The following is a 219,869-nucleotide window of genomic DNA, read 5'->3' as shown; positions in this document are numbered from 1 at the left end:
TAACTTAGTAATAAATCATTCTCTAAGCTGGGGAAAGCATATAAAAGCCTTGCGCTAGAATTGGATCTTAAGGTGGGAAACCTTGGATGATTGCTGTAACAGTAAAACTCCTCTCGTCATGATTTTAAGATGCCAGAGCTAAAGGTAAGCTAGGTATGGTTATCATCATGTTTATGAACTCTAGCAGGGGACATTCATTAGATCAGCTAGTTAAGGATATGCAGTTACAGTCTATCCACAATGTCTGGGACTCAGTGAGAACCAAGGAGATGTCAAAATGATGCTTGAACCCAAATTTCTAGCAGAAAGCAACAGCAGGAATTCTAGAAAATGAGTGTTGAAAGACTAGATGATCATAAGGTTATCTAGTCCAACTCTGAGCAGGACCATTCCAGCCAAGGTTTGTCAAGCCAGGTCTTGAATCTCCAAGGATGGAGATTCCACCACCTCTCTGGCAAACCTGTTCTAGTGTTTTACTACACTCTTAGTGAGGTTTTTCCCCCCCAGTATTTAACTTAAACTTTCCTTTCTGCAACTTGAGACCATTGCTCCTTGTTCTGTCATCTGCCCACAATGAGAACAGTGCAGCTCCATCTGCTTTAGAACTACCCGGCAGGTAATTGAAGGCTGCTGTTAAATCCCTGCTGTCCTCTTGTCTTTGCACTAAGTAAACCCAGTTCCCTCAGCCTCTCCTCCTATGTAGGGACCTACTGAACTCGAGGCAGCAGCCAGATGATTTTGTATGTGGCCTGTGGCCTCAGGGTGTGGGTTCTGGCTCTGTTCACTGCTGAGCTGCCCCTCCTCCCATTCCCTGGCCCCCCATGGTCAAAGACTGCAGGGTTTCCCTGCTTGCCAGTAAGTTTGGGAAATTTTTTTGGGTTTTTTCGTTTTTCAAGTGAGCTTGATATAAGTGCAGAGTCCACACTTTTGCAGAGCCCACCTGAAATCAGTTTCTGCACAATTTTTGATAGCAGTTTCAGGTAGGAGTAGGAAGTCCCTGCTCTCCAATTTATCTTTTCTGCAGTGGTCAAATAGAAGGGAAAAATCACTTCTCTTGATCTGTTGGCAACACTCTTACTAACACAGCCCAATATGCTGTTAGCCTTCTCGGCAACAAGGGCACACTGTTGGCTCATCCGGAGTATTGTCCACTGTCACCCACAGGTCATTTCTGCAGAACTGCAGTTTATCCAGTCAGTTCCCAGACTGTACTGGTGCACAGCATTGTTCCGTCTTAAGTGCAGGACTTTGTACCTGTCCTTGTTGAACATCATGAGGTTTTTTGTTTGGTTTTTTTGGTGCAAACTGCCAATTTGCCTAGGTCCTCCCGTTTGTTGAGCTATTAATTACTGCCCTCTAAGGTTGATGATCCAGCCAGTTTTCTATCCACCTTACATTCATCCACCCTGTACTTCCTTAGCTTGCTTGTGAGAACATTATGGGAAACCATATCAAAAGCCTTGCTCAAGTCAAAGTGTATTATCCACAAAGCCAGTCATTTCATCACAGGAGGCAGACTGGTGAATCCATGCGGACTGTTCCTAATAACCTTCTCCTAGTGCTTAGAAATGGATTCCTTGAGGACCTGCTCCATGATTTTTCTGGGGACCGAGGTGAGGCCAAGCAGTTTAGTTCTCTGGATCCTCTCCTTCCCTTTGTTAAAGGTGGGCGTTACATTTGCCCTTTTCCAGTCATCTGTGACCTCTCCCAATCACCAGGAGTTTTCAAAGATAATGGCCAGTGGCTCTGCAGTCACATCAGCCAGCCCCTTCCACACTTGGAGGCAGCATGTCCAGCTCTGTGGACTTGTACATGTCCAGCTTTTTTAAGTAGTCCCTAACCTGTTCTTTTGTGACTGGCAGCTGTGTTGCCAGATGCAGTAAAGGACCCACAGTTTCCCTGATCCTTTTCTTGTTGCCAACATACTTGTAGAAACTCTTCTTGTTACCTTCAATGTCTCATGCTAGCTGCAACTTCAATTGTGCTTTGGCTTTCCTGATTTAATCCCTGCATGCCTGAGCAATACCCTTAGGCAAATAACTAGGGAGTATAAGTTGCCACTTCTTGTGAGCTTCCTGTTTGTTTTAGCTCACCGAAGAGTTCCCTGCTAAGCTAAGCTGGTCTTCAGCCATACTTACTAATCTTCTTGCACATTGGGATGGCTTGTTCCTGCACCCATAAGGCTTCTTTAAAAAAATTAAACCAGCTCTCCTAGGCATGTTGTACACAAGAAAATATAGTACATTACAATGGTCCTTGCTACCTGTACACACCACAGGGCTTAATTCTCCTTAAATTAAATAGGTTTATAAAATTTAAACTTGTTTATTTTGGAGCCTCACATCTGTGTTTGCACACAGTAGGTTTTCAAATGAATTAAGCTTGGTCCCTAGCCAGTGCTGCTCCCCTTCTGAGACAACAGGTCTGGTTGGCAGATGGATCCCACTGTTCCCCACAGAAGGGAGTCTCCAACCACCACCACTTGGCACTTCTTGGTGGTGGTGGTCTAGATCCTTCCTGCATTGGGGAGGCCTGGCCTGTCATCCTTCGCCAATGTAATGCGCTCCTCACCCTTTGTTGCTAGGGCTGCATCTCTATTTTTCTATATGAACTGCTGCAGGTGGAGATGAAGATTTCTGCTTGCTGCCAGAGGTCACAAGCTTTCAGCTTCCACTTCCCTGGGAATCTCCATCTTCCTCTTTCTCTAGTGCTGCCTCTAGCAGTCCTTCCTCTGCCATCCTAGAGATCTCCTCCAGCATGGAATCAATGAAGTTGGCATGGTGGAGGTGGCTTCTGAGTCTCACTACCTCCTTCTGTAGCTCTCTTGCCTGTTCCCTGAGGGACACTGCTAGGAGGCACTGCTTAAATACATGCCAGGCATTCCCCCACCTGGCTATCACTGGAAGGAACCTGCAAACTGCCATCTCCATAGTGCCAAGGACCTGGGTGCAAGCCTTCATCATGAGTGGTCCTGCCTGGTACAAGCAGAGGAAGAGCTGGCACTGGCAGTAGTTGTGGCATTTTGACATCCCCCAACCATTTCTCTTGGTCTCTTAATCTGCTGCCCCTCTCTTCCTGCCCCTCTTTCCAAACAGACCTTCCCAAGCAGACTCCCCTGTAAGCTGGCCTGTTTGTTGCTCCTTGGTCCCAAAACCTTCCCTTTCACCAAGTTTACAGTGAAGGTAAGAGAGTCCAGGCACACTCCCCAGTGAGCCCCCTCTCACTTTAGACTCTAGTTAAACCAATACTTAAGCCCCTTGCTTAACTCCATTAGCTACTTACACTAATACATGTAGGTTGGCTACTCATAAATGACAGAAAAAGCTCATCTGAAAGACTCCCCCTTCAAAGAGAGGGGCAGCAAACTGGGACACTACTGTTTGCTGCCCCTGGTTGGGGAAGTCTCATTTTATATCCTGGGCCTGGCTCCGCCCCCTTATTAGGGCTTTTATTAGCCACAGGCAGCAATCACTCAGCTGTCCAGAGCACATGCCCAACATGCACTGCCACCAAACAAACACTCAGCAAGGCAAACGCACAGGCACTGCTGGCTCACTTTCCTTCCCAGAGCAGGTAATCCCTCATTCGACATCCCCGTTACACACAGACTGAGATTGGTTTTTTCAGGCACTGTGCTCTCAGGCATCCTGGGCTCCCTCTACACTAGCAAGTAGCAAGCTAGGGCCCAGTGCTGTCATGGCATGGGGCACCAGTCAGCCAGTTGGTCCTCCCAGCTACAGGAACGCATCAGAAGCCTTGGCTCAGGTGCACCCCTGTGACTGGGAATGTGGGTCAACTGATCAGCACTCCCAGCCTTGGGAGTGCATCAAAATCTTGAAGGGCTCCGTGTGCTCCTGAGGCTAGAAGCAGCCACACAGTCAATTAAAGGTGCAGCAGGAACAAGCCAGAAAGCTGTTGTACATAATTTGCAATAACCACTTTGTGGGTTGTTCCTTATTTTACTGTGTCATTAATTGTTTGACTATATAGCTGGGTTACTACCTAAGGTGTGATTAAACGGTCCTCTGGAACACACAAGTCTTTAATCTATGGCATTAGTTAAAGAGCAGCTTCAAGCAGCATCCATTTGGGAGCTGTGGTACTGTCAAGACAGCTCCTGGTGGCGACTTTGGGACTCTCAGTACTAATGTTCTGGGTGGAAGTATCTGTCCCAATCCTGCCGGTTTCCAGCGTATTTTTTTTCCTGTAGTCAGGGTACCCACCATCTGTGCCGGTATATTTAGAGCACAGAACTGTACACATCCTCAGCCCCAAATTCAGAGTGCTTCACCACTTGAGTACTCTGCATCAACATCAGGACGCAGTAGCCAGCACTCCTGCACACTCCGGATCTCACTGACTCGCGCACATATTGGCAGATCCTGAGTGTGTTTTCACTAGCAGAGAAGATCTGAGAACAGGAGTAAACGAGGTGGTACTAAGGGGATTGACTGCCTCTCACAGCTCTCCACCCTGGCCATACTGGATGCCATTAGGATTGTACCCAATTAAGACCTCAACAGCCATTCCTAGACCTAGCTCACCATCTCCTGAAAGCTCCTCAAGACAGCTAATAATCTAGGGTAGTATTGCAGTTCTGTGCAAGGTCTTTGCAGTTGATGGCGCTCTACAGTAATGCCTCCAGCAGCAATACCAGCTTATCCCTTTCCAGGCTCATACTTGCACATTAAAAGGCCAATTTTATGCATTCCCTCCACTCTGGCCTCCTCTCCACTTATATCCTTATATGAATTAGATTTTGTGGGAGCCTTCAAAATTGCTATACCATCTTTCAAGAAAGACAGCCTTTTTAGTGGCAATCCCAATCAGTCTGAATGCAGACAAAGATAAAGTTACTTACCTGCTGTGAGGCCCCTCACACACACTTCCAAAAAATCTTTACTCTTAGTACTTGTCCAAATCCCACTTTTCCCCAAAGTGATCCAACTCGTCTGAACCAGATGATCCACTTGCCCATTTTCTTTCTTGTATTATGTGACACTACTCAATATTTTTGATGCCTTTGAGGCATTTTTTTCTTACCCTCGTACAGTGAAAATAGTCAGGGTCTCACCCAGACTGAACTATATTCCCCCCAAAACTTTTAAAATCAATATGTTAGCAACTATTTAGTTTAGATCCTTGCAAGGCAAGTCGAAACTTAATTGTCTAGAGTGGAAGCAGCATTTGTGACTTCTGGAGATGCTGTCAACTTGGAAGTGCATAGTGCACCTGCCTAGCACCATGACTGAAAGGGACCTAGAGGTAATAACAGACCATGGTATGAACATGAGTGATCAGCACAATGCTGTAGCCAGCAGGACAAACAATGCTCTGGCATGCATCAACCAATGCATCTCAAGCAAAACAAGGAAGTGATTCTTCCACTCTAGTTGGCACTGGTGAGACCGCAGCTGGAGTACTGTGTCCAGTTCTGGGCGCCACGCTTCGACAGGCACGTGGAAAAAGCTTGAGGGAGTCCAGAGAAGGGACACCCAAAGATGAGCCATACGAGGAAAAGCTGAGGCACCTGGGCCTCTTCAGCCTAAAAGAGAGAAGACTGAGAGGGGACTTGGTAGCAGCTTACTGGTACATCAGGGGACTACATCAAGGGCTCAGTGAACAACTGTTCACTAGGGCACCCTTGGGGAAAACCAGGAGTAATGGCCACAAACTCCTGGACGACTGATTCAGGCTTAAAACTAGGAAAAAAAATCTTCAGTTAGGGTGCCCAGACCGTGGAATAAACTCCTTCCAGAGGTGGTGCAATCACCTACCATGGAAATCAAAAGGAGACCGAACAGTCACCTCACTGAGGTCACCTGACCCCAGGTGTCTTTCCTGCCTAGTGCAAGGGGGCTGGACATGATGATCTTGTGAGGTCCACACCAGCCTTTTACAATCTATGAATCTATGTTGTTCCTGTGCAGAGGCATCCAAGCTGAATACTCTCTCAGTCATGCAGGTAGCCAGATTACCGTAGGAAATAATAATTTATTTTCAGTAAATATCCGTATGTATTCCACTCAGTGATTCACAGGCACTAACTTGTGGAGAAGTTTGGTAAATTGTGGTTCTTTGAGATGCACTGTCCATGCTCCAACCTCCTTCCTTGCTACTGCAGGAGCAACCCAGATGTTAACAGGTAATACAGAACAAGAGGCAACTGGCTTCACTCCACCCTTTACACCCTTAACAGGGAAGTGGTAATGGCACTGGTGTGACCCAAAAAGAGATGAGATAGCCATGAAGATGAAGAGCTTGAGTGCACCTGTATTAAGAGTGGACTAGATGGCCAACATCTCAAAAAACAGTTACTTACCTTCCAGTAATATATTCCTTCTGGGAAAGCACACAACACATAAAGCAATAATTTAAATAGAAAGGAGATTTCAAGGGCATTTTTACACATGCAGGTGCCTGCTGCTGAGCCACATGCAGTTGTATAAGTGGTGAAATGAGTGTCAGCACTGAAAAAACAGTGGTGATGCGCTTTTGAACTAAAACAGCTCAAAGGTGCTTTAGTTCAAAAGCACACTGCCATGAATAGTGCAGTGCATGCCCACAGCGGGCACGGGACCACACCACCACCACACAGGTTTGTAAACTTTGGTTTGTGAAAACATGGGTGCCAACAAAGAAATTAGCGTGAATTATTTGTCCAAACTATTTTCATTAAAAAGGGAGAGGTATAAACTGTTCCGTTACAAAGCTATACCACTTCAGACCCCTATCCCATCCTATATCAGTCTATATTACAAAGTGAACTTCTTATAGGCCTTCACAAATGTACACAACAGGAAACTCCAAGCTGAGTTTCACTTCTATACACCTCCCATCACTGTACAGATGGTCAAGGGAAAGGGATAGCTGGAAGAAGAGTGGGGGCCCTCTTTGGAAAAGCACAGCTCTTCTCCTAGGTCCAGAGACCCAGGCTGAGCCACAAGCTGAGATGTCAAACATTTTTCCCTCTATAGAGTCATTTAACCATGTTAAAGTCTGCCTTAAAAAGTCTGCATAAATTAGCGTGCATGTTTTCCTAATGCACAGCAATTATTTGAACTGCTAGGAACCTATCAAGCAACTTTCAGAAATGCTTCTCAAATGATGTTGGGATTTGAATAACTCAACTGCCTGCTTAGAGAAGTGAAGCAAAAAGAGCAACCACTTTCAAATATTTTAACTAAAGCCTTTATTCTATACAACTGTGAAACACAGATCATTTACCCTTTTGGCATTGCAGACTCTTCTGTCAATCTTTCCTGAAACTGCATTATTGGGATGGTTGGAAGAAAGAAAGAAAAAAAAAAAAAAAGTTACAACCTTGGCTAACTTCAGACAAAAACTGGGAGCAGTTACAATGTTTACAAAGGAACAGCAAGACAACCAGAAAGAATCAATCTCCATTAGAACAAAGCTTAGACCCCTGCTAATAATAAATACAATTCTGGACAACAACTCAATAAAATTACAGCTCTGTTTAACCATTTAAATCACAAATATCACTAAAAATATGCGGTAATAGCACAGTTGTGTCAGTATACATGGGACTGGGGTTTAAAAATTCAAGTGGACTTTAAGGGAAAAACAAACAAACAAACAAACCAACCACACATGCTAACCTTCATTCTGAAACATACCTTCTCATGCGCGCAGTAAGCCTGTCCAGTTAGATTAAGCATGCAGAAGGTAATGACTTGAGTATTTTTCAAAGAAAATGTGTTGATAAAAACAATCTTATTTTTAATTTGATCTCAGTAATGTAATGAACCTGGGACTTTCTTAATGCTCTAACCTAACTCCTGATAGCAAAAATACAGGAAGGGCAAGAGCACATCTCCAGGGGGAAAAAAAGAATAACAGACTGCCCTTTGAAGGCACTTGTGCTTCTGTTTCAGACAAGAGTCATTTTACACAATTTCTTTGTGAGGATTATTAAATTTTCTCTGGCTACAAAGTTTTATTTTTTGGAGGGACAGCCCCAAATTTTCTTACCACAAGTTGAAATTCTCCCCACTCCCCAATAAGTTAAGCTTTTTACAAGACCACTATGAGTTCATGAAAGCCTTAAATTTTTAGGAACAATAGTGAAAAGAAGATCTGCATACAGCTATAACAAAAACAGCATATAAAACATTGGAAAGAAAGCATACAAGTACTTCTGTATCATGGATATGAAGTTCACTGTGTAGTATCTATAGTCTGATAGTAACAAATAAAAGTTAAATTTTTCAGAATGATCTGCAGTTTTGACATGTCGAGTTTAGAACACAGGTACTGGGAATTCCAACTAGCTTGTCTTCAGAACAGGGCAGGAAATAGTTACATATTGTCTTTTAAAAAAATTCTTATGTTGTTGCAAAACAAGTTACTGTATTATGATGCACAGCATCACTGGACTCACCCTGCTACAGTATTTATCTAGTGTTTTTACTCTGAATGTCAATCTCTCTACAACATGTTTGATCCACCATAGTAAACAAGTCTCATGTTAACCCTTCACTTGCAATTACATGGGCTGCTTCTTTTCAAGTGTGTAATAATTTTATTCTTATTCCTCTACATGGTAATTTTGTGAATAACCTATGAAAAAAATAAATATAGATACCAGATGAATGGAATGTACTCAAAAAATACAGTGCATGCAGTTTTGAATTACGCTGCGAACACAGTGACTAATATGGCCAAAATGGTGTTTCATATTAAGCATGAGCAGATGAAAATAATGTTCTGGAAGGAAAAAAAAAAAAGAGAAAAGGGGAAGCAAAAGTCTGCACTGGATCATCATCTGTTCTCTGTACACCTTACAGAACATGAACCACTCAGGGACTTCCCAACTCACTCACTAAGCCTTGATTAGGACAGACTTTAGTTTAAAATCATATAGATTTTTTTCCTCTATATTACAGCTCTATTAGTCACTTCAATTAAATGTATACTTTCTGTCCATACTGAGTCATTAGAAGTCTCATCTACCTTAGGGGTTCAGTGGGCTTCTATAGTACTACTCTTGGAACCAGTACAGTAAGGTCAAGTAAATGAATAACATTTGGGTCCATCACTTCTTTCACGTTGATTTCTGGCGGTAATGAAGTGTCAGATCTCCACCACTCTTCCATATGAAATGCTTTACAGTTCGAAGGTCCATGTTTGGATCCAAAACCTAAAAGGTGAGAATTTTTATAGCTTTTGATACCTGGGGCACACTTTTTCCTGTATAAAAATCAAGGACACACTTCACTTTCACACCCAAAAGAGATGTATGTAGGAATGACAGGTCAGCAATACGTTATGGCCCAGCAGACTGGACGAGTGGTGCCAAGTTAGTCCACCAGCTGGGTCCAGTCTGTGGGCCCAATCCTTCTGCACAGAGCTTGTGTTGTATTACAATTTTTTAGATGATCCTTAGGCCAATTTTTAAAGCTTAAACAGCAGCATTTGCTAGAATAAGAGCAGACAGGCAGTGTACAAGCTGTTCCTCCTCAGCCCTGTATCTCAAACCTGGCCTGTCACATTCACAATGCCCTTTGGTCATTCTACTTCAGGCACCTCTAAAAAGTGTGCATTACAGATAACTACTCAGTAGTAGTTGGTTTATCAGTCCATCACGTACCAGAATAATGTCAGGACTAAGTCACAAATGGAAGAAAGATAGAACCAGTTTCAGAAATAGCAAAGCATCAAGATAGCTACAATTTGGTTTATGTTCAGCTAGCCTGAGCAAGCATTTGCAGTATTCTCCCCTACTCCCTGCAAAAAATTACAGGCCAGCAACCAACATCCCAGTATACAGATGCTTAGCGATGCGATCTATCCAATTGTTTTACACACAAAAGATAAACCTGTAGGATTCCCATGAGATCATAGGAGAAAATTAAGTTTCAAAGACAGTTTAAAACAGATCAGCTGCAAGACACTTTTAAGATCCCTGCCTGGAGATTCAGAATTGATTTACTGTTAACCGTTATCTATACCTGTCACATGCACACGGACCTTCAGTGGACTTACCTGGTCCTGGCACAAGAGTTCAATTTTCTCTTCCGCTAACACAGCAATGTCCTCCTCTTTTTCTTGTTCTCCAGCTTTTTCATTATTGGAAGAGCTTGTCGTCTGAGATTCATTATCCAGATTTATGATTTTCTCATAAACATGTTCCATTACTTTTCTGACCTGTAGCATGTCACTAGCTGATAATCTGTCTCTGTGCAAAGCAATAAAAAATGCAAGACAACTGATTTAAGCCTTTTCAACTTTTACCTTCACAGCATACAACCAAGTTTGCTAAAGCAGATATATTTTCATTTGCAATGTAAAATAAAAGCATTCTAATATAAAGATCTTATTTCAATCTATGGTATGAGACCATCTGTAGTTCTGTAGAGTATCAGTTACACCATCTGGTAAAGGATATGATATAAAATTAAAGGAATTGAAAGTGATGGGAATGATCAGATTAAAATCTCAGATAAAGAATTCAAACAATTTCAACCGTTTCACTTCAAAAGGAGAGACAGCTAAGATGACGGGATAAAAATACATTGGATGATAAGTGATATACAAGCAGCAACATCTAATGAAATTAAGATGGCAGGACATTAAAAAGCAAATGAAATAAGATTGTCCTTAGGCAGTCACAGAAACAAATATTTAGCAAAACTCAAGGAGGGACTGGACATGTATCTAGGTATCAAGAATATTCAAACTTAAATGGCAGCAACACTTTTGGCAGAGTATTGAATCTCATTACTTCAGAGATTATACCAGTGATTTCCTAACCTGTTTTTAGACTCAAGGAACCGCTCTATAACTTTTTCAATTTTAGGAGCAACCCATTTCAAAATATTATAACAAAAAAGAAGTGACATGTTTATGAGTGGTCATTAAAACTTCTTCCTGAAGTCCCTTTACTTCAGATTAGATCTCTTCAAAAAAATCAAAAGTTTTTTTTGAAATTAAGAACCTGGAAATAAAGAAGAAACACTACTTTTAAGGCAACATTGCTACTGAGAAGTTACGGGTGCAAAAAAAGTCAGAAAATTATGGAATTCTGACCCTGAAGTGTCTTTATTACATGGATACCACAGTTTGACTACAGACAGAGACCAAGGTCTGCAGCATATTTGTGAGGAGGCATCGAAACTTCCTTTCCTTATCAGCAGAGAAGCTGCCCCCCTCTCATTTTGGCAGCAGGAGTCTTACACAAAAGCAATTCAGGAAGGGAGACACTTTCTGTAAGAAGCAAGATTTCTTACAAATTGGATGCAAGGGCTGGCTACTGGAGGTTACTTGGGAAGCTGGGAGCAGTGAGAACACACTTGCACTAAGCTGGAGAGGCAAAGAACAGACAATGTTCTGGTGCCCCAGTGCAGATGACTCCAAGTACCAGCTCTGCACCTGGTGTCAGCCTGCCTCTGGAAGCCAGGGACTCTGTGCTCACCCTCCACCCACTCTACAGCTCCTGTTTCTCCCTGTGCTGTTTCCCTGTGAACAGCTGCAGCTCATTCTCCACTGGCTAGTCTTCCCTGGAGCCCTCTATGGGCACTGGGAGCCACCAGTGCCATCTGGTCCAGGCTGGGCTGGCTCAGGTAGCTTCTCCACACTGCGAGTGGCTTCATGAGAACCTGGTGTGAGCTGAGACTGAGCTACTTCTGGGAGGCCACACATCCTGCAACATGCTTGAAAAACCTGTTTTGGTACTCGGGTTGTGAAATCACCAGGCTTTACCAGCCTATTAGAGACCCTGAATAAGACCTGACATGAGGGACAGATTCCCGTGCAGGCAGCTGTTTGGTTTCTTCTACTTTCATCTGAAATCTCTAGTACTGGCCACCGTTAGAACCAGGATTCCTAATTAGATAAGCAGTGGGTCAAATCCAGTAAGACAGTTCCAGTGTTCCAGTTTTGCCTGGAACATGGGAATTGAAAGCATTATACAACTCGATAAAAATGAAACAGTTAGGTTGCCAAAAAAAGTTTCAGCCCAAGTCAAAGTTCAGCATTTGGGTAAATTAACTGACAGCATAATACCTTAAACTTTCAAATATTTTAGTATCATCTTGGGTGCATCTACACATGAAATTAATTTGAGGTAATAAACGCTGGGGCTGTTCAAGTCAGAGGAAACTGCTCCTGGATGCAGTATCCACATGTGCAGCCAGGACAGCAGCAGTTTAAGCTGGGACGGAGCAAGCCCCTGGCTGGTTGGACTGACCACACTCAATGCATGCATGTGGTCAGTATGTACACAGGTGTTTTGGTGCACTAGAGTACTCCACCAGAAGATGGTACTGCCCACAAGAGCACTATCTTATGGCAGAGTTAATTAGTTCACTGTGCCCAGTATGGCACACGTGTAGACTAACACTTTATTGTGAAGCTAGCCAACACTGCAGTAAAGCACATGTGTAGATGCACCTCCTGTGTAGGCAGATATTCTCCCAACACTATACACTCTCCCTCTTTCAAATCTTGAGAGATACAGAGAGAGAGTGTCCAATTTTGACTTCTGGATGATCAAAGATTCTGTTGTTTTTCTTGGCAAACTTTTTTTTTTTTTTTTTTATGAGCCCTTCAACTGAACTTTCAGTACCTCTGAAATAGAGTAAAATTATATACCTACTTTTTCAACGTCTTTGCCCCTGAAGATGAATGAGGTTGGAGGTAGAAAGGGATCTTATTGAATTTAGGCATATTTTTCTAAAATGAAATGAGAATAAGGTATTATATTTAGTGAACTGATATGATCCTCATTAGTGCTGTTTCCAACAGGAAAGCATCAGCTCTCATTTAACAGGTTAACAAACCAAATAAGAGAGAAATCTCTCTAACACAACTCACAACTTTTCTTTAAACTGTTTAAACATCTGAAGGATGCCAGATGTGTGTCTTGTACACACTTATTTGCCTAGCCTTGTATATATATTGCTGCACATACCAGTAAAAGCATGGTGGTGCCAAAAGGTGCAGCAACAAAGAGTTCTCTCCCCACTTTCTATTTTCTGTACTTTAAAATGGGACAGGTTACATATCAAAAGTCCAAATGTTGTTTCTTTAAAAATTGACAGTTTTAAGAATAAGGGCCTGGATACCTGGGATCAGTCCTAGGTAACAGTCACTTAAAAAAAGTGACCTATTAAGGAACAGAATCAAATCTCCAGTCAGACTAAGATGGGCATTCAGCATACTACTAGCTTGAGAATGTTTCTTTTTTCAGCTGGATTCTAGTACTTTCATTTTTGTTAGCAAGCAACACTCCTTATGAATGATGGAGAAATGGACATTATAATGTATACTAAAGTTGCTTTAGTCTGGAGGGGCCTCAGGTGAGCTGAGAACATAAATGGCATTACTGCGAGTGTAACTTATTTTTTTCGAATTTTATCAGATGGTATATAAGACCAAAATATTTTCAAAAAGCTGTTTAGCTCACAAAATGCCTGCTGGTTTACAGAATTATCACAAGTCCCATACTTTCTGGAAAGCAGGTATCAGAGATCTGTAATGTGCATGAGGACAGCATTTCAGGTTAATAACTCAAACATCCCTTTTAGCCTAGTTATGGGGAAATATTAAACACATGATTTGAGAGTTTGGTTAAACTCCTTTCTAGATCCCCAATCAAAGAAGAGTGTTATATACAGCGATACTTACATCCACAGTGATGTCAATTACCCATTGTGGCACGGTTTCATTAAGGAGCATAGATTCAGTTTCACCACCTGAATCCCGACATAATAACCTAAGACAAAGAAATGAGTTTCATGAATGATGCAATTAAATTACTGGGAGGGGAGGGGAAAAAATAAATAAATAAAAATCACTGTATAGTACATAGTTAAAAAGCACTGTAACAGGGCAGCCTGCCTGCTGGTAAGACCCAGTTTGGAAGTTGTCACATTTCCTATAAAAAGAGGTGAGAAGTAAGCTGTCCCCTCCACTAAAGTCAAACAGGGGGACTGAAACGAAGGAATCTTAGGCAGCAGAGGCTTAGGATGGACAGAGGAACTGTTTGTTTTGCCTAAGAATAAAAGTAAGCCCTGGACAAAAGACTTGGCATTAGTGTCCTGCAGGGCTGGGGAAACAGACCAGCTGTTTGACATGCAGGCAAGCAACAGATTAGAACAAAAAGTCCAGGCCTTGCTTACAAAGTCCAATATGTTAAAAGCCACAGTGGTGATGTTCACATTAAGTAACCAAATTTACTTAAGTGACATTGGGACTGAATGTCACAGTGCTCCCAGACTTCAGATGTACTATAATAGTTGTGGGTCACAGTATTGAGAAATTAGTCATTTAAAAGCCAGTAGGTTGGTTACCAGTAGGGGTGCACTGATAAGGATTTTTTTGGGCTGATACCGATCTGACTGCTGATAACGCAGCCAGAAGCCTGGAGAGCAGCGACCGGCTGGTAAGTCTGCTGGGGGGGAATAGGGTATGGGAAGGATGGGCAGCAGATCAAGACCTTCACGGCGAGGGAGGGCTGGGGCAGGTGCTGCCCTGCCGGGGCAGGGTGGGATACTGGATGGAGCCACAAGTGGCTCGTACAGGGGGCTACCCCCCATCCCTCCCTGTGCCCCCTGGATGATCCGCTCACAGCTCTGCCCCACACCCCGCCCTGCCCTGGCTGGTCAGCACCTCCCTCCTTCCCCAACCCCACTCCCTCTCTCACCATGGGGGCCTTCGATCTGGCTCCCCCCAACCAGACTTACCAGCCAGACATTGCTCTCCAAACTGCCATGCTGGCTACATGCATGCTGCAGCTGTGTGCGTGCACGCAGCTTTTATCAGTGACATTAAATTGGCCACATCAGCCAAAAAAGCCAACTGCCGATCACATTAATTTGCCTTTTATCAATGCTGTTATGACATGGACAGGAATGTTTTGTAACATCTCAATGCTGGGAATCTGTTCTACTTTGATTTCATCAGTACTAGTAGATGCCATCAGTGACATTTAACAGTAGAAAACGACAGGAAATATGTACAGGTACTGATTACCATCCAGATGGGGGTTGCTCAAGGAAGGTCACAGGACTGCCTCTGTGTTTCCTATCTGCCAAGGATAAGAATGTTCTGATAGACCAACTAATATGTTTCTAAGAGTGTTAAGCAATTACGCAGACCAGCAAGCATGGGTGGGGGGGGGAGGGGGGAGAAAGAAGCTAATGCCTGCAGCTCAATATTGCAGTCCTATAGCCCGTAATATTTGCCCATAATTAAGTACTGCTAGAGGAACTTAAAGGGGAAGAATTACACAGCTGTAGAATGAAACAGTCTTCAGGTTGCTATTAACTGGTTTACAGGAAGGGTGATGGGCAAGAGGTGCATTCTGAGCCATACATAATGCAGTGTCTTCCTAAGACCTCTGCTACAAATCAACTCAAACCACAAAGTGGATTGTTTAGCCATACTACAGCTTCTTAAACTTTGGTACCTGAACAAAGTGCGTCCTCCAGCTTCACCAAAAATAACTGGCGTATGTGGTGGCACCTGAAAGTATCCGTTTCCCTTCTGTACTCTATTCTCTTGCTCGCCATTTACTAAAGAAACACAACACACACAAAGATTATACACCTAGTTTTAAAACCAGGTACAGAATAAAGCAAGTTGGGTCTCTGCCTGCAGCAGCTGGTAAATTTCAAGCAAAGTCCACAAAAACCTTAGCCAAAACACTTGGTATATGCACAAAACAAGAAATGGATAAATACAGATTTCTTAAAAGCTAGAAATCCCAGTTCTTAGCAAATGTGTCAAGAGGAAAAGAAAGAATCAAAAATTCTTATTCATCTTTCAGATCCTAGTGTCTGATGTATAAACAGAATGAGGCCATAAGCTGAACACTGCCTTATGAATTTTCCTCCTATTTTTGCGAAACACAGATAAGTAAGTGTTTGATAAATAACTGAAAGAGCCACACTTTGGAATGACCAAGTAAAAGCATCATTCCATAATAGCCATTATTTGAAGGTCAAGGCTTTTCATATGAAAATACAATGCTACGCCTAAGCCCATTCTTTGCATGCTTACCTTATTTTACTACTCAAATAGCAAGAGGCACTGACAGAGTTTGGTCTTATCTTAAATTCGCTGCATTATAAAATTCTATTCATTATTGACCAGGTTGATGTTTGTGAACTACAGGGAAAAAAAGGATCCCAGTGACATGTAAAATGCAGAGTGCTGGATTACAGGAGTGCCAGCATCTGTTATTCTTTTGCTGGAAACCCCAACATTCAAAATGATTCACGTGCAAGGCATTTTGAAATGCGTGGTAAAATTCACTGACAAACAAGTATGCACAAGTGTCAAGGTGCAATGCCCTCCAAGCAAAACAGAGTCCAGGTGGCTTCTATAAAATCAACCAGTTATTGAGTTGAACATTATGTTCAATGCAGAAATTCACCAAACTTTTGAAAGGCATAGTAAATGGAGGAGCAGAGTTCAAAAGTGTTGTGACCAGACAGGTATAGAGCAGGCTAGTGCATACTCAAAAAGAAATTAAAGCACCCTGGAAATTAGAACAAAGGATTTTTAAATGGATTTAGAGATTTCTTTAGTAATTCAGGTAAACAACCGAGGATGAGAACAATAAACTGGATTTTTGGAGGCACTGCAAAGTTCTACTTAAAAAGTTACTGAAAATAAGACAAGGTTATGATGACGCTTCAACATTTAAAGTGAAAAAACTGAATGCTCAGAGCATTGAATTGGTAACTGAAAATCTTAAAGACTTAACTCAGAAAAGGAAGCATTTCACACACTCCTCTGAGTTTATTAGCTAATGCTGTTTGCAGGAACTGTTATATCATTTATACAGTATTGTGTGTATGGAAAGATCTTTGGCCAAATCCTATTTCACCTTACTGGAGTCCTGGAAAAACAAACAAACAAGCAAAACCCAGAAAAACTCCAAACAAACATTAAATGCATCTACATTAAAACAGCTTCATCTCAGCCTTAAGAGTGAGAAAAAGCAGTGAGGAGCACTCATCTTTTGAAGTAACAGTTTCCCAGGGACTCCAGCAAGGCGGAATAAAATCACGTAGACACAAACACATAACCCTCCATTTCTCAGTTATGTAAAATGTGATGCCAGACTTGTACCCTTCCTGTTTCCAGCTTCCAGATTAGTGTTTTCTGGAGTCACCATAATGGAAGTTGTGTGTGACGACACTGAAATACTTATCCTTATTTAGGGTTTTTCCCCCTGAGATTATATCATTAAAGTACTTTTTACAAAAATAGTAAGAACAGTATCCAGCCTGCCTACCGTGGTCTTGATGACCTCTCTTAACAACAGCACTAATCCAACAACTCCTTTGAGACTTTATTTTTCTCCCTAAATACTCTTCAGTATTTGCTTTGAAAAGTTTTTAACGCTTTTCAAGAAAAATTTAGAGTCCAACCCCTACAATCCTCATTCACCCAGGCAGTCTTCCTGACAAGGAACTATGCCCAAGAGTGAGAAATACAGCATCAGGGACCTGAAGTTCTGAGTCTGGTAGTTGCCATTCCTCACATTTCCTATCCCAAGACTTAAGCCATTAATACAGAGAACAGGTATAACAAAGGGAAATAAAGCAAGCTTCCCCAAAACAGTCTGCCCAAGTGCCATAACCCTATTTCGAAATTACACAAAGTATTAAAACAAACATGATCTTTGTTATTCCTGATAAAAATGCTAAAAGTTTAGCATGCTAAGAGTTTTGTAAGGCAGATGCTAGAGAAACTGAACTTAAACCAACTCTTTTTTTTACAAAAAACACTTAGCCACCAGCAGCTCTTGACCAATTCTGGCTTGACGTGGACTTGAATAGGTCACTTTGTGTACTTGTCCCAATCATTCACCAAGTTTGAATTACATGGTTTTAAACTTCCTACAAAGTCAGTCCATCTTGCCTATCCATCTTTATGCAATACGCTTCTAATATAGGGGTGAGCAATTATTTAGGCTCACAGGCCACACAGGAAGTTTTATGGAGCTGTTGCAGGCCATAGCAACATCTCACCAAAACTCTTTATGTGGGATGGGTCTGTGGGCAGGTGGGGAGCTGGTGTGGGCATGGGGCTGGAGCCTTGGATTAGCAGCTGCTCCAGGTCAGCAGCAGGTAGCAGCTTCAGTAGGGTTAGCTCAGCTGGGGCCCCCACTGCCATCAGCGTAGCCTCTGGTCCACCCTTCTACTCTGAGGAGGGGCTGGAGCTGCTGCCCAACTTCATGCCACTGCTGGCTTCAGCGACCTGGGTGCGGAGGCAGTAGCAGCCAAGCAAAAGCTCCTGCTAGGTGCTGGGAAAAAGCAGGACCTAGAGGCAGGCACAGTCACTTCTCCCTCACCACTGCCAAGGCCCTTCTTGCTGCAGCCACCTGGACCCTGCACTGAGGCTGCCCTGTGGCTCCTGCCTGCACTAGTGTGGGCTCAAGAGGACTGCAGCAAGAATAGCCCCAGCAATGGTGAGGGGGAGGTGGCTGCACCCGCTGCCAGGTCCCCTTTTCCCAGTGCCCAGCAGCAGCTTCTGCCTAGTCACTGCTGCTGCCTTTGCACCTGAGCAACAGGGTTGGGCAGCAGCTCCAGCCCCTCCATCTTCATGGCTGCCTGCTGCCGCTCATCATGGCTGGGGCAGGCAGGTCCACAGTGGGTGCTGCAAGGACCCTAACCTCATGCCTACCCATCTTGCTCTCAGACACCACTCCCCACTGGCCCACAGCCCCATCCCAGCTGCCTGGCTAAGCAACTTGCCTGCATAGGTCCCTCCCCTCGCAGATGGCACAAGGTGGACGGGTCCAGGCAGTGGGGCCAGTTCTAGCAATGGTGGCAGCCAGAAGGAGCCACCACCATCAGGGCTGCTGGAAATTGGAGCAGCTGCCAAACTGCTCCTGCCTTGCTGTGTGCCCAGGGGCAGTGGGACACACCACAGGCCAGACTGCACCTGGGCCAGGCAGAATCAAGGAACACATTGTGGGCCAGATAAAATCCTTCTACAAGCCACATCCTGCCTGTGGGGCATATTTTGCCCACGCATGTCCTATTAGCAACCCTGGCAATATGACTTTGTTTGTTTTTATTGCAGCTGAGGATTACTCCTGAAATGGCTTCAAAGATTTATACAGAGTTTTTTTTTCTTCCAACATCCATATAACTCTTTTGAACAATTATATTTTTGCTAATAGTATCTACAAGCAAATTAGTTGTTGTTCCCTTGACATTCTTCTTACATGACCAGTGACCTAAAAATCCATAACTGAATTACTGTTGTTTCCCAATACCATCTAGAGCTCACAGGATGTGCGCCCATTAAATGGATTTTTACTAGCATTTTTCCCCCCAAGGAATAGGATTTCTATAAATTGAAAATCAACTTAAAATCACTTTCCCTGTTTAGCAGTTCAAAAGATTTTGAACAGAATTATTTGCTAAACAACTGCTAAATGACATATTTCAATGTAAAGTTACATTCAAAGCTTATTGTAGATGTAGACATTGTTGCAAATACCATATGTATACCAAACCAGATATGAATGCCAAATGGGAGGTGGGGGGGATTCCAGCTGTGTACAAGAAAGTACTAACCATGATTTATTTCATTTTCCTCTTCATCCATTGGATTGATATGTGTTCTAGGCCAATATTCTAGAAGTGCTTGTAGTAAAAGTCCTCCAAGATTCACTATAAGATATTGTTATGCAAAAAAACAGAAGAATACGTAAAGTCACTGACATTTTAATACAGACAGGCTAAGGACAAAGGAGACACAGCAACTTTCTATATTTTCATTTCATAGTTAGTAGGGTTGGAAGGGACCTGAGCAGATCATCAAGTCCGAACCCCCTGCCATGGCAGGAAAGAGTACTGGGGTCAAACGACCCCAGCAAGGTGTACATCTAGCCTCCTCTTAAAGACCCCCAGGGTTGGAGCCAGCACCACTTCTCTTGGAAGTTGGTTCCAGATCCTAGCCGCCCTGACCGCGAAGTAGTGCCTTCTGATATCTAGCCTAAATCTACCCTCTGCCAGCTTGTGACCATTATTCCTGGTCACTCCTGGTAGTGCTCGGGGGAACAGGGACTTCCCCAGTGCCTGCTGTTCCCCCCTGACTAGTTTGTAACAGGCCACAAGATCCCCACCCCAGCCTTCTCTTTTGGAGGCTGAACAGGTTCAGGTCCCGTAGCCTCTCCTCATAGGGCCTGCCCTGTTGCCTCCTGATCATGTGGGTGGCCCTCCTCTGGACCCTCTCCAGGTTGTCCACATCCCTCCTGAAGTGCGGCGCCCAGAACTGGATGCAGTACTCCAGCTGCGGCCTGACCAGTGCTGCATCGAGGGGGAGGATCACCTCCTTGGGCCTGCTCGAGATGCATCTGTGGATGCATGACAAGGTGCGGTTGGCCTTCCCGACTGCATCCCCACACTGCCGACCCATGTTCATCTTGGCATCAATAACGACTCCAAGATCCTTTTCTGCCTCTGCACAGACGAGAAGGGAGTTCCCCAGCCTGTAGGTGTGGTGCTGGTTCTTCCTCCCCGGGTGCAGCACCTTGCACTTGTCAGTGTTGAAACCCAACCTGTTCTCATCTGCCCACCCCTGTAACCGGTCTAGATCTGATTGCAGCCTATTCCTTCCTTCTAACATGCCCACATCCCCCCACATCTTAGTGTCGATTGCGAATTTGAACAGGGTGCTTATTATCCCCTTGTCCAAGTTGCTGATGAAGATGTTGAACAGTGCGGGCCCGAGGACCAAGCTCTGGGGGACCCCACTGCCCACATCCCACCAGGTAGATTATAACAGCTCATATTTCTTATGCAATGCTTGAGTTAATTCAAGAAATACTGAGCATGCAAGAACTTCCTGTGGGCACAGAAGTCCACTCATATGGAGTCCCATGGAGTCAGATACTCCACACAATTTAGTTACTTAAGTCCAAGAGGGCAAACAGAAGCCACCTAGATAAGCCACTTTGGCTTCTTACACTTCCTAGGCAGTCTCAGAAACAGGGACCATAGTCCAAGACTCCCCCATTTGATGAAGTGCCCTTAACATTGGGCTACTGAGTTGGGTTCCCTCTTGGTTATTCTCTCTCTGACCCAATGAATATTGAATTCTTTTCTGCACAGTGGCTCAGCTTCAACAGTCGAGATTCTGGCCTGGTAAACAGGCACTATGCTGGGAAGTATGCAATGCTGAATGGGAACACCCTCAGACTAAGAAGGAAATTGAACCCTGATCTTTCTTAGGGAAGACTTCTCATGCAAACGATCACACCACCATCATACCCAGCAGGCACATTTACATGTTCATTAACGTGCCGTAGTTACTAGGCATTAAGTTTAGTACTTGTATAACCAAGCACTAAATCAATAAGCAGTAACTGACACTACTGTGCAGTAGCACCAGTGCATGGCTTTTTAGTAACGCTAACTGCACAGTAGCCTAATACTACCGCATAGTAGCATATTAGTACAGTTGTCGTCTTGCATGCTACTGTGTGGTTAGTGTCTCATGTAGATGCACCCAGTTTCTCTTCCTCCAGCTGTATCTTAAAAGGGAAGGTAGAGAGGAAGTGATCCAGTCTATATACAAAGGGATGACTTCAGTACCCAAGTATAGGCAGAGGTTTCAGATTGTGAGCTCTAGTGGGACATTAAATCTATCTAAGGGATGAATCAGGTTGTAAGGCAAGATTTTCTTCAGCATTTCCTGTTGGCCTGCCCAGCATCTTTCCACCTGATGTGCTGAGTAGTGTGAATTCCAATCCAAGGTACCCATTCTTCTGTTTGTGAAATACACTGTTAGGGCTTGACACCTAGGTTTTAGGCAAAGGAATACTCAGTGTCACCATCCCCAAGTCCCTTTGTGAATCTCTTCCTTACTTTTTTAGTTTTGCAGACAAAACAAACTAGTTTGCTATTTCAAAGTTTGAACTGTTTTCAGCTACTTTATGCTTCAGGCTTAAAGCCTAGCTTAGGTTTTTTGTCTAATAGTCCGCCTTCCAACAGTACTTTTTCACTGTCCTTGAAGGACTATGCCCAAAGGAAATAGACAAACCAAATGCAAAACTTGTTCTAAAAATCTCCCAAAGTATTTTCATTAGCAATTTACTTAGAGAATTTAGTTCCAAGAAAACTGGAAAAACCTAAGCAATCAGTTATGTTATCTATATTTGTAGCAGATGATGATTTCATAAGTCCTGGGATTTTGTTTTAGAAAAATATTTGATATTAAACTCACATTTTGGGTCAGATCCATCCGGACTGGTAAATCCAGCATCTTTTGCTGACACCCAAGCTGCAAAGCAGTCACTCTCATCTAAAGTAATTGTCAACATCTGTTGAGAAACACACACTAACTAAACATATTGCAGTATTCTGTATTAAGAAGGCTACAGACTTCTTTGTGCATCAGAAAAAACACTGTAGACTGCACCTACATAAGCCCTGCCAAGTTTGATTATGAGTGGGTTATCTACAGACATGATTTGCCAATGTATATTACACTGGAAATTGCTACACAACATTAAACTGACAATATTTCTTCAAAAGGAATCCTATAGCTCTTATCCAAAGTTGCAAAATCCCAAATTTACTAATATGCTGATCGAAATGTTTAATCTGATCACATAAACGCTGTTTTCTAAAATTATCACATAGAAAAGAAATATTGGAGTAAGCTTCACAAGCCTTCAGAATTGTATACAACTTGCATCCAGTCACAAAGATGACAGAAGGCCCATATTAAGAAACCCGAGTCTTACCCCAGTTTTTAAGTCTACTGAGAACCAGTTTGGCACATACACCATTTTAAATCTTTTTTTAATTTCTTCTTCAAAATCAACTTTCCCAAGGTCTTCAACTTTACATGCCTGAATAACAGAATATTGAAAAAAAACAAAACAAAATTTCTCAGTCACAAGATTCAGTTACATTTGCTCTTAAAAACTTTATATTTTCATTTTACAGAATTAATAAAAAACAATTCTCTCATATACTTACTTCTACACCACACTAAAAATCAAAAATTTTCACTTAATATATAATTTGCACATACCTTCAAAACATCCCAGTATGCCACATTATTATTTGTATCTTTGGTTAATATATGTCTCTTGTCATTAAGAATGTTGCACTGAATAATACTAGCACCTCCTGGCAAATATAAACAAGATAAAAGGTCAGTATTGCCATTTAAAATTTAATTAACAAAACACCCAATGCCATATGCAAACAAGACACATTACTACAAGGCTATGGCTATTATTTAGTTCTACCATTTTAGGATACCTGGATGTTGTATGGCTTTAAACCCATAACTATGGATAAAAGAATATTACACAAGAAGATACACAATTCACAGTCAGACTGTCCCACACCTCTCAGCTGAAGGCAGAGTACCAAAATATCCAGAACATGAGTCAAACAAGTTTACTGCAAAATTAAAATATATATATTATGACTTTGTTCAGTCTCAGATGCAGAATAAAAAACTTTTTTTTAAAATCAAACTCCTCTAGAGCCATCATGACCTGAATCTTTCAGCATACACTGAACATATGCATATCTATATGTATGAACAGTGTTTCCAATGATATCAAAGAGTGATTTTCCAAGACAGAAAGAAGTATAAATACTGAAATATGGCCTGACCCACAGCCCGCTTAAGTCTAGGGAAGTTTATTGACTTAAATAGTGTAGAAATTCATCTAAAACTCACTGAAGTTCTAGGCTTTCTACTGTTTTTCAGATGTTATTTAACATAGAAATATTCAATATCCAAAATGACTAATCGCACAGCTCTATTTCTTAAGTGAGGTCAGAGCTCTCATGTTGTCATCATCTTTCTATTTGTATAAGTTCTATTAGTACTATTTTAATAAAGTAGTAGCCTACTGGGTGAGACCACGTTCTACCCAGCTCAGTAGCCTGTCTCTGACTGTGACAAATATTGCATACTAGCCAACTGCCTATCAAGAATGATAGTGGGGAGGAGGGCGGGGCCCCATAGTGGCTTGCGTCCGGCCCCACTCCTCACATCTCCAACCTTCAGGGCTGAGCCACCCCTCCTCTGTCCACTCCATCATTAGCAAGAGGGGGTGGGGACAGAGGCCTGGGGCCAGGCTTGCTCCCCCTACCCTCGCCTCTACCACTTCAGGCCAGGGCTGCTCCCTCACCCCCACCCAGGGGGCCAGCAGGGACAGAGCCCAATGTCCAGCCTTAGCCTCCATTCCTCTCATCTGGTCCCATCTCACCCCCACTCAGGCCAGACCCTGTTCCTCTCCCCACCCTGTCACCACCACCAGTGTCAGCCTGGGCCCGCTGATCCTTCCCCCCATTGGGAGGAAGCAGTGTGGGAGAGAGAGAGGGAGCAAGGCCAGCAGCACTGACCTCAGCCCCCCCTTCCATATTTATTGCCTGCAGGGAGCAGGGCAGTCTTGACCTCACTCCCCACCATGCTGTGCCACCACACCTCCAGGAGCAAAGCAGGGGCTCCTCTGACATCACCCCTCTGTTCTATCCGCTCTGTTGCCACCACCTCCAGGGAGCTGTAGAGGGGGGAGGGGAGGAAGCTGGCCTCACCCCTCCCCCAGTCCCCATGCCACTGCCATCATGGCAGCACTCCACCACCTCCTGGCCAAATGCTGTATTTGCAATCTGATTGGTTGTTTCCATCAGCCAATCAGAGTGTGAATAAAGTATTATGGACAGACAGACAGACTATGGCTTTTATAATATTAGAATTTTAGGGAAAATACGAATAAAGCACATCTAGTATCAAGGAATAAAGAATTGTACCCCAGTTTCTCATTTGTCCCAGGCTAGCACACTGACCACTGGATTGTCCTTCATTATCATCATGGATTATCAGTGCTGGTGAATTAAAACTTAACTCAGAACAAAGCAACTCAGGAGAAAAAAAATGGCATCTCAAAGAGAAGGCCACTAAATCTCCCTATGATGACCCTCGCTTTTTCTCCAGAGTAAATTTATTATGGAATATGCTTTAAATAGTATTTTATGTTTTTATTCTTTCCATTAGTGGTTCACAGGTCATGCTGTGCTTTTTTATTTTGTAGATGTCTTTCACGTTAAGATAAATAGGGCCATGATCCAAAGACCCATTAAAATGATCAAAAGGTTCCCTTAGAAAACAATGGGCTTTAGATTGGGCACTGTGTTCCTCCACGTACACATTCAAATAACTTGGGAGAATTCTCCCAGGTTTGTTTTTATGGTAGAAAAGCTTACCCAGAGATGCCCAAATAGATATTTGAATGCCGAGCCCTTGAAGAGCAGAGACCTTGCAGTTCCAATGCTGTGTGCGCAGGGGTCTCCTAGCTACACATCTCAGCATGCTCTGCAGACTCCCTCAGTCTGCCCACAGATGGATGGCAGCAGTGTACATGGCAGCCCTGACTGGTTGACCCAGACTGCTTAGGGTCAGTCTATGCCTCCCTGCAGCACAGAGTGGGAATTCTGAAGGGGGGGGGGCGTTCTGCTTCATGCTTGGCTGGAACAGCAGAATTGAGCGAGTGACACTCCCCAGGAAATGAGAGATAGAAGCAAAACACCCTGGAAAGCTAGGGTGCTTTACTGTGGCTTTTCTCAGAAGAGAACATATATATAGACTAGGATTGGCAAGCTGGTCAACTGACCAGTCCATTAACTGCATATTTTTGACTGGTGAAAGATAACATGGTAATTTTACAAAAATCCTACATCTTGTTTGATAGGTTTCTTAACAGAAATATGATTTTTTTAAAATCGTTTTTGACACAGTTCTTAAAAGGAAAATTTGTACTTTTTCTGCGTATTATTTGAACCTATTGGCAAATTTTTATATTTGTTTTGTTGTTGTTGTTGTTGTTGTTTTTTAAAAAACACAATTCCGACTGATTTGACTCCTCAATTGACTGAACTATTTGACCCCTCAAATACCCAACCCTAATACAGACATTTGCTCTCAAAAGAAACTGTCCTGGGAGGAATTTAACCCAGGAATTTTCCAAGTTAATTTTTTTCCTAAAGCAGCCATTTTTGCTTGGGGAGAAAAATCCTGAACATCTGTGCACTTGCTGCTTTCCCAGGAGAAACTACAACACTACAGAGAAAAACTAAATGTTTGTACATGGTGCTACCCTGCTCACCTGGATTTTTTGCTAATAATTTTTTTTAATATGTTCTGGAAAAAGAAAAAAAAATCACTGGATTTACCTTTTATAACTTGGTCAGGCTGTGTACAAAGGGGAGTTATAGGATTTGTACAATCATTATCATAATCTCCAGAGGCTCTAAAGTTATGAATTCCCTTCAAAGTCTAAAAAGAGAGAGAAGCAAATTACCATAATGTTCAGAGATGACAGCTCAGTGTATAACTTTTAATGGAAAGCAGTTGTTAGTTCAAAAAAGTAAGAAATTTTGCGGTTTTCCTGCAGTAGACTAAAGACTTTCTTAGAGAAGGGCAAGTAGTTAGCAAGGACAGTCCGTATTCAGTGCTTAATATTTATTACTGAACTCTAACACTAGCATTATACTTTTTTTTTTTTTAAAATTACATAGGGTGTGTCTACACATACACGTCTAATGTGCATTGGCCCAATTTAAGGCACATTAAGGGAGCATATCTACACTTGTGCACCCTTAATGCACCTTAAAAATGGCAGACAAGGTTCTTTGGCTAAATCAGATACATTTTATTTTAGTTGGTCTAAGAAAATATAATTGGATTTACCCATAGAACCTTGTCTGCCTACGTCCTTAGACCAACACAACAACTACAAGCTGTGCCCCTTTAAAATGGCAATTTTAGGCTATTAGAGCCTAAATGTAATACCTGGAGCTATTAAATTTATGCACAAATAACAGTCGCATTAGTGAACATGTAGATACACTAATGGGCATTACTGCGGTGTGCATCTATTGAGCTGGAGCTAACTTGAGTCCTAAGTCGGTCCACACACTTGTGTTAATGCACCTTAGCACGTACACATATAAAGGCGATTTTAAGCATGCCTCTACAAGTATTGGGCTAATATGCATTAAATTTAGGCACATGTAAAAGCACATGCGGAAACACCCAACATTTCATAAATAGGAAAGAGACGTTATAGTTCACCACGCCTCTACCAGAAACAGCACAACAGTCCCCAAAGCTGAGGCACCAGAGAGAAACCAATACGTAACTCAATTTTAGTCCTATAACTGACAGTAGGAGTTTGCTAAATTACTTACCCACTTATTCACAGAAGATTTCGTTGTTGCAACCCAAAGGGCTGGTGGAGGATCAGCTGATCTATCAAGTTCCATCTAAATAATTAGACAAGAAAACATTTTCACATACCAAGTTTAACTATGATCTCTTCAAAAATGTTTTGCTTTCTAGTAGCCTACAACCATTACTGGATTGACTCCAGAAACAAAAACTGCTTACTGAAGACTTGCAAGATTCAATACAGTAGACAGTTAAGTTACAAGTTCTAATCCAGTAAGTGCTCAACCGCAATTTTTAGTTTTACTGTAAATCCCATAGTAGCAATAAGTATTTCAGATCTCCAAAATTTCAGGTGTCAGTATTTAAAAGGCAGCAGTAGCAAATACTGAATTCTTTAAAAGTATATCAGCTGTTGGGCTCTCATTTTAAAACATTTTAAATATTATAGTATTTAATATTTGGCAGCAAAACCATCTTTAAAAGATTTAATTAAAACAGCTCAGTACTACTAAAACACAGAATATTAATCTAACTTCTGAAAAATCCATCTCGCTGCTACAGCAAAGAATCACTCTATTTAAAACTTCAGGAGAATATTTTCATTCCAACTATAGAGTGGTTACCTATAATTTTATATTTTAAATTTGAGTTGATATTTTCCAGGAGCTGTATTTAAAAAACAAAACAAGTGCTTAGGATACATTTTAAACATGCTAAGCCAGTATCATACACATCTTAGAAAGACCAGGCTGTTCATGTAATTTTTATTTTTTATTTTTTTAAAGGCAGGGGAAAGGAGAGTGTTAGAAGAGACTTTAAACAAGGAAACTCAAGAATAAGTGGTAAACATTTTCCCCTATGACCTTAGAAACACTGGTTTGATTCTTAAACGTATTAAAATAGGGATAATTAAATACTCTAATTGACTGCAGAAGTTACATAAACGTTCTATTTGCTCTAACCTCATCACCAGAAGCAAACTCTCTCAGGCCCAGAACGCACGAAATGGACCCAGACCATACCATGACAAGGAATGCAAAACCTGCCAACACATCTCCACCACCCCCACAATCACTACACCCCACAGAGCCATCAGCATTCCTGGATCTTACAGCTGCACCTCCAGAAATGTATTTTCCATCAGGGCATTTGGTACATTGGATGAGATACATTACATAGGAGAGACCAAACAACAACTGCACACCAGAACGAATGCACACCGGAAATCTATCAAAGACAGGAATACCCAATGACTTGTGGGGGCACATTTCTCACAAGAAAACCACTCTCTCTCCAACCTCTCAATCCTAATCCTCAAAGGAAACTTACACAACACTTCCCAGAGACGAGCCTATGAACTCCACTTCATCTGCCTCCTGGATACTAAACATCATCATGGACTGAATATAGACACTGGATTTATGACACATCATACCTGGGGAGTCGGATGTCAGGCAGGTTCTCTCTCTACTATTCTTCCCCCTTCTCTCTTCTCCCCCCCCCAGTCTGTGGCTCACCCATTGACTCCTCAATCTACATTTTCACTGACTGCCTGTCTTGTGTGCAGACCAGACCAGCCTCTGGCTGCTTTACTTTTCCTTCCATCCAGGAAAAGCACACACCAACTGCAGAAGCTTCCTTAGTCTAATGAAGGGTTTTTGAACCCGAAAGCTTGCTTAATAATGGTTTTCCAGCTATTTAAGTTGGTCTAATAAAAGATATCAGATTTACCCACAGAACCTTGTCTTCCTGCCTATTTGCTCTACGGTATTATTTTAATAATTTAAATAAAAGACATGCATTGTTCATTTTTCTCCAGCCAACAAAAGCCTTCTTCACATGAATCTGAGGAGAAGGAAGTTATATTATTTTAAAAGTACGCTTACAAATACGTGCATTACATAACACACTGGCTCCAAAACACCTGAAATAGAACAAAGGCTGGAACTCCTTTGACTATTATAAGCAGATGGAATTTAATGTCAGTTCATGCCAATTAGCCAAAAGCATCTACAAAAGATCAAGCTTGTAGCAAACTTAAGTAAATCTAGATACCTTAAGAACTGGGGCTTTTTCTTCACAGATGAGCACACGGATATCAGGATTTCGTAGATCTGTACAATAAATCTTCCTGTCTCTTCCTCCTGAATAAACATGAGTGAAGGCTTCATTAACCTGCAGGGCCCAAACACCTTCATCATGGACTCGATATGTGGCTATACACCTCTGCTGCCCAAGGGACCATAGACGAATAGTTCCATCAGAACTGCCTGAAAGACACTGAGCAACAAACATTGTTTTTAAACAAATGCCATCAGTATGTATCAAGAAAAGAGCTTCTGTTTTGTTTTTAATGCTTTCAAATACTTAAGTATTTTTCCTTTAAGACAGTATTAAATAATTACAGGGTCCATGTCTAGTAATATTTTTTTTGTGACACACGTTATGTCAAGGAGAGAGAAGGAGATAACCCAATATTAATTTGGTTTTCTGCCTGCCTGTCCATCCCCCTCCAGTAGACAATTAAAGCTATATTTGTCCCCTTTTATTTTTAGAATAAGTCCTCAGCTACAGTTACAAATACAAATTTCTTTTAACAATATACTTATTGCAATTTCTTAGTTGTGTCAGAGATGTGTATTAAAAGTAATGGGATAAATACATTTTATGTAGCATACATTTTATGTATTTATAGTTTAAAATTTGTAGGCTAGAACAGATTTTAAAAAAGTAAATTACCTTTAATTCTACAATCTATAGTGTAAGATGTGGGAAGGAAAAAATACTGAAAGATTAAGAATAACTGCTAAAGGAGCTGAGAAGTCTTCATTAAGGGTACTTATGTTTCAAATATACATACCTGTGTGCCATCTCTGTTCAACAACAATGCTTTTACATTGTCTGTGTGCCCTTTAAGTTTCATTAGCTTTGCACAAGTCCTTGGATCCCAAACCCTTAAAACCTATAACAACAGACATAAAGTAACTGTACTGGTTTCATTCTTTTCAGACACCTTGCTTACACTCGTGCAACTCTTGAAGAATCACCAAAGCATTTCTTCCACAAATTAAAAATAAGCATGTAAAGCACATGATTAAGACAAAAGATTGAGTTACATTTTATGCATTTCAGGCAAGTCATGGGGGGGTCAGGAAGGAATTTCACCAACCTAAATGTTAACGTGGCAATTACTTTTTTTCCCCTCCTGTTCCTATGAAGCATGAAAGATTAGCTCAGGCTAAGGATGGAATACTCAGGAAGGTGAGCTGGTGCTCTTAGGTGGTTGTGAGATCCCTCTCAGATGCCCTGTTCACATGCTCAGGGTCAATAAAAGCACCAGATTTTGGAGTTGGAAAGGTCGTACTGGCAGGGTACTTGGGGAGTTTTGCCTCCCTCCACAGAATGAAGTAGAATTCACTTCATGGTATCAGCTGGACATCTTTCACTCAGTTTCATAGCACTGCAGGACCTCATCCCTATTTAATAGTAGGCCAAATATTTCAAACTTAAAATCTGTGCCACCCAAAAGTTTCATATATGAGATTTGATAAAAAACTTAACAGCTTGCAATATACAAGAGGATTAAGCCAGATGATCTTAACAGTCTCTTCTGGCTTTAATTTCTTTGCAGCTACCAAATCTATTCCTAAATTTTGTTAAATTCACACCAACATGTGACTTTCTAGTAAACATATTTAGGGCAGCCATTTGTACTTTCTTGGAATCACAAACACATTCAAAACTAGTTTAAAACATAGTGTGCAAAGAAAAACAACAATAAGTTAATTAAGGCTGGAGGTGGGGGAAAAAGTGTATCCAGTTCTGCCTACCTTTTCAGTGGACCCTGATACAATTACTGTTCCCATCTGATTCATTGCAAGACTGTAGATAGAGTCTTTGTTCCCACTCAGGGAAGAAGCTATCACAAAATAAAATAACTATCAATATTACTTCATTCACTTGTCCATTTGATAGAATAACTATAATATTTCCATGTGTGCCGTAAAAACCCAAAGCAAGTTTTGATTCAATAGAATCATCCTATATGAAAGGAACAGCCCCTACCCTGAGCAAACAGGATTGCTTCCAATAGAGAAATAATTTAGTTACCACATTGCCAATGGAAAAAGGAAACAACTTTTCAATTCCTAATGTGTAGTTCTGTAAGAAGCAAATGTCTACTCAGAGGCATATCAATCTACCATCCTTTACACTTATAGCCAATTTAAAAAATTTAACAACTGACGAAAGCACAGAGAAGGCAGTGCCAGACCTGAAAGCAAGCATATTGAAAAAAACAAACAAACAAAAAAAACCCAAATACATAGTAGATATTTCTACCAACTATGTAAATTCCTCAAACAGGTTGCTAAACCACTGGTTGCAACACAATAGCATATTCTCATTTGGCTTAGTTTCAGCATCCTCAGTCACCCAGCATTATCATCATGTGAAGTTTAAACTTTTGGGCTAAGCCTTTGTCTCTTATAGCGAAGATGAGGTATCTCGGACTTGTTATTTAGAAACCAGTGCAAGATCTCCAAAAAGGGGTCCACATGAAACCTTTAACACAGAATTTCTCTCATCCTTTTTGAAGATTATATTAGTCTAAAGGCTCGACAAGATATTAGTTAGCAGGTGTCCTTATCTTGTCGAGCCTGCCACACACTTGCAGTAGCTATTTTCACATTGATATTAAAAGTGAGAGTGTTCATTTCTTTCCAGTTAGTCCAATATCACTATTACAATTTAACAAGCTCATTTTGACCAAAACTACACAAAAGCCTTATATGTTTCCTTATGAACCAAATCAGCAAATGTCTCCAACCACCGTTCCCAGTCACCCCCTACTACAAAATGATATACCCATAATTATCAAAAAAGAACAGGAAACAAAAGAACTCTTAACCATTTTGATATCACCAGGCTTTCAGGGATGATTGGTGAGAATGCCAACAAAAGTAGTCTGAGGAAATCAACAAGATATCCACTCCAGGTGAGTGCTAGAGTTTTAGGCATTCTTCATCTTTCAAGAAACAGATGCACCTGAAAAACTATTGATGCTGCTATACTACATCTATTCCAAGCACACACACACACTTTAAAACAAGGTTGAAAAATCCACTCACCAGGGCTGAGCAGGAAGATCTTTAACAAGTACCTAAATCAAATTTCTGCATTTTTAAACTGTTTCTAGCCCTTGTGATTGATAGAACAACTTTCCTATATGAACTGAATGCAAGCCAAGGTGAACATGGACTTTGACTGCATGTCAGTAACTTCAGTGCCTCTTGTTACAGCTTCATCAAGCAAGAGCATAACAGTAAAATTAACAAGATTTACCCTGTTGTTATTCAAAAGCTAGGAGCTGTGAGAGCAATAATTCCAACACTGGATGGAAAAGCAAAGGCAAAACAGTTTTAATTTTTTGTTGTGAGGCTGTACTGTATACACTGTTACATCAGAGATTCCTACTAAACAGAACCTGATATTAAAAAGATCCTCCCAAGAAGGGCGCATTAACCATGGTTTTCCCTGCAGCTTTCTTTACACTATGGCAATACTACAGACCTCACTCAAGTCTGCTGTTACCTGGCACCTGCTCCCAACTTTGATATCTATATCTGTTCACTAGCTTTAGTTCTTCTAACAAATACATACCTGCTTTGAAGCCGAATCATATTTTTGTGGCTTCAGTGTAAAACTCACAAGACAGGAACTACAGTATACAGAAAATTCACTAATATCTTAAGGAGAAAATGTGTTAGTTGAAGAGCCAACAACTGTTGCAGTTAAAGCTCTAGTAAGTCTAGATGAAACAGACTCATTACACTGAAGGTGATAATGTTCAAAGAGATTTCCCCGCCTTTCTAGATTCCATAATTATGAGTTAATATTGTCAGCTATTATACACTTCAGTGGAGACCAAGGAATACTTTTAGTAATGACAATTACTTGTGTATTTTTATTTACATGCAAAAACTAGCATCTGCTATCCTAAAATAACCTAACTGAAATGTTAATTGATGCACTGAATTTTAATATTTTCTATGTACCTACTTGTGACAGTGTTGTTTGAGGCAGTCAGTGCTGTTAGAGTATTTACGTCCCAGAGAAATATTTGTCTGTCCAGCCCGGCAGATGCTACCAGTTCTTTATCTTTTGCATATGCTAAGGCTTTCACATAATCCTACAATAAAATGGGTACAGCAACATGACAAGGAACAGGCAAATACCGTTAGTATGAAGTCCGCATCTTAATGTTTAAACAATAGCTTTTAAAATAACAATGATCATTTATACTAATGATAATTAATGTTTTTTACCTTGTGTGTCCTAAGTGTTGACATACAAAATCCCTTGTGTGCATTCCACACTTTAACAGTAGTATCAGAAGATGCAGATATCACTACAGAAAAAGAACAAAGAAATTAATAATTATTACAGAAAGTGTGAAGTCAATACTCTTTGTTTCTGTTAAAAATGAAGGTAAATACAACTTTTTAAAATGTCCATTAAACATCTGTTGCAACTTTGGTAACATAAGCAAATAATACAGAGACTTTTAAAAACAGAATTAGAAAACAAGGAAAATGGTATTCAAGCTGCAGCAATTAAAGCAACAATTTCTGAATGCCATATTTTTCCATTTCATACATTTAAATATGGTACCAAGTAAAAAACTACTTACATGTTTTACCATTGCAACAGAGTACAATATCGTTTACCCAATCTGTGTGATGTTCCATAGATGCTATATAAGGGTCTTGCTGAAATTAAAAAATAAATTTGTATGAGGTCCCTTCAATATTTGAAAAGACTAACTCAGTTCTTGGATCCATTTGTGACACTCCTCTACTTCTGTATGATCAGTAGTTACTTCACATAGTCCTACTGAAATCAAAACTATACATACGCATCTATCAAGCAATGTGGGAAAGGAGTCACAATCTTTAAGAGAACACCTAAAAATGTAAAACACATATGTGGAATAGAAGCTACATTAGACTTGGTCTCAAATCCAGTAACACCAGCTTACAGTATTTGTTTTTGCAGGCATAAAAGCACCAATTAACCAAATGCAGTGTTCCCAAACAAAGGATCCTGCAATCTATAATGTAGTAAGGTTTGAGCCAAGGTGGCAAACCAGCTTGGAAGATAAGACCCAAAAAAGAACAAATAACAGTCAAGTAAAATACCACCACCTGCTTTGGGAAAGAAAGAGAAAAACCATAAGGAAGTGAACAGGAAAAAAAGAGAGAAATGGATGATAGTATATTTACAATGTAAAAAGTATAATAAATTAGGCTTAACAGTGGTAAACCATTAAATAAGTTCCAGATGCTCCAAGAAGTACACTGAGAACAAACCAACTGATAATACAATCTGTGAGCCATTCAAACTCACAGTATTTGTTATCCACTCTTTTTGTCCTTTCAAGTTTGACTATAAATTCTTACAAGTACAGACCATGACTTGCCTGCAAAGAGCCATGCACTTTTTGTTACAGCATAAATATTAAGGTCAGCTACAAACCCTTAGCAAGGTAACCAAGATTCACTATTTCAACCACAGATGCCAGAGTTCGTCATGAGTGTGTTAATGTAAAAACTTTTTATTAAGAAAAGAAAAAGAGAAAGAAAAGAAAGAGGAATATTTTCCTGACTTACCTTGTGCTGATTGACACTCCATATCCTTATAATAGAGTCTCGGCCTGCTGTGAAGAGCCTGTTTAATGCTGGATCAAGTTGGAGTGCATTCACCCCATTTCGATTGTACTTCTCCACCTCATCTCTAATCACATAGGAGACCTGAAATACATTTATACAAATTCAGATTTATAAATTTATAATTTATAATTTACAAATCAGAAATATAATACATTTATACAAATCAGTATAGTATTAATATTTTTGGTCTTCACAAAAAAGCAGCTTTGGGAACTATTTCATTTTTCAATTTTCTACTTAAAGGTCTCAAAGATCTTTACAAGCATTAAAGAATATAATCTCAACACCCCTCACATTGCAACAAGCCTCATTCCCAATTTACAAGAAGAATAACTGAGGTATACAGAGGATAAGAGACTTGCACATCATCATGAATGATTACTGAAGACCTCAGAACAAAACCAAAAGAATGGTCCAGTGACTAGAGAACTTGCCCAGACCATGGGAGACCTGGAGTTAATTCCATATTGTCACTAATAAACTGGGTGACCCTGTGGTATTCATTTAGGTTAAGTGACCCAGCTCTCCCGTTTCCCCAAGAATAGAGATGTATGCGCATTAAAAAAAACTGTGAAGCCCTCAAATGATGGAGATCATAATTACTCAGGCCATAAGTAGTGAGAATTCATATCTCCTTATTTTAGTCCTTTGCTTCAACTGGGATATCATTTGAAATCCATTTTGTTTTGGAAAAAAATATCTGCTAATGCTACAAGGAAGTCATAAAAATCACTATGCCTAGAAAACTAGAGAAAGTTTATTGGTCATGGAAAAAATACCTAAGTGGTCTTGAACCAGAGAGCATAAAAAATGTTCATTCCCTGTATTACAATGGCTTCAAGACACCATCTATCCTGATGACAGGCTCAGTGTACAAAGCTGCATATCTAGTAAAGATAATTAGTGCCAAATTCCTAAGTGGGAGAATCCTGGGTGAAACAAAGGAAAGTAGGGAGGATGTTAACTAGAGGCTCTTTCTGCTCCTCCCAGCAGTAAAGGCGAGGTACTGTTTGTAAGGAAAAATCTCATATCCTGACCCCTAGTACAAAAACACTGCCACTGCTCTACAGGACAGGATTTGAGCATGAATACTCATAACCACCCATCCCTTGTTCTCCTCGACAACACCCATGCTTCTCCACCGCTTTCTTAAATCTCTTCCTTACACTTTCTACTTGCCCTAATACTTCAAAACCCTTGCCTGCCCACCCAACACTTCTGTTTACCAGCTGCCCTCTCCTTCTCAGTTTCCACTCTTTAGACCCTGATGCTCAATACATGCCGGTTCTCCCTCCCAGGCAACCCATTCCCATTAAGAGCAGCCTCTTTCCTACGGCTATCCAGGTCCCCATATCTATGCTGCTTGCCACAGTCCTTCTCATCCTCCTGAGACCTGGACCCATCTTCTTACCCACATTTTCCACTGTCCTGCCATGTTCTGTTACTATCGAAGTGATGTAGTCATGACAGTCCAAGAAACATGCAAGAAGCAAGGATTTTTTGTTGATTAGCTTTTACCAGATCAACTGCATGGCTGAAAGGACTTAGACAGGCTTTCAGACACCACAGTACCCTTCCTTAAGTCTTAGCAGTAATGAAGAGAGAAACTTGTCTATCCCAACCAAGCAGTCGGTCCAATAAATAGATAATGGCCCACAAAAATCCTTGCCTAGTCATCTGACATTTATAGCTATATAATATATTTTATTAGCCATCTAATATATTGTTATAGTTTTCTCTCTTGTGACTCAAGTCAACATATTAAAACACAAGATGTTGGGTACTGCAAATTAAGATGCAAAGTGTATTGTTTGGGGGCAAGAGAGAGGAAAGTATGAGATGTTTCTAGCAACATAGTAAACTATTATAATAGACAGGAGCTGTAACATTAAAAGACTGTATTTAGGTACAATTATTTCTGTAATATAGATTAATACTGTGCTACTGCTCAGCAATGCTTGATCAATGTCTCTGCATTGTTAGGACCTGCGCCAAACTGGATGAGCAAAAGAACATGCTCCAAAAACAAAAAACTTAAATCTACCATAACATTACAAAGCACTAACAAGCAAAACATGGTTTTTAAAATATTCCGATTCAGCCCAAGAAAACATGTAACCTTTCTTAAAAACTAGGGCAAGCATAATTCACACAGCTAGTTACAAGGTACCAGGCACTGCTAGATCAAACCAGATGAGTACAATCACTGGGGAGAAAGTCTCTTCCTGTGGCATACTGCCATAGCGAAGATCAGCAGAGACGCCCAAGCTGCAGCTCCCTGGATATAAGTGAGAAAGAGCTGCTGGCAGGATGTTTTTTTGTGATGTGTCCTTGATTTTCAAGCTCCCTACACCTCACTGTATGGCACAGCGAGTGCCCAGATTTGTTAGTCTTTCAAGTCCACTGCAAAGCTGTCATTTTCTCCCATGTCTTCCCTAAAGCTATGAAAGAGGGCAGAGTCAATATAGAGATATTTATAAGCAATCTTTTGCTTATTGTAATATTCCGATTTTTAATTTTAGGACAGGTACCAAAAAACCCCAGTGGGTCAATAATTGTAGTTTAAAAATTAAAATGAGCAAATAAATGACCTCTCTTCATAGAAAGATTCAAAAATCTTGGGTGGGAGAAAAAGAAAAATGGTCGTTTTTTAATAGAACTGATACTAAATTGGCACTTGGCTGATTTAGACTAGACATAGGGAAGAAAACTTCTTTACAGCCCAAGTGTCCACCATTAATAGGGGGTCTGGAACAGACTCCCTCCCACTGCTGGTGCTACCACCTACTCTGGACTCATTCAGATGGTGTTTGGATGCTTATCTTGAGAGGGTCATTTGACCCCAGGTAGCTTCCTGCCTATGGCAGGGGGGCAGGACTCAATCTTGCGAGGTCCCTTCCAGTCCCTAATGTCTATGAATTTGGTGAGTCAAGTACAGAAGGTTACATATTTCTGTATGTTTTCCAGTCAGACCCACATAACAGATGCCAAACTACTTTCCAGCATAACAGATAAAGCAATTGCTGTCTATTAAGCTAATTTTAGCTGGTCCAACTGGTAGCAAAAACTCCCATAAAGGTAGGCATTGCTATTGCCAGTAAAGTTTATCCAGTCCTGTTTGAAAAAAAGATATACCAGCAAACAAACATTTATGATCTCAATGCAAGCCTTTTGCCAGCTCAATATACTACTTAAGTGCAAACTCACTGGGGCATAGGGAGAAGGGGAGAGGAGTCAGAGGAGGAAACAATCAAAAACACTAGGCACTTACCTGGAATATGCACTTATTCTCATTTAATGCAAAAAGCACTTATTAAGTACACACCACTATCAGTTTTGGAGCTGCTAGTGCCACAGAACATTGTTAGTGCTATGGAGGTAAGAAACATAGTTACAACACCATTAATGCTGTATTAGCAGCCCCAGAATTGATTAGAGCCCCTCAATTTCAAGGCTTCTAACAACCACCCTTTGACAGTTGCTTCTCCTCTATTGCCTCTCATGCAATTCAAGAAATACAACAGATTACAAAGTAGACAGTTACAATTAGGATGCTGTTAGCCAGAGCACAATTACATTACAAATTAGACAGCCAGGCTGAAAGATGCTATGCACTAAAGCACTTTATGCACTTAATAGTAATTATCTGCATAAGTGCTATTACAATGCAAGCAACCGGCAACAAATTGAGACTGGCATCGTGTTATGCAATTAAGTTAATTATGCACTTATTTGATATATACCTTAGTGGAGTAGGCTGCACAGAAATGTTAGCATAATACCCTTCCCAACACTACTATAATTGCAATGGAGACCTGGCCTTGCCACAGTAATTTCCACATGTGGATTTAGTTTAACACCACTGAAGCCTAGGGGAGTATTATTCCCATTTCACAGAAAAGAAAATGTAAGTGAAGAGGAAAATTACTTGATTGGGGTAAAAAAGCCAAAGCTAAACAACAACAGCAACAAACCTATAGAACATCTTGGGAAAAGAATCCAGCTCCCCTGGTCACTAGTTCAGCACTTAACTACAAGATGATCTTTTCACCTAACAAAGGGAAAATTAGAAAAGGAATTCTGTGGCACACCAAATACATAGTCTTTATTTCTTAAATGTATCTAAAGAGTAAAATTAAGATTTAAAACAATAATTGGTTGCGATTTCTTTTTTTTTTTTTTTTAAAGAAAAGGCAAAATATTCATCAACACCTTGTCAGTAATAACAGTTACTTGTGACCATCACCAACAAGTAATTCTACTACTGTTGCCAAGATCAAGAGAGATCATAAATTTCATGCTCCTGGAATATTAGAGCACAGGATTTCAAGCAGTTATTCCTATCTCACAGATGAGAGCTGTACAATGTTTATAATTATGAAGCACACTGAATACATTTTCACTTAAAATGGGTTATGACAGTTTCCTATTAAGAGAAGGAGAAAGTTATGTTCCCAGATATAAAGTGAATGCTTAATATTTTTCCCTTCTGATATTTTTTGTACTACATAATTATGTTTGGTAAAAAGCCATATAGTTAAGAGCGGGGAGGAAGGGAGGGAAGAAGGAACAAAGAAGATAAATAAAATGTCTGTGCTGATAAGTGTACTTGAGATACTTCAAGTGAACACCATTTCTATTACTAAGAAAACTAGGTAAACCAGGGGTCTGCAAATAGAAATGAACTAATTCTTAATGGATAAAGTGTATCATGAGCATCTCTCTTCTTATTCCCAACTATGGACTCTACACACAGATTGGAGACCTAATAACTTTCCTGTGATAAGCGTGAAAACTACTTGTACAGGAAGTATTTAACATGTCTTTAGCTTCTTGTTATGCAAAGACCAATGCCAAGATCCTGTAAATGATAAGTAGGTGCTTCATAACCCATAATAGTGGAAACAACAAATCAAGAACTAATATAGACATAAAGCCATGTGTCCAGACCCATGCTGAAGACCTTGTTCGAGAAACAACACCAAGATACTTCGTCAGAATCTATTTGTTGGCTATCACATGTAATGTTTTATGAGAACAGCCAGCCAGAAACAAACAGAAATAGTTTAACACATAAGTTGCATGGTTCAAAAACTCAAAGGGAGAGGACAGAAGACTGGTTTGTATGAAATCTCTGCTAAAGAGGGTGCATGAGAAACAAGCCCATAAGTAAAAGCATCTTAAAATTGAAGAAGTCAAGGGGTAGAGGTGGAAATCAATGAAGGGGATAATGGAAATCATTCAGAAAACCACATGCAGGTTTCCCTTGCTTTATGTTATGCACCATTTTCCAGGAACACGTGTACAACTTGAATTCGCACAGTGAAAATGCACTTTACAATGCAACGACCAGGGATACGATCCAACACCTCGATTGTGTTGACCCCCCCCGACCCACTCCTACCACTTTTGCAAGATAATTTGGGTAGTCGCCAACAGCAAACAAACTACACACACAAGCACCCAGGGGGAAGGGGGGGTGGCACACGTTACCATGATGGGGACGGCAACCACAGAAACACGCGCCACCATCAACAAGAGAGGAGTACCAATCTGATCCTCATGGGAGACTATTTCGGTGTGCATCGCTCGTACAAAGCAGAGCACTGCGGGCGTCCCCCACACCGGTCGCTAAGAGCAGACTGGCCTCACGTAGAGCAAAGTTCTGGTATAAAAATGGGTCATCGCCCAGAAGCAAATTCGCACTGATGAAACCCGCACAAGACTTTAGGTCCAGTGCAACGAGGCTAAGCGAGCATCCTAAGGGGAAAGGCGCCACTACCCAGGACAATTTGCTGCCAAACTACCCCACAACCCCGGTGAGATGGCCACTATATCTGCCACCCTGCTACAGACACACGCGCACATCACGGACTATGCAACGAGAAGGCTTCGCGCCGTTATCGCCCCAGCGGCCACGAGCCCCAGGCAGCCGTTAGCACAGGCAGGGCGGGGCCCCGGGCACGTGCGAGGGGGTCCACGGCGGCAGTCGGTGACGGCTGGGGGAGGGGCTCTCCCTCTTCTCCCTCACAAAAGCTCAGAGCCCACCCCCCTAGTCTAGTCCAGTCCAGTCCAGTCCAGTCCGGCCCCGCCGGCTCCCGCCTTACCTGCACTTTCCGCCGCCCCGCCGTGTTCTGCCTGTGATGCGCCGCCATCTTGCATGTTGACACTCTGAGGTCATTTCCGAGCAGAGCCCGGAAGTCCCGCCCCACCTCCTTCCACCGCCCGCCGCCGTTCGTGGTTGCTAGGGGAGCGGTGGGGAAAGGGCGGGATCGGGGGCTGTTTCCCGCGTGTGCTGGGGGGCGGGGTTATGTCCCTTTCTCCAGTCAATCCGCGCCATTGTGGGTGCTGGAAGTTCCCTTCTTTGGCTCTTCAGGGCAGTGTGTCTCCCTCCTTCCCCTTGCGGAAAGCAGCAGGGCGGCTCCGAGCTGCGGGGGTGTAGCTGTGTCCACGTCAGGACAGGGGCAGATGCGTCTTTTGGGGGAAATTTGGTAACTTTGATGAGGCTAACTCCCATAGCTGGAAAAATTCTTCGTAGTGAGCTTTTGGGCTCCTGTGCCCTTTTGTGCTCTTGCCTGAAAGCTTGCTCTTGAGAAATTTTTTCCCCACTGTCGGAGTCTGTCTAATCGTAGATATTAGATTTACCCCCAGAACCACATCAGCCGAGGTGAAGGGTGAATTTGGGGGCTCTGCTTTCTTCCTCTCCCGCTGGTGCTGTGCAGGGGACGGGGGTGTCGGCTCACTGGGGCCACCTGCCTGGTGGGTCAGGGTGCTGTTGTGACAGGAGGTGCAAGCGGGCTCCTTCCCACTTCCTTTTTTAGAGCTCACTTTGATCCAATTGCAAGCAATGAATGAGACGGGTTTTGGATTAGACTTTCATCAGAGTTGTACGCTAAAACAAATGCAATATAATACTCCAAATTGGGCACCTTGCCCTAAATAAAAAGATTTTAGATGGAGATTATGGGGCAAAACCTGCTTTGGGTCACCCCAAAACAAAAGTCTCTGCCACTGGGAGACTCCTAGGCTGGGAGCTGCCTGACCCAAAACAGGTTTTACCCTATAATTGCAGCCTCATCTCTTTTTTATTACTATTATTTGGGGCAATGTACTTGATATGCGATATTATATTATGCTTGGATTAGTCAATGTCTGTTGTTGATGGAATTGTAGCTTGTTAGCGGATCTAATTCATTGCTCACAACCTTTAATTGGGTAGAGATTCATTTTGAAAACAGAACCGGGAATTGAGACCTGGGCATTAGCAGCCTGTTTCAGCCTCATGTCACCCCCAGCCGCGGCTTGGCCTGGTGCCCTGACTGGCAAGGGGTGTTACACTGACCGTTAATGGTGGGTGAGAGGAGGTTATTTGACCAGTGAAACCATTCCAGTCACAACTTAAAAGCTTTATTGGACTATGTACTAACAAAGTCTTACTTGTATCAATAAAGACAATGTTTATGTAGCCTTGAATACAGGGAAGAGCCTGGCCCACTGGCCAGGCTTTTCTGTTCCCTTGGCCACTTTAGTTGGTTCACTGAGCTTCAGAGAAGTCCAAAGGTTTTTTAGCTTATGCCCAATATTTACAATTGGCTGGTTTTCATATTCTGATAAAAGGTCTCTGACTGGTTTTATTTAAATTTCTTTGTTTCATTGAAATTGTTAGAACTGGACGGAACTAGATCTCCTGTCAGCACAGAAAGGCTTGGGAAAATAAAGAGGGTGGGCTTCATGTTTGCTTTTCCTGTTACTGTACTTCTTTACTCTAATTTATGGTTTCTAGCAAGGCTGCTTTGTTTCTACAGATCATCTAGGCAAAAAAACCCATCTGCTAGAGCTCTTTATAACTGCTCTAAATAAAGCACCTGTAGCATTACATTGTGGTGCCCTGAGACTTTCTGGGGCAAGAGAGAACAGCAAATTGTGATGGCCCCATGCCTTTTTTTGAGGACCATAATGCAATGCCATTCTGGTTCGTTCCCTGGGAAATTCAGCAAATCCTAGCCCATCCCCTCGCTTTATATATCAGTTTCTTCAGCTTTAAACTGGGAATAATACCCGCCTGCCTGAGTAGCACAGGGCAAGGGCAGTTCTGTTTTGAAAAGTGACTTCAGTGATTTCAGACTACATGTACTTGTCTCTGTGATTTCATATAAAAAGCTTTGCATTTTCTATTTTCTCGTCTCCCAGGGCATCTATACACGAGCACGGAGGCTGCTCCAATGCACTGGACGTCCACTGTGTCAGAGCAGGCTCGATTCATTGAGTCTGTTGGAGCGTGACAATTGCTGTGCTCCAGCAGCCTCTCGTGTATTGTGGTTAAAAATGATGGTGGAGGTGCTTGAATGAGCTTTAGTTCAAGTGCCGCCACTGCCATGTTGATAGAGTAGACACGGCAGCGCTTTGAGATGCTCTAATTAAAGCACTGCCACCCCCTCATCCCCCAGAGCGCGTGTAAAAGTGCCCCCGGATTCAGCCAGTGCTTCCAGGCAAGAAGGCCTCCTTCCTCTTCGTGCACCAGCCATGTAGGAAAGGTTTTGCAGGAAATAAATGGGTCCTCTGTCATCTCTCTGAAACTCCCTTGTCTTGCGTGCCGATTCAGGCCTAACGGATTGGAATTTGGGAAACAATCCTCCAGATGTGCCGAGATATGATATCATCCACGTCTGAGTCTTGCCTAGCTGTATTGCCTATTCACTCCCATGTACTCATAATGACCGTAAAGACTGATTCTTGTCCTGGACCCATGGGAGAAACACTCAAGAGGAAGCTCTGGCTCGGCAGAATGTACTGGAGGCAAGTGGGAAGGGGAGGGGTGCAATGTTTGGGAGGAAGGTGGGGGAGGGGTGGAAAGTTCTGGAGGGAGGTGGCAGGTGTGGGGGGTGGAATGTTCTGGAGGCAGGTGGTGGGGGGGAGCGTGGAATGTTCTGGAGGAAGGCGGTGCGGGGGTGGAATGTTCTGGAGGAAGGCGGGGGAGGAGAGGAATGTTCGGGAGGAAGGTGGCGGGGGAGGGGTGGAGTGTTCTGGAGGCAGGTGGCAGCGGGGGAGGGGAGGAGTGTTCTGGAGGAAGGTGGCAGGGGAGGGGTGGAGTGTTCGGGAGGAAGGCGGGGGAGGGGAGGAGTGTTCTGGAGGCAGGTGGCAGCGGGGGAGGGGTGGAGTGTTCTGGAGGCAGGTGGCGGTGGGGGAGGGGTGTAGTGTTCGGGAGGAAGGCGGGGAGGGGAGGAGTGTTCTGGAGGCAGGTGGCAGCGGGGGAGGGGGGAGGAGTGTTCTGGAGGAAGGCGGGGGAGGAGAGGAATGTTCGGGAGGAAGGTGGCGGGGGAGGGGTGGAGTGTTCTGGAGGCAGGTGGCAGCGGGGGAGGGGTGTAGTGTTCGGGAGGAAGGCGGGGAGGGGAGGAGTGTTCTGGAGGCAGGTGGCAGCGGGGGAGGGGAGGAGTGTTCTGGAGGAAGGCGGCGGGGAGGGGTGGAGTGTTCGGGAGGAAGGCGGGGGAGGGGTGGAGTGTTCTGGAGGCAGGTGGCAGCGGGGGAGGGGTGGAGTGTTCGGGAGGCAGGTGGCAGCGGGGGAGTGGAGGAGTGTTCGGGAGGCAGGTGGCAGCGGGGGAGGGGAGGAGTGTTCTGGAGGAAGGTGGCGGGGGAGGGGTGGAGTGTTCGGGAGGAAGGCGGGGGAGGGGTGGAGTGTTCTGGAGGCAGGTGGCAGCGGGGGAGGGGAGGAGTGTTCGGGAGGAAGGCGGGGGAGGGGAGGAGTGTTCTGGAGGCAGGTGGTGGCGGGGGAGGGGAGGAGTGTTTGGGAGGGTGGAATGTTCTGGAGGCAGGTGGGGGGAGGGGGCGAGGCAGTGACGGTTGGGGTCCCTGTGAGGAGAAGGTGGATCCGGGTCCCCAGTGGAGGGAGCTGGTCGATGCGACGGAGGGGAGGGACCCCGGGAGATTTTCACAGGCGTTGTTAGGAGGATTCGATAGTAGGCAGACAGTACAGCATGGGTTTTGTCAGTGTTGTTTTACCATACCCTTGGTAAAGCATTTGATCACTTTTTTTAACTACCATTGTTCTTCCTTGTCTTAAGCACTTTTGTTTTTTCTAGGAAAGTGCCTAGTGTTTTTGTCTTTCCTTTCCCCTGCCTCCCCGCACTGTGAGTTTGCCCATAAGTGGATTATACTGAGCTGGCAAAGCCTTACATTGGCATAAACGTTTGCTTGCTGGGGTATGTTTTTTCACATAGGGAAACTGGATAAACTTTCTTGGCAATAGCAATGCCTGCCTTTCTGAGAGATTTTGCTGCCAATTTAAACCAGCTAAGAATGGTGTTGGTGAAAACAGTTGTTTAATCTGTTACGTTGGAAAGTTGCTTGTCCTATGTACAGTTTAGATTATGGTCTGTACAGGATGGTTTTGACAGGGGTGATCCTGCCTCAGGCAGGGGTTGGACTATATGACTTGGGAGGTCCCGTCCAGCCCCACTTCTCTATGACTGTGACCGCATCCAGACAAGCATGGCTGTGTGGGATGTGGCTCCTTAGACATATTTGCGGGGCCACACTGCATGTTCAGCTGTTCTCTGCACTGCAAGGAAGCAGCGCGGGGCGGTGTCATAAAAATCCACACCAAAAAAAGTGTGGTGGCATACATGGGGCAGCGTGCATCACTCAAAACTGACACACGCGCGCACCCCCTACAGCAATTTGAAAACAGGAAGGGTTTGAAGGATTCTTAATAGGTTAAAGGGTATATGTAATGTCATGAAATGACAGCAAGAGGATTTTTGTGGATTCTCTTTCTTAACTTGTGTTTCTTCTATCTGTCCCTTGTGTTTCCTTTGCTCATACTTTGTCCTATCCTTTGGGGGTCACATCTAATTTGCGCTGTCAACTATGTGTTGCAGAACTCTAAAATAAGATTGTATGGTTCTTTCCTCTATTAGAAGGCAGGGTATTTTCACTGTATAGACTGACCAAAGTAGGGATACAGACAGAGTGCAAGCTAATGTGATCTGAAGCTCACTTCATCAGATACTGTGAAAGGATATGCAGAAAGCAGATAAGGAGAGGGAAAATGAGAATACAAAAGACAAGGGAGGGAGGAGAGAGAGAGAGAAGTGGGGAGCGGGACAGTGCTGGGAGAGACAAGCAAACAACCAGTAACCCCATAGGAACACAGGAGTCACCAAAGCTAACCCAGGCAGTGGGATATATCTACTTTGGTTAGTATATAAGGTGCACATCTACCTCACCTTCTACCTGACTTCAGACACACAGCTAATTATGTTTTTCCTTCCTCTGTATCAGGGTTCATCCTGGCAGTTCCTGCCATCCGTCTGTCTTCTGCAGCATTGACCATCCTGTTGGAACATGAACATGTTGGAATATGATGTATGCACATTTGTGAGGTGCCAAACTTTTTTTTAATTCCTTCCATAAATCTGAACATTAAGGAAGTTGTTTGCTGCTTTTAGCCAGGTTTGGGCACTGCAAAAACCCAGATGTGTACAGAAGGCTTCGAATTTGTCAACTCAGTGTTATATTTCATAGATTTTGGTCGTCCCAGGTTGTGTGGCCTGCCAGGTCTTCTGAACAATTGAATAAAAGATGCAGGTGGTTGTAGGGTTCTGATGCTGATGGGTTCTGCAGCAATATCTCTGCTTGCTGAGGGTCTCTTGCCAAAGGTATATGAGACTTGTCTCTCCCAGATATGACTGCAGAACCCACCAGCATCAGAGCAAAGGTATATGGCAAGAGTATACAGAAGTAGCTGGGAGGGAGAGGAGGGGGAACAAGGTGGGGGATGGGGGGAACCCTGTTTAAGGTATCTTTTAAGCACATAGATTAGGACTCTGCTTGGAATAAAAAAGCTTTTAAGAGACCTGGCAAATCTTTGCAGCCCCTATTTGCTGCACTGATATCTCTAAGGCCTTCAGTGTGAGTCCAGGAATGCAAATTAGATATAAGCCCAGCTTGTGCCTACTTTGAGGGTTCCCAGACCCATAAATTAGATGGCATACACAGCTGAGGAGCAGTCCTGAGCATGGAGTCCATAAATACAGATCATTCTTGGTTCTAGCATTCCTGGTTATGCCGCGGTTTTATTCTGGTTAATGGAACATCACGATTCTTAAGAGCAGGCTTCCCTGACCTGATCTTACCCCAGCTGCTTCCAGAAATTTGAAACTTGAGCTGCTTTACAATGTATATTGTTAGCAGTTAGTAGCATATCTTAAGAGGTAAGTTTGTTGAAAAGAAAATTCAAAAGCTCTGTCATTTTGTTTAATGTATTTGAAATTGTGGAGACATAATTTAAGGCATTTTTTATTATAATTCAGATATCTATTGGCTTCATATTAGACTATCTAGCTACCAAAGAATCACAGATGCTTTCATAAGTGCAATATGTTGCTTTTTCAAAACCCAAAGTGAGGAAGAATGGAGCACAATGGAGTCCTCTACTTAGGCAGGTACTAACCAAATTGGTTCTTTACATTTCAGCATGCATTAGTCCATTAAAAAGCTGACGATTTCTTTTTGTAATTTAGTGTTTTCCCTGTGTACTTATAAATCATTTCCTGTTATCCTGTCTTTTAAAACACATTGAAATGTTTATGTGACTATAATTCTTTTTGTGGCATCTTCTGATAAAATGAAATAATCCTTTATGTTATAGTAGGTCTGATGTTTTTATAGCTGTGATGCTCCAGGATGTAATACTTTTTTGTGATATCCTTTATTGAACCAACTCCCAATAGCTGGGAGAACTGTGTAGTTGAACAAGTTTTCAGGCATCAGGTGTCCTACCTCAGGGCCTGATGCCCAAAAACTTGTCTAGCAGCTCTCCCAACTATACAGCTGGTCCTATAACAAATATCATAAAAGGCCTTGCCTTTTAACATAATACTTTATAATTCCTAATCATCAACAGTTTGTTTTAATTAACAAACCAAACTCTAGGGTGTACCCCAGCACAACTGATCTAATTTGTCAGCAAAAACAGATATCACTATTGTCTCATGGGGTCAAACCCCTGTGGCTCCCAGGGCTTCAGGGTCCTGATTCTGTGGGATGATGATTCTGAGTGCCTGGCCCTCGCCCAAGATTCAGAAGCTTAAAAGCATATCTGGGAATCCCTTGCAAGGGATTCCTGGGACTTGCATGTGAGCCATTACTAGGGGTGTGTAGGGTCTGGGGCTTATCAGCCTGTGTGGGGCCTGGGGTGGTGGGGGGGTGAGTGACCAGAGCCGGTAGGGCTCGGCAGCGCCAGCGTGTGGCAGCCACAGCAGGGGCTGTATCGGACTGTCTGTGGGGCCCCCCAAAGCATGAGCCCAGGGTGGTCACCCCAGTTCACACCCCGTAGGGACAGCCCTGCTTGCATTTCATTTTGTTGCATCTGAACCTGGAGTGCACTTGCAGGCCTCACCTAAACATGAAGCCAGCAGTGTGAAATGGATACCCTAGGAATGCTTTTGCAGGTGAATTCTTAGGATGTACATCAACAAGGGTGGAGGAGGCAACTCTTAAAGGGTTTCTCTGATCTATGCTTGCTGACCACACCCTATAGTGCAATATATGTGCCCTAGGAATCCCCAGGGTGTGCAGGATTGGGGTGGAGAAGGCCTGCTTGCAGAGGAGTTCCTGAGGTGCGCAGGATCGAGCCCCTGAAGCTGCAGAAATTCCTGTCTGGGGCTGCTGAGGAGCGCAGGCAGCTCCAGGCTCCTTGTGTTGTTTTCCATTGTAGAAGATACTGGATTCCGCTGTCTCAGTGAATACCTGGAGCCTCATTACACACTGCCCAGCAGAAAGTTTATAGCTGAGACTGTGCTGCCAGAGCTGTACAGTGTCATTTAAAAATGCATACAGATACTGGTTGAAGATGATCGTGTATTCATCAGCATTTAGCCATAAAGCAAACAAACATCTTATGCAAAAAATCTATTGTCACGGATAGTTATGGTGCGACTAGAAGCATGGGCATCTGTTTGCTTGGGTTTTGTACTGCAGTAAAACTTTTAAGGTGCTACAAAGGTGACATCTGTTTCCAGCCATGCAGTCTTGGAGGGCACATTCTTGTAAATTGATTTATTTGCATTGAATTTAAACCCTGGAAGATGTTTGTTATTTCTTGATTTTGTAGTATGGAGATCTGTCTTTAATATCCAATGACTTCATGATTTTTTTCCTCAGGTTTTCATCATGGTTATCTCACCATTTCAAATGCAGCATATAGGTTCTTCATAGATGGTTTCTGCTCTTGTTTCAAGGTCATTCTATGATATAATAGTGTATTTTTCAAACATTTTTAGGTTTGCAAATCTTTATTTAAAGAGATTTTCTTTACCCTCTTAACATGTACAATAAAAATAAGAGAAAATATATGAATGATAATGGAGATGGGTATAATTTATTTGTGCATTTGACATGGAAATAGAGAACATGTGATCTTGATGGATAAGAATGTGTGAGGATTTTCTAGAGGTGCTCCGATATATTGGTTGCCTATTGGATTGTCACTGATAAAACAGGAATGTACATTATCAGCTATCGGCTTTTTTTGGCTGTTGTACCCGGTGAATGTTCTCTAATGATTATGCCTTCTGGCTGGGGCCCCCAGATGCCTGGGTTCCCTCCTATGAGTTGGGGTGACCCTGGACACACTTCCATTCCCTCACCAGTGGGCTGGGCTGGAGCAGCTGCTGTGGTGTCCCGGGCACTAAATGCTGCAGACATGACTGGGGCACAGACGCGGACACAGGCATGAGTGAATCAGGCAGCCACCTGGTGCCTGGACAGAAAGGGGGGACTGAAAATGGTAATTTTTTTTTCTGTTGTCTGATTATTATTATCATTATCTCTGTCAAAGGGGTCCTGATACTAAAAGTTCACCCATGGCTACCAGGAGTGAGTACAGTGCAGTACTGCAGGGGCCGAGGCAGCCGCTTCAGCTGCTGTGTTTAACCCCAGACTGGGGTTGAAGGGCAGGGGGCTAAAGGGCTTTGGACAGCCAGTTGCAGGCACTGCTAGGCTAGCCCCACCTACTGCAACTGGCCCAGGCACTTTTACATGTGCTGCAAGGCTAGAGGGGCGGCAACTTAGAGCAGCTCTGAGAGCTGTCGCTTTAATTAAAGTGCCACTGTGTCTCCTGTATCCGTGTCCCCATGCTTAGAAATGGTGGTGGGGGCTCTTGAACAAAAGCTTGTTTGACAGGCTTTAGTTCAAGTGCCCCACTGCCATTTTTAAGCACAGGGATGCTGATACATGAGACGCTGGAGCCTGCTGGAGTGTAGCAATTCACACTCCAGCAGACTTGATTATTGAGTCTGCTTCACATACTGGAATTCCAGTGTGTCAAAGCAGCTTCGCTGCTCGTGTATAGGCACCTGTGAGGTGTTGTATACAGAGCAGTGAGGCCAGGCATGGGCAAGATGGCAGACGTCCTATAGCAAGCCCTTTATTTAGTAAACAGATTTATGCTCTGCTGTGTTGTACCATGTGATCTCTATCATCTGCAAATATGTCTCAAAGAAGTGCAATATGGGATTTTTTTAAGTGTCTGAAAAGAACAACAGAACAGCTGACTGCAAAGTATGTGCTGCGAATATTTTGCATGGAGGCAACACCAATAGAGATGTCAACACAACACACTTAATTCAGTACCTCAAGATGCGCCAAGCTTCTGAACACAATGATTTCCTAAAGATGACGACAGCGAAAAAAGAGGCAGAGCAGGAAAAAGCTGTGCCAAAGTAACAATCATTACAGAAAGCACTAAAACGCTCACAGAAATTTGGAAGTGGAGATGCCAGGGCTTAAGAAATTACTAACCATTTAGTGGAATTTATAGCTCTGGATGATTGGTTGTTTTCCATTGTAGAAGATACTGGATTCCGCTGTCTCAGTGAATACCTGGAGCCTCATTACACACTGCCCAGCAGAAAGTTTATAGCTGAGACTGTGCTGCCAGAGCTGTACGGTGTCATTTAAAAATGCATACAGATACTGGTTGAAGATGATCGTGTATTCATCAGCATTTAGCTTTACGACTGATATTTGGAGCTCTGTTGTGTCACCTATGTCAATGCTGAGTTTCACTGCACAGTGGATAGATGTTAATTCCATATTATAGAGGGCAGTACTACAGGCTCAGGAGTTCAGCAGTTCCCACATAGCTGAAGCTATTTCTATGGCATTTGACAAGAGGTTTGCAGCATGGAAAATCTTGAGGACAAAATTTCATGCCTTTTTTAGGGATAAAGCAAGAAACATAGCAAAGGCAATACAAGACTCCAGTTTGCCAAGTTTACCTTGCATAGTGTATACACTCCAACTTCTTGTGAATGAAGGATTGTTGTCACAGTGTAGCGTGACTGATATACTGGCTATCGGATGAAAAATCATTGAGCGCTTCAAACACTCTCTGGCCTAGTCTCATCTTCAAGGGATGCAGCCTGAGCTCCAAATGTCTTCAAAAGGTTACAGTGGGACACACAAACAAGGTGGAACAGCACTTACTACATGCTGTAAAGCCTTTTGGAGCAGAAACGTGATCCTGGAGTGCATGCAGCTGACTATGAAATCCCTACAACCCTCACTGTACATCAGTGGGGACTAGTGGAAAAAGTAGTGGTAGACCCTAGTACCTTTTGAAGAACTAACATGTGAATTGAATTCATCCTTGGTTTCTGCTGATGACATCCCATCCATTGAGACTTTAAAAAGGCTTTTGAGCTAAGTTACAGATTCAGACCATGGAATTAAATCTATAAAAGTTACTTTGCTGGAAGTCATGGAAATGTGCTTTGCTGAAATTGAATCAGAGCCTCTCTACGGCATTGCAACGCTGCTGGATCCAAGATACAGGGACAGATATTTACTGATAACAGCAAAAAGCTGCTGGCTACACAAATGTTGGTGACACCTGGAAAAATGCAAGTTAATGGGAATGACAGGACAGACAGAACCTGCCACAAAGAAATCAAAGGAAGCAGATGATAGCACTACAAAACTGAGGTCCTTGTGTTCAATGGACGATGCGATATTGGAGAACAGTCCCTGTGGGATATAAACTGATGGGGTAAACAGAAGTATAACATTTCAGAAACAAAGCTATTTGGGTGATCCCATGCTTCCAAGAAGTGAGAAAAACTGAAATACTGGGAGAGCAACAAAGGCCAATTTTCCATTTTGACTGAAACTGCATGGAAATTTCAACACTGCTGCAGGGGGCAGAGGGAGAGCGAGTGGCTGTTCAGTGCAGCTTCACATGTTTTGAATAAGAGAAACCACCTGATGTGTGAAGAAGAATAAATGTTGCTTTTTGTCAGGAAAAGCCTTCCACTCACCCACTTGCTATGCTAAAGTGAGTAAGCAATGAGGAAAGTATAAATATGTGGCTTTTTTACTCTACCAATACTGTAAGTAATTTTTGTTGTTGTTACAATGGCTTCTGCTACTACAAACTGTACCTCAGCAGTTTTCATTTGTATTTTTTACATCTTGACCTGCATTTCTTGTGGGTTTATCTTGAAGCCAAAACTGTTATGATTATGCCATTTTGTCTGACTTGGTTGGGGTGATTTCTGTAAAACAAATTGAATATTGAATTTTATAATTTTTTGCTGTCAAGTGAATCATTATGTAGGTGTATAAAGTTTATACTGCAAACTTGTTTTAAAAGTAAAAGTTTTAAAATTAACATTTTTTTTTTATTTTGCTAAAATATTTCGAGAAGCAGGAACACAAAAAATATCCGTTTTGTGTGCATTATAAATGTAAAACAAATATAAAGGTTTCTTTATATCAGTAGTTTACAATGCCTTGCATAATTACTAAATCTTGGTTATCAGATTGGTATTGACCATTATGGCTGGTTAATAATCAGATATCCGTATTGACCAACATAATCTTTATCAGTGAACCCCTAGCATTTTCTTTTCTTCTGGGTAGCAGGAACAGGCCCTGGGGTGGCTGGGATAACGCCTGGTGGCAGCGCAGCTCCTGCATTCTCCCTTGGTTTCCTTCCCTTCCTCTCATGTGCCACCCCTTGTTATAATTATTTAAGTTCATGGAAAGGCAGGCTGTCCTAAAATCACAAAATTAGCTGTGCTTGTAATCAGTGGGCTCCTCCCTGACTGCATGGATCTCAAACTCACCCCCCAGGTACTAGGTGAGTCCTCCTGGCCCATCAGCACTCCAGCGCAATAATCACCTTAAGGGCTAATTCCATAGGCACTGACTTGTATTCTTTTTTTTTTTTTGAGCAGGGGGGGAGCTAAAATGATGCCTCCCACTCCTGGCAGCACAGTCAGAACAGAGCCAAATGGCACCTGTAGGGGGGTGGATGTGGGCTGCTTACTGCAGGCTTGGGGATTCTGGCCCTGCTGCCCTCCCCCTTGGAGCCCTGTGCCGGCTGCACCACCATGGTGAGGTGCCCTCTGGCAGCAGTGGGGCTCACAACTCCATTTTCTCCTGCCACCTCTGCCCCTGCTGCTGCTGGGCAGGCAGAGGATGCCTTGCCATGGCAGCACAGCTGGTACAGGTCTCCTGAGGGAGGGCAGCAGGGCAGGGAGCCCTGAGGATGTAGCAGGCAGCCCATACCCACCCCTGCCCTGTCCCCAGAGACATTCCACTTGATACTAGCTGCCAGCTAAACATTGAACCATTGATTACCACCTATTGAGCCTGACAATGCAGCTAGCTTTCTGTCCACTTTACAGTCCATTCATCCTGCCCATACTTCCTCAGCTTGCTTGCAAGAATGCTGTGGGAGATGGTATCAAAATCCTTGCTAAAGTGAAGGTATATTACGTCCACTGCTTTCCCTGCCTCCACAGAGCCAGTCATCACATCATAGAAAGCAATCAATTTGGTCAGGCATGACTTTCTCTTTGTGAGTCCATGCTGACTGTTTTTAATCACTTTCTTCTTCTCCAAGTCCTTAGAAATGGATTCTTTGAGGACCTGCTCCATGATTTTTCTATGAATGGAGGTGAGGCTGTAGTTCCCTGGATCCTCCTTCTTCCCTTTCTTAAATATGGGCATTATATTTGCCCTTTTCCAGTCATCTGGGACCTCCCCTGATCACCACAGAGTTTCAAAGATCATGGCTAGCAGCTCTACAATCACATCTGTCAACTCCCTTGATGCCCTTGGATGTATCTTGTCTGACTCCATGGATTTCTATATATCCAACATTTCTAAATAGTCCCTAACCTGTTCTTTCACCACTGAGGGCTGCTCTCCTCCTTCCCAAACTGCTGCCTGGTGTAGTAGTTTGGGAGCTGACCTTGCCTCTGAAAACTGAAGTGAAAAAGGCATTGAGCACTTCAGTCTTTTCCTCATCATCTGCCACTAGGTTGTTTCCCCCATTCAGTAAGGGGCCCACACTTTCCCAACCTTCCTTTTGTTGCTAACATATTTGTAGAAACCCTTCCTGTTACCCTTTACACCCCTCACTAGCTGTGACCAATTGTGCTTTGGCTTTCCTGACTTCATCCTTGCATTCCAGAGCACTATTCTTATACTCCTCCAAAGTTGTTTGTCCAAGCTTCCACTTCTTGTAAGCTTCCTTTTTGTGTTTAAGCTTACTGACGAGTTCTTTACTAAGCCAAGCTGGTCACTTTTTGCTATTCTTCCTACACATTGGGAGAGTTTGTTTTTGCACCCTCATTAAGGTTTTTACAACCAGCTCTCCTGGACTTCTCTCCCCCTGCCCATCAGTTCCCCGAGTGAGTCAAAATCTGCTTTTCTGAAGTCCAGCATCCATACTCTGCTGCTTTTCTTCCTTCACTTGTCAAGATCCCGAACTCAATCATCTCGTGGGTACTGTGTGAGAGAATGAGATGGAGGATGGGAGAAGGTCCTGAGTTACCTGCAGGAGAGAGACTTACTGCAGAAGTGGAGGCAACCCTGGCTGGAGCAGGAAAGATGCCAATATGCTTCCAAAGTTCCTGCCTTCTCAGGATTAGTGAAGTGAGCCCGAAGAGTTGTATTTCTTGCCCTGGTGAGGAGCAGTGGCAGGAAGACTGTGGCAGACTAGAAGAAGGAGCACAAGGGACCTTCCTGGTGAGTGGTACCCTGCAATTCTATGTGGGTGAAGTGGGTGAGCCTGTGGATTGAGAGTGGTATGAGGATCATTACAAAGTCCAAGACACAGAGCACCAGGGAGTTGAATGAGCTGGAGAAATGAGGAATGCAGAGGCAACAGCAGAGAAAGTGAAGGGGAGACAGAACCCTCGCTGTGAATGAGTTCAAACGTTGTTAAAGGCACAGCCCCTTCTTTTTGTGTTGTTTTTTTTCTTTTCTTTTGCCTTTCTTTCTCACTGCATCAAGGAAGGGGGCTATGGAGAAACATCTCCAGCAGAGTCTCTGTTTGTCCAGCCCTGAGGAGCCAAGCCAGGACAGGACTGTAATTGTGAAAAGCTCACTGTTCCTGTAGGGAAGTGACCTGCTAGGACTCAAATGCCCAGGAAAGAGGGCTAAATTGATACACGTTGATAATTTCATAGACTCTTATCCAAGGTGAAGGTGTTTGGGAATTGGGACTAGTCTATTCGAACTTCTGAATGCACTCATCTGATACAATAGAGATTGTTTGCCAGTAGCACAACTGGACAGCACTAGAAGTCAAGACCCTGACATACCGTCTATCTGGATGTGGTAGGGGTGTGGGTGCAAGGGGAAGAAGAGCCCTATGAAGAAAATCTCCATGGCCGGACTCAGTGAAATTGTCCTTTATCCTACATTCAACTCCGAATAATTAAATAAGAACCATCAAGATGTGGTGGGTGAGGGCAGAACATTGGTGGGAGGTGATGACAATGTCCCCTGTGGTTTTCTGACAGCACTTGCAAGATGAACACTAGGCCAGTAGTGTCCCTCAGTCTCTTCTATAGGGTTTGTTCTGTAAGCTCCTAACCATACAAGTGGTCCTCCTCTGGACCCTCTTGAGTCTATCAACATCCTTCTTGAAGTACAGTGCCCAAAACTGGATGTAGTACTCCAACTGGGGTCTGACCAATGCCGCATAGAGGGGAAGTGTCGCCTCCTTGGTTCTATTTGTCATGCATCTGCTGATGCTTGATAAAGTGCGGTTAGCTTTGCTGATGATTTTGTCACACTGATGACTCATGTTCATCTTGGAGTCCACTATGACTCCAAGATCCTTTTCCGCTCCTGTGCAGCTCAGAGGGTCGCTTCCCAGTCAGTAGATGTTGTTACCAGGTTTGCCCATAACTTTGGGGTGTGCTTATTTATTAGGGACACATTTTTAGGGTCTTAGTAATTCTATCAATGTGCTGCTTGTGTTACTTGTGTTTCTATACAGAGCTGTATGTCTCCCTTCTACAAGTCCTCACCCCCAATGGAGCTATCTTGCAGGATTCAGTTTCAGTGGGTCTGGGTTCCTCCAGTTACCAAATCAGTCATACACACAAACGCACACAAATTAACATGACACACCTGACCTGGCCAGGTTGATCAGCGTGAACAGGCTGACACCTTCATATGCTAAGAATCAGTTCATCAGAGCAACAATGAACTGCAGTCAGACACAAGTACACAGTTAAACAGAATACCTCTGAATCCAGCTGGGTATCCAGCTGACATCCTTATGGGCCAGCATTCAGTTCAACAGGGCACATCTGATCCAAACTGGGTCAAGCAGCCTGTACAAGCTGATCCTCTTATGTGTTTCAAACTCCACATGTCCCAGTCTTTAGCCTCTTGATGAGCAGACCCCACAGTATTTTTCGGCTTCACAGGGATCTTTAGCTTAGGTAAAAGAAGCGTTGCTGCAGAGCAAGTGGGGAAGGAGAAGTAGAGAAGGGAAAATATACCCAGTTACTACCAGTTTGACTATAAAAGTTACTTATTGCTAAGTATATGAAATATATAATGGCACTAGTAGTAATAGACATGCAAAGGAAAAACAAACACAAACTATTACAGTATTACCCAGGCTTTACTAAGTGTTTGGGGAAACTTAGCTCAAGCTTAACTAATACAGTTCAGATTCAGAAATTTATGCCTAGAGAGAGAAGGAGAGGGAGAGCGCTGGGATCTCACCAGTCCAAGGCACTCGGGTTGTTTTCTGACAGGTAAAGTTCTTAGCACAATCCTTGAAGGGAGACTATCTGTTTCTTCCAGCGTCCCGAGAACAACAGCGGGTGGTGTGAGAGAGAGTTCTCTTCTTGAAGCACACACATTGGTGTTTTTTTACAGATTTTTATACCCTCAGTTCAGCTTCTTTAAAGCATTCTCAATAGTGTAAATCATTGTCTTTTCTCTTGACAAGGGGTTATCTGGTTTGAACATTTAAAAAAACCTGATAATCAGGAAAACATAAGGTTAAGGAGTAACCAGACACTTAGGAGCCAGCTTGAAATACTTATGGATAGCAGATTTACTAATGGGATATCTCATGGTTTCTTCAGAAACAATAGATAGCTTGCAACATCAGGGTTTTGGATTTTTTACTTGTTGTGAACAAGCCTCAGCTTAGCATGACTTTTCCAGATCTTACTATAGTCTTTTAGCAGACTTAAGGCAATTATTGGAGTGTTTATAACCTTCTGTGGGGAGAACTTCCACCAGTCATCCCGGGAAAAGTATAACACTTGTGGTCAGGGCTCCAACAGGCTGGACTCTGTGATGATTCCTTGTACCATTGTTCAAATGTTGCCCATACCCCATCTGACTCAGTCTCTTGCCTCAGCATTCCCTAACCTGGCAATCGAGTTTTAGTCAATCAAGTTTAAATAGGCCTCCCATAGTGGGACCGGGGAATGTATGGCCCGAGATGCCTATTAAACTTTACTTCTGCTTAGAGGGGTGTGTGTGTGTGTGGGGGGGGGGGGGCGGGATCCTTTGTAAATTCAGATTAGAACTGGTCTGATAAATGCTGAGCTGGGTGTGTGTAAATGTGGGTTGATTAGCATTTGGAGCACAGATTCCCCATCATGCAGTGCTCCCCTGCTTCTCTGATCCCAGAATTCACTGCAGCCTCTGCTTTCGGCTTTCTGTTCTCCATCTCCCATGTAAATGAATTGTCATCTGGTTCCATCTCGAATGCAAATGAGACCTAGGGCAGTTGTTTCACTCTTGTCACCCTTATCTGGAGGGTTTTAGGTGCATCTCCCACTGCATCTTCATCAGTTTTTATTTCGGTAGAGGAGGAGAGCTGGGGGGGAATTCTTTGCAAGTCAAACAGGCTGTGTCCTGTGTCAGGGTTTCCCAGGAACATGGAGGTGAGAGGTAACAGTGTGCTGGATATATTTGTGCCCTAGGTGAGCACTCTGCACTTGTAGTACTGCATCCTATTGTGTACTGCCCACTTTTCTAACTTGTCCAGGTCTGCTTGCAATAGTTTCCTACCCTCCGGAGTATGCACTTCACCCCACAACTTAGTATCATCCACAAACTTGGACAGAGTACCCTTCACATCCACATCCAAGTCACTGGTGAAGATATTGAAGGGTACTAGTCCAAGGACCGAACCCTGCAGGACCCCACTACCCACATCTTTCCAGGTTGATACCTATCTATCTACTATCACTCTCTGGATGTGACCCCCCAAGCCAATTTGCCACCCACCCAATCATGTAAAAATGTCTCTTAATTTATTTATGAGAATGGGATGAGATACCTTACCGAAGGCCTTGCTAGAATCTAAGAAAAACGATATCCACCTCTACTCCTGCGTCTAAGCGTTTTGTGACCCTGTCCTAAAACGAAACCAGATTGGTCAGGCATGACCTACCTGCTGCAAGTCCATGCTGGTTTCCCTGTTGCATTATTTTTCCCGCTGGACTTCCACAAATATGATCCTTCATAATCTTTTCAAAGACCTTTCCAAGGATGAAGGTGAGATTGACTGGCCTATAATTACTCAGATCCTCCTTCCCCCTCTTCTTGAAAATAAGGACCACATTGGCTCGTTTCTGGTCTTCCGGGACCTAACCCAAATGCCATGAGCGCTCAGACAGCCGTACCAGTGGTTCTGCAATGACACCAACCAATTCCTTCAGTACTCTCGGATGAAGCTCAATTGGGCCTGTTGATGTAAATACATCCAGTCCGTCCAAGTGACTTTGCACCGAGTCAGCGTTGACAGTTGGTAGGCTGGTGTCCCTCTGATGCCCATCTATGAACCCATTAGGAGACTTATCTTGACCCCTCTTCAGGAACACCAAAGCAAAAAACTTATTGAAGAGCTCAGCCTTGTCCCCCTTGTCTGTCACTAATTGCTCCTTCTCGTTCAGTAGGGGTCCTATGCTGCCCTGCACTTCCGTTTTACTCCCTACATACCTAAAAAAAGACTTTTTGTTGTCTTTAATTTGTGTTGCCAGCCTCAGCTCTGTAGTTGCTTTAGCTTTTCTAACTGCCTTCCTGCAAGTGTGAGACAAGTAGGTATACTCCTCCTTGGTAGCTTCCTCCTGCTTTCACCGCCTATATGCCTTCATTTTTGCCCTTGGGCTCCCCTGGATTTCTCTGTTTAGCCAAGGAAGTTTTTTGGCTCCTTTTCCCTCATACTGGGATCATCTCCCTCTGCACCCAAAGGATCGCTTCCTTTAGGAATGACCACCCTTCCTGGACTCCCATCTTGCCAATACTCTTATAGTTTCACAGTTTCTAGGGTTGGAAGGGACCTGAGTAGATCATCTAGTCCGACCCCCTACCATGGCAGGAAAGAGTACTGGGGTCAAACGACCCCAGCAAGGTGTACATCTAGCCTCCTCTTAAAGACCCCCAGGGTAGGAGCCAGCACCACTTCTCTTGGAAGTTGGTTCCAGATCCTAGCCGCCCTGACTGTGAAGTAGCGCCTGCTGATATCTAGCCTAAATCTACCCTCTGCCAGCTTGTGACCATTGTTCCTGGTCACTCCTGGTAGTGCTCAGGGGAACAGTGACTCCCCCAATGCCTGCTGATCCCCCCTGGCTAGTTTATAACAGGCCACAAGATCCCCCCTCAGCTGTCTCTTGTGGAGGCTGAACAGGTTCAGGTCCTGTCACCTCTCCTCTTAGGGCCTGCCCTGCTGCCCCCTGATCATGCGAGTGGCCCTCCTCTGGACCCTCTCCATGTTGTCTACATCCCTCTTGAAGTGCGACGCCCAGAACTGGACGCAGTACTCCAGCTGCGGCCTGACCAGTGCCACATAGAGGGGGAAGATCACCTCCTTGGACCTGCTTGAGATGCATCTGTGGATGCGTGACAAGGTACGGTTGGCCTTCCTGACTGCCTCCCCACACTGCCGGCCCATGTTCATCTTGGAATCAATGATGACTCCAAGATCCTTTTCTGCCTTTGTACTGACAAGAAGGGAGTTCCCCAGCCTGTAGGTATGGTGCCAGTTGTTCCTCCCCAGGTGCATCACTTTGCACTTGTCGGTGTTGAATCCCATCCTGTTCTCATCTGCCCACCCTTGTAACCTGTCTAGGTCTGATTGCAGCCTATTCCTCCTGTCTAGCATGCCCATATTCCCCCACATCTTGGTGTCATCAGCAAATTTGAACAGGGTGCTTTTTACCCCCTCCTCCAAGTCACTGATGAAGATGTTGAACACTGCGGGCCCAGGGACCGAGCTCTGCGGAACCCCACCTCCCACATCTCTCCAAATTGAAAATGACCCATCTACCACCACTCGCTGGGTGCGGCCCTCCAGCCAGTTGGCGACCCAATTGATTGTGTGGGTGTTGACACCACAGCCCCCCCAGTTTCTTAATGAGAACAGGGTGAGAGACCATGTCGAAGGCCTTCCGAAAGTCCAGGAAGACTGTCCACTGCTACCCCTGCATCTAAGGATTTGGTGACCTGGTTGTAGAAGGCCACCAGGTTGGACTGACAGGACCTGCTGCTAATGAACCCGTGTTGGTTGCCCCTAAGCATAATCTCCCCTGCTGGCCCCTCGTGGACATGCGCCAGAATAATTTTCTCAAAAAGCTTGCCCAGGATTGAGGTAAGACTAACTGGCCTATAGTTTCCTGGGTCCTCCTGCCTCCCCTTTTTGAAGATGGGAACCACATTGGCCCTCTTCCAGTCTTCTGGCATCATACCTGAGCACCACAGGTGCTTGTAAAGCATTGCCAAGGGTCCTGCAATGACCTCAGCCAATTCCCTCAGTACTCCAGGGTGGAGATCATCTGGACCAGCTGATTCGAATACATCCAGTCCTTCCAGAAGTTCCCTAACTATTTTGTCACTAACCCTTGGCCTAGGTGCGCCTCCCCTGGGATCAAATGGGGGCCCAGAAGTGGGGGTGACTGTTCTGGTCCCTGCTTAGGAAAATGGAGGCAAAGAAATCATTAAATATGTTGGATCTTATCCTGCAGTGTGTCATTGACCTGTCTCCTGAGCACACTGAAGTTAGCCTGCCTAAAGTCAAGCACTTCCACCCTACTAGTTATCTTACCCACCCTACACCGTATGGTGAATTTGATTGAGTGGTGGTCACTGTCCCCAAGATGATGACGAATTTGCAGCTCCCCTACCAGGTACTCCCCCGTAGCCAACACCAAGTCTAGTAAGGTATTCCCTCTAGTGGGACCATATACCTCTTGCACTAGGTGAAGGTCCTGCTTGCAGGTTAAGAACCTATGTGAATGGTTGGATTTGGCTGACTGCTCCTCCAAGCAGATGTCCGGGTAGTATAGGTCCCCCATGACAACCATGCCCCTAAACCGTACGGCCTCTGAGAGCTGCCTCAGGAATTCCAAATCTAGCTTTTATTCTTGGTGTGGTGGTCTGTAGCAGAGTTCCTTCTGGCTATGTAACTAACTGTAATTCCGTAACCTCGTTATTGTAGCTTTTATTGCAGAAAGCTCTCAATGGGTCTCTTGGCCCTGGTCTTCTAAGTACACCAGAGATGATTCATCAGGACCTGCCAACTATTTGTCATGGGAGCTGACAAGTACAGATGCAGCTGCTTCCTTGTTGCCTAGCTAGGTTCTGCTCTACACTAGGCCCTCTTAGCCTGTAGCATCTAATTGCCTGTCTCTCTGCAGCCAGCTCACACCATCCAGTGTTCTCCTGACTGGTGACAGGTGTTCTCCTCTTCCTTAATGGACAGGTCTCTGGCCTAGTAACAGGGCTTCCATAATACCTACTCTTGAACCTTATGTTCAGCTGCCTGGACTCTATTGGCTGCACATTTTTCCCTTAAAGTAACAGGAACATTAGTCTGTTACTTTCTGACTATAATACAGTTTTCAATTTTCCAACTCCCCAAATCCCGGGCAGGGCCCCCCTGGCCTGAGAAGCCAGTGTTCCCCGATGGCAGGCCCACTGCGCATGCGCGTAGTTTAAAAGGGCCCACCAGCCAGGGGAAAAAAAACAAAAAAACACACACTCAGGTAGGCTCTGGAGCGGTGAGAGAAGCGCGGGTGAAGCCCGCTGCGCCCCCACTCCCCCGAAGCCCTCCAGACACCCCCTCAGCAGCCGCCGAGCCCCCTGCCGACCCCCAGCACAGCCGGAGGTAAGCGGGCTCGTGGTGGGAAGGGGTTAACTCCTCGCTTGCTGGGAGGAGGCCACTGCCTGGTGCCGGCTGGGTCAAGCCCCCGCCCAGGCCCCTACTTGGCCCAGCCACCCAGGGAGCCCCGCGAACAGGCTGCGTAAACAGGCGCTTGAGTTAGCGCAGGGGAGGGCGTAGGAGGGCACAAGACCCTGCCTGCGACCCCCCACCAGCCATAGCCAGCCCCAGCCGTAGCCAGCCTACCAGAGGCATGACATAGATGGGCACGCGCCGCACCCCGAGGGTCCCCTCGGGCTCTGCGGCCCCTCCATTGGGCACCTCAGAGACGGCCGCCCAGACGGAGCCCATTCTTCCGGGCTCCACGCAGACGGAGCCCCTGGCTCTTGGCTGCGGGGGCTGCCTGTCCCTTTTTCAGGCTCTGGGGCCCGGGAGCATGGCCCCCTCCCCTTGCGGGGTCTGCTCCCTACTGAGGTCTCTGGCGCACCAGCTGGAGGAGCTCCAGGCCACAGTCCAGAGACTGCGTGCCATCAGGGACTGCGAGCAGGAGATAGACTCCTACTGCCAGGCCCTTCTCCCCCGGGAGCTGCAGGGGAGAGCTCCGTCTCCCTCCGCGACTAAGGAGGACTCTGGGACCTCCCGCTTTGCCCAGTCAGGGGCATGCACCAAGGCCCCTGCCCCGCCAGAGCTTAGCAACAGGTTCGCACCTCTTGCAGCCCCAGCAGAGCCCACGCAGTTGCCAGCTCCCGCAGGCAACCCAGGCTTGACCGCAGCTACTGGCCCCGCTCTCCCCAAGACAAAGCGTAAGGTGTTTGTTGTGGGAGACTCCATCCTGCAGGGTACTGAGGGGGCAATCTGCCGCCCCGACCCCTTAGCCCGGGAAGTCTGCTGCTTCCCGGGGGCCCGCATCCGAGACATTGCGGAGAGGATCCCGCAGCTCCTCCGGCCCACAGACCACTACCCCATGCTCCTTATTCATGTGAGCACCAATGACACGGCTCGGAGCACCCCCAGCCAGGTCATGAGGCGCTACAGGGAGTTGGGAGCGGGGCTTAGGGGTCTGGGAGCTCAGGTGGTGTTTTCCTCGATCCTCCCAGTCTCGGGCTATGGGTTGAGGAGGGAGAGGAGGATCCACATGGTGAACCAAAGACTGCGGCGCTGGTGTTATCGGGAAGGCTTTGGCTTCCATGACCACAGCCCGCTCTTTGGAGAGAGAGGCAGCGAGCTGCTGGGAAGAGATGGCCTCCACCTCTCTCCCCTGGGGAGGAGGCTCTTCTCAGCCAGGCTGGCTGACCTGCTTCACCGGGCTTTAAACTAAGCCCGCTGGGGGATGGGGGGACTACTGCCCCTGCTGGCCCGCTGAACGGCCCTTGCAAAGCCAGCGGGCCAAGGCACTTAAGGGGGCACTTAAGGGAGCCCACCCCTGCCCCAGCCCTGGCACAATCTGTGGGCAAGGCAAGAGCCCCCAAGGGCACACTTGCCTGCCTGTACACTAATGCCAGGAGCCTGGGCAACAAGCAGGACGAGCTCGTCCTCCTGCTCAGTGCAAAGAAATATGATGTCATTGGGATAACGGAGACCTGGTGGGACTCCACCCATGACTGGACCACGGGTATAGAGGGCTATACCCTATACAGGAGGGATCGTGTTGACAAAAGGGGCGGGGGTGTAGCTCTCTATGTGAAGGAAAGCTACATGTCCCTGCAAGCTGATGTTGGTGACCGGCATGGACAGCTAGAGACCCTCTGGGTAAAAATTCATGGGGAATTCGGCACAGGGGACACAACGGTGGGAGTCTACTACAGACCTCCCACTCAAAGTCCCGAGCTTGACCAGGAGTTCGCCCGGGAACTGACTGAGGCCGCTTGCTCCAGGACCTTGGTTGTCATGGGTGACTTCAATTACCCGGTCATCTCGTGGGAAGATCACTCAGCTAAATCTGAGTGGGCACAAAGCTTTCTCTCGTGCGTGGATGACCTCTACCTGACTCAAGAAGTCTATGGGCCAACGAGAGGCAAAGCGCTGCTTGACCTGGTACTGGCTACGGGGGACGACCTAATCGGCGACCTACTGATTGATGGGAAGTTGGGTGACAGCGACCACGAGCTGATCACCTTCACCATCCGCCATAAAGCTGGCAAGTCAGTCAGCAACACAGAAGTCCTTGACTTCAGAAAAGCCAACTTTGACAAGCTCAAGAGGCTAGTCGGTCAGGCCCTCAGGGACCATGACCCCAGGGAGATGGGAGTTCAAGAAGAGTGGTTGCTTGTCAAGGAAGCGATCCTCAGTGCACAAGCTAAATCTATTCCAACATGGAGGAAAGGCAGCAAGAAGGCACACCAGCCCCCCTGGCTCTCCAGAGACCTAGTGGACCTACTGTGGCTAAAAAGGAAAGCCTACAAAGGATGGAGGACGGGATTCACCTCCAAGGAGGATTACTCCGTGCTGGTCCAGTCCTGCAGGGACCAAACCAGGAAAGCCACGGCTGCAACTGAACTCCAACTAGCTTCAGGCATCAAGGACAACAAAAAGTCCTTTTTCAGATATGTGAGGAGCTGGAGGAAAAGCAAGGGCAATGTTGGACCCCTGCTAAACCAGATGGGGCAACTGACAACTGACGCCCAGGAAAAAGCCAACCTATTAAATAGGTACTTTGCGTCAGTCTTTCATCAGTCACACGGGATGCCCATGCCTGCTATGGGACAGGGAAATCTGGGTGAGGGGAATCCCCTACCCTCCATCAATGCTGACCTCGTGAAGGAACACCTTGGGAAGCTGGATACCTTCAAGTCAGCTGGCCCTGACAACCTGTACCCCAGGGTACTCGAGCTGGTGAGCGTCATAGCCCAGCCCCTGGCACGGATCTTTGAAAACTCCTGGTGCTCTGGTGTAGTGCCCGAAGACTGGAAGAAGGCCACTGTGGTGCCGATCTTCAAGAAAGGGAGGAGAGTGGATCCGGCTAACTACAGGCCCATTAGCCTCACTTCTATCCTGGGGAAGATCTTGGAAAAGTTTATTAAGGAGGCCATCCTTGAGGGACTGGCCCAGGCTAACATCCTAAGGGACAGCCAGCATGGGTTTGTTGCGGGTAGGTCTTGTTTGACCAATCTCATTTCCTTCTATGACCAGGTTACCTATCACCTGGACAAGGGAGAAGAGATTGATGTCATATATCTTGACTTCAGAAAAGCTTTTGATCTGGTATCCCATGATCACCTCTTGGCCAAACTGCCCAGTTGTGGCCTTGGCTCCACCACGATCCGCTGGCTGGGAAATTGGCTTTGTGGTCAGACCCAGAGGGTTGTGATTGATGGCAGTCACTCATCATGGTGCCCTGTGACCAGTGGGGTCCCTCAAGGCTCTGTCCTGGGACCCATCCTGTTCAACATCTTCATTAACGATGTGGACATTGGAGTCAGGAGTGGACTGGCCAAGTTCGCCGATGACATCAAACTTTGGGGCAAAGCATCCACGACAGAAGATAGGCGGGTGATCCAGGCTGACCTGGACAAGCTCAGCAAATGGGCAGACGAGAACCTCATGGTGTTTAACACCGAAAAATGCAAGGTTCTCCACCTTGGGAGGAAAAACCTGCAGCACCCTTATAGGCTCGGCAGCGCTACGTTGGTTAGCACTACAGAAGAAAGAGACTTGGGGGTCATCATTGACCACAAGATGAACATGAGCCTGCAATGCGATGCTGCGGCTAGTAAAGCGACCAAAATGCTGGCGTGCATCCATAGATGCTTCTCGAGCAAATCCCGGGACATCATTCTCCCCTTGTACTCGGCCTTGGTGAGGCCGCAGCTGGAGTACTGCGTCCAGTTTTGGGCTCCACAATTCAAAAAGGATGTGGAGAAGCTTGAGAGAGTCCAGAGGAGAGCCGCGCGCATGATCAGAGGTCAGGAAAACAGATCTTACGATGACAGGCTGAGAGCCATGGGACTCTTTAGCCTGGAAAAGCGCAGGCTCAGGGGTGATCTGATGGCCACCTATAAGTTTATCAGGGGTGACCACCAGGATCTGGGGGAACGTCTGTTCACCAGAGCGCCCCAAGGGATGACGAGGTCGAACGGTCACAAACTCCTGCAAGACCGTTTCAGGCTGGACATAAGGAAGAATTTCTTTACTGTCCGAGCCCCCATGGTCTGGAACAGTCTGCCAGCGGAGGTGGTTCAAGCACCTACATTGAACACCTTCAAGAGTAAATTGGATGCTTCTCTTGCTGGGATCCTATGACCCCAGCTGACTTCCTGCCCTTTGGGCAGGGGGCTGGACTCGATGATCTCCCGAGGTCCCTTCCAGCCCTAATGTCTATGAAATCTATGAAACTCCTTCACCCCCATCCAGTTCTTTTCATGATCCTTTGAATGAGGATTAGTGAAAAAACACGGATTATGAAATAGTGATAAAGTAAATGGGTAACAATCATGTTTTTCATGGTGGGGAGGGGAATCTATTGTTTTGATCTAAAATTAATGTTAATATACAGTACAACCTTATTCGAATGGGACACAGGGAGAAATGCATTAGAAACATGTGTTTACTATCTCAGGGCTAGTCAATTTGCTATATCATAATATAGAAAACCGTTGGGACTGTTAAAATCTTGTATGGTAGAAACAAAACATCTGTTCATGGAGTTTTTTTTGGGGGGGTTGTTAACAAAAATCTTTCTTTTAAATGAAAAGATAATGACCCTCAAAAATTAATTATTTAATCACAGAAAGATAAAAAATTCAATGTCCATTTTCATTACATGATGTTATTAGTGGAACGGTATTGAAATTCAGTTTAATAATGTGGTAATTCAATATTGCTTCTCTGTAACAAAAAGGGACCGCTGACAGATGTAGAAAAAAACCCCCAAACCGGCACTTTACTGGAAGAGGAGTTGCATCAGTTTGATCTGGCTTGCTCAACTTCTGTATAGATCATGTACTTCATATACCATTAGATAAAAGCACCAAAAAGCCCTGTTGAAGCATGCAATCTATACAGAAGTTGGGCAAAGTCGGTCAAATTGACACAGATCCTCTTCCAGTAGACTGCTGGTTTTGGGGTTTTTTTCCACGTTTGCTAGTGGCCATTTTTGTTTATTCCTCCCCTCCCTTCCCCTCCTCTCTCCTTCCCCCAGTCTCCTAGGTCTCTGGTGCTCAACAGTATCTCTGCCCAGGGTACCAAACTTTTTAGTTATACCTCTGGTTAGGCAGAAGGTATACCTGGATTTGTCTGAATTATCAAGAATTTTCCACATGCAAAAGAAGGGCTCCTGCAGAGACAATGGCAGACCCAGTGACCAGGCATTAACTTTTAAATACTGGCAAGAAAAAACATAGAATGAGCATGGTGGTAACTAGAAGAAAAGAAAGAAACTGGTTGTAAAGGTAACTTGGTTGCCTAAGTGAATATAGAGACAAGAGGGAAAAATCCAGGAGAGTCTGGAAAAGGCGAGAAGGAAGTTAATTTAACCAACATAGATTTAAGTTTTTAAGAGTTAGGGTTTTTTTCACGCTGACTTAAGAAATCTCGCTATTCCCGCTAACTGACTATCTTGGTAGCACAAATACTGGTTATGTTGCTTTTGAAAAGGGAAAGGTGGTCTTAACCAAGGGTCAGGAACCTTTCATTAACAACAGAACAAATTAACACAGCTCAGTCCTAAAGGTGACAGTTGTTAGATATTCCGCCACTAGATAGTAAGTTTTGTGTAAGCCTGCACTAACAGCAGGATGTATAGGCAAACCCTGCTCGGCAAGCTGCATAAAATCTGACTTTGCAGGTCATATCTGGCCTGTAGGCCATAGGTTGCTGACCTCTGTTCTAAACTCATTTAAACCCATAAGAAATAAAGTCGCCGACCACATGGGTCCAGTCTCATAGTAATGAAGCAATGGAGATTACTCTTTCAAAAAGTTAGGTTTATCAATAAAGGGTGATACTCCAGGAAAAAAAAAAACTATAAAAGCTGGGATATCCAGAAGCTTTAAAATCTGTAATGGGTCATAATATTAATATTTTTGCACTCTTATAGCACTATACATCTGAGGAACGCAAAGTACTACTGTAACCATTAATGCTGTTTTTTAGAATGCTAGGAAAAAATGGAGCAAACCTGAGCCTGGGTGCTGAGCTAATTTTCTGACTTATTCAGCACACATTAGATGATTAGCACAGAAAGTTACTTTGTGCAACAGTAGCTTTAATGTGCACTTATCATAAAAGCCATTTCCTGTTATTCTATCCATTTAAAAGATTGTGAAATTCCACATCATTCTGGAATGATTTCTTATTTCATTGTACAGTGTGATACAAAGGAAATTTGAATCCTTAAAGTTTGCCTTTTATTTTGATGAAAATACCTATTAAGTATTTTAATAGATGCATTTATATTGTGGATTGGGGAACACTGTCAATATCAGAAATTATTGTAATTAGGTTATTTTGGCCCCAATCCTATAGTCTTTGCTTAGACAAAATTTAAGGGGGATTTTACCTGAGTAATGGTTGTAGGATTGGTCCCATTAGGTTCAGTTTATTCTCATACATTCGATAATTTGATATTATTTGTGTGTGTGTTCCTGTAATTTCTTTTATTTTCTTTTCTATTTTACATCTAATAGATATCCTCCTAACATCCTAAGTATGGCAAGGAAAACATTTGTAACCCGGGCAGTACTCCAAGAGGTACCCCCCTCTGCAATTGAAGGGATCAGAGCAGGTGCACAAGCGCTGTGGGAGGTGTAGGGACCCTCCTCCTCGTATAGAGCAGAGCCAGACCACCAATGGGGACTTAACCATATACCTTTTAATGAGAGAACAGTACTGGGAACATAACTAGTATAAACCAGGGGGTATAGGGGACACTACAACACCCCAAGGGGGCAAGATTCAGCAAAGGTTAGAGACCTACAATCTTAGACATATTCATCCAGTTGACAGAAGACAGGGTTAACAAAATATTAAACACAAACAGCAGAACAAACAAAACAGGTTGGCGAAATATAAAGGGCACGAAATACAAAGCATCAAATAACAAGGACTATAGGGCCTAGGTGCCTGGAGTGTGGGGGAAAGAGGGCCTCTTTCTGCTGCAACAAGAATTTCTCCCGATCACTCCAGCTGGGACTTGAATTTAGATCTCCCATGTGGTAGACAGAAACTCTACCACACAGCCACCAGTGCTGGTGCTGCTCTAATATCTTGACCTTCCAGGAGCCATGGCGTAATGTTGAGCTGCCTGGCTTCTTATAGGAGAAACTGGAAGCAGAGCTGGGAACCTCTCAGGTCACTGCTCAGATCCTTGCTGGAGCTGGGGAGCCTCTCCTGCTGGCTGCTCTCCTGCTGGAGCCCAGCGGGGAGCCTCTCCTGTCAGCCACATGCCGCACTGCTGAGGGTCCAGCTGCTGCCTGCAGGTCCCACTCCTTCAGGTTCTTCTGGGACAACTGCTGCTGGCCCAGCTCTTTGCCAGCTCTTTGAAACTCCTTCCTTGTGATCCCTCGCTGGTCTCCCTTGAGTCAGCTGCACTGCCCCTTTTATCCCCCTCCCGGTGACCCAAGGAGTCAGTCAGGGGACATGGAGGGTGAGCCTCTGGGGCCTGATTGGTGAGGAAAAGGAATCCCAAGCCCTCCAATCATCTTTTACCCTTTCAAAACCCCTGGGCCAAACCCTTATCAGATTGGTGAGGAAAGGGAATCCCAAGTCCTCCAAACATCTTTTACCCTTTCAAAACCCCTGGGCTAAATCACTACCAGCTAACCTCTCACACATGAATCCTAGTTTCCTTGTTAGATCCCACATCACTCTTGTCCTATGGATAAGTTATTTTTGTTATGGGATATCTGCAGCATCTTTGGTCAGCCTATGCTCTTGACCTTGATGGCATGTATTATGCTTGTGCATGTAGTAGTATGCATTATTTTTTCATATACTGATATGTGCTATGGCAGCAGTTCTCCAGGATAGTGTTGTCCAAGCCTTGAGCCATACCTCCCGATGTCCAAAGGACTAGATCAGTGATTCTCAACCTTTTTTAGACTCAAGGCACCCCTGATTAGACACAAGGCTCCCCTCCTTAAACTCAAGACACCCTTTAGAAAATTTCAGCTCTTAGTTTTCATTCATATTTTTGACTAGGGAAAAATGATACCACATTTTTTTTTCTGTTGGAAAGAACTCAGACCACAACAGGTTGGAATGTTTTTAACACTATGGATTCTTGTTTGAAATTTCTAGGTTTATCTTGTGAATCGTGTTTATCTTGTGAATCATGCCATGACACCCTAGTTCAGAATCACTGGACTAGATGAGAGGAAAGGAGAGTCCACAAACAGAACAGTTGTTTTCCAATCTATATCTGTATCTATATGTATACACACACACACATACCCACACATTTATTTATATTTGTGTAATATTACATTTGAGATAGATAGATATAGATATATCTATCAATCTCAAATGTAATATTATGTAACTGTAATTAAATATATATTTATATGTGTATAGATATAGTTTGGAAAACAATTGTTTTATATGTGTATATATGTGTGTGTGTGTGTGTGTGTGTGTGTGTGTGTGTGTGTATAAAAGACAGCTTTATCTGTTATGGCTGTAAAAACAACATCAATGTATTAATTGAATTTAGCAATGCTAAGGTGTTTGCCTGAGTTAACAAAAAGCCTGAAGTAGTACCTTGAGATGGGAGCTGTCTGAGTCATATGTATGAATGCTAACTCAACTGTCATTTATTATACTTTAAATATCAATATTATTAAATATTACATTGCCCAAAGCATGTAAAAAGGGAGAGGACTTAAAATATTATGAAGTGACATCAACTTTTCTCAAATAGTGAATGTATGTGTGGGGCAGAAGAGTGGGATAGAGAGCCAGAAGAGCCAGACCATGCAGAAGAGCGATGCTTAATCTCTTTCCCTGGTGAGTCAGATAGGCAGTGCTTCATCCATCCATGAGCCAGATCCTGCTAGTGGTCCCAATCTGACATGGGGAGGTGCAATGGACACCGTCTGGCAATGAGGAGTGGGGTGTGGGGCACCCCAGCTGCAAATCAGATCCAGAGGTTACCCTCTGAGGTGTGACTTGGCTTGTGTGGGGAAAAAGAGGGTTCATGGGGGAAAGCCCTGCAAGGGGAGGGGAAGGGAGCATGGTCCAGCCCTATGGGGAAAAGGGGCATGACCTAGCTCCAACCCAACTCTGGGGGAGAGGGGGATGGCCCAGCTCTATGGTGAAAGCAGGTGTGGTTTGGCCTTGTCGGGGAAGGAGCATGGCCTGCCCCCAAACTGGCCCCAGAGGGGAAGGGGCCATGCCTCGGCCCCATTCTAGATGGGGAGGAGAGGGCATGGCCTGGCTGTGACTGGCAGTGCTGGGCTTGGGAATATGGCTGGGGAGGGTAGCTGTATTAATGGCCACTGCTCCCTCCCCCCACCAAATTTTTCACTCCATGGGCCAGATGCAATGGCTCTGTGGGCTGTGTTTGGCCTGCAGGCTAGAGATTGAATACTCCTGAACTGGGTCATGAAAGTATTTACAAACCCAGTGAGTTTGCTGGGGTGTAACATTTAATCCTTAGTGAATGTTCTGTTTCAAACTTTAACTGAATTTCAAAAACATTGATATTAGAAATGGGAAAGTGATAATTAGCAGTTTTCGTTTGTTTCATAGAGTCACATATTAAAAGGCCAGAAAGGACCTCTATGATCATCCAGCTTGTTCTCCTGCATAATACTACAGACCGTAAGAGTTCCTTGATTTTTAATTCCTCTTTTAGCTACACTATCTTTTTAGGGCAAACAAATCCTATCTTGATTTAAAAGTTTCAGGCTGTAATGTAACCATTGATAAGTTGTTCTAACAGATAATTGCCTTTACTGTTGAAAACAACGGGTGTCCTTTTTTCTGATTTAAACTGGTCTAGCTTCAACTTCCAGCCATTGGATCTTGGTATGCTTTTGTCTTTTAGACTAAAAACTGTTTTATTATCAAATTGCTTATTTTTATAGACCATGATCAAGTCATCTCTTAATTTTCTCTTTGTGCAAAGTAGCTGAGTAACAGCTGTTATGGAATCCATAATTTAAGTTGCCTATTGTTCTACCTTATTTTAAGTATCACAGGGATAAGGACTCATCTAACAAGTGTCTCCATTGTGATCTGGGGATTCCACCTCTTGAGCTTGTCATTCTTTCACCCACATGTCAAGCCAGTTAGGCCTTTTTATACACACACAGTGGATCTACATCTGTGCTTTAATGCACATTAGCCTATTTTAATGTGCATTAAAGTGTCACTAAAAAAAATGGGCATTTATACACATACTTTTTGTTCCGTGATGCATCTTGTCTTGTGACGCACCAGAGTTCCACTGCTTTGGAACAGATTAATCGAGTCTGCTGTACACGTGAGCTGACGCGCTCTGTGCTGTGTCATGTGCAGTTGTATAAGTGGCAAAATGCACATCAGCGTGCAGAATATGGTGGCAGTGCACTTTTGAGCTAAAGCACCTTCCATGTTTTTTCTTCAAAAGTGCACCCCTGCCATTTTCTCAGTGCTCGTATTTTGCCGCTTATACAACTACAAGTATCATAGCGCTGGGTGTTCTTAAAAGTGCCCGGTGCTGCAGCATTTGCATATGTAAAAATGCCCCATGCTATTTAGGTAATGTGCATTAAAATAGGCTAACGTGCATTAAATGTCACTAAAAACTCTGCTTTTTAGTTAATGCGTATTAAGACAAGCTAATGTGCATTTTCCTAGTACTTGACAATGAAGGGCACATAATTACAGCACGTCAGAGCAGGCTTATGGTAATTATTGCACTCCAGCAGACTCCAGGATTTTGTGTGTTAGCATCCCCATCCTGAAAAATAGCAGTGGAGGCGCTTGAATGAAAACTTGTTTAATGATATTCTGTTAAAGCACTTCTGCCACCATTTGTTAGCAAGAGAATGCTGATACACAAGACGCTCCAGGCACTTTAAGCAGCTCCCCTCCTCCCCCGCCCCCACACTCCTGGTGCACATATATAAACACCTGGAGGTACTAGATTTAATATACATTAACTAAAGCGCATCAATGCATGTATAGATGTGCCTACTGTTAACAAGTCTTGAGATTTATATGTAGCATGAACTGAAAAACCTTAGAAAGTTTGCTTGGCTTTTGTTTAATTTTTCTTTGAGTAATATATCATAAAGAGAATACATTAAATAATTTCTTTGGTGTATTTCATGTTACTATGATATCATTGGCCTAAACTCAGAAGAATATATCAAGGATATTTCAATCTAAAGAAAAGCAGCTTTCCCTGTCTGTGTTCAGTAATGATTCTTTACAAACATATTCAAAGATATTTTGGGGTCCTGATTCCAAAAAATTCATATTTGGACTGATTTGCACAGAATCAGATTTTAGTATCAGTGGGCATCTATCTATACACATGCTCCAGGGCAGGGTGCACTTTAGAGTGGCTCTGAGAGCTGCTCTAATTAAAGCACCTGCAGCATCATGTGCATTCAGCATCCTGCTCTTCAACATGGTGGCAGGGGTGCTTTAATTAAAGCTCATTCAACAAGTTTTAGTTAAAGTGCCTGAGCCACCATTTTGAAAAGCGGGGAGGCTGAATAGCTGTAATGCGGAGGCTCCTGGAGTACGCTAATTTGCACACTGCAGCAGATGCACAGCAGACTCAGTTAATCAAGTCTGCTCTGACACTGCTAATTAGCACACGGAGCAGAGGTGTTATGTGTATAGGTGGCCATAGCAATCATAGGAAAGTAGGGCTGGAAGGAACCTCATAAAATCATGTAGTCCAAGCACCTGCCCAAGGCAGGATCATCCCTAACTAAACCACATCTTCCAAGTGTCTGTCTAACCGCCTTTTGAAAATGTCCAGGGACGGAGATTCTATCATTTTGCTGGATAGCCTGTTCTAATATTTGACCACCCTTATAGTCAAAAAGTTCCTCCTAATCTCTAACCTAAATTTCCCCTGATGAAGCTTGAGACCATCACTCCTAGTTCTGTCCCTTATGGTCACAAAGAAAAGCCCATCTCCACCTCTCTGTAATCTCCCTTCAGGCAGTTGAAGACTATTATCAAATCCCTACCTCAGTCTTCTCTTCTCCAGACTAAATAACTTTACTTCTTTCAACCTTTCCTCATAAGTCTTGCCTCCCAGGCCCCTAATCACGTTTGTTACTGTGCTGGACTATTTTCAAATTGTCCAAATCCTTGAAGTGTGGGGCCCAAAACTGGACACCATACTCCAGGTGGGGCTTAATTAGTGCTGAATAGAGTGGAAAAAATGATTCCCTTGATTTGCAAGTGATACTCTTATCAATACAACCCAGCAGGCTGCCGGTTTTGTTGCAACAAGGGAACACTGTTGGCTCATATTCAGCTTATGGTAAGCAAAAAATAAAAACCAACACAAATATCTTGCTTCTATTTAATGTTGGCTTTTTCACTGACTATGCTTTTTCTGTTTATGCTATGTTTTTCTCATGGGATATCCCTCAAGTTATTTACTCTCTAAAAGCAAGCCCTAATGAGGTCCCGCACCTAGCTGACAATGAATTGATTGTTGACTTGTCAGTACAGGGGGAGCCTAGCAAGCACTCCCCCTGCATTGGCAAGTAGGACAGATTGGGATCTGATCCCCAATCCCAAAACTTGTGCATCTGGTCACGTATGTTTGCTCAGACTATAAGCAAGATACTTGGAAAACATTCATGTCGTAAAAGTATACCACTGCATCTGTTTAATGTCCTGTAACAGTTGGATCAACCACAGATCTATAAGGCCAAATGGAATCTTGAAAGTTACTGCAATGGAAGCATGCCTTTTTTTTGTCTGAGACATAAAGTATCCTTATTTTCGTACCTTTACCAAAAATGATCCCAATCACCAATATCTCAGCAGTAGATTATCCAAGTATCTAATCCTTTTTTTTCTGGGTTGTTTGGATGATGAATAGTCTTTCCAACCAATAACAGGCATGCAACAAAACAGACAGTCTTAAAACATGAATAGTGTGATAAACAATAGATTGTGTTCCCAGATGTAGATCTCAAAATTATATATGTTAGTATGAGCCCACCCCTCCCCAGTCAGACAATTGAGAAGGGAAAGTCATCCTCTTGGGTAAGAGAAAGAAAAATGTACACGGAGATGGGAGGATATTACACCCATACTTTGTTATATGCGAGGTAAATTTACTCTTATGTGATCAGCAGAGATGCCCCCCCACCCAAGCAGGTAAGTCTGCGTGGGGAAGGAAAAGGGCTGCAGCGGCCCCAAGAGCAGACAATGCCAGCACCTTGGAGCCACTGGGCTGCACCATGCTCTGCCTGTCCCCCTGTGCCTGGGCTCACTCCAGCTCCTGGGCTGCACCGTGCCGCGGTGCAGGCAGCTGGTGTTGGCTGCTCCTGGGGCTGCTCCAGCACGGGCTGGGGTGAATGCAGACAAGAAGAGCCCCAGGTGGGGTGGGACGTGGGCACTCATCCCAGCATGTGCTGCAGCAGCCCCAGGAGCAGCTGACACCGGCTACCTGCACCAGGACATGGTGCAGTCCAGAAGCAGAAGTGAGTGGGGACAGGCAGACCATGGGGCAGCCTAGTGGCTGCAGGCAGCTGGTGCTGGCCAGTCCCAGGGCTGCTGCAGCTGGGGCTGGGGTGAGTGCCGCTCTGTTCCCTCTGATTTGCTGCCTTGTGCAGCTTTGTGAGCGGCACCCCTCCCCTGCCTCTTCCCTAGTCCCAGCCTCCCTCCCTCCCTCCCTCACTGCTATGGGAACCTATTCCTATTTGTTACATTGTAAAGTGAGTTCACTTTATGCAGATTAAATTTATGTGCCATTCTCCGGGAATGCATGTACAGCATAAATTGAGGGAAACCTGTATTGTCATCTATGTGCCTATGGTCATTAGACCCATACCAGCCATTTAATTCTACCCCAGAAAAACTATCTGCTCTGCTTTGGCATAGTAAAGAGGAGGAAAGATGAGGGATACATCCTGCAGTTATAGAAAGAGGGAGTGAGACTAGGGTTTGTGAAGCAACAAGAGCTAAGAAATTATATTTCCGTAATGTACTTGATGTGTTTTATCCCTAAATTATAGCCCTTCTATTTCTTCTTTTGAGGAATAATGAAGAAAGCATCTAAGAAATAATCTTTTATCTTGCTCTACACACTTGGTTTTCTATACCAGTTTAAGACATTATCTTTATACTAGGTGAAGGTAAATTATATACAATAGTTTGCATTAAGTTACTCTTTTCTTTTTTCTCATGTTCCCCTGCTGATGGAAGGTACAGGAATTTTTTAAAACAGGTACCACTGTAAACCTGTTTCATCCCTCCTTCCCCTCATTCAGTTTTTTTGATGCCACAGTCTTTCAGAACAAATGGTGAAAAGGAAGCAACTATTAACGTGAGTTTTTTCCGTATCTCCCTCTGCTAGCAAAGAAGCGTTCAGAATAATGTAGAGGATACAGCAGAAAATCAGTTTTCAGGTATGGATGAATTATTTGTATAGTGATATTTTTAATATTAAATAGATATGACTGTTTTTGAAAGCATTAAAAGTTAATGCCATAATACAATGGTACTTACAAAAATTAGAAATCTCATTTTATTCATTCAACTTGTCTCTGGAATATACTGTGAAGAATCTAATTTATACTTCTTTGGTGGCAGAGCTGTACTGCTACCCAGCACATCCACAGATGGCAGATAGTGGAATGACCTTTAGGGAAGGTTAGCTGTGAAATAAGCAGGGGAAACTCCCATGAATAAGCAGCTGTAGACGAAGCAGTATCACCACCAGGATGTGGTGGGGACAGCAACATGTATCTTTTGACAGTGCTGTAACATGTCAAGTATAGGTTGCCACTATAATAAGCCTGTCTAGCCCCCAACCATGGGTTTACAAGTCCTCAACAGCAGAGCAGACAGAAGAAAATATTCTATAGCTGTGAAGGTGGACAAAGGCTGCAGCAGAACAAGATCTAATGTTTTGGCCTCCTTACTGTTCAATTAAGGTCCCATTCTGTCAAGAAACATGTGGAAGCTGATGTGCAGCAGCTTCTCCATGATAAAAGGAATCACACACAGGTGTCTTCCATGAAAACTCGGGCTGTGCGAAATTTCACCAGCAGGTTCGTTTCGACACTGTTTCTACTCATTTCAAGATTGAAACAGCAAAATCAAAACTAAACAGAGAGCTTCAAAAAACCTTTGAACCAAATTTTTCAAACTCTTTGAGTTTCAAAGCTCAACCTGGGCTTGCCTGCAGGGAAGCAGAAACTCAAGTAAGGAGCAGGAGGGAGAAGCAGGTGGGGGAGGAGTGCTCTCATTATTGACTGTGTAGCTGGCCAGTAACTGTCATCCTTTCCTGAGGTCTCTTCCAATCCCAGTGCTCTGGGGGAAGGGAAAAACTGCATAAACGGCAGCATTGTTTGAACTGCCCTGCTTTCTGCCTTGGTGTCAGTTGAGTGAGGATGCACCTTAACACACACACAGTGTCACCCACCCATGTCACGAGTTTTGTCTGTCAGCAGCTACAGGTGCAGGGCCCCAGAACCCAGACTTCCCCTGTACCTATCTCCTTGACAGCTGACAGGCTTCGTGGCCTCAGCGGGAGCTAGCAAGTCTGCAGCTTTCACCCTGCTGCACCTTAACACACACAGTGTCACGCATGTCACAAGTTTTGCTTGTCTGCAGCTGAGGTGTAGTTTCCCCAAACCCATGCACCTATCTCCTTGAAAGTTGGCAGGCTTCATGGCCTCGGCAGAGGCTAGCAAGCCTGCAGTTTTGACCCCACTGTGGCTTAACACATACACGTGACATGAGTTTTTTGCTTTCAAGACTTTGAGGTGCAGTTTCCCAGAACCCCTACACCTATCTTCTTGAAGCTTTGCAGGCTTTGTGCCCTCGGAAGGGACTACCATTCCTGTAAGTTTCATTTAAATCAGGCTAGAAATGATAAAGTTATAGGCTGTTTTGAGCTTCCTCATTATAGCCTATGGGCAAAACAGCGAAACTGTTTCAATGAAACAAAAGAGAACAGTGGTTTCCAATCTAAATGAAATTTGAAAAGAAACACTGTTCTGTTGAAACACAAGTCAAAATGGAATGGTGCTGTTTTGCACAGCCCTAATGAAAACACCTTTTCAATACATTTTTCAAGCCCTTTGGCAATTAGCTAGTGACAATGGAAGCAGGATTGTGATCATCTGGAAGCTCCTAGTCATGAACTTGCCTAAAGGTAACAGTTACAAGAAGGCCATCTAGCACATGGACAAGGCAGGAGGGTGATTTGACAGCAGTAACTGTGACTGACAGCCCTCTTCAGGATCCACTCTGCTCAACCCACATGGTGAGGGAGCTAGAAAAGGTGTCCTAAAAATATTTTGCCTGCCTTTTTCCTACTGGATATTGTGTTGAGTGGGATCACCTGTACTGCGGTCAAAATCAACAAAGACACACTATTTTGGGACCTGGAACATCAGATCCTCATGAATAATCTTACCAGTGAATACTCAAGAGCACTGCACTGCAATCATGGATCAAGAATTCAGGTGACACAATATTGACATTGCTATACTAAGTGGGACCCAGCGAGTGGGAGATGGGCAGCTCAAAGAACAGGGAGGCTGTTGTACCTTCTTCTGGAAGGGTGTAAGGGTGAACATGGAGTTCACTTTGCCATTAAGAATTAACTCATAAACCAAGTGCATGGTCACATCTACATGAAATGCTATGTAGTTGTTACTGTGCAGTCATTTAGTACTTGTGTAAACAAGTCTTAAATGACTGCACAGTAACCCAAGTTATTGTGCAGTAGCACCGATGAACAGTTTTTCTGTGACACTGACTGTGCAGTAGCTCAAGATTGCTGTCACACAACACTACTGAGCAGGAGTCTTAGGCTACTGTGCAGTCAGTGTCTCATGTAGATGCAGCCAATCAATTCTCTGTTGGAATAAATGAGTGCCTCATGACTCTCCATCTTAAATTGGTGGGGAGCCAATATGCCACTGTCATTAGCACATATGTCCTGACTCATGACACCGCCAAGGAGGAATTCTGTGTCAACCTTGACCAAGTCCTTTCTGACATTCCAGAGAGGAACTACTTATTCTGCTTGGTGATTTCAACACTAGAGTCAGAAAGGACTCAAACCTCTGGAATGGAACCACTGGCAAGGAAGGAGTGAGAAACGTCAACTCTAATGGGATTCTCTTCTTGAACAAATGCGTGAAACATGGACTGAACAGCACCAGCACCTTGTTCTACCAGAAAAAAAAACAGGCACAAAACTTCATTGCAACATCCATGATGTAAGCAGTGGCACTTGATTGACTATGTCATTTTTCATGCTCAGGATCAAAAAGGTTATCTGCATTACCCAAGTTATGCTAGGAGCTAATGATTTCTGGATCAATCACCCACTCATCTGCTTACATTATGTCACTCAAACCGGCTTCCAAGCAACAGCTGCAGCAGAAGCAATGTTAACAAAAGATAAGGCTCAAGGACCCAATCAAGCGTGATTTCTTCCACCAGTGCCTCTGCAAAAAACTCGCAGATTCCAGTCAACAACAATGGGACAATGTCGGCAGTGCTTGTGGTTCCTTCAGTGCCTGTGAAGAGACACGTAAATTCTCTATCAGAAAACATCAAGACCGGTTTGATGTGAATGACTAGAAGATCCAAGAGCTGATGGGGCCTCAAGTGCAAGGCCTTTTGTATTTGGCAGAATTACATCAATTCTAAGCAAAAGAAACTGAATCACCAACAAGCAAAGGCAGGGGTTCAAAGGAGGACCAGTGATATGAAGAGCAGATAGTGGGAAAGGAGATTAAATTTCTCACTGACATCCATAGTATGTCCGATCATTTCAGTATGACCAAAGCCATAAACATTCTGAACACTCAGGAACCAACTGCCTTGAGACTTAAGGGTAAAGGAGATCTGATCTAGGAAAAGGGAGTCATCAATGCCCATTGAAATGAGCATTTTGAAGACCTTTTCAGTTGATACTATGTTATGGACAAGAGTGTTCTCAACTCCAGCCTATAATACCCAGTCAGAAATGATCTTGGAATCCCTCCAACCCTTTATGGGGTGAGGAGAGCGATCAAGTAGAGAAGAATGACAAGGCATCTGGAGCTGATGGAATGTCAGGCATAATCTTCAAGCAGGAGGAAGAGGAGCTCACGTCACGGCTCCATGCCCTGCATTCTCCCTTATCTTAAGGATCTGGAATAATGAGGCAATCCCAGATGACCTCAGGGAGGCCATGCCTGTGACAGTCTTCAAGAAAGGATCACAACAAAAGAAGGATCACCTTGCTGTCCACCACAGGAAAGATCATTGAGAGAAACCTCCTGAATCATCTCCTTCCACTTGGTAAAGAGGTCCTCCTGGAATCCCAGTGTGGGTTTAGGGCATCAAGAGGCACAACTGACATGATCTTCACAGCTCACCAGCTGCAGGAAAAATGAACAACATAAACCTCTCTATATGGCCTTCTTTGACCTCACAAAAGCCTTTGACTGTCAACCAAGAAATGCTGTGGAGGATCCTTCTGAAGTACAGATGCCCACTGAAATTCATCACCATTTTTGCCTACTTTGCGACAGTATTCAAGTGGTGGTTCTCTATAATGGATCTATCACAGATCCCTTTGAGGTTAAGCTGGGAGTTAAGCAAGGCTGAGTCATCACCAGGGATCCTGGTTTTCTCTGATAAAAAAAAATTGCCAATTCTCTTATTAAAAACCCAAAATCCATGATAAAAAATAAAGGTCCCCCACAGCCCCCCACAGTGCTGCTGGTGCCCCGCACTCCCCCTAACAGCCTCCTCAGCCCTCCTGATGCCCCTCACTCCCTCAACAACAGTCATCCAGACCCACAGACATGTAGACACAGATGCACACACAGACACTGACACCCAACCCAGCAGGTAAGTGTGTGGGGAGGAAGGGGTGGGGTAGGGTGGGGGAAAAGGAAGGTGCTGGGAGGGCGTAGATCAAGAAGGGGAGGAGCATGCCCCTGTGCCCACTCCCAGGGGAAGGGCCAGGGGTGAAAGCAGGGGTGCCACTCTGTGAGCCACACACGCGCCAGCCAGCCTGATGGGGGGTTCGCACACGGAGGCCACCATCGCAACTCTGCCACTGCACCCTGCACTACCATCCCACGGCCACCCACACAGCTTTGCAGGCGAGTGGCACAGGGAGATTTTGCTTGCAGTGGCCATCACCACTGGCACGGCTCCACAGGTAAGTGGCAGCAGCTGCTGCATGTGAGCCCCTGACCTCTCCAGCCACCATCCCTCACCACCGCTGCAGAGCCATGGCCATGGAGCCTTGCAGCCAGCTGCATATGAACTCCTCCCCCCCCACCCCCCCGGCTAGCCAGCCAGCTGGGCAGCATGTGTGCGGCCTGCACATGGCAGGCACCACCACACTGCACCTCACATCACTTGCCCGCAAAGCCCCCCGCAGAGGAGCACCCCTGCCCTCACCCCCCCCGGCCCTCCACCCCTGCCCTTACCCCCTGGCCCTGCAGTGTGCTACCTGGGGCCGGCAGCACCCCCCGCTTCCTTAGCCCCCAGTCCCCTTCCCCAGCCCTGCCCCACAACCCCCAAGCCCCACTTACCTCTAGGATCCAAGGGCAAAGGGAAGTCTGAGCCAGAGCCCACTCTTATCTGACTCAGGCTCAGGGCCTGCCCTTCCCCCTTTTCCTCCCCCTCCTGCCCTTTCTGCAATCAGCTCTTGCAGGCTGGAGCTGTGCCAGCCTGCAAGACCTCTTTGCAAAAGCGGAGAATCCATGGATTTCTCTGCTAAAAGGGGAAATCCGTGTTTTCTCTGATAAAAACAGGGAATCCATGGTTTTCTCTGTTTTTTCTGTGGGAAATGGAAAACTCAGATTCTTGGTCATCATTCCAACATTCTTCTCAATATTCCTTACTGTGATGTTACATTCGTGTGCCTCTACACGAATGCTCGAAGTATGGGGAAGAAGCAGGAGGAACTCGCCCTCCTCCTAGCTGTCACCAGCCCTGACATAGTAGGGATCACAGAAACGTGGTGGGACTCATCGCATGACTGGGCGGTGAGTGTCAAGGGCTATAGGCTATACAGGAAGGACAGGATAGGAAGGAAAGGTGGAGGAGTAGCACTCTACATCAAGGAGGAATATACTTCCTCGTTAATTAGCAAGGGGGTAGAGGGGGGGCACTCTGAGGTGCTCTGGGTTAGAGTAAAAGGCAGTCCAGGGGAGAGAGACTTAACGGTGGGAGTCTACTATAGACCTCCCAACCAGGGAGAAGAGCTCGACCAGGAATTCTTAGGTCAGCTTACAGAGGCAGTGAGGGCTAAGGATGTGGTCATCATGGGGGACCTGAACTTCCCAGACATCTGCTGGGAGGAGCAGTCAGCCAAGTCTGATCGCTCATGTCGGTTCTTAGCCAGAGTGCAGGACCTCCATCTAACCCAGGAGGTGCACAGTCCCACCAGGGGAGACGCCTTGTTGGACCTGGTGCTGGCCACGGGTGATGACCTGGTGAGGGGGCTGCGGGTGATGGGCCACCTGGGAGACAGTGATCATCGCTTGCTGGAATTCACCATCCAGCATAAGGTGGCAAAGGGCTGCAGCAAGGCAACAGCCCTAGACTTTAGGAGGGCTGACTTCAACAAGCTAAGGAGGATCGTTGGGGAAGCGCTGAGAACCCAGAGGGGAAGGGAATCAGATGTCGAAGGTGAGTGGTTGCTCCTTAAGGAGACGATCCTCCATGCCCAAAGGGAGGTAATCCCAACAAGGGTCAAAGGGAGCAGGAGGGCACATAAACCCCCATGGCTCACTAAGAGCATCCGGGAATGTCTCCTTGCTAAAAGGGAGGCATATACCCAATGGAGAGATGGGGTCATCACCAAGAAGGACTATGTTACAGTCGCCCGAGGATGTAGGGGGGCAGTCAGGAGGGCCAAGGCAGAGTTGGAGATAGGACTAGCTTCCCGGATTAAGGACAATAAGAAGTCCTTCTTCAAATACATAGGGGGTAAAAAGAGGGTCCCGGGTAATGTGGGGCCCCTGCAGGACACGATGGGCAACTTAGTCATCACGCCAGATGACAAAGCTAACATATTTAACGATTTCTTTGCCTCTGTCTTCCTAAGTAGGGACCAGTTCAGCCACCTCCCTGCTGGGCCCCCCTCGGGCCCCGAGAGAGACACGCCTGGGCCAGGGGTTAGCGAGGAGTTAGTTAGGGTACTTCTGGAGAGGCTGGACGTGTTCAAGTCTGCTGGTCCGGACGATCTTCACCCTAGGGTTCTACAGGAACTGGCCGAGGTCATTGCGGGGCCCCTGGCGCGGCTCTATGAGCACTCGTGGTGCTCTGGCGAGGTGCCGGAGGACTGGAAGAGGGCCAATGTGGTCCCTATCTTCAAAAAGGGAAAAAAAGAGGACCCGGGAAATTACAGGCCAGTTAGTCTGACCTCAATCCCGGGTAAGCTCTTTGAAAAAATTATCCTGCCACACATCCAGGAGGGCCTTGCGGGGGAATGCATGCTCAGGGTCAACCAACACGGGTTCATCAGTGGCAGGTCTTGTCAGACCAACCTGGTGGCCTTTTACGATCAGGTAACCAAATCATTAGACACAGGGGTTGCTGTGGATGTAGTCTTTTTGGACTTCCGGAAGGCTTTCGACACTGTCTCTCACCCTGTCCTCATCAAAAAGCTGGGAGACTGTGGTGTCGATGCCCACACAGTCAAATGGGTCGCTAACTGGTTGGAGGGCCGCACCCAGAGGGTGGTAGTGGATGGGTTCTTCTCGACCTGGAAGGACGTGGGCAGTGGGGTTCCGCAGGGCTCGGTCCTCGGGCCCGCACTGTTCAACATCTTCATCAGTGACTTGGATGACGGGGTAGAAAGCACCCTGTTCAAGTTTGCTGATGACACTAAGATGTGGGGGGATGTGGGTGCACTAGAAGGGTGCAATAGGCTACAAGCTGACCTTGACAGGTTGCAACGGTGGGCGGATGAGAATAGGATGGGGTTTAACACTGATAAGTGCAAGGTGTTGCACATGGGGAGGAAGAACCGGCACCACACTTACAGGTTGGGGAACTCCCCTCTTGCCAGCACGGAGACGGAAAAGGATCTTGGATTCGTCATTGACTCCACGATGAACATGGGCCGGCAGTGTGGGGAGGCAGTCAGGAAGGCCAACCGTACCCTGTCATGCATCCACAGATGCATCTCGAGCAGGTCCAGGGAGGTGATCCTCCCCCTCTATGCGGCACTGGTCAGGCCGCAGCTGGAGTACTGCGTCCAGTTCTGGGCGCCACACTTCAAGAGGGACGTGGACGATATGGAAAGAGTTCAGAGGAGGGCCACTCGTATGATCAAGGGTCAGCAGGGCAGGCCTTATGAGGAGAGGCTACGGGACCTGAATCTGTTTAGCCTCCACAAGAGAAGGTTAAGGGGGGACCTTGTGGCCTGCTACAAACTGGTCAGGGGGGATCAGCGGGTATTGGGGGAGTCCCTGTTCCCCCGTGCGCTGCCAGGAGTGACCAGGAATAACGGTCACAAACTGGCGGAGGGTAAGTTTAGATTAGATATTAGGAGGCGCTACTTCACAGTCAGGGCGGCTAGGGCCTGGAACCAGCTTCCAGGGGAAGTGGTGCAGGCTCCTAGCCTGGGGATTTTTAAAAGGAAGTTAGATGAGCACCTTGCCGGGGTCATCTGACCCCGGTGCTCTTTCCTGCTAAGGCAGGGGGTCGGACTAGATGATCTACCTAGGTCCCTTCCGACTCTAGCTACTATGAAACTATGAAACTATTTGACCACTAACAAGCTTCCTGTTGGAATGGAGCTAAACTACCAAATGGATGGTAAGCTGTTTAATTTCAGCCTATTATGAGCCAAAACCAGGACTACCCCGACCTCGTCACGCTCCAGTATGCTGTTGATGCTGTAGTCTGTGCTGTCTTGGAGGCACACCTTCAGTCAATAGTCAATGTCTTTACCAAGGCATATGAGTTAATGGGACTGACTCTTAACATTCAGAAGACTCAAGTCCTCCATCAACAAGCTCTTAATGAGCAATCCCCAGCTCTGGTAATTCAGATTCTTAGTGAGACTCTGGAGAATGGTGAGTATTTCCCATACTATGGAAGCCATATCTCACAGAGGGCTGACATTGAAGAAATCCAACATTACCTTAGAAGTGCAAGCACAGCCTTTGGACACCTGAGGAAACAGGTTTTGAAGATTTTACAACATCAGATCCAAAACCAAGATCATGTTATAGCAAGTAGTCATTGTTACTTAAATTGCCAAATGTGCAAATCACAAGCGAGACTTTATAAAGCGGGATAAGGCAAGGTGCCACATTTATTGATTACATGAGTTAGACATAGAGGTTCAGACACACCATTCATACAAACACGCACAAATCATCATACACGTCATTACACACAGGCATACACATACACAAAACAACCATTTCATCCACACATACACCAGATATAGTTACCAGCAATAGTTGCTCAATATCAACCCAGGGTGGCCAAACTGGGCTTATTGAGTAGATGATAATGATTTGAAGATAGCAGATCTGAAGATAACAGCTGGAGCGGGGTGAACAGATGCATCTGTGCTCCAATAAAACAACAGTAGAGAAAGAGACTCACCCAACTTAGCATTTTCAAAGTGTTCTTTTATAGAGATTGGCATCCTTTGTTTCAGTGCTTTGGGTTTTTTTATACCCAGCTTCTGTTTTTGTGGTTGTTCTTTGTCTTCAGCTTCTCTTAGCCTTGGAGTGTTCTTGTTTCCTGTCTGGCAGAATGGGTACATTCCTTCTCATTGTTATCTTTTTTGTGCCCTAGTCTTAAAAGGGATTCTTCGGCCATTCATTAATTAGCTTATTGACTGATAACTTGCATTTGGCGCCTTGTTGCTTACATAAACAGTTAAATCTTCTTCCATCCCTATGCCATTCTTTCACCATTCACCCTTTTACACACACTCCTACATAAGGGCAATGTAGAGTTTATTCACTTATGTCAAGCAGAAGGATACAAAATGGAGTATTTAAGTTGCTTACAGGACAAGACTAGCATGGTTATATGTCACTGTTATTACACTCTATGTTAACATCAGCTACATTAGTTCAGTTCATGCTACATCATGATCCCCACCTTCCCGTATGGAACCGAGACATCGACAATGTACAGGAGACACCTCAAGTCTCTGGAGGTGTACCATCCAACACTGTTTCCAGAAGATCCTTCAAATCCAGTGGGTAGACAGTATGCACCAATGTTAGTGTCCTCTTTGCAGGAAACACCATGAGCATTGAGGTGGTGATCATCCAACATCAACTTTGCTGGGCCAGTTGCGTCATCTGGATGTCTGAGTCCAAACTCCCAAAGCAAGTGTTCTCCTACCACCATATGTTCTCCCTAAATGAAGGAAATGTCTGCTGCAAGGATCTCAGTTCTTTGAAATCTTGTGATGACAATAGGAGATGGAAAAGTCAGAGTGCCAGAAACAGCATGTTGCAGACCGAATCAAGAATCTAGAGCCATCTACCCCTCACAGAAACGTGCCTGAGTTGCAGTGGAGTCTGTTGATCCCAGATCATCCTCATCAGCTATCTTTGGACCCAGAGACGGAGCAATCATGCAAAACAATCATTCTCTACTGAGAGGGATTGCCAATATATTATGCTTCAAATAAGAATGGCTTGCTTTTGTAATATGTCTGACAAAATACCATATTTATTCTTTAAAAAAATGTTTTTGTTCCCCTGACAGGGTATACATTAGGCAAATGTTTGATCAACTTTTCCTATCTTCTCCTCTCCTTATTGACCTTGCTTATAGAGACGATATAGTTCTTCAAACATAAACTGTCAGCAAAAAAAATGGCATGCCACTAAATTTTCATCTAACAAGATTTTGAACCTAACTGATAAAGAGCAAAGTAATCTTTGGACAGTAGTGGGAGCTGTTGGAATAAATGTAGAAAGAAATAAAAATATTTAGCAAACTGCTCACCAGCATCTTACATGTGGTGCTAAGAGAAGTTTCTCAGCTAACTTATTTTTAAGAGAGCTGTCAAGTTCTCAAATATAGGTTAAAGCCAAATATGGCTGAGTGTTTTAAAACTCTAAATTGAACTATTCATGTATTTGTTAACAAGGCTGTGATAGTACCTAGTTTTGAATTGTTTTATGCTCTGGTTTAGTGTCTTTTAGATTAACCTACATTATATTTGAACTTGGTTTATAAAGCTTAAAGCATATCTTCTGATAATGATAAGAATAATAGTAATTATATGCGGTCTATTCCTCATCCATTCCCCTTTTTGTTGTGTTCAGTTATCAGATTTTTCAACATATGATAATATTTGACAGAAAACTTCCCCTGCTACTTAAAAGCTTTTAGGTAGCATTTGTATTGATACACATCCCACACATTTAAATTCCCCCAATGAATATTATAGTATCTTTTACTGTTTGTTTATGATGAGTTTAAGGTAGAAATTCTATGTTGTGCATCATGTGTTTATTAAAGTGAGGTAGGAAAGTGAAGGAATTTCAGAAAATGCATATTATATTACTTGCAAGAACTTGTTATACTTATACAAAGAAAACGTACTATATATACACAGAGGTGAGTGAAAAACAGGTTTTTGTTTTTTCTACATACTTTGTTCAAACTTCTTTTGTTATGTTTTTGTTGTATTAATGCTGCTATGGTTTTTTTGGAGGTAAAGTAATTGAGTAACATCTAAATGGTTATCATGCAGAAATAGCACCTTTTGTCAAGTTACAGTGTTGCCAATTAGATCTTGTAAACCTCATTTATTACTTTTTAAGATAACAGCAAGCTCCTCCCTCTCCTTCCCCACCCAAACCAGCCAATACAAATTACATTTCCTGGAGTAGCTAGAACAGACACGAAGTTTTTCAAAAGGCATTAGAAATAGCAACACAATGAGGATTTTCTTCTTCTAAGCAGATGTTAACTGGGATAAAATTTGTTCCTCTTTTAATATAGTATGAATCTAGAGTCTCTTGTTTAGAGAGGGAAAATGTAAGTCTTTTTGTTTTTAACAAATAATTTTCTCAGTACAGTATGAGAAACCTGTAATATTGCAAACCTTTCATGTAAAATGCTTTCATTTTATAGAAATATTTCTGGGTAAGTATTTGGGAAAATATGCAAGTATTATATGCATGCAAGCAAAGAGGTGGTAGATGTGATATAGTTATATATATAGATAACATTGTTGGTAAATGGGTTGGTTAAACTTCTGTTAAAATGAAGATATTGATTTAGTTTCTCTGTTATAGGAGCATAGCTTTCTAGATGTTGACATCTTAATTTTAATTTCCAGTTATTTTTGTCTTGTTTTTTTGTATGTTATTACTAGTTTACTGACTGATACCCAATACTCCTTAAATTAGTTTTAGCACTATCTAAACTAAGCTGTAATTTGCTCCTGTATTTTGATTAGCTGTATTGGTCTAGAAAGTTCAACTGTTATAGGTGTTAGACAAAATGAACAGTTAACACAATGGAACCATTTGATCTTCTGAGGTTAGCTAGGACAGGGTGATATTTTTCTTTATTAATGGTATTTATTAATATTATTTTATTACTGTGTCACCAGGTAGCTATCTTTGTTTTGCACTTTTGATGGTGTCTCACAGAGAACTAACAGGCTGATTTTTGTAATCAATATGTATATAGACAATATGTGATCCAATAGTTCATTATTCCAAGAAAAATATACTTACTCTTTGTTCTCCAGTGAAGGGTAAGGGAATTTAATTAATTTTATTATGTTCAACATAATATTGACTCTCATTTACTCCATTAAATTGGATTTGGGTCCCTCTTATCTTGGTGTGCAGAAAAGAAAGAACTTGTAGCCCATTTTATAAAGCTATTTTCTGATTTTTTTTTTTTTCTAATCTGTATTCTATGTTTGTAACCAGTTTGTTTTGTAGGTGTTTTTGCTGATGGTAGTTGGGTGTTTCATTCTATGTATCAGACAAGCTATACCAGTTATTTTAAAAAATGTATATACAATAGGTTGCAGTCTATTCATAGGCAAACAGAACGTCAACCTTGGAGATGTTTACAACTTCCAAAGATGTTCCATTATGACTGAACTATTTCAAACAGTGAAAAGTCTGGAATCTGAAAGAATTAAAATAATTTATTATTCTGTCATTTAGCAATGGTCCTATGGAACACATGAGAGGAAAAATCTAGACTCTTAGAAATGTTTACCAAACTGCGCAAGGAAGTTATGATGCCCTATATCTTTGTGTTTAGAGATAATTAACATAGTTGACCTGTATGTATTTTTTATGGTATTGGTAAATGGTATGGTAATTATAACTTCAGTGGTATAGCTGGAAGAACTGCTTTTGTTAAATGCATTGAAGTGGTGTGAATGGCATCTGTGATTTAATATATTAGATATTTTTAGAAATGACTCGGAAATATCTGGTTCTGGAGAATCAGTGTTCTGTATTATTTTTTTTTTAACTATGTAGAAAAAAATTTGATTTCGCTCCTCCTTTAAATGATATTGGAAGAGTGCGTCAAAGGTCAAAACAAGTTTGCTGGAAGTATGAGAGGTAGAAACTGAAGAAATAATAGGACTCTTGTTGAAACATTCATTTGAATGCTTCCTGTTCTTCCTACTATGTCTAGTGACAAAACCTGCCTGTGGATTTTGTTGATTTTCGTTTCATCCCCTTTATTTTATGATTAGGTTTCTTATTTAAATACTCACAATTGAAGACAAAGTCTTACTGACGGTGACTGTTTTTGTTGAAATATTGTATACTGTATTGGCTAATGGTCTGATTGGTAGCGCAATACTACTAATAAAGTATGCCCTTGATGGGAGCACTAGAGAGCTGGAAAAATATTTCTGGGCTTTACCAAGTGAAGCTGAATTCAGGAGCTGCATGTAAGGTTTGAATCCATGTTTCATTTTCATTTTTACAACTTTAAAGTGATTAGTCATTGTCTTTAGTGATTAGTCATTACCTTAGTGAACATGTAATTTGTATTGGAGAAATTCTATATTAATGCAGTTTCTTTGTTGCAGTATTTTAGTGTTCTAATGAAAATGGTTCTGAATGCACTTTTGGGGGAAGGTTTTTGTAGACATTTTCACCATAATCATCAAGGTCTGTTATTTATTTATTTTGGTATTCTGAAGGGTGTAATGGCATTTTCTATATCTTCTCTTTCCAGTAGTTTCTTGTAAATCGTAGTGTTTGGGAAGTTTTGTCAATGTGGCTCAAAATCCATGTCTTTTCAAGGTAAGATGGCAGGCTTTTCTTGCTCATTTTGAAGATCTCTCCAATAGTAGAGGCTCTGCATGAGACATTTTTTTTCTTTAATTATCTTATTCCCCACTGGATTTAAAAATTAGGTGAGTATTGTGGAGGATGCTGGTCTTTTAAACAATACAACTTGCACAGTATATATTGCACCAAATTGCACCATTTTATATATTGTGGGCAACTTCTATACTTGCTAGCAAAGGAGAAGCATGCATCCTGGAGAATAGACATCTGGCTGGTGATACTGCAGGGGTACACACTGGAAGAAAAGTTGATAGCCCATGATCTGTAGGTAATTGTCCTGTTCGCAGTATAAGAGTTGCTGTAGGACTGTATAACTCCCACTTCAGATAATTTAAGTTTCATGGGCCTTTGTACATGCCACAAAATTGGCCTTTAAAGAGGGTTAAATGCCCTTTTGCACTGCTTCAATGGAATTGCTGTTTGTATGCTCGGTGGCGTATTCCAATTTAAATGACTTTGTAATGTAGCAAGATAAATTGCCTCCGAGGTGTTTTAGTTTGCTACCTAACAAAGTGCAACAGTGCACAGGGTGCTGGAAGCCAACTTGCTCATGGCTTGGCAGGCTTCCAGTGCCCTGTGCACTGTCCCTGCTATCTTCTCTTGCCACCAGTATACCCAGCCACCCCAGGGGCAAGCCAGCTATTTCTGAGTGGTCCCAGGTGGCAGGAAGGCGGCAGGGATGGTGCAGGGGTACTGGAGCCTACCTGCCTCTGCTGTGGTGGAGGGGGGAAGCTGCCACCAAGTCACAGCCCCTGAACTGCGGGGGGAACCCGGTGCTTTCCTCTGCGGTAGTGGTCCCCCCCCCCCCCCGTGCCTCCCACCCACTGGCACTTGGCCCAGGTGGTCCTGGGGGGAGCTGCAACCGCAGAGGGAAGCACCAGGCCCCACACAGCTCGGGGGCTGTGCAACCTGGTGGCAGCCTGCACAGGCTAGCCTAGCAGGCTTGACTGAAGAAAAAAAAAAAGTGGCAAGGAGCCTGATCTTTTTTTTTTTTTTGGAACCTGCCTGCCTGCCTGAGTTGCTTGAGGGCCTGGTGCTTCTGTCCACGGCTACAGTGCCCCCTGGGACTGCCCAGGCTGGATGCCAGTGGGTGGGTGCTGCCCCTTGAAAGCACCCATTTCCCCTGCAGTCATGGAAGGAAGCACTGGGCCCCTACACTGCTCAGGGATCACTTGGCCTGCCAGCAGCTCAGCCCCTCACCCAGCCACTGGAGAGGCAGGTAAAGATTGAGCCCCCAACCTTGTGTACATGCCATTGGGGTTTAATTTGGTTTAATTCTTCCTAAATTGAAATGGTGGAAACAATGGGTTTTAAAAAACCCACAGTTTCAATTTAGGGAGAATTAAACCCCCATGGCATGTACAAGCAACCCATTATACTAGATACTAAGGGCCTTACTACACAGTAATTTTGGGCAGCTCCTGGAGTTCTTATCACCTGGATTGTGCACACATTAACACCTGAAACTAGTTTTAAGCACTTGTTATGTAGCTCAAAGTTATGCCAGTCTAGGGAAGGATTATCTCTGATCCATATTACTCAGCTCTTGTTACTAAAATGTTGCCACTCCAGGTGACACCTTAGTGTAAACACTCCACCTGCACCCTCCTCCCCTGCTGGCCTGGATCTGGCCCACTGCCCCTTCCCAGCATCCCAGATCCCAGCTAACCACACTGTCTGTCCCAGGGAGCAGGCAGGGAAGGGTTAACCTGCCTGCACAGCCACATCGGTATTTGCAAGTGGAATTTATCTTCTCTCTCCTAAGCACGTGTGCAGGCAGGTTAACCCTTCCCTGGGTTCCCTGGAGACACCGGAACTCTTACAGCTACTTCCGTTTCATACAAGCATACATGTAGTTACATTACTACATACATCGCATGTATAGTATAATTAGCTACTTAAGTATGCAGGGCGGAGAGGTAAATATGCATCAGCTAATTAAGCATGCCCAGAAACTACAACAGGTTGCCAAGAGTTCAAATCCCTCCCCCTTTCAAGGACACAGATAATTGAATTCCAGCTTCTGTAATCAGCATGAGAAAGACTAGGGAGAAGCTGGGGGGAGGTAAGAAACCTTGAGTAGCATTTCTTTCTATCAAGAGAAATGCAGGCTGTGCATTTCTAACAGTGGTGCAAGTATAAGAAGTCTAGTCCGGTGCCTGAAGATGAATCCTCTTGTATGGTGTCCTGCAACCACCACACCAAGACCTTCAACAGCTAGGCAAGGGTATGGAGGAGTAGAGGCTGCCCAAGAACACCCCCCCACCCCAGCCTTCAGACTATTGAGACAGATTCTAAAGGCCAGACTGAGTACAGACATTCAGTGCCACAATGACAACAGATAAGAATTGCTGTTGACTGCCTAATCCCTTAGCAAGGGCTCATTTCTGTCAGGGTGATGTGCTTTAGATTTTCTCCAGCCAAGGAGTACTCCCAAGGCAGTGGGGGCTAGGGTTGTGAGGTCCCCTATACTCATCTAACTGTGGAGGTTGCAACCTTGGGGTATTTTATAGGAGCTACCCTGCCACAAGTAGCCCCACCATGTTACTACTAGGCCCTCCAGTTGGATGCAGTTTACAGACATAACTAGGACCATATGTAAGGTGTAACAAGGCCTTAAATTAAATACTCTTTGCAAAAAGAATAGGGGTGAGATGTAATGCCTCTTGTATAGCAGTGTGACACACACACACAAAATACTAGGCGCTTCTCAGGGCACTAACACAGATGTGATTCTGCCATTTCCCAGGGAAAAGATTGCAAATGATCTCTTTTAGGCCCCTGGCAGGCATTAATTTAATTATGTGATGGATATAACACATTTTATTCTGCATTCCAAAAAATGCACATCTTGCCATGCTGGACATGCATTGCAGGTTGCAATGTGTCCACTGGAATGGGAGGCCTGAGAACAGGGACCTGGATCCCTGGCTCCTTATGACCTGGGACCTTAAAAGGGAGAAAGCATGGCATTGGGAACTGATCCCCGGTCTTGGGCTCTCCATGCACCTGGAGCTTCAAAGGGGGCTGCAGGAAGCACAGTGTCAATTGCTGGATAAATGTAGCAACTACCAGGGGCCTTTGAAACTTAGTCCTACCAAATGTATTCAGAATCCGTTACTTGCACTTAAATCTAAAACTAAGACCATAAAGATTACTCTGTCTTCTGGGAATATGATTCTTATTAGTTTAGTTTTATTTTTACCTGTTGATTTAACAGCAAGATATTAATATACAGCTAGTTAACCTGTACTTAACTCCAGTAGTGTTTCTCTGTTAGTTTCTATATTGTAATGTCTTAATCCGGTAACATTCTTTTTGTCTCTCGTCCAGTTATTTGAGATACTGAGTGTGGAAAAAACAGAACACAAAAATGGACCCCAGTCTTTTGTTAGCTGCTGCTTATGGTTTCCGCCGTTTCACTCCTAATTCATTGTTTGAAATTGAGAATAGAATTGCTGAGAAAAAAGCAAAACAAACTCAAACCAAGCAGGATGACAACAGTCAGCAGGTCAAAGAAGAACAATGTTCTCCCCAGCTGGATCTAAAAGCTTGCAACAAATTGCCTACTATCTATGGAAAACCTGCACCGGAGCTTGTTGGAGTACCATTGGAGGATCTTGATCCTTACTACAGTGACCACAAGGTTAAAGCAAATCCTGTTAAGAGGGTGCTGCCTTTTTAACTTTTAAGACTGTAATTCTTTTTTTGGTCCTTCTTGAACCAGAAGTCAGTACATTACTATTCTTTGTTGGCTTAAAGTTCTTATGGTAGATTCAAAATTAACTTGGTAAAATGAAAGGTTAATTTTAAAGCCCACTGATCAAACTATATTGAGTATGAAAATATAATACATCATATCAACAAAAAATAGTTTGTGATGAAAATTATACTGTGTTCTGTCATTCAGCTGCTTCCCTATGAAATCCATGTGAGTTCTCTGGACTGAGATTACTGTAGTGCTAATAGCTTTTCTCTAATTGCTGTTAGTCACATTTGAGTTACGGTTTTGCTACAGTTACTTTTATAATAATTCAGGAAAGCTAAGGAGAAAACAACACACAACACGTAAACCTATTACAGAATTTCCAGGCCTTGCTGTTAGAAATGGATATATGTTTTTATAAATAGTAAATTAATATTCTATTGTAATATAATAGAGTGTGCATTACATGTTTCTGTTGAGAAAGAAGAAACTTGAAATCAAATATAAGAGGGCAACTGACTTTCAATTTACGCAATCAGATTTTCTTTTGCAAAGTGTAAAGTTGGAGACAACTCCCTGGTGCAAGTGTTGGAGAGGCCAACTAGGGGCCATGCTCTTCTTAACCTGCTGCTCAAAAACAGGGATGAATTGGCAGGGAATGTAGTAATGGATGGCAACTTGGGAAGCAGCAACCATAAGATGTTTGAGTTCAGGATCCTGAGGAAAGGAAGAAAGGGGAGCCACAGAGTAAGGACCCTGGACTTCAAAAAAGCAGACTTTGACTTGCTCAGGAAACTCATGGGCAGGATACCATGGGAGGCCAGTCTGAGGCAGAAAGAAGTCCAGAAGAGCTGGCTGTACTTTAACGAAAGCTTAGTGAGGGCACAGGAATGGGCAGGAAGAGTAGCAAGTATGGGGGAGACCAGCTTGGCTTAGCAGGGAATTCTTCATAAGCTAAAGCACAAAAAGGAAGCATACAAGAAATGGAAACTTGCACAAACAACTAGGGAGTCTTATAAGAATATTGATTGGGCATGCAGGGATGAAATCAGGAGTGCTAAAGCACACCTGGAGTTTCAGCTAGCAAAGGATGTGACGGGTAACAAGAAGGGTTTCTACAAGCACATCAGTAACAAGAGGAAGATCAGGGAATGTGTGGGTCCCTTACTGAATGGGGGAGGCAACCTAGTGACTGATGATACAGAAAAGGCTGAAGTTCTAGTCTTTTTTACCTCAGTTATCACAGGCAGGGTCAGCTCCCAGACTACCGCACTGGGTAGCACAGTTTGGGGAGGAGGTGAGCAGCCAACAGTGGGATAAGAGATGCTCTGTTCACCAGGGCGCCTCTTGGGGTAACAAGGAACAATGGTCACAAACTGACAGAGAGCAGATTTAGGCTAGATATCAGGAAAAACTTCTTTATGGTAAGGGTAGCCAAAATTTGGAATGGGCTTCCAAGGGAGGTAGTGCTCTCTCCTACCTTGGGGGTCTTTAAGAGAAGGCTGGATAGGCATCTGGCTGGAGTCATCTGACCCCAGCACTCTTTCCTGTCTAGGCAGGGGGTCAGACTTGATCTGTTGAGGTCCCTTCTGACCCTAGAATCTATGAGTCTCTGAATGTCTTGCATTCATAAGCTTGTCTAACTTTATCCCAACTGTGTAGTTGGTCCAATAAAAGATATCACCTGAAGAAATCCTTGCCTCTTGTATGTAATTACCAAATACCCATGACAGTGTGTGGGTTCTTCCAAGATTCAGTTTGTCTTCAGGGGTTTCTGTAAGCCAGGGGTTCCCAAACTGTGGTACACGTACTCCTGGGGGTATGCAAAACAACTTTGAGGGGTATGTGGGAGAAATTGTGTAATGGTGGATTTAATTTTCATTATAATAACAGTAGTCATTTAAGGATCATAAAATGTACACTGGAAGGGGTATTCAGGCAGCTGGTAATTCTGGAAGAGGTATGCAATAAGAAAAAGTTTGGGAACCTGTGCTGTAGGCTGTTATTCTTAGATAAAACAGGCTTCACTGCACCAGCAATAGGTGGTGATGGGATCTGATTTGCAATCCCACAATTGCGTCTCTTGCCATGCACACGTGGCACGGCAGAAGGTGCAATTTTATGGACTGTGCATTAGATTACATCACACCCTTACTTGCATGTGTAGAGGGGCCTTAGGTTAAGATCTGGTTAACCTGATCTTGCGAATGCCTGTATGCACTTGCAGCACAGCCCCAGGCCTGGAAAAACCCAGCCACTCACTGCAGCCATTGGGCTACACTATTCCCATCCCTTGAACCCTGACTGGGCTATTTTTAACCCTGCAACCTCCTCCCACAGATCTGCCCTCAAACCATCAACACCCCCTGTGGACCTGCCAGCCTCCACCCCACAAGTTACTTACATTGGTTTCCCCACACAACTACCAGCACTGGTGAATGGCTGCGCACACTGCTTTTAGTTTATTTTCACTTGTCTTGAAGTGAACTACATGAATGTAGACTGGGTATGGAAAATGGCTGTACATACCCTTACTTTGCGAATAGCCCATTGGGTTCAATGGGACTACTTCAGGAGTAAGGAACTACTGAGTATAAGTAACTAGCAAAATGTGGCTTGTACTTAATATCTTTTAATTGCATTGACAAAGTGAGTCTGGAGATTTGTTTTGAATCATAATTATTTCTTTCTCTTGTCTCTTTCCCAGGAGATAAGAATGATCTTACAATGCTAAATTGGCCCATTGGGCAGATAGGTATTGCTAGGTTCTGTCTCCAAGTAAAAACAACAAATAAAAGAATAAAAATAAAATAATAAAAACTATCAGTCGTACCTATAATGATTTCCAATTCTGGGTTGGCATTTAAGAAATCTTAGTTTGCTTTCTGGAAAAAAACTATATATAGTTAATATACTTCTAATGCTGTGTTTGTTTTTTGTTTGCTTCTTTCTATTATAGACTTTTATGGTACTGAATAACAAGAATATAATTTTTCGATTTAGTGCAGAACCTGCCTTATGCATATTTGGCCCTTTCAATCCTATCAGAAGGACAGCAATTAAAATTTTGGTCCATTCATATCCTTTTTACTGGTTATTCTTATTCTAACACTCTTTTGAAAAAAAACTGTTCTGTTTTGCTTCATTCTAGTCTTGTATTTGTAGTGGATTAAATGTAAGTGAATTTTGATATAATATTACACTAGCATAAGAGTGATGTAGCCAGATAAGTCCAGAAATTAATGTAAGAGGCAAGGATTTCTTAGTGTGGTATAAGTTACTGAGCCAACTATGCAGTAGGGTTATATAAACTTTTGAATGTAAAATATTCTTCTGCTACACAGTGGACTAATTAATGCAAAACAATAAATTCCAGAGCCAGGTTGGAGCAGCTCCAGCTGGCAAGGGGCCTTGGGGGTCAGCCTGTCAGCTTGGGGCTGCTCCCTCCAACTCAGTGTGCTGCTGAGTGGCTGGCTGGAGCACAAGAGTGCTTCAGTGTGGGACTAGCTGGCAGGCAGCCCCTGCACTGAAACACCCTTGTGCCCCAGCCAGCCAGGGTAACATCTACACATGCAATGCTACAGAGTAAAGACTCCACAGCAGTCTAGTACTTGTATTTACAGTAGCTCATGTGTATTTACAAGTACTAGCCTGCTGTGGAGTTAATTAGTTTACTCCAACCTGGTAGGGGCACACTGTGCAGTAAACATCTTGTGTAGAAGCAGTCACTTAGTCCAGTAAAAGATAATACCCTAAGGAATCCTTGCCTCTGTGATATAATAGTATGTCATTGTTAAGAGGCTATACTGGATTTTGTTTTACAAAATCAGTAATATTTAAATCCCAGTATATCTAGTACAAATAGTGATGAAGAATAGATTAGATGTGATGAGTTTTTCTGATGAGTCAGAGATTAAGTTCTTATATTATTGTTGTTATAGGCTTCAAGTTGAATAACATGTACAGACAACTCAATTGTGTTAGGGCTTTTCCCTCAATGTCCTGCATATTTCTGCTGTGATAACATCATAGAAACTTCTAGTGAAATAAATGGTCCACACTGTTGTTAAGATCTTCAGTACAAATTGAATGAATGCTTTGGTCAGATATCTGGTACTGTTGTAAGAAAGATAATTCAAGTTGGAGACAGAACCTTCATTTTTTTCTGTTTATGTGCCTGCAGAACTGTAGGTGCAAATTAAATCATGTGGAAATAAGTTCACTTGACTGAAGTGATTGCTACAAGATAGCACCTACAATTACTTAAACCAACAATATTTAAGTGTAAAAATGGAGGCCATTAGATTGCCTAGTGCAGGGTTGTCAAACATATGGCCTACAGGTCTCTGGACCAATCCTACATGCTGCTTGGGCTATGTGCTGGCCCCACCTCTGTGTGCTGCATGTGGCACACAGACCCGATGCCATTTGTGCTGCATATGGCTCCCACACCAGATTGGCTCTGCGTGTTGGCTTCTGGGCCAGTCAAGATCAGGCCATGCTGGAACCAGTATACACAGCCAGTCTGGCAAGGCACCCCATGCAGCATGCGCCCTGTGCCAGCTCCTTGTGCTGTATGCCTTTAAAGTTGTTGTTGCTGTCAGAGAGGAATGGATATCTGTTAGGTAGCTTCCAAAGGTCAGTTTGGTTTCTAAAGATAAAGAAAAATGTTAAATTTCTGAAAGTAGATATCATAGTGGCATCTCTGCTTAAGGAAATAACCCTTTTGGAAGGCAAATTTCTGTCCCAGAACTAGAGGATGGGGGAAAAAAAACCCAGAACTGTCCCTTGGATGACTTCAAAGTTTGTTTCACCAATGCTGTTATGTCAAAGGCAAATGAGATGTAGTTCCTTTCAAGGGAAAAATCAATTTATAGCCTTGAGCACTGTAACCTGCAATGGTTCTAAGCAGGTGGGCATGGAGTTCAAGCAGTTTAATAAGTGTCTGAGTATCTAGAGGTAAGTTTTTTGGACAGATTTTAAATGCAACTTTTTCCATAGCTTCTAGAAAATTGAATCTTCTAGTCTACTTCCTCAAAAGCTCAGTGAGGAATTTTATAGATTTCATAGATCTCATAGACATTAGGGCTGGAAGAGACCTCCTCGCAAGATCATTGGGTCCAGCCCCTGCCCAAGGTGCAAAAAGTCATCTGGGGTCTAATGATGCCAGCAAGATAGTAATCCACTGTTTCTTGAAAGTGTCCACAGGAGGTGCTTGCACCACTTCTGGGGAGAGTCTATTCCAGGTTCTGGGGACATAAACTGTAAAGAAGTTTGTGTTTTTTTATGTCCAGCCTAAAATGTTCTTCCCAGAGTTTGTGACCATTAGACCATGTCTTCCCTTGGGTTGCCCTGGTGAACAGACGTTCTCCTAGCTCCTGATGCACGCCCATTATATACTTATAGTTATCCTTGTTATCATCTCATTCTTTTAGTAACAGACCTATTTTCAGAGTCCCAGATATCAGCAAAGAAGTGCTTGCTGTAGAATACTTGCAACTGATTTACCCAAGAAGGAGCATTTTTGATCCTCCTTGCTAGATTAAAAGGACACGGAACTCATAGGATGTTATAATATCTCTTCTACTTGGATACCTCATTAGATCTCTTCTTCCATCGTTATTGTGCCACTCAAACTCTTTGCGGGGTGTTAAGGAATAGAACAGAAAGATGGTAGGGTAATATCTTGGTATCTGGAGAGTGGCAGATAGTAGTCAATATGTAGGACTAGTTTGTCCTAGTATAATACACAATGCTGTGGTTAGAGCTCATGAGATGCAGTTTAGGTTCCAAAAAGGAAATCTGCATAATACTATATTTTCCTGTACATAGGATACCCCAGTAAGACATGCATCTCCTTTTTGAAAGGCAGAATGAAGGGAAAAGATTTTTTCCCTGTTATAAGTAACCGAGTAGCAGCAGCCAGAGAGCTGAGCCTGCTCACTGTTCCACTCCCTGTGGATCATGTGCAGATTGTACTTTTACTTTTGCCCAGCAGAAGCTTAAGTGGCAGGAACTTCAGAAGCTTAAGCAGCAGGAACTGCTTTTAGCAAATTTTCTCACCTATTTACACTTCAGTTTTCAGCAACTGTTTTTTGGAAAAAAAAGGTGCGCATGGTATGTGAGAAAATATGGTGATATAGGATTTTTTTAATAAGGTAGCAAATTAGAACAATGTAACATTGCAAAGTCTTATAAAGTAATTAAAATTACCATTTCATATAGGTTACTCCATATTTCACAATCGATAGCAGCTAATCTTGAGCAGATACAGTTTATATATCTTACAAGGAGATCTGTAGAGGATTATATTCAATTTTTCAAAATATTTTGTTAGCTATCTAGTTGATGTGGTTATTTCATTTGGGAGGTGGAATATACACTAAGTAGTACTCAGTAAATTATTTTCATATATTAAGCTCCTAATTAGGGTTGTATGTACATGTACTTCTTCCTCCCTCCATGAAATCTCCTGCAGCCTGACTGAAGACTGTTGTTTTGAGAAAGATGGAAAAACTTTTTCCGAGTCTTTCCTTTCTTGTGTCCTTCACATTTAGTCTGACCCACATGGAACTATCCAAAGAACAGATTGGTACAAATGTTGGACTCAATGATCTAATAGGTCCCTTCCAAACCTAAAATCTATGAATCTATGACACTTTTGTGTTTAATGATTTTTCAGGGTTTTGACCAGGGTGGAATAGGATTATGCTCAGATTTCTAGTAGGTGGAATAGGCTCTGTCCTGAAGTAATCTAGAATGGATTTTTTTTTCTAAATATGGTGCGGAGTTCATTTTTGAATTTCTGTTACTATTCTACAGTATAATGATCTTTCCTTAACTCATTTCTTACATTGTTCATTCTGTTCATTATCTGTGTTGTGGTACTTAACTGTATACTCATGGCTCAATTTCCATCCTCAGAACAATCCAATGTCACTGAGTAAGTTACTTCCTATTTACTGCTATTATTTATTCTTTCCCTTCTCCAAGGCAGGGAAAATAAAGGTTGTGGTAGTAGATTCAATAAGGTGAACATATTGGGTGACATTGAACACTTGACTAGGACCTGATATAGCGGCGTGGTTCCCTGCTTCTGGGGAAGATTTGGAAATTTCTATATTTAGCAGAGTTCTTTGGCAGCACAAACTGGAAAAGGATCTTGGAGTCGTCATTGACTCCACGATGAACATGGGCCGACAGTGTGGGGAGGCAGTCAAGAAGGCCAACCGTACCCTGTCATGCATCCACAGATGCATCTCGAGCAGGTCCAGGGAGGTGATCCTCCCCCTCTATGCGGCACTGGTCAGGCCGCAGCTGGAGTACTGCGTCCAGTTCTGGGCGCCACACTTCAAGAGGGACGTGGACGATATGGAAAGAGTTCAGAGGAGGGCCACTCGTATGATCAGGGGTCAGCAGGGCAGGCCTTATGAGGAGAGGCTACGGGACCTGAACCTGTTTAGCCTCCACAAGAGAAGGTTAAGGGGGGACCTTGTGGCCTGCTACAAACTGGTCAGGGGGGATCAGCGGGTATTGGGGGAGTCCCTGTTCCCCCGTGCGCTGCCAGGAGTGACCAGGAATAACGGTCACAAACTGGCGGAGGGTAAGTTTAGATTAGATATTAGGAGGCGCTACTTCACAGTCAGGGCGGCTAGGGCCTGGAACCAGCTTCCAGGGGAAGTGGTGCAGGCTCCTAGCCTGGGGATTTTTAAAAGGAAGTTAGATGAGCACCTTGCCAGGGTCATCTGACCCCGGTGCTCTTTCCTGCCAAGGCAGGGGGTCGGACTAGATGATCTACCTAGGTCCCTTCCGACTCTAGCTACTATGAAACTATGAAACTGCGGTGGCACCCCAAATTAGGTTAAATCAAGTGGAGGCCAACCTTTTTGGCAGGTATGCCAAAACTTAGCCCTCCTCTCTACCCAAGTGCCACTATTATTCTCTTTCCCTGCCCAGTCCAAGCTGAGGAGAGTAGTAGATAACTGAAGGGTAGCGTTAGGATTCAGAGAGACCTCAATAATTTGGAGATTGCACCAAAAGAAATCTCATGAGGTTCCATAAGGAGAAGTACAAAGTTCTGCACTTAGGACAGAACATCCCTGCACCAGTACAGGTTGGGGACTGACTGGCTAAGCAGCAGCTCAGCAGAAAAGGACCTGGGGGTACAGTGGACAATAAGTTGAATGTGAGCCAACAGCGTGCCCTTGTTGTGAAGAAGGCTAGCAGCGTACTGGGCTGCATTAGTAGGAGTGTTGCTGGTAGGTTGAGGGAAGTGATTACTCCCCTATATTAGTTGGTTTAACAAAAGATACTTGATTTACCCAAGGAACCTTGTCTGCCTATTCTCTTCTATTCAGCACTGGTGTGGCCATATATGGAGTACCATGTCCAGTTTTGGGCCCCCACTACAGAAAGGTTGTGGACAAACTGCAGAGAATCCATGGGAGGGTAACCAAAATGGTTAGGAGGCTGGGGTACATGACATGAGGAAAGGCTGAGGGAATTGGGCTTGGTTAGTCTGGAGAAAAGTCTGAGGGGGGATTTAGCAGCCTTCAACTACCTGAAGTGGGGTTCAAAAGAGGATGAAGCTATATTGTTCTGAGTGGTGGCAGACAGCAGAACAAGGAGTGATGGTTTCAAGTTGCATCGGGAAGTTTAGGTTAGATATTAGGAAGAACTATCTCACTAAGAGGGTAATAAAACACTGGAACCAGAGAGGTTGTGGAATCTCCATCCTCGGAGGCTTATAAGACCTGGCTAGACTGAGCCTTGACTGAGATGATCTAGTTGGGGATAGTCCTGCTTTGAGCAGAGGATTGGACTAGATGTGACCTCCTGAGGTCCATTCCAATCCTAATTTTCTATGAGTCTAGGAAGGAAGCAGACAGAATCTGCTGTTCTGTCTGCTTTCTTCCTTGTGCTCCATGTCTGATCTGCTAGTTTGCTTTGTGCTCCCTGCCCTATCTTCCACTGTGCTCCTTCTTCCCTCCTTGATCAGCTGTGTGCTCCACACAGAGGCTGCCCATGCCATCTGGAGCACCTGTACTGTAGATTGGCCATACCTGGGCTACATCATATGCCTTTCTCTATGAGCTGACTCACTTTGCTCTCTGATGTATCAGGAGGATAGGCTCCATTTTTCCTTAAACCCATTTGGAGATGGCATTCCTTAGGTTATCCTAAAATATTTGAGAGATGAACAGTCCTGCTAGGCCATTCAAGATAATGGAGTCAATGCTATAAAACAAGAATTCTCTTTTGTGTAAAAAAAATGCTCAATCTTCCTTAGAACCAGAGCAGGGCAGATATTCTCCTTCCCGAAATAGTCAAAGCAAAGACTTGTTACCTAGGTTTTCCCCACTGAGATCTTATTACTAGGTTCTTGGCTATTCTGGGATTACCTTTTCCCACACTAGGAAAAGTCCACACTAGGCATGAGAAATCTTAACAAGAACATTCAGAGTATATATATTTTCATGAAAAGTTCCAGTTATAACAATTGGGCTTTTCCCAGGTAGTAATAATGAAAAATCTGTATGAAAAATGACCAAACAACTCCATCACTAAGTCTTTTAGGGAATGTTTATTATTTTTTAAACAGTCTTGAAAAGTGACATTTTTGCACAAATTTTCCCACAATTATGGATGTAATTGTGTCTAAAATCAGAATGGAAACTTGCATAGAACTTGTACTTATTGTAGTGCTGGCAGTAATATAGACACAGACTTCCAGTTTTTTTTAAAATGTCTTGCCTCCACACACCTGGAAACTTAAAATGTAAATAAAATGTGTCTGTGAAACTTTTCCTAGTAAGTGCTAACACTCTTTATTTTCATGCACAATTTACTTCTCAGCTACATTTTTACTGGCATTTACACCGCCGAAATATCAATAAAAATATTGGCAAGAGGATTTGTTTGGAATGAATTCACTTTTCTTAGAGATCCGTGTGATTGCCTAGACTTTATTGTTATCGTTATGACGTAAGTAACTTTCTATTTGTTTTTCTCTTAAGGAAAAAGGGCTAAGGTGCCATTAAGCTACTTTGCCTGATATCCCACATGCTTTGGAATCTGATTGTGGTCAAATTGCTCATGTCCATTGTAGAGCTCATTACTTGAAGAAAGAATTACCACAAACCTTACCACAATCAGACCTAAATGATTGTGAATGCTCATCTCTTTCACGTAACAGAACAAAAGCTTTCATGCATGTACGCTCACAATCTAGTCTAACATATTTATTCATCCAAAAACAATAAATTAATCAAGGTATTTTTCATACAGTCTAGGACAGAAAGGAGAGAGAAAGTTTTTTTTCTCATTTTTGTTTTTATGTACTACATTGACTCGCATACTACACACACATTTCTCCCCACAAGAAATCAGCCCCCCAACATTGGGGTGTGTCTTAATCAGAGAAGCTGAGTTTCTGCTTTCTATAGAAGCACTTTGCTTTGGTTTCACGCAGCAGCAGCAACAGCAACATTTTCCTCTTAGTTCACAGTTCTGGAGGCTCTCTTTAGCCCTTTTCAGAATCAAAGATCCACCCATGGGCACCAGTCCTAAGCAACAGCCAGATTTTTAGCTTTTGATTAAGGGAGGGTGAATGAGATAACACTTAAGCCCTACCCCTGTTCTATGCATTCATAACTCTAGGGGGGGAAATTAATTCTTCCTTTCTAAGAACAAGGCTTATGTCTTATTTGGAGACGTGGTATGTGAGAAACTACACTTGCAACTGAATAGCGCTGTGTAAAGAGTCTTGTAAGTATGTAAATCAAGAGCTACCTCTGAAACTCTAAATTCAGTGCATCTAGCAAACAATTTGCCTGCCTAACTAGAATTCTCTAAGTCTTTACTTCTGGCAAGAGAGGATACCCCAGTTTAAACAAAGATAAGTAGAGAAGAAGATATCAACGTACAAATTACTATTTGTAAAATAGTTTAAAGTTATTTCTAATGACCATTCAATTCACATTCCTAAAAGTACTTATCAATGCATGACAACGACTTCCCAATTATTGTAAGAAAATATGTGTTTAAATAGTGTCAGTATCCTAGGTGACTCATAAGCAGTGCTCCGGGTTTTCTGTTCGCTGTGGAAAAATACAGATTTTCTCCTTTAAAAGAGAAAAATGCAGGAAATGGTGGTTTTCCCCTTGCAGGCTGGAACCGTTCCAGCCTGCAACAGGCTGCTTGTGGCTGGGAGAAGAGGGACACAGGAGGCGCCACATGCATGTGCATGCGTATGTGCATACATGCATGTGGCAGCCAGGCAGTGTGGTGAGCAGCTCCCACAGCTCCCTGGAGGTCAGTCTGTGGGGAGGGGGGCAGATTGAGGCTCCCATGGTAAGGGAGAGGGTGAGAGAGGGAAGGAAGGAGACAGGATGGGGCTGGGGGTGCTGCTCAGCTGGGGCTGTGCATGGGGCCTGGGGCTAAGGCATGAATGCACAGCCACAGGACCCTGCTGGGGAAGTGGGAGGGAGCCACAGGCAGCTCATCTGCAGGGGGCGTGGGGCTGGCTCCCTGATGCTGCGTGCATTCCAGGGGAGTGGGGCATGGAGGGCATGTTCTCCCCACATATTTATGTGTGTAGAGATGACAGATGCAGGCTGCCTACTGCAGGGCTCAGGGTCCCCTGCCCTGCTGCCCTCCCCCCCGGGGCTTCCACAGCCCAGCAGCTGGAACCCAATGCAGGAAGGCAGAGAGGCTCAGGTCTGCCACTGCTGCCAGGAGTGCTGTGTCAGCTGCGTTATCATGGTGATGTGCCGCCTGCCCACCTGGCAGCAGCAGGGAGCACAACTCTATACCACTGTCCTCGCTGTTGCTGAGTGGGCAGGGAGTGCCTCATCATGGCGGCATGGCTGGCACAGGGCCTCTCTGCCCTCCTGCACCAGGTCCTACCCCCTGGGCAGCAGAGGCCCCTAGGGGAAGAACACCAGGGCAGGGAGTCCTGAGCCCACAGTGGGCACTGCGGAAGTTCCCCCCCCACCACATGCTCTGCTCTAGCCATGCTGCCCATGGGGGGATGGCAGAGCAAGGCTCTGTGATCTGCTCTTACCACAGCAGCCACCAGTTCTTGTGAGTGGCAACCAAAACTTGCATGCTGCTGGGAGCGGGGCACGGAACTGTGGACCCTGGCCCTGGTACTATGGTCCTGGAAGCTGGGCCCCCTTCCAGCAGGGCTGCGGGGGCAGGGGGCTGCAGGTTGGGAGTGAGGGGAACCTGGAGGGTGGGGGGCTGTGGGTTGGGAGCGATGGGTACCAGTAGGGCAGGTGGGGAGGGAAGGGGGAGTGGGGAGTGATGCTGCAGGGGGAAGAAGTTGGGGAGGCAGAGGGCAAGAAACCCCTCCAGATTTATTTTCGCTGTGTAGCAGTGGGAGGGGCACAAAGTCAAGGCAAACCTCTCATAATTAGTTTCTATACCTGGAAAATTATAACAAATTTATAATTTTTCCAAGTACAGAATCTAATTACTGTGGGTTGTCTTATATTCAGATTCACCCAAAGAATCTTGTCATCTGAAGTATAAAGAATATGAATCCAAATTGAATTTTTATGGTGACATAGAAGCCCCTAAGCGAGCTCGCTGAGTTCCATTTAGGTACCTAAGGGACGGCTCTGATTCCTGCCCCTGGTTTATACATTATTTGACCTAATCCCTTATTGCAGCATTTATGCCCCACAGTAGTAAAGTCGGACACTGTTGCATCTCTCTCCTGCAGCCTCTGACATCACTTCCTTTGCTGCTGATCGTCCACAATTCCCCTCCTGCCAATTGCTGCTGATTCCTTTTGCCAGTGGCAATTGGCAGCAGGGGAACTGGCAAGATTCATGGGAAAGGGAATCAGTGGTGACTCAAGTATGGTGCACAAATTGTCTGAAGGAAATAGGTGCCACTGATTGCTGCTGTATTTTGCACCCTCCGCCTCACTCTTCCCCCAGAACCTTTCATGCCCCCATGGGTGTACAGCCCACAGTATGGGAAATGCTGCCTTATTACATGGCTAGTTTTCCTAAAATATTCTGCATTCAGATATGCCCAGAAAAAGGTTGATATCTAAAACCACTTTATGATATCGCTTCCTTGTTATTCAGTTAAATGGTATTTTCTCTCATGTTATTTCAATAATGGTGATATGCTCTTATAGGTATATAAGCCTCATTGGACCACTCCAGAATATTTCAGCTCTTCGGACTTTCAGGGTACTAAGGACTTTTAAAGCAATTTCAGTACTCCCTGGTAAGCAGCAATGATTTTTTTCTGATTGGCTGTCATCTGCAAATGCCTGTTGTCTTTTATTTCTTCACTGTTGTTGTGTACAGTTGTTGTATGATTGCCATATTTACTTGAATATAAGACAACCCACAATAATTAGATTATGTACCTGGAAAAATTATAAATTTGTTATAATTTTCCAGGTATAGAATCTAATTATGAGAGGTTTGCCTTGACTTTGTGCCCCTCCCACTGCTACGCAGGGAAAATAAATCTAGAGGGGTTTCTTGCCCTCTGCCTTCCCAACTTCTTCCCCCTGCAGCATCTGTCCCCCCTCCTTTTCCCCCCCCGCCCACAGCTTCAGAGTTCATTGCTCCCTGGCATGCTATTTTAACATGCCTCTGGAGCAATTAAGTCTGAAGCAATAAGCTCTGGAGGTTATTCATTTTTATTCATATTTACAAGTACTATCCTGATGCAGAGTAAATTAGTTTGGGGGTACACATGCAGATGCCAAGATGTTTACTACACAGCTAATTAGTCAACTGCACAGTAAACATTTCAAGTACACATGTCCACTGATGTTGAAATAAACATGCTTGAGCAAGATTTTGTATTCTCATACCATTTCAGGTACTATGGAAAGAGTAAAGGAAATGTCCCTTGTGGTAGAACTTGAAATAATAAAGCTCATCTCTAACATGGCATGTACAGTTCCAGGTTCATAACCTCATTGTCTCTCATAAAGGATGGAAACATAGGACTGGAATGGATGCCTTGGATCACTGAGCCCAGTACCATACTATGGCAGATATCGCATCATCTAATTCCAGTTGCAATAACCTCCTTCCTTCCTGATACCTCCTCTTTTATCACTATTGGTTGACATTCCCTTTCAGTTAGTTCTTTACTATTTTTACAATCTCTCAACTAATTTCCATTTTCTCTAGTTTCACTAATATACAAAACAAGATTTTGTGCCTGAATCAGCATAGGGAATAAAGACCTTCATCTTATAATCGCATACAAGGAAATCTCACTAAATACATTGTCTGTCATAAAGTAATAGTCATACAAAAAAGTAGGGCTGGAAGGTACCTCCAGACATCTTCCAGTCCAGCTTCCCACCTGAGGCAGGATCATCCCTAACCAAACCATCCCATCATCAGGATGGGATCCCACCATTGGCAGTCCCTCATAGTCAAGCATGATGGTGTTTGTGATTGTTTTATCTGTGGGTCCAAAGATGGCTGACAAGGCCTATCTGTAGGCTGACCATATGGAAATCCTAGACAGCTGGGTAATTAATCTGGGAAATCTAGGACAATGCCCCCCTCCCCCAATACTCTCACAAGCTGGTAGAGGTGGAGGTGGTGTGCCAGGCAGACCTCAGAACATAGCTGCCTACCCTCAAGGCTCTCCACAGTGCTCTGACTCCCGGCTAGACTGTGACGCATGCCCTGCTATACTGGGACACCCATTATAATTCTGAACAGCTGGCCAGGACTGGCTTCTGAAATCCAGGACCACCTTGGCTAAAGTGGGACATATGAACACCTTACCCATCTGGGAGAGACAGATTCTGTTGCAGCTTGGACACATGTTTCCATGTGGGGTGAGCGGCACTGAAGAAACGTGTGCATTGTGGATGTCAGTGAGATGCTGAATGTCCTTTGCCTCGTCTTCCCACCATTTGTTTTTCATATTGTGGGTCCTCCATGACAGTCATCCCATACACCCATATTCTAAACTCTGCATAAGACTACTCTCAACCCTGACCACAACATAGACTTGACACAGGTAAAGTAGGGGAATGACAGCAGCCAATGTCCTGCTTCTATAAAATGTCAGTATATGTTCAAGAGGTCCTGAGTAGAGGGTCATGCCTTCCCCTACAGAGGAAGGTAAACACTCCTACAGTCCATTCCATCTGACCATGGGATAAAATTCCTTCCCAAGCCCAAATACGGTGATCAGTTTGACCCTGTATGGAGGTCAAGACCCTCTGTCCAGTTTGCTTTACATAATTTGTTCTTAGTAACTCCACACTGGCTGCTTCTGATCAGCCTTTCATATAGTCATAGAATCCCAGAATCATAGAAAATTAGGGCTACAAGGCACCTTAGGAGGTCACCTAGTCCAACCCCTGCTCAAAGCAGGAGCATTGCCAACTAGATCATTTCAGCCAGGGTTTGTCAAGCTGGGCCTTAAAAACCTCCACGGGTGGAGATTCCACAGCCTCTCAAGGCAATTTGTTCCAGGGCTTCACCACCCGCCCAATGACAGAGTTTTTCTTGATATCCAACCTAAACCTCCCTTGCTGAAACTTGAGCCCGTTGCTCCTTGTTCTGTCATCTGTCACCACTGAGAACCATCCAGCTCCATCCTCTTTGGAGTCCCCCTTCAAGTAGTTGAAGGCTGCTATTAAATCCCCCCTCAGTCTTCTCTAGACTAGATAAGCCCAGCTCCCTCAGCTTCTCCTCATAAGTCATGTAGCCCACCACCTAACCATTTTTGTTGCCCTCTACTGGACTCTCCAACTTGTCTACATCCTTTCTATAGTGGGGGGTCCAAAACTAGGCACAGTACTCCAGATGTGGCCTCACCAGTACAGAATAAAGTGGAATAATTACTTCCCTCAATATGGTTGCAATTCATCCCAGTATGTTGTTAGTCTTCTTGACAACAAGGGCACACTGATGACTCATATACAGCTTATTGTCCACTGTAAACCCTGTGTCCTTTTCTGAAGAGCTGCTGCTTAGCCAGTTAGTTCCCAGGCTGTAGCAGTGCATGGGATTCTTCTGTCCTAAAGTGTCTGCTTCTTCTAAGCTTCCTTTTTGTGTTTAAGCTCACCAAAGAGTTCTCTGCTAAGCCAAGCTGGTCACTTGCCACATTTGCTATTCTTCCTGCACATTGGGATGTTTTGTTCCTGAACCTTCAGTAAGGTTTCTTTAAAATACAACCAGTTCTGCTGGACTCCTTTCCCTCTCAGACTGGCCTCCCAGGGGCTGCTTTCCATCATTTCCCTGAGTAAGTCAAAGTCTGCTTTTCTGAAGTCCAGGGTCCTTACTTTGCTGTTCTCCTTTCTTCCTTTTGTCAGGATTCTGAACTCAATCATCTTGTGATCACTGCTGCTCAACTTGCCATCCATTTCTACTTCCCTGACCAATTCTTCCCTGTTTGTGAGCAGTTGGTCAAGAAGAGCACGGCCCCTCTTGGCACTGGATTTATGCCCCAGATACCTTGTTCTGAACAGACCCAAATCCTCAAGCTGACCATGATCTCTCCATTTGATAATAGGCAAATGTTATTGATACACAGTGATACCAAATAATGCAAACAATTCCATATCTACCAGTCCTAGAGTTGTCACAGAGGAAAGGTATGTCTGTCCAGTCTGTGAGCTTCACCCTGAGGTTCTTCTTTGAATGTCACATGTCAGCAGCCTGGAGGTCAGAGGCTGAGGACAGTCCCCCCACAGTGGGGTGAGGTGTGATGGGCTGGTGGTATGCTCTCTGTCCATGCTGGCCTCAGGTTCCCATCTCAGGGGTCGTTTGCTGCTCTGTAAGTCCTTTTGCGTCCTTTCTCTCCTCGGATTCTTCATCTCTGGGCATCATTGGTTGGTTTTCCCTATGGTTGTTATACTGTCCACGTTCTGTTCTGTCAGGCTATTCCTTTGTTTCGCAAACCTATCACATGCACACATCTTAATTTGGTTATTTACTGGGCGTCCTAATTTGTTAGGCTCACCAAAACTAGAAATTTCAAGGGCCATGCAGTTGGGCACTGTGACCTGGAGCCAGTGCTGCAGAATCCCTTATCTCTGTTTGAAGGCACTGTTCATGTTATGGAACAGTGTGGTACATGTCTTCAATGTCCCACCGTGTTGTCTGCTGGCTTCAGACACAGTGGGCCTTGAAGGGAACTGTCACAAACAGGCTTTTAGAAATAAATTAACTCTTGCTGCTCCCCTGGATCATTGTTCTAATGCAATATCTACTCTACAAGCCAGTTCCCACAAGCAAACGTCTAAATACCATTTTCTAGCCCTCAGCCCCTAGTTGGTCTCTTCAATCCTTGCACCAAGAAGTTGTCTCCAATGGTCTCCAAAAAATTTCTTGATTGCCTGTGTACTAATGTATTGTATTTCTTCCTCCAGATGCTTGCAAACAGACTTGCTCAGAATATACTCCAGTAACTGCCTGGGTATTGAGATAAGGCTAACTAGTCTGTGGTTCCTTTTGGCCTTTTTTAAAGAGTAGGACTATGTTGGCATTTTTCCAGTCCTTACCCATCTCCCACAACTTTTTGAATACCATTGCCAAAGCCTCCAAGACCTCCCCTGCCAGTTTCTTCAGTCCCATAGGATCAAGTTCACCAGGCCCTGCAGACTTGACCCATCAAAAGCTCTCTGACCAGGCCCATCCAGACCCATCAAAAGCTCTCTGACTGTCTCTTGTTATTTCATTTCTCAGCTTGCCCCTTTCCTTATCCAAATAATACTTGTTAGGGGTTTGGTTGAAGCTTAATTTTCTTGTGAAGACTGAAGCAAAATAGCTGTTGAGTAGCTATGCCTTCTTTGCATCTTCTGTTCAGAGTTCCCAGTGCTTAACTAACAGTCGACCCACAGCTTCTTTGGTCTTTCTTTTCTGACCAACATACTTATAACACTTCTTCTTCTTGTCTTTACTCTCCCTTATCAGGTCCAGCTTGCTCTTTTTCTTTGCCTTCCTGATTTTGTCCATGAAGGTTCTTGCAATTTCCTGGTAAGGTTCTTTGGTGACCTGCCCATCTTTCCATTGCCTGTACGCTTTCCTGTTGCATTTGAGGCATCCTAGAAGTTCCTTGTACAGCTGCATTGGTCTCTTGCTACTTTTCTTGTCCTTCCATCATTTCAGAATGGTTTCTTGTTGGGCTTCCAGTGCTGTGCCCTTTAGAAACTTTCAGTGCCCTGGACACTTCTTCCTTCAGTCTGTATGCTCATGGTACCATGCCTACTATCTGCTTGAGTTGGGTGAAATCTGCCTTTTTGAATGGATGACACCTACACTGTAGGAAACCAAGCAAAGGGAAAGAACCCCCCACCTCCTTCAGGTGTGCACATGCACACACATAGGCCTCCCTGGCTCCTTCATGCAGTGAACTCCCAGGCAAATTTCCTCTCTGTTCACTGCTGTTACAATAGAAGTGATTGCTTAATTAGTAATTTGAAAGAAAATCTGGGTCCTTGTTGTTTTCAGCACCTTTGTAGCAGAACCAATTTTTTTTTTGGCGGTATGTTTTCAACCAATGGAAAATGTCTTCCCCAGCAAATACTGTCATTGGAGTAGTACTATGGTTTTGTTCTTAATAATATGGTTTTGCCCTTTTTTAATAGTTTTGCAGATGGTGGGTACATGTGCCATTAGAGGGCAGCAATAAACTGAAGAGCATATTGCTCCTGGGAAGCTCCCAGGCATGCAGTTGACATGTTCACCCGAACTGCAGCACATTGAGCTGGGTTTCAGCAGCCCCAGCTGGCAGGGGATCCAGGCAGTCAGCCTGCCAACCTGAGGCTGCTCTAACTGGGCTCAGAGTGCTGTGGAGGGGCTGGCTGGGGCATGAGGGTGTTTCAGCACAGGGCTAGCCGGTAGGGCACTCTTGTGCCCCAGCCAGCTAGTCTTCATCTACACATGCACTGCTACACATGAAAAAACTACTCAGCAAGGCTTGTATTTATAAGTCCTACCCAGCTGCAGAGTTTATTAGTTTTGTGCACCCTAACAGGGACACACATGTAGACTGGGATGTTTACTTCACAGTTAATTAAGCAACATGTAGATGTGCCTGGTGAGATCCTATTTGCACAGATCTCTTGTAACACATATGGGAGTCCTATATTCAAAGATGGGACTCCTTTATTTTAGATATTACAGACAAAGATCAAAAGTTTCTACAGATATGTTCCCCACCCCCCAATCCCTTTTGCAAGAGCTCTAAATTTCCTTGGAATAGAAAAAGTCATTAAAATCAATTTTAAAATTTAGTGCATATATTATATTCAGTCCTAGCCTTTTCATAAAGTTTTATACTAAACAATATTCTAGCACACCCTTAACAAGTGGACAATAAAGGTATTAAAATTACATGTCAGTTTTTATTTTGAATATTCAATCTAAATAACAGACAAAAGTCATTGATCAAAATTTTTAGTATTGCTGTCTGTTTCTCATGCTAGATTTGGGAGGTTTTTCTGTCTTTCTGTTTATCTTCAATTTATATGATTATATTAAATAGGTTTTCTCTTTAAACTAGTGGAACTTGTCATGCACCCAGATGAAACTCTTTAAAAGCAGTGGGAGCTTTACTTGTTGTAAGCAAGTGTATACAAAAGCCTGCTTTTATGAGTGTGCTCACATGCAGTCTTGAATTAGTACTGTACTGAGTGCAGTTATCCTCAAAAAGAATTAAAAAGCAAAGTAGAACTAGGAAATTAGAATAAAATTATTCACAATTGCTAGTTCTGTACTGCAGTTTATCCTACAGAACTGCAACACCGTACAGTACATCTTTATTTACATAACTGTAGTTGTTGAACTTGGCTAAATGTGGAACTAATACTACTTTCCTTTTCAGATTCACACTCTCAGCATTATTTTTCTAGGTCTGAAAGTCATTGTAAATGCACTTATCCAGTCTGTTAGGAAACTTGCCAATGTGATGATCCTCACTGTTTTCTGCTTGAGTGTCTTCGCCCTTGTAGGCCTCCAGGTCTTTATGGGCCACTTGCAATATAAATGTGTCCTCAAAAATACTACATATAATGAGTCACTTTGTAAGGAAGCTAAAGTATATGATCCAGCCAGTCCAGGTAATGTTTTCTCTTTTTTAACCACTAAGAAAGAATCATATCTTTTGATTTTATGTATGCTTTGATTAAATGTGTCAATGTTGAAAATACGGTTGCAAAATAGTTTTCACATAACGTATATTTTTCAGAATGTGGAAAGGTCAAATAGCTAGATTCCCATAAAATATTCGAAGGGGCAGGTCTACTACAAAGCGTGCCTACACCAAGAATGGGTATCTATTAATATTTTCGACTGTGGGTGTGGCCCTGGTATTAAGTATTCATAGCCTGTGTTTTGAATTGTATAGCACATTGTGACAGGCTCACACCCAACACACTGCCCCATGGGCCATGGGCATATCCCACCCCTTTGAGTCATGTCACACCTGGTCTATTCGTCTGCCATGACTTAGTTGTTGCTAGGAGAACCTTCACTTGCCTGGAGGTGGTGTCAGTGATTCCCTGGTGGTCCAGGTGTGGCCATATTGCTGTTTGGCTATTCCCCTGATGCTCTGGAAGTGAGGGTGGGGTCTGGCATTTCCCCAGGCATTTTGGCCTCAGGGGGAGTGGCCAGATTCCCCTCAGTTGTGGGGAGAGCATCCGGATCTTCTCCAGGGGCTCTGGCAATGGGAAAAGAGTCTGGTTTTGTTTCTGGTTTCCTGACACATGCTTCCCCCACCTTTGTCTTCTGGCCTACTTTTAGCTCATTGCCCCTGGACTCTGGGCCAATCCATGGGGCTCTTCTGGTCAGCATGGCACAGGCCTGTTGGTTGCAGCCCTACCACCTATGCCCAAAGGCAAGTCGGGTATGCACCTGTTACACACATGCTTTAGATAGTTTGAGTATAAAAATGCAAATATAAAGGTAAAAGTTCTAGAGACAAGTGTTATATACATCTCTGGTTTTTTGCCTTCTGTGAAACCTTCGTCTCATCTCCTCAGGAGCTACTATATATCAGTCTTCCAGGCAAGAGTTTTCCTGAGATGGAATTGTCGCTGATGAACAAATGTAGTCTCTAAAAAAAAATCTTTTATCTCTCTTAATTTAGGGTATAAGCCAAGAAGGTGACATTTTCTTTTCATGGTCACTCCTTTAGCTATCATAGCATACCATTATAAATCAAAAAGTAATAATATTAGCAGGTTGCTTTTGTGTCTTTTAAATCTCCATATCTCTCAACTTCCTGCCATTCAAATAGAAGTATGGGAGTCTCTGGTTAGGAATACAGATTACCTTTTGAGAAACAGCTGGGAGGTGGATGGGGTCTCCAACTTTCTAGGTCAGTTGTATAACAAGTTGGCTGTACAGTATATGAAGGGCCACACCACCATCACCACCTTGCTTTTGGTAATGGCCCTGAGTTCAGACATTTTGATTTTTCTTTTCACCAAAAGTCTGTTAAATTCAGCTCAATGAAGGAACAGTTTCAGCTGTTCCAAAAGAGCATTTTTAGCAAATAAATTATTTCTTTAAAAATTTTCCCCAGCTCAGCAAACATTACTATGTTATATCTTGTACATTTTACAAAGGTATTCTTAAAGAGGTGACCTGTATTTCATCTTGAATAAAAAATGTAATTATTTATAGATTAGTAACTGTTTAATGTATATCTGCAGTTGATATTTTTAACATCTGTTAATTTAGAGCAATGTTTGTAAATAACTTGTAATTTTATAATCCTTTTTTTTTGCAATAGATGTCTGTGCCAGAATGAACAATTCCAATGACATATTACTGTGTAACCCAAATTCAGAACTTGAGTAAGTAAAATGAACAGTCCTTTTAGTTGTTTCTTTCTTTTGCTATTTTTGTTTTTAATTTTGCCCATAGAAGAATTGCAGGTGAATTTCCTGGAGGCTGGTATTTCCTTAGTCAAGTATACAGAGATAAAACCTTTCACGTTGGGGCAAGACGCTTGGATATAGATGTTAAGGTATGAAAAATCCCATTTAAGGAAATCATCTTAGATATGTATTTCCTTTGTAAACACTGGCAATATATCAAAGATAGTGGTATGAAAGAGAGAAAGAATAATGCCATTGATAGCTCTGGAAATTTAGAACATAGAGTTAGCTGTTCATAGTCATTTCTTAGAATTGACTTCTTCCTTGCTGTTTCAGTCCAAAGATTCTTTTCCCCACTGCTAGGGCCTACCTTTTAACGGCCCTGTTACACTTTAATTTTAGGTGGCCTCTGGAACTCTTAACTCCTGGACTGTCCACACATTAACACATGAAACTAGTTTTAAGCACACTTTAGATGGTGTAAAGTTACACCACTCCGGGGCAGGTTTCTCTCTGATTTGCTTTACCCAGCTTGTGTTCCATTAATATGTGGTCCTTCCCCATGTAAGCTGCCCAACTTGCAGTGCTTCAGCATCCCAAGGTGCAGTGTACCCTCCCCCACTCTTTTGTTCTGTGTGCACAAACTTTACACCCCTGAGCTCTAGGGCATTTATACACGTACTTTTTTTCCAGCAACATGCCAGAGATCTGCTGCTTCAGAGCAGACTTGATTAATTGAGTCTGCTCCGTGCGCAAGCTGAAGGAAACTGCACTGCGCTGCGTGCAGTTATATAAGCAGTGAAATGAATGTCAGTGCACAGAAAATGGCAGCAGTGCACTTTTGCACTAAAGTACCTCTGAGGTGTTATAGTTCAAAAGCGCACCACCACCATTTTCTTACCACTGACACACATTTCACTGCTTATATAACTGCATGGGTCACTGCGCCGGGCACTTTTCAAAGCACCCTATGCTGCGACGCATCCATATGTAAAAATGCCCCTGCTGCCCAGGGCGCAGTTCTGGCACCAAGCCAATTCCCCTTCCCATCCCAGGAGGTGCACAGCCCCACCAGGGGGGGATGCCTTGTTGGACCTAGTGCTGGCCACGGGTGATGAGGGGTGAGGGGGCTGCGGGTGCTCAACCACCTGGGCGACAGCGATCATCGCCTGCTGGAATTCACCATCCAGCGCAAGGTGGCAAAGGCATGCAGTAAGGCAGCGGCCCTAGATTTTAGGAGGGCAGACTTCAACGAGCTAAGGAGGATAGTTGGAGAAGTGCTGAGGTCCCGGAGGGGAGGGGAGCCAGGTGTCCAAGGAGAGTGGTTGCTCCTTAAGGAGACGATCCTCCAAGTCCAAAGGAAGGTAATCCCAACGAGGATCAAAGGGAGCAGGAGAGCACACAAGCCTCCGTGGCTCACCAAAAGCATCCAGGGATGTCTTCTTGCTAAAAAGGAGGCTTACACCCAATGGAAAGAAGGGGTCATCACCAGGGAGGACTATTCTGTAGTTGCTCGAGGATGTAGCGGGGTAGTTAGGAAGGCCAAGGCAGAGATGGAACTGGGGCTAGCTTCTCAGATTAAGGACAATAAGAAGTCCTTTTTTAAATACGTAGGGGGTAAAAAGAAGGTCCCGGGTAATATGGGGCCCTTGTAGGACACCATGGGAAACTTGGTCGTCACACCAGATGGCAAAGCTAACATGTTTAACCATTTCTTTGCCTCCGTCTTCCTAAGTAGGGACCAGAACAGCCACCTCCCTGCTGGGCCCCCCTCGGGCCCCGGGAGAGGCACACCTGGGCCACGGGTTAGCGAGGATTTAGTTAGGGAGCTTCTGGAGGGGTTGGACGTATTCAAGTCAGCCGGTCCGGATGATCTCCACCCTAGAGTTCTAAAGGAACTGGCCGAGGTCATTGCAAGTCCCCTGGAACAACTTTACGAGCACTCATGGTGCTCTGGTCAGGTACCGGAGGACTGGAAGAGGGCCAACGTGGTCCCCATCTTCAAAAAAAGGCAGGAGGAAAGACCCGGGAAACTATAGGCCGGTTAGTCTTACCTCGATCCTAGGCAAGCTGTTCGAGAAAATGATGCTGGCACCCATCCAGGAGGGGCCAGCAGGGGACTGCATGCTTAGGGGCAACCAACATGGGTTCATCAGTGGCAGGTCCTGTCAGACCAACCTTTTACGATCAGATCACCAGATCATTAGATACAGGGGTAGCAGTGGATATAATATTCCTGGACTTCCGGAAGGCTTTTGACACTGTTTCTCACCCTGTTCTCATTAAGAAACTGCGGGGCTGTGGTGTAGACACCCACACAGTCAAATGGGTCGCCAACTGGCTGGTGGGCCGCACCCAGAGGGTGGTAGTGGATGGGTCCTTCAAACCCTGGAAGGACGTGGGCAGTGGGGTCCCCCAGGGCTCGGTCCTCGGGCCCGCACTGTTCAACATCTTCATAAGCGATCTGGATGAGGGGGTAAAAAGCACCCTGTTCAAATTTGCTGATGATACTAAGATGTGGGGGGACGTGGGCACGCTGGAAGGATGCAACAGGCTACAATCAGACCTAGACAGGTTACGGGGGTGGGTGGATGAGAATAAGATGGGTTTCAACACAGACAAGTGCAAGGTGATGCACCTCAGGAGGAACAACCGGCACCATACCTACAGGTTAGGGAACTCCCCTCTTGTCAGCACGGAGGCGGAAAGGGATCTGGGGGTCATCATTGACTCCAAGATGAACATGGGCTGGCAGTGTGGGGAGGCAGTAAGGAAGGCCAACCGCACCTTGGCATGCATCCACAGATGCATCTTGAGCAGGTCCAGGGAGGTGATCCTCCCCCTCTATGCGGCACTGGTCAGGCCGCAGCTGGAGTATTGCATCCAGTTCTGGGCGCCACACTTCAGGAGGGATGTCGACAGCATGGAGAGGGTCCAGAGAAGGCCACTCATATGATATGGGGACAACAGGGCAGGCCCTATGAGGAAAGGCTATGGGACCTGAAATTGTTCACAAGAAAAGGCTGAGGGGGGATCTTGTGGCCTGTTACAGACTAGTCAGGGGGGACCAGCAGGCACTGGGGGAGTCACTGTTCCCCCGAGCACCGCCAGGAGCGACCAGGAATAACGGTCACAAGCTGGCAGAGGGTAGGTTTAGGTTAGATATCAGGAGGTGCGACTTCACGGTCAGGGCGGCTAGCGTCTGGAACCAGCTTCCAAGAAAAGTGGTGCAGGCTCCTAGCCTAGAGGTGTTTAAGAGGAGGTTAGATGAACATCTTGCTGGGGTCATTTGTCCCCAGTATTCTTTCCTGCTGTGGCAGGGGGTCGGACTAGATGATCTGCTCAGGTCCCTTTTGACCCTAGAAACTATGAAACCTGCACTCTCCACAGACCTCAATTTATTGAAACATGAGATCTTTTTTCATTTACTTCCTCTTTATTTCTTTAAAACAAATTTTTACTTCTTTTTATTTTAACCTTCAGTGGCTGACTTCCTTCATCTCCCCACCCTCTCCCCACCCCCATTTCGTTTCCACCTCCCATTTTATTACACACTTCATCCCATTAACTCTCTGCCTCCCATCTTCATGTTCCAACACATCTCTCTACCCCAACCCATCTCTAAACCATCCCCCCCACCTCACTAAACCAGGGATAGAAGCCTGTCCTGTCTCACCGGCCCTCTAGTGGCAGGTCACAGCTGTGTAGGTGAGGGACAGAAGGTTTTTAGTGTGACTACTCCAAAATTGACCTAGTACAAACACTGATCAGCACTTAAACAGCTCCAAGTGCGACGTGTATAACGCCCTTACATAGAGAAACAAAAGCCCTTTATTCTTTCTAAAGCTGTAGTAGGGTTGGACTGTTGTTTTAGCTGTGATGGTCCAGGAAACATCCAAATAGCAAGGCTTTTTTATGATACCTTTTATTGGATCAACTGTGTATGAGGGAGAACTGTTGGACAAGCTTTTGGACATTGGGTGCTATTTCTCAGGTCTTAAGAAGCAGAGGCAGGCTGAGCTAAGTATCAAAGAAAAGACTTCATACAAATAGAAACAGTCACTTGGAGGGATGGAGGAGGGCTGTGAATTAGGAATGAAGATGTGAAAACCAGAGCAGTAGAATTGATTCATACATTCATAGATGTTAGGGTCAGAAGGGACCTCAGTAGGTCATCGAGTCTGACCCCCTGCCCTGGACAGGAAAGAGTGCTGGGGTCAGATGACCCCAGCTAGGTGCTCATCCAGTCTCCTCTTAAAGACCCCAACGTAGAGGACAGCATCACTTTCCTTGGAAGCCCATTTCAATTTCTGGCAGCCCTTACTGTGAAGAACTTCTATTTAACATCCAACCTAAATCTGTTCTCCATCAATTTGCCATTGTTTCTAGTTACTCCAGGGGTGCCCTAATAAATAGAGCATCTCCTATTCCCTGTTGCCCTCCCCTGATGAATTTATAGGCAGCTACAAAATCACCTCTCAGCCTTCTCTTGCGAACACTGAAGAGATCTAGGTCCCTCAGGCTGTCCGCATAGGGCCTTGCTTGCAGGCCTCTGACCTTACAATTGGCCGTCCTCTGAACCCTCTCAGGTTTTCTGCATCCCTCTTGAAGTGGAGCACCCAAAACTGGATGCAGTACTCCAACTACGGCCTGACCAGTGCTACATAGAGGGGAAGCATCACCTCCCAGGATGTGTTCATCATGCATCTATTAATACATGATAAAGTGCGGTTAGCCTTGTTGATCACTTCATCACAATGACAACTCATGTCCATCTTGGAATCAGCTATGACTTCAAGATCCCTTTCTGCTGCTGTGCTGCTGAGAAGGTCATTGTTGCAGGGCACTTAGGTGCCTGCTCCTAGAAGAGCAGAAACTGCCTGGGGAGAGCCCAAAAAGCCGGACAGGAGGCCAGGTGCAGGTTGCCATGACAATCAGCTAATGAGGAAATTAGCGTGCACCTGCACCTGGTCAGCTGGCTGGAAGGGGCAGGGCCCTGGGCCCATATAAACCCCAGGACGGGGAGTAGGGAGTTTAGTTCTCTGCCGGCAGGCAAGGAGGAAGAAGCCCTCCGAGAGTGAGTGAAGGGAAGAGGCCTGACTAAGTTCTGCTCCTAGTAATGTAAAGCGGCAGAGCAAACCTTATGTTCTAGCTCAGGGCTATAGCAACCTTATGTTATAGCCCAGGGGCTTATGTTTGGTGGTTGTTTTATAATACCGGTGGTTTGGGAGAGACTACTGGGGAGGGAGGAGGCCTCATTGGGGCCCCATTATAGTGTGGGGACCCCGGCGCCAGAGAAGGCTCTGCATTTTGGGTACACAGATGCCAGAACCAGCGAGGGTGCAACACGAGGGGCACAGAGACCCTGGCACCAGCAAGGGCATGATACTAGGGGCGCAGGAACAGAGGCAGGGCTGTAGAGAGCCCAGCACTGAGGGCCATGGAGAGTGAGAGCAAGCGGCCGAGTCGTACCACAGCCCAGGAGAGACAATGCCATCTGTGAGGCTTGGGGGGTGATAAAGGGGCAGCTGGAGCCACACATATAGTACATAAGGTTGGGGACCCATGGGGTCCAGGGAAGTCCATCAGGACTGTGTCCGAGCGGATGTAAAGACAGCCTCCCTACATTACCTGGCCCTAAGGGACCACGACCCCAGGGGGAGGGGAGTTCAGAATGAGTGGTTGCTCCTCAAGGGAGCGATCCTCAGTGCACAAGCTGAGTCTATTCCATCTCGGAGGAAAGGCACCAAGAGGACACAGCAGCCCCTCTGGCTCTCCAGGGATCTACCAGATCTCCTGAGGCTAAAAAGAAAGGCCCACAAAGGATGGAGGATGGGATTCACCTCCAAGGAGGAATATTCTGCCCAGGTCCAGTCCTGCAGGGAGCAAACCAGGAAGGCCAAGGCTGCAACTGAACTCCAACTAGCTTCAAGCATCAAGGACAATAAAAAGTCCTTTTTCAGGTATGTGGGGAGCCGGAGGAAAAGCAAGGGCAACATTGTACCCCTGCTGAACCAGATGGGGCAACTGACAACTGACGCCCAGGAAAAAGCCAACCTATTAAATGGGTATTTTGCATCAGTCTTTCATCAGTCCCATGGGACACCCATGCCTGCTATGGGACAGGGAAGTCCAGGTGAGGGAGATCCCCTGCCCTCCATCAATGCTGACCTCATGAAGGAACATCTTGAGAGGCTGGATACCTTCAAGTCAGCTGGCCCTGACAACCTGCACCCCAGGGTACTCAAGGAGCTGGCAAGCATCATAGCCCAGCCTCTGGCATGGATCTTTGAGAACTCCTGGTGCTCTGGTGAAGTGCCCGAAGACTGGAAGAAGGCCAATGTGGAGCTATCTTCAAGAAAGGGAGGAGAGTGGATCTGGCCTGACTTCTATCCTGGGGAAGATCCTAGAAAAGTTTATTAAGGAGGCCATCCTTGAGGGACTGGCCCAGGCTAACATTCTAAGGGATAACCAGCATGGGTTTGTTGTGGGTAGGTCTTGCTTGACCAATCTCATTTCCTTCTATGACCAAGTGACCTATCACCTGGGCAAGTGAGAAGAGATTGATGTCATATATCTTGACTTTAGGAAAGCCTTCGATCTGGTATCCCATGATCACCTCTTGGCGAAACTGGCCAATTGTGGCCTTGGGTCCACCACGATCCACTGGCTGGGAACTGGCTCCGTGGTCAGACCCAGAGGGTAGTAATTGATGGAAGTTGATTATCATGGTGCCCTGTGACCAGTGGGGTCCCCCAAGACTCTGTCCTTGGACTCATATTGTTCAACATCTTCATTAATGATGTGGACATTGGAGTCAGAAGTGGACTGGCCAAGTTCGCTGATGACACCAAACTTTGGGGGCAAAGCATCCACACCTGAAGACAGGTGGGTGATCCAGGTTGACTTGGACAGGCTCAGCAAATGGGTGGATGAGAACTCGATGGTGTTTAACACTGAAAAATGCAAGATTCTCCACCTTGGAAAGAAAAACCTGCAGCATCCTTATAGGCTCAGCAGTGCTACACTGGCTAGCACTACGAAAGGAAGAGACTTGGGGGTCATGATTGACCACAAGATGAACATGAGCCTGCAATGCAATGCTGCGACTAGTAAAGCGACCAAAATGCTGGCTTGCATCCATAGATGCTTCTCAAGCAAATCCCGGGACGTCATTCTCCGCTTGTACTCGGCCTCGGTGAGGCCGCAGCTGGGGTACTGTGTCCAGTTTTGGGCTGTACAATTCAAAAAGGATGTGGAGAAGCTTGAGAGAGTGCAGAGAAGAGCCACACACGATCAGAGGTCAGGAAAACAGACCTTACGACGATAGGCTGAGAGCCATGGGGCTCTTTAGCCTGGAAAAGCCAGGCTCAGGGGTGATCTGATGGCCACCTATAAGTTTATCAGGGTTAACCACTAGTATCTGAGGGAACATTTGTTCACCAGAGCACCCCAAGGGATAACTAGGTTAAATGGTTATAAACTCCTGCAAGACCGTTTCAGGCTGGACATAAAGAAGAATTTCATTACTGTCCGACCCCCAAGGTTTGGAATAGCCTGCCATCGGAGGTGGTTGAAGAACCTACACTGAACACCTTCAAGAGCAAATTGGATGCTTATCTTGCTGGGATCCTATGACGCTAGCTCACTTCCTGCCCTTCGGGTGGGGGGCTGGACTCAATGATCTTCTGAGGTCCCTTCCAGCCCTAATGTCTAGGAAATCTATGAAATTACATTTATATCAAGACATGGCAGGAGAGAAAAGAGAGTGCTCATCAGGGCAAATTGGCACAGTCGAGGGACCTTAGGAGATCATGGCCTTCCTTGAGGATCCTATCCTGTGACAGTCATCCCCCAGCCTGTAAGTGTGTTGGTGGTTGTTTTTGCCCAAGTGCAGCACTTTTCACTTGTCTTTGTTGAGCTGCATCCTGTTTCATTCAGCCCATTTTTCCAACCTGTCCAGATCCACCTGGGTCCATTCCCTACCCTCTGATGTGTTAACTTTGGCCCATAATTTGGTATCATCTGTGAACTTGGACAGGATGCTCCCCATGCCCTCATCCAAGTCACTGATGAAGACACTGAATAGCACCAATCCAAGGACCGAGCCTTGCGGGACTCCACTGCCCACATCTTTCCAGGTTGATATTGCCCCATCCACCACTACACTCTGGGTGTGACCTCTAAGCCAGTTTGCCACCCATGTGACTGTGTCATCATTTACATCATAGCCTGTCAAGTTATTTACGAGAACAGAATGCGATACCATATCAAAGGCCTTTTTAAAGTCTAGGTAGATGTCATGTCCCTCGACCCCTACGTCTAAACATTTTGTAACCTGGTCATGAAAAGAAACAAGATTAGTCAGGCAGGATCTACCTGCAATGAACCCATGCTGATTTCCTTTCAGCATTATTTCTCCTGCAGGGCTCCCACAAATGTGATCCTTAATGATTTTTTCTAGTTTTCCCAAAGATAGAGGTGAGACTAACTGGCCTATAGTTTCCCGGTTACTCCCTCCTCCCAATCTTGAAAATAGGGACCACATTGACCCTTTTCCAGTCCTCTGGGACCTGACCGGAGCACCATGAGTGCTCAAACAGCCGTGCCAGCAGCTCCACTGTGACACCGGCCAATTCCTTCAGCACCCTTGGATAAAGTTCATCCAGGCCCGCTGATTTGAACACATTCAGCCCCTCCGAGTGCCCCTTCACTAAGTCTGTGCTAACAGTTGGTGTCCTGGTGTCCCTCCTGTGTCTGTCTGTGATCAAATTGGGAGATTTGTCTTGGTCTGTCTAGGAATACAGATATGAAGAGCTCAGCTTTGTGCCCCCTCTCTGTCACCATGCCCTAGTTTGTCCTGTAGGGTTCCTATGCTACCCTGCACCTTCCTTTTGCTCCTTATACCTGAAGAAGGACTTTTTGTTTTCCTTAATTTTTGTCACCAGCCTGAGTTCTAATCCTGCTTTGGCCTTCCTAACTGATTCCCTGCAAGTGCTAGCCAGGGAGGTATACTCCTCCTTGGTAGCTACCCCGTTTCCACAGCCTGTATACCTCGTTCTTTGCCCTTAGGCTTTCCTGGACTTCCCTGTTCAGCCAAGAGGGCTTCTTGGCGCCTCTGCCCCCTTTTATGTGCAGTGGGATTGTCTCCTGCACCCATAGGATTGCTCCTTTGAGGAACAACTGCCCTTCCTGGACCCCCATTTCACCAATGCTCTTGAGCTTTAATGCTTCACTAACTAATCTCCTGAGCATGCTGAAGTTAGCCTTTCTGAAGTCTAGCACTTCAGCCCTGCTTGTTAGTTTACCCACCCTTCGCCAGATAGTGAACTCAGTCAATCGATGGTCATTGTCCCCTAGGTTACCTTGTACCTGCAGATTCCTTACCAGGTCATCCCCTGTAGCTAACACCAAGTCCAGCAAGGCGTTTCCCCTAGCAGGATTGTATACCTCTTGCATTAGGTGGAGGTCCTATATGCAGGTTAAGAACCTTTGTGAGTGGTTAGATTTGGCTGACTCTTACTCGCAGCAGATGTCAGGGTAGTTTAGGTCATCCACGACAACCATATCTCTCGACTGTACAGCCTCTGAGAGCTGTCTGGAGAATTCCAGGTCTAGTTCATCCTCCTGGTGTGGCTGTCTATAGTAGACCCCCGCTACCAAGTCCCTTTCCCACCCAACCCCCTTGAATCGTGACCAACAGTACCTCAGTTTGGCCCTCATCTGATCCCATCTTGATTACAGAGGATGTATATTGTTCCTTAACATAGAGAGCAACACCCACCCCACTGCTTTTCCCCACTCTATCCCATCTGTACAACCTGTAACCCACAATGCCTAGTGCCCAATTGTGAGTAGGGTCCCACCAGGTTTTAGGTAGTCCAACCAGGTAATAGGCAGTCTGGTTAGTGTCAGGACCAGACCATTTAAGATGGGTGAATTTATTACCTTTACTGAATCCATTAATTAAGATACTTTAATAAACTCTTACAGAAAAAGGACAAAGACACATGAATGCTACTAGGAGCACATTTTCACAGAATAGCCACTCCCTCTGAGCTCACTATCCTTGTGCTCAGAGGGAATTTACAAAAGAAGTTGGGAACAGAAATTTATAACTATGCTGGACAGAAAAAAAAAATTCTTAATATAGACAGTGCCTTTATGGCTCATTGCAACCTTAAATACTTCCAGTCACTCGCCTGCGCTTCACAGGTAATAATTACCCCAATCTTGAATTACCTCACTCTGTCACTAACTAGATTGCCTATTCTGCTGCACTGCTGTCTAATAATGACTTCTGTTCACCTCTCCGTTTCTTTCCAGAAGCATCCATATATTGTTACGCCAGTCCACCTCAAAAAGAGAATGAAAAGATTTAATCATTTATTAAGATTTTTTACGTGTAGAAAAAGTCAATGTATTGCAGAGACCTCACACAGAAAAAGATACATTGCTTATTATTTGTGTTACTGTAGTGACCAAAGGTTCCATTCAAGAATGGAGCCCCGTTGTGGGTAGATGTGGTAGAGACATAAATAGGATTCATGTAACATCAAATGATCTATCCTGGATTCATAAATACATATTTTTATCATGGACAATAAAATCTTTGGAGGGAAAAAAGGCAGGATGGTGATTTATATGTTTCTTTTGCCTTCATACTGTTTGACTTATGTCTTAAACACTTGTTATGAATAGTAGTCTTTTTTAGTATCTAATTGCATGTTGTGCAAAGTAAGCAATTTGGCAGGTAGCCACCGAAAATACCTAATGTTTCTTCTGTTACTAGATGTCCAGGGAACTATACCTGCAAGCCTCATAAGCCCAATCCTGATTTTGGTTACACAAGCTTTGATAATTTTGGCTGGGCCTTTCTCTCCATGTTTCGTTTGATGACACAGGATTCTTGGGAGCGTCTCTATCGTCAAGTAAGTACTTCAGTTTTTAAAAGGATAAATTAAGAAGCCAGTTATGAAGTACAGAGACTTATCTAATATGGAAAATATTGCAATATTGTTTTATTAACACATGTAGTTACATTTATTTTTAAAAAATTAAATGCTAGGAAAGACCAGAAATGAAATGGCAAACACTACAGGGCACTACTGAATACCCTCTTCAGACTCTCCTTTACGTGGACAGCACTGCTTAGAATGCCAGAATCATCCCAGGACAGTCCCAAGTCTTGAACCAAGACCTGGAGATGCCCTCTGGCTCATCCTGACACTCAGCTGAGCACTGGGGTGGAACAAAGGGTTAAAGATGCTATACAGGGATCCAAGACACAGAGCCCCCTGCCTAATCCCTGGAGCTAGTCCCAGGTCCTGGACTTGACAGCCCCTGCTCAGTCCCCAGAGGTAGCCCCAGCTACAAGGTCTGATGGACTCCCTCAGCGTTGGCCTATTTCTGGCTTTACCATGCAGGGTAAGGTAGAAAATGTATAGACATTAGGGGTATGCGAAATGGGGAGTATTCGATTTGGATTTGGATTCAGCCTAATTCGGGGGACAGTGATTGAATTCATTGATTCAGATCACTGTCCCAATTTGATTCATCTGAATCTGAATATTTGATTCTGATTTGGAGAATCAGAAATTTGGCCATACACACAGCTTTAAATGTTTTTTCAACATACCTCAGGGTACCAGGCGTGGCTCATGAATGCTGAGATGGTGGGGCAGATGGAGTGACCCATGGGAGTGCAAGGGAGTCCCCCACACACTCTGCAGTCGGCCATGGTGGGGGACCCCAAGTGCCCCTCCAGACCCAGGAGGCTTTAGTCGCCGAGCCGGGGGGTGCGGGGGAAGACTCCTGCGCGGCATACCCGAAAGCGGACCGGAAATACTTCTGGTCCACTTCTGGGTTTGCTGCTGAGCATGCAGGGGACCTCCCCAGGCTCCCATGAGATGCTTCATCTGCCCCACCATTTCAGTGTTCATGAGCTGCACCTGCTACCTCGAGGTACATAGAAAAAACATATAAAGCTGTGTCTATGGCCAAATCATCGAATCTTTCTGAATCTCCCTGAATTGACTAGGAGGCTTCTGATTTGATGTGGAGAGATTAATGGGTCTCCTGATTCAGTCTGGATCTGGAGATTTGGCTGCTGAATCCGGCTGAATCTCCTCCAGATTGAATCAGTGACCGAAGCTTCACACAGCCCTAGTGGACATACAGGGAACTCATTCACTCCCTGCTCCCAAGCATTTAAATGTCTTGCCCTACAACCCTGTAGGCAGGGCTGCACAGCAAGGCATTGTGCCAGTGCAGTACGAACCACTCCATTGAGATCAGGCAGAAGGCAGCTCCAGCATGTGATATATGGCTGGCTGTCCTATTGCCAATCCTCAGGACTAGGCTGGAACAACCCCATGGCATTGTTCAGGACTGGGGCTGCCCCCTGCCAAATCTTGGGGATAAGCCATGGAGCAGTTGTGTGAGACCCTGGGACTGCTCAGTGTCCAATCCTGACCATCAGGTAATTGTGGGGATTGGGCAGGAAGCAACCCTGGGCTCTCCCAGCAGCTGGCCATCATGCAATTCTAAGGAATTTTATGTCCAAGCCCCGGAAGTGCATGCCTTACCATGAATGTGTGGCACATGGCAGGTTCATATCCAGACCACAAAGAAATCCCTCAATGCAGGTGTGTAATTGGGCAGTCTTGAGACTGCTGTATGACCCCCCATACCCCTCCCATGTCCTGAACCCCCAGTAATACCAGAATATAGCATCATTCACCCTTTACCCCACCCCAGTGCTGACTGTTGGCACTCCAGGTCTGAAGGTACATGCCACATGTTCAGTTTTAGGCGCTACATACCATTTGCCATTTTATGTTGCTATAAATTCACTGAGAGGCTTGTTGCAATTTATGTCATGGTTAACCCTTCAATTGTGCCATAAATACAGTGTCTGCCAGAGCTCCAGTTGCACTATTTGATGTATCTCTCCTTTTTGATCTCTAGGTCGGGTTTTTTCCTTTTTTGTTTTTAAATCTTGTCTCTTGAAGATACTCTGATCTGTTTCTTTTGAATCTATCATGTGTGCTTATTTCTTACATTCTTTTTCTCAAAAAAGTTAGTCTTTTCTTCTATAGCTATATTGTCTTTAAGATACTCTAGTTTTCTTTCACATTAGCATTTTTAATCTCATGGCATCTTTTTGCTCCTGTATGGATAGAGTTGTCTACCCAACATAAACTCCAATGCTTATTTGGCTGGGCTTGGGTAGGAAATAACTATTTAAATATGTTTAGTTGAAAAATATTTTCTCCTTTCTTTTCAGTTGCTCCTGACAGTGTTATGAATGGTAGACACTATGTTGCAGGGGGGGAAATATTATATGGGCACAAAATAATACTTACGGTAAAAAAAACCATAGAGAATTTAGACTACATTCAAAAGGGGCCTGCTAGAATATCTGATCTTAGCTCCTGTATAATAGCCCAGACCAGGAGATAAGTTGCTGAAATTCTGCTTTAAGAATACTATATGTTGACTACTTCTATAATATGGGAAGAAATTTAACAAGGTTTGTTTTCAAATGTGATTATATGTTTTACACTTTTTCAATAACTTTCACAATTTAATTTTACTTAGGTTATCCGAACTTCTGGAAAGACAAGCATGATCTTTTTTGTGGTGGTCATCTTTCTATGTTCATTTTATCTCTTCAACTTGATCTTGGCTGTTGTAACTATGGCATATGAAGAGCAAAACCAAGCCACACAAGCTGAAATACAAGCAAAGGAGAAATTGTTTCAGGAAGCTGAGGAACTACTAAAGAAAGAACAGGTTACTAAATTTTTATATACAATAGATATAACACATTTCATACAGAATTTCCCTTTTCTCGTATTTATGAAATGAGGAAATGAGGTCTTTGATTAAAACAAGCACTTATCACATTTTATTTAAAGTGTTCAGTGTCCTTTCATAGACACAGGTATCAATTTCTTATACTTCAATAACATAAACATTATTGTGACGGGGGCATGCAACATCAAGTCAAACTACAATTAATTTTAAATTAAAGTGACTCTTTCAGGGCTGATAGATCTCACATATTACCAGTCAAACAGCAGTGGCTTACAGACATGTTTATGTCTTTACATTGATATGCATACACACTCATTCTCTCAGATGCAAACATTACATGCCTAGCATGGCTGAAAGAGACATTGTCTCTCAGTGCATGATCTGCCATGACGTTATTCCTTAAATGAGGAAGGATAGACAGCTGAGGCCATAAACATTCTGGGTTCCTTGTCCTTCAGCCAACAATTCTGTTCCTTCTTCAGAAATAGTAAAGTCAGCCTTTATCTTGGGGTGTTCTGCAAAGAGATCTATGATGCATGCTGTGACCCTAGCCTTGGCTTGGCCCTTAATGTTGGATTTAAGATTATTCTTTGTGACAAAACAGCTGATTTAAAGTAGAGCATCCCTCCCTATACTGTCCAGTGCCAGAAGCTCTGTTGCAAAAGCTTCTCTGGTACTAAGGTATTTGCAATGCTGTCTTCACTTGAGACTATTTTGGTGCCATTGGAATTGACACCTCTCACTGCTACAAAAAAGGTGTTTCCAGTACTTCTTTTAGATCTTTTCTAGGGAAAAGGAGAAGTTAAAAAGGAAAATTTTCAGCCCCGAGAGGGCTTTAAGAGGAAAAAGTAAAAGAGACACTATTCACTTTACCACCATTGTAATGTGTCATCTTTGGAAAATCCTATTGGTGTTGTTGCCTCCTTTGGCCCATACTCCTTTTCAGCTTATTCCTGTTTAACAAAAATACTTCACTAGTATGTAAAACACCAGCACTTCTGCCATCCCTTTTCTTGTCTGGTAATCTCCTCTGAGGCTCCTAACTGTGCCTTTGCAGAAACAGTGATCTGGTATAAATCTGAAATATCCTTGAGGAAAAGAAGAATCTCGTCAGAGTCATCTATAAAAGGTCATTTGATCTGTTCAGTAGATACAGGTTGACTTCCACTGTCAAAAATAAAGTTCACATGGAAGGAGCTTATGCATTATAGGGGTGTGCAAAGCAGGCTGTGTTCAGTTCAGATTCAGTTTAGGCCCAAATCAGGGACAGTGTTTTGATTTGTTGATTTGGATCACTGTCCCAATTCAATTCGGCTGAATCCAAATCTGAAGAGTCAATGCTGATTTGGAGAATCAGCTATTTGACCGTAGACACAGCTTTAAATGTTTTTCCTACACACCTGGAGGTACCAGGCGTGGCTTGTGAACTCTACAATGGTGGGGCAGATGGAGAGTCCCACAGGAGTGCGCCCCCCCTCCCGTGTGCTTGGCGGTGAACTTGGAAGTGGACTGGAAGTACTTCTGGTCCACTTTTGGGTCTGCTGCTGAGTTCACTGGGGGCCCCCCGCACCTATCCCCAGCTCGGCAGTTGGCTGTGGGGGCGGGGGCCCCTGCGGATCCAGGAGGCACCAATCGCTGAGTGGGGGAGAGGGGCAGAGGGCGCATGCTCCCTGGTGGACACGGAAATGGACCAGAAGTGCTTCTGGTCCACTTCTGGGTCTGCTGCTTAGCACGCTGGGGACCCACCCCTGTGCTCCTGTGGGATGCTCCATCTGCCCCACCATCTCAGCATTCATGAGCCTCCTGGCACCTTGAGGTACGTAGAAAAAACATTCAAAGCTGTGTCTATATCTGAATCGCCAAATCTTTCTGAATCTCTCCAAACTGATTTGGAGGGTTCCAATTCAATTTGGAGAGATTAAACGGTCTCCTGATTCAATTCATATTTGGAGATTTGGCCACCAAATCAGGCCAAATCTCCACCAAATCGATTCAGTGACCAAAGCTTTGCACAGCCCTTATGCATTTCTCCATGTAGCTCTTGATATTGCTTTATCTCCAGGGATTAAATATTTCTTTGCTCAAAGTGGATATAATGAACATAACACCAACTTCAGCACTAGTGAAGCATCTTCACTTATGCCATTCATGGCACCAGAGGCACTTCATTCACCACTGACAGCTGTCCTGATACCAACCTTGACTTACCACACTCTCTCTGTTCCATTGGTTCCCACATATGCAGCTACAGAAGAATTGGTGCTGCTGCATTTATAAGAGGGACAGAATTAATCAGATGTGTGGGAAGAGGCTCCCTCAAATCAGGGTTGCCAATCCAAGGCTAATTTTTTGATTGATAATCTGCAAATTTTTTTACTGACAACTAAATCTTTTATTAACAAATTTTTTCAGACTTACATTTTACATAATGTAAATATAACCCTTTTGCCAGGCCCTGGACAAGGGGTTAAAATTTAAGGGTTTAACTCCAACCATAGTAAAAAAAAAAAAATTGGTTGTCAGTAAAAAGTTCACAGATTCTCAGTTAAAAAAAGTTGTAGGGGAGTTGGAAACCCTGTTTGACTGCAGCAATGATGCTCTTTAACATATTTATTAATGATTTAGATGTCAGGATAAAGAGTTCCCCGAGCAAATTTGCAGATGACATGAAAGTGGGAAGGACTGCACACACATTGGAGGATAAGGTAGATTTCAGAATGATCTTGACAGATTGGAAAGCTGAGCAAGATGCAACAGGATAAAGTTCAGTGCAGACAAGTTTAAAGTGCTGTGCTTAGGAAAGAATACTGAAAACCACAAATACAGAATCGGGGAGCACTGTTTGGGTGGCAGCATTGCTGAGAGAGATTTGAGGCTTTTGGTGGATCACAGGTTCCAACATTAGTCAAACAGCGTAGTGCAGAATAAAAAATAAAATCCATTGCAGTTTTGTACTGCATTAGCAAGAGCATTTGGTGAAGACACGAAAGGTGATAGTACCAATCTATTTGGTGCTGGTTAGGTGTTCTGTGCAGTTTTGTGCTCCTTGTTTAAGAAGTACATGGAGAAACTAGAGAGGGTCTAGAGACAGGTGACAAAATGATTAAATGGTTGGAAGGCAAGCCATACAAGGAAGGGTTGCGAGAACTAGACATGTTTAGCTTGGAGAGAAGATGACAAGTGGAGATGTAATAACAGTCTTACATTATCTGAAAAGCTATCATAAACAAGAGAGAAAACAACTGTTCTCCCTTGCTGCAAAGGGTAGGATATAAAACAATGGCTTCAAATTATAGCAAAGTAGACTTAGATCAAATATCAGGGGGGGAAAAAACCCTTCCTTACAGTTTGAACAGTGAGGCAGTGGAATAGACTGCCCAGGGAAGTTGTAGAATCTCCTTCATTGGAAGTTTAAGAGCTTGGATAAGCACTGGACAGGGATGTTTTAGGAGTTACATTCTTGCATTCTCATGGAGGGCCAGATGATCCTTAAAGGCCCTTCCACCCTATGATTAGCTCACATCACACTGTCTGTAGGTCATTGAGCTCATTCAGGCAGAACCAGAATTGCCTCAGTGGCTTGCCTCAGAAATATTTTATTGTTGAATTTTGTAGAGTGAATTACATAGCTGTTCATTCACACAATATACTCTTGGACTTAGCTCTGAGACTAGATTTGGGAATGTAGTTGTGTAGTCTCTGTTTAAATAAAAAAAAAAAACCCTCCCAGTCCTTCTGCCACATAGGCTGACATTCTTTATGAACTATGAAGAATGGGAATGCCTAGAGGTCTCACCTCATAGTGCAAGTTACTTAATTTAATCGTCCCTTCTGTGAGGATGGTGCTGCTGCATACTCACATCCCTGTCTTGTCCTCTTCCTCAGAGTTCTCAGCATAGTTATGGAGTCCATGGTTCATGAAAGGGAACAAAGTCATCTGGGGATCACACAACATTTATAGCTTGAGCACAGAGCAGTGCCATGAGAAGCAGTGCTTGTGTATCTGTTCAATAGTCATGGCCTATTGCAAAGGGCATGGAAATGTGATGCATTTCTCAAGCTCTATGGCTAAAGTAGGTAGGCAAAAGTAGCTACACTGTATTACCATGTATCAGTATATTTTGTGGTCTGTCTCTTTGAACAGTTTAATATCTACACACTGAAAACTGTTAACTAAGAGTAATTCTATAACATTCTTATTTTAATCTACTTACTGGAACTGATGTCCTATGCATACACACAGAATTGTTGCTATGTTTTTCTCAGATGAAGATTGCTAGAGAAACAGCCACAACTAATTCCTTTAAAATGAAAGGAAGGACTACAGAGCCTGAAGGCTTTGGAGAAGATGAAAAGATTTTTCTCTCACAGCCTGTCCACTGCCAAAAAAAGCTTGTAAGTTTTTAAGGAATATAATTTGTATTCATTAAACCTGATATTGTTACATTTCTTGACAACCGGAGAAGCAATGAATTTCTCAATGATCTCAAAATCACCATATTTAATTAAATACAAAATGAGGTGTTTTTTCTCCCAATCAGCATGGGCAGAAAAGCTCCTTGTCTTATATTTGCATACAAGGGAACCTCTTTAAATACATTGTCTATCCTTAACCTGCTGCAAAAAGCAGCATGTGCTCAGTAATGGAAATAAACTATGAAGTTGTTTAAATGCAGCCAGCACTAAGCATAACTATAAAATGCATGAGTATAACTGTAAAACACATAGCCCCTGTTGGCCAAATATGCTGATGGGAGTGTGTGTGCACATATGCGCACATGTGTATATGTGTCCATCCCTTAAACATCACTTGTCCCCCCAGGAGGAAATGAGCAGTGGATCCACAGGTACTGCAATACCAGGCCAATGCTAAGAGAGGTCAAAACAAGCTCTGACGCCCTCTTCTGGTGCCAAAAATGTGCATGGGAATATTTATTTTACTTTATTTTTTTCTTTTTTACAAATTTTATAAAAACAGACTTATCACTCTACACTTACAAAGCTACACATATTGAGCATCCTTGTTTTACTAAGACTTCATAGCACAGAAACAATTACATATCAAAAACATATGACTACTGTCTTGGCGCGGGGTCCTGCAGGATGGCCGTGATCTCCCCAAGGCCTCCTTCCCATGCCAAGTTGACCCAATGGGCACCCTCAACTCTCACCCACCACATCTTTGTTGGTAAATATGTATTAGGGAGACTGCCTTTACATCATCTGGCACCATATTTCACACAGATGAACAAGTCCAGCAGCCTGCATTCCCCCATCTCTCTTACTTTATACAATTCAGCTCTAGCCAACCTTTCTCTTTTTGCATTCCGGAAGAGCACACAAATTTCCTTCTGTACTTTTGCAACCTGCCACCATGCTGGTGCGAATACGATCTCCATATATCAAGTAATCAGCATAGCCTTAAAGGCCTTAGTAGAGCCTTAAATGCCAATGGCAAAGGACAGTATCCTCCCAGACAATGACCAAAATATTTTCCATAGCCTTGCCATCACCTTTTCCCATGCTGTATTAACTTTTCCTTTGTCATCCATCAGGATCCCTAACATTCTGATTTCTCTCTCTTATTTGAAGGCCCAACGTCTCCAAGTCCCTCCAGTTCACTACTCCCCTCATGGTTCTTTTTGATCTACTTAGTTTAGCTCCTGTTGCTTCTCCATACTCTGGTCTATGCTTTAGTACCCTTTCCATTGAAAGGCTGTCTCAAACTACTGTATTTATATCATCCATGTATAGCATGCATTTTATCTCACCCCATCCTGGTATCATTACTTTGCTTATGATCTTGTCTTATTCTTTGTGCTAATGGTTCCATGCCGCACACAAACAGTAGTGGTGACAGGGAGAACCCTTGTCTCATCTCTGTATAGATTTTAAAGACCCTGCTTAGATGCCCATTAATTTGGACTTGACTTTCTGCTGCTTTATCCAACATATAAATTTCTCTGGGAACCTCATTTTCTTAGCACCTTGAATATGTCATTATGATTACATAATTATACTTGGTACAACTTGAGAGAGTACGGAGAAGGGCCACCCATTTGATCTAAGACATGCGTGGAAAGCTATACAAGGAAAGGCTGAGGAACCTGGGACTCTTCAGCCTGAAAAAGAGAAGGCTGAGAGGGGACTTGGTAGCAGTTTACCACTATGTCAAGGGAGTACATCAGGGGCTTGGTGAACAACTGTTTACCAGGTTGCCCTTGGGAGATCATTTCAGGCTCATCATTAGGGAAATGTTGAGCCTGGGGAAGCTTTTTGACAAGATTATCCAGGAGCACATCTGGGAAGGACCAGCAGGGGGGATGATACTCAGGTACAACCAGCATGGGTTCGTTAGGGGCAGGTCCTGTCAGACCAACCTGATTGCCTTCTACGATCAGGTCACAAAATCATTGGACACAGGTGTCGTGGTAGATGTAGTCTTTCTGGACGCCTGGAAGGCCTTTGACACTGCCTCCCACTCCATTCTCATTAAAAAGCTAGGCAACTGTGGCATTGACGCCTGCACAGTCAGATGGATCACAAATTGGCTGAGGGACCACACCCAGAGAGTGGTGGTGGACAGGTTATATTTGACCAGGAGGGAAGTGGACAGTGGGGTCCCCCAGGGCTTGAGCCCGCACTGTTTAATCTCTTTATTAGCGACTTGGACAAGGGGGTGAAAAGCATCCTGTTCAAATTTGCTGACAATACCAAGATCTGGGGCAAGGTGGGCACGCTAGAAGAGAGGAACAAGATACAGCTGGACCTGGACAAGTTACTGGGGTGGGCAAATGAGAATAGGATGGGATTCAGTACTGACAAGTGCAGGGTGCTGCACTTGGACAGTAAGAACCAGCAGCATACCTATAGGTTGGGGAACTCCCTTCTCAAAAGCACAGTGGCAGAAAGAGACCTTGGAGTCATTATCGATTCCAAAATGAACATGGACCGCCAATGTGAGGACGCGGTCAGTAAAGCCAACTGCACCTTGTCGTGCATCCACATATGCTTCACAAGCAGGGCCAAGGAGGTGATCCTCCCCCTCTATGTGACATTGGTCAGGCCACAGTTGGAGTACTGCGTCCAGTTCTGGGCGTGACACTTTAGAAGAGATGTGGCCAGCATAAAGAGGGTCCAGAGGGTCCCTTCTACTTAGGATCACTTGCATGATCCTAAGTAGAAGGGACCTAAGTAGATCATCAAGTCCAACTCCCTTTTCTGTGCAGGAGAGAATACTGGGCTCATATGACCCCAGCTAGGTAATTATCAAACCTCCTCTTAAAGACCCCCAAGGTAGGAGCCAGCACTGCTTCCCTTGGAAGTTGGTTCCAGATCCTACCTGCCCTGACTGTGAAATAGTGTCTTCTAATGTCCAGCCTGAACCTAGCAACTTATGGCCATTATTCCTTGTTACTCCGGGAGGTGCTCAAGTAAACAGGGTCTCTTCCTTACCTCGCTGGTCCCCCCTGGTAAGTTTGTAGATGGCCACCAGGTCCCCTCTCAGCCTTCTCTGGTAGAGGTTCAGGTCCCGTAGCCTCTCCTCATAGGGTCTGCCCTGCTGCCCCTGATCATGTGAGTGGCCTCCTCTGGACCCTGTCCATGCTGTCCACATCCCTCCTGAAGTGCGGCGCCCAGAACTGGATGCAGCACTCCAGCTGTGGCCTGACCAGTGCTGCACAGAGGAGGAGGATCACCTCCTTGGACCTGCTCGAGATGCATCTGTGGATGCGTGACAAGGTGCAGTTAGCCTTTCTGAGTGCATCCCCACACTGCCAGCCCATGTTCATCTTTGAGTCAATAATGACTCCAAGATCCTTTTCTGCCTCTGTGCTGGTGAGAGGGGAGTTCACCAGCCTGTAGGTGTACTGCTGGTTCTTCCTCCTCAAGTGCATCACCTTGCACTTGTCAGTGTTGAAACCCATCCAATTCTCATCCACCCACCTCTGTAACCTGTCCAGATCTGATTGAAGCTTGTCCCTCCCCTCTAGCGTGCCCACCTCTCCCCACATCTTAGTCTCATCTGCAAATTTGAATAAGGTGCTATTCACCCCCTCGTCCAAGTCACTGATGAAGATGTTGAACTGTGCAGGCCCAAGGACCGAGCCCTGAGGAACCCCACTGCCCACATCCTTCCAGGTCAAAAAAGACCCATCCACCACCGTTCTCTGGGTACAGCCCTCCAGCCAATTGGTGACCCATATGACTTTGTAGGGATCGACACCACAGTTGCCTAATTTTTTAATGAGAATGGGGTGAGCGATAGTGTTGAAGGCTTCTCTAAAGTCCAGAAAGACTACGTCCACTGCGATGCCTGCATCCAAGGATTTAGTGACCTGATCATAGAAGGCCACCAGGTTGGTCTGACAGGACCTGCCTCTGATGAACCCATGTTGGTTGCTCATAAGCATATACTCCCTTCCTGGTCCCTTGCAGATGTGCTCCTGGATAATTTTCTCAAAAAGCTGCCCCAGGACCGAGATAAGACTAACAGGCTTATAGTTTCCTGGGTCCTCCCTCCTCCCTTTTTTGAAAATGGGGACCACATTGGCCCTCTTCCAGTCCTCTGGTACCTCACCAGAGCACCACAAGTGCTTGTAAAGCTGTGCCAGGGGACGCGCAATGACCTCTGCTAATTCTCTCAGCACTCTGGGGTGGAGATTGTCAGGACCTGTTGATTTGGATGTGTCCAGTCCCACCAGGAGGTCCCTGACTAGGTCCCCTCTGACCCTGGCCGGGCTGTGCCTCCCCTGGGACCATCAGGGATCATGATGGGGGGGATGACCTGGTCTCCGCTCAGAAAAATGGAGGCAAAGAAGTTGTTAAATAAGTTAGCTTTGACGTGTGGTGCAACCACCAGACTTCCTAGCATGTCCTGCAGAGGTCCTATGTTATCCGGAACCTTATTTTACCCCCTATGTATTTAAAACAGGACTTCTTATTGTCCTTGATCTGGGTTGCTAGTCCCAGTTCCACCTTCGCCTTACCCTTCCTAACAGCCCCCCTACAAACCCGAGTAACGGGTGTATAGTCCTCCCTGGTGATGGCCCCTCCCTGCCATTGGGTGTATGCCTCCTTTTTAGCCTTGAGACATTCCTAGATGCTTTTTGTTAGCCAAGGGGGCTTTTGAGCACTCTTGCTGCCTTTGACCCTTCTTGGGATTGCCACCCTTTGAGCTTGGAGGATCATCTCCTTAAGGAACGACCACTCTTCTTGGACTACCAACTCCCCTTCCCTCTGGGACCTCAGTCTCTCCCCGACTAATCTCCTTACCTCATTGAAATCCACCCTCCTGAAGTCCAGGGTTACCGTCTTGCTGAAGGCCTTTGCCATCCTGTGCTGGATGGTGAATTCCAGCGGGTGATGATCACTGGAGGTGCTCCACAGGTCTGAGAAGTCTGATCCTGTGCACTCCAGGGCATTCCCAGGCTGGATTGAGCCCCTGCTAAGCTTTAAGCCGGGAATGCTCTGGGTTCCGCATTGGGTAAACATGCCTGGGCTTTTCCTGCGTAACAAAATGTGCCCCCCAGATGTTGCATTAAGTAGGGAAAGCCCAGGCTTTCCCAGCTTAAAGAGACCTGCCCTTGGAATCTCTCTGGTGTGTCTCCTTAATCAGGGAATCCCAGGCATTGCCTGCTTGAAGAAACATGCCGCCTGGAGATGTAGGACCATAGAATACTGTCCTATGCTGATCCATATCTCTATGTGAAGCATGGGGTGGCACAGGATCTAGTGCAGGTCCCAAGAATGGAGGCAGGGGGTGCTAGGAACTCCCTGGTTCTCACACTGCCATGCTGGGACCCACACCGACCCATGTTTTACTCAGAGGAACATCAGCAAGGAGGTATGGGGCAATGAGAGAGATGGGGAATTCCATGGCAAGGGAAACAAGCCACCCCTTGTTGTGCATTAGGCTCCTGGCCCTATGGAAGACGAGCAGCAATGTGCATTTCACTCAATAAAGCAGATGTCTTGCTACAGCTGATCCACTTCAGTTTGTTGATGTTTTTCTAAACTAAGAGGTGGAATTTTCATGGCTTGATGGAAAATGAGGGTTAGAGCTGGGAATCATCAGCATACTAATGCATTAGTTAATCCTTATCATATACAACTGAAATCTTCAGTGCTGAAGTGTCTAAATTTATACTGCAAATTCTCCAAATTTTGCAGAATTAAAGTTGCTGTAAGTTCTGGGTTTATTAAGTTTGTCATTATGTTCAAGAGTCCTTGGAGGATCTTTGATTTTAAAAAAATGGAAGGCTTTTAAAGTCTGAGTTTTCTTTTATATAGTTAGTACTTTTCATTCTTTCCATTCCTCACATACTATAACTGAATATTTTAGAAGATGCTAAGAAATGTATATATAAGCTTTTTATTACTTGATTAAATCTATGAAAGTGTGGGATAGAATTTAGTGTTCAGATTCAGGATTTTTGAATGGGTCTGGCTGAATGGGTCTCTCCTGTTTGGAACAAGACATGTTAAGATTGGGGTTCCACATTAGAGGGTTCATCCTGCTATGTATGTCCTTAGATAAAAATAAAATCTTGGGAAAGTCGCCTTCTTTTTTTGATATAGACACTCCGTCTAATTTTCCATAATTCCAATAAACAATGCCAAGTATCAGAGATGACCTCTAATTTTGTAGGTACTTTTTTTCAAAAAGAACACCAGTTTTCCACTCTTATGAAAGAAACCAGACTTTTCAGTGGCAAGATCTTGGGCTCCCTAATATGGAAAATGATCGGATTTAAGTCTTTCCATTCCCTTAATCTAGAGTTTTAAAAGTAGACTGGGCAAAACATTAGAAAATGTATTGAAGGGAAAATCTTGTATTTGGAAACGGATAAAAAGTGAAAAATCCAAAAAGCCCTTTGGAATCAGAAAAGGTACAGGAACAAAGGTCATTTTGATATTCTATTTTTAATTATCAATAATAACATTTTAGTAAAATCTTTTGCTCACTGATGATAATGAGGAACTTGGTCTTATATATCAATCAAGTTGTGCTTAGTGTTTGAAGTTCTCAGAATATTTGACAAAGCTATTTAGTATCAGAATAATAACATTTAACATTGACTTAATAATAATAAGGAAAATAATAAAAATAATAAGGAAAATGCTCAACATTGTCCGGAACTTCATATTTTTGTAAATATCTGAAGTAATGATAGGATGAGTCCTTGCTCTGATTAAGCTTCTGCCTCCCTTTCTCTCTCCCTTCCCTCCCAAGGAATGCCAGCCTTAAGTACTGTGGATAATATCTTTTATTTCCTGGACCATCATGGCAATAACATCACTTCAAAACTATGTTTAAGTATTGCATTCCTAAGTTTGCTGCCAGCACATTATTGGGTAGTCCATCAATAGCTCCCACCTCCTTGACTCTCTTTGCCTTATTTGCTTCCTTTCTAATGGTAGCCCTAAATCTTTCTGTTCTTTCCTAGTGCTGGTTCTGCGCCCCAAATGCTTAGATACTTCCCTGAACCCTGTATCTGCCTGTCTGTGCTTCTGTATGATATGGAATGAATCTTTGATTAATATTTGAATGCAGTCCACATGATAATTCAGTTCTCTACAGGTTATCCCTGTTTCTTAATTCATTTGCAGGTATCAAATTTAGGCCTAAATTAGCAAATGGCCTACATTAGCCATTTTTAATGTACATTAAGGGTATGCATGTGTAGATGTGAGCCCTTAATGTGCATTAACTCAGTCTAATGTGCATTGAAGTGTCATGTGTATACACACCCATAGAGATGCAAGTCAACTTCAGAATCCATGTTTAATAAGGCCCACTCGCCTTACACTGCATGAAATAATTTAATGTTGACAAATAATTTAATGTTGGCAGTTATCCATATTTGCTTTTTATTTTCTCTCTATTTGTATTGTTTTCTGAACCAAAGAAGAAAATATTGACATCTTATGAAGTATCACTGGACTCAGTTAATGATGAATATCAAAGACAAAGGTTAATGAGTGCAGCCAGCATCATTACTGATAACATGAGTAAGTTCTGCTTCAGCATTCTTTACTATACTCTTTGTCTAAGTTGGTTGGAAGGTTCAGAATGTCACTAATACATAATCAGAGAGAGGAAGTTAGCCTCGTTAGACTGAAGTCAGGCAGAAGGCAGGGTAGATTTGCATCTTATAAATTAAATCAGAGAGGTATAGCATAAGTTTTTGTAAGGAGGCCTCTGATGAAGTAAGTTCTCTGCTTATGAGAGCGTATGCCGTACCTCCATGACTTAATTGTCTATAAGGTTCAAATCAATGCAGCCTTCTAATTAATACACAAAATATGTCGTTTTAACAAGAACTAGGCAGGCCAAAGTTCTTTGGGTAGATGGTATATCTTTTATTAGACCAACTGAGTTGTTAGACCAAATGAGGTAGTTGGGTTACAAAGGTAGCTGGGCTACACTACCTTTTCATCCATGGACATTAAACTGTGACCTACCTTGGGTGCACTCAAAGAGTTCCAACAGGAAAAACTAAGTAGAGCTTTCATGAGCTTGATGTTGGGGATGCTGACCCTAGATCAGTAGGTACACATATGTGACTCACAAAAAATAAACAAGTAACCTTTCTTTTTCTAATTTCACATTCGAAAAAATTATCTGGCATATTCAGAAGATGCAATGCCTGCACAATGGTGGGTGACATCATTTGTGTGTGAAGGGCTTTGCTGATCTTGATCTTAAAGTAAATGACTGAAAAGCCTGAGTGAATGATTTGACTATTGAACATGTTTCCTTGGTCGTTACTGGTGAGTTGGGAAATTAAAGAAAATACTTTGAGCTGGAGGTGATTGATTTTTTTTGTCATATCATTTTGACTAATGATGACTTTATTGCCTTTTTTTTTGCCTCCTTGTCATTTAGCATTGAAAAGATCAATATGGAAATGTCCTCCATCTTGGAATCGCTTTGCCCAAAAATATTTTATTTGGCAATGTTGCCCACTATGGATACGTATTAAAGAGAGCGTGAAGCTTATAGGAATGGATCCACTTACTGACCTCTTTTTCACTTTGTGTATTGCGGTGAATACTGTAGTCTTGGCACTAGAGCACCCCACTATGAGCTACAAGTACAGACACTTGACTAATATAATCAATCATGTAAGTGAAGTATTATGATTATTATAGGTAGGGCTAAGAGCATTGTATATTATGCAGGTTGCCTGACACTCCTAGTAGTGCAGAGATGTCAAACTTGCTGGAACAGGGAGCTATAGGCTCCTATTACTTTAAGGGGAGGTCACGGTAGGCCAAGCTTGCAGTGTATGGCAGGTAGCTGGGCAAAGGCCAGCTGCTAGAATAGGGGCAGGCAATTATTTCTGGTGGAGAGCTGCTTACTGAATTTTGGCAAGCTGTTGAGGACTGCATGGGTAGCCCCGCCCCCTGATGGATGCCCCGCCCCCTGGTCACCATCTTATGACTGGAAGTCGTGCCCCGTAACCTTGACCTTTACTATGAGAAGTCCCTCCCCTTCTCCTGGAAGTATTCCTTTCAGCAAGGGTTTTCCCACCTTAGAACCAGAAAAATACCAAATTATATTCTAAAAAACAAACATCTACAGCATTCATTAATTTGATTTCAAAAAACATTTTTGTCCTGATTTACATGTGTTGATGTAGTGTTCATACAGGTAATCGTACAATAGCTTAAAATGAAGCCTTACTCTTGTATATTGTGGGGGGTGCATATAGGTTTGTGGGGAGACTGTGGGTGTGTGGGTATGTGGGGGAGGTTGGGTATGGGGTTTTTGGGGTGCTCTGTGTGGGGGAGGGTGTGTGAGTGTCGAAGCCTGTGTATGGCAATGCGAGGGGGGGTGCATGTTGGGGTATACTTATTCACCCTATGCATGCATGCGCGCGCGCACACACACACACACACACACACACACACACACACACACACACACTGCCTGCCCCTGCCTGCCCGCAACACCCACACCACTCCTGCCTACATACACCAACTGCTCCTGCTTGAGCGCACACACATACACATACACATGTACTGGCATGACCCCATGCTCCCCAGTACATCTATGTTGTGTTAGCCATGTGGTGCCATAGCAGGGCAGAGGCAGGAAGAGATTAAAATGGCTGGAGGTGGGGTGGGGTGGGGTGGGGCTGGGCTGCTCAGTCCTGCAGAGGGTCCCCCCTGGGTCCTACTGCTCCTGGTTCCTGTCAGCTTTGACAAGCAGCTGGGGCAAATAACTATTAATTTACCAATTTTTTTAGGATCCAGCCCACAGGCTGTATTTTGCCAGGCCCTGTGCTAGTAAGTAAGCAGGCCATAGACAGCAAGGTTAGGTGCTACTAATGGGAAGCAACTATCCTGATGTTAGCTGCACTTCACTAAGCAGCCAAGGGACAGACCTACAGGTAGTCCAGAAATAAAAAGGGTGCAAGCAGGCTTTAAGCTGCAGCAGAGGAAGGCAGGGTAGCCATTAACCCAGGGGTGGGCAATTAGTTTGGGTGGAGGGCCACTTACTGAGTTTTGGCAAGCTATCGAGGGCCACATGAAAGGCAGCCAAGGGCAGATAAATATTAATTTTCTAAATTTTTTAGGGGCTCCGTGGGCTGGATAAAATGACCTGGCAGGCCATATCTGGCCCGCAGGCCGCATTTTGCCCACCCCTGCATTAAGCCAAGGGAGAAACCCTTGGGAGTGGCTGGAAAGCAAGATAACAGGAAGGGGTGGTTCTTTGGGTCACATAAGCTAAGTGCCTGAAACACAAGAGCCCATCTGGCCATGCATGATGCAGGGAGAGAAGCTCCTGGGGGAGACAGTTGCAGAAGATAAACCAGCAGCCACCTAAGCTACCCAGGAGAGCTGGAAGGAGAGAGCTAAGGGGGACTTGTGGCTTGTGGTGAGGCAGGGACCAAAGTGGAGTGAATTTTAGTTGTGCAGCAGTTTGCTTGTATTTATGTTGTGATTCAGCTTGACACTGGAGGACCAGGTCATGGCTGTAGGGGAGGATGGAGCCATGGAGGGGTGCCTGTAGGGCAGATCCAACACAGGGCACAGGGCAGCAGCAGCTGTCATGCAGTAGTGGCCACAGCCACCACAGCAGAGGCAGCTACAGTGCACCACCAGGAGCAGGCCAGGTGGCTGCCGGGTGATTGAAAGTTTTGTCAGATAACCCTTGTACTCAGATGACTGCCTCTGAGGACCATGTCCACTGGAGCCCCAGGGGCCCAGATCTGTAGCAAGGCACATCCACTGCTGAACATGCCCCCAAACTCCATGGCATGCTGGTTGTCTTGCTGGCCAGATAGAATGGCTCTATGGGCCAGATCTAGCCCCTGACCCTATGTTTGACACCCCTGTTCTAGGGCAAGGTTTTTACTTGCTTATAATTTTGCCTAGCTTAGACTATTTAGGCTGAATTTTTCTGTACTGAGAGACTGCCTTATCTGAAAATTTCCCCTGCCAAAATTCAGTGTAAAATAATTCAGCTAGTTGCTGAGAGTGAGACAAGGGAAAATCAATTGTTTTTGAATATTGAAACCCTTTCTTTTGAAAGTTCTGGCAGCCCTATGATCTGGAGTAAGGACTTGAAGTTTGACTTATCTCTGTTTGTTAGAGAGATGACTTTTTGGATCCTTGCAAATAGATATCCAAAACTGGCCAAGCTATATGCCTTTGAAAAACCACAGCTTGCACATGCTCAGTAGAGTTTGACAAGAACTAGGATCAGAATCCTGAGGATTTGAGACTGGGACAAGGAGTCAACAGTAGGACTAGGACATGAGCAACTTGATGCTACTGGGGAAGTGGTCAAATCTGGAGGGGAATGGATAGAAGAATTGTTGCTTATAGGGTAAATTTCCCTCCAGAGCCTAGAATGTAATCTGAGATTCCTGAGTCCTGCTATTCCTTCGCGTCAGCAAGTGTCTATTATACCCTCAGAAATTGCACTGCATCTCCTCCACCATTGGGCGATGGCAAAAATTATGGCATCCTTCTTCCTGAGCAAATAAGTGTGGAGACAATTTGATATTATAGAGAGACAATCCTGCCAGGAAGCATGATCATATTGCCTTTTATACTGACATCAGTTTGTTTCCCTTTTACAGGTCTTCACTGGAATTTTTACAGCAGAAATGATCTTGAAAATGATTGCTCTAGACCCCTACTACTATTTTCAAGAGCACTGGAATATTTTTGACAGCTTAATTGTTGTGTTAGGCCTAATGAGCATACCTAAAGAAATAAATCTGTCATTTCTCAAATTGGTAATAAATCCTCTTCTTCTGTTTCACAAGATAATAAACTTTTTATATGGATCTATAAAAAGATTTCCCGCAAATAATTTTATTTTAGATTGGTGTATAGCTATTGCTAAACATTTTAGACTAGATCCATGTGACTATTTGTATCTAAATTGTTTAATGATTTTATAACCGTGTACTCAAACAGATTATCAATAAATAAACAAGAATATTACATTAGATCAGGGTATCAGACATACACTTGCAAGCTCAATTTGCCCTGTGGGGCTTTTCACTATAGTTGCCAATAACCAAGGCATTTAACACTGCTGAAGTTTTGTTTCTGGAGCTGCCAGAGTTGCAGTGTTGGTGTGGCCAGCATGCTGGAGGTGAATGCCACTGCTGAATTTAGTGGTTTCAGTTATCGCTGGCAACTGAAATCTACATAATTCATGCACTGGGTACATTCTGTTATTGACACTACTGCTGTGGCAGTCATGTTAACGGAAGTTCAGTGGCAGCAGTGTTAACTTCTTGGCTGCTAATGCCAACAGAGCAGTGCTTGTTGCCCAGAGAGAAGCCCTACAATCTGGATCCAGAGGTGGGTTGTCAGGCCCCTGAGAAGCCCTATGGTTCACACTTGGCCCACCAACCCATTTGCTTTGTTAGATAAAGCCAACAACACATTCAGGTGTTTCCTAAATGGTTTATGTGGGATACTACAAACCTTCTGTCACTGTTGGAAGTTGAAGATTCCTTGAAGATCTCTTGAAGATTCCAACTCTGGTCAGGATATGGATCTCTATATCTTTTCTCTGCAGAATATGTTCTTTTTCTCTCTCAAGATCTAGTTCAGACAGTGAAAGATTATAGAGCAAAGCAGTCATTTCTTTTCTGAGTAAACAACTTCCCCCCCTCTATATTTTTAGAAGTTCAATGTTATAAATATAGTATCTGATTTTTCTCCTACCTGATGCTGTTCTATTGTGTTTTATCTACAGCTGAGGATCTTCAAATTGGCAAAATCCTGGCCGGCCTTAAATAAGCTTATGAAAATCATTTTGAAGTCATTTGGTGCCTTGAGTAACCTCACTCTGGTTTTGATTATCACCGTGTTTATTTTTGCTGTAGTAGGAAAACAGGTTTTGGGAAGCTATTATGAGAATAGTACTCGAATAAGTACAGATGGGAAATTACGCTGGCATATGAAAGATCTCTCTCATTCATTACTTATTGTATTCCGAATTTTATGTGGAGAATGGATTGAAACCATGTGGGAATGTATGGAAGTGGCTGGGAAAGCGCGGTGTCTTCCTGTCTTCCTGACAGTCCTGGTGATAGGAAATCTAGTGGTGAGTTTTAAATATTTTTGTTTTTCACATGTATACAGATGTACTCTCACATCTCTTTTCCCAGGAAGTAAAAATGATCTCCAAGGCAAATACGTCCTCCTTTGAACTAATGTTTTGGTTACATAATGGTCAAAATATGTGCAGTAAATCAATGTGATATAGCAGGAATGTTAAACAGATGGCCTGTGGAGCCATTCTATCTAGAAGTTGTGGGGTATGGCTGCGGGGGAACGGTCTGCTGCAGAATCCAGGGCACTTAGGCTTCAGTGGACATGGCAGTCGGTAGCAGGTGGACAAGCAAGGGCTGCACAGCTCTGGTCACTTCACCTATTGTCATATTGTGGCCGTACTCCCCGGCTGCTGGACCCTGCCACATGCCCCATACTGGAGCTGGATCCACTGTAGCACAGGGCATGCAGCAGCAACAGCTCCAGCTCCAGCTTGAGCAAAAGGCAAGCAGTGGGGGCTGGAGCCACAGCTATGTTCTGGGTCCAAGCCAGAACTGCCATTGCCACCACCATCAAAAGGCTGGGGTTAGAGCAGGGGCTTAGTGCCATAGCAAGTGTGGGGCGAGCAGGACAACTGCCCCAGGTGCCGAAGTTAAGGGAGCGCCAACAGGCACTGCCCAGCCAGGTCAGGGTGCAGGATGGAGCCGTGGCCGGGTCATTTGCGGGGGGAGGGGGGTGCAGAGACAGGGGAAGGGCAACTCCCCCTGCCGCATGCGCTCCTGGCAAGCATGTGTGCCCCCCACCTCAGATTTGTGCATGGGGTGAGGGTGGGCTGCCACTGCGGGCTTTGCCCCAGACGCAGAACTTTGGAACCTTGCGCTCTGGATCCAGCTCAGGGCACAAGGTGAATTTGACCCTCCCCTCCTCATCTTACAGTATATACAGTGTATCATATAGATCTATGGCTTTAGTAATTGTGTCTATAACCCCTTTTTGTGGGTTTTTTTAATGTTGGCCGAGTAGCCAAAGCACTTCATGAGCCTTACAATTCTTCATTTCTACTTCCTTCACTCTTAGCGGGCTACAGGAACTAGATTTTCTCATCCAGTTGGTTTTGTTTATATCTGATGTATGATATAACTTATTCCTGCCTCCTTTGTAACTATATTGTTGTTTGCTTTCTTACCTTTCTATACTTTTTGTCTTTATGGAGTATCATTAAACTATGCCTTTTTGGATCTAACTAATCTAAATTCACGTATTATAGATGAATTCACTAAATTAAAAAAAAAAAACAGGAGAAAAATATGTTACTATGCTGATTCAAGAATAAGAGAGTTTGGGGTAGTTTTAACTTTAAAAAAAATCAAGGTTTTCCAAGGCTGGTTTTTCAATTAAAACAATTTCTTCAACTTACTTTTGCTCTCATTTGTCTTAAGGTACTCAACTTGTTCATTGCCCTGCTGCTGAGTTCCTTCAGTAGTAATGCCGAGACAACACCAGATGGGACTGAAATGAAGACAAAACTTCAGCTTGCTTTTGATCGTATTTACAGTGGTTTGCAATTCATGAATCGCATCATATGGGATCAAAGTGGCAAAATACTGAGACAAAGGCTGACGTTGCAAGCCTGTCAGAAGTCTGAAACGAAAGCAACTGCCCCAGCCGTGAAGATGTATGAGGATTTTGTGATGGATAGTAAAACATCTGTCTGTGTCCCCATTGCTGAGGAAGACCTGTACAGTGTGGAGTACGATGATTCATGCAGCATGTACTCCACAGAAATGGAGTATGGAAAATGGGTAAGAAATGTCAGTGTTTTGACATTCTTTCATACATTTGCCTTTGAAAAATTGTCTGTGGGACTTGACAGTAAACAGTAAGCTGGGTCGTTAATAATTTGGTTCTGTTATTTCTATGTGCCTAATACTTTAATCAGTGTACAAGATGGACTTCATTCCAGCCACATACCTGTTCTTTAATTTGATTTAAGCTTGCTAGGTTTGTTTTGAATGTCTTCATAGATTTCATAGACGTTAGGGCTGGAAGGGACCTCAAAGATCATAAAGTCCAGCCCCCTGCCCCAGGGGCAGGAAGTCAGCTAGGGTCAAAGCACCACAGCAAGATAAGAGTCCAAACATTTCTTGAAGGAATGCAGAGTAGGTGCCTGCACCACATCTGGAGGGAGTCTATTCCAGGTCTTGGGGGTTTGGACAGTAAAGAAATTTTTTCTTATGTCCAGCCTAAAATGATCTTCTAGGAGCTTATGAATGTTGGTCCTTGTTTTTCCTTGGGGTGCTCTGGTGAACAGATGTTCCCCCAGATCCTGATGAACACCCCTTGTGTACTTAAAGGCAGCCACCAGGTCCCCCTTGAGCCTGCGCTTTTCCAGGCTGAAGAGTCCCATGCTCTCAGCTTCTCTTCATAAGGCCTATTCTCTTGCCTTATGATTCTGTGATCATGCATGTGGCTCTCCTCTGGACTCTCTCAAGCTTCTCCACATCCTTCTTGAATTGTGAAGCCCAGATTTGGATGCAGTACTCCAGCTGCAGCCTCACCAAGGCTGAGTACAGCAGGAGGCTGACATCCTGAGATTTACTTGAGAAGCATCTATAGCTGCAAGCCAGAGTTTTGTTTGCTTTGCCAGCTGAGACACCACATTGGTGGCTCATGTTCATCTTGTGGTCAGTAATGACCCCCAAGTCTCTTTCAGCATTGGTGCTAGCAAGTGTAGCACTGCCGAGCCTATAAGTATGATGTGGGGTTTTTTCCCTGAGGTGGAGTATCTTGCATTTATCGGTATTGAACTTCATCAGGTTTGTGTCCACCCACTTACTTAGCTTATCCAAGTCAGCCTGGATCACTAGCCTGTCCTCAGGTGTGGATGCTGCGGCCCAAAGTTTAGTGTCATCGGCTAACTTAGCCAGTGTGCTTCTGACACCAATGTTCACGTCTTTGATAAAGATGTTGAAGAGAACTGGTCCAAGGACCGAGCCTTGGAGGACACTACTGGTTACGGAGTGCCATAATGACTCACTGCCATCGACCACTACTCTCTGGGTCCGACTTCAGAGCCAATTACCCAGCCATTGGACTGTGGTGTAGCCGAGGCCACAGTTGGCCAATTTTTCCATGAGGCGGTCATGGGACATCAGATCAAAGGCTTTTTTAAAGTCCAGGTATATGACCTCAATCTCTTCTCCCTTGTCCAGGTGATACATCACCTAGTCATAGAAGGAGATGAGATTGGTCAGGCAAGACCTACCTGTGACAAACCCATGCTTGCTATCCGTTAGGATGTTGCCATCAGCCAGTTCAGAAGGGTCTCCTTGATAATTTTCTCAAGAATCTTACCAGGGATTGAGTTCAAGCTGATTGGCCTGTAATTCCCGGGATCTACTTTCCGCCCTTTCTTGAAGATGGGTACCACATTGGCCTTCTTTCAGTCTTCAGGTACTTCACCTAAGCGCCACAAATTTTTGAATAATTTTGCCAATGGTTGGGCTATGACACCTGTCAGCTCCTTGAGTACCCTAGGGTGTAATCTGTCAGGACCAGCTGACTTGAAGGTGTCCAGCCTCTCAAGGTGATCCTTTACTAGATCAACACTGATGCTAGGTATAAATACACTCTGCCCTCACCCTGGCCACATTTTATTATATGAAAGAAAAATTTTTATGGAAAACAGAAAGTTGTCAACATCCAGTTTGGCAGTTTCAGTCTAGAATGTTTAATTCATTGCTGCGAGATATCGAATATACTAGCTGCTTTATAAAATTCATTGTCTGCATGAAAAAGCAGTTCAGAAAGTGCATATTGGCTTTTCTGGTTCCCTTATAGCAATGTGAATAGAAATAGATACCTTTCTGCTTCCTTATTTGTCCAGTGGTTTCCACAAGAGAATTGTTATTGATATTCCACTGTATTATACTTTTCCCCTCAATTTTCCCTTTGTTTTACATAATTCTGTTTTAACTCTATTTTCTCATCGCTAAACATCTTAAGTAGAGTTTGACCAAAAGAGAAATGTTGTTTATTCTTCTTTCTGTGCTCTTACTAATGGATGTGATTCAGAACCATTTGAAGGCAGATACTTTGAATCAGTGAGCTATTCATAAATTTACCACAATACTTAACTGAAATTCAAACTGGCACCCTGAAAATAAAGCAGGTGTTTTTTTTTTTTTTTACTCTTTCTTCTCCATGAAAATCTGAGATTTTTTTTTTTAGGCCCCCAGTTTACTTTCTGAGATGTTATAGACATCCTGTAACTCAGGGGCCCTGTCAGCCCAAGGTTCTCTTGGTCTGGTATCTGGTACCATATAAACCAGTACAACCTGTTCCACGGATGGGCTGTCGGCGACTAAACACTGCTCTAGTATATATATTTTAATATTATAAAAGCCTTAATCTGTGTGTCTGTCTGTCCATAACGCTTTATTCGTGCTCTCATTGCCTGACTGAAACAGCGAATCAGAGTGTGAATATGGTGTTCAGATGCGATGCAGCGGAGCACTGGCATGGTGGTGGGGACACAGGGAACAGAGTGGGGGGCAGCGGCAATGGACTGGATGGAATGGGTAGGCCTGCCCCCCCTCCCCTGTTTCGTTGCTCCATGGAGATGGCAGTGGTGACACTGGGTGGGAGTGGGGTCAGGAATGTATGGGGGGTGAGGCCACTGGTGCGGCCTCAGCCCGCCCCTCCCCCTTCCGTCATCGCTGCCTGGAAGGCCAATGTTGCAGCAGTGAAGCGAGGGGTGGGCCCGGCATAAGTGGGGAGAGAGTGGACCTGGCCCGATGTGGTGGTGGGGAAGGGGAGGGGAGCACTAGTCCCAGACCCAATGTGGGGGCAAGGGAGAAGTTGGCCTACCATGGTAGTGGAGGGGGAGCAGCGGGCCTGGGCCAGCCCAGCCCGGCCAAATGTGGCAGTGGTGGGGAGGAGCAGGCCTCCTTCTCCCCTCAGGCCTGGGTCCACTCCTCCCCACCCCCATATCAGCCCCAGGTATGCTCTCCCATCCCGCCACTGCCACCAGGTCGGCCCAGACCCATTGCTCCCCACCCCCGCCAAGGTGGGCCAGTTTCTCCCCACCCTCGGGCCTGATCCTTTCCTTCATCAGGCCCAGGCCTGCTGTGGCGTGGAAGGGGGGAGCGGTCTCAGATCCCAAGCAGCAGGAGGGAAGGGGGGAGTGGACCTAGATGGGGGGGCACTGGGCTCTGTCTCTGCCTGCTTCCCCCCCATCATTCTTGATGGACAGTTGGCTAGTGTGTGTATATATGTGTATGTGTATGTATATGTGTGTGTGTGTATGTATATTATGTATATGTGTGTGTGTGTATGTATATGTGTGTGTGTATGTATATGTGTGTGTGTGTGTGTGTGTGTGTGTGTGTATATATATATATATATATATATATATATATATATATAGGGGGTGTACAAATTGGGCCCTATTCGATTCGGTCCGAATCAGGCATAATGATTTGATCCATTGATTCAATCACTGTCCCCAGTTTGATTCGGCCAAATCTGACTCTGACAATTTGATGCTGATTTAGCAAATCAGTGATTCAGAAACGGGCATAGCTTTAGAAGTTTTTTCTACATACCATGAGGTAGCAGCGTGGCTTGTGATTGCTGTGATGCTGGGGTGGATGGGGGCATCCCACAGCAGCACGGGGGACTCCCCAGTGTGCTTGGCAGTGAGCCTAGAAGTGGACCAGAAGTACTTCAGGGAGCGTGCCAGGGGCCCCCCTGTGTCCCTCTGGCCCAGCAATCGGCTGTAGTGGGACCCCGGTTCTGCCTCCCCAAGACCCAGGAGGCACCAGTCACTGAGCAGGAAGGGGTGTAGGCTGTCCGGTAGTTTCATAGTTTCTAGAGTTGGAAGGGACCTGAGCAGATCATCTAGTCCGACCCCCTGCCATGGCAGGAAAGAGTACTGGGGTCAAATGACCCCAGCAAGATGTTCATCTGACCTCCTCTTAAACACCCCCAGGCTAGGAGCCTGCACCACTTCTCTTGGAAGCTGGTTCCAGACGCTAGCCGCCCTGACCGTGAAGTCGCGCCTCCTGATATCTAACCTAAACCTACCCTCTGCCAGCTTGTGACCGTTATTCTGGTCACTCCTGGCGGTGCTCAGGGGAACAGTGACTCCCCCAATGCCTGTTGATCCCCCCTGACTAGTTTATAACAGGCCACAAGATCCCCCTTCAGCCTTCTCTTGTGGAGGCTGAACAGGTTCAGGTCCCGTAGCCTCTCCTCATAAGGCCTGCCCTGTTGTCCCCTGATCATACGAGCGGCCCTCCTCTGGACCCTCTCCATGCTGTCGACATCTCTCTTGAAGTGTGGCGCCCAGAACTGGACGCAATACTCCAGCTGTGGCCTGACCAGTGCCGCATAGAGGGGGAGGACCACCTCCTTGGACCTGCTCGAGATGCATCTGTGGATGCATGACAAGGTGCGGCTGGCCTTCCTTACTCCCTCTCCACGCTGACAGCCCATGTTCATCTTGGAGTCAATGATGACCCCCAGATCCCTTTCCGCCTCCGTGCTGACAAGAGGGGAGTTCCCCAACCTGTAGGTATGGTGCCGGTTGTTCCTCCTGAGGTGCATCACCTTGCACTTGTCTGTGTTGAAACCCATCCTATTCTCATCCGCCCACCCTTGTAACCTGTCTAGGTCTGAGTGTAGCCTGTTGCATCCTTCCAGTGTGCCCACATCCCCCCACATCTTAGTGTCATCAGCAAATTTGAACAGGGTGCTTTTTACCCCCTCATCCAAATCACTGAGGAAGATGTTGAACAGTGCAGGCCTGAGGACCGAGCCCTGCGGAACCCCACTGCCCACGTCCTTCCAGGGTTTGAAGGACCCATCCACTACCACCCTCTGGGTGCGGCCCACCAGCCAGTTGGCGACCCATTTGACTGTGTGGGTGTCTACACCACAGCCCCCCAGTTTCTTAATGAGAACGAGGTGAGGAAGTCCAGGAAGACTATATCCACTGCTACCCCTGCATCTAATGATCTGGTGATCTGATCGTAAAAGGCCACCAGGTTGTTCTGACAGACCTGCCACTGATGAACTCATGTTGGTTGCCCCTAAGTATGCAGTCCCCTGCTGGCCCCTCCTGGATGTGTGCCAGCATCATTTTCTCGAACAGCTTTCCTAAGATCGAGGTAAGACTAACCGGCCTATAGTTTCCTGGGTCCTCCTTCCTGTCTTTTTTGAAGATGGGGACCACGTTGGCCCTCTTCCAGTCCTCCGGTACCTCACCAGAGCACCATGAGTGCTTGTAAAGTTGTGCCAGGGGACTCGCAATGACCTCGGCCAGTTCCTTTAGACCCAGAAGTGGACTCGAAATGCTTCTGGTCCACTTTGAGGTCTACTGCCGAGCACGCTGAGGAGCCCCTCATGCTTCTGTGGGATGCTCCATGCATCCCAGCATTGCAGCAATCACAAGCCCCTGCTACCTGGACGTATGTAGAAAAAACATTTAAAGCTGTCTCTATATCCAATTCGGACTGGCTTTCTTTTATACATATGTGTGCGTGCGTGTGTGTGTGTGCGCGCGCACGCACGCACATATATATATATATATGTGTGTGTGTGTGTGTGTGTGCGTGCATGTATATGTTTAGTTTTAACCATGGAAAAATATAGATTTGGGGTTACCTTTTTTTAATTGAAAATTGAGGATTTTTTTAAATTGGAGAAAACCAGGATCCCTGGTGAGGATGGTGTGTGAACACCCTGCAGGACTCAGAACAAGACTTGTTAAAGAGCAGATGAGCTCCCTGTGAGTCAGTGGTCATCCATATCTGGAAAGGAGATGAGCGCCCTAATGGTCGCAGTGGCCTCGGCACTGACTTGACATGACTAACTCAGGAGTGGGCAATTATTTTGGCCAAAGAGCCACTTAAGGAGTTTTAACGAAATGGGTTGGGGCAGAGCCCCCCCCAGGTCTTCCCCAGCCACAGCTCACCAAAACTCCCTGAGTGCCCTCTATGTACAGCTGAGTGGCTGGGATGGGGCTGTAGATTCAGCAGCATCCAGGAGCAGAATCCAGGAGTGTAAAAAATAGGCAGGGCTCTGGCCGGGGCTGGGATTGGGATTGGGATTGCAGGGTAGTAAAAGCATAGGGCTGGGCAGAGCTGCAATCTGCATGTCCCCATGATGGGTGCAGGGGCATGCAGGGAGCAGGTTGCAGCTCTTCCCTGGGCCCTGGCCCCTGGCCCCTTGCCCCACGCTGTCTCTGCCCAGCAATTCCATGGTCTCCATGGAAACAGGCTGGGACCCGCATGGCTGGGCAGATAGGATGGGGCCACAGATGGTCAGGGAGCCATGTCTGGGAGTGGGACAGGCCGCTAGGACTGGGTCTGGGGTCTTGGGGTGGTGATAGTGTGGGGCCAGGGCCTGGGGCAGAGCTGTGATTCCCCTCATGCCCCTGCCTGTAGAACGGGCGCCCATCACAGGGATGTCCACACAGGGATGTGTGGACAGCTCTGCCCCAGGCCCTGGCCCTGCATTGTCACCTGTGATCCTGATCCCCAGCCACATCTGCCCAACCCACTCCCGGACATGGCTCCCCACCAACCCAAAGCCCCATCCCAGCTACATACCTTTTCTGCACTGGTCTGCCACCCCCCGCCCCCCGACAATGGGCCAGGGGCAGAGGAGCCATGGTGCCCAGGAAAAGGGGCCAGGCCAGGCCCAGCAGCAGCAGCTGGAAGGAGCCACCACTGGGGCTGCTGGGAAATGGACTCTAGCCACCGTGCCACTCCATTCCCACTGCATGCCAAGGAGTGACAGGACTGGCTGCACATGCCACAGCCTGAGCTGCTCCCTGTGCCTGATCTAGGTGGGTCCAAGGGACATGCTGCAGGCTGGACAAGCCACCTCAGTGGCCCGGATCCAGCTCATGAGCTGTATTTTGCCCATCCCTGATCTTACTTCTTCACATGTCTCCTTTTGTTACTTTTTGTTTTCCTTGTATTCTAAATTATTCCTGTTCCCATGTCTATGTTTCCCTTTGTCTCCTTTAGTTTTTTTTTTCCCCTCCTTGTGTTTTTCTTTTTTCTTTTATTCTTAATAAGTGGCATTTTGTAAAATAAAATGGAATTTTGCATTATTAATCTAGGGAAAGAGATAATAGGTCTCCGGTGAGTATCGCTCCTAATTGCTTGATTACTTGTAGTATAAGTTGCATAATGTAATTTTTTGTAACTGCATGTCCATTAGGGCTGTGCAAAACAGCACTGTTTAGTTTTGCCTTCCATTTCACCATTTCAATGGGACAGTGTTTCACTTCAAGTTTTGTTTCGTTTCGAAACACTGTTCTGTTTTGCTTCCTCAGAACTGTTTCACTGTTGCAACGCTGTTTCAACGTTTCGCGCACCGGCTATAATGGGGAAGCACAAACCTGCCTATTACTTTGTCATTTTTTGGCAGATTTGGATGAAAACAGCAGGGGTGGCCCCTTCTGAGGGCAGAATGCCTTCAAAGTTTCAAGGAGATAGGTGCAGGGGATTCTGGGAAACTGTACCTCAAAGTCTTGAAAGCAAAACTCGTGTGCGTGTTACGGTGCAGCAGATTGAAAACTGCAGGTATGGTATCCCCTGCTGAGGCCATGAAGCCTGTCAGGTTTCAAGAAGATAGGTTCAGGGGTTTCTGGGAAACTGCACCTCAAGCTGCTGACAAGCAAAACTTGTGACATGTGTGACTTTGCATGTGTGTTAAGGCACACCCTCACTGGTGCTACGGCTTCTACATGACACAGTAGTGTACCCCAATGAGGTCTTCTCCTCCCCTACAGCCTCAGTTCAGTCTACCACTTTAAATAACAACAGGTGATAATAACTTAGTGAGCAGCACAGTAGCATCAGCAGCATCTCAGGCAGCCAAACTGTATCAGAGCCTTTCTTTCCTTTCCTGCAGGAGCTTCTTCTCCAGCAGCTGCCAGAGAACTCTCCCTGCCAGTCCCAGCTCTGGGACTTAGATGTGCCCAAGGCCCTGTGTCCTTCCAGTCAAGTGCTAGGAGTATTGATCTAAGGACATGGCACTGGCAGACAAGGTTCTTTGGGTCTATCTGGTATATTTTAGTAGACCAACTGAATACTTACAGAAATATATCTTAGCAAGGTTTCAGGTTGAAAAACTGAGGAAGCACCTGCAGTTGGTGTGTGGTGGTGTGTGTCCAGTTCCTGGATGGAGGGAATAGTAAAGAAGCCAGAGGCTGGCATGCAATGCAGGCAAGAAAGCCAGTCGGTGAAAGTGAAAATGGAGGTGTCAGGGGTTGAGAGACAGGCTGGGATGAGGGGGAGGGGGATGTAGCAGTGCAGGTAAAAGTGGAGAGGTACCTGGGAAGTCAGAGGTCCAGCAGGTTGCAGTGTGTCAGGATTCCAATGTCTATTTTGAGTCCGTGAGTTTTATCTGAGATTAATCCTAGCTATGCAAGATGTGGGTTTTTTTATCTGTTCTATTACTCACATGTCAAAGAGTCTGAACTGGAATGAACTAGAGCATAGCACAATCAGTGGCATTTAAATGGATGACACTTCTTTAAGGGTGAAACAGAGGCCACCTTTGTGTTACCTTTAAAAAATTTTATGGTGGCACAAAGTGAAAGCAAACAGACATCCATACCTTCCATTGCACCACAAATGCTCAAAGTTGTGGCCACAACAGAAGGTAGTAACAAACTGGGCTGCTTTATTGCAGTCTACGTGTGTTTGCTTGTGGTAGAAGAGCTCAGGCAGTGTGAAACTGTCTGTCCAGCCTTCCTTGGGCACAGGTTCCTTGGGCTTGAGGGGCTTGATGTACATTCCAGGAATTCCCAGGCAGGATCAGCCCACTCATGCATTAGGAGCTCCTGCCTCACTTTCCCTGCTTTACCCAGATGCATCCCTCCAAGCATGTATCTGAGGAAGTGGCAAAGTTGAGGCTTTGAGGTGTGTGTCTATAAGCATGGGTTCCCTCTACAAGTGATTTCCCTGGACACATATGCAAGCATGAAGGGGGAAGGATCTGCTATGAGGGGTCCACCGTCCACATTTGCAGCCCATGCTCCACCTTGCTACCGGGAATGTGTGTGGTTAAGTGGGTGCACATTCCTGGTGGAGCTTGGGCTGCAAACATGAAGGGAGGACTCCCATATGGAAAATCCTACTTCCCCTTGCTTGCAAGTGTGCTTGCAGAAGTATTTGCTCTGCACATCTGCAAGTGTGGAGGTGGGAGTGCAAGTTCTCTCTCCCCTGTGCTTTCAGACACATGGCAGGGAAGCCCTTGCAGAGGGCTTTCCCCATGCCTGCATGAAAATGCAATAGCAGATAACTGCCTTTTGAGTCATCCCCCAACGCATGTGGGTAAATTCCCTGTGGGAGATCCTTTCACTCCCCAGCACTGGAGGCACATCCGCAAGTGAGGGTTTCCTCACTTGATGGGTCATCATCAGGGATTCTGATCTTCTCTGATTTAAAAAAAATCCCTAATTTTTGGCTTAAAAAAGTAACCCCAAATCTACATTTTGCTATGATTAAAATGAAACACCATTAAAATGTATATATAGAGATAGATAGATAGATAGATATAGATGTCTGTCTATCTATCTATCTATCTATCTCTGTATATTAGTGGCGTTTCATTTAAATCATGGAAAAATGTGGATTTGGGGTTACTTTTTTAACTGAAAATTGGGGATTTTTTTTAAATCAGAGAAAACCAGGAACCCTGGTCATTATCATCAAGTAAGAAAGTATGATCATGCCCTTTGCCCTTTTATAAATCCATAGCACGTCCATACCTTGAATACCCACTCACACTTCAAAAAGGATATAGAAGAACTAGAGAAGGCCCAGAGAAGGGCAACATGGATCATTAGTAGTACCGATGGACTTCTACAAATAGAGAAAGACTAAAGAGGCTAGGCCTCTTCAATTTAGAAAATAGTTGCTTGAGAGGGGCATGATAAACGTTTACAAAATACTAAATGGTGAAGAGAAAGTAAACAGATTTATTAGGCAAGATTCTTTGGGTAGATGTGATACCTTTTATTAGACCAACTGAATAGTTGAAAAAATGGGGTTTTTTGCAAACTTGTGGACACAAACACCCTTCTTCAGGCACAGGGAGACTCTGCTGTTGTTCTGAGATCTCCAAGGAATGAAAGAAGCTAAAAGTGTGACAGGAGGTCATTGCAAATGTAAATGAGTGGAAATTAGGAAAGCAAAGGGTAGAGAAGGGGAAAACGAGCAGGAAATAATGCCAAAGGTAAGCAAGGGAGGCTCTGCTGTAGTTGAGTTATCCAAGGTAGAAAAGAGGCAGTCTGAAAAAGACAATAGCTGGAAATTAGGAAGACAAAGAGTAGAGAAGAAGGGGAGGGGAAGAAGGGGATATATTATTTACTCTCTCACACAATACAAGAACTAGGGGTCATAAAATGACATCAGTAGGTAGTAAGTTTAAAATGAATAAAAGGAAGTTCTTTTTCACACAGCATGTTATTAAAGTGTGGAACTCATTGCTACCAGATGTGGTGTAAGCTGTAGGCCTGTGCGAATAGGGAACTATTTGATTGAGGTTCAGATTCAGATGCCAGCGATTCAGTTCGGAGCTCCAAATCGGTTTCCTGCTTCAATTCAGAAATTCGGACATAGAGTATAATGAGGAATCAATGAAATATCTATAACTTTGTTGTTTTTTGTCTGATTTGGATGAAACCTACGGGGGTGGTAGCCTCTGCTGAGAGCATGGTGCGTGCCAAATTTCAAGGAGGTAGGGGTTTGGGGGAAACTGCACTTCAAGCTGCTGACAGGCAAAACTCGACATAGAAGACCCTGTGTGTGTTAAGGCACAGAGGGGTCAAAACTGCAGTGATAGTAGCTCTTACTGAGGCCACAAAGCCTATCAAGTTTCAAGGAGATAGGTGCAGAGGTTTGAAGGAAACTGTACCTCAAGCTGTGGACAAGCAAAACTTGTGACATGGGTGACACGGTGTGTGTTAAGGCACAGCAGGGTGAAACCTGCAGGCCTGCTAGCCCCTGCTGAGGCCACAAAGCCTTCCAGCAGGGGTTTCTGAGTTCTGGGGCCCCGCACCCCTAGCTGCTGACAGGCAAAACTCGTGACATGGGTGCTTGTGCAACTTACTGTGTCTGTCTTGGAGGAGAAGCTCTGTATTGATTCTTTCCCTCCTTAGTCTGTGGTTTCATAGGTGTAAATCCTTGCTCATTAACTCATTATCTAGTAGCTAGCTACTGTGTATTTAGCTGGTCCCTGAGTGAATCCTGACTGATTGGTAACACAGTAGCTTAGCAGCCAGGACTGCAGTAGTTCTCCTCTCCACCTCAACCTGTACCCCCAAGACAGACACAGTTGCACAAGCACCCATGTCACGAGTTTTGCCTGTCAGCAGCTAGAGGTACAGGGCCCCAGAACCCAGAAGCCCTTGCACCTATCTTCTTGACAGCTGGCAGACTTCATGGCCTCAGCAGGTGCTAGCAGGCCTGCAGTCTTGACCCCGCTGTGGCTTAACAAACACATGTGACTTGAGTTTTGCTTTCAAGATTTTGGGGTGCAGTTTCCTCCAAACCCCTGCACCTATCTCCTTGAAACTTGACAGGCCTTGTGGCTGCACCAAGAGCTACCATCCCTGCAGTTTTGACCCCGCTGTGGCTTAACACACACACGACATGAGTTTTGCTTTCAGAACTTTGGGTGCAGTTTCCCAGAAACCCCTGCACCTATCACCTTGAAATTTGGCTTGCATCATGCTCTCAGCAGAGGCTACCATCCCTGCAAGTTTCATCTGAATCAGCCAAAAAGGCAACAAAGTTATAGATATTTCATTGATTCCCCATTATACCCTATGGCTGAATCTCCAAATCTTTTCCGAATTGATTCAGAAGCTCCGAACTGATTTGGAAAGACTAAAGCTTCAATTTGATTCAGATTCGTAGATTCAGCCTCTGAATCATCTGAATTATCTCCGAATCTGAATCATGATCTGAAGTTTGCACAGCCCTAGTAAGCTGACCATTCAGCTAGATTCAAAAGGGATTGGAAAAATTCTTGAAGGAACAGGGCAGTTAGGGGTACACCCTCAGAATTAACTTCCTATGCCTTAAATGTTGAAATCTGCAAGTGAGAGGAACAGTGGAAAAAAACCCTGGTCATATGCTGTTCACTCCCCTTCTCAGCATCTACTGTCTGCCACTGTGACACAGGCTACTGGGCAAGATGAACCTGTGGCCTGACCCAGTATTTGGCAATTCTTATGTTCTAAGTTGAGACAAGTAAACTGGGGATATCTATAGATGTCTGTGGAGCACTATCAGCTGTGCTGCAATATGTCATGGCACAGCTGATTGCACTCCAATGAAGATGAATGTTTCTAGCCTAAGAAAGCAGTTATGGTATGCTAAAGTAACTGTTTCTTCCTTCTTTTTAGGATTACTAGAAAGAGCTTAAGTTCCTTTTGTCTAAAAAGGTCTTTTGTATTCTGTCAATAAGGTTCTGTTTTAGAAATAAATATGCCAGCAAAAAAACCCAGAGCAAATAATCCCATTTTGGATTACTTTAGCAGGAACGCCATGTGAGACACAGAGAGCAAAGCAAAAGTTCAGGAACCTTAAGCCAGTTGTCCAGAACTTCTGCAAGCGAGAGCATGATTTCCATGGATACACTACAGAAGGAAAATCAACAAAAGGTAATGGTTATGACAGCTTTGGAGACAGACTTAGCTTCATCTCTTTGTTATTCAGGTGCAAAGTCAGGTGGTTCCCTAGGGGAGTAATAAACTTAAGCAATGTGAAAGACAGTGCAGCTGTTTAATGATAATATAGAAGTAATAACAGTTTTAGAATTTAGAGATTTATGTCTCAACTGGATATTTTGTATATCCAAATATATGGCTGTGATTAACAGTAAATTTAACAATATTATTTGCAGCTCTTTATCACATAGATGAACAGGAAGAGAGCACTACACTGAAATGCTCTTTTTAAAGTGAAGTTAATTTTAACGTGAAGTGAATAACACGTGGTATTCAGTATTATGCATTATCCATTCATGGATGCAAATGGATCCCCAAATCCTATTTGTCCTATGTAAACATGTGGTTGATTTCTTCCCTGACAGTCCAGAAGTGGTAAATAAGAATGGTTTTATTTTGGGTAACATAGAAAATCAAATGGAAATTCAAATGAACCTGGAGGGATCATAATTTTTCATCTATAGCTCTCACAACTGTATTTTTTGAATATTACACAGTTAGTTACCTGAAGTCATTTTACTGAAAGATAAAATTTCTGTGTAAGGTCTCTCAGATCTATTCATCCATGTTTATCCTGTTTAACGAAACATTACAAAACTTATGTATTTTTTGAACATTACAAAAATTGTGGTATATATCCTGGTGTGGAATCATTTCTGACTATGAAATGAAATCTCAAAACCTGTTAAACCTAACAGAGAAAAAACAAGAAATTGTAAAATATCCTGGTTGGAACTCAATAATCATAAGCATCTATGAGCCATTTTACCCAATGTATTAACATTTATTTTTTTCCTACATGGAAAATAGATTCATAGATCTATGTATCAGCCAATATGGCTGGTCAATAATGAGCTACATATTGGCTGATATGGCTGGTCAATAACCAGCCATCACTGTTGACCCAAAAAATCTTTATCAGTTAACCCCTAGTTTTTTGTGCTATATTTTATTAGACCAATTATATAATTGTGAGAGAAGCCTGACAAGCCATCAGGCGCACACTGCCCTTCCTCAGGTCTGGGGGAGATATATGATCAAAGGCAAACAGCAAGAAGACGACCTGGGAGATGCACACATGCACGTGAGCACGTGCACACACACACAGAGCAAGGAAACAACCTATATATAAATATGAAAACAACTGATATATAGACCTGAGATTTACACACACACACACACACACACACACACACACACACGCGCACACATACACACACACACAAAAATTCCATGTCACACATTAGTTGTTTTCATACACACACACACACACACACATATGTATGTGTTTGAATATATTAATAATTATATATTGATTAAATAAATTAGTTGCAATTAATCATGATTTCAATCACACAGCTAAAACCTCAACATTATGTTTAGGAAAACTCAAAGTTATGCAAAATTATGCAGGTATTTTGTATGGTTCAGGGGCATGGGGGGGGAATTTGTGAAGATGTGAGTGGCTGTAAGTGTGTGTGTGTAGGATTTGAAGCCCGGGGAGGGGTGTTCCCATGGTCCCTGGCAGGATATGGGGTACTGTGGGTCAGGAATGAGGGGCAGAAGTAGGGCTGGAGTGCTGTGGCTTGGGAATGAGGGGCAGACAGACACACACACAGACAGAAAGACGTGCACACACACACAGAAAAGAGGTGGGGGTGGCAGATCAAGGCCCCCAAGGTGAGGGAGGGAGTGGGGCAGAAGCAGGGGCTGGGGTGAATGGGGTCAAGGGTAGGTTGTAGAATGGAGCTGTGTGCACTGGGGCACGTGGCCCACAGATCTTTGCACAGGGTGGAGGCAGGCTGCCACTGCACACTGGGCTCTGTGCTCTGCTGCCATTGCCCTGGGAGCCACACAATGCCATGCTGTGCTTCCCACCACCAGGCAGGCAGGAGAGATGGTGCAGACAGCACATGGCTCCTGAGACAAAGGCAGCGGGGCGCAGAACCCCAGCCCACAGGAGCAGCCTGCATCTGCCCTGTGCATAAATTAAGGTGGCACATGTCCCCTGTGCCTTCCCCAGGGTGCATGCAGTGGCAGAAGCCCCTCCCCCACTCCTGGGTGAACTGCCCATGGCTCCATACTGTGACCCGCCCTTGCCCTGGGGCCCCATTCACCCAGCCCCTGCCCTAGCCCCAGTCCCACTGTCTCCCTCATTGGGGAGGGGGAGCCTCAATCTGCCCTCCCCATGCCCCTTCCCCCCCATGCCATTTCCCCTTCACAGACTTTCCTGCTGGAAACTCCTCCACATGTTGCCAGGCTGCATTCCTGGCCTCCTGCATGCTGCAGCTGCTTGTCTATGTTTGTGCCTGTGCATGCCTCTCCCTTCTCCCCCCGCCCCCCTGCAGCTGCCCAGAGCCCACACCCGGGCTGCCCTGCAGTCTTCTGTGCTGCCATCACTGATCCATGGGGCAGCCCAGAGGTGGCAGTGATGGTGCCAGAGTGGAGTCCAGGTGCAGGGTCCAAGATTACGTGTGCAATTAGTGCCTTAAAAAAAATTGACATGAACAATGATTAACACATTAACCATGATTAACTGACAGCCCTAATGTGTGTGTGTGCGCGTGCGCGCACGTGTGTGTATACACATCTCAGGTCTATACATCAGTTGTTTTCATATATATGCAACTGACAAATATATATAGGTTGTTGTCTTGTTCTTTTCCTTTGATCTTTTTTCACACGCTAATTACCCATCAAGAATGAAGGATTTCAGGGTGTGTTTAGGTGCTCCTCCCCACCCCTCACTCCCCTTTGGGGCCGGCCATGTAAAGACTCCCTCCACCACTGCTGCCGCCTCCTCCACTGCCGCCTTCTCCTCCACTGCCACCGCCTTCTCCAGCCTTCACTGCGGGGACTCCCTTCCCCTGTCTACCTCTGCCTCTGTCTTGCAGCGGGGCTTCCCCCTGCCTCTCCTCCCCTCCTCAGTCCCCTCCCTCCCCACCATTTCCCTTTCCCTGGTGGCTGTTGTCATGGCTGGATGGTAGGGGGGACCCTCCTGTTTCCCTCCCTTCCTTCCTTCTGTGCCACCCAGCCCTGACAACAGCTGCCACTATGACTGCCCCCTTTGCCTCCTAACACCCCGCTCCCCTCCTTGCCACCCAGCCCTGTCTGCCACCCTGACTGCCCCCTTCTCCTTTCCTCCCTCCCTCCCTCTTTCCCTGCCCACTGCCTCCCCCTCCCTGCTGGCTGTTCTGGGTGGCATTGGGGACAGGCACTGCCACCATGACCCCCACATTCACCCTTAGGCAGGGAGGTGGGTGGAACCTCCTCTGCTTGGGCAGCTGGAGCATGTTTGCTGCTGCCACAGATTTCCCCAGCAGTGATGCAAAGTTGGGCCTGCGCAGCCAATCATTGCCCGCCCTCTCAGCAGCGCATAGGCAGTTGGCCAAAAGTGTTACAGACAGACGCGCAGAAAGACAGATTAAGGCCTTTATTATAATAGAATATATATACTCTTTGTTCTATATAATCAGTTATTTTCTTACTATTTTCCTTTGATACATTTTTTAAAAACACAGTAGCTGCATAAGGGAAAATTGATAAACTCTCTTATTTATGTTTTCCTCTTGTGCAGAATCTAGATGCCATGAGCTGTTCTGAGGCCAGCACAGTGGATATGTATAGTTTGGCGGGGAATTACCAACTAGCTGAAAAGCCAAGCTCACCTAAGGACTGTTTTACAGAAGGTAAGAATCTGCTTGCATCATAGTGATATGTAGTAAGACAAATATTCCAAAAACATCTCTAAATATTTCTGTGTTAAAAATGGTCATTCTGGCTGCTTGCTGTTCTGTTTATCAAAACACTTCATTGAATCAAAGCTCAAAATATGTGTGCTGTAGACACAAACCCATTACCCTGAGTTTGTAAACCATTGCATGTGAAACTGAGAAGCACTCTCTTGCCCAATGCACTTTTATCTTGATAACCTGTTGTACTATATTGCTTACTTAATCAAGTTTTTTTTGCCTTGTCATCTGAATTATCTGTTAACCTATAGTGAGTTCCCGTTCACCTGTAGTACTTGTGAGGCTGTACTCACCTCAGTTACTTTCTTTGGTACTTCTGATATTTCCAATGTAATTCTCTATGGCACCTTCCCAGAAGCACTACCAAAGATTCCACTTCTTAGCCTAATCACAAAGCACCTTTCTCACAAAGAAGGAGCAAAGATGTGTGCATGCTTTTGTAGCATTATATATGCCCTACAAAAAGGGTTTTGTTATATTCAGGCTGGTTGTAGCACTACGTCCAAAATGTTGTAGCTCTGCTAGGAAACTTCCTCTTTCAAACAGGAGCTTTGTAGCACTACCTTTTGTAGCGCCAGGAGCAACAGTTGATCAGAACCACAGCTGAGACGCTTTGTAGCCAAAATCAGATCTCTTAATGGTTCTTAGTGCTAACAAATGTAAAACGCAATACAAATTTATTTTAGGTTCCTGGCAGAAGTTAACATTATGACTTGATTAACATATTAATCATGCCATAAATAGCAGCATGCCATGTATTCAGACAATTTTTGGTCCCATAAAATAGCAAACCAACCACAAAGAAGTTCTATATATAATGTAGAACATTTTTGTGGCTTGGTTGTATGACTTCATAAATTAAATGTGTGGGATGTCCCACACTCATACTGCCCCATCCAATGAAAACAGTTCACTGTCAATGTCAGGACCGGAGCAACCCTGAATGTGGAGCACAGTCCTGGTGCCAACAATCAGTTGATCATCAGCGTTGGGACTGGGACATAAGACAGCCTTGGTCACAATGCTGATATAGGGGGCTAGGCACACGGGTTGCAAGGGACTCCCCCTTTCATGAACCTTATGACCCATATGCCTGGTACTTTATGGTAACCCTGACATGTTTGCTGCTTTGCCCTGCATGTCCCGCAGGAGCAATGGGGCAAGATTCTCTTTTAAATGCTGTGTTGTGGTGGGTGGCAAACACTGGGGCAAGGCAATCAACATGGTCGCAGTGCAACCAGGGTTCACCCAGACCCACCACCTTAAGGACCCTGGTGCTGAAGCCCCCATGGGAGCTGCAAGGTAAAGCAGTCAACATGGGCTGGTTTGTGCCAGGCTAGGCTGCTGGGAACATAGAGTTAAACATACTGTCAGTGGGAACCCCTCACATTTAAGTTGCAAGTTTCCCTTAAAAATTGTGCAATTATTGGGATCCAGGATTACATCCCATCACATCATTATTTAAACATCTGCTAGAGGCCTTAGTTACCAAAATACTAGTAAGATGGTGCATCTCTCAGTACCCCTGAGTACTAGATCTGAGCACATTTTACAGTTCCAGAGGGCTTCATCCTGTCTTATGGCCCTACGTGTTTTGTGGATATGGACGTTCTCTCCTTTTTGTTTTAGGCTGTGTCCGATATTTTCCATTCTGTTCAGTGGACATCACAAAGTACCCAGGTGGCACTTGGTGGAGATTTAGGAAAACCTGCTACAGAATTGTTAAACATAACTGGTTTGAAAATTTTATCATATTCATGATAGTGCTGAGCAGTGGAAGTCTGGTAAGTATAACTTTCTCTCCAAGGTTTTAGCTTCAGGGGTGTTTGTACACACCAAATGTTTTGTCCTTTCTTGAGCTGCAACAGCGTGACTGCTTACATGAGCGGGATTTATGGATGCTTTTTATTTAAGTCTTTTGGTACATTAAACTAAAACTCCTTGGATGTAGTTTAGTTTACCTCATTGGGAATTAGAGTATCATGTCCATGGATTCATTGTATGCAACCACAAGGGCACTTAGAGATATGTAATGAGCCTCTTTGTCCACCAGATGGTGCTGCACCTTTTTTGTAGTTCACCCCTTCAAATTGCTGCCATTTTTTTTCTTTTGCCATGTGATGGCTCCATGCTCCCACAGCTGTGTGGCAGGGCATGGGCAGGGCAGTGAGGGACTGTCCTACTCTCTTGTGGCATCAGGCGGGGACCAGGCTGAATTTGTTCAAAAACCTAATATGTGCAAACACTGATTCAGCACTCTGAAGCTTAATTCATTCGAAAGCCTAGTACATGCAAACACAGATGTGACACTCCAAAGCTTAATTCATTAAAAAATCTAGTATGTGGAAACATGGATGCGATACTCCAAACTAAACAAGTTTAAATTTAGTAAACCTATTTAATTTAATGAGGATTAAATCATGTGACATGTACAGGTCCCCAGGATATTTTTAGGACAAAGAACAGCTGTTCTGTTTCATTTCTTGAATTATCTAGTGACTGATTTTTCCAGCGATAGACAACATTTTAAATTTATCCTTTAAACTCCTCCTCTTTGAAGAGTAGGCTCATTAAAGTCTTGATTCATCATCAGTATTCCAACTTGATATGATTTTGTATCAGAACCTTGAACCTAAAAACATCAAAACTTTAGGACATTAAAATATGAAACTGACTGAATATTATGTGATGTTATGTCCTGATGTTATGAAGGACTAAGGTAGATGATCCCAGAAAGGGATCTTGGAGCCATTATTGACTCCAAGATGAACGTGAGCCGCCAATGCCAGACCGCAGCCAGCAAGGCCAGCCATACCTTGTTATGCATCGAAAGGTGCATCTCAAGCTGGTCCAGGGAGGTGATAGTCCCCTTCTATGCAACTTTGGTCAGGCTCAGTTGGAGTACTGCGTCCAGTTCTGGGCACCACCTTTCAAAAGGGATGTGGCCAGCCAGAAGAGGGTTCAGAGGAGGGTCACCTGCTTGGTGAGAGGGCAGCAGGACAGGCCCTACGAGGCGAGACTGAGGGGCCTGAACCTGTTTAGCCTCAGCAAGAGTAGGCTGAGGGGGGACCTGGTGGCTGCCTACAAACTCATCAGCGGAGATCAACACCAAATAGGTAGAGCCCTTTTCTCCCCAACTCCACCTGGGGTGACAAGGAACAATAATAATAAGCTGATGGAGAATAGGTTTAGGTTAGAGATCAGAAGGCAATATTTTACAGTTAGGGTGGCCAAAATCTGGAACCAGCTTCCCAGGGAAGTGGTCCTTGCCCCTACCTTGAGCAAATTCAAGAGGAGGTTGGATGATCACCTGTCTGGGGTCTTGTGAACCCAGCATTCATTCCTGCCTGTGGCAGGGGGCCAGGCTAGATGATCTGTTCAGGTCCCTCCTGACCTTAGCTACTAGGAAACTACTATGAAACTATAAGAAGATGCTGAAGAAGAAATGGTCTGTTATCAAATTCATTTAGGAAGAAAGAACGACTGATAAACAGCAAACTTCATTAATAAGGGTTACAAGTGATAAAAAGAAAAATGGAAGAGTTTTCAAAGGACAAGGAGTAAGTAGACGTGTAGTTTTCTGAGACACAGGACTGAAACTCATGATTTCTCTTCAGCTCCTGCATGATCTTAATCAAGTTACTTAATCTTTTTTACTTTAGTTTGCCTTTACATCAGAAGCAGATTGAGAAATAAATTGCATCCATTCTATGTGACTGCCTCATGGCAGATGTATCTTCTGTCCTAAGACTAGGTGGAATTATCTTACATATCTCTATTTCCAGGAGGAGTGTGCATGCCTGGATTGGGAAGAGCTGCAGCAGGAGTGTTCCCTCCTGCCACAGCCAGTTCCTGATCTGTCTCTGTATTAGGTGCATGCAGCACTTTCACCTGACTGTGGTAGCAGCAGTGCCTGTGCCACAGCATCCCTGAAAGGGTCAGATATCACTCATATTGAGATCTGTTATAAGGCATCTGTTCTCCTTATATGCCATTGTGGCAACTCTGCAGGTGGGTTGAAGACAGGAATCTCCTTGAATTAGGCTCTAAAGAATAATTAGTGATCAGCTGTATCTTGTAATGACTATTAGTATGCAAGAAACTGGATATTTAGGCCAACCTTTTCAAAAGTATTGACTAATTTTGGATACCTCAGATTTTGGAAACTAAAGATCTTAGAACCTGGTTTTCAGGAGTTTTGCATTGTTGTCATTGTCAGTGGCAGCAATCCCTCAATTTGAAGATGATCTCTAGCATGTCTCATTGATGGGTCTTGAGATGACTTAAGAGTCTTGAGATGACTTAAGAGTCCAATCCTTAAGCAAGCCACAGATCTGTCGGTAGAAGTCGCAGTCACAAGGGAGAGTGGGCTACAGGCTGGAATTCCTCTCCTTTTCCTTCCTCTGCTTTCTCTTCTCTGCTTTGAGGGCAAGATGCTTTATCTAGTAATGGGCTGCCACTTGGTTGAGGTTGTGGTGCCATTGGAATCAGTCAGCAGCCAGCTTCTCCCAAGTCTTGATGTCGGTATCTGTTTTCTTGAGGTATACCTTCAATGTGTCCTTATAGCATTTCCTTTGGTCACTATGAGATCTCAGGCTGCAGCTAGTCTAGGAATAGAGTGCTTGTTTTGGGTGTCAAGAGTTAGGCATCTGCACACAATGTTTGGTCCAACAAAGTTGGTGCTTGAGGATCATTGACTCATTGCTGGTAGCACTGCTCAGCAAAGATACTGTCATTTGTGCAGCAATCTTCTCATTTGATGTGGAGGATTTTCTGTAGGCATCATTGGTAATACCTCTCCAGGCTCTTGAGATGACAACGGTAAGTCACCCACGTTTCATATCTGTAGAGGAGAATGGGGGTGATGACGGTTCTGTAAACCTGCATCTTAGTGTCTTTCTGGAGATTGTAATCTTCATCAATGTTCAGTCTCTGAGAGATATGGCTTTCAGAGAGGTAGGGGGATGTGCTCGACATCCTCCAGTCAATGGTAATTTGGTATGGTGGGATTCGCATTTATAGACTGGAGAAGCCTGATAGAGCTCTTTAGTCTTCTCGACGTTGAGAGAGAGGCAAAAAGTTCAGTAGGTTTCTCCAAAAAGATCCAGCATGATTTTGAGGTTTTCCTCAGTGTGTGCAAGGATGGTGCACACCGACTGGCATATTGAAAGTCAAGGAAGGTTGTTTTGAGTGCTTTGGTCTTCAAGTGAAAATGAACGAGATTCAAGAGCCATCCATCTATTTCGTATTCAATGTAATTTCAGAGAGAAAGACAGTCCCTAATGAGAACCAGGATGTCTGTCAGAAAAATGGAGAACAGAGTTGGGGTGATTATTTGCTTGACCCTAGTTTAGATGACAAATTAATCTGTCTCTGATCTGCTACACAGAATGGCCATAGTCATCTGGTCATGGAGAAGCCTCAGGACCTTGATGTTCTTTTCAGGGCATCCAAATCTTGTCAGTACTTTCCACAAGACATCATGATTGATGGAAACAAAGGCCATAGAGTAATAAGGTCAATGAAGGCCATACACAGGTCCTGATGTTGTTCCTGAACTTTTCTTGGACCTGGTGGGCAACAAAGTTTTGAGTATTCACAATTCAGTATAGTTGGAAATCAGATTCTAGTTGTCCAAAGCTAGACTTCTAAAATCTGACACATCCAAAAAGAGAAATTCAGGACTCTAGAACTCTTAGTTCAGAGTTGATATCTTTTGTTAGACCAACTAAGAAATCACACACACAAAAATCTTTTTCTGCAAGCTTTTGGGCATGCACACCCCTCTTCAGGCTTAGGAAAAATTAAAGATGGTAAAAAGTCCCCATAGGTAGAAAATAAACTTAATTTTTGCAGAGGAAGCTAAGGGTTGAAGTCTGGTCCTCTGAGTTCATGGGAGTGTCTTTGTGAGTTGCTTTTTGATGTGTAGATTAGGCAGAAAAGTACTTTTGAAAATGTAGACTTTTAAAGAGAATAAAACCCCCATATTGGCTATAAATTCTTCTAGCAAAGTAATCATAAGCCAAACACTACATACTGTGTCCTAGCATTTTGAAATAAATTACCACAAATTTTAAAAAATGTTTTATATTTAAATTTTCAGGCATTTGAAGACATTTACCTTGAACACAGAAAAAGTATTCAAAACCTGCTGAGCTTTGCTGATTCAATGTTTACCTACATCTTTTTCCTGGAGATGATTCTGAAATGGGTGGCTTTTGGCTTCCAGAAGTATTTCACCAGTGCCTGGTGTTGGCTTGATTTTGTTATAGTGTGTGTAAGTATTGTATTTGAGGTTTATATTCTGTATAGTAAGTTATGTCGTTATGAATGGAGTAAATTTGCCTCAGTGTAAAATCTGTGCAAATGAGATTCTGCCCACAGACATGAGTGAAGACAATTTTCCAAAGCATAAAATAATTATGAGCAAAATAGACAGAAAACATTTTCAATTAAAAATAGGTAAAATAATTGAGAATATTTTTCTAGATGCCCAAAAAGTCATGATCTCATAATCACGCCAGGCCATGTTGGCTTGTAGGGGAATGAAAGAAGTAATAAAATGAAAATACAATATATAACAAATTTAAAAAGGGAACTTAAAAGCAAAGTATAGCTTAAAAGATAAAGGATGCAGACACAAAGGGAAGCTAAAAATAACACTGAAAAATCCACTGCCCAAGGAATAAGTTACAGTAAAAGGAGTGTTTAAAACAGATAAGGAATAAGTAGAATTCTAACAGTCGTATAGGCCCAAATCAACTCTCCTTTTGGTGGGTAAATAGCACATAATGGGCTAACTTTAGCTGTATAAGGGACATTTTGAATCCTACTTCCCACTGCATAATTTACTAGGTCTTTTTGTGCCTTTGCAAAAGGACTGCAACTATTCAACAGAACAGAAATAAAAGAAAACCATATAATTATTAAAGGAAATGGCGAAATTATGAGTAATAAGTACAAGCATCAATAAATATTTATATTTGGAAAGAAGCTGAGTGATACTTTTCTGTTTCACCAATATCCAAGGAAGCTGGTAAATAGACTATATTAAAATTAAATATTTTTAAAGTAACAGATCCTAGTAATTTGCCTCTACCAGTTTTTAAAAAGGTGCCTGGAAAGCTCTCTAGAACATTACCATTCTGTGTATATAAATACTGGAATAGTGGGGAGGTTCCTGTGTACTGGAAAAATGTAATATTATGTCAGTGCTTAAAAATGGTAAATAGAACAAACTGGATAATTTCAAACTGTTAGTCTGACAGCAGTCATGACCACAATAATACACTTGTATAAAGTTAAATCAATGAAGAACTAAAGGATGGGAGTATATGGTTTTATTGAGCCTAAGTTTTTTTGTTCTGTTTTTCAATTGGGCAAAAGTGCTTGATATTATTTTGTTATGAGATGTCAAATTCAGTTAATAAAGGTCACTGAATTGGTATGATATATTTGAACTTCTGTAAGGCATTTGCTGGTACCTCACAATATTTTGACTTAAAAATAAGCAAATACAAACTCAAAATACCTATATTACATAGATTAAAGCTGGCTAAATAATAGATTTAAAATATAACTGTAAATGAGGAGTAAGTATATTTGAAGTGAGATGGAGAGGAATCAATTCTCAGCTAAACACTCTAATACTTTTTTGAGGTCTGCAGGGTTGCCACCTTCCAATTTTTTAATTTATTTTTTTACAGGCAACCAAATTTTTGTTACTGATCTATTTTTTACATAATGTACAGGGAGCACAAAGTACAAGACTACTTCAAAGGCAAAAAAGCACTAGTCCCTTCTATACCCCCCAGAAGCTTGGACCTTTTAAAATTCCCAATGTCATGAAATATAGCAGATCACAGTATTTTCTGTCACACTTCATTCTTGCTATGTTTTTTTAAAGTAAAAACCTTCTTCTAGAAGTGAGATCTAAAGCCTCCCTGGGTACAGGACTGTAGAAGCCAGAAAATCCGATCCTGAACCCACAGAGAGACAACTACCTTATGTGGTAATCACCTGCCTGCTTATGTATTTGCTCTAGAAACTATTCCAGGCACTAGATGCTCTCCCCACAAAAAACTACCCTTTTTAGTGCAAGAGCAGGAAAGGTACGGGTGTATCTCTCCCATCCCTCTCCTGTGCAGTCTGCTAGTGCTCCTCCTCTTACAGGAGGAAGAAGCCTGCTGTTGCTGTGAATGGTCCCCCTTTTGCTGCAGCTCCCTGACCAACTGCAGCAGCAAAGAGCGTAATATACTTCCTCTCTGTTGCTGCTATAAACTTCTCTGTGCAGGGGGAGCGTGCATGCCACAAGGTGGATATGAGGGAGGGCGAGCTCCTACCCTGTGCTCAGACATGCTACTTGGTTACCCCCTGCACATTGAGGCTGAATCCCTCCTCCTGCATACACAGTACCTGAAGCATTTGTGGAAACACCCAAAGGTTCCAGTGGGAAACAGCAGGAGGAGCAGGGTTTCCCAGTGTCCATAAATGTTATGGATGTCTAGATATTTTTATGGATTTTATGGACAAGGGCCTTTAGCCATTTTTTTCATAGGCAGATGGTAACTCTTGTGGTCTGAAAGAAAGTATAAATTCAAAGTCAATAAAATTAGCATATAACTTACCCATTGTTGAAATAGTAAACAATGAGATCTGGTCGACGTTACGGAGTTCTCTGGATTGCTGGGTAATGGAGTGCATTCAATCAGCATGCATTTGGCACAACCACGTGACAGGTCAAAAATCTACAATGAAGGTATGTGTAGACTATGCTTGATGGAGAGGGCAAGTGTCCTGGAAAATGCTTGGGGAAGTGTCGTTCCCAAAGAGAATGTTGATACCATTGTGAATGACTGAGCTGAACATAAGCTCTCAAACACAGTGAGGAAGCTAGAAAGGTTAATTGAATCCTTGTGCATATAAAATGAAATACTGAGGAGTGGAGAGGTTGTCTGACCTTTGTTTACAATACTGAAACATTGTTTCTACACTTCAAAAGAGGTATTGAAAAATTGGAAAGGTTCAGGAAAGATCCACAAGAATGAATAAAAAATGGAAAGTTTGCCTTACAGTTGAGAAATGGAAGGAGTGCAATTTCTGTAGTTTATCAAAGAAAAGGCTAAGAGGTGACTTGAGCACAGTCTAGAACAGGGGTGGGCACCCTGGCCTGTCTGCTCTGTACCTGCTACCAGAGGTGCTGGACAGAGTGGGCAGGTAGGGTCTCCCTGGAGAACAACCAGGCAATGCCCTCAGCTGGGTGGATGGGATGAAACAGTGGGCAGGCAAGGAGCACTGTCCAGGGCCAGGGCTGGGGCGGGAGCTAGGGCCTGGGTTGGGATCAGGATCACAGAGCAGAGACAGTGTGGTGCCAGGGTTGGGGCCTGGGGAAGAGCCGTGATCCACTCCCTGCAAATCCCTGTGATGGGCTCTGGTTCCAGGGGCACAAGTGTGCCGAGAGGGATCACAGCTCTGCCCCAGGCCCCAGCTTCATGGTGTCACAGCCCTGCAATCCTGATACCAGCCCCATCCCTGACCCTGGCCCTGCCCACCTTTCCCATTCCTGGACACCACTCCCCACCTGCCAATGGTCCTATCCCATCCACCCGGCCATGCACCCTGCCCATGCGGGTCCTGGGCTGATCTCCATGCAGACCCCAGGATTGCTGGGTAGTGACAGCACAGTACCAAGGCCCAGGGAAGAACTGTGATCCACTCCCTGCATACCCTTGCTTGCAGAATCACCGTCCATTGCAGGGGCCTGTGGGGAGTGGATCATGGCTCTGCCTGGGCCTGGGTGCCTCCCCTGCACTGTCATGGCCCAGTGATCCTGATCTCAGTCCCATCCTCAGTCCCAACTGCCGGTCCTGCTCCCAAATACCAGTCCCCGCCAGGCCATGATCCTATCCCATCTGCTTGGCCGAGTATGAGGCAGAGCCACTTAGGGAGTTTTGATGAACTGTTGTGGACAGGTGGGAAGGGAATGGGCAGGTGCTGACAGCTTGTGGCAGTTCACCAAAACTCCTTAAGTGACCCTGCAATCCAAATAATTGCCCACTCCTAGTCTAGAAGTACCTGTGTAGGGAGAGGATAATTAAAATGTTTATTTTGCTGTTTAGTAAAGCTGTAAAAAGATACAATGATTAGAAAATGATGATAGACAAATTCAATAGGAAATCAGGTGAAAATTGTGAACAGTGAAGGCAGTTAACCAATAGAATAATTTACCAAGGGTTGGGGTGCATTCTATATCAAGCAATGTTTTAAAATTAAGATCAGATGTCTTTCAAAAAAAATCTGTGTTTCAAAAGAATTAGGAACTCTTGCTGTGCAGAAAGTCAAATTAATTTACTGCAATTCTCTCCTCTAGCCTTCAGAGTAATGAAATGAACACAGTTATTGCTGGTCATGTGACTGTGCTGTTTTCTTAGTAATTGCAAATATTAACCTCAGAGAAAAAAGACTCACAGGTGTAGGGACCGGTGCAAGAATAATGTGAAATAATAATCGTGTGTGAAATAATATAATGTTACAGTAATATCAGAAGTAAAGAGTCTGAGTACAGTACAGTAAAGGTGGGCATGTACACCACTCTTCTTGCATGGGGTTGGGTAGACCGCACTGCAGGAGCAGCAGCCAGGGGAGTACTAAGGGAGGTAAGAATTCCCACTCTCCCCTCCCTTCTCTTCCCTTCCCTGCTCAAAGGCATGCTCCTTCCCCTCTCCTCCCCCCACTCCCGTTCTGCTCTCCCCAACTTGCCACCAGCACCCACCATGCTGAGGGCAGCTCTTGTCCTGCTGCAGCCAGGCTGCACAGGGGCTGTGCTCACCCAGTACCTCTACAGTGGTAGGCAGGCATGTTTTCCCTCCTCTTGCCTACTCCCAAGCTGGGAGTGAACACCCAGGGGAAACTGGCAAGGAGGGGAATGTGCCCACCCACCTCTGCCCCCACCACCACAGTCCTGGGCTGAGGTCAAGCCCTGCGAAGCCCAGGTGAAGTGGGCAGCAGCTCCCCTCACCTGTGGGACGGTGGGGATAGCAGCAGTAAGGGTAGGCAGCAGCAGAAGGGGAATGGCAGGGGTGGGGAAGGGACCTTTTGAGTACAGAGGGGAAGGGAGTGGGGAATCCTTATCTTCTTCAGGACTGAAGTCCCTAGTGCTGCTCCTGCAGCATGGTCAAAAAGTGGGCTGTGATGTGGCCTTGCCATTGCAACCCCCTGTACACCCTCTGCACCTCTGTACATCTTCCATTTCTTTTACTATTCAGAAAACCTATATCCTTGCAACCATGCTTGTCTGTTGTAACAGCTACAAAAACTCTATTATTTTTACAGTTGCTATTCTGAATATAAGTCCTAATTTTAATTAATTCCGTACAGATTTCATTCGTCTCCTTGGGGCCAAAAGGTACATCAATTCAAGAATATCTCTGTGCTCAGCAGAGTTCCTTGAAATCTATTAGAACACTACGGGCATTGAGACCCCTACGAGCCTTATCCAGATTTGAAGGCATAAAAGTAAGAATATTTTTGTGTGGGCCCTTGGAGTATGTGGATTTTCTAAACTGACCATATTCAAATTTTTTTTTAAAACAAAAACTGGAAGTTGATTCTTCTTTTCAGAAACCAAATAACATTAAAAAAATTTCAAGAGTCCTATTTAAATTGTAGATGCTATTATTGTAAAATTGGTATTTAATAAATTAAGTGCAAATTTACAAGTAACTAGTTTTAAGGATAGAAATCACATGGTGGTGGTGGTAATGGTGATGCTCAAATATTTTATTGTATTAATGGAAGGTCTTATTTTATAGGATCTAATTTGTATTATGGAATTTACAGTGTGCATATCAATCGTAGTTGTATACAATAATTGGAGTGGTGTCATGTTGCCATAATTTTATTCTTTTATGCAATGTAAAACAAATGAAAGCACCATTTACCTAGAATTCCATTTTCTAAGGGCTTTCCTTGTTTTGTATTTATGTCTGGATGAAAAATTTTCAGAGTATTTGCCAAATATTTATAAATTAGAAGAACATCTGGATAAGTTTGTGGATGATTTGCAAGTAGAAGAATCTTTTTTCCATAATTTTTATTTGCCACAGTAATTCAGAGAGCTTCACTTAAAGCTTTGAAAGTATTACGTGCATTATTATGATTTGCATAGATGTGGAAGCTAGTATCTAGTAAATTGGACAGTCTTTGTATGCAACTCTCAATATGAGGGCTTTCCCACAAAACATCCCTCTATCTATTGGATAAAATTCATTTTCACCTCTGTTGAAGAAAACACTGCTGAGAGGAAGGCTATGTCATTCTTCTTTGACAATGAGTCACCATCATACACACTGTACCTCATGTATGACACCTTTTTAAGTAGCAGTGTCTGGGGCATTTGCCTATTCTTTTCTTTACTCCTGTGTGAGAGCATAAAAGAAAGCTGTCTAGCAACAAAGATTGTGTCTCCTGTACCTCTGGGTGTCTATATTTCCTCAGCGAGGAAAGCAAATCTATTGAGGAGACACCCTTCACCTTAACACAGATTGCATCTACCACAGAAAGTCTCAGAGATCTGCAAGGTTGCAGTGTAGAGGAAGCCAATGACTTCTATGAAATGCTATTCCATTGACATGATTGCCAAGATAGGTGCCAAGTTCAGGATAGCAGGACTCCATCCCTGCTTCTGGAGTATTTAGTTACCACAAACTGTCAGGAAACTGAAGAAGGGGCATTGATAGTCCACCCTTTATACCTTCCCACAAAAGTATGAAAAGGTCATAGTTCATGTGTGACCCTAATGGTCAGGAATATTTCAAAACTTATTGGTCTTATACACATGTGTACTTACATGGGGATCTGCAGTGACTAAGCTTTTGAAAAGCCATAGTTACTGTAGGGAAAGTAACTCCTTATTTTCAGTGTTGCTAGCAACACCATTCTCCCAAAAGGTGCAAAGCACTGATTTGACAAAGGAAGTGCAGAATTTTCATTTGACTCTTTGGCAAGGGACAGACATTCAAAAAGCCTGAATTGATTCAATCTTTTCAGGTTAGTCTAACCTGCCTAGGTTGAACTGGTTTGCAACTGCACAAACATTCCCCCTGAACTGAAGAAATGCAGGCACATGCTTGCAGTGGCTCAGGCTAGAAGGTGGGGGGCACTAGAACAGCCCTCCCTTCCCTTCCTCAGTGCTGAGCTGAGGGGGGCATGGCCAGACCCTGGTAAGATGTTCTGATTAGGGAGGGGTTTAAATCCCCAACCTGCCTGCACTGTCCCAAGCTTTTCCCTGCTTGCTGCTCAAGTGGTGGGAGTGTTGCCAGTCCCCGGCTAGCACTCTGAGGCAAAGGGTGTGTGTGTAGTGCATGCATCTGTTGATGATACTGAGCTTTTCAATATCCCTCCCCGATTCTTCATACTGTCTGCAAACCCAACATGCAAGGGAGCCAGCAGAGGGCTGATAACACCGTGTTTATGAGCCTATCAATTAAAAAAAGCCTCTCTCATTAGTTCAAGCTCTTCTTAAACAGCTTTATCCAAGGAAGGAATGGAGGGACGTTACCAGCTGACCTGTTGATTAGCTCCCAAAAGCTGTAGGTGGACACTGTTCTGTTTGTCTGTCCCAGTGAAATATCACACACACACACGCATGCACGCACGCACACCCCCTCTCAGCATTAGCTAGCATACCACATGCCTAGGGTCCATGGGGCTGGGGTCTGGGCTATGGGAGATGGGTGGGAGGGAGGGAGGGAGGGGAGAATCCCTGCTTGAGCAGCAAGCAGCAGGGGGGAGAAGGGGGGCAAGGGGAAGCCATGACTTACTGTGCCTGCAGTCTCTGCTAGGGAGAAGAGGGACGGGGCCAGCCTTATTCTCTGGAGCAGACAGCACAACCCAGGGATGCAAAGCATCTGGGATGCTGGGGACTCTGGTTTAACTTAAACCAGGAAGGGGTCTGGGACAGACATTGCATAAACTGGTTTGAGTCAAATCAGTGAAATCTAATACTACATTCAACCAGGTTTATATCAAAGCGGTTTCAGCAATTTTCAAACTGCTTTACGTGCACTGAACATCTGTTCTGTTACAGGTTTAAACCAGTTTCTGATCACTTAAACCAGTTTATATGTAGTGTCTGTCCCTAGCCACAAAGGGTGGAGATAAGCATTTTTTCTCTGGATGTAGGGGACAGCACTAGGAACAATGGTGCAGCAGGGGAAGTTTAAGTTGGAGTTTAGGACAAATTTTCTGATTACGAGGGTGTTCAAGCATTGGAACAAGCTACCCAGAGAAGCTGTGAAATCTCCATCCTGGAGAAACTTTCAAAAGTATAGTTTTATCCAGAGATGATCCTGCCTTGAGCAAGGGGCTGGACTAGATAACCTTGTGAGGTCTCTTCCAGCCCTGCTTTCCTATGAACAGAGCCAGTGCTGAAGATCCACTTATTGATCTTCTTCAATAGCAGTAGTAGGTTTTCTCCAAGACTGCCCTTTAAAAATGGAAAAATCTTCCTGTCAAAATGCTTAACGTCTGTTTGTCCTACTTCAGACTATACATGCAGACTTGCCTCTGATCAGATCTTAAGTAATAAGGCAGGTGTCAGAGATTTACTAGTTTTGATCTGTCTTATTTAATAGGTGTAGCACAACTCAGAGAAGGTTGGCTTCAAAGATGATGGTTGCTAGTTTATGAATGAATGAGAAATTAATAGAAATGAAGCAACAAGAAAAATTAAATTCTTGAAAACAATTCTATAGAAACATGTTCTGGTGAACGCTTATAACTGCATTTCATTTATTTCAGGTTGCAGTACATGCCCTTCTAGGAGCTATCCCTTCCATCCTGAACGTTATGCTTGTCTGTGTTGTCTTTTGGCTCCTATTTAACATCATAGGAGTGAATGAATTTGGGGGAAAATTTTGGAAATGCACTGGTATATCCCCAAATATGAATATTACTAACAAAAACGACTGTGTTAGTGCAAATGTGACTAGTTCCCTAAAGTGGGAAAATACTAATGTAAACTTTGATCACGTTGGGATGGGTTACCTGGCTCTTCTTCAAGTGGTAAGTTCTATTACAACCTCTTTTTCATGAAAATGCATTGGGCAGACTTCCTAATTATAGAATCAACTGCAATTGTATTTGCCCTACTCAAAGCAGATGAAGACTGCTTACTTGGTCTAAGTGATTTTTTTTTAGATGCTCTGTGTTTCCCATAGAATACCAACTCTGCCACAGAGCTCTAAACAGGACACAGGACAATCCTTCCTGTGAACATGGCATTATTATCCATTTTTCATTACATTAATTTGACTGGTAACTGTGTCATGACAAATTTAATGGCAGAGGTTCTTACCTATGTTGAACTTTAAAATATGGATAAATTCCTAACTCTAAAAAGGGAAGCATTTAACATTTTCTTTCTTTTTAGTGTCTCTCAGTGTCTATTCTCCCTGTATCTCACCCAGGCATAACTCCTTCCCTTCCAGGCCCAACTACTTCCATAATCCTGTCCAACTTTGTGCCTCATTAGCTCTGTCACAGCATATCTTCCCTCCATAGGAATTTATACAGTAACTTGACTTAAACTTTTGGAAAATGGGCAAACAAATAACTTAGTTTTAAAATGGTTAATGCTGAAAGCATGTTTAACAGAAATCCATATTGATTCATTTCCAGGTATTTTAATTGGAGGGGCAGGGAGTGGGGTTCAAATGCCCAGGTAATAATTTTGGGTGTTACCTGAATGTCTGTGAAATATATTTTGAATCTAAACTTTTTAAATTAAAATTATTTTTGTGAAAAGCATGTTACCTTACCCAGGACTCTATATACATTTAGGCACCTTTCACTTATGTTTTAGTCTTAGAATGGTGTACATTTATTTTAATGAGAATAAATTTATTATGATTTTCATAATGAGTATATTTGGGTAATTTTTTCAGGCAACTTTTAAAGGCTGGATGGAGATTATGTATGCAGCAGTGGATTCACGTGGGGTATGTCACCAACATGAACAGATTTTATTTAGTAGCTATTGTCTTATGTTTACCCATGTATTGTACTGTTTGGTCTTGTTAGCAATATGGGATTGAAAAGACAAGAAAATGAGCAGTATAAGGTAGACAGTGAGTTAATTTGCTCTTGGAAAATCAAATATTCAGAGGACAGATGATTAGGGAAAACATTGTTAAACAGGACTACATCTCTATAGCTTTCCCATCACCCCCTACCATCCACACTATATTAAGAGAAAGTTTAGGGACGGTTTATGTGAATTAGATATAGCACTGTGCTAGGACTAGAGTGCAGCTGCTCCGGAGAATGTTCTTCAGCAGCAGAATTCCTTCTGCTGTTAATGTGTGCAATAAAAATATTCCTGAGAATGTGTGTCATACTTTGGGAACAGCTTTTCATCAGCTATAGTCAAATATTTTTTATTTCTTCCCTATTTTCATTTGCTGTTTCTCACACTGTTACTTAAATAGAATCTGACCTTCCATGCTTTCTTCTCTCTTGCTCTCAGTCAGGACAGAGAGAGTAATGCTGGGATCTTTAGCCTTTCATGCACACCTGTCCCCAGTTCAAGATACGATGACTTTTAAGATCTTTTATTTGCCATTTCAGCTAAATTGAAAAATAACATATTTTCTATATGAACTCTTGATTGCTTTAATATTGAAATTTTTCAATGCCAGGGATTATTTTGGCAGTAGACACAAAATCTGGAAGAAAAGATATTCCCTTTTCACTTCTTGAAGCTACCATGTTGGAAATCAGACAGGAAAGGAGAGCAAGTTGAGTGAACAGGCAAAAAAATGACAGATGAACTTAAGTGTTGACAAGCACAAGGTAATTCACATAGGGAAAAATAACCATAACTAGACTATCTGTTATGACTCAGGAAATGACCTTTGAGTCATTGTCTATAATTCTCTAAACATGTCAGCTGAGTGTACAGTGGTGACCAAAAAAAGCCAATAAAATGTTGGCCATCATTGGGTGCATCTACACACTCAAGTGCTACTGAATGGGTTTCCTCCAGAGTAACTTACTCTGGAGTAAACCTGCTTTGGGCACACATCTATATGTGTGCCCATTTGAGAGCAGATTTGCTGCTTTTGGCAGCAGTCTGCTCCCACCTCCTCAGGCTCTGCACCACCCCCCGCAGCAGCCAGGGGAAGCTCTAGGCTCCCCCTGGGTGGTAGCCCAAGGGCTGGCAAAGAACACAGGCCCAGGAGACATCTGTCTTCTGGCTGGGGCTGGGAGATTGTTCTCTGCCTCTGGGAGCTGCTTGCTGCCAGGGCAGGATCTGGTGGCATAGCCTGCGTGGGTACAATGTCCCCCTGCCCCAGCAGCAGGGGTTTCCTGGCCTTGGCTCCCCAGTCAGGAGCAAGAGTTTTGGAAAGAGATGCGAGCAAGGGTCAGGGCCCAATCTCCTGCCCCAATCCACCAATGGGGCAGCTAGCAGCGAGCTCCTGGTCAGCAGTGAAGTCTGCACATGCTGCCCAGAGCTGGCTGGCAATTTCCCAAAAAAGCACAGTCCTCATCCAGCTCCAGGCTCCTGTGCAGACTTTCTTGTACATCCTGTGGGGGGCTAGACACTGGCCTGCACAGCCCAGGCAGCTCCAGGCTGGGTGAGGCACTTTCCCCAGGCAGGGAGCTCCCTGTCCCAGCTCTGCAATTGCAGCTCTGGAGTGGGAGCTGAGAGATTTCTCCCTCCCCCAGCTCCTTGATCACGACTGTGATTGCAGAGTTGGGCCAGGGAGCAATCTCCCAGCCCCCACTCTGCAATTGCAGAGTGGAGGCAGGGAGCTCCCTGCTGCTGCAGGAGGGGGATTTTGTCCCTGTGGCAGAAAGCCACCTTGGTTTCTCCCCAAAATCTGTGCCCTGTGACTATGTGATTAGATGGGCCAGCACAGAGGATTCACACCTCAGCCTCTTTAGGTAACCTGAGCTGGCTGCATTCCTGAGGGAGGGAGGAAACCTGCTCCCTCTGCCTACGTGACTGGCATCAGCCACCTGGGTGAGGGGTTTCTACTTGGGGAGCTGGAATCTTCCTGGTAACAGGTGATGTATTTCAAATTGGTTGGCTGACAGCCAACTGGGGCTGACTTCCACTGGACCAGGTGAATGAGGTCACAGGGGCTATATAGGTTGGGGGGAAGGAGGCTCTCTCTCTTCGGCCATGAGGTGAAGCAGCAGCAAAGCAGGGGAGACAGAGAAGCCTTACCATCTGGACCTAGCTCTCTCTCTCACCCCAAGACTCCAGAGGGGAAACTGGAGAACTCTGGAAGATGCTTGTGAGTAAGCTACTCAATCAGATTAGATATTTAGCTGGCAGTAACACAGATGCATAATCAAAGGCTACCTCAGCCACACCGTTTGCTCTCTAGGATTTCTAAGATATTGCTCAGTCCTGTACCCTAGTTTCTCCTACCCCTCGTAATCAATAGAGTTCTCCTTTTTGACTGGTGTGGGAGACTTATATTGAGGGGTGGGTCTAAATTATGCCTAAGAGACCCCTTAGGTCTGCGGACTAAGGGAGACTTTGCTTTTTGCTCCCTGACTTGGGGAAGTGACCCAAGTGCCTGTACTGGGTCAAGCACCCGTCGGACTATTAGGCCTGTGTTTCCCCGAGGACACAGGGCCGAGACAGTCCCTTTTCGGGGTGGTGGCGGCCATGTTACCCCCAGACTAGCGAGTGTGCTCCAGGAGAGGGGTCGGCCAAGCATAAGACACCCCTAGGGAGGCATTCGGAGTCTGGAAGGTGGTTGGGTGCAGGGAGGTGGGCGGCTTAACGCAGGAGCGCCCCCTACTGGCCCGCCACAGTCCCCACCTGAGTTTCAGTGGTGGACCCTCACCTGGCAGCAAGCAGTTCCTGGGGGCAGAGAGCAATCTCCTGCACCCTGCTGCCCAGCTGACTGGGAGCAAATTTGCTCTCGGTCAGCTGTCTACACATGCCTTACTATGCATAATTACTCGGTAGTTAATTTGCTACTTATATTTGCAGTTAGCAACTTAACTACCAAGTGGAGCAAATTACCACTCAGTAAGGGTCTGCACATGTAGACAGTGATGCTTACTGCACAGTAAAGCATCTCATGTAGATATCTTCCTTAAGAAAAGAATTGAAAACAAAATGGAGAACATCATCATGCCATTATACAAATCCATGGTGCACCCACATGTTGCATACTTGGTACAATTCTAGTCTCCACATCTCCAAAAGATTGTAGGAAAATTAGAAAAAGTAGAGAGAAGGGTAACAAAAATGATCAGGGATATGGAATGGGAGAGTCTAAAAAGAATAGGACTCTTGATTCTGAACAGGAGAAGGCTCAAGGGGGGAGAGTGTGGACAAAGCGAACTGTTATTCACCAAGTCCCAGAATATCAGAACAAGGAGGAACCCACTGAAATTAATAAAAATGGGTTTAGAAATTAGTAAGAAAAAAGTACTTTCTTGTGCAATACATAATTAACCTGTGGAATTAATTGCCACTGGAAATGATAGAAGCAGATAGCATAGCTAAGTTAAAAAAGGAACTAGACAAATTCATGGATGAGGGTTCTGTTAATACCAGATTGCTTCAAGGTACACTCACATGAATTGATTCCATTTATGAAGGTCAAACAAACTTGTTAAATCGCAAGAAAAATGTCTCAGGTGGCACTTTGAAAGAATTGATGAAAGCTAGGAGCACTGTCCAGCACATCTCAAGATGCTGCACCCATGTTTTTTGGCTGCAAGGCCATTCAGTCTGCATTTGACACTGGAAACATCAGAGGCATGTATGATGTAATCAAGAAAGTCCAGTTGCAAAGATGTCAGTTCTATTAAAGCATCAGGAGAAGTCATAACGGATGGAAAGCAACAGATGGAAAGATGGGTAGAACATTATCTTGAACTCTGGTCAAGGGAAAATAATGTCACTGACACAGCCCATAATTTCATTGAGAGTGTGTCTGTCCTTGAAGAGCTCAATGACTGTTGAAGACCTAAGTAAGACAATAGGCAATCTGGGTATTTGCAAGGCCCCTGAAAAAGATGACATTTCTGCAGAAATGATCAAGTGCAGGAAACCTGTTCTTCTTTCCCACCTAGATGAGCTTCTTAGTCACAGCTGGACAAGTAGGGACTGTGCCACAAAATATATGAGATGCCAACATAGTCACTCTGTATATAACCACAGTGACTGTAATAACTATCATGGGATTTTACTACTAAACATTGTTGGAAGGTTCATTGTTCGTTGCTTGGGTGGTGCTCAGAAGACTTCAGATCCTTGCTGACAGTTTCTACTCTGAGTCACAGTATGTCTTCAAAACCAATGGGTCTACCATAGATATGATATTCTTATTCCAACAAATCCAAGAAAAATGTAGGGAATAAATGAGACTGCTTTACATTACCTTCATTGACCTGACTTAAGGCCTTCAACCTTGTCCTGACCTAAGACCTCTTCAAATTATTGGAAATTGCTACACACACCTGCACTGGCAACTGGCAAGAGTTTCATGCTGCCCAGTAGTGGCATGGTGCTGGGGGTATGCAGCTGCAAACAACTGCCTCCATGCAGCCACACGCCCCTAGTTCTATGCTACTGCTCAGCAGTGTGGTGCTCCGGGCAGTTGGCAGTGTCAAGGGTATGCGGCAGTGTGGAGCTGAGAGTGTGCACATCCAGTAGGCCCCTGGACTAATGGTGGGTTGGATGCAACAGTTCTATTGGCCGGATCTAGCCCACAGGCCATATGCTTGACACGTCTCCTCTAAAGCATCCACCTCTGCCACGGTCGAGACTAAGCTTGGCAGTGCTACACTGGCTAGCACTATGGGCGAAAGGGATTTGGGGGTCATGATTGACCACAAGACGAATATGAGCCTGCAATGTGATGCTGCAGCTAGTAAAGCGAGCAAAACGCTGGCTTGCATCCATAGATGCTTCTCAAGCAAATCCCGGGACATCATTCTCCCATTGTACCCAGCCTTGGTGAGGCCACAGCTGGAGTACTGCATCCAGTTTTGGGCTCCACAATTAAAAAAAGGATGTGGAGAAGCTTGAGAGAGTCCAGAGAAGAGCTACACGCATGATCAGAGATCAAGAAAACAGACCTTATGATGACAGGCTGAGAGCCATGGGGCTCTTTAGCCTGGAAGAGCGCAGGCTCAGGGGCAGTCTGATGGCCACCTATAAGTTTATAAGGGGTGTCCACCAGGATCTGGGAGAAAGTTTGTTCACCAGAGCACCCCAAGGGATGGCAAGGTCGAATGGCTATAAACTCCTGCAAGACCGTTTCAGGCCGGATGTAAGGATTTCTTTACTGTCCAAGCCCCCAAGGTCTGGAATAGCTTGCCATCAGAGGTGGTTCAAGCACCTACTTTGAATGCCTTCAAGAGAAATTGGTTTATCTTGCTGAGATTCTATGACCCCAGCTGATTTCGTGCCCCTGGGGCAGGGGGCTGGACTCGATGATCTTCCGAGGTCCCTTCCAGCCCTAATGTCTATGAAATCTATGAGACAGAATAATGGATTTGATTGACCACTGGTCGGATTCAGGATGGCACTTATTTTATGTTCTTGCAGGAAGAATTGGAAACCCCCAGTCATGGAATCATGACATGATTGGAATAAGAGAGACTTAGTGGGATAGCTCGCATGACTGGACCCCTATCATGGATGGGTACAAACTTCAGGAAGGACAGGCAGAGGAGAATAGGAGGAGGAGCTGCTCTTTATGTGAAAGAGCTGTATGATTGCTCAGAGCTCCAGTATGAAACTGAAGATAGGTCTGCTGAAAGCCTTTTTGTTAGGGTCAAGGGGAGAGCAGTAAGGGTGTTGTTGTGGTAGATGTGTGCTATAGATCACCAGACCTGGAGGATGAGATGAATGAGGCTTTCTTGAAATGACTTCAGTCATTCTGACATCTGCTGGAAAAGCAATATAGCAGTACACAGGCAATGTAGGATGTTTTTGGAGAGTGTTGGGGACAACTGCCTGGTGCAAGTGTTGGAGAGGCCAACTAGGGGCCATGCTTTTCCTGACCTGCTACTCACAAACAGGGAAGAATTGGTGGGAAATGTAGTAGTGGATGGCAACTTGGCAGCAGTGACCATGAGACTGAGTTCAGAATCCTGAGCAAAGGAAGGAAGAAGAGCAGCTGAGTAAGGACCTTGGACTTCAGAATAGCAGATTTTGACTCACTCAGGGAACTCATGGGCAAGATCCCCTGGGAAGCCAAACTGAGGGGGAGGTATACTTTAAAGAACCTTTGGGTATACTTTAAAGAAACTTTATTGAGGGCACAAGAATGAACCATACCAGTATGCAAGAAGATTAGGAAGTATGGCAGAAGACCAGCTTAGCATAGCTGAGGGAGTTGGCCAATGTGATAGCAGAGCTGCTGGTCATTATCTTTTAAAATTCATAGTAATCAAGAGAGCTTTTGGGTGATTGGAAAAGGGCAAATATAGTGCCCATATTTAAGGAAGGGAAGAAGGAGGATCCACAGACTGGTCAGCCTCACCTCAGTCCCTGGAAAAATCATGGAGCAGATTGTCAAGGAATCCATTTCCAAGCACTTGGAGAAGGTGACTAGGAACAGTCGGCATGGATTCACAAAGATCAAGTCACGCCTGATCAAACTGATTGCCTTCTGTGATGAGATGACTGGCTCTGTGGATGTGGAAAAAGCAGTGGATATGATATACCTTGACTTTATGAAGGCTTTTGATATGGTCTCCCACAACATTTTTGTAAGCAAATTAAGGAAATATGGGTTGGATGAATGGACTCAGGTGAATAGAAAACTGGCTGGATTTTCGGACTCAAGAGGTCGTAATTAATTGCTTGATGTCTAGTTGGCAGCCAGTATCAAACAGAATGCCCCAGAAGTTGGTTCTGGGGCCAGTTTTGTTCAATATTTTCATGAATGACCTAGTAGATGGGATAGAGTACATCCTTAGCAAGTTTGCAGATGACACCAAGTTAGGGGGAGTACTAGAGACACTGCAGGGTAGAGCTAGGATTCAGAGAGACCTTGACAAATTGGAGGATTGGACCAAATGTAATCTCATGAAGTTCAGTAAGGACAAGTGCAAAGTCCTGCACGTAGAACCAAATAGTCCCATGCACCAGTATAGACTGGGTACTGACTGGCTAAGCAGCAGCTCTGCAGAAGGGGACCTGGGGGTTACAGTGGACGATAAACTGAATATGAGCCAACAGTGTGCCCTTGTTGTGAAGAAGTCTAATGGCCTACTGGGCTGCATTAGTAAAAGTGTTGACAGCAGATTGAGGGAAGTAATTATTCCTCTCTGTTCAGCACTGGTAAGGCCACATCTGGAGTCCTGTGTCCAGTTTTGGGTCTCCACTGCAGAAAAGATGTGGACAAATTAGAGAGAGTTCATGGGAGGACAACAAAAATGGTGAGAGGGCTTGGGAAATGATTGGGTTTATTTAGTCTGGAGAAAAGACTGAAGCAGGATTTAATAGCAGCCTTCAACTACCTGAAAGGGGGTTCCAAAGGGGATGGAGCTGAACTGTTCTCAGTGCTGGCAGATGACAGAACAAGGAGCAATGGACTCAATTTGAGGCAAAGGGAAGTTCAGGTTTGATATTAGGAAAATCTCTCTCATGAAGAGAATAGTAAGCACTAGAATAGGTTACCAAGGGAGGTTCTAGAATCTCCATCCTTGGAAGTTTTGAAGACACGGCTAGAGAAAGCCTTGGCTGGATGATCTAGTTAGGGGTCGTCCTGCTTTGAGCAGACGATTGAACTAGATGAACTCCCGAGGGCTCTTCCAACCCTAATTTTCTACAATTCTAAAGTGTTCAAAAAGAGGATGCAGAAGAATGCAGGTGGAATGCTTTGGGAGAGGCTGTGGGATACAGGCTGCAAGCAGGCAGAGATATGATGTGGTGGATAGAAACACACAAGAGCAAGGACTGATGATATAGAAATCTACAGTGGATCTAAAGGCTGCAACCCATTTGGTTTTACCTGATGGAATTGGTTCTTTCAGCTTGCTTTTCTATACACTTAAATGTTGAAATAGGCATGCTCCTGGCAATAATTTTACCACTGTAAACATTTCCAATATTTCAAAGCTTCTGGTCAGCTTTAATGTTTTGGGACAAGGTTTTTTTTGGATCTCTATTTGCATATCTTCATTCATGCAGACAAATGCTATTTGTGAATGCAAAGGCTGTCATATAGGTTCTTTTGAATAATCTGACCTCTGGATGATAAAAAAAAAAAAAAGAACAATTAATACAAAATTGAAACAATATAACTGGCGGGTGCTTTTCATTTTTATTTATTTATTAATGTATTGTTAACTGGTCTGTCCTATTTATTTTTTATAGATTGACCTCCAGCCTACATTTGAATATCGTGTATATATATACATATATTTTGTGGTATTTATAATTTTTGGATCATTCTTCATGCTGAACCTTTTCATTGGAGTCGTTATCAACAACTTTAATGAACAAAGAAAAAAGATAAGTACTTATGTTTACCTTAATAATCCCTTAACATGCTGTTTTGATGGAGTGTATCTAGTTCATGGAATCATAGAAGTAGGGTTGGAAGGGACCTTGTAGATCTTCAAATCCAACCCCCAACCTGGGCAGGAGAAAAACTGGGGTCAAATGATTCCAGCTAGGTAGGCATCAAGCCTCCTCTTAAAGACCCCCAGGGTAGGAGCCAGCACCACTTCCCTTGGAAGTTGGTTCCAGATCCTAGCCACCCTGACAGTGAAGTAGTTCTTATGGATGTCTAATCTAAACCTACTCTCCAACAACTTGTGGCCGTTATTCCTTGTTACCCCAGGGGGCGCTGGGGAAACGAGGTCTCTCCCAAACCCTTCTGGTCCTCCCTAGTGAGTTTATAGATGGTCACCAGGTCTCCCCTCAGCCTTCTCTTGTGAAGGCTGAACAGGTTTAGGTCCTACAGTCTCTCATTGTAGGGTCTGCCCTGTTGTCCCCAGATCATGCAGGTGGCCTTCCTCTGGACCCTCTCCATGTTGTCCACATCCCTCCTGAAGTGGGGCGCACAGAACTGGACACAGTACTCCAGCTGTGGCCTGACCAGTGTTGTGTAGAGGGGCAGGATCACCTCCTTGGCCCTACTTGAGATGCACCTGTGGATGCACAACAAGGTCTGGTTAGCCCTGCCAACCGTGACCTCACATTGTCGGCCCAGACTCATCTTGGAGTCAGTAATAACTCCAAGATCCCTGTCTGCCTCCGTGCTCTCAAGAAGGGAGTTTCCCGTCTAATAAGTGTGCTGCTGGTTACTACTGCCCAAGTGCAGCACCCTGCACTTGTCAGTGTTCAAGCGCATCCTGTTTTTGTTAGCCCACCCCTGTAACCTGTCCAGGTCTTGTTGCAGTCTTTCCCTCCCTACTAGCATGCTCACCTCACCCCAAATTTTGATATCATCAGCAAATTTAAACAGGTTGCTTTTCACCCCATTGTCCAAATCACTGATAAAGAAATTGAACAGCGCAGGCCCAAGGACCGAGCCCTGGGGGACTCCACTGCCCACTTCCCCCAAGGTCAAATATGACCCATCCACCACCACCCTTTGAGTATGACCCTTCAGCCAATCTGCAATACATCTGACTGTGTAAGCATCAGTGCCACAGTCACCTAGTTTTTTAATGAGGATGGGGTGGGAGATGGTGTCAAAGGCCTTGCTGAAGTCCAGAAAGACTACGTCCATGGCGACACCTGCATCCAATGCTTTTGTGACCTGATCATAAAAGGCAATCAGGTTGGTCTGACATGACCTGCCCCTAATGAAATCGTGCTGGTTGCCCTTGAGCAGCATCCCTGAAGCCGGCCCATCACAGATGTGCTCCTTGATGATCTTCTCAAAGAGTTTCCCTAGGATTGAGGCAAGACTGATGGGCCTATAGTTGTCTGGGCCCTCCCTCCTCCCTTTTTTAAAGATGGGGACCATGTTAGCTATCTTCCAATCATTTGGCACCTGGCCTGAGCAACACGAGCGCTCGTAAAGCCGTGCCAAGTGCCCTGCAATAACCCAGTTATATAGGTGTGCAACACTTGCTAATGTCTGTTTTACTGAAACAGGCATGTACCATTTAAAAGGATGCTTATACCTAATAATTGCATTTTTGAAAATGGGAACCTTCTTTCTGGTACATTCTAAACCATAATTTCATATATTTCCCTAAGTCTTCAAATAATAATGTCTGTATCCCTAGACTTTTCTTCTATTTCTTAACTGAAGAGGGAGATAGAGCAGCTAAGATGATCCAAGTAGGCAGCTGGTATACGAGATGCTGCAACAGGAAAGTGACATTCATTTTCAGCAAGGGAGAAACTGACTGACTATATAATGGGAACTGTAAACTTAATTATGAAAAAAAAATTTAAACTCTTTTCAGGCTCAGTAGCTTAGCAATTAGAGTAGGTTCAAGTGTTCCAATGAAAATGTAACTGATGGTATTTCTTCAAGAAAGAAAGTTGTAAGAGGGTGACCTGTCCCCTTAAGAGAAGGCAGCTAGCCTGCTTGGCTAAAGGGCTGCAGCTGTGGGAAGGCTAATGAGGGCATGGCTCTTTAGGAATCAAAAACCTCAGCAAGAAGAACCAGCAGGTAGAGAGTGAACAAGAAGCATCAGAGGTAGGAGACTTTGGACTATGAGGAGGACAAGCCTGGGGAAGGAAGGCTGAAGCCACAGCAGACCCATTCCAGGGTCCAGGAGAAGAAAGTTTTTTTGTTGTCTTACTTTGCATGGTGAAACACTGTACACAACTGGGGCAGAGCTGTACAGCTCTGTGTACACTCTGATGTGTACACTCAGCTCTTTACATTCTGCTGTGACATGGCTGTAGCAGAGAGAGGGAAAAGAAGGCTCTGTGCCCCTTTCTGCCAGGTAAGAGAGAAAACCCGGGCCAGAGTGGAACTAAAGGAAGCCCTGGGGACACAGACTTACCTAAGGGGCAGCTGACTATCAGCTGGCAAAGAAGCCAGCAGATTGGCTGCCAGGAGCACCAGCGGAGAGATAGGAAGCAGCTGTGCAGCCTGGAAGAGGGAGGAGAAAGAGAAGTAAAGCTCCCAGGCTGCAACGCTTCCTGATGAGTTGAAGAGGAGGACAAAGGCTTCTGTTCTTTTGCTGTGTTCGACAAAGGCTTCTGTTTCTGTTGTAACACCAGTGAATTGTGGAGGGAGTGTAGTGGTGGTGGAGTTCCCAGCCAGTGAGGCCCTGCTCAGACTCACAGGGTGACCAAGACAGCAAGCTTGCCATCCCTTAAAGGGACAGGCCCTAATTTTGAACTGTGTTTTGGACTGCAACTACCATGAGTGTAGATCCTACCTATAAACGGATTACATATCATCACAGTGAACTGCCTTCTGTTCTGTAGATCACAAACTCAACATCAAGGCATGGTGGGTGAATAGATACTAGAGGCAGAAACACCCCTAGGCCAATTTTGGTTTGGGGAGTACCCAATCAAGGACAGCTTCCCAACCCTGCCACAATGGTGAGTACAAGTCACATTATAATAAGCCTGCCCAGCCCCCAGCCATGGGGCTACAAGTCCTCAACAGTAGAGCAGGTGGAAGAAGATGTTAGAACCTCAATGGCCATGATGGCAGGTGAAGGCTGCAGTGGAACAAGCTTTCTAATTGTCTTGGCCTCCTTGCCTTTGGATCAAGGTCCCGTTCTGTCAAGAACCATATGGAAGCTGATGTGTATGAGCTTCTCCATAATAAAAGAAATCATGCACAGGCATCTTCTGTGGAAACAGCTTTTCCAGCACATCTCTCAGCTATTAACTGTAACCGAGTAGCCCTCTCCAAGATCTATTATGCTCACCTCACATGTGCAGGAGCCTAGAAAAGTTTTCCTAAACATAGTCTGGCTACCTGACTGGGAGCCATGTTAAGTGGGATCTGTACTGTAGTCAAAATCAGCAAAGACACATGATCAGTTTTGAGACCTGGAATATCATGACCCTCATGGACAATCCTAATAGTGAATGCCCAGAGTACTGCAGTGCAGGTGTGGCTCAAGAACTCAGGCAACACAACATTAATGTCGTTGCACTGAACAAGACCCAGTGAATAGGAGATGGGCAGCTTATAGAACAAGGAAGTGGCTATACTTCCTTCTGGAAGGGTAAACAGGAAGGAGAACACCAGCTTCACAAAGTTGGCTTTGCCATCAAGAATGAACTCATAAACCAGTGAGTTCCTTATCAGAATTAATGAGTGCCTTATGACTTTTCAACTGGGAGGGAACACATATGCTCCAACTCTTTTATGCTGCCAACAAAACCAAGGAAAAGTTCTACACCAAGCTTTACAAGTCCTGTCTGGCATTCCAGAGGGAGATAGATTATTCTTTTTAGCAATTTTGACACCAGACTCAGAAGGGACTCAAACCTCTGCAATGGAACCATCAGGAAGGAAGAAGTGGGAAAGGTCTACTCCAATGGCATCCTCCTTTGGACTATGCACCAAATGCATGGAACATGGGCTCACCATCAGCAACACCCTGTTCCACCAGAAAAACAGGCACAAGACATCACAGCAACATCCACATTACAAGCATTGGCACTTGATTGGCTACATCATTGCCCATGCCCAGGATCACAAAGATGTATGCATCACCCAAGCTATGTTAGGAGCTTATGATCACTGACTCATCTACTTGGTTATGTCATTCAAACTGACCCCAAAATGATGGCTTCAGCAGAAGCAATGGCCACAGAAGATCAACATCAAAAGACCCAAGGACTTAATTAAGTGAGACCTCTTCCACTAGAGCCTCAATGAAAAACTGGTGAATTCCAATCAACAACAATGGGAAAATGTCAGCAGTGCTTGGGGTACCTTCAAGTCCACTGTCGTCCATGCCTATGAAGAGATGCTTGGATTCTTTACCAGGAAACATCAAGACTGGTTTGGTGAAAGTGACTAAGAGCATTGTGGTCAATTCAAGGGTTGATTGACCACAAGTGCGAAGCCTTTTGTACTTGGCAGAATGACATCACACAGATGAAGAATTACAAGGTATCTGGAGCTCATGGAATCGCTGCCAAAATCTTCAAACGGGGGAGAGGAGCTCACATCACAGCTCCATGCCCCCATCTTAAGGATCTGGAATGATGAGGTAATCCCGGATGACCTCAGAGACACTCTGATCATGACAGTCTTCAAAATAGGAGACAATTCTGACTGCAGAAATTACAGAAGGATCACCTTGCTGTCCACCACAGGAAAGATGATTGAGAGAAACCTCCTGAACCGTCTCTTTTCACTTGCTGAAAAGCTTCTCCCAGAATTCCAGTGTGGGTTTATGTTATCTAGAGGCACAACTGTCATGATCTTCACAGCTCACCAGCTGCAGGAAAAATTCTTGGAACAACATAAGTCTCTGTACGTGCCTTCTTTGACCTCATGAAAGTCTTCAACTCTCTCAACTGGGAAGTGCTGTGGAGCATCCTTCTGAAGTACAGATGCCCATCCAAATTTGTCACCATTCTTTACCTGCTTCATGGTGGTATGTAAGCAGTAATTCTCAATAAAGAATATTTTACAGATCCCTTTGAGGCTAAGACAGGAGTTAAGCAAGCTGCATCATCACTCTAATACTCTTCTCAATATTTCTTAGCACAATGCTACATCTGATCACCAACAAGCTTCTAGTCAGTGGAACTAAACTATAAATGGATGGTAAACTGTTTAATATCAGCTGCCTCTGAGCCAAAAGCAAAACCACTCCAACCTTAGTCATCAAACTCCAGTATGCTGATGATTCTTTAGTGTGCGCTCACTTGAAAGCAGACCTTCAGGCAATCATCAGTGTCTTTACCAAGGCATACAAAAAATGAGACTGATGCTTAATGTGCAGAAGACTAAGGTCCTCCATCAACAAGCTCTTAATGAGCAGTCCTCTCAGATCAAAGTTTACTAGAAAAAATGAGAAGAAAAACATTTTTCCTAAGCTTTCTTAAATACTCTTCAAATACTCAAAAGGCTGCCATAAACAAGAGGAAAAGCACCTTTTCTCTCTTGCTACAGAGAGGAGGGTGCAGACCAATGGCCTGAAGATGCAGCAGAGTAGGTTTAAGATGAATTTGAGGAAAAACTTCTTCACTCTTAGACTAGTGAGGCAGTAGAATAGACTGCCTAGGGAAACTCTAGACTCTTCATTGCTGGCGGTGTTCAAGAAGAAATTGAACAGCCACTGGTCAGGGATGATTATAGGCCTAGCTATGCCTATGTTCTACTATGGGCATTTCCCATGCTTCTGAGCTTTGCTGGTTGCCCCCTCTTCTGCTTTCTGCTACTTGTGTCAGGGCATTTTTAAGCCTTCCTCAGAGGCACTAGGTATTCTCTGCAGCCAGAGCTGGGGATTTGGACTAGGATGTGCCAATGTTTCTGCTGGGACTAAAGTCAAAGATTCCTGATTAGGTCTTGCCCCTCCACTCAGGGTCAGACCAATTGCCATATTTGGAATCAGGAAAGAATTTTACCCCATGATTAGACTGGTATAGACTGTTGGGATTCTTGCCTTCCTCTGTAGCAGGGGGACATGGCCCTCTTCCTGGGATTTTTTTGTCTGCCATAGTTTCCCTGCTTTACCTATGCTAGGTTCAGGTGTTATGTGTTGTGTTGTGACTGAGTCAATGGTAATTTTATAAAGAGTTTAGATGATGGGTTTTATAGCATGGTTTGATCCTGTCTCAGGAGGGGTTTGGACTAGATGAACCCTGGAGGTCCCTTCAGCCCTACCCGTCTATAATTCTGTAATACTGTTTATAAAAAAACCAGGTAAATGTACTTATACAAAAATATGGGGAGTTTTCAGTCAACAGTCTGAATGAATTAAAATGAATAGCAATGTTCTTTCTCTATACTTAGGTGGAAAAGAGCTATTTTTGACAAAGGAACAGAAAAAATATTATAATGCATTGAAGAAACTTGGGACCAAGAAACCACAAAAACCCATCCCAAGGCCCCTGGTAAGACCCTCCTGAATTACTTTAATAGAAATAAATGGAATCATTGACTATTTTAAAACCAATCAAGCAATCAATCAGCTGGTAACAATATTAGACCTGACTAGAATATTAATTGCAGATATTATTTACTAATATTGTCCTGTTTCTCTTTACAGGTAACTTGCAAATTGTTTCTATTTTCTTCACATGTGCTCTGTATATATTATCCAGATACACTGAAAACAAGTGCAGCCTATCAGTTGTTTGTGGGTTGATCTCTTTGAAGTATTAATAAAATACATTAGGAAACTATTTGCAGCTTATAGGGTGTTTGTGAGTTGTTCATGATAACCAGTAGGGCTCTGTGAAATTTCGCCAGCTGTTTCATTTTGACATGGTTTCAACTCATTATGAGCTTAAAACAGTGAAATTGAAATGAAACAAAGGGCTTTGAAACAGCCTTGAAACAAAATGAGGGCAGTCAAAACGTTTCAAAAGTTTCAAAACGTTTTGAGTTTTGAAGCAGCCTGACTGAGTTCCTGTTCCCAGCGCTGGGATCGGGCTGAGGAAAGGAACTCAGCCTGATCACTCAATTCCCCTCCCCAACTCTGCCATTGGGCTGGGGAAGGGAACTGAGCCCAATCGTTCAGTTCCCCTCCCCAATGCTGCCATAAATTGGGCTGGGAAAGGGAAGTCAGCCCAGCTGAGCTGAGTTCTCCTCCCCAGCACCACGATCGGGCTGGGGAAGGGAAGTCAGCTCAGTTGGGCTAAGTTGCCTTCCCCAGCCTGATCCTAGCGCTGGGGAGGGGAACTCAGCTGGGTTGAGTTGCCTTCCCCAACCCGATCAATGGCAGCACTGGGGATGGGAACTGAGTGATTGGTTGAGTTCCCTTCCCCAGCCTGATGGATCACGGTGCTGGGAAGGGGAACTGAGCAATGGGGCTCAGTACCCTTCCCCAGTCAGATGGATCACAGTCTGGGGAGGGGAACTGAGCGGTTGGGTTCAGTTCCCTTCCCCAGCCCCAACAGTCTCAGTGCTGGGGAAGGGAACTGCGTGATCAGGCTCAGTTCCCTTCCCCAGCTCATTTGGGCTGGGGAAGGGAACTGAGCCCCCGCAGCCTTCCTGGGGTTGCAGCCTTTGATCTTCCTGCATGATGAGAGAAGCTGGGTGCTGATGCCTGGGACCAGCAGCATGCTGGGACCCAGGTTGTGGTGGCTTGGGACCCAGGCAGCAGCACCTGGCTTCCCTCCCTCATCTGGCAGGCAGATTGGAGGCCCACAACCCTGAGAGGACTGGCACAGCTCCAGCAGCCCTCCTGAGGTTGTGGGCCTCTGATCTGCCTGCCAGATGAGAGAGGCTGTTTCAAGTTTCCCCATTACAGCATATGGGCAAAACTCAAAACAGCGTTGAAACAGCATTACTGTTTGGATGAAATGAAAAGGAACATCAGTTTTGAATCAAAATGAAATTCTAAACGTAATGCTGTTCCATCAAAACATCAAAACGCAAGTCGAAATGGAATGGTGCCGTTTTGCACAGCCCTAATAACTAGCTGCTATTCCATTTACCATGGAAAAGCACGGCAAAACACAGATTTTCTCATTTAAAAAATGTGGGGAAAAGCAGGTTTCCCTTTGCAGGCTGACAGAGTTCCAGCCTGGAAGGGGCTGGGCAGAATTGGAGGAGAGCAATCAGGCATGGGGCGCCATGTGCATGTGCGCATGCACACATGCATATGGCAGCCAGGCAGCCCGGAAAGCAGCTCCCACAGCTCTCTATAAATAAGTCCATGGGGTGTGGGGGTGGAATTCAAGCCTCATAGTGAGGGAGGGATGGAGGGAGTTGAGTAGGGCTAGGGAAGAGGCTGCTGGCCAGCCAAGGAGGTGCATAGGGCCCGGTGCCCACAGCCAGGGCAGGAATACACAGCCACAGGGCCCAGGTGGGGAGCAGGACACAGCCACAGGTGGCTCATCTAGGTGATGGTGGGTGGACTGGCTCCCTACCTCTGTGCGCACTCCTGGGGAGGACATGGGGGGCATGTCCCCCCCAGATTTCTGTGCAGGTGTTCAGATGCAGGCTGGCAACTGCAGGCTTGGGGCTCCCTGCCCTGCTGCCCTCCCCCAAGGAGCACAGGAGTCAGCACAGTTGGGCACAGGAGGGTGTGGAGGTTCAGTGTGACCATTGAGAACCTTGTGGTGCCATGGTGAGGCACCTCCTGTCCACTTGGCAGCAGTGAGGGTGTTGGCACAGAGTTGTGCCCCCACTGCAGGAGGTGCCTCACCATGGTGATGCAGCCACTGTGGGTCTCCTGGCTGCGACATGGACCCTGCTCCAGCTGTGGCACCTGTGGTGGAGGGGGAACCAAGATCCACACTCCACTTGGGCCACAGCGGCCGCTGCCTCCCTGAGGCAACAGCTGGGGCTTGGGCACTGATAGGGAGGCAGGTTCTGTGGACCTGGGTCCCTGGTTCTGTAGCCTCGGCAGGGCAGGGCTGCAGGGAGATGGAGGGACTGTGGGTGGGAGTGAGGGGCAATGGCATGGGCAGGACACCAGCATATCAGGGCTGCTCAGTGCCACAAAGCAGTGGTGGGAGGGACACCTGCAGCTATACCCACATCCTGGTGAGCGAAGGGGATAGGGACAGTATTTTATTTTAATTTTGGAAAAATGCAGATTTGGGGGTTTTAAATCAGAGATTTGGCAATTTTTATCAGAGAATTTGTGATTTTTGAACAGAGAAAACCAGGATAATGTATTGTTTGTCACCTAAATCACTTGATATTGTTTTTGTTTCCAATTTAAAATATTGCCAATTACAACAGGAGAGAAATGAATAGGAAATAACAAATAACCTATGTCTGGTATTTAATAAATAAATAAATTTCATTGATGTTTAAATCTGTAAAAATATCAAGATTAATGAACATTATCATAATTTCTTCTGTCTGAATACCCGTATACAGCAAGAAACATTAGCAGTACTGTTTTTACTTGATTAGAAGACAAGGTTTTTTTCCCCACCATTTCACATGGGGAAGAAATCCCGTCACCTTAAATTAAGCATGAGGTGGGGTAATGAGGGCATGCAGCTGCTGTGGCTACAGCCCCAACATGGAGTTGGGTCTGGAGCTGGACCTGCAGCTACCATCTGCTCCCCACTGCCTTCGCATGCCACACCACCCCTCCGCAACAGCCCCCAGTCTCCCCCCAACTCCCTCCCCATGTTGCTTCTCCTTCTCCCCCTCTGCTGCACTCCTTACCTTTGTTCTGCATCAAAAGGCTCTGTCCTTTTCCTCTCATACATGTATATATTAGGCTTGGTTGCAGTCTTAACTGTGTAAAGGTATCACATAAAAACACTTAATGTAGATTATAGTAACATTTATTTTCACCTTCTGACGAAAAGAAGGAAAAACTAATATTTTGCATTGCTTGAATCTCACAACTAACATTATTCTCTTTTTTTCATTTCAGAACAAATTCCAAGGTTTTGTTTTTGACATTGTATCCCACCAAGCATTTGATATTGCCATTGCAATTTTCATCTGCCTTAACATGGTTGCCATGATGGCGGAAAATGAGAATCTAGACACTAAAAATGTTCTTAGTAGGATCAACTTGGTCTTTGTTCTCATCTTTACTGGAGAATTCATCCTGAAATTGCTGGGCCTAAGACATTACTACTTTACCAATAGTTGGAATATATTTGATTTAGTTATTGTGATCCTTTCATTAATCAGTAAGTGTAATTGATTACCATTACAATAATTAATATAACTAATTACAAAACAATAGTTACTCTTAGGCCAGAGAATTATGTTTTGCCAACACCAACCAAACGAAATGAAACAGAATTTTGTTTGAACAGTAGTGAATGTTAATGCAGATTATATGAACTCTGGATCCAATCTCCTCAACCCCCTTTGAAAAGCTTCACAATCTTTCTTCTTTCTGTGTCTAATCCCCTTTGTTCCACATTTGACTTACTTTCTACTTGTATTCCTTTCTTCTCTGTTTCTTTGGTTTGTTTTTTTTATGCAGTTACAGAAAAAAATCATAGAATTTAAGCAAGCACTGATAGAGGGAAAGCTGTAGTCCTGCTTGCCAGCTTTTTTCCTTGTCTCTCCATAGCATCTCCAGGTTGCTGACATTGCTGAAAATTATCTAGTTCTTCATTATTCTTTTCTTGGACTAATACTAGACATTTGCGTCATGTCTGTGCTGCCATGTATACTAGTTATTTGATTATCATAGGTAACAGGAGCACAGTGGTCACATCTAGGCTAGGGACAGACATTCAGAAAGCCTGATCCTGAATTAATTCAGTCTTTGCAGGTTAGTCTAACCTGGCTCAGCTAAATCAGTTTTGTAACAGAACAGACGTCCTGGAAATGCAGACGCATGCCTGCAGTGGCTCAGGCTAGGAGCCAGGGGTCGCTAGAGCACCCCTCCCTTCCTTCCACAGCATGGAGCTGAGAGGGGCATGGCCAGGCTCCAGCAGGATGCTGTGATTAGCCCAGCAGGAATAACAGTGTGTATCACCCAATTAAGAAAACAACAGGGGGACATTACCAACTACTTCTAGATTCTGCCTGTTGATTCTGCACAGATCATAGCCATCATGTGGTCTGCTAGCTAATACACAGATACCTCCTCAGCAAGGGGATTCCTGCTTAGCACAGAGTGATGAGGGGGAGGGAAGGGAGGCTGAGGCTGTGGCCAAGGAGCAAAGGAGAGGGGCCAGCCTTGCTGTGGATCAGAGAGCCCCACCCAGCCCAGAGAGCATGCCGGGATGCTGAGGGTGTCTAGTTTGTCTTAAACAAGCAATGGGTCTGGAAAAGACGTTTCATAAACCTGTTTGAGTCAAATCAGTTAAGTCTGATACTACATTAAACCAGGTTTATCTCAAACCAGTTTCAGCCATTCTCAAACTGATTTATGTGCACTGAACATCTGTTCTGTTACATATTTAAAACAGTTTCTGATCACTTAAAATGGCTTGTGTATAATGTCTGTCCCTAGTCCTACAGTTACTGTGCAATCCCAACACTACATGGGTCATTTTTGATGGTACTGTGCAGTACAAGCTACTGTGCAGTAGCATTGGCATCACGGTTCGTGGCCAGCAATGCTACGTAGCTGTAGCAACGAGGTATGGAGACATAGCTCATCACTACAATGACATAGCATCTTGTGTAGATACATCTAGTGAGATGCAATTAGGGAGCATAACAAGGACCCAGGGGCTCCTGTTAGTGTAAGAGAAAGCTGCAGGTTAGAGCATTGTGCAGGAGACAACTGAACTAGGGAGAGTTGCATTTGGAGTAAGCCCCAGAAGGAAGCCCAAAGAATTATGAGGCTACCTACAACAGGAAAGTAAGATTTCAGGGGCCCAAGGAGCAGAGCTCTGTAGAAACCTGCAGCAACAGGGACCCAGGCCTTGAGGCCTGGGATTGCTAGGTAACTAGAAAGGTCTGCAGGTCAGGGGAGTCTCAATAGCTTGTTAGGCTGAGCGGAAACCACTGAGCCCATTTTCAAAGGCAGCAGTCAGGTGACAGGAAAGGGCAAGACTCATAGTTTGTAGGGTTGGAAGGGACCTGAGCAGATCATCCAGTCTGACCCCCTGCCTTGGCAGGAAAAAGTACTGGGGTCAAACGACCCCAGCAAGGTGATTGTCAGGCCTTGTCTTAAAGACCCCCAGGGTAGGAGCCAGCACCACTTCGCTTGGAAGTTGGTTCCAGATCTTAGTTGCCCTGACAGTGAAGTAGCACCTCCTGATGTCTAGTCTGAATCTACCCTCTGCCAGCTTGTGACTGTTGTTTCTAGTCACTCCTGGTAGTGCTCAGGGGGAGCAGGGACCCCCTCCAATGCCTGCTGGTCCCCTCTGACTAGTTTGTAACAGGCCACTAGATCCTTCTCTTATGGAGGCTGAACAGGTTCAGGTCCCTTAGCCTCTCCTCGTAGGGTCCACAGTCCCCAACCACCTGCAGAACACTCAAACCCCAGCTGCCACCCATGGGAGGCAGCAGCTACTGCAGTGGAGTGGAATGCGAAGCCCACCTCCGTTTCCCCCACAGGCGGCACAGCCAGAGTGGAGCCTGTGTGCGGGGCAGGTGTGGGCTGCCTGCTGCAGGATCAAGCAGGGTGGGGCTGGCTCCCTGCCACTGCGTGCACTCCCAGAGGGGTAGGGAGGACCTGTGCCCCCCAGATTGGTGCACGATGTGGGCTGCCTAATGTGAGCTTGGGCTTCCTGCCCTACTGCCGTCCTCTGGGACCTCCACTGCCCAGTAGGTGGGACCCAGAATGGTGAGGCAGACCGGGGCCACACAGGAAAACTCCTTGCCACTGTGAGTCCTGCACTGCCCTCATGACCCTCCCCCTGTGCACTCCACAGCAGCAAGGGGCACAAACCTGCACCACCAACCCCACTGCTGCTGGACAGTCAGGGGATGCCTCGCTAGGGCAATGTGGGGCTTTCAGTGGCAAGGAGCTTCCCCACCCAGCTCTGCTCTGCCGTACTGTGCCAGGTCCCACCTGGGCCACAGAGGACCCAGGAAGGGGCAACAGGGCAGGGAGCCCAAGCCCATAGTGGGCAGCCCACATCCAACCCTGCCCCACGCACAGATCTGGGGGGCAACGGTCCCCCATGCCCCCACCTGGGAATGTGTGCAGTGGCAGGGAACCAGTCCCCCACTTCCCCCCGGACAAGCTGCCTGCAGCCCCGTCCTGCTCCCCGCCAGGGCCTGGCAGCCATACATTCTGGTCTCAGGGCCCCAAGCCTCCCAGGCATGCCCAAATCCCTCCCTCCCTCCCTATGAGGGCCTCAATCCCCTCCTTCCTCCCCACCAGACTTACCTGTGGGAGCTGCTCTTCAGGCTGCCTGGCGGCCATGTGCATACACATGCACGTGGTGCCCCCCTCCTCCTGACTGGCCTCCTCCCGCTCCCTGCAGCCCCTTGCAGGCTGAAACTCTGCCAGCCTGCAGAGAGCTCTCTTCAAAAGTGTGAAATCCATGTGTTTCTCCCTTAAAATGAGAAATCTGTATTTTTCTCTGCTACTCATCTGGTATAACAGAAGGGAAATACATACCTTAAATTACACTTCGAAAGGTAAGGATTTCTGTGGATGATAACAGGTAGCTAACAGACAAGATAATGAAGAACAAGACCATTTAAGAGCATCGTTATCCCCTATGGAGTGCAGAGAGGTTAGTAGGGAGCAGGTTGATTATAATGGGCAGTAAAGTCAATACCTCTTAAGTCCCTGGTTTTAAGGCCCTTGGCACACATTCATTCAAAGATGCTATGGGATCTGATCCCCAATCCCAATATTCATGTTTTCTGCCATGCCATATGTGCATGGCATGAAATACAATTTTGGGATTAGGGATTAAATCCATGGTGTATCCTTTATACTTCCCTGTTCAGGGGGAGCCCAGGGTCATAAGTCAGAGTTTATAAATCCAAGGCCAGGCCAACAACGGATTGTCAGTCCCAGTCCTAGCCCTGTTATGTCTTCGGTATAAGGTGCCAAACAAACCAGTCATAAGATTCTACATTATACATTTTTATGACTGGTTTGCCATTTTACAGTGCCCTAAATTGGGTACAACCTTGCCATTTATGCTGTGATTAACACGTTAATCATAGCATAAATATAACTTGTAAAAGAGGCCTTAGTATTGAGTAAGCCAATGAATTTCTGTTCCCAGACCTGTCTTTTGAAGGTGTGTTGTCTGTCAGCTACCTGAGACTGTCTTTCTTTATTCTCTTTTTATTTAAATAAAGAGTTTTTTGACAGGCTTCTATTCTACCTTCTATTTAGCTGAAGCTGTCTTTTTTCCCTCTTACCCAAAGAAATTTACCTGCTGCCCAAAAGCTCACCTATATCCCTCCCAACTATACGGTTGCCCAATAAAAGTTATCACCCACAAGAATCCCTACCTCTTGCATTTTTCCTGGACCATCACAGCGACATCATCATTCTAACACCACTTTAAATGATCAGTAAAATTATTAGAAGGAAAATTTAACACCAGGGTAGAAAGTAATGCAAAAGCCATTTACCCAGGAGAACAGTATCCATTATGTAGCCTGACTACATAAACGAGTTGTTGGGAGGGAGGAAGCTCTGGACAAAAGAAGCACTAGATAAAATAGTCCTCATACAAAGAGGCATTGGGAACAGGAGCCAAAACAATCAGTTGTTGAACTGACAGTCAGTTGTTGGCCTGACCCTGAAACTATGGTCACCTTCCTTGCCAGTGCAGGGGGAGCTCAGGCTCATGACCCTGGGCGCCCCCTGCACTGGGAAGTATAAAGGATGCACCTTGGATTTGATCCCTAATAGGATATAGGAAATCAGAAACTGCTTTGCCTAGTATTTCCCGTTTGCTGTAGATGACTCAATGTTTTTGTGGTTTGGAGATATATAAGGCTGTCTATTGACAGAGTAAGAGGTCTATGCATTTCTCTGGTTGGAAGAAGACCATACTCTAGAGCAGCAGTTCTCAACCTTTTGCACCTTATGTCCCACCTACATAAGGTCAAAAAATCCTGGTCACATCAGTTAACAAGCAGTGGGGGAGGGTCCCCAGGTGCCAGTAAAAGAGCAGGGGGGAGGGTCCCCCAGCAGCCGATCAAAGTACGTAAAAGCAAAACTGGAAGTCCCACCATGGCACTTCTTCTTTCAGCGCCGCCACCCGAGTCCCATGTAAAGGACCTTCACGTCCCACCAGTTGAGAAACCCTGCTCTAAAGCAGTGATTCTCAACTAGGGTTTGTTGGCACCCAGCAGTGCCTTGCCCAACGGTGATAGGCAAAGTTAGTACTGCTGTAGGAGTTCTGGTTGTGCCAGTTCATAATAATGCTAAGCTACAATGCTGAAAAGCAGTATGGGAGAAAGGGTCCTCATGACCACTGGATGACCAGATAAGAAAGAAAAATATAAAAACACTAATGAGCAAAAAGACACTTATTTAGAGAGAGAAAAGCTGAAAAACTTGATGAATGAAAAAAGTAAAAACTAACGAGACAGAGATAAGAAACAAAGGCTAGGTGTGTAATACTTCGTAAACAAATTGAGTAACAATGAACATCTTGACAGAGAGATATAAGATTTAGCATGAGATGGTGGTGGGGAGGGGCAGGTGCGCACAAGTATAAATACAGGGGCTGAGAGACTTGTCTCTTGTAGAGACCTAGGGCAGTGAGAACAACATACTATGTCCATACCTGTGAAGGACAAGCTTCACCAGGTTGAACTGACTGTGAATTAGCCCAACTGATATACTGTCTGAAGACAGTAAACTTTCTGAGCTTTTGCCACTGAGCATGGATCTGAATGTTTTTTTCTGAGTTGCCTTTGGAAACTGAGTTGTCTTTGGACTCCAACAGCCTGTATATCAAAAGTGACATGAACCAGATACCACCCGAGAAAACACGCTGCATGCCTCAGTGTGCAAACATGATTCACAAGATGAAGCCAGAAGTTTCAAACAGGAATCCACAGTGTTAAAAACATTCTGCCCTGTTGTGGTCTTTCTGAGTTCTTTGCAACAGAAGAATTTCTCTATTATTTTTCTGTTAAAAAAAAAAAGAGTGAAAGCTAAAAGCTGGCATTTTCTGAAGGATGCCTCAAGTCTAAAAAAGTTGAGAACCACTGCTCTAGAGGCAAGCTATGTGCATGTTGGGCTAGCAGTAACAACTTAGAGGCAGAATAAGATCTGAGGCCTAGGCTCTATCTATATGTAGTAAGAGAATCTTTATCAACGCTGACAATGCTGTTGTCTTTCTCTGTCCTGGGCAAAAACAGACTTGAGGATCATCTTCTCCCTGAAATAGAAGAGGGAAAACAAGACTTCATGTGCCATAGCCTACAAGGTTACACCTAGTAAAAAAATCTCTTGAATCCAGCATGGAAGTAGATCTGATAAACCCCATATATTTGAGGTGCTCAGCACAATAATGCCCACAGAATTAAAGCAATAATTCATCTTAGTTACTTTAAGGAGTTTTTTATGTGTTCATTTAAAGGAGTTTTGATTTGTTTATAAACTTCAGACGGATCATAAAATTTAACAGTGTAGCTTTCCCCTTAAAGTGTCAAGGACAGCAACAGTTTTGCCTAAGTTGACAGGACATTATCACTTCTAACTTGTAACACCTAAATACCTAATACGTAACAAATAACAACATGTTCCTATATATCTGCAATCTTCATTGAGTTAGTAGCATAATTCTATTGTTTTTTCCCCCTCTCTTTTCCTTTAAAGGTTTGGCACTTGCTAGAGCCTTTGAGACTTTGCTCTCTCCTACACTTTTGAGAATTATTCGCTTGGCACGGATTGGCCGAATCCTAAGACTAATTCGAGCAGCTAAAGGAATTAGAACTCTCCTTTTCGCATTATTGATGTCCCTTCCTGCTCTGTTCAATATTGGTCTGTTATTGTTTTTTGTCATGTATATTTATGCTATTCTTGGCGTGAATAATTTTGCCTGTGTTGGTTGGATAGGCGGGATTGATAACATTTTCAACTTCCAAACCTTTGTTGGCAGCATGCTCTGTCTTTTCCAGATTACAACATCAGCTGGTTGGGATGGGCTTCTGAACCCTTTGTTAAATAGCACATCATGTGCTCCAAATTTAAATCTAACAAATTTAAATGTTAGTTGTGGAGACCGTTCTGTAGGTATTCTGTTTTTTGTTAGTTATGTCATCATAACATTTCTCATTGTTGTAAACATGTACATAGCTGTTATTTTAGAAAACTTCAATGTTGCTACTGAAGAAAGCACTGAACCTCTAAGTGAGGATGACTTTGATATATTTTATGAAATCTGGGGAAAATTTGATCCTGAAGCAACTCAGTTTATTAAGTATTCTGCACTTTCAGACTTTGCAGATGCTTTGGCAGAACCCTTACGCATACCAAAACCAAACTACCTTGAGCTTATAGCAATGGACCTTCCCATGGTCAGTGGAGAGAAAATCCACTGCTTGGATATCTTGTTTGCTTTTACCAAACGAGTGTTAGGAGAATCTGGAGATATGGATGCTCTGAGAATACAGATGGAGGAAAGGTTTATGGCTGCCAACCCATCCAAAACTTCTTGCAAACCAATCACAACTACTCTTAGAAGGAAACAGGAGGAGGTTTCTGCCATTATTATTCAAAGGGCTGTCAGGAGTTATTTGCTTCAGTGTTCTGTGAAATAGGCCTCTTATACCATCTCAGGAATTGAGGAAAGAGAGGCACCTAAGAAGGAAAATTAATTGCATTCATACTGAATGAAAATTATGGTAGTCAGCTAGATAAATCACAAACTGCCTTTTCCATGTCTTTCCCTTCAACTTATGATAATATCACTGAGCCTATTCATAACCTTCAGGTAATGGCAATCCAGCAGCCTCCCAGATCTTGTGCATCAGCATCCCCATGGCTTCAAAATGGCAGTGAAGGTGCTTGAACTAAAGCTCATCAAACAAGCTTTATTTCAAGCACCCCTGCCACCCTTTTGCAGTGCAAGGATGTTGATACATGAGATGCTGTAGTGCTTTAATTAGAGCAGCTCTCAAAGCTTCTGTAATTAAAGTAGCGCCCCCCTACCCCCATCCCTGGAGCACTGGCAAAAGTGCCCATGGTGTCTTAATTCCAAAGACTGATTCAAATCAGCCCGGCTGAGTTGCTGCAAAGCTGCTTACTCATGTCCAGTTTGGTCATAAAAGATGCCAAGACTTGCGGTTCTGAAAATGTTCAGAAATGACCCAGAAATGACCCAGATCAGATGTCTGGGTATCTCAGTCCATCCTATGCTCAGTTATAAATCAAATTGGTGGTGGGGAAATGACTAACTTCCACCTAACTCTCTAATTCAGAGGTTGGCAATGTTTCAAAGCCAGGGACTGGAAAAATCTGGCTCTAGTCCAAGGCGAGCTGGAGTTCGGACTTAATAGCTGCTACTGCACGTTTTCCCAGACACCACTTCTACCCATTTCCCAGATGCAGCACAAGTACAGCTCCCTGTTGCCCGGCTCCGGCATAGCTCCTTACCACTCTGTTCTGGCATAGGCAAAGCCCCTGCTACCAGAACACCAACAAAGTACTGCCTAACCCATCTTTAGGTACCGAAGGGTGAAGTTGCATGTTACACTTAGACCATACTAAGGACACTTAAAACATAAGTGTCTGCAAATTAAAGCTTCTTGTTTCATACTAAGTGGCTTCTGATTATCCCAAAGTTATGCCATGTCAATCAAGGCTATTAACTGGGCCATGCTACCTAACTTGTGTTCAGATAACTTAAGTCTGCACCAGGGTGGTAAAACTAGAAATTTGCAGTCCTCCAGTATCCCAAATGTTATTTTGTAATCTGACAGGAAATGTCAGGGTACACATTATCTTGATAGAAGATTGCTGTCAAGTCAGAAGCAGGGGCTATGTTTCAGTAGTAGATCTCTAATGGATAAATAAGCATGTTAACTCTGAGGCTGTATTCATCAATGTTGGCTGTGAGCACTCTTAATGGGAAAGGCTTACTTAAGATTCTGAATGAAAGATTCTATATTCATATTCTTGTTGATTTTTCTCTGCTTTATAAAAATCTGTCCTACCCCGTATTTCCATCATTCAGTTTACTATGATAATCATATTATTAGAGAAGTACATCCACTGAAACAGAAATTTAGCAGAAATGGCTAACTATTAAAATAAGAAAGCTGAAAATACTTTCCATGTTGCAGGCAGACAGAACAGTACTTGCTGCTTCAGTCAAAAAATTGACGTAAAAAGGTCATTCTTTGTTGCCTTAAGAAATATTATAAATGTGTAATATCTCTGTATACTAAAAATAATTATGTAATAAAGTTCAGATATTGCAGAAGACCTTTCTACCAAATGCTTTACAAGTGAACTGAATTTTTTTTATTTTTACAAGATTCTAGTGAAGCAGTGTATTTACCAATTAAATGATGTTTTATTCATATGCACCTGTAAAGCAGATTTGAAGTGGGTTGTAACTAAATGCATTAAAAACTCTCTACAAATACCAAAATTGTTGTCAAAAGCATTGTGAAGCTGTTTTTCTCCAATTAGATTGTATTTTTCTTGAGTACTGAAACATAGTTGTTTGCATTGTAAATTTGAGCACTAATTAGGATCATAGGAAATTAAGAGTAAAACAGACCTCGTGAGGTCACCTAGCTCAGCCCACTGCTTATGGCAGGATCATTCCTCACTAAAATATCTCAGTCAAGTTTCTATCTAGTCTGCTTTTGAACATTTCTAGGGATGGAATTTACATAACTTCTCCAGCTACCCTGTTCCAATGGTTGACCTCCCCATAGTCAAAAAGTTCCTCCTAATCTCCCACCTAAATTTCTTCTGCTGCAGCTTGAAGCCATTACTTCCTTGGAGCCTCAGTTAATCTTACAGGCAAGTCTATTAACGAAAACATTTATAACAATATTTCAGTGGCAAACCTGCTTGTACACTTCTAAAACTACAGCAGTCCCATAGAACCCTCTGAAAAAATCTGGTCCTTTAGAGATGTATTAAATACCTCTTACTGGAAAAGGCTGGGATTCCGAAAAGCGTCTGGGGGAATTGGGTGCATAAATTTTATGGAAATTAAATCTGTTGGGTGTGTAACTCCTTTAGGACCCTTTGAAAATGCTAGACTGAAAGCATGAAAGGTGCAGCTGTTTTCTCCTGCCATAAAATTAATGACAATACATAAATAAACAGAAAAATAAAACAAAAATCAAAAACAGTGGATTCATAGACTCATGGATGTTAAGCACAGAAGGGGTTCTTTATGGTCATTTTGGGTGAAGCAGAACATAGTATTTCATCCACAATTACTGCTTTGAACCTTTGAAATATAACTTGATTTAAGGACTTCAAATGATGCAGCATCCAACAGATCCTTTGGTATGTTTTGTTGTTGTTTGGTAAACTGCTCCAGTAATTAGTTAAACTCATGAATATTGCAGGGCACATTAAACTATTTGTACCTGAAAAATATCCCTTTTGTATTTCTAATTAAGAAAGAAAAGCACGTCTTTTCTTGTGAAATTATTTTGCTTTAATTAGTATTTATTAACACCTATACACGTGCCCAATGCATGCTCCAACACTTTCTAACTAGAACAATTTGAGTACTTTTGGCCAGTACTTATAAAGAAGTAGAAAAGTTTTGTAATGCCTGCCTGGTATGCCTGATAACCTCACGAGCATTACCAAGGAAGGTGAAGATAATGCTACTGCTACTCCCCAACCATAACAGTAAGTTGTTAGCATGATGGCAGGGCTCAAACAAGATTACATAGAAGGTGGAGCCTGTAGATTATGAAATCTTTCACCCTGGCCAACAATGAGAAAAACAGTTATTTCATATAAATTTGGCTATAACATGGGGAATAGAGCTCTTCAAGTATTGTTTGATGGGTTGAGAGTTTACCCTTATCACAGATCATGCTCCGCTCAGCTGGTTACAGTCCAGTAAGATGGACACTGCCAGAATTACAAGATAGGCCTCGTCACTTCAACCTTATCACTTCAGGATGGAATATAGGCCAGGAAAGGAGAACAGCTGATTTCTTCTCATGTCTCTGTGAACCAACAGAGACCGAGACACGAGCACCTCAAAGACCGTCTGCAATGAAGATCTCTGAGTTAAATATTCAGGGCAAGGGGACTTGCAGCTTTGTGGGGGGGATGTGTGGCAGAGCAGGTGAGAAGAACATGGAAAAATGCCCGCTTGCCATCCTGGGTCCCTGAAACTCACTGGAAGCCTGGTCCCAGCACAAGAGCTGCAGAGCCGGGATGGCGTCTCCACTCATTTCTGGTGCTACGGCGATGAGCGGCAAAGCTGGGAGCCTCTGTTAAGAGAAGTTGCCAGCTCAAACCAGAAGTTCAGGCAGAGCCATGGCTGAGACTCCTCAGATGACTCTAAAGGGAGGCAAAATCCACCTGATGCGGGGCCCTTCTCCCTTTAGCCAAAGGGAGCATCCCCAGCTGTGCGGCAGCAACGGCTCATGATTGGCTTCCGGGAGCAGGCAGGGACTTCAAAAGCTTCCTGGAAATTGGATCCAGGGGCAAGCTGAAGAGAGAACATGTCTAGCAGCAAATGGGTGAGGAGCAGCCTGTCTGCTCACCTTTTTCATATACTAATGATAAATGGGTACTGGGTATACTCAGAGGCAAGGGTGGCGCTTACAACACCGACACTGGGGCACAGCTTTAATTGTGACTGTTTAAACATCCAGAGGTATGAGGTGTGAGTGTAGGGGTGGAGGAGCTCCCAAACTTGGCCCATAAGGCCATATACTGCATATTAAATTGCTATATTGGACCAACCCTAACCAGGGGGGTATCGATTGTCCCTTTGAGGAGCACAGTGACTGTCATTAGCCATTTCCTCCTAATGTTAATTCCATCCAAGTCATGGTGGGCGAGGCAGGCTAAAGACTGTGATAGCTCTCCCTTGAGGAGAGAAAAGAAAAACATCCCTTAAACCTAGTGTGAGTCCTTAAAAGAGCAAGGACACCAAGCTCAGTGAGCTTTACCTTCATGGTGACACCGACTCAGTGACACCTTATAATACATGGTAATAGTGTTTTTTTGATGCTGGTACAGAGCTCGATCTGTACAGCACAATAATTACTCTGTCCACACCAAATCTGATCAGTAGAAGTTAGGAACTGAACCAGTTCCATGTGGTGCTGGTCAAATACAATCAGCAGGTACAATGAAGCTCGTAGCATTTTTCTGTGTCTGCATCTTTGGGGCAAGCTTGTTAGTGATCTTTAAGAAGGTACGCTTTGTTATTTTGAAGTTCTTCAGATGCTGTTGGTCTTTCAGTATAATTCTCTCCCACCAGTCCATGCTTATTTTTGAGCCCAGAAGCAGTGCTCAGAGTGAAGCTAAAGTGTCGCCTGAAGCAGCATCTCAGTCTTCCCATCCTCTTCATCCACAGCCACTGTTTCTTCTCTGAGCCACAATGGAGGTAAGAAAGGGAAAGCTGTAGTTGATGCTGTAGCTGCTGATGATCCAAAAACTGCTCAGCAGCGTGGCTGTTGGCTTGCAGAACTGCATATTAGTAATTAGCAGTGATTTACTTAAGCTCTGAAAAATTTGCAGAGATAACTAACTTATTGAGTAGTAATAAAGTTTCTCTTTTGAACTGTCTGGCCTTTGGGGCTGGGACTCTCTATCTTTGTGCCATACTAAGTTGCTAACGTGTCTGAAGATCTAGCTGCTACCACAAATTGGGTCAGTGCAAAAGCTCAGTGTAGTGTACAAAAGTTAGTGCTGCCTAATAGGGTTGAAACTGCATAACTGATATGTTTAATGGAATTGTTTATTGATTTCAATAAATTGAAAGCAGAGATGCACCAAGATCAGCTTTGAACTTATAGACAAGATGGATTCAATTTTCCTGACAATCTGGGAAAAGAGGAGAATAAATATAAGCAAAGACTGGTAATATATAATAACCAAATATCCTCCAGCAGAAGAGCTGTGTTATCCTCAGCCAAATAATGTGGCTGCCATCTTCAGCCCATGATAATGACCCAATGCGCAATAAAAGGCATACATTGCACTTAATGCTAACAATAACAACAATAATTATATAAATTTAAGCTAAACAATAATTATTTACAGTATTGAACAATTGTCTTTATCTCTTTGAGAATCTGAGGAATGCTAAATGATGTCAGAGAGGTAATTCTCTCATGTCCATATAAGAGAGAGGATTTTGGATTAGAGCAGGGGTTCCAAAATTGTGGTACATGTACCCCTCGGGGTATGCAGGACATCTCTGGGGGCTACATGGGAGAAATTGTGTAATGACAGATTTAATTTTCATTATAAAAACAATTTAGCATTGAAGAGGTTAATATATAACACATATGCTGGTAGGGGTACGCAGTAGGGATGTGTGAAGCAGGCAGTATTCGATTCGGATTCGGCACAATTCAGGGGACAGTGATTTGATTTGCTGATTCGTATCACTGTCCTGATTCGATTCCGATTTGGAGAATCAGTGATTTGGCCATAGACAGAAAGTTTTCTGTGTTTTTTCTACATACCTCAAGGTACCAGGCACGGCTCATGAATGCTGAGATGGTGGGTGGGGCAGATGGAGCGGCCCACAGGAGAGCGGGGGAGTCCCCTGTGCACTTGGCAGTAGACCCAGAAGTGGACCCAGAAGTGCCAAATTGGGTGGAATCTTCTCCAAATCAAATCAGCAACCAAAGCTTCACACATAGGACGTCGACAGCTGGTAAATCCAGAAGGGGGTGCACAATAAGAAAAAAAGTTTGGGAACCTCTGGGTTAGAGCATGCCAATTACCAAGTGTCATGGGGCGGGGCACACGAGCGGCCGTGATCCCTCTAGTGCCCCTACCGTGCCAAGTAGGGCGACTTGGCACCCTCTATCTCGCCCGCCACGTCTTGATCTTAAATAATTCTATAAGGGAGGCTGCCTTATCGTCCCCTTGGACATGGTGCCCAAGTATATCCCATCCCCTATCCTAGGTGTACCGACCTGGTGCACCCCAGGCTTATGGGCTACGCGTGCCTCCAACCTCCCTTTAGCACACCCCAAGCCTTGCAGCTGTACCGGATGTTCTTGTGTCATATGCTCGCCCCTTCCTGGGGTCTCTCAATACGCGCACTCCCTCTCTCTGGGGTCCCTCCGTATGCGCGCCTGATATACTCGCCCCTCCCAGGCTTCTGTTCACCCTCTCGCCCTTTTCCGGGTTTCTAGTCAAGCCTTGCCCTCCCTGGGGCCTATGCCGCGCTCCTCACCCTCCCTGGGGCCTTCTATGCCTGACTCAGGCTTCCCAAGGTTGGGGCTCAGGCGGCCTTAGCCTTACCTGGCCCCCAGACTTGCCTTCTTGGGCCTATGCCCACTGGGCAAAATACCGCCCCCCCCCACGGGGCCAGGGTCACAACACCCCACAACATCATGCCTCTCTCCGACGCTTACCCGCAGTGCCAGCTCCAGCACCAATCGCTGTGCCCTCCCAGGGCACCCAGGAACTCCCCACCACTCCACTGGGGAGCTCCTAATGTGTCCTCCTCCGTCCCTTACAGTCTCTCCCAGTCCTCCGGTTTTATACAAACAGCAAAGCAAAGCTACCAGCCAACCGGCTCTAACACAAAATAAGCCTACCAGCTATAACATAGGATCCAGGCCCACCTGGCCCTCTTGCAAAGGCGTCTCAGTCAGGGTTCTCTGCACCCTCACCATGGTGCGGCCCCTTAGGTGCTCAGGCTGCACCACTCATCTCTGCTCTGCTGGGCTCTCCTGCACCTCAGGCTGCCAGAAGGGAACTGGTGCTAGGCTCTGGCCTGGGCTGTTTATAAAGGCCTGGCCCTGCCCCTTTCTAGTCATGTGACCAGCCTGGCTGCTCCAGCAACCAACACCTGTACTGTCTTAGGGAGCTTCAGCAGTCCTTATTCCTAATGTCAGTAGTAGGCACCCTAGTGCCCTGCTACACCTCTCCCCTTCCCGGGGTTGAGCCTCCTTAGGAGTGCCCCGCGACACCAAGGAATCACCTTTTTATTTATCCCTACTAACTCACTGGTAAAAGGCCTCAGTCATTTTCTACAACACTGAATCGGGTATCTTTCTGAGCGGCTCTTGGATACTTTGGTGATGAATGCATTATATATGCTTAGGTGGAATCACCAAATAGCTTCCAATATGGCCTCACTGGTATCATCTTTATTGTTTGCCAACTCTAGACAAAAAGTGAAGATTACAGACTGAATAATCAGCTTTTATTGATCTGCAGAAGGCTTTTGAAATACTGAAGGGACGTTTTGGCAATACCTCAGGAAAATACAGCTCCCATGTAAGTCTCCTTTATTAAGGCTAAAAAAGAACAGCTGATCTGACCATCCATATATCACAGGCCAAATTCAGCTATATACAGTAGCTTTCTTACTGAGAAAATTCTTACGGAGAAAATTGAGATTACAGCAGAGTTTCTGGTCAACAGCGTAACTAAGCTGGGACTGCTGGGGCAGTCACCTTAGGTGTTGAATTGGGGAAGCGGGGCAAAAAAACACAGCTTCATCCATAGCCACATAATTGTGCTGATAGTGTGACAGCAACCAGAAGTCACTGTTGCCCCTGTGTATGGCAGATGCCTCAGGTACCTGGCCATGTCATTACACCTCTGCTTCTAGTTGTATGGTCCATGACAGAAGGACATGAAGAAGGGACTCAGATTCACAGGATACCTAGTGAAATGGGAACAATACAGCCATTTACCTTGGTTCCCTTCCCCTGCCTCTCATATTTACCCATCTTACAAGCCATAGAATTTATTTCACAAGTTGAGCTAAAGCTTGTATAAGCCTGCCTCTTTAAGGGCATGTCCAGATGAACACACCTGTGCACCCATTTGCCATGCTTCAGATTTGCAGCACAGTGCCAAAATTTGACACCAGGAGATCCTAGTGTAAAAAAAACCAGACAACCTGCCACAAAACGTGGTGTAGTGCAAACAACAGCAGCATGCACCATGAGAAATGGAGCCTGGCCAGCCAGAGCCATGCTCCAGGTTGCTAGATTGGTGCCACTGCTGGCCCAGAAAGCCCCCAGGATGCCAGGTAAGTGCTGGTAAGTGCAGGTGCTGGTATTGGCATAGGTACAGATCCAAGCCTCCCCTAGCCCAACGGGGACAATTTGCCCCGCACTAATTCCACCCTAGAGCTGGAGCAAGTTGAGGCTTGCATGGTCACCAGGGGGTTTCATGGCCACCCCTGGAACACAAATCTTGATACAATCCATATCATTGCTTAACAGTGCCATGAGATGTTTTCTTCACAACTGTATGATGGGGATTTTGTTTTCTTTTTGTTGCTGATGTTAAGTGTTTTGTGTTTGTTATGTGACAATAATTCTGCTTTGTCATGAGGATGTTTATGAACCTATGTTTTGTTGGATATGATCAAAGTTGGTTTGTTTTTAAGTTTTGATACTAGCCAATTGCCCGTCAAGAATGATGGGGGGTCTGGGGGCAGTGTACGGGCAGGGACAGAGGCCTGCATCCGGCCCCCACTCCCCTTCAGGGCTGGGACTGCGCCTCCATCTTCCCCCACATTATTGTGGGGCTGGGTGGGCCCTCCCCACCCACTGCCATTTTGGAACGAGGTCCAGAGCCCCCCTCTGCTGCTTCAGGGATGAGCCAGGCTGGGACCAGAGCAGCCTTCCCACCTCCCTGCCATCATTGTGGGGCTGGGCCTGGTATGCCCCCCCCTGCCTATTGATATTTTGGGACTGGGCCTGCCCCCCCACCCTCCCTGCTGCCATTTTGGGGCTGGGCCCACTTCAGCCCATTTTGGGGCAGAGACCCCCACCCGCTCCATCCCCTGTGTTCCCACCATCATGATGGCACTCCACTGTGCTGCCACCTCCTGTCCAAATGCTGTATTCACACTCTGATTGGTTGTTTCCATCAGCCAATCACAGTGTGAATAAACCGTTATGGACGGACAGACTACGGCTTTTATAATATTAGAATGTTTAATACCAAAAAAAAGATGCTGAACAATGCCACTTCTTGGGGATGAAGAAAAAGTCTATCCGGTACCTGCTTTTCCCTGTGGAGTCTACCCAGGTGAAGTCCCCCCCAGGGCCTGGAGGATCTGTCCATGCCTACCCTCCAGGTATTGCTGACTCTGTCACTCTCGCTGATGACTCAGTTGAAGTCCCCTGCAATTGTTAGTGGCTGGCCACTTGGCATTGTTATGGCCATGTTTTCTAGAAACTTGCAACTTGCCTTTGTGAGGGCCGGCGCATACAAGCACAGGAAGCCTGCTCCATGCCTTTCTGTTTCTTGGACCACTGCCTCATCACAATCCAGGCTGAAATGGAAGGACAGCTGGAAAGGGGCAGAGGGGTGTGGAAGCTAAACACCAGTCTTTCAGAAGATGAAAAGACACAGCGCAGTTTCAGAGAGCACTATACAGGCTGGAGGACCCTCAATGACCTGTACCTGAACAAGACAGAGTGGTGGGCCTGTCAGAGACAGGACCAAAGGCTTCTTCCAGCAGGCTGGCAAGCAGTGAGCTTTCTTCCACAGAAGGCAGCATAAGCATCTGACCCATAAGTTGCAGGCCTTGCATAGGCAGGCAGCGGTGGGCTGGGATGTGATAGAGGACATGTGGGAGTTGAAGGCCCAAATTGGTGCCTGCTACCGAGAGGAGGACAGGAAAAAGATCTCCCAGGCCAGGTCCCACTGGGTGGAGGAGGGAGTGGAGTGGTCTGCTTACTTCACCAGGCTAAAGAAGAACAAAGAACAAAGAGAAGCCCACAACGTGCCTGAGACATGAAGCAGGAGTGGAGCACTGGTCAAAGGAAGGCATGCTGGAAGCAGAAGCCACCTTCTACCAAGAGCTCTACACCACACAACAGGAGGACCTGGGGGCCATGTAGCAGTGGTCTTCCCCCCTCCAAAGCATATCATCCAGAGAGCCATTTGCGTTTTCTTCTGGGGATCCAGAATGGAGAAGGTGGCAAGGAAGAATCTATACAAAAAGAAATGAACGAGGGGCAAAGGGATGCCAGACATCCACCTGTTCCTGCAGACATGGTACTTGAACCAGATCTGCAAGCTGGTGACTGGGCCAGCATCCAAAACAGCCTGTCTTGTAAAGTGTTTTGTAGGTCACCTCCTGAGACAGTGTGGGGTGTACGCACCAACCAACTGGAAACGGTGCACCATGGAACAGCCCTGGTTCTACAGAGGCCTGAATGAGTTCTGGAGCAACTACAGGCTACAAAAGGAAAGCCTGGTGATTACGACCATCCACAGAAAGATACAGAAGGTAGCCAGAGACATACTATCAGCCATGGAGATGCTCCCTGAAGATGACTGCCATGTCATCTGGAACTGGGTCTCCCACAAGGACCTACAAAAGGACCACAGAGACTTGAACTGGCTAATAGCACACCATGCTCTCCCAGTGAGAGTGTGGAGACACAGAGAGAGACAAGGGACTTGACCCAGTTGCCCCAGGAAAACCTGCCAAGATGAAAGACAGACCATCAACCACCTCCTATGGCTCTGTGTGGAAAAAGTTAATCTGACTCCTTGAAGAGGTGACAGGAATCAGGCTGATGACATTGTATGGTCACCAGACTAAACACCAGGGGTCCCTAACAGCTCACAGTTCGTGACCTGTGTCAGGAGCACCCCATGGCAATGCAGGAACCTACTGGTGTACAGACACATGGAGCTCAAGGAAACAGACTGTGTCAAAATATTTCTGAGTGAACTCCAGTCCTACTACTGAAAAATGGTGGGAGAGGATGGAGAAGATGTGGCCAACTCCACTTGGCAAAGAGACTGTTGGCAAAGCCTATTCAAAGACACTCTGAGAGGCAGGGTGGTCAGCAATAAAGGAGATGACAGAGACACAACTGGACCTTGAAACAGTGACAATGACAACAGCAGTGTCAGCAAAAGTGAGAGCAACAGTGACAACAACAAAGACAGAGAATAAGCAGACAATGTAAATCCCAACAGTGGGGTGAGAACTAAGAGACTGTTACGGAAAGGACTGCAGATGGGTGTACGGGAGCACAGGGGCATGGATACATGGGTGCGGCCATTGTAATGGGTGTAAAGGTTTTAATGCTTTTTAAGGTGTGTGTAG

At 44.6% G+C, this 219,869-nt stretch overlaps 2 protein-coding genes across 3 annotated transcripts; one reads left to right on the top strand and one right to left on the bottom strand.

Moving 5' to 3' along the window:
- Positions 1-7,175: 7,175 nt before the first annotated feature.
- WDR48 (WD repeat domain 48) lies at positions 7,176-41,108 on the bottom strand. Of its 2 annotated transcripts, XM_090047774.1 has the most exons (19): positions 41,030-41,102; positions 34,863-35,003; positions 33,884-33,962; positions 33,519-33,601; positions 33,253-33,382; positions 31,023-31,111; positions 30,053-30,154; positions 29,248-29,472; positions 27,213-27,287; positions 26,196-26,298; positions 23,035-23,132; positions 22,742-22,849; positions 22,219-22,315; positions 19,566-19,661; positions 15,434-15,539; positions 13,651-13,738; positions 12,620-12,696; positions 10,009-10,201; positions 7,176-9,163 (listed from the first exon to the last, which is right to left on the bottom strand). In XM_090047774.1, exons 1-19 carry the CDS (start codon positions 41,075-41,077, stop codon positions 9,068-9,070), a joined length of 2,034 nt encoding a protein of 677 aa, XP_089903900.1. In that variant the 5' UTR covers positions 41,078-41,102; the 3' UTR covers positions 7,176-9,067. The 2 variants fall into 2 exon arrangements, with proteins under 2 accessions (XP_089903900.1, XP_089903901.1); XM_090047775.1 differs by lacking the exon at positions 33,884-33,962 and having other exon boundaries at positions 41,030-41,108.
- Positions 41,109-90,668: 49,560 nt separating this feature from the next.
- Positions 90,669-210,164, top strand: LOC149865103 (sodium channel protein type 5 subunit alpha-like). Its single transcript, XM_090049818.1, is given in 28 exon segments — positions 90,669-90,743; positions 94,125-94,437; positions 97,457-97,575; positions 101,351-101,440; positions 104,353-104,481; positions 107,651-107,742; positions 114,365-114,625; positions 116,248-116,311; positions 127,128-127,266; positions 129,938-130,132; positions 134,423-134,551; positions 142,066-142,168; positions 143,046-143,284; positions 146,254-146,412; positions 147,390-147,740; positions 149,128-149,490; positions 162,258-162,383; positions 166,027-166,138; positions 167,831-167,985; positions 172,305-172,524; positions 177,621-177,715; positions 181,001-181,264; positions 182,146-182,199; positions 190,569-190,710; positions 197,107-197,207; positions 200,663-200,927; positions 207,461-208,453; positions 208,456-210,164. Coding segments are annotated over 27 exon segments (5,433 nt in total). The 5' UTR covers positions 90,669-90,743; positions 94,125-94,164; the 3' UTR covers positions 208,656-210,164.
- The last annotated feature ends 9,705 nt before the right edge of the window (positions 210,165-219,869 follow it).

The sequence above is a fragment of the Crocodylus siamensis genome, chromosome 5 (assembly GCF_052110815.1).
Source record: "Crocodylus siamensis isolate JL-2025a chromosome 5, ASM5211081v1, whole genome shotgun sequence".
In the NCBI taxonomy this organism is placed as follows: Eukaryota; Metazoa; Chordata; order Crocodylia; family Crocodylidae; genus Crocodylus; species Crocodylus siamensis.
The sequence above is the reverse complement of the archived record's forward strand: the minus strand, read 5'-3'. Positions and strand labels throughout refer to the sequence as shown.

What these genes read in the sequence shown, in the direction of transcription:
- WDR48 (XM_090047774.1), bottom strand. Translation starts at nt 41,077, where the DNA reads ATGGCGGCGCATCACAGGCAGAACACGGCGGGGCGGCGGAAAGTGCAG. An exon ending in AATCTTCTGTGAATAAGTGG is followed by an intron (nt 26,299 to 27,212) that starts GTAAGTAATTTA and finishes CTCTCTTTTTAG; the next exon opens with ACTTTGAAGGGAATTCATAA. An exon ending in GGAGGACGCACTTTGTTCAG is followed by an intron (nt 13,739 to 15,433) that starts GTACCAAAGTTT and finishes TCTTTGTCTTAG; the next exon opens with GTTATTATGTCGGGATTCAG.